General features: G+C 41.9%; 3 protein-coding genes across 5 annotated transcripts; 1 reads left to right on the top strand and 2 right to left on the bottom strand.

Annotated features, from left to right (window-relative positions):
* Positions 1-33848: 33848 nt before the first annotated feature.
* Positions 33849-55909, bottom strand: olfm3a (olfactomedin 3a). Its single transcript, XM_076760887.1, has 6 exons — positions 55644-55909; positions 38731-38874; positions 38113-38268; positions 36772-36991; positions 35439-35545; positions 33849-35150 (listed from the first exon to the last, which is right to left on the bottom strand). Exons 1-6 carry the CDS (start codon positions 55710-55712, stop codon positions 34473-34475), a joined length of 1374 nt encoding a protein of 457 aa, XP_076617002.1. The 5' UTR covers positions 55713-55909; the 3' UTR covers positions 33849-34472.
* A 21986-nt stretch (positions 55910-77895) lies between these two features.
* col11a1a (collagen, type XI, alpha 1a) lies at positions 77896-155556 on the bottom strand. 2 transcript variants are annotated; one of them, XM_076721473.1, is made up of 67 exons: positions 155234-155556; positions 149798-149962; positions 149169-149382; positions 146431-146593; positions 138754-138879; positions 136676-136768; positions 135209-135307; positions 133528-133812; positions 132158-132223; positions 131834-131875; positions 131649-131711; positions 129889-129963; positions 129671-129754; positions 128829-128885; positions 127473-127526; positions 127301-127354; positions 126144-126197; positions 125948-126001; positions 124854-124907; positions 124353-124397; positions 124109-124162; positions 123976-124020; positions 123191-123244; positions 122207-122251; positions 121948-122001; positions 120510-120554; positions 119784-119837; positions 119617-119661; positions 118129-118182; positions 117892-117999; positions 117710-117763; positions 115777-115830; positions 114669-114713; positions 114518-114571; positions 114327-114371; positions 112334-112387; positions 111650-111703; positions 107772-107825; positions 107181-107288; positions 104492-104581; positions 103230-103283; positions 100825-100932; positions 100613-100720; positions 100053-100106; positions 99859-99912; positions 99177-99284; positions 96001-96054; positions 95866-95919; positions 95622-95675; positions 95036-95089; positions 92726-92833; positions 92269-92322; positions 92054-92107; positions 90973-91026; positions 88422-88475; positions 87113-87220; positions 86757-86810; positions 86289-86342; positions 85400-85507; positions 84150-84203; positions 84019-84054; positions 83871-83924; positions 83506-83746; positions 82746-82858; positions 82227-82295; positions 80137-80370; positions 77896-79388 (listed from the first exon to the last, which is right to left on the bottom strand). In XM_076721473.1, exons 1-67 carry the CDS (start codon positions 155346-155348, stop codon positions 79242-79244), a joined length of 5430 nt encoding a protein of 1809 aa, XP_076577588.1. In that variant the 5' UTR covers positions 155349-155556; the 3' UTR covers positions 77896-79241. The 2 variants fall into 2 exon arrangements, with proteins under 2 accessions (XP_076577588.1, XP_076577589.1); XM_076721474.1 differs by having other exon boundaries at positions 149798-149959; positions 155234-155500.
* A 19917-nt stretch (positions 155557-175473) lies between these two features.
* On the top strand, positions 175474-188955 carry rnpc3 (RNA-binding region (RNP1, RRM) containing 3). Of its 2 annotated transcripts, none has more exons than XM_076721445.1 (16): positions 175474-175519; positions 176157-176313; positions 176402-176449; positions 176594-176703; positions 177063-177152; positions 178783-178894; positions 179578-179646; positions 180485-180627; positions 180873-180998; positions 181379-181521; positions 183552-183737; positions 185111-185205; positions 185433-185491; positions 186768-186900; positions 188430-188507; positions 188893-188955. In XM_076721445.1, the coding sequence occupies exons 2-15, from the start codon at positions 176161-176163 to the stop codon at positions 188496-188498; spliced, it is 1536 nt and encodes a 511-aa protein (XP_076577560.1). In that variant the 5' UTR covers positions 175474-175519; positions 176157-176160; the 3' UTR covers positions 188499-188507; positions 188893-188955. The 2 variants fall into 2 exon arrangements, with proteins under 2 accessions (XP_076577560.1, XP_076577559.1); XM_076721444.1 differs by having other exon boundaries at positions 188632-188955.
* Positions 188956-276847: the final 87892 nt, after the last annotated feature.

The following is a 276847-nucleotide window of genomic DNA, read 5'->3' as shown; positions in this document are numbered from 1 at the left end:
GTTTATTGTACTTGTACAAGTTTTACTTATATTCCCAGGAAGCATTAATCAGTGAAAATCAATAACCCATTCCTTAACTGAACTGCAGTGCACTCATTTTGTGACAAAAGGTCGGTGGCCCTGAAGCAGTTCTCCCACCTGGTCCCCGTGCGAGCCTCTTGTGCCAGTGCTTGAAGGGTTACAGAGGGAAGGACTGGAATACAAATAAGCCTGGCAGTTGGCATGCTGATGTGTAACAGTCTACTTTGCATTAAGACTTTGCGCAAGCTTTAAGCCATTTATTTATTAATTTTTTAGTTCAACAATTACACTGTTCGCCCTCTTCACACTGCAATGTGCCTGCTGCAAATTGCAATCTATAAACTAATCTACAACATAGAGACTCTGTATTCGTCTAATATGGTCTACTGCACATCGTTTGATTATGTTCTCCAGTACAAACAGTGTCTCTCCAGTAGGGGGAGATGGTGACCTAGCACTCGACGTTAGAGTCACTGGATGGACCAGGAATCTCTTAAATTCTTAAATTACTTTCTTTCATGTATCTGTTTGATCATCTTTCACAGATTCTAGTCGGTGTTGAGGCATATAGCTCACGAGGGAGACTGTTCTGCCCTATTCTTCTTCTCTGTGTTTGGATGGAGTAAATTGAACTGAAAGTGAAAAGCTCTGCAGCAGGCAAATGTGAATTTGAGTTCAGTGTTATGAAGAAAACTGATCATGAGTATCAGGAAAGTCAGTGAAGTCATCATTATTGTATGTGTGTACCAATTTAACCAAATGAGTTTTTGGTTATTAGAAGTAAAGATTAGAAGTAATTTGTCAGTTTTTGGATCCTTTCATCAATACTGCTGTTTAGAATTCCTCCCCCCACGCTTAATCCAAAGTGAAGAACTTAGATAAGTGAGAGAATAGTACAAGTCTCAGGCTGTAAGCAACCTTTCTTACTTCTGAGAAAACTAATGGGTTGCTAAAATGAAATAATGAGAATTCTGTGAAATGACCTTAATCAAAATCCATTTGCAGGAAAAACAGCACTCTAGTCTGCCAGGTAAGTCATTCGCCACAATACACTGTCAGATTGATTGATTTTTGCTCAGGCTGCAAAACATATTGCTAATGAACATGACTGAAGCAGCGTGATCCAGCACCGTCTCATTCAGACCAAATCAATTGCACATTAGCCAAAAAGTGGCAGAAAACATAAATACCGCGTCTTGTAGAAGGCAAACATGAAGAGTCGGAGCTAGGCTATCTGACCTGATTTAATAATAACAAAGCTGGGAGATGATGCAGGGAAAAAGGTCAGCATTTATAAATTATGTGATATTTTGCAACTATTACTTCCAGTATTCCCCCTACTGATAATAACAACCAAACTCTGAATGCAGCACTTATTCAAAACAGCTTGCAGACTCACTTGATATGCATTCTTTATGATTCAATTTTGCTCCATCACAAAAACAAAATAAAAAGTTGCACTCTAATATACACATAATCCTCAGTTGGCCTCATCTACAGCAGGAGTTTGCCATGAGTAAACAATAGAGGCTGCGACAACAGTGTCTGCTCCTAACAACGGTGAAGTCTGCGTCACAACAAAGATGAAGTAAATGTTTCGGCACATTAACTGCAGATATGAGGCTCTCGTAAGGAGGGATGTCATCGCTGCTTTTTGTTGCCTTGTCAGTGCTACGGGGAAAAGATATTACCAGTGCTGCGGAAGAGATCCCAAGTAATCAGTCAACATATTACGATGTGTCACGGCAACCTCACACATCATTGTTTTCATTAGTTTTACTTACATAATGTCATCCTCATCGTCCAGACAGATGGTAAAGCAGTCAGTTGCAGTGGCAGCCATTATTAAAAGTTTTATTGCAGCTCCTAGACTGTGGAAACAACCACCAGCTTAACCCCCCACCGCTTATAATCCTCAATTCTTGCTAGAAAGTGTTGCTTTATAGTGAACTATAGAGACTACAGAAGAATGAATCAAACTTGATTTTTTTGACACTACAGCAGATATCATTAACACAAAAGTCCCATGTGGTTGTCAGATCCTTTAACAGCATTTTTTTTTTTTTGTTGACTGTAAATCTAATTTTGTCCCTCTGGCAGTAAAGTGTGACATCTTCTAAAGGGCTCAGTTTAACGCAGCCACCAATCAGAGGCTGGTCTGAGTAATTTGTCTCAGCATCTCTGCAGCCTCTTTCTCTCTTTCTCTCTCTCTCTCTCTTTTTTACTGGGGTCTTGACTTCCCATGTTTTTCTCACACTAGAATGAATCTCACTACACCTCTCTGCATGTGTTTTGTTGATTTGGTGGGTGCTGCAGGGTGGAGGACAAAGCACCCGACAGCCTCTGTTCCTCTTTGCACACCAGAATCACCATTTCTGAATTTGGATGGAAATGGCTTTATTGATTCTTACCTTGTATTCGCTCTGACTCTGATAAAATGGAGCTGGCATGACCTCTAGACAGTGCATATGCAGGGCCATAGTTAAGATTTTAGAAACACTGAGGTTGTGAGTCCGCCCCCCACCCTTAAATATCTCACCATGTTTTATCATTTGGATTGTTACTACAGGATTCATTTTCTGCTCCCTTTTATTCAAATGGAGCGTTTGCACATTCCTCCTCCTGCAAATCAACAACAGCTTAGGAACTCCATCTCTTACTGAAAGACCTGTCTCAGAACATTGTTGCTATTTCATGCAGCTGTGACTCAGGAGGTAGAGCTGGTTGTCCACCAATCAGAAGGCTGCTAGTTGGATCCCCGGGTCCTCTAGTCTGCATGTCCAAGTGTCCTTGGTTGGAACCCCACATTGGTGTGTGTGTGTGTGTGTGTGTGTGTGTGTGTGTGTGTGTGTGTGTCTGTGTGTTTGTGAATGGCTGAATATGGACTGTGTAAAGAGCTTTAAGTGGTCAAAGACAAGAGCTATATAAATACAGTCCATTTACCATTTACCCACACTTAGTACAAGATACTATATACTATATACACATACTATATTGCTTTCTACAGAAACCTCTTTATGGAGCTGTGGAATAAAGTGATGCAGTTTTATTTCCTGTTGCTAGTACATATATGTGCATATAGTGCATATATTGCTATACTGCATAGATTATTTTTTGGGTTAAGTGGTACTGTTTCCTTTATTTTTTGATATATTTAGAACAATTTGTGCTGGAGATACAATTCAATCACATTATCTTTATAATATTCCAACAGTCGGGAGCAGAAGGGGAGAGACACGAGAGACAAAAATCAAGCCCTTGGGTATCTGGATTATTTACTTTTCCAGTGCTGTATGAGTCTGGAGCCTGTCCAGTGACTCCATCAGCGCAAGTATAGCACTTCATGTCAAACAGCAGCTACAGCAGCATTACCTGCACTTCTTCACAAATTTATCCTTCAAAATTCCCACAGTCCCATTTCAGTAAAGGTGACCATAATACTGCATATCTGTGTGGGGTTGATAGAGCTGTCGATCAATACCAATGGCTCAACAATTACCTGGCCGAGTGCGGTGAATTCTGACTTTCAAAACTCACTTTCTGACCTGTCCTCTGTTTTGGGATGAGAAAGCCTCTGAAAAGTGGGATTTTCGTAAGCATTTTCAGCTGCTTGGTAATGGTGCTACACAGCACTACAAGTGAAGCGTTGGTGCTACCAAACCTAAAAAGCTCAATTTACAGACCAAAAAAAAAACAAAGCTGTATTATCATGTCAGTACTTTTCATGGTGACGTGTTACCACTTAGACAGTTTCATGGATCTCTGGTGTAGTTTTAACTTGCTAGCTTGCCCGACTCTGATCGTGGTCTATGACTTTATATCGTTTATAAACCAAGATGGCTCCCAGGAAGGTTCAGAGGAGTTCCATAATCGCCTTTACAGACTAAAGCCATGGATTCATGTCTGAGTAAGAGCTTAAATGATTCAACACAACTGCATTATCTGTGATTTTTCCAGCATATGATTAAGGCATTTATGGCAACAGCAAGACAGTCGCCATTGTTTTTAAGACTTTTTGAGCAGACCAGAGATCAGCACACTACATTTGTTGAATCAACTCTTTGCTAATCTGAAGTGAAGGGACAGTTTTACTCAGTTCTACTCTTTTTAACCAAGTCCAACAAGCTACACTGGTTGGATTGAATGAGGTTTTGGCAACAGTATTCGTACTACGACTAAAGCACCTCTGTGTAGAGTTAAACAATCACAAAATTTAAATTGTGTAATAATGATCCCTAATACTGTGTAATCACTGAAAGAAGCTTTTCTTTTATTTCTTTAAATGATTTAAGATTTCTCAGTGGTCTTGCATCAGTTATTGAAATTACCAAGAAAAAACATTCATCACAGAAATGAAAGCATTATACTTTCGATTCTAACATGTTTGCCTGTGATTTGCATGCACCTGCATCATGAATGACATGCAGGTGAGGTGAGTTTCTAATTTGTTCACGTAAACGTAAGTGTTGTCTGTCTCTGTGTGTCAGCCCTGTGATGGACTGCGGATCCCTCCAGGTCTTTACCCCGCCTCACCCAGAGACAGGCAATCTTACCCGCTATCCTGCTGAGGATAAGTGGGTTAGACTAAAAATATATAGATGAATGGATCAATCAGCGGCTCAGTATAGTGATACGCTTGGAATGACGACCAGAGACTGTGGACACTCTAAGAATCACTGAAGTGAAAATGAAAGAAAAGCCAAATTTTTTTAAAAAAAGTCACCACAGTAAAGTCATTAGTCACATTAAATATGAATTTTTCAGTCACCGAGGCGTTTTTCACTGTTAACAACACAATCATCCAGCAAAATGCTTCAGAATGCACAGGGGGGGCTTCGGGATAAAAGCAAATCCAAGACCTTGACCTATGGGCTTACTGTGCATGTTAGCAGGCAATAAGATGTTGCACTCCTCTGACTGCCTTGTTAACTAAGAGCCACCCGGCAGAAAATCTAGCTGTTAAACTGCAAGAAAAGACCCACAAGTCAAAACGAGGAAATAGAAATGACCTTCTGGGCAATAACCAGCAGCGTGTGGTAAAGGTCAGATTCAGAGGAGCGGGAAAGCGGAACAGCTAAGACAGACACGAGAAAGTGGAAGCCACCGGCACAGAATGTTCAGATCCACGCAGAAAGCAGAAAGTGAAAACCATGCATTATTTCAGGCAAAGAGAAAGGTAACAGATAGCTGAGAGAAAATGACAAGCCACCCATGTAAGCAGGTTTGGAGAGAGTGAAGCACATGTGAAGGCAGAGAGGCAGCTAGAGACATCAGATAAGAGCCAGAAAAACAAGAGCACCTTAATGGATAACTTCAGAATTCTATTAGAGGAGAAGCACAATGACGCTGACGGGATAAGAGACAGGACAAGGACAAAGTATTTGGAGAAAAAGACAAATTGCAGATAAAAATCGATAATTGTGCAGAGGGGAGATTAAAGTGGAGAGCGAAAAACAAACGGGAGACAATTGGAGGGAAAACTGGGTGATTTAAAAATAGAAAACGTTGGAGTTGGTGAAAATACAAAATTGTTGCCTTCACATTTCTCAGTGGAGATTTTTCAGCTTCAGAAGTTTTTCGCATTGTTGCCTCATCATAATTATTTTGTCCTAATTCTTTGTGCAAACAAAGCCTCTCCAGAAATATTGTCAGCTACCGGAAAGGAAAAAGAAAGGGCTGCATAAATTGGTTGGGGAACATTTCATTATTGTTTTAAAGCACCCCGGTGTTTCGTGTGGCGTGTTCCTGAAATGAAGAAAAATGCCACAAGGAGTGCTGCGTGGTGACACTTGCCACGCGTGTGTCCCAGCTAAAGCGTTGGGGGGATATTACAGATGCCGTCTGAACAGATGGCTCCCTCTGTGACCTTACAATGGTGGTCTGCGTTCAGCTGTGACATGCCTGCTGCTGCAAAACGTGTCTTTGCTGTAGCACATTTGATTGTACTGAAGTAAATCTTTTCCACAGTTTCTCATCATTCTGAGGCTATTGTACGCTCTCCTGCCTTTTCCTCAAGCAGGACAATGCATGCAAGTATCTCATCTTACATATCGATAATGTATTGCTTTTTTTTTGTAAGGCATGAGCAGAAGTGGCAGCCTGCTTACCCACAGTATTGAGGGTGTCACCTCCCTTTCCATCTGAGCACTGAGAATTCTGAATTTACCTTTTCCTTTTCTCCACTCATGTTTCTTTTATAGGCTAACAATGTTAGAATGCATTATCCTGTTTGATTTACAGCGCAGTGTCTACTGCAGATGCCCTGTGTGCGTGGCTGGCTTTGTTGTTGTGCTGTGCTGCTTTTTGGTGGCAGGAGCTACCATATTCAAAATTGTTTTTTTTTTTCCTCTAAAGGAATAGTTTGACACTTTGGGAAACATGCTCCTTGCTGACAATTAGACGAGAGGATGGATACCACTCTCTCTGTACAATAACTATAAAGCTAAAGAAAGTAGCCAGTTAGCTTAGCTTAGCACACAGACTGGGAACACAGGGAAACTGCTATCCTGGCTCTGTTAAAAGGTAGTAAACCTACCTACCAGCACCTCTTAAGTTCACTGATCAACATCTTAAATCTTGTTATAGACTTGGCAGGACATAACGGGGTGTATGTAACGGGATATCTCCTGAGGTTGGCAGGCGGAGACTGCACTTGACCAAGAAATAGTCGTACACATAAAAACCACAAGGTACTGTTTTAACATTTCGATTTTGTAAGAACAAAAAAACTTCTCATTTAATGTTTCACGCTTCTCATGAAACACTCAACAAGAAAGTGAATAAGCAAATTTCCCAAAATGTCAAGATATTCCTTTAGATTATAACACGTTACTTGTGACTTGGCTTGCAGACATTGAACTGTGCTTGAGTGATCCATCTTATCTTGATGTTGGTCAAAATAGCACATGTAACAGGGCGGCCATTGAGGGAAAATCTCAGCTCCACAGAATAAAATACCTATGCAGAGCAATAACAAAAGTAACTCTGTAAGCAGTGTCCATTGCATCAAATCCAACCCGTTCTCACTCCCAGCTCATCACATATGGACGCTTGATCAAGACCCCTGGGCGTCACTTTTTAAGACACTGGGTACTGCTTTAGCGGATTTTTTCATTGTGCAGTGTAGTCTGATAGACCTCTACAGAGAGCCTGTTCTCACTCTCAACATGTCAACCAGACATTGTATATTTATTATAGCTGACTTCACTGCAAAGCTTTGCACTTTGAAAAATTTGACTAAAGGGCTACCCAGTGCCTTAAAAAGGAGTCCTGACCAAGCATCCATATGAGATGAGCTGGGAGTGAGAATGTGTTGCCATATCAGTATCTTTAATCCATATTCATATTGTCATGCAGAAGGCATAATTTACCGATGTTTCTCTGAGAACATGAGAGGGAAGAGAAGGGGATATGAGCAGTGGATAGACTAAGGTCAGACTGGAGAGATACCCAACTCTTTCCTTATCGTGTTTTTGATTTGCAAGACCATTTCATACCACCGGCTCACACTGTAAGCTTATGTGGGTTTAGAGACTCTTGTGTTCTTCATGAGCAAATCCTCGCAGTAACGTGATATTGCTTCTCCATAAGCTCCCTTGAGGAGCTCATTTTTGTAATCCCTTCATTGAAATCTGAAATGCATATCCGATGGCTGTTTGCCAGTATTTCCCTGAATCACGTATCCCCCGGTGCCTTTTGATATTGTCCAAAAGGACGGCTCTGATCAGGCTGGAGGGGGCGAAAGCCCCTAGAAATGGATTAAGGTGGGTTCCCTTCCTATAGACTTGAGAAAAATCATCTTCTGGAGCTTTTCTATGTTTGATTTTAAAAAGTTGAAGTCTGATCCCCTCTGTGTTTTAGGGTGTGTTATTTTTTTATGGAGTTATAGAGCATTTCATCCTTATCTCTCAGTTATGATAAATGTTTCAGCACTGTCCAGCCCCACTTGTGCTCAGTGTTTTTATTTATTTATGCTTTTATTCACAATGTGCCTCCTATCCTGAGGCAATACTGTAAATGCAAACTGCTGACCAAAGGTTTACTGGAAATGTCAACACATCTTGATAGTGTGGTAGTGTTTTTCCACTAATAATGGGTCAGCCTGGTGGATTTAAAAACTGCACCGGTGGTTTTGCATGTTTTGGCCCATTAACTACAAATTGCTTATACTTTACATTGCTGTCAACCATTTTCCAAAGCATACTCCCAAGTTTCTAGATTGGTTTCATACCTGCCAAGCGGCCATTAGTTTCAGTTAATTCAGTATAAAAAAAATGGGCCTTTGTTTTGTGTAAAACACAAGATATAGAAATGTTATAATGTAGATGTAAATGGAGAGTTTTTTTTTTTTTTTTTAAACAACTGAAGACTTGGCTGCTGTACTGCAACCTTTTTTTAATGCTGGAAATGGCCAAAGTTACATGATCCTTTTTTACAAAAGCTCACTGTTCGTGACAGTGTAAGTCACTGCTGCACAGCTCTGCACTGTCCAAGCTTTCTTCAACAGTCGCTGCTCATAACTGCGGCAGCACATGATAATAACATGAGCAATAGCACAATGTTCAGTTTAAAGGATTACCCAACCCAACTGAGTTTCAAGCTTAAGTGGAAAAAATAGAAAGCAATGGCTGCCTGGATGATATTGAATTAATTTCAAGTCCAACAATGAGGAGTACTCCAGCCACTGTGGTTCCAGTACTTATCTGTGAATGTCCTCTTTGCAGGCATCAAAAAATACCTTGACAGTGCATTGTCGTGTAATACGAGTCAGAGATGCATTGCTTTTCAATGGAAAAGTTGGATTTGGTTGAAAGATCACTCAAGAGTTGGTTTCTTTTTCTACGACTGAGCCTCATAGACAGTCTTAACTGTGCCGTGCAACGGCGCTAATGCAGTAAAGCCTTTTTGATGCAGAGCTGCTCGTGCAACAGTTCTGTAACTGGGCCCTTGGTGTGATGCTGACTTCTTTGCTGTTTCTTGTGTTCCCCACTTCATCTCTATGGCTGCATTAAAATTGTTTCCCTGGCGCCCTCATTATAAACTTCAAAAATATTTTTGATTGAAAAAAAAAAAAAAAAAAAGCCAGCAGATGAACTATCCACCACATTTTGTGAACATGCATAAGACTGCTCTTAAGATTGCTTTGGATTTCATCACACTTTCCCCCAAAAAGTCAACATGCAATTAAGGCACGATTATATCTTTGGAAAATCCATAAATCTTGCTCTGGAGTGTTTTTACAGCACCGTAGCTACAAAAATGCTTGGGGGTGCTGATCGACAGGAGTGCTTTTTAAGTTCCACTGAGTTCATGAGAATGCCAGCACAAGTATTTAAAAAGTGATGCGCAATCAGACAGCACTGATTAGCATGGTAATTGTTAGCCCTTCAATCTCCATCTCACCATTTTTGCTGAAGCTAGTCATACACACCAGTTTAAAAGCTAATCTGAGCATCTGATTCAAGTTAGTTGAGTGCTGTTGTCAGCACTGTTACTCCTCTGGGTTTGACAGTAAGAGCTCTCCTTATCATAGCCTGAGGCTGCTCCATGCCTTGGGGGATTGATTCAACACTGCTGTACCTAGCCATGACACAAAAAATGTCCACACATTTATACTCATCCATGGTTTATTCAGCAAGCCGCTAGCTCACAGCAGAGGCACACCGTTGTTTTTTTTTTTTTTTTTTTTTTTTTTTTTCGAGCAGATGAAAGGACAATGATATCTCTGTGGGATGTGGGAGTTCATCATACGAGGTTCTTGTACTTGACACACTGTCAAAGTGTTTGACACTCATCTTCCGGTCAGGATATGGTTATGAATATTAAACCCTGCAGACTTGTGCAGGAGTGACTTTCAGTGAAGGCAATATGTGCCTCAGCAGCATCATCACCAGAGCACTTGGCTTGAGTTAACAGGACGCATGAAGACCTCTGCTTCATTTCATCTAGTTATCAAATCCTTAAATATTTTATATTAACAAAGGGACACATACTTACATGTCATCAACTTTTTCTGCAGTCCAATGCTTTTGGTTCTCTGTCACAGCTCTCCTGGTGTTGTTTTTGGCTGCAATAGGCAGCCATTTTCAGGCAGCTAATAACCCACTATACATTACCTGCCCTGTACCAACAGGCAGTTATAAACTGGCCGGTGAACACAGTGAAGCATTTAGCAACTAAAGAGAATTAAACTTCCTTCAGGAGTTGGTAGAGAGAGAAAAAGAAGAAAGTGAATATGGGACTTTATTGGATCTGTAGTCAGCTTTATAAACAAGTTCACCATCAATTGCTGATAATAATGTCAATGTTGTGTTCACAGCTTGTTTCCACTGGCCAAAAAATAAATGAATGAATGAATGAATAAATAAATAAATAAATAAATAAATAAATAAATAAATAAGAGCTTTTGCAGCCTTGAGGAATGCATTACCTCTGTCTGCCATTCTACTGTGAAAAACAAAGCAATACATTGGTGGATGATTTCAGCAAGCCTGGTCTCAGACTGTTAAACTGTTGCCCACATCACAAATTTTATCTAAAATTTACAGGTCTGGACTTGTTTTTCGTGGTTGGAGATACAAACTAACCAATCAGAGCACCGTGGGACCAAGTCTGGGAAGGTCTTTTACACACGTCTTAGCCAGAATCCAACAAATATGGAAGAAATCACTGCAGCTATCAAGGCTATTGTAAGTCAACTATTTGAAATAGCAGCAGTGTATCAGAGCAACATAGAAGGTCAGCCTTTAAAAGAAAGACCTCTCAGTCAGTGATTTCAAATAATTTAACTAATCTGAACCAATTTAAATAGTAAAGCGATTTGGAATTTCCACCTCTAATTTGTTGCACACTGCCAGCCTGAGCTTGTGCAGGATTTCTTTTGTAAAACTGACTCAAATCTGCCACTGAGGATTTTTTTTTTCTTCTGCTTTGGATAATGGCAGACCTGTAGGGGTCTTTAAAAATTGAAACACCGCCCATCCAACATTCTTGGAACACCAAAACAGCTCATGTTTCAGACCAGATTTTTAGGTCTCTCAAGTTTTCCACATGATCATGAAATACTTAAATTATTTAAACTTTATGTGCTTTGATGTCTCATCAAACCAAACTCCTCTCAACATTATTCCAGCAATAACGAGAGTCTGACAGTAGAGGTGACCTGAAGGCTATTGTTCCTCTAGTGAAGTCAGATTAAAGCTTTATGTATATAGGGTGGAGGTGACCTAGCCTGGGGCTAAATGATGTGTGCGTCCCAAAAGTGATTGTTATCCAGCAGTGAGTGGAACCTGTGCTTGAACTATCATTTCTCTTGAATTTCCTGACTGAGCCGCTAAGCAGAGTAGCAGCTACAAATGAACATTCTTCCCTGGTGTTTTGAAGCATTAATTCCGGCACTACTATGGGCAGCTAATGAGAAAGGTGTAGCGAGACATGGCTCGCATACACCCCCACGACCACTCTGCCATTCCGCTTGGAGTTGCTGCCGATGGGGAATGGAGCAGTCTGAATCCATAATGATACAACACTCTGTCGTGGCATGCCATTATAACTGTATCCTTTTTCATGTTTTATCGCAAATAGGACTAGCCTGCTGTTCTCGCGCAGCTGTTGTATGTGAGTGTCTGTCAGAGAGACTGTAAGCATAGCGGTGAGCTATAAGTTCAATCAGTTCCTTACTTTTTCATGCACACCAGCCCCCAAGGATTGTCAGAAGTAGGAAAGCAGGAGGCAAAGACAAAGCATAGCCTTAAGGCAAAGCTGAGCATACCTCAGAAAAGAACTGTATGGAAAAAGCTCTTTCTTACATGTATCTTTCTTACATGTATTTTTCTCATGTTCCTACCTTGGCTGTGTATAATGTGGATGGGCTGGGTATGGTATGGGTGATTTATTAGGTTAGACCACAAGAAGCCGGCTCTTTGAAAAGCATGACAGTGTGATGTAGCAACTCCCGAAGCCTCCTCCTGATGAATAAATCTACATGTCATGCTATGTTGCTGTGTCTTAAATTAAAGGTTCTATGACCAACACTGGGTAAACCTTGAGCTTCGTACACATTTTTCAACATTTCATTTGAATAATCTCACATTATTGAGTTGATTTACTCATAGTACTTAAAATTTTGACAGTGTTTCTGTGGCGTGATTCATTTTCCTCCAGCCAGATGTATCAGCGCTATCTGATTTATTTTTCCTGTACTGGCAACATCCAAGTTTTTGGTTTGAGTGTGTAATTTACGTTAGCTGGGGGAATGATGAGATGGAATTTGAGTTGCAGCCTCAACACCTGACATGCATAAAAACACAAGCATATTCTTTCTTCACCCCTTCTGCATATGTTCCTGTCTCTTTTCAAGCCAAGGCTGTTGGAGCATGATAAGGAGGCGTAAACCAGGAGAGTAATGATTTTCCTCCATCTCGGGTGTTCCCTGTCTTTTATGGTTGACCCTTAAAAATGTCACTGCAGCCCAAGAATCTATCAGTCATTTCAATCCACAGTGTATAGATTATCTTATGGAGAGAAGTCTTGCTTCATCATCATGCATCCTAATGGTCTGAGAGAAGAAGATTCCCATTGAGGGAAGCGAGTGGCACTTTGAGATAACGTCCACGCTGACTCGATTGACTGCTCGATTCAACCGTGTCCCCACACCCTTTCTCGCCCCTTGTGTTGGGCACCAGTACCATGGCGTGATCTTTCCTGGAAGAGTTCAATATGTATCATAAAAATATACACCACCTTGTATTTTTCTTCGCCCAGCACTCCTAAGTGCTAAATGCATGCTTACAAAATGAATAAAGAATGACTAATGGATAGAGAGAGGGGGCCAGACTGAGCAGATGGGGGAAAGAGGCAGAGAAATACAGAGATAGAGAGATAATGTGGTATTTACTTGTATAATTTCTTGATAAATAGCCTGGAGTCGTGTGTGTGGGCTCATTTATTTATTGTCACTGCACTTTACAATGTGTTAATTAAGACCTCTGCTCGCTCTGCCTGCAGGTACGACTCCTTCACTGCTCCTCACTGAATGTCAGTATGAAGTGGTATTCTGGATAATGCAAGGAGCAAACAATGGAAGGAAGGTTCAGTGGACAAGACTCTCTCTAAAAGCAAAGACATGTCTGTTTTGCTGTTTCATATTTTTAAATGCCACTGACTGCTGCAGAGGAGGAACTGCTCTGCACTTAAACTTCGGCCGACACTTACCAACGGCGACTTACAATGAGAGATCAGGTAAGGGGTCAGTTGCTAGCTCAGGGACTCTTGCTCAGGATGCATGTCTGTCGATGGACATCGATTGTTGCAAGATTAAACCTGGAACCTTCAGGATACAGGACAGTCAGTGTATACGCACAAGGCTGAAAAATAAAATAGGAGCAGAAAAAGAAATAATAGCATGCATAATAGAGACTGGAAAAAATACAGATTTTAGCAGCATTTCATGAAAATCTACCTTCAAATTGTGCTGATTTATTTTTTGGACATGAATACACTTACCTATAGCTGATGAGACAGGGTCTTTCAGAGTACTAAGGCCTTACAAGACCTCATCAACTTTGGTTTTCAGCCAAGGCTTGACTTTGAAGATAATAGTGTATTTCAACAGCAGCATGCCCTCCCTGCTGATCAGACATCACCTACTAGACAAAGGGTTTGAAATCCCTAAAAACAGACAAGTGCATCATATTGTACATGAATGCATCTCAACTGTACCTCAGAGAAATATATTCAAATATTAAAGCACATTAGCGTCTGCAACAAGGACAATATAGGACACCAAAACTAATCGTTCATTATTAACCTGCAACCAAATCACATGGTCTTTTTCACTCTTTACTAAAAAGCTCATCGCTGTATCTGACCCACCTGCCTTTTTTTTCTACAGTGGGTGTAAAGATTCACAAGCCTTGTGATTATCATAGAGGTCAGGTCATTTCATTCAGCAGCGTTCAACCATCAAACTAGAATCAGTCTTCAAAGGGTTGATAAACCCACTCCTCTTTCCACATCAGAGTCAGAAACACATTTACTCCCCAAACACAATGGGCACATCAACCTGTTTAATTGGTGCTGAATGCTGACACATTGGAGGGCACTTACACAATGCTGAAGCACGTGGTGCAGCACAAAGCATAAAAAGCCTCCCATGCAGCGTGGTGCAGACAAGATGTGCTGTTTAAAAGTAGAGTATGTACTCCAAAGCCAAATAACTTCAATAAGGATGTGCCATTGTGCTACTGTCAGTAATGGTGCATAATGGGGCTTAAAAAAAAGATGCCTTAAATGAATGGAGTCTGTCAGGGTACACACGAAGATCAAAGAATATTACCATAGTACCCCAAAATGCGCGCGTGCACGCACGCACACACACACACACACACACACACACACACACACACACACACACACACACACACACACACACATTTTTAAGCCTTATTTATTAACAGCAACAACAGGTAAACAAGGACCTGTCTGTGTTGTACAAATGAAGCTCTAAAAGTGAGTTCAGAAATGTGTGGGCCATGGGGCTGTTAAGAGGAAACTTTACAAGTGGAGGGGTGGTGCTGCACTGATGTATCCACCTGTGATACAACATTTTTTATTGATGGATGAGGTGATGACCTGCTACAGTTGATGCAAACATCCATCCAGGTTTAGAGATGTTCATTTCCTATTTGTTGCAAGATGGTTTTTATTGGCCCTCCTAGCACAATGGCTCAAGGGATGGCAGCACTCGGTCCTTTGCTTTGATACAGACCTCAGCTACTTTTGGATGGCTTGCCATGAACTTTAGTGTAGATACAGAATGCGAATCCCAAATGACCTCGGTGAACCCCTCACTTTTCCTGCAGCACCATCAGCAGTTAAAAGCTCTCACGTATCCTGTGCAATATCTCGACCTTGATCGATTGGTATACATTTTGTACAGACATTCATGGTTCGTAAACATGAATAATGTTGGTGACCCTCTGACTTCTCCTCTAGCACACACACCCCCTCAGGATGAATTGTAATAATTTATATGATCTCTTAAATTTGGTACTTGCTATACTTAAGACATTCCCATCAGTCCTAGCTGTACTCTGGGTTTAGAACTAATTGGCAAATGTAAGCATGCTAACTAGATCAAACTAAGACAAACATCAGCAGATGAACAGTGTCTTTGTCAGCACCTTAGTAAGCTGATGTAAGCATTTAGCTCAAAGCACCACTGTGCCTAAATACACAGAGATGGGCATGGCTGTAGACGCATTCTTGTTTGTTCTTATTGATATCTGGCAGCATCCATGTATCTCCCCTGCAGCAGCGCTACAGTAACAGAGAGATTTTCAGCTACCTAGAACATAAACAGCAAATTTCTGTGCCAGTCCTTGAGAATTGAAAAGGAAAGGTTCGTTTTAGAGGAATTCTTGCACCAAAGTTCTGCAAACATTTACCTTAAATAAAAAACTGTACAAGAGTATTCTGCAGACAAGCCATTTCCCCCACACACAGAGTAATCTGAAGTGCAGGCTGATGCAGAGATTTCTAAAAGAAGTGGTGATTTATTGGAAAAAATAGCATTACCCCATCTCTTTGTATGCTTGTTATGCATTAGAATGTGTGAGTAATGCTTTTTTGGTGTTTGTTTGTTTCCATCTTGGTGGATTTGTTATCAGCAGCATGTGGAGAACAAAACACTCTTTGCCATCTTTTTTGTAATTTGAACAAATGGGTAGAACACTGTCTGTTCTCTCTCCACTCTCACTTTTTCTCTAAACAAACAAAAACTTGCCACCAATCTCTATCATGGAGACCTGGAATGTAATTTGAGAGGATATCGAAAATCAGGAGCTGAAATAGAAGCAGTCCAGACAGGTTGAGAAAAAATGTGGCCACGGTGAGAAAGTAAATTATAGCACGTCATCGCAAAATAAGAATGCATTGAAGATCGCAGATATATAACAGTGTGAGAGACTCAGAGGGGGGGATTTTTCCTTTAAGCCAAAGTATGTCAGGATGGCACCGATCCCACCTCTCTGTGATAGATGGATTCATCATTGTCCATCTTCACATAATGTCTCCATCCTGGCAGGATTCACTGATTAGAGGGTGGGGGCAGCAGGCATCTCTAACCAGATAGAAATTTTTCATGTTGACAGTAGGAAATCAAAGGTTTTCTTTTTCTGAATACCTAGCTAGCTGTGGGGTACAACGCCTGTATAGTGCTGAATTCATCTTTATTCAGCCCTGTCATTTTCTTTTCTTCCACCCAGCATCATTGCAATTGGACTGCTTTGTGGTAATGCGGAAGGGGGGGGGGGGGGGGGGGGGGGGTGAGGCAGGGACAGAGGTGATGGAAGAGAAATGTGGGCCACAACCAGTGGAGGTGCCCAGAGGTGAGGCAGCTTTTAATGGACAGTCACAGACAGGACTCTTTAACTCTCTAAGATTATACCACTTGCTGTTCACAATGCTGATAAAGCAAATGTATTTCAGCTGAGAACTTACTCTACCATGCACGTCAGCATTTATTCTAGCACGCAGCAGTAACCGAAGTTCCAAGTAACGTGGGGCAATTCCAACTCATTTTATACAGCATCTGTTCCACTTTTGATCTTGACTATGTCATTCGATGCAGAACAGCCAGGATGCATGCCATGGGATTGTGGAGGCAGATGTCAGAATCTCCCATATTGCCAAACTGTGCCTGCCAAATAGCGGTAAAAGTTTCCCATGGTTGCTAATCTTTCGTCTCGAACCAAAGTCACACAGTTACCAGTGTTATCTCCTCTGTCTCTTAAACAATCTGATTTTCCACTCAAGGACATCACCTCCCTCTTGGGAGACATCGTTGTTGCAGATCCACACACAGCTGTTTGCCTGAGTGTGCTTGTTTTATAGGGTAGGGAAGAAGCAGCGACTTGATTGGTCCTGTTTGATACAAGCCTCCTACACCTGCAGATAATACAGTGCATTGCTCCCAAGTCAGTCCATGTTTTCGACTCTACTCAGCTGCCTTCGGGTAAGAAAATGAAAGTGAAAAGTTGCAACACCCTGTGAGTCTGTGCTGTCCACCTCACTGCAATGTCAGCTATTGATTGGTAACAATAGATGAAAACTAACATCTGAATGGCTGACATGAATGAATGAAAGTGGAGATCTTAGATGTGCACATAAAATTACTGCATTTAGATGTTCTGAGGTAGAGATTGCAACTTCAGTGATGCGACAGGAGGACGTGTAGAAATAACGGCAGGTGAAGGATACTCTGTCCTTGCCTAATCATGAAGGGTGTGCATGAAGCATGTCTAAGAGACAGAAGACACAATAACAATCTGTGTTTGTGTGTGATGTGATGAGCCTTCAGAGGATATTGGCATGTAACAGTGGCATCTAGAGGCATCTTAGAAGCTCTGTCACATCATGGCTCTCTCCTATTCCTCATCTGCAACAATTAGTGAATGCATACTTGTATAAAAAACTGTTTTGTTGCTGTTCAAATTCAATGGATAGATGTATTATTTATGCTACAAAGTCATACATGCCATGGAAATTGTATTGGGAATACAAAACTGGCTTAATTGCCTCCTTAAAGGAAGGCCTGCGGATTGAGCCCATGTACCGAATCAGGTGTAGAAGTGCCTGTCCAACATGTCCTTGTATACTTATTTCCTTGTTGAGCTGACCTTTGCTGCTCTGTATTCCTCTCTATTTTCTGCCTCGTGAGCTCCCTCAATGTGTGTCCCTTGCCTGAGCTCTTTGGTAAACCATGGCTGGTTCCTGTAACACACATGAATGCAAATTAGCTCTCTGAAACCACAGTTTCCAACCATTACTGTAGTTTCAATACTGCAATGAATAATACAGCTCAAAGCAGGCTGTTGTATGCTACTATACGATATACAGGCCTGCACGTGTTAAAACTGACACAGAGCCCTTTAATTCCACGTTTTTGTGCTCTAGTTGCAGGACCGATGCATGAGATGGGCGTGTCAGACGTGGATGTGGATGTTATATCACTACACAGTATATTCACAGTAATATTCAAAATGACCATGTACAGTTTACATGAGAATTTAATAACGCTGTATGTTTGAAGAAAGAACAAAACAGACTGAGCACAGATATTCAGACAGTTGTTTCTCTTCAGCACAAAAGTTAATCTTTGCATTTTCACGTTGTAAAACAGGCTCTGCAGCAGCTCTGCTGGTATTCACTGACCCTGGTTGTCATAACATTTAATGTGGTCAGAGCTATTACACCAGAGGTCAATGGATTTGCAGTTTTGGAGGAAGGTTTGCTTTAAACAAATTTGCAGTCAGAGTTTGGACCTGGAACATAACAAGTGAATTTCGGAAGTTTGCCTATCTGTGCATGTGGGAGGAGCAGGCTGAGGACTGCAGGCTGGAGAGCGAATGTGCTGCCAAAGGGCCACATTATTTCAAATGGTTTGCGCTGTGAAACCCAGAATGTAGATGAGAGGAGTGTCGCAAGACCAAAACATACACCTACAATGTGGGGATTTAATTAGTGCTTGTACAGCAGCTTCTTTGATTCTGCCAACCAAAACCGTGTGGAGCTCAAAATGTGAAGTTCTGTCATTATTATATACATTTTTCATTAAACCAAACCCTTTTATACTATTTGTGGTCATTCTTTTCACCGTTAAAGGCATTTACAGTCTGCAATTCTCTCCCTATATAGTTTTCATGGGTAGCGGCGGGGTCCGCCATCCCGGTGCTGAATTCAGATTAGGGGGTTTCACAGGAAATGAGGCCCGATGTAATCCAGCGTGACTATCTGCAGTTTCATCTGACTGATAGCAGCTTCACTGTTATGTGCTGCTTCTTCACATTAAAAGCCTTCATTTGGCAAAACACAGGGTGGCATTTATTGTGAAGCAGCCACAGGAAATGCAATGCATTCATCACAGAGGTCAGCACTGACAGCGCTATTGAGATAATATACTACTTCATTTGATGCAGTGGCATGACCTCGATATGGTGGCGGGTATCTGGCGTGCACAGTCCTAGTTTTGCGATCCCGTGGCTACTGGCTCCTTCTGATTGGAATAAGCGACATCATTTGTCATCATTTTGCTTATTTACAATTTTTTTGTTTTCTCTGCTATAACTGCTTATAGATTGATCCAACTGTAAAGAGAACTTCCTTTTAACATCTTGCACTGGCAGTTTTTGAGGGTGGCATCAGCAGGTGCTTTGCTGTTACAGACAGTTTTCTGTATTTGACTGTTATTCCGTGTGTTGTCCAATGCAATATGTTCCCTTTTGAACTTAATTCTGTGCCTTGTGCGCATGTGATTGTTCTGTGTCATTTGAATACCTATGGGAATGGTAATAACAGGGACTGTCCACACAAATTGTTATCACCGAGCTCAGACGGCTCTGGCGTTGGCAGACTGAATTGATAGAGTTCTGGATCAAGAGGATTCACAAGGCTGCAATTCAGTCGTGCACTGAATGCTAAAGACGGGTATTTATCAGCTATAGTGGCCAAGATGTACAAGAACATCTCACACAGCCTTGATGTACACTTTGTTCAACATACTCAAATGGAAACTGTGCACAAGGGTTTTCTGTTGGAGAGGAAAGAGACAAGAAAATAGAGTGTTTCCTTACACACTCCTGACAGCTTATAGGGCCGGTGGAGAAAAGTGGCATGGGATTCTCAGCTGATTGACACATTTTGGCTGGAAGTCAAAGCTTTTAAAGATTATGGGGGATATATGTACTTAAAAGAATTAGCAGAGGATGGCATCAGGCCACTCTGTCCATGTCCGCTACAGAGAGAGAGAAGTCGCACCTGTATGAGAGAGGTTTAAAGTCCTTTCCATACTAATAGATGAGCTCTGGTCTGATCTGGATTAGATGCACACCAGCAGCATTGAAACCTCTCTGGCAACTACTGGGGAAACATCATCAATCAGCATATTAGGCATTACAGCTGGTGTTGACTTCACCGTGCATAGTTCTCAATTCATGCATACAGGAGAGCTGAAAGTTTCCTTTCGACGAGGCAACTGGGAGGAAAAGTTTAGACGCTTCTTCCAAAAGTTTTTAAATGTACAGGAAACAAGAACTGTAGCTGATACCTGAGGCTTTATTCATCTGAATTTGTTAAAACAGAACCCTGATTCCAGAAAAGTTGGGATGCAGTGCAAAAACATGATAGACCCAAACGATAAATCCAAAGGCTTCGACTCCTGGTGCTTCCTCCAGTGCCACAACGAGGTTGACATTTGTAGTTAAGACTGATGTGTCTCAAAAATTGTTCGATGGATTGCCCTGATCTGGTGGAGACACCTCACCTCTAATAACTGTGGTGATCCCCTGCACCGCCATCAGGTCAAATGTTTAATTAGTCGCCTATGACCAAATACCTGCAAACCTAAAGACACTGCCACCCTCAGCTGTACTTTGCATTTCTTTGCATGCTTAGCTTATAAGCTAAGTTTAGTAAAGATGGTGAATGTTACACCTGCTGAATATCAGCATTTTAGCTTTGCCCTTACAAGCATGGTCTAATGCCGCTGTTAGCATTTAGTTCAAAGTGCTATTATCCATAAGTACAGCATCACAGAGCTGCTAGCATGGCTGTAGACAATTAATCTTATTTTTCTTATTTTTTTGGCTCCTGTTACTATTGCATTCTTGAGATTCATCTTGCATTTTAGTGGCGTCTCTCAGCTTCTCTACCTGCTACATCAACTGTTGCAAAAGCTTGAATGCTTTTCATCTGTATTTATAATTTGTGCATCTTATTATGTAATTCTGCTTTTCATTTCCTTGGTTTTTGTGGCTCAGTTGCTTTGTGATCCTGTGACTAATTTAAGAAAAGTAGCTATAACAGCACAGAAATACGTTGTAAGTCAGGTGGCCTTGAATGTTTTGGAATCTATGTAATTACTTCATTATGAAGCATCACTACATTATCATTTATTCTCTGACACCACTGATCTCAGGAAAATCCCAGCACTAATCTGCACCTTTTGAGCTCTCCTTCACTCTCAGAATGTGACTAGATGACAGTCCCACTTGCTGACTGAAAAATTGGCCCCTGCCTTTGTAAATCTGCTGCTAATTACATGCTGATTGCAGGCATAAATTGAATGTATGGAAATCTACAGCTGCATATTTATCAAAGGCATGCAAAATGATAAGATCTCTTCAGAAGCATGCAAGCTGGAGACGGGACTTGGACGACACCAAGTGTCATGAGAAGCACATGAAAACAGTAGAATCTTTAATGTTCTCCAGCTCTACTTTTGGTTTTAATCAATTAGAGGAGAATTGATCCCTTCCAAATAGGAAAGAAATGGGTGACGATATGATTTTTTCCATGCAAATGCAACAGTATTTGCATTTCATCCACTCAAATTAACATTTCTAGTGATTCAGTAAGCTTGTTTAGTTGTGTTTTTAATAAGCAGGGATATCTGTTGTAAAGGACGGCCTCATAAAGCTCCCGTAAAGCCTTCTATCAATGCAAACAACGCAAGAGGAAATGGGGGGAACATTTCTGGACTCAAAGTTTTGATGTGCTTAAGTTCATGCAAGTCCGTCGCATATCCAAACCGGAGAGTCTCCAGAATTAGTGAGATTTATGACAATAATTTGGCCGATACAACTGTGGACACACTGGACGTAAATAACAGCTGGAATGATTAATTTACTCCAAAAAGTGACACACTGAGCAGAGCGCGTGCAGAATGACAAGTGGGGTGGTGAATATATTGAGTCAGATTTCATTATCAATGGAATTACTCTCTCTTCTGTTATTACAAGGGTGATAAAGAGCAGCCATGGGGTTGCTGAACTCATCCACTGCACTTCTGCACTGCCATACTTTGAAATCAGATGGCTAAATTACGTTAGAGTGGGCAATTGCCCTGTGTACAGTAAAGACGACAAAAAAAAAGTCTAAATTTTAAAGCCCATTTAGTGCTGTGCTTCTATACTAGGTTCCGCATGCTGCACATAACTTTCTCATTGTGAAAGACATTTTTTCCTGTGTAGCTAACTTCACTTCATAGGGTAGGCGAGGGTTAATTAATGGCATCCAGTGGAAGAAAATATTCCTCTTCTTCAACCCTGCAGCTCTGTGTGTGCCTCACAGTGCGTTGGTCCGAGTGCCAAAAATGTCAACACAGTTAATAATCGGGTAAGATAATTAGAAATTAGTGACCTATAACTTTACATTTAATTGCGGTGGCTCCAAAATAACATTTTAATATGTGCATGCAATCGTTTAGGATGTAAGTCTCATTTTCCAAATCGTGCACATTCTAGCTGTCTACTCTGCTCAATGTAAAAGAATAAAAGTATTTTATCAGCTCAACTCATCTTCTGTCTAAATTGATACTTTCACACTTGCAACTCCAGACTGTCATTGTCCCAGTTTCCGTCTAAGAATGAGAGGATCGTCGCTGTCAGACTGCAGGAGAATTCATGTCTCTCTGCAAGTTCAAATTCAGTTGAAGGACTTTTCTGATGAACCAGAATTTAATTTTAGTCCTCTATTTATTTCAAGCCTTCATTATTCAGTCAGAACAAGAAATATCACCCATATTTACATCTATTTAATTTTATATGTATATATAGGTGGACAGAATTCAGGGAGAAATTGCTCAAGCTTTCATCTCGATCCTTCAGCAAGATTCACAATCACTTTTGAATGTGATTGTGTGTTTTTTGGATGTATGCGTGCAAATGCATTTGTGAAGTAGCCAATGAAAGCACTGCTTTACAGTTAGACTTCACACTTTTGTGCAAAATAACAGACCCTTACAATATTACAGATCTCATCTTGATAGCACCATATGATGTTCTTCAAAATTGTCAGCACTGGGAGTCGTCACTGAGGTCAAAACCATCTTTTAAGTGATGCTGTTGGTTAAAACTACATTTGTATTCTGCTCTCTTTGTTCTACTGAGGCTGTGTGAGTCCAAAGCCTCCAGCCACAATAGATCAATAGGCCTACAGGCAAATGACTGTGGGATACTACGTAGAATATTATAGGAAGCCATTTAAGCACAATAATAAAAAGCAGGATGTTCCTGCACAGCTTTTGCTATAAAATAGTAATGTGTGTGTTTTAAAATTTATGATAAAATACCTGGGTAGCAGTAATGAGGTTTTGGTGTCAAGATGAATCTGAAGATCAAACCTGATGCCAGAGAATAACTTTGATGAGCTTATATGTTCAATAATATCATCACATCATAAAAAATTAAAGAGGAAAAAAAATATAGTTTTATGCCTCTACTCAAAAACCTTGATCAAGGTTTATTGGACAACATGCAAAATAAAGAATGAATGATGCTAGCTTTGGGAAGCATGCCTGAGTAATTCCAGCTCAGGTCATGGCTGTTGCGTGTTAACAGATGTACATTATGGACAAGGCATTGAAATGTGGCTGAATGCACCATTATTCTGGGTTTTAAATAACACAGTCCCTTGTTCATGACTGCGTCATATCATTCAACTGTTATATGTAATTTGGATACAGTCCATCATGATGAAACAGTACGTCTTTATACAAGCCACATTGATCAGGGTTGAGACACTGCATCCAACCAGACACCACGCTAGGCCCCAGTCAGACAGGATTAATTTCTCCAGGGTACGAGGAGAAATTTTAATTAGCGTAACTGTAATAATTATTGAGCTATTTGTTATTCTTAATCCCCTCCTGAGCAACCGTGTTGGTTAGTTTTTCCACCTCAGTACTGGTATTAATTTCGGCTCCAATTCCCTGTTGTTTTCATGCGCCCTTGAAGGTGGTTCAATAACCTGAGTCCCGTCCGCAGAGACTCCTGTGGGTTTCATTTCATTTGCACATGATTTGGGTGTCAATCACACGGCAGCATTTCCTGACTGCCAAAGAGCATCTTGTCTGCGTGAGAATGAAGACAGGCTGACATTAAAGCTGTGGAGCAGCCACTTCCTAATTTAAGTGCTCAGATAGCATCTCCAGCTATGCACCTTGGGAACCGTTAAAGTGGAGACAAAAGTCCTTCAGGAGAGGCAGATCCTGCAGGATGCTATGATGGGCCACAGTAAGGAAACCTTCTGTATATGCATGGTATGCAGGGCTGAAGAGTTGGGAAAACTTCTTCACATTTTCATATACTCACCATCACCAGTGACTTCATTGAGGGACAGAGGGAATTCTTTTCTGGCTTCCATAATGCAACTAATAACCAAAGACGAATGCCTTCTCAGCTGTTACTGTTGCACATTAATTTATTTCAGCAGTTCAATTCAATTTTCTGTTCCTATTAAATTTTTCTCGGTGTACTATGCAAAAGCATTTTAAAAGGCCCCCGATACACAACTCATAAGCGCTGATTTGATCTGTGAGTTAAAGTCGGGTCCCCCAGCTTGACATTTTACTGAAATTAATGATTAATGATTAAACTATGACTAACCTGCACAACTCCTGAGCTCACAGAACACACACGCACATACAAACAAACACATGCACATGCACATGCACACACACACACACAGAAAACCCACACCACAGAATAAGAGAAAAAGACTGAAATCTTCCAATACTTTATCACCCTTGTTCTCTTGTAATTCCATCTGGAAGCGGCTCTACAGATGAAGTTTCAGCTCTGTGACAGACAAAGTTAAGCTACAGAAAGTGACAGAGACATTGACTGCAGGCTTACCCTTCCACAAATCCAACAGGCCTGAACGCAACAAAAGCCGAACCATAGCTGAGACAGCAGAGCAAGAAGAAATCCGATGAGGATGTCTCTATACGAAGCATATTGATGTGCCATAGTTAATCTTTGGCAGCTTGCCAGGAAAAAGCACTGGCTCTGAAACTAATGCACACCTGTGGGAATAAATCAATGTTGGCAATGACAGGCGCTCATTTTTTAAGGGATTGAATAGTAAGAAAATAATACCATGACCGTTGAATCCCTAGATACATGTACATCCCATTAACCGCTGTCTTCTTTCAAATGTCTTTAAGCTGGACCATAAATGATTCAGCAGGTTCTTCTGTTTTTACACAGAGGCACTCAGATGGCTTTGTCTGCAAAGTGATTCACTCATCAGTCTATGGCAATTACTTTGATTCACACTGTTAAACTAACAATATCGTGCTTAAACAGAAAGGAACAGCAGAAGAAGCAGACAATCAGCGGAAACTTCGGCTGCTGCCTCTGCTTTTGGTCGAGTGAGCCATGTTTCACATGAATGGAAAACATTCTTCAATAAAAGCGAATGAAAAAAGCTACAATAAATCTCTGTTGTTGGGAGCGAGTGTGAGGCTGCATGTAGCTGCTGTGATTTGTGCCCGTGGTTGTTTTCGTTAATTAATTTCCCTACTTTGGCTCCGGTGTGATGTACGTCCTATCACCTGCAGTATATCTTGCTGTGCCACCAAGCTAATATGAAAGCCATTCATCACCTGATCGGGAAAACACCAGGTGAGGTCACAACAGCTAATGAAACAGCACTGGCAATGTGGTTCGCAGATAAGACGGACAACATGACAACAGAGGAACTATGAATTCATGTTATTGCTTTGGACGGTCAGATTAATAGCTGCCAATCTGTATTCCAGAGGGAAACACCAAAGAACAGAGTTTGACCAACTGATGCAATGAAGGTGAAATATGTGGAGTTGCCCTGAGGAATGAATGAGCGTATAGTTATTTTCTGAGAATAAAGACAAACTGTGCTCCATAATTGATAACAGCACCTCTAAAAGATTAATCATTCTAGCATGATCCATCACTCCGTTCAATAGCAGTTAATACCTCACTCGTAGGTTCAAACACGGTCATCGTTAGAGAAGGGTTGTTGTTGTTTGGGAGCCAGTTTTGATTTGCTGCCTCGTGATGAAGGATTGTCCATACTCTTCATCTGGCTTTAATTTAGGTAAATGGAATGAATCCATGGTCATTTATGTTGGATGGGGCACTTTCTTGTTGCAGCCCTGTGATGTTGTTATTTGAGCTTATTACATGGGTGTAGTCCCCCTCCTCTATATCAAGCACATTGCTCTGTCACCTGGCTGTTTGAGAGTCACTATGCAGAAGCCACTCGTGGTCCAGTATGCAGCAAGTGTGATGTGGAAACCTGAAGCCTCTAGTACACTTCGAGCAGTACTTTTTTGGTTTTCCATTGGCAGAGGTTGTGGATGGTACCTGTTACCTGATATTTTCAATGGCATCACCTTAGTCTGGGTTCCAAGCGAGCTGAGTGGATAAAAGGTGGAGTGAAAATGCTCTGCTCTTGGACGATGTCAAAGCAGATTGAACCAGACAGGAAGTCAGGCCCAGGAATGTGCTTCCATCAAGCGAAAAAATAAGCATGATCTGAGCAAATCAGCAAAGCTCAGCAGGTAAAACGCTCTGCTTCTGAAACGTGACCGGTGGGGATTGGAGACGCATGAAGGACGGAGCAAAATACATGGAAAATCCAAGTTACTCTGGGTAATGAATGCACTATGAAACCCAATGATTGATGTCAAATATTCTCATTAAACCTTTCACAAGTAGTTGTAGTTATTCACTGAGCAAATGCATGACCACAGGGTTAACTGTTACTATCATTAAAAAGAGTTTAAGTTCATGTCTGTCCAGTTTTCACGTTAAACTATAAGACTAAATGCAACGACACCTACAACACCAGGGGATATAAACTGCTCATTGTCTGGCCTGTACAGCCAGCATAAAATCAGCCTTTACTCGCTGTTGTGTCATGGAATTACAAGTAATAGCCTACCTGTTGTTTACATGTCAGGCCAGTTGAGATTCTTGTTTTCTATCGGCAGCGGTAATGAGGAGCCACATAAACACACTTATTCTCCATGCTGGTCTGGTTTCAGGGTTTATTGATGTGGACTGAGGGACAGGCACTCACAGCAGTTATGACTTTAATGAAATACATAGACCACCAGCACTCACTGGACATCTGCATAATGACGGGCTTGACACTGAAGTGACATTCAGAATGGTTGATTTTACTCTTTTGCATTTACACGCGTGATTATTTATTTTCCTCGTGGACCTGCTGCTGTGTTATCTGACATAAATTTCTATGTCGAATGATGACAGCTGTTTTATGCATTTGCGACCCCCCCCCCCCGTTGATTCCTTATTTGCCTTCATCTGGCTACTAACTTAAATAACTTTAACAAAGACATAACACAGAGTTAGTTTTGAGGGCCTTATTAAAAATCTGACAGTGATCGGACTCCAGGGGGAAGCATTAATTCAAGTTATATCCACAAGTCATTTCAAGTCTTCGAGCTTTCTTGACACGTGTTTTTGCCTCCCCATCAGTGCAAGCACAGAACACCACTCCATACGCAGACGTTTAACCCTACAGGTGCATGAGATGTGCTTGGGAAAATACAAGGAACTTCTATATGGGCCAACCACAAAAGCAAAATAACAAAGCTTGTCTACGATTTATATGGAAATCAGCACAAGACGCGGACTTTGCAACATAAAATGAAAATGGAGTCCTGGTGCTGATATGAGGCTTCAATTACTTTTGTTTTGGGTAGATGAAGCTGAAACACACTCGTCTCACAGCACAGGGAAGAAAATGATGGAAGGTAAGAACATGTCCCACCTTGTTGCTTTATTTCTTCAGCTGTGTATTACAAAGGACCCTATTAGAGTCCCACATAAATGTCCAAGTAGATGTTGCTTTAAATGTGTTTTCAAAGGCTGCACTTTCTAAAAAAAATAGAAAGAAAGAAAAAAAAGATTTTTTCATTGAGTGAGCTTTTAAAATGGCGCTTGGCATCCAGAACCAAATGTGCCTGAAAGATTAATAGCATTCAGCCGAACTTGGTTCAAAACAAGCTCGTTCATTTAATCTTCAGAGCAAAAGATGATAAAATAGGCCTAAGAGTCAACCGAATCATCTCCTGCAACCTCGTGGCTGCACTTTCAAGGCCAACATAAACTCTGATGTGCCCTTTGAGACGTAGTCCATCATTCTCAAAGGACTTGACTCATTATATCATTAAGGGATTTTGATAAATGCTGTCTATGGGGACATTTGCATGACTATAGGATTCTGGATTAAAGCTTGTGTCACTGCTAAGGTTATGTTACATGCATCCTCATGTCTTATTCACAAGTAAAGGAATAGACAGAATGATGCAAACATTACTATGGAATGAGGATTCACACAGACTGAAAAACAAGTTTTAGGCATGGCTCTGGAGCCTTACTGTGCTGTGAGTGACAATAGATTTATATAACAATATCTTAGCAACTACAACACAAAAAACTGGGAAGAGTGTAAAAATGTAAATAGAAACATAATGTGATGTTTTGAAAAACACTGAATCCTCATATCTAACTGAATATAGCCCAATGACGGCACATCACATGTTGAAACTGAGAAATTTCATTGTTTTTTCCTTTAAAATTTGATGCCAGCAACACGTTAGGACAAGGTCATGTTTAGCACTCTGTTGCATCACCTCTTATTTTAATGACACTTGATGTATGATTTCAGCTGTTTAACAGTTCAGGGCTCATTTGTCATATTTTATGTTTCAGTATGAGCCAAACATTTTCAGTGGGTGACAAGTGACTGCAGGCAGGCCAGTTTAGCACCTGGACCGGTGACGTGTGATGAGGTTCATGACTGGTGAGGCACTGACTCCTCTGGAGCCAGATGTAAAAATATATGAACCCAAAATAGAAGCTTATATTTCAATTTTGACCTTAATTGAAACATTTAAGTGAGGCACTGCCTCCCCTGCCTCCCCTGACCGCACGTCACTGACCTGGACTCTTTTACCATGGAGCCATGCTGTTGGAATGCTTGGCAGCATATGTTTCTCCAATACCTGTATATATGGTTCAGCATTAATGGTGCCTTCACAAATGTGCAGGTTAGCCATGCTATGTGCACTAATGCTCCCCATACCATCAGGGATGCTGGCTTTTGAACTGTGTGCTGATAACAAGCTGGCTGGGCCCTCTCCTCTTTAGCCTGGAGGACGCGGCGTCCATGATTTCCAAAAAGAAGTTCAAATGTTGACTCGTCAGACCACAGGACGGTTTTTCACTTCCCCTCAGTCCATCTTAAATGAGGTCAGAACCAGAGAAGGCAGCAGCGTTTCTGGATCAGGTTTATATACAGTTTCCTCTTTGCATGGTAGAGTTTCAGCTTGCATTTGTCTGTCCCTGAGCCCATTCAGTGATGTCCACTTAGGAATCGTGTCTGTTTTCTATGCAGTGCTGTCTGAGAGCCTGCAGATCACGGCCATCCAATGCTGGTTTTCAGCCTTTTTCCTTGCATACAGAGACTCTCAATCTTTTAATGGCATTATGTACTGTTGACAATGACAATCCTCAAATTCAATTCAATTCAATTGTATGTTGAGAAACATTTTTCTTAGTTGCCAACGCAGTCTGTCACAGAGTTCAGTGCCTCTCATCTTTACTTCAGAAAGCCTCTCTGGGATGCTCTTTTTATGCCCAGTCATGTGACTCACCTGTTGCCAGTGAACCTCATTCATTGTGACATATTCCATCAGCTGTTGTCTTGTAGCTTTTCATAAATTTTCCAGTCTTTTGTCTTTCAATGTATTTTTGAAATGTGTTGCTGGCATTAAAATTCTAAATTATGATAACAATGAAATTTCTCAGTTTCAACATGTGATGTGTTGTCTTTGCGCTATTTTCAATTAAATATTGGGTTTCAACCCTGGAAACAGGGTTGTATAATACACAGGACAGGCATCAACTTTTGAATTTGTCTGATGGGATCTGGCTGATGGGCCTCGAAGGTGGTATTTCTTTAGCCTTTGCAAAACCCCAAAAATAGAAGAGCAAAAGTAGAAGTAGTGATCTAATGTGAGCCACAAACCTTGTGTCTGGCTAACTACTGCCTAGAGCAGTAACCAAGCATTATGTGCACCACCAGGGAGCACATTATTTAACTGGATTACATAATATTTGGGGTTGCAGGTTACATTAGAAAGCCCACTTCATGACTAGCACATCCATTGTGTAGTATTTCTCAACTATGTAAAAGCCAATCCTGGATGCTATCATAGTTTGGAGTAACATTAGCAGCTGCTGCCCTTCAACAGATTTGAGGAAGTTGACTGTCCAGCACGCCCGGCCAACTTCACCAGAAATAGTATCACATTTGCCAAACGCACCTCATCCTCTTCAGATGTTAACAGTGGATACTGCTGAAAAATATGTTGGCTTTGTAGGCCTACGCTAAAGCCAAACAGGGTACTGTTAGAAGCAATAACAGTCAGGGCAGTTTTAACCTCAGTCTTTTAGCACAACATCATGTGTGTATAAGAACCATTGTACAAGATTCTTGTTTTAAAGACAGTCAGCTGAAAATATCACATACTATGTACATCAAGTGGGCTAGAGACAGTGTTTTCAACAAACTCGTTGGCTAAAAATTGATGCTTGCTGTCTAAAAAAAGAGAGGCCCAGTTTTGTCTACTTCTGTTTGAAATCCAGGAAACACTGAGTGTACTAAAGTAGTGGAGTGTATGATATCAGTATGATATCAATTTTCAGTTTCTTGTGGTAATATTCACTGTACTGTTATCTCTCTAGAAACCAGTGCAAACAACACTGATGCCTCATTGAATTAGAAATCAACCCATGGATGCGTTTCACCTTCTGTACAGGTGTTCTAGAAATGCCGGTATCTCAGAAAAGCCAAAGAAACTATACGAGGAGTGAAAATGTGCAGTGGTTTTGAACAGAAAGCGTAGTCAGAAGAAGTGACAGAGATTCTGAGAGCTGAGAAATTTTAAATCAGCCGTCGATTCACTGCTTTTTGGCCTTTCTGGCTTTTAACAAGCCAGCATCCTGTGGCAAACACGTCCAGGCAATCATTCCATTAATAGCTATGGGGATGCAAGCAATGTAATATGAAAATTTGTCCTGTTTTTCCACCTCTGGCTGTGTTTTGGCAACAGATAGCATTCCCTGCTCCATGGTGCAGGCGTGTGGAGGCATTTCACGTTAAGAGACCCAACTCGGGCGACGTGATAATTATCTGCTACAGCGACTGACAGTGCTGTGAGGTCATTACTCCCATGTTGGGTAAATGATCAGCCTTTTTTCATGGAGATGAAAAAACAGAGAGCGGGAGAAAGGGAGATATATACAAGACAAAAATTAGCATTTGATTTGGATCGTACTGTGGCACCTATACTCTCACTTTGCTGAAGTGGCTGTGGATGTCTCTCATAAGAAGCATATTGCATTAGGGCTTTGGGGAGATGAGGGGTGGGATTTCATAATACAATTAGAATTTATCAAAAACTTTTGTCTCTTTTGTTGATGTGTCAGCCATGATACAGGCTGCATTTCGCCGCCTGAACGTAAAGCGCTTTTGGCAGGTGTTTCCTGCCTCCTTTCCTTGACATTAAGGAAATTACTGTCTGACAAAAGTGCAACACACACTCACTTTAGCTTCCCAGCTTCTGAGGGAATTGGCATACAGCATAAGGCCCTGAGCAATCAAATCTGGGCAGATGACACAGAAAAATAAAGCAATGCAGAAATCTGAGCTGAACTGAGCGTGAGCAGAAGCCCTTCAAGTTAAAAGTTTTACATCGAATTCAAGGGAAAAGTTTCTAGGCACTCTGGTTTGTAGTTCTAATCCAGGGTGCGGTGAATTTGAAATCAATTATGAGCTCAGAAAGGTCATTGACGGGACCACCTAGTCGTTAGAGCATGTGAACAAAATGACTTTTCTTAGGGACTTCCATTAATTTAGCTGAAATGGAACAGTGTGCAGCAGCCCAGCAAAGCCACCTCTGGATCAATGGAAAGGAGCGGCAGAAAAATCCCAATTGATCCTCTCTGCTAAAATACACCAGAAGGCACTGTTATGGTACAGAATGTTTTTGATTAGGATTCCACAAATCCTTCACACGACTGTGAGGGAGCAGCAGAGAACACACGTGATGAAAATTAATGCATTACTGGCATTTATGGACAACGTGAAAGCAGCCATTTACTAGCAAGAAAATGTGGGAGTAGAGTACGCTGAAGGACATTACTTAATATGCTGATTTGCAAAGAGTGGGTGACATGTGAGACTAATGTACAGCACTGAAAATTTTGTTTCTATGTGTGCCGCATGTGTGTTACCCTCTTTTACCTGACTTAGTACCTTCTCCTTGAGTGCTATGAAAGAGTAGATTTTGGGAAAGATCATGAGCCAGTGCTAACATGAGTTTTTAAGGTTGCTGTTGGCTCCAAGGGTCAGCCCTGGCCACACTTTGACACGCCCTTGCTTGCATTACTTCCTATGGGTCAGCACTTTTACTCTGAAATTTGATCATTTGTTCAACAGAAATTCAAATTGCGCTGGTGATATTGTATTTAGAAATGAGAGCACAACTTTTACCTTCGTGGTTTATGCGTTTGCCTTTTCCCCACTTGGCCGGGCGTTTTTCACCAGAAAAGAATCCAAACTCGCCCAATTGACAACAACAAATTGCAGGTGGGTCCAGCAGCCTGAAGCCAATGCAGGCCTGTTCTGATATAGTCTGATAAAGCAACCACTGGAGCGCATCCAGCCTGGGCTGTGTATCCTGTGACAGCCGCCGAGCACAGATAAAGATGTGTGTGGCGGAACATGCGGACTTTGATCTGACGCTCCTGTCCCTGTGAATAAGCCATCCAAACAGGCACTGCGTCCAGGGAGGAAGAGCAGCAAGATCAATGCCCATTGAACTCTCTGCGTGAGCCATTTTTTGATTTAATACCCGCTGATGGGACGTTTTTGCTCTGTTTTTATTGATGTTGTTAGTGGCGGATTTTGGGATACAATGGGGAGGCATGTGCTTTTACTGAGTGACACTTGCAGCCCTGATCCCTAGATGGGGAATCAATAAATTAAGCTGCTTCTCAAGCCAAGAAAGATATTTCCTCTCATTATTTAACTCCTTTTTTTAGTGAAAATTTAACTTTCTGGTTCATTTAAATGCTATTGTAGGTTGTGTCAGAAGCCAGACACTGCTGCTGCTGTTCCCTGTGGTTGCAGGTGAAATTAACAGATTACAGCCCACCGTGTGTCTCTGTTTGTTTATGTGCGCATGCAAATGTACCTTGCCTCAGGCTTTGATTATATGTGCATGAAAACGTGACTGTGTTTACCCATAAAAATGACAGACCACACTGTGACACATTCAGAACTCCCCATCAGGTACCATAAAGCAAACATCTCCTTGTTATTGGAGATAGAGACACGATGGCGAGGAGAAGGAAATTATAGTGAATGCTGTGAATCATCTCAGCGGTTCATTGCCACTTCATGCTGATTGAAATGCCAAAGGATGACTTTCGAGCCATCAGAAAGCCTCATATTGAGTCCCTTCCTCTCTGAGAGATACTGCTGTCCCCATCATCATCATCAGTTTCCAATATTTATTCATCGTTCCCCTTCTTTACTAAATACAAAGACGGGGGCTTTTTATGATGTATATGCACATTATTCTTAGCCCTGTGATACTGTACCTTGAATGAATTATGGGAGTGACATTCTGTTATTCCTTTCACTGAACTGGCCTCTGCAAGATTCAGCAGTGTGTGGTAGATGAAAAGCCCTGAAAGCCTATTAGTACTTCCATAGCACTCCGTCTATGTACAAAACATAGAGCCAAGTCAGTTCTTTTGGATTCGTGGATTCGTGTGTCAGGCTGTGGGAATGATAGTTTAATGATTGGAGTAGGCTAGAATCATAGAAAGGCTCCCGAAGAGCTGACTGTTTTTCCATCAGATCATGGCGGGTATCAATTTTACCAGGCAAAACCATTTGAATGAAATGTACAATATTTTAATTTTAATGAAAATGCACAGATATTCTTCAGTGGTTTTGTTTTATAAAAAATACAAATGTTCTTCTTTCACAGAGACTCACATAACAGCAATATTTTACAGGCCCATCTTTAAAAGAAAGGCTACTATGTTTTAGAGTCAGATAGCTTTACATGGTAGCAAATGTGCAGGAGCGGTTGCCTTTAAGGTTTAAATACTTTTAAATAGACTTTTAAATAGACAAAAATGCAAACACTGTCAGCAAAACGGATTTGCAACGAAAACACGGCTATAGTATAGGAAATCACTGCAGACAAAATGTGGACATTCATGCAGAAGCTATCAAAAGTCTTCGGCTAGCAGACCCAACACAGAGCAAATAAGGCATACCAGTCTGATCAGCAGCAAAGGAAAAGTGTCAAAAAAAAATGTTTAACATGTTTTCCAGTACGGTATCAAGTCACTGATGTCCATGCTCAGCTCAGCCAAGAATCCAGAGCCATAAATCAGAAAAGTTCCAGCATGTGGCAAGTAGAGATACCAGAGTCCAAAAACAAAAAACATGATTAATTAGCAGGTCCTTGTATCACAAATGATGGTGCTTTCGTTGCGATTATAAAAGTATGTTTAAGAGTCATCATCAGTTTTTATGACGTGGAATAAGGTGACATTAAATATTACCTGGTGTCCATTATTCCAGGCATACAGCGCTCTCTCTTTGGCGTTGTAGTCGAGCATGGAGATATGGAAGTACTGGTTGTGGAAAGGAATGTCAATGTATTCATAAGTTGAAGTCTTGGTCGAGTAAGCGTAGTAAACCTTTGCTCCTGACAGGTGAGAGTTGGTGATATAGAGCGTCCCACAGATCATGAATGATTCACCCGCGTTCCTTTTGGAGTATTCGGTGTTCCAAGTCTTCAGGACCTGCAGGGTGTCGGGGTCGATCTGGGAGATGACCACGTTCCCTGCATTTTGATTGGTCGCGTACACAACCCACATTCCAAGCTCGTCAGCCATGACGTCGATGTCGGAGTACCCGCCCCACGTGTACGGGTACATGTTGTGGAAGCCGGCGAACTCCAGGGCTCGCTGGGCCAGCACGCTGCCGGTCTCGAAGCTGTACTTGACAATAATGTTACTCTGGTACTTGTTGTAATAAAGTGATCCATTGTAGACAATGTGATTGGTTCCCTCCCATTTAAATGGGAGGCTGTAGGTTCGGGAAACCACTCCTGCTACAAAGTCATCCATCGTCTTGTATTCGCGCACAATCTTGCTGTTGGTGTAACTGTCCATATACCAGACCTACATCAGAGAGGACGAAGAGGATTGGTAGTAAGAGGCAGATATAGATATAGATACCTGATATAGCTGATAAACATGTAAAGCATCAAATATAAAGGTGATAGCCTCTAAATAACTTATATAATCCATCCAAAAAAGCAGAGCTAAAATCAAAACCCACTCCATGATAACAGTTAGTCCCATCTTCAGCTGTTGTGATATTCTGCCCACTCTGAAAACACAACACAGATATACCACTGTACACACTGCACATCCCTCGGAAAGCACTCCCCTGCTTTCATAACTCACCCTGTTGTTTCTGGTCGATGCCAGGGGATCAGTCATCCATGCCCCAAACCGGGTTCCAGATGTCTTTATTGTAACAGGTCCAGTGATTTTCATTAATTTCCCACACGCTGTTAATAAAGAAATGCAGCGATAAGATGTGCTGTGGTGGTTTTTGTCTCTAACTAGATTTCTCAAGCCAATTTCATGCCTGTGCCACCAGAGAGTGTGCCCTCTGTGCATACTAAGATAGGACTGGAAGTGAGCTGCTTTATTTAACTTGAAGCATAATGGTGCAAATGCTGTTTGTAAGCAAAGGAAATTCAGCTCTCTCATGCCTAGCCCATATTTTTTCTTTGGCCATGCCCAGACTATGCCCATACAGGCCTCATGCATCATCAGAATCTTTAGCTATGGGCTGATTATTTTGGTAAAGGACAACAGATTTGGTTTGAGCATAATTAGAAGTTATTTGGTCTTTAACAGCAACATAATGAAAATGTAGTGCAGCAGCAGTGTATCTAACAAAAGCTGCAGCTTTCACCCAGTTTCCCCATCTACAGCGCTCATAAATGCAAGATACAATATAAGAATCTCTTTCTTTATTTGGTCTTCCATGTTTGGTCTTATTAAGCCAGTATGAAGAAAACGATCATATAGGAAACACATCTGATAGATGGTCAGCTGACTCATAGTTCACATAGACGGCTTTGCTGTAGAATAAGTGGATGCTGTGGTTGTAGATATTAAGTCCACAAACACCTGTCTCAGCCCACTCGGAGGCAATTAGCCATTATATGTTACTTTCAAAAGCCTTTTTCAAAAGACTTCGGAACATTTCAGTGTTTCAAGGACTGAAGGCTCCAAATAGACCAAAGAGTTTACAAAAAAAACAAAATTTTATCCTCACTGGCATGAGACAGTGAAGGTGAAGACACATTTTTTTTTTTTTGAAGGAAATAGATTTCGTTGAGGGGCGTAAGGGCAAAACAACAAAGAGAAGCATTAAAGCAACTGACAGTGAGCTTCTAAAAGTAACCTGCTTTCTGTATGCGCCTTTTAATGAACACGCTTGTTTGTGGTCTTATTCTCCAACATCAATCAGGCTATAGAGTACTGTTCTGTTCTTTAAAGCGACATTTCCCGTATAGTTATTTTCTTCAGCAGCAACAAAACAACAGTATACAATGAGTACAAAAAGACTCAGATATGGCGCTGGCAGTTTATGACGTCATGCAAATCCTGTAATGTAAAGCCATTTAGGCTGGTACCATTTATTTACTAGTTCCATTGCTGACACCACCTCTAACAAGACAGTTTAAAACACTCCATATCTGCACACGCATTCACCACTTACTGAGTTTGCCCATGCAGCTGCGGAGCCTGTTGTCCAGTCGCAGCACTCGCTGGTAGAGCTCATCGTAGTCATAGGCCCCGAGCTCCTCCTGGATGCCTGTCAGCACTGCCGACAGGTTCCTGATTTCCTCCTTGAACTGGGAGATGAGTGCAGCATCCATCTTGTACTGCTCCAGCACGGGGATCAACGGCTTCAGCTCGTCCATCTTGTCTTTAAGCTCCTGCAGAAGTGACAGTGACAGCAGCAGAAATGGAAAACAGAGAGAGGTGGAAGATTGCGGATAGGTGCAATGGTCAGAGACAAACAAAATACATATAAAGATATACAGTTTGACACAGGAGCAAGGGCTGGGAGACTGGACCACTGCTAACTGGTCAGGAATCATACACATATCCCTTGTTGCTCCAGTGCTCCATGCTAACATGTGACCAGTCTTATTATCTATTAGCCAACCATGAAGCCAGGGTAACTAATAAGGGGTGAATTTTCTTTAACAAACTGTACGTCCATCCCTGTATTTACATCCAATTTCCATGTAATATTGACATTTGTTAGTGGTCAGCCTTCTCATTTTCTACCATGGCTTTACTTACTGACGTTTTTGCCATGCTAGCGGTTGTTCCACGCACTTATTTTTCCAACTCATTCAGTGTCTTGCAACTTGCAACACCAGAGATAATCCTACTCCCATACCAGCTGTCCAGTGCAATCCACACAGGGCAGCTGCAGCAGCAAAACAGCCTCTGAAGCAAGCAAAGATGTAAGCGCTTTCTGAATTAGGGAGCTTCTGCATATTCTGTTCTGTATCTATTCTTCATTTTCATGTACACACAAAATGTCTGCACACTGAAAAAAACATGTATATAGGCTCCTCAGCTCTCCAAATGAAGGGAAAGGGACCCATTTGCCAGTTGGATATGGTTATCAAAGCGAAGAATGCCACACCCATGGAGTACAATACTAGCTGATGCTAAAAGAATTCAGTACACTATTAGTGGCTGTATAAAAGTCAAAGAATGCTTAAATATCTAAATATCTAAGGAATTTCCTGTCTTAAAATCTGACCCTGGGCCAGCCATTCCCACATGTTTCCAGTCTTTCTGTATCTCTCTGCTTTGACATAAAATAAACTAAGAACTTGCAAAAGTTCTGTAAAAAAGAAGATGAAAACTGGCACAGTTGAATTATGCTTGAAAGCATGTTTCGGCTGTCAGTCATGTTTGAGAAATCAATGCTGCATAAAAACCTTTCAGGTACATACTGTATATATCAAACTAAACACAAAAGATCCATTGAGCATCTGATAAAACCAGGCTATGATTAAGTGAGGCTGTAGATTACTTGGAAGTTTCTGGCCATGATGGATTTCCTGTCATCCTCAATCTGTCTGAACTTGGTCCGGAGGCCTTTCATTTGGTTCTCCATCTTCATGACATATTGGAAATCCCTCTGAGTTCGCAGGTTCAGCACCTCAATGGACTGAGACATGTTCTGCACCTAGAATAATACAAGCCGTTATAAATAATAACATAAAACACTACCATTCATAAATGGAACATTTGGTCATATTGTGTAGTACGGTATATATGGTGTAGTTTAATTAACTCTACAAGTGCATAGATGATGCCTTTCTCTTCACTCCTTTTTTCCTGTTGCTGCAGCTAATTGAAAGGCACTATGATGGGTTCTCCCTGGTGACCCTGCGTGTGTGCCTGAATGTCTAAAAGGCTATTGTTGAAAAAGAGCAAACGTGGCAAAGCCTAGCAGCAGCGTACCTGAGCTAAATGCACATGATAAACCACCTACAGTAGTATTAGGAGATTAAGCTCCTCAAAAGGACAGTAAAGCTTATAGAGATTTGTTCCCTCATCGCTCCCATCTTTAACAGGAGACTGTGGGTGTCTGTGTGTGCGCACGCTGCACTGGGGTAGTAAATATCCCTCTATTACACGTGCTTACCTTTTCTAGTAGCTGGCGGAGCTGTCTGCTCTTGGCATCTCTGGAGCACAGGCTCTGTTCTGGTGCCACCACTGTGCAGATACAGCGCCCATCAGCATCCTGGGCTGAGCTGTAAACCTGCCAGCCCTCCTTTGGGCCGATAGTCTGCAAGTACAAACAAATACATGTACACATTAAGGTCAATGATTCTATATTTCCAGATTGGTTCTCTTTGGAAAGCTGTTAAATTATTTTAAGCTTAGAAACACAATAAAAACTACACACTCCTCTCTTAATATAGTAATTACTGGTCCATAAATTGGATGGCTGATAAGTTCAGTGTGCATAGTGGATGATTTCAAAGCACAGGCGAAGGTGTACCACAAGGTTCAACACTGAGTCCACTTTCTTTTACTGTTTGTTAGTAGTGCTTCTACACTGAAATTCATCTGTGATGCACGTTCTGAAGTGGCAATTAAAAGCATGCAAAATGCCTTTGTTTTTGATTTTGGTAAGATGAACATTAAACAAACACTCCGCTTTTTACTATGACAAAAAAGAGATAATCCCTGTGCATGCACCCGGTTGCCTGGATTGCTGACAATTTCTCCTTTAGAGCACATATAAATATATTTAAATAAAATGTGCAGGGAAACTTAACTTGAAGCCATGTGGCTGCCTTCACTCTAAAATGACTGGAGGCTGTCTGCCCTTCAGCTTAACGCAAACGGCCTATAAGCAAAATAAACACAAAAGTAGCTTAAACCGTGAAAAATGAGTTTTAAGAACAATCCAAATTATTGGATGCAATTTAAAACTGATGCACAGCTCTCAGCATTTCCCACTGTTCTACTTGGGATTATAGGAATCCAATTATTAAATGTTTTGCATGCTAATTGCTAAAACTTGTACACATTTCAGTAATTAAAAATAAATAAGATGGATTCCCAGACGGGGACAACCAGTCACAGTCACCTTGTTATCAAGTTGCTTTCATTTATTACTGTTACCATGTCAGGAAGCTCATAAAAACCAAGTAAAGTTCATGGGTTATTTTGCATCTAAAAGCAGTCAATCTCCCTTTGTTTTTCATCACTAATGCATGAAATGCTCATGAAACCAGAAATGATTGAGGAGCAGCAGATGCACATCCTACACATTCTGCAAGCAGACAACGACATGTGCCTCAGTATGAAATCAATGAGGGTGTTCTGCCATTAAAGGAGTAGCATGGCCTTCGCACTCTCGAAAAGCGACTTCAGCGGTCACACTTCAGATTGCAGCTGGTGAGTAGTAGGTGTCTGTTGAAAAGGTTTCATTTTTTCAGTGTCCACATTTGCTCATAATTAATTGCTTGTTCTGAATCTCCTTTAGCTCTAGGCTAGATTTCAGAGAGTCCATATTAAAGTCACGATAAAAATGTATTCAAAATACTATATAGCACGCATACAGACACACATCCAGCACACATACACACATGTACACGCATTCACATTCACACTCCCACTGAATTTAACTTTAACACCAAGTAACAATGCACAGTAGCTTAAGCAGTGTATGCACATACATAGTTGCACAAACACATCTATTCTGTGCACATCATATCGAATCATTTTTCAGATGTCAGGCCAGATTGAATTTACAAGTTTGTGAAAATGTGTGTCACATGTTTTCCATATTTCTTATATTTTTCAGTTTATTATTCAACATTTGTGCTGTTGGAGACATGTCTCCACAACTATGCAATGAATTTCCATGTAAGTTTCAGGCATTCATATATGCATATATATATATAATCTGTGTGTTCCCATCAGTCAAATGTTATTAATAGGATCAGTTTCTCTAGAATATTAACAGAAAACCACACGTCATGTTTCAGATTTTTAGAAACACAGTGAAAATGACACAGAATCAAAAATACAATACAGGGGCTCGCCCTGAAGTGGGCCACGACTTTGGATCTCTATGGTAACAACAGCCCTTCATGGGCCAAGCTTTGGCCAGCAGTACATTTTTAATTTGAAATCCGTACACAGTGTATGGGCCAGAGCTGGACCTGACTATTAAAATGAGAATGTTACAGCATGTGGGCCAGAACTGGACCACAGCCTTTTACTACCGGGCCAAACACACTGCGCCAGATCAGGCTCATTTATGTTTGATCTGACAATGTATTGGCCAGACTCAGGCCATGGGACCGGGCATAAACATGTGGCCCATGTATGGGCTGGATTCATTTTGCTGTCTGGACATTGTACTTCTTATTGTAAACAGGAGCTCAGCATTGTATGTTGTAGGGAAACTGGTTTTCTCTCTGCATTAGAAGGAACTGACAATGGTATGTCTTTGTTGTCAAAGTCCTTTTCCAAACAGTCGATAGCAAAGCTAGATATGAAGCACCTCATGGATCCAGACAGAATCTCACTCCCACATTCATTCATATATAACTAACAGCTGTTCTCTCTGCCATGACTACATAAAATATAACTCACAGTAAGCTGTGTGCTTATCTATAGAATCATGCAGACCTGACACAGACATATTTATTGTTGCTCTTGCACCTTTAGTTACTATTACACCCTAAAGCAATGGCACACACTACATCAGGGAAGCCAGCTCACTTAATGTTTTTTAGCATTATTATTCAGTGGCTTTCCATCTTACCTTATGCATTCTCTATTCTATTTTAATCTTTATTTTTACTGCTATTATCAGGTGGGTTTTATTCTCCATCTCATAATGGATTCTTTTTCTATCCCTGTTTTTATGCTCATTCTATCTCCGATTTTATGGGAAGCACTTGGTGCATGTCATTACTGTGTTGTAAAGCACTCTGAGCTGCATTTCTTCTATGAAAGGTACTGCACAAATAAATCTAGTGTTGCTATGCCTGGCAAGCTTACGTTAATGGTGGCAGATTTGCCAATCTGAATTTCTTGTCGTTTAAGAAACGGGTTCTTAATTTCAGATTTTATTTTAAGTCAAGCAATCGTTGATCTTGACTGGCAGATTTCAGCCGTAGTGAGTTATGCCAGCTGGTTAAATCTGCCAACTCCAGCTGACTTTTTAATGTTGACTTTTAAAATGAGATCCCTGTCAGCTCTGTTCTGAATATGCAGTTGATGGTTAAACTGTCTTATAGTATCATGCTAACAGACAGTCAAAGAGACAAAGTTGCATGTCTCATGCCAAAAAAACAGCATGTTCACCTGCTGATGATCCATGTAGAAGACATGGCCATAAACAAAGAGCACTGCTCTTGCATTGCAGTGTGGAGCTTGTACACCCCTGCATTAAGTATGATGAGCAAAAAATGGAAGATTATAGATGCATTTTATTCCAATATAATAATATAATATGGAAATATGTACAAGCAAGACAGAGATTTGTTATGCTTTATTATCATGATTAGTGGGAAAATAGTACCCAGTAGATGTACTATCATGAACCATGCTTATTTTAAACATAACTCCACAGGGTATTAAATGCTCCTTGGCCTTGGAAGTCACGTTAACGCTGGGCTGTGGTGCATGTAGTAAGCTAGTTAACAAAACATGCCAACATTTTTGGCTAACAAAGAGACACCACCCTCCAAACTCTTTATATACAGAGTGTCACGACACAGCTTGACAAGTCTGCGGTGCCTGGTTACGGTTGCAAAGCTATGATTAAACAATCGGTGTGGTGCATTATGTTTCATAACTGCATGGCTCACAGTAGGTCAGGGTAGAAAATAACTAGTGTTTGTAGAATTTGAAAACTAAAGACGAAAACTTTGAGCAACTTCAGGTGACAGCACGTATTTTTTCCTCAATTATTCAGTGAACCTGTGGCCATGTGCTCTCTAGCGATACAGAAATTTAGCTGACACTTCATCGAGCAACAACAGGCAAGCAAGCCTGGAGACGCCTTTGTAACCATATAAATATTCATGTACTTTGCCACCAAAGACTCTGCTGGTACACCTTGTCATCCACTATAATCCCAGTGGCATATCAGAAAATGTGGAGGTTATGAACAAACAGAACAGTTGAGGAGGTGGTTATCAGGTATGTAAGTAGCTGAGAAAAAAAAACCCAAAGCGGACAATGCTGACAAAGACCAAGAAAGAGGACTTGACTGTCAATTAGTGGGAAAGCGATCGAGGTGGGAGAGAAGGTGTGCAGGCAGATGTACCAGAGAAGTGCAAAGACAGCAAGCACAAGATGATGAGATGAGGTGAGGGATAAACAAGGAGGGCACCGACGGGCACTGTGGAGAAAAAACACACAAAGAAGTCAAATAAAACAGGGTTAGGCTGATTGATGGGATTGGCAGTACAATCCATCTCACCGATGTTTATCCATTGATTAAAAATCACTCACTCATGCATGACAGCACAGACATAAAGACTGGTTGTATACGAGCAATGGCGCATGACTCATTCGATTAGGCCGAAGTATGACTGCATCTTACATGAGGAACAGCATGTCTTACCTTGTGTCATTCAATAACATTGTATTTCACTTATGAAACTGTCTTGTTGATGAAGATAATTTTTCAATATTTTCTATCCCTCACCACGTTTGAGAGAAGAAGATCAAGCTTCAAGGCTACAGCGGTTTCACAGAGCTGCGCACCAAAGTCTAGTCATTAATCATCCTCACAAAACAGCATCCAGCAGCTCAAAGCTCTCCCAGCAGAGTGCTGCTCTCTGTGCAGGCATCACACACACACACACACACACACACACACACACACACAGACAGGCGTGTGCGCACACACACATACAAACAAGTGCATGCATAAGTTGTTACATGCAGTATCTACTGCACACACAAAAACATAACAGGTTGCCAAGACACATTCATGTTTCCTCTGTAGTTGGAATTCTTGATCTCTCTTTGCCAGGGTTTGACTCATGGCTTTTTGAAGGCTGATATACAGTAGTCATCAATATTTTGCCAGCAAAGTTGCCAACAGACAATATTTTCTGCCAGCATTCAATATGTTTACAGTTGAAACCAGAAAACAGCAGCAAGATGTTTCACTCCTCCGTGTTTCATCATAAAAAGGGATCCGGTGAGGCCATGCGGTTTCATGTTTCACACCAATTCCACTCCCAATCAGCTCTAAGATGCATTAACCCTTTCTAAAAATCCAAATACTTCATCTTTACAATGACTAAATTGCTCCATTTAAAAAAAATGTACTATCAGCACATCACCTGTTAACCTCTCGTTAAATGTTTTCTGACTTTTGGAGGATTTCCTATCACCCCCCCTCCCAGCTCTTAAACAGTACAGTACACTGCTTCCATCACCATGCATAGAACCTTAGAAAATACTCGCACATTAGCTAATAACGCCGAATGCACATTAGAACCAACGCTTGTAAAATAGAGATTTGTGTAATTTAAAAACCCTGCAAAAGCACATCAATTTATAACGTTAATCAAGAGTTTCTATTCACACTCAACAATTCACAGACAAAGACGCTTCAGTGCACCAAACTTATTCTACGGTATAAAACTAAGACAGATTTTATATCTTAGATTTTTTATCTTCTCTTGCCTCTGAAATTGGTTTCTACACGTTTACCTGGTTTACTACTCTGACCGCTTTCTGTCTCCTAGACAAGAACGGCAAGTCTCCCTCTCTGTATTATGTTTGTTCCTACATTAAGAATCTTTATCAACAAGAACAATCTCATCTAATTTTTACACCTTACTGAACTCACTTGCTTCTTTATATTCTTTTCACCCATGAAGACTCCTTTGAACATGACAAGCTTTTTGAGGATGGCATTATGCAGTGCTCTGTATTCCAGAAACAACCATGGAACACCTTAGAATGTAACACAGTATGATACAACAACATCAGAAATTATGGCCTGCAAAATGACCTTAGACTCTACATTTCTATGACAGTTTCACCAAAAAATATAACCCTAAAATCTTCAGAGGTCTAATCTGTCACTTTACAGTGCCCACCCAACATGCCATATCTAACATTGACCTTTTGTTTGAAAAACTGGCCTCTATCATTGAATGATCTAATATGACTTACAGACTCAAAGATTAGCAGACAGTCCAGTCGCCACTAATAACGGACGATCACGACTTTATTACTTTTATTGCTGCGCACAAGGTCGGTCTCACTCTACTGTCTATTAGTGCTGCATTTTTATGAGGCGACCTGATTGAACTGTGAATCAGCCCTCAAACTTCTCATGCTTCAGTGAAGCCAAGAGTGACATTTACAGGACTGTGTATTATGACTGTATCTGTCATATGGCCAAAGTGTAACCAGATGACAAGAAAGGAATGGAGGTATTAATAGCATGATATGACATGAACTGCTCTGTTTTATACTTATTATCTTGTGACCCTTGTTTGTTGTTATGTGTTGACTTAGCCTAGAAGCTTCAAGCTCCCATATTGATTAGGTACATTTTAAAATTGATATATCTTGTGTCAGGTGTCCAAACTAAAATACCTCAACAGTGGTTGGACAGATTGCCATGAAAATTTGGAAGGACTTTTGTGATACCCAGACGACAGACGCCACTGACTTTGGTGATCCACTGATTTTACCTTTGGTGCCACAATGAAGTTGACATTTATGTTTTTTAGTGTAATGTCTCAACAGCTATAAGAGATTGCAGTCTTGCAGTGGCGCCAGCACATCAATGTTTTAAAATTTCTGCATTTACTTAATGGGTTGGAACAAAATGTCGTACAGACGGTTATGGTTCCCAGACAATGTAGCTTAATGATTTTGGTGACAGGCTGACTTTTACTCCGCCATCACCATGAGGTTGATGTTTGTGGTTTTCCAGCAAAATGCCTCAATAACCAGTGGATGGATTGCAATGAAATTTTGTACAGACACCCATGTCTGCACAAGGATGTGTGGTAATAACTTTTATTTTGCGCCATCACAAGTACTTTGTTTAAAGCGATGACAGTCCCTTGAGTCTCAAATGTACCTGCTAATAAGCACTCAGCATACTAACACATAAACATTACGCCTGAAAATCAGCATGGTAGCATTGTTGTTGTGAGCAGGCTTGCGTGTCAGCACCTCATATCCAAATGCGCCCTAGATGCACCATCGAACCTGGGTAGGAAATTACCAAAAGTGTGTTTGGCATGCCCTCGCTGAGCCCTTAGTCCTCTTTTCACATTTTTTTTCCTTAAATTTGTTTCTGGAACCATTTGGAAGAAGTACGAGAAATTCCACGTTTTTAACAAAATAAGATCGGCAGAGTTGCCTGTTTGCTGGACTTCCACATTGTCAGTAAATACATTTGTAGAAGATGTTCAGTTGAAATAGTAGATATATGTATGTTAGTAATAGAATCGGTTGAGTTGCAAAACCTATCCTCTTGCCATTTGTCAAGAAAATTCTGTTCGTAGACTTCCATCACAAACGGTCAGTCACCACTGCTGTCTGTGTTCACCTGGACAACTCTCTTTGCTCACAGCTGGTCTGCTGCACAAAGGTGGGCCTGACTTTCAGAATCGTAGATCAGTTAAAACATGCAAAGTCAACAGTGCACCTCCAAAGCACAAACAATGATGGTAATGAATTCCTCCTTGTGGAAGCTATGATTCATGCTCGTCACAGCAGAGAGGTATCCTGCCAATTACACACCTAATTGAATCCATTTTCTCTTTAATATTCTGTCATCAACGTGTATTTTACTTGGGCTACTTTACACTTACCATTAACTTTGTCCTCATCAACCTTTTTCTGTGACTGAGGGAAAGACGCAGGGGGTTGATGAGGGGGTGAAAGTGAATGTATAGGTTAATATGGGTAATATGGTTAGGACCGAGTTAGTAAATGAAGTCAAGGAGAGTTACCCACTGTCATCAGATCTGAATCACTTCCTGTGCCCTCACCCGTGTCCGTGAGCAATTTACAAGTAGAGTCCTGAAAACACTGTTGAATAGAGAGGGATATTAGTTTGTGTTGCTTCCTGCTTTTATTTTTTCATGCATGTTATTCAATTCCAATGAAATAACCTTGTTTGGTTTCTGTCTTTTTGTTGTTTTGCCCTTCGTTTTCTATCGTTTTATCATCGATTTAGATTAATTAGTAGGTTTTATTCTGTGGATATTCAAAATGACTTCCTTTATATTCTTTCTAATAGCTTCTATGTCAGTAATTTTTCCTAGATTTGATTTCTGTAACTCTAGACGATCTTTTGTAGCAACTAGACACTCCTCTCGGCTCATATACTGTACTTTAGCCGACTGTCTGCACCGTAAACTGTCTCCACTCTGATGAGTATAGCCTTGGTCTCTTGATCTAATTTCTTCTGCCCGGTCTCATGATGGCTGATTCCATTTGCTGAGCTGCGGTGAGGTTTCTTGGCAAATCAGAGACTCAAACGCAGAGACAGACACGGGACACGAGGTGAAGTTACTTCACTGGTAAACCAGGCGGTCATGCACAAGTGGTCAGACCAACACAAGCTAACAAACCCAGGCAGAGATGAGAGAGAATGCTTGAAATGAATGAACACATGAGGATAAACAAAGACAATCTGGCAGGGGAGTATGCATATGGGGTTGGCTGACAGCAAGACCAGGAGACAGGTGAACAACTGGGAGCAGGTGTGAATGATCCAGGGGGAAGGGAACTGAAATGACCAGAGACGACAGTCTTTCGAAATAAAACAGGAAATATAATATGCCCAGATTAGCGGGATGTTACAGCTGCAGCAGTATAAGTCTGGCAATGTGAGGGACTCCCCTGAGGGCACTAAAACAAAGACTGCCAGTGGCAATGGCAGAAATCAATCTGTTAGAAGTACAGACTAGATATACCAACTCCTCCAACAGCATCAGCTGGAGCTAAAGAGAGGCAACAAGTGGACACAAACAGTTTAAGTAGCCGTAATCTTTGACAATATGGAGGGTTCAGGTGATAGACTGGAAATAGCTCTCAAATGTCACACACGCCTTTACTGGACTACTGGATATCGATGTGTGTTACATAGCAGAACATCGGAATTGTGCTTTTCACTGGGCTTACGTCTCCCTTAGATTATTTGTTTAGCTCTTTATAGCAGTTATCAGAAAACATGACAGACCACAAATATCTTGGGAGTTTGTCCTGCATCTGCTTTGGTTTGCGACATGTTTTTTTAAACTTGTATGAGCAGTTTCAAATTAGCATTGCGTGATATTAAAACTAAAAAAAAACCAGCCCTGTTAATAAATGCAGAAACAAATCCAGGTGCCAGATATGCCAATAAGGCTAGATCTCATAGCACAGTGCCATCCTGCCTGCCACAAGACAGAGACCTAAACAGATGCTATCTATCCCGTCATCTATCAACCTGTCCAAACAAAAACCCACCGGGGTATTGGAGGCAAGTGAAGTGGAATGTGCACGTCAGTACTGTAACTGATGATCATATCGCTTAAATGAGTTAACATTTTAGCTCTAATGGCAGGGGAAGATGAACTTGCATGTGCAGCCAGCTCTGTAACCAGACTGATGCAGACATCCAAGACAGCAATGACAAATGGTAACACCCCTAAACACAGCAGCAACAGCGATCGTGGCAGCTAATCCTGAGACCAAAAAGGTTCCAGTGTACTGACACAGAGATGCAGCATACTATGGAGGGAAAGAGGAAGGGGGTGGGTGTGGGGGTGGGGGGGATAGACACAGCAAAAAAAAAAAGAAAGCCATCTTTTCCCTCAGATGTGACTGTGATGAAAGCCGTGCAGGGAGATTAATTTCCTAGAGGCGTGCCACCTTCTTGCCTTTTTTGACCCCAGCGAGGAGAAGATTGAATAGATAATTCTGCGGGAGCTCGGCACATTCTGCCCTCGCCGGTCTCTGAATGAGCTACAGCATTATCTTGTTCACACCCTCCTGCTTCTTCTCTGGGGTGCGCCTCAATGAGTTTTCTGACTGAACAAGACGCCATGTCAGTCATAAGCACCACGGAGGATGATAATGAAACAGTCATCAAACATTATCGGTGGAGTAAAACCAGTGGACAGCTCCAGGCCACACTGAACGGCACACCCATGCACAAGCAGAATACTGAGCAGCTGTGACAGTGTTCTGACATAAAGCTATATCTCGCTATGCTGGAATAAAGTCAGGTTGAGGGTGTCTCAAGCGACGATGGGTACCTTTGTTCTTTTATTCATCCGAGTGTCCATACTCAACACCAGAATGTTAAATCAACGCAGCCAAAATTAAAATGTGATAATAAGACTGGCGTATTTTAGAAAGAATTAAGCACCCTCATCTTAAGAATGCCACTCTCTCTGGGGATAAATTTTACCCGAGGAGGCCCTGTAATTGGATTTTTTTGCTTATTATGTTGATCATTCTAGTGGAGCAGTCTGCCGTGAGAAGAACCCTTCTTTAATTGATCAAATCAAATCTGTGCCATCAACATGCACAAGTCTTGGCAGCATCTCAGTGTAAGCGTTTGCAAAGTTAGAGCCTGCTCATTAGGGCCGCATAAGACACTCTCAACAGTTTTCCAATCGTGGAAAAGGACAGTCCTGCCATATTAATGCCACAGAAGCTGCAGACTTTTTACAAACTGTTGCAGCAAAGTGGCTCACCTGATTATTTCTTGCTCTTCAGCAACCTTTGAATTTTCTCCTAATTATGCTCCACAGCGGCGTCAGGATTCGCAGATACTGAAGCTGAGGAAAAAGACTCTCCACTTCAGCCTCCATTCTGATGTGAAGCAGAAGAATGTACCAAAAAGAAGATTGTGCATAACTTAAGGATGTATGTGTTCACATTGGTTTAGAATCAGCAGGGCAATACGCCATAATTGAAATTATGGGATCAACTTGGATAAAACTAATACCCTCAAAATACCGCCTTAAACTCCTAGATACCATCATTAGTATGGTCAGTGCATCCTATGAGGTTCTTTGAAGTCAATTTATTTGCTATAGCTACACTCCTTAAACTTCCTTCGTGGTGATTTTCTGTTTCTTAGAATGCCTTTCAGCAACTTTGGGAGAATGGGCCTGAACTTAGTGATTCAAATAAAGTGGGATATATGGGCATGTAATGTAAACATACAGTAGTTAGCTTGTTAAGCAGCTTGTGGACACTTTCATCCTGATGAAGAAATTCAGGAATGCAGTCAACAAAAGGAAGGTCAACTGAAGCTGGAGCCCATGTGAAGCGAGCGAGTAGGAGTGTTTATGATGTTGATGGTTAGCCTGGTTGGCGCCAACCCTCGCCTAAACCAGGTGAAGTATTTACAGTAGCTGCAAATGCGTGGCTGTGTGCTATATGTATAAAAGGGAAGCTCCTGACAGGTCTAGACCTGATTCTCTGGACACTGTCTGGAGTCTATACTTGGGCTTCTGTCTGCATCCAGCCTACTGTTACCTGCAGCACCCTATCAGAGCCTGTCATTTTGTAAAGATAAACAGTGCTATCTGTTTCTGTTTCCATTCTTTTTTATTCTCTCTTGTCTGCTCTGGTGGCCACTAGCTGGTTGGTTGCAACTGCCTGATCGGTGCATGACTTGTGTGGACTCTGATGATGATGCATGGTGCAGCCACCAAAAGGATGGTGAGAACAGCAAATCAAATCATTGCATTCCCTACCCCTTAAAAAAAAAAAAAAGGGAGAAAAAACACACAAACACAAAAACAGCAGAGTACAAGTATTTATATGCTGCAATTGTTAGAACACCCAGCTTATTATCTGACTGCCTCCAACAGTAGCTGAGCGTTAACTTCCAAAGCCAAGGAGCACATCATTAATTAACTGTCCTGGATGCTAGCAGAGTTCAGACTGCCATAGTTGTAGACGCTCCAATGTTATTCGAGTGTTAAGCAACACAACGTGATCCCTTGCACCATTAAAAATGAAACCATACTGTTTAAAAATACACACAAGGATGTCAGCCAAGCAGCCAAACAGGGTTATGTTAGATTCTTACAATGCTGTCATTTCAACTGTAATGAAGAACACTAACTAGCACAGGGTTTTTAGTGAACAGTTGACTGGTTTTACACACACACACACACACACACACACACACACACACACAGAATAGAGACATTGCCATTAGTTCTAAGTTACCTAAGTCTTGGGTAATTCATATAAAACTCTAAATCTGCTCTAGTACTTTAACATCAGTCTAAATCAGTCCCTGTGTTTAAAGCTACTTAATAAGTTATATCACATTTTATCTTTGCTGGTAAGAAATTAACAAGCGTACCCCATAATCGTCTCACTGGTTGATTGAATACAGTATAAATTTATTGAGACCACAAATGTCTTCCATTCCTCTCAAGCCCAGCCTTTCAGCTCTCATCCACTGATATGCGTCTGATATGGAGACCGCTCGGGCTGTAATTAGAGTAATCATAAGGGGAACAGAGGGAGAGGGCCGTAACTATGCCCCTGGTAGTTTCAACATCATGTCTCAACTCCTGTAATTATGCTTAGACTATTATTAACTGAGATGCACTCACCCAGAGGAGCTCAAAACAAGGGAAAGTCATTTTAAAGAGTCCTATTCATACGTAAAAACATGCCGTTTTTTGAGCATTTCATATTTATACATATCATTATTACCTCTATTGATGTCTTTTGGGAAGAGGTAATATGGACTAGAAGCCAGAAAAGGGCAAAACAGCCCAAAGAAAGAACAGAAAATCGCTCAGAGGTAACTGGTGGCAATCTGTCACTGTCAGGACTTAAGACGTCTTACTACTAATCAGCAGAATGAATTCATTTGCCTGACAAACATAAGCTCAGTCGACTTATTCACAAAATGTGGCTGCCTCACACACCTAACAACTGGCACATCCTCAAGCATATATTCAAATAAAGTGACAGAAAACTCATTAGGAGCTCACGCAGGCTCACGACGTTGAGTCCGAGCTTCTAGCACCGTGTATTTACCCTGCTGCTCGAAACGATTCACATCCATCATCAGTGGACTTATTGTCTTTATTTCCAGTCCATCCTCTCTGACACCCCCCCCATCCCCCGCCCGCCTGCCTCACACATGAAACATGCAGCGTCACAACTAATGACTTTGCTGGCAGTCGTGTGACTGTTTGCTTTGTTTGTGTCGACACATATATAGTTAGAGGGTGTCATCTTTAATTTGGCCCCTGGTGGAAACACTGATGTGAAACCTCCAGCATTTTTTTTTCTTTCATTGCTAAATGGCTGTGTGCATGTGTAGGTGTGTCCCCACAGCATCTCTCATCTTTTTAATATGGCATCTGTGCCAGACAAATGTTCCTACCAAGCCTGAGCGTATCAGCCGCACACATGCTAATGAAAAGGGATTTCAAACAAGCAAGCAAAGAAAAAAAAAAAAAGAACGACATCAGCGCCTGGCAGACGACCCCTTCAGCTCTACAACACACAATAACTTCAAAGAATGCCTTTATGATTAGCGATCAACAGGATGTCGTAGCGGTGAGGGGATGGAACATTTTCTCTGCAGGATTTCCCCAACCTTTGCAGCTCGGAACACATTTCTGATTTTTCCCGTGTGATCAAATCACTCATGATCAAAACCGGACACCTCTCAAGGGACACTGAGGTTTAAAACTCTTAACCCGTGAACTGGCACAACTGGCATTCACATTACAAGTGGATTAGACCGCGTGCGTGAGTGTGACTGCGTGTGTGGCTGTGTACATGCAAGCCTGCCGCCTCCTCATGCAGCCACCTACTCACAGTGGCTGACACAGAGGGCAAGTGCCTACACAAAGCTCCATCCCACTGGTGTCGTAACTAAATCCCCAAGAGCAACTGCTAATAAACATCCACATTACTCACAGTTTGTCTAGTTTTGCTCAATGCAGCCATGCACATCATTGGTTGTTTCTCCACCGAGGTGCAAACATTGAGAAGAATTAAAGTTTATGATGTACTTCCAGAAAAGGCACAAGAGTTTGCACCTGTTTGCTGCTACTGACCAAATTACTACACATCCCAGGGAACACTGTGGCACTATTTGGTCTGAAAAGCCATGTCCTGCCAATAAGTTGTTCGTTTTAGGAAAGCTGAAACATCAAGTGCCTCGATCTGCTGCTCATTTCATCTTTAAAGAGCACATTCAGGTGCAGGAGTCATGACTGCGAATGTAACTGGGCTTCAGATGCAGCTGGAATGAGCACACTCGTGTGGAGATACTGTGATAGTGGAGCTACTGTGCTGCACTGACATGCAAAAAAAAAAAAAAATCCCAGCCTGTTTAATACTGGCATTACCGGATCATAAATTGAGTTATGTTGAAAGGCAATGTTGAAAAAAGATGAAATATAACATATTGAAAATGAATGTGATTCCACCTGAAATCTCAAAATGGATTTTTAAACAAATTTACAGCCATTAGGTGTGATGTTTGAGGGAAGGCATGTCTTCTGAATCTAAAGTGGGTGCCAGTCTGATGTCAGACTCTGAAGTCTATTAAGTCTCTCTTTCTCCTCCAATCAATATGTCCTCCAGGTGCACCATATAATGTGTAATCATAAAACACAAATTCCAGCTATCATTTTGATCATGATGAGAGCAGCACAGTGCTGTTAGCAGCCACTGTGTAATTACCCGGCTGGCACAGACCATAAGGGAAAACGACGCTATGCAAATATTTCATTTTCTCACAAAGGCTCCTTAGGGATCGATTGTGTACACTGCAGAGGTATAATATCTGCCTAACTGGATGCCACACCACGACAAAGGGAAAATCCAATCCATTAGTCGTAGCTTTAGCCACTATGTCCACAGCAGATCTGGGTTGTAATAGGTCATTTTAAAGTTGCTAAACTGAATCTATGAGGGGGAAAAAACACAAGGCAGCTCTAAATGCCAAGAGGTAGAGGCTGCCACCTCTTACAAAAATGAACAAAGCCTTGTGTACGAGGCCTGACAGCCTGTGAGTGACAGCTTAATAATTTGCAGCTTAGTGTAATACCATAAAAGTTTTTGCCTTCCCAGATCATTTTTAAACACTGAAGCGGAAAGGTCTTTGGGGCCGCGCTAGCAATTTGCATGCAGCTCCAGCTCCGGCGATATCTCATATTCTTCAATGGCAGTGGGGTATTCATTGATTTAATCACAAACAGATGAAAGAAACTGAATTGAATGATAGTCGTCAGAGATAACCGGAGGTAACAGTGCAGAAACACATTTCTAAAAATGAAGAGAGTGACACAGATAACCAGAGCTCTCTATTAACGCGGTGACGAAAACCTGTAGACCAGGGCTGGTCTCATTCTTTTCATTGGGTCTTTTTCAATTAATTGCTCTACCTACGCGATCTTTAAAATAACAACACTGAAGACATCCAATTGCTTTGCTTTTACAGCCACCCAGCAGTCAAAAAAAAAAACCAAAGGCATTTGAAATCGAATGAAAGAAAAGCAGCACGTCCTCACATTTGAGGAGCTGCACTGTAACTAGGAAAGATCTGCCACTGCCACTTGATAAATGACACAAAGGATGAACTAATTACAAAGTTGCCATCGTGTCATTTTTTTTTTTTTGCCTATGGACTAATTGGTTAATTGTTTGAAGGCTAGGAGAGGATCAAGGATCTCATCCCTGTGAATAAGCAGTATCAGCCACTGTTCTCTCATCAGCATCATATTAGGCTCTGCTCAAAAGAACTGAAAAGCTGCATCTGAAATAATATTTTCTCCTTCTCCGTGGGCTGCTGCATAGCTTGTGCTGTGAAGTTTTTCAGCAGCAGACAGTGGACAGCCCTTCACCCTCGCCACCAGGAGACCCCGAGCCCTCAGCAACACAATGATTTATCCATTAATCATAGGGGACTTTGACTTGTCAGCTTTAGTCACGGTTATTTCATCTTTCTCTTAGAACAAAACTGCCCATGCAATTCAATTTCCCTCAGATTTGCTTCAGGTTAAGCACAGAGATAAACCCAATACAGACAGAAACAGCAGCATGGTATTAAATTAAGACAGGAGAGAGACAGTCCTTGGTGGGGATGAAGAGGTTATGCCACTGGGACACAGCCATGCTCCTATTAGCTGGATAAGGGACAGATGGAGGCTTCTTCAGGTCTTAAGCATCACCGTGTATTAGGCAGAAAACAATCAATAGCTTCTGCTGAAATGCTTTTGTTGTCTAATGCACTTGCCCTCACAATTGCATTATGACCCATTTAGCTTTCAAACAGAAGAAGATCCACAAGTGGGCGAGATGGGTGAATAATATAAGGTGATTAGTCACATGAGAAACTGTGTTTCTGCATAAATCCAATCCAAATAACGCAGAGCCATGCGGAGAAAATGCGATGCCTGCTCTTTGTATGACTGATCCACTACTCCACATTTTGTTCTGAGAAATATGGTGCGCAAATCTGCATTAAAAATGTGCCAGTTCGATGTTTTCTTGCTTATCGGATACACATATTTCCGATAAAACAGCCCTCACACACTTCGTGGAATTAAGAGGGTCTGTTTGTAAATTCGTCCTACAAATAATCTGCTAACGAGCACTGTATTTTCAAAAAGTCCGAAGTTTTAGAATTGAGTTATACTACTTGTTTCACACCACCTTTTGTGGAGAAGGGCTGAAGGCATGCTGATTATTTAGAGTTTAAAATAATAATTGCAGAAATAAGTGAAGGTAGGTGCATTGAAGCTACCCCGAAGTGTAGTGCCTTATGTGTTTTTGTAATGCCTCTCAAATCTTGTCTAACCATGTTTATGTTGCTGATGTTTAGTAAGGCAACATTAAATTGTGGGACTTCTGAGTTAAGTTTTGCATGACAGTCTCCATAAAGGAAACTGTCACGTATCGGGGTTACTGTAGAGAAACTATAGCCAGTATGTCCTCAAACCCGAGTATAACAAAGCTGTTAATTGTGAGCAATAATTATATCAGCTCTCTGATATGAAACAAGCGGCTGAATCAGAAATCAATAGGAAAAAAGAAACTCACCATGGAGGGATATAATCCGAAGATGATGAGGGAGAGGACGGGGTACAGAACGCTCAACAGGACCCGCATGCTTACGGGCTCAGGCAGTCACTTTTCTCCAAGGTGCAGTCTTTTACCATAGAGCTCCTGCGCCGCTGTTCACCTCAGCGCGTTTCTACTGCTGTCGAACCGCAGGGAGAGCGCTCCGACGGCGGCACAGCGACCACACGTTCAACCGCATCACACCCACCGCTCCCCGGTGCACCGACTGAAGGCAGCGCCGAGGAAAAAAGTTTGGAGCGAGGGGGCAATATTCAAATATTCAGTCCCAGCAGACTGCAGGGGAGGCGCACCAAGGATGTGACATCACTTGATGGCCTTAGGCAGTCTATCTATCTATCTATCTATCTATCTATCTATCTATCTATCTATCTATCTATCTATTGATGACCTTCTTATTCACCTTCAGATTTTGTCCATTTGGAAAAAAAGCTTATTTATGTCAGTGCCCACACTTACTTAGCCTTCTATGCACTTTCCTGCCAAAAACTAATGTGTGTGTGTGTGTGTGTGTGTGTGTGTGTGTGTGTGTGTGTGCGCGCGCGCGTATTATGCATTGGGGACATAAATCTGATTACACAGTCATATTGTGGAGACTTGCCTTTCTTATGGGGACAAAATGCAGATCCCGTGACATGAAGAATTCAATTTTAGTGTAAAGACTTGGGTTACGGGTTGGGTAAGCTTAGGTTTATTGTAAGGTTAAGGGTTAGAGTTAGGCAAGTAGTGGTTATGGTTTTAGGGTAAGTCTCCAGGATATAAATGCAAGTCTATTTAATGTATTGAAAAATGATGGAAACAAGATTGTGTGTGCGGACACACGCATGTGCAAACTGACCGGTGACAGTTTGACATTCAGTGTCCACTCAAATAGCTATGCATGGATGATAATGATGTAAGAAGTGGTCTTCAGAAACTGAAAAAATGTCTGTCACTCAGCCTCTTGCACTGGGCTTTGTGCTGGCTGAGTACCTCATGGATAAGTGTGCATCTCACAATTGACACGATGTGTTTAGCACTTCACGTTCATATGTAATATACTTACCTTCAAGGTCATCAGGATTAAAAGCAGACAAGAAACAGGCTGAGCAAAGAAAAAAAAAACATCACAGATAAAAGACTTAAGTGTTTATGGCTCTCAATCAGAGCTGCAGCTGTGAGGTTTTTATTTACAAGGTCGAGCAATGGGTTCTGCACATATAATTTTATGAATATCTCATGCCTGAGATGTTCATGAAACCACAGCAGTGCAGCGGCAGCGTGACGATGCTGCCTCTAGAACAGCAGCGGCGCAGTGTCATGAGGTGCACTGCTGGCAGCTGAAGGCTTCATAATCTGGTCATCAGCTGTGTGACGCTTTGCTCGGGGGTGCCATGAAGAAGAAGCCCTCCACACTCCACACTCTCCATCCTCCGCTCCTGTTCTGTGTGAATTCTCTCATCAGTTAGGTTATGTTTGAACTGTCTTACTCTTCACGTTTTGAGTGTCACATTTCTTTCTCTTTCTTTGTGGACTTGCAAAACCAGGCAAAAGAACAAGATGTCACTGTTAAGAATGCCACTGGAAACTTTTTAAGGCCTGTATTCAAAATTCTTCCATCAGTGTATTTCTCTCTTTGTGGTCTGTACAGCAGCTCTTTGAATTCTGTGGTGCATGTTTCAAAGTGTGAAGCACTCTCAGAAAAGGTCATTACTGCTTTACCGCTGTTTTTCCTGACCTTGTGATGCTGTTGAGACTTTTCACTCTGCTTGAGGTTTTAGGAATCTCTAGAATTACATATAGAAACGTAAGAGAACTCAAGGCTGTTGGTGTGGACAGAGAGAGAAAGCAACTATTTTTAAATCACAATCACAGCTTTGACCAACTTGACACCTTCATGCATTCTAAATGACACACAGCTGTATGTATTGTATGCAGAATGTTGCTAAGAATGGACACAATGATGAAAACAGTAGTGTAAATGTAAAAATAATACCAGTTTACCAAAGACTAGGACTGAAATATCTCAGTCGCTATTGGATGGACAGCCATGACATTTTCCATGTACATTCATGGTCCCCAAAGGATGAATATTACTGACTTTGGTGATCCTCTGAATTTTCCTCCCAGCAGGTTGACATGTTTGTCTTTTGTAAAAAAATCTGAATCTGACGGCTATGTTTCAAGATGAATTGTACTTTTCTTCATCCCTTAGCTTTCCACGCTGTCCCATACTTTGATATTTAACAAAACACCTGCTGAACTATGACATTCCCACCCGCCTCAGCTGTACTGTGTGATTAGTTCTAATCAACAACTTAAACTCAGATGGTGAACATTGAAAACACAACTTGATTAAACATCAGCATGTTGAGCAAGAGTGAGGAATAGGAAGTGCGAGCAGAAACAAAAATCCTGCTGGTATGTACCTGAGCTGTCAACTGGAGGTGTGCTGGTGGGTTAACTGTTCTTAGAAATACTGTGGCTTCACCGGGGATACTCAGCTTGTGTCTGGTTGCACTCATAAACACCCAAAGCTGCAGTGGGAGCAGCAGACTGAAGCTGCAAACAAGCTTTCTTCACTCTGCTCTGTGAGTATATGAAACTTTAGGTACCCTTCATGTAAGATCCACATACCTTTACATGCAATAGGGTCAGGGAAAATGTTTTTTAAACACTTTCATGAGCAGGATTATTTTCTGCATTGTTGCATGTCCTTATTCATCTCCATTTTAGCATGACCCCCAGTTTCAGGGCTGATAGTTTGGCTCTGATTCCATACAGTTTGAGCAGTCTGCTGTTTTGGGAGGCATGCTGTGTTCCCACTGCAACACAGTGTTCCCTCCATCGCAGAAAAAAAAAAAAAACCTCCTGTCATATTTTAATGCAACAGGGAAGGAAACTGCTTTTCAATACGGCACTTTAAGCACTGCTTACCAATGAGCTCGACGGAGCCATCCTTGGCCGCATTTGTTTGAAGAGGAAACTTTGACACTGCAAAAGGAAATAGGCTTACACTCGTGTTTGCATGTTAATTAGACAAACCTGACCTCTAGTTTGTTTTGGGTGAAATGATAAAATGAATTTATCCAATCTTTAAAGTAGATTACGACAAAGTAAAAAAAAAAACAATCCAGGAGTGATACAAAGCTTATTCACACAGCTACAATGGATTGTAAATGGAGCAGGTTTTAATAGTGCTTGTTCTGATGGTCAAGTTGGAGTAATTAAAATTAAACAGGGCTTGTACTGGAGGAGACCAGTGGGCTTATTTCTATATTCTTTCAGAAGATTGCATTGGTGAACTGAAGGCTCTGTTGTTTGTCATGTGTAATGCTGTTCACATTTATCTATATATAATGCCTCTGCATTATTCACCACTCCATTAGAGGCCATTTAATGGAGAGTGATATTTGTTTTACAAATTAAAAGCATCCATCTCGTCTCTGCTCTTTTACACCTCGAAACAGCTCAGACTCTTACTCTCTCTTTCCTTTTCATCCTCATATTTTTTGGTGTCCTTGAGAGCTATCAGACACTTTTTAGACTTATCAAAGACTGTCTGTACTACATAACAGAAATGAGGTGAGTAATGTACCGGCCATTTAAACAGATGTGCATATCCAACACCTGATCGTGCACACACACGTTGAAATGTTTGCATGTGCGTCTGTGTATTTACCAGATTATCAGAAGCAAGCTTTTGGTTAAAGGTTAATGCGTCACTGAGGGACAAGCGTGAGTGTGTGTGTGAGTGAATGTGGCATGTGCATGTTCATCTGCCTTCATCTAATGAGTAGTCTGGGGAGTAGGAATGTGTCATGAGGTGGCCAGTCAGTGTCCACAGTGTTGTCTTCCATCGGCTTTGGTCCAAGTTATAGAGGTCCTTCTAGCATCACCTTAGCATGAAGGACTTGTATTCATCATCTCTTGGAGTCATAAATGTCAGTCCGAGATGTAATGTTCACTATCTAAATGCCCTGTTTTCATCTTGTTCTGCTCTGAAAAATAAATCCCAAGGAAGACAGACAATTACAAAATTCCTGACTGTGACAAATACAGGCCAGACCTAACAGAGAGCCACCACCCATGAGCACGAGAAATAAACAAAATATGACTGTATGTGACAAATCCTCAACAAAAGCCAGAGACGGAACAAGAACTATTCCATCAAAAGCCCAATCACGATCAAATCACCATGCAGATAAACCCCTTCCTCACCAACAGGAAACGTGGAACAATTCCACAGAAAATCTGATTACTAACCGCCTGGAGAAACAATCCTCAGTGGCAAAGTCATACACTTTCATAAGCATCTGCTCAATGCCAAACAGATAGCTGAACAATATTCAACTCGATATCACTCATCCACCTCACACAGCAGATCAGCCGGGCTTAATGCGCAGTGCCATCTCCTTACACATTATGCCTTAAATCCCCCCCAACATAATAATAAATAAATAAATCTCATAGTGACACAGGTGCAATATTCGAAAAAAGAAGAAGAAGTCTACATTCTCATCTGCAGTCAGTGGCATGAAAGCAACCACAGAGACACTGAAGACATCCATGAAAACCAAAAGGAAAACCACGCTGGCAGTACACAGTTTATTCTAACACTGAAAAAGTGCTCAATAAAGTGTAGCACTAAAGACGCAAACAGTGTTGTGCACAGTCTGTAATGGGCAGGGGCAAAGATAGTAAAGGGGGTTGGGGGTGGGTGTGCATGCGTGATGGAGTATATGCTGGATATTGTAAACACATGTGATGGGAAAACATGCTCCTAATGACATTATGGACGCCCCTTCAGATGGGTCTCATGTGCCATAAGCTGTTGGGAAAAGGTCACACCAGAGGAACACATGTGGAGACCAGAGGGGCATTTGAAGCAACCACAGAAGTACCTGGGGGGAGGGAGGCGGGCACTTGGACTTTGAGGTGGTTTAATTGGAGGTTTGCACTTGAGTGGTCCAAGTGCCCCTCTGCTGTGACATGAAGCATCCCTACAGGGAACAAGCTGGTTAAATGGTTTCAAATTAGCACTTCTGTACTTAGAGCACAATGGGCAAGAGGCAGTTTTCCTCTGAGTAACATTCCAAAGTAATAGATTTTATTCATGGTACAAACAGCGAGGCAGAGATAAAACGATGAAAGAAGGGAAAGTCTACCTGTTCTGCACCTGCCACTCTGTCCCCACGCCATGCCACGCACCCACAGATAATACAGAATAAAGCCATAAAACTGGTGCACAGATGCCCATTTTACATCAGCAGTCATTTCATGCACATCATAACAGTGCATGGGTCATAAGACAACAACATCAAGCACAAGCACTGAAACGCATCAAGACAGTGAGCAATCATCTCTCTTCTTTTTTCAAATGCTTTATTGACTTTTTTCAGCCTTTATTTTGATAGAACAGCCTTAAGAGATGGGCAGGGAAGCTGGGAGAGAGAGAGGAGAAGACTCACGGCAAACAGCCACAGGCAGGAATCGAACCTGAGGTCTCAGTACACATCATTAATGATAAACTGGTTGAAATCAGTGATCTATGCCTGTTTATAACCGTGTATGTCCTGTTATAGCAGATGCATTTGTTTTTATCACTAAAGCATTGATCGTTACTCCTCTCTTCTTCCTGTGCTTCCACAAAACACAGACTGGCATTAGTTTGCCAGTCATAGCTCCTAGAAAAAAGAATGTATGCATTTTGTGTTTTTCATGCCTGAGCTTGACAATACTGACAGAGCAATATCCAATTTTTATTAGAATTGTTCCACTACTGCTTACTCTACTTTCAGCGTCCTCTTTTCTCTGCCTCCTTTGCATTTTGCTCCAGAATTGCCTTGCTGGCCTTTTGCTCGACTCATCTAAAAACCTTATGTGCCATTGCTGTACCGTCCTTCCTCAGTCATTCCCTATGCTATGTTATCCTTTTTCATTCTGTCCCTTGCTCTTTTCTGGCATTAGTTGCTCAGCAACATCAAGTGGTGTTTGGCGGTAAAGAAAAAACAGATGGGAAGAAACAGCACATTCAGTGTGAGGGATCTTTTGTCATTCTGCAAAGCTGCAATGTCTGAAAAGTACTTGCTTTTCTGTGTGGACCTGAGCTAGACCTGTCATTCATTAACTAGTTCCGCTATGTGTAATTTTCGAAATAACCCATTATACTCTAAATGGAGCTGTTCAATGGTGTGGAATTTTTTGACCACGTATGGTGCTGTAGTGTTTCCATGCATGAGTGACACACATTTCTACTGAAAGTGGGTATCAGCAGCCGACAGCAGTCACATGCTGTTAAAGGATGTAAAGCACCAGTCTGCAAACTGGGATCATTTAAAAACCTTCAAAAATTCATTCATTCATTCATCGACTATCCCTTTAGGGGTTGCGAGGGGGCTGGAGCCTATCCCAGCTGTCAACGGGTGAGAGGCGGGGTACACCCTGATCAGGTCGCCAGTCGATTGCAGGGCCACACATAGAGACAGACAACCATTCACACTCACACACCTAAGGACAATTATTAGTCACCAATTAACATGTTTTTGCATGTTTTTGGTCTGTGGGAGGAAGCCGGAGTGCCCGGAGAGAACCCATGCATGCACGGAAAGAACATGCAAACATCACACAGAAAGGCCCTGCCCGACCCGGGGATCAAACCGCAGACCTTCTTGCTGTGAGGCACGTGCACTACCTGCTGCGCCACCGTGCCGCACCGTCAAAATGTGTTATGAGGTAGGTATGTTTGTAAGCCTTTAATGGCCTGCCCACCTACAGGTGTTTTCACCTCTGCCTAATTAGACCTGCTCAGGTTGAAGGTTGGCAGAGATTTGCTGCAATTATGTGATGTTGCCAGACTCCATGTACTAATAAGACCGGTTGTGCTCCAACAGGCGAGCAGCACCGTGCCGCTGGCCTCCAGCGGTACATGCCGCCCGCATCTACCAACATTAATTGTAGGTCTGTGCAGAAGGGTAAAGTAAACCAAGTACTACGTCTCCAAGGCTCATTACTACATGGAAAAGGTACTGTACAGTCTCATTCAACATGTAAAAGCTGTGGAAAGAATGCACCTCTCCCATGTGATTAGATTCAACTTTACTGTCCAACTTTACCGTTTTTGTAAACTTACTGACACAAGTTTAACATCTTGGCAGAACTGCAAAAAGCAGCAAAGTGCAGAATAATATACACATGTATATATGGATATATAACAACAGTGAGGATGAAGAGAACAACATGAAAACATTAAGATATATCCAAAATGTGCAGCAGTTACAGTAAACAAGTTCAGGTGTACGTGTAAATACAGTGTAAAGACCAGTAATAGAAATTCATCACCATTCCTGCTGCCTTATATGCCGCTTGCTCTTCTCTTCAGCAGTGTCACCCCTTAATGGCCAAATGGAGACAATGATTAAGGTGTGGGCTAATTTGTTCCTCCCAAACAAGCGCAACAAAGCTAACAGGAAAGTCAGGGAGATGAAAGTCGAGCAAAGTCTGTATCTGCCCACACAGCTCTGAAAAGAGGTCTAATCAGCTGAAATAATCAAAATCACCACTGTGGGTTGAACATGGCTGTGCACGGCCTGTAAGGATAAACACAATATGTCTCTTTCACAGCAGCCTGTGTGGCATGTTAGCTAATAAAAGGCACGGGTGTTAATTGATAATGGCTAAATTCCTTTTTGCTGCATCAGTTTCAGGGTCTTGGTAATGTGCATGCTGATGACAGTGAGTCACTGATACTTATGATACTTTTTGGAAACGTGACGGAGAACAGCCACTTTCCTCTATGCCGTCTTTTGATTTTTAACTGCACACAAAGATGGAGGAAAATGAACACATTTTATGTAACAAGCCGATTGCTTCGCAGTTATTTATTTTTCATGCTATAGTATAGTAGCCTTGCTGGATCTCCGCTCTAATCAGCTCACTTGATAATTTCACAGACTTTACCTTCGAGAAGAATATTGTGATTATTTATGATGACTTTAGGATATAAAATAGTCTCCTTGACACGGTGTTGCTTCTTCAAATGAAGCTCAAGATCCTTCAACAACAACACATTGATCCCAGTGTGCACAGCTAATTACAATACAGTGCACCAATTAGCTCTTATATAATTGTCTCCTGAATGCTGGAAGTTGAGTGGCCCCTAGAGTATGACTCCTCCTTTGTATGAACCAAATATAGATCTCTTTATTGTGCTCCACAATAAAGTATGCCTTTGCTTATTAGTCACGTTTGATATCTGAGAAAGTACTAGCCAAGTGGTGATCTGACAAGGGAGTTTAATACACCCTTCCCTTGCATGCCACTTACAAGATTATGCTAATTTAGCCAAAGGGTTAGAGCAATTAACTGAAAACCAAACAAGCCTTTCTCCTTCCTACTTTAAGATACTGTAATGAATTTCTGTCTGAGAGGAAATGCAGGATTCCCCCTCTAGATTTCCTGGAAATAAAGACCACAATACAATGAACATAAATTGCTGCTGGATTAGAGACTATGCATGTGCAAAGATATACATTTCACTAAGTATGGACATAATTGCAATAGTACAATTTAATTAGAGTTAATGCTTTAATCTCTACCAATCAGTAAATTAATTACTTTCGTTTTGTCATCTACTGTGGAAACAATCCCGGTCCTGTTGTGATCGGATCTTAGCTGCACAGCCAAGCATAGCACAAGATAGACCTGACAATGATAATTATGTCAATTACATAACATCTTTACTTTAAGCCATCCAATTTAGTGTGGCTAAGCAGTAGATAAGCTTGTAATGAATGGTTTACAACACAATATAATGTAGTTGTGAGCATATATAAGTGTTATTTGACAACAGTTAACTGCTCCTGTGCTCCTGTGTGAGGTGCAAAAACTGATAATGAAACTGATAATATAGTAACATGCATGCATAATCACATGTCATCAGGACAAGTTCTAATTATAATACACAAATATAACACATTAATAAACACTTTAAATGTCCTTATATCTGTCTATAACTACATTACAGTGTACTATGAACCATTTATTCAGTGTTTGTATACTGCTTAGAAATGCTAAATATGGGGACTTCATTAAAGTGTTAGCATTATATTAGAAGTATACCATATTTCTTCCAACTCAAGCTCAGTGAAAACCAGCAGAGCCTTGTAACAGTGTTCCGTGGGGAAATCTCATTCAGAATTTCCACACACTGAAATTTGCATAATGCCCAAGCAACCAGTCAACCCGGGCTGACCCTGTCAATAGGAAGCTCAAAAAAGGCAGGCAAGCATGCTGATTAGGGGGGTCTGACATGAGACAGGAGACCCGGGCATGAGGGACACTTCCAGGATGGCTCCGTCCACACAGCTGGTTCTGGATCAGAGACGTGATGATTGCATGGCACCCATGGGATTCAACCTTACCACCAACTACAGCATCCAGTTCAATCAGCACCCATGAGACACTTGTTACTTCTGTAAAGCACTGCTGTGTTTGGAGCAATGGAGAGCCCCGGGTTTTAATGTGAAAACAAGAACAAGGAAGGCTGCTGACAAACACCTAAACCTGCACAACAATTTACAAAATATTGGTGAGCCTGAGACTCAGCTGTCCAATCTCTCATGCCAACGTAGCCGACAGTAATATCATGCTCTAAGAACAGCCTGATGATGACAAGGGGGAATTATTCTGCTGATTTTACCACAAACTGGCTCAACAATGGTGCTGCATGATTCATAACAGACTGAATACTTGCAGCAAATGTAAGAGGCTTGTCCTCCTTCAGTCTTCTCTCTTTGCTGGTCTGTCTTCTCCTCAGGTCACATATCTCTCCATAATGCTGTTTTTTCCTCCGTTTCACATGATATACCGTATTCTGCAGAGGTGTGCGGACAAGCAATCGTACTACCTCCTTGCATGGCTGAGAACACTTGAGGAAATGTCAGCTTGCCCATGCTGAGCCACCGCTGAATCCTAATGCTTGAGCATTATAAGGTTCAGCAAAAGTTCATATTTTTGAAATTACAAACATTTTTGTATTGAATGCCTTCAATGATACTTACTGGTGACTCTGAATAAGTGACTCAGAGAGAGCAGTTAATGGCCCAATATATTAGTCGAACACCAATCCAGTTCTCACCTGTGATGCAAACCCTAAGCAATGTTTCTCAGAAACATCTGGATCCAGTAAAGGCGACGAGGAGCAGAAGCACAACTCACCCAGCAAAGCTCTCATTTACTTGTGTTCAGCTATTACCAGCAGTCCTGCTCTCCCCACCTACACTTTTCATCACAAACTGAATATACCAAGCTGAGGCCTATTCTGTGGGGATTGTTGAGTCCTTCTGGGAAAACAAAGGACATCATTAACAGAAGCAGTAGATAGAAAGGCTATATTTCATCTCAAAAGACTATATTGATTATCACATGCTGATCAAATCTCAAAGCCTCAGGTTATTCACTGATGGATGTTTTCTATTAAGGCTCAACATATATGAATGAATTCCAATTTGTTTCATCTTCCAAATGGAGGTGAGGCTGGAACTGTTGAGAATAAGGTCAGTTAGGTGAACCTCAAATTATTTTCAACAGCTTCTCACCATGTTAATCAAAACTCTCTCTGCTGAATATTTTTTTCTGACTCTTTTGGATTTTATGGATTTTAAGTTTCTTGAGTCCACACTTGCATATGCAGTGTTTGAGAGTCTTTGATTTGCACAGCAGCAACACCTGAACTTTCTAATTTTCTGTTATTCACTAATGAGAGAAAACACCCATTTGCCAGTTTTCATGAACTCCATGTTTCCTTTCTTTCCATTCTTGTCAAAGAAATCAGACAGAAAGACACAGAAAGTTTAAAAAACTAAAAATTGGCACACCAACTGTGCGATGGCCTCGGACCAGCGTGCATCACACTTTCTCCCAGCAGCAGTGTGATCCTTGGCTGTGAGCCATTGTTGGAGGTGGCAGCCAGGTGCTTGTTCTTAATGTGATACACAGCATAGTGCTAGTAATGTTGCCACACAAAGCTTGGTTTGGCATGTTTCATTTTTTTTACTCAAGTCTGTATGTGTGTGTGTGTGTGTGTGCAAATTAACCAATACATCGACATGTGTAACCTTACAAATATTATCTTAGTGGTTAAACGTTTATATCCCTGCTAGGTATAACTAGCTCTGCTATAGAAGATCAGTGTTTTTCCTTTACTTCCATGTCTTTTGTATGAACTGGTGAGGATGCCAGGGGCCTGTTAGCTTTAGCCTCAGTCTTTTAGCACAATGCCTCATGTAACAGTCTCATGTAACAGCCATGTATGTAGCCATCAAGCGCACATTCAAGACCCGCAGGTCGCTGGAAGCATGAGTACATCAGCCAGGGATAGTGCTTTTCAACCAGCTCATGAACTTATCATTAGCTTAATTAGTTAAGCTGCATGAGCTCGCTACATCATTGTGTTGTCATTTCAGCTGACAAAATCAAAGCTTGCTGGCAAGAAATGAGAAACCTGCTCTTGCTCACCTCTTGCGTAAAAATCAATCACCCACTGTCTTTAAAAGAAATTAGAGAATTTGAGTGGTAACGCTGAATCTGACCGGCAATGCAGGCCACTGTGTGAGAAGGAAAAGCTTGACGGGGACAGGAACGGTAACTAATGATGGTGGGGATTAGCACACAGGCACTTACCTTATCCTGCAGAGGGACAATTGAATGAAATTCTCAGAGATTCTCGTTAGTGTCGTGAGGGTCCGATGGCCTGTCCTCGGCTGCAGCTTAATTCAGGACACTGACTCATCATTTTCCCTGTGTGTCCCGTCTCATGTCTCCCTGTGCCCCCCCCCCCCCCCCCCCCCCTCCTGAGTGCATACTGATACACACCATGCACACTTACTTCTGGAGGATGCAGAATGCGATACCTGTCATCTGTTGATTATCTCAAGGCTTTGACCGCACACATTCTTTCTGTATTTGTGTGTGTGTCTGAGAAGGTGAGGGTATCTCAAAGCCCTGAGGACAGAAGTGCTGCGACTCCTTCTTTGACCAAGCTGCACAAATGTAAAATTACCCAAGAAATGTGTCATTAAAATGTCACCTCAGCTGGCTCGTGGTCAAATGCTCAATAATAGTACATTTATCTGTCTGCAGCAGAAGCTTTCAGTTCACCACCAGCCCTGACTGTTTTCATTTCCTGTCTCAATGGGAAATTGGCTTCCTGGTTTTTTAAATTTGAATGCAGAATTACTGTATTCTCTGCTACTGCGGTCTTCATTTACTGGAATTTATTGTCAATAAACACACTAACAGCCAAGGGAAAAGGGTTTTGCCTGTCTTTACAACTGTCTTTAATCAACATGTCCTGAAGAGATGAGCCTGTTCAATGAAATTTACAATGTGTGAAGAAGCTCTATGTCTTCACTTTTGAACTTTGGATGGATATAAAATAGTTCTCCAAGTACTTGAAGACAAAAATGCCTCCATATTCCAGAACAATAAAGGGCTTTTCTCGTAGCATAAACATAAGTACTGTGCTTTATGTTCTGGATAGATTATTTGTTATATGAGGGGGTGAGGCTGAGGATGATAGACATTAGATTACTTCATATCATTTCATCTTGCACTGTGGGCACTGCAAATTAAAAAAAGCAACCTGTTAGTCTCGGAGCAATTGTTTCTTGCGGCACAGTAACTCATAGTGGTTGACAGCAGGCAGCTGAACTTCCAGCAGACTGACGACTACACATATCAGGCCACATATACATTAAGGAATAATATGTAATCAGGCAGCCTACGATACAGATCATACTGTGCTGCCTTGGAGCCTTTTTCAACTGATGCAGGACATCATCAGTTTTCAGCACAAATAAGTCGTCAAACAGTATTGTTCAACACTCACCTCTAACTACGTCAGTAAGTTGATGCCAGTACTGACGGCTTTGTGTAGATCTATGGATTTCATATGTGCTCTTAATGTGAGTCGGATGTATGTGAGCTACTTTTGAAGCTGCAGAGTCAAGCTGCAACTTCAAGTATGTTATTATTTCAGAATTTGATGGTGAGGCAACCTGTTCTGCACATCAACACAATTTCAATAAAGAGAAAAAAAAAACTGGTAATGGGAAACAGAAATTCTAATCATTTTCAACAGTCGTGAAAAATAAAAAAGGGTCTGGACACAATGAAAGAGCTCCATATTGATGCCAGCACTTTGCTATAGTTGATTTCCAAATGAAAATGCCAGTCTTTCAGGCAGAATATTTTCCCTCCCTGAGTGTGACAGGACTTCAGATGACTGCAATGTGAATAAGGCTGTATAGGGGAGATGTGGGCTAAATATCAAATCCATCAGAGGCAGGTCGATAGGTGTGACCTTGTAAGGAACATTCTTCTCAGCTTGTCTCAGAGGGAACAAATTTCTCATAACTGTGACAACAGAGGAGCATCGTTTTAGGACAAAACAGTGGATGGGACATATTGCTTGTCGATTTTTATGGCTTTCCCTTATTCTTATTGGCCAGTGGTATAAAAAGTATTCAGATTGTTTTCTTAAGTAAAAAAAAAAAAAAAAACCCTTACTATTATTAGACAAACGTAGTGAGAGTATAAAAGGTAAAAGTAATCATAATGGAATGGTCCCGCACACTGATATTATTGTACTTCAGTCCAGTGGCCCCAGCTTAGGGTTGGGGCCCCTCCAAAGGGTCACAAGTTAAATCTGAGGAGTCATGAGATGATTACAAGGGTAGGAAAGAACAAACAAACAATTTGTATTCATTCATTTTTTTTAAATCTCTCCTTGTAAACCTCATGGACATCTTAAGTGTGACAAGGAGCCCCTTGACACATAAGTAAGTTGTCCCAAGCTAAGAGGAGGGGGACCCACCACTTTAATCATATCAAATGCAGCTGATGACGTTTATTTGATTTGATTTTTTTAATTTCAAAACCAAAAAGTAGCGAGCTACAACTGTCAAATTAATGTTAAAAGTACAGTATTTCCCTAGTACAGTGGAGTAACATACAAACTATAAATAATCAGTTAAAGTACAAATACAAAAAAATTGTACTTGAGTACAGTGAGTTACTTTTTCACCACTGCAGCCTGCTGATGTTCATGCCTAGTTTATTTTGGGTCAGGAAAACTAGTCGAGCTTCAATTTTAACTGAATCTCCAGAGAAAAAGTAAAAGTAAATTTATTTGTGTTTCCGTCCACTGCTGTTACTTAAATATTAAACACAATTCTGGCATCACCGTTATTTTTTTTTTATATATATATATGTGCAAATTGAAAATGCTCACAGGTGGATCAGGTGGATTCAAACACACTTATTGTGTATTACATGAATATAGCATGAGACGCTCAAAAACCAAAGAGAGTGCATTAACTTAACCATAAGCACTTTAGGACCTGTAAATAAAAGATTCTCTCAGGCTGAAAAGTGCTGCAGTCTGAACGGTTGGAACCGATAATGTCAGTAATGCAGTGTGAGAATGAGTAAATAACAAACAGCATGGTTTCAAACAGTTCCATTATAATGCGATAAGCAGAGGGCAGGAGAAACTGAATGAGCACCTAAAGGTGCCGTTAAATCGCTAAATTGGTGTCCAAACTAACCAGAATGAAGTTTCACTGCTCATGAAGTCTTTACTAATTAAATACTGGCTTTATCTTTCCTAATACTGTGAAACAAAAATTGAGAGAGCAACAGAAAAAAAAAAACACACATACACACATTATACACACATACAGTGGTAATTGCCCAACCAAGTAACCACAGTATTTTCAGAGAATTAATTATTCACACAATCAATTATGCAGCCGCTCGCACAGACACAAGCAGGTCTGCTTCAAAGTCCACAACAACCTTCCCTCAACATAGTTTGCTTATAATACACCCACACAAGGCAGGTGTCAGTTGAGCCAAAACAGTCTCATTGAATTATTAAGGGGATGACTTTAAGCTGTTGTTTTAGCAAGATGCTGTCTCGCTTAATCTTTATTCCAACATTATTCATTAAAGATGAACACAGAGACCTCCTCCCCTTTCTCCTTCATCCTCCTCTGCTTTCATTTTCTTGAGATCTACTCTTACCCTTTCAAGTAAAGATGTGGCTTTTGAAAAGTCTAGCTGCTAAATGTTTTAACAGGTGCTGCCAAGATCTATTCTGCAGTGTCTTCCCCGCCCTGTGAGATTTGCCTCCCTTGTCCTTGGCTGGTAAACACAATCTTCACGCTTGTCCCTTACCTGCTATTTAAGAGCGCATCGGCTCACTACCTCCAGGGATATGCACCAGAATTTATTGGTGGGGAGGTCAGGGTGCCTGTTGTCCTGTTCGGGATTCATCGCCACGCGCGGATACGATACCTCGTGCACAGGATGGGAGAGTGCAGAGCGGGGCTCATCTGAACTTATTCAAATGAGAGCGTGTCTTTGAAGCATTGCATGTGGTGAGCTTTGTTATGGGTCCCAGCGGATCGCCTGTTGACGGTCTCTCAGGTTTTCTAACGAGGGGAGCCTTGGCATGTGCCTTAGGGCTTGTTCACAATCACTTGCTGTGCCTCTCTGATCACTCTCTCCGCTTCTTTATCTCTCCTTTTAAATACGGCCTTGAAGTACGCTGGAGGATTTTGAAAGGCAAACACAGAACACGACCATATACTCCAGGTACCGGTTCAGGGCTACCACAGGAGTGTCATTTTGTCCACTGAATCATTAATAGCAGTCTGAGGTTTTCCTCCAAGGAGGGTCTGAGAGGGACTGATGCCTGGAGTCCAGTCACTGTCTACCACATGATTACCACTGCAGGGACCAGGATATTAATATTAGCACTTGACGTGCTGCAGGAAGAGATGCTATCAATGATTACCAATCAGGGACTTTTGATTGTAGAAGTAGAATAACAAGGATTTCATTCAGTTAGCTTAGCTTAGCATGCAGACCTGTATGGCTCTGTCAAAGGTAAAAACAGAAGCAGAATCCAGCACATGTAAAGGCCACTAATCAGCATGTTACATCTCGTTTGTGTAATCTTTAGAAAAACCAGAGTGTGACAATAATAAACTGTGTTTTACAGGAGGTGATGTCAGGGGAGGCTCCATGAAGTCTTGAAGCGTAGGGCAAAGACGGGAATCCATGAAGCTACGCCTCCTCTAAAGCAACTGCGCCGTCGCATCCAATTTGGTTTTAAACTGATATAACATGTGAGCGTTTGAGAGGCTCGTAGGTTTTGTTTTTATTAGCTGTTTCCTACTGCAATCCCACTTGCAGTTCCCACTGTGATCTCCTCATCTAACGCTCATCAAGACAGCAAATAAGCCTGTTTCCCCAAAATATCAAAGTATTCCTTTAATGACTGTCTGTCCCTACAGTCCCTTTACGAGCGCTCAAACTAAGAGGCACAAAGAACCGCACAGTGAAATCAAATAAAGCAGCTGATTTGGGATGAGAAATTTGGGTTTGGTGACAAATTGCTGAAATGTGATGGATATACACCGAATTTACACAGATGATAGAAAAAGCTCTACATGCTGTTGACTACATGTCCAAACACTGATAATCACACACATTAAATCTTTGGCATATTGACATTTTCGCATTTCATTTGTGTTTAGCTGAAGCTTAATGGTGTTTCAAGTCAAATTTTCAATTCCATTTAAAACAAACAGTCACCTGTTTGCATATCAGGTGGCTGATTTACTGAGAGGGAAATTGTTCTTGGAAATTAGCACATCTACTTAAAACCTAGAAAATCTCAAGAACACTTGTGTTTGGCTTCTATCTTGCTGCTGATGAGTATGTCTAGGTGACAATAACAGTGTTTTAGGCGTCTATCTTGCATTTCCGTCTTTCGCTTGGCAGGAGTTTTGAGCTTGTTTGGACGCTTTCAAGGTTTCGTCAGAAATGCTCTTACATGACTCTGAAGTGATTGCATTGACAGACCCTGAACAGAAGCAGTTCCGTACAGTCCCAGACCAGATACAATATGTGGCACTGACATATACACATGTAATTGTCAGTTGTTATGAAAGTAATTTCAGCTCTCTGGCTCCCTACAGTAGCTGATCAGCCCCTTCATCTCCTCTATAGAGAATACAGTAACATCAGGCTGCTGTGGCTGCTTATTAACTGAATCACAGAAATAGCTTAGAGCACGGTGCACCCATACTCAAAGTTTACTAAGAATTGATGTGATGGTGACAGGGTGGTTGGAGATCATTCTCTTGGGTCTCCCAGTCAGTCAGTGTATTGAGCAGATTCCCCAGGTTCCTTGCTGAGGACTGTTTGGAGCTGAGAGCCAGGATCCTGCTCTCAAATGATTGCCACTCGATCCTTATTTGTGCTGACGGAGCACTCTGCCTGCATGCTTAATGCACTGCTTTGGATTGGTGGGTCGTATAGGAATAGTAAAAATGAAGTGTACATGTGGTGCCAACCCATCTGTCATGTAGAAATGTTCCCTGCTGTATATGTTCTGGAGCTGGAATCAGTCTTTCAGGTATATATGGATGATTTGAAATTTGGTACAGGGACAGGTATATTGTACAAGAGTGCATCAATGAGGGAAATATATTTGTTTTAATTTTTATTATTTGGGAGATGGGGAAAGGTGTGGAGGGTTAAGGTGTTTTAGGCAGCATTAGGGGTCCATTAGTCCATTATAATGTTGGACAAAGACATTAGAAGCCAATGCTTTGCATCGCAAATTCAGTCTTATTCTGGGCATTTTCAGACTAGTTCTGGTCAGCAGCATTGCAATTTAACATTGGTCCAGTTTGCCTCTAGAGAATGTAGTTTGCATTAAAGCTGGAAAGCCTTTACCCGACTTGAACCGGAGGAGCCACTGCTGCTGTTGACCGATCAGAGCACACTATTATGACTCTTCAAAATGTGTTCAATTAAAGCCCTTTTAACTAAACTGCATTTATTTGTGGAGCAACATGAAGAACATTATTCTAATTCTACTTGAAATGAAATTATGATAATTGACTAATACACAACATTTAATTAATTTTCCAATACACGTTCTTGGTGCGACGCAGTAAGCCATCAAACCCCAACATCAAGCGCTGCAGGCTGTGTGTATTTGCTGGGGATACTTAGGCCTTCTTTCAGCCTGTCTTTATCACAAATTGCAAATGGCCAAAATTACCTCTTGCACAGGTGACATTACAATGCTGAAATGCTAATAATATCATAGACAAATGCAATTTAAGTCATTATGTAGTTGGCAGGATGTGACAGAGAGGAGATTTTTCAGCTAGAAGTTAATGATCTCACCACTGCCAACATAGCATGCTGGAAATATTAAACCAGAAAGAGAAGACCTAAAAGGCCCAGGAAAACTTCTTGCTGCAGAATGTAAATTATTAACCTGTTTGTGCCAGCAAAGGCACCCACACATGCTCAACAAAAAGCTCTGAAATTGTTGCCTCTCTCTCTCTCTCTCTCTCTCTCTCGCTCTCTCTCTCTCTCTCTAACTCTACCCAATAAGTAAGATGCATAGACAGAGTTAAAGGCCCCACACATGGAAACCATGATAACACTGACTTAAAGCTAAATATCTATATAGTGAAATCTTAGGTATTCTGCATAGGAAAGAGTGCATGCTTAGTTTTATTTAACTTGCTATTACCCATACTCTAGAATAAGCGAATAAGCTGAATGTCAGCTGTTAGATGGATCTCATGAAATTTTGGTAAGACATGGTCCCCAGATGATGAGTCCATGTGACTTGGACTGTACTCATCTACAGCTAAACATCATAAAAAAAAGGCCTCCTGCTATGTCTCAAGGTGGTGTAAGGTGAGTTTGATTGTTCCTTGCTGGGTCCAAATGGAGGACAGCTGTTCTCTTGTCTCAGATGAGTGTTTCGGCTTCACTTAAAGGCCACTGCGGCTGTCAGGTCCCTGTGTGATCCCAGGGGTGCTGTGCAATCTCTTCACATCCTCTCATGCAGACGAATTGAGGTGCACTTTGGACTGCCGCAAATGGTTTTTCTCTCATCCATGTTGGGGAAACTGGGAGTGTTGCTGAAGACTAAATGGTTCATGTTAATGGCGTCCTTGTAATTACGTACATTCAACTAAAACAAACGGTCACTGGCTACAGTCAATGTAACAGAGCTCGATAAGGGCAGTGCAAGTGTTTGAAAACTTTGAAAAAAAAGTTTTACAGGACCAGTGTGTAGGATTTAGTAGCATCTAGCAGTGAGCCTGCCTGTAAGCTAATAAGATGTCGGTAATTGTAATTGTGTTATTTCATTTGAAAATGTAATAGCTTACATTTCTAATTACTGCCAAAAGTAGTGGAATTACAGTCTGATGTTACATTGGAATGTGTTACTCCAATGCTGTCTATTAGATGCACGAGACATCACGTCAACTGTTGTTCGCTTCCTGGGATCCTGAAGGGGAGTTCTTGTTGAGATTAGGACTCATTCATTAGCAGTTGAACTGAGTGTTTTGTTTTAAGCACTGACTGCCACCTTGGCAGAGATTTAAGAACATTTTTTAGTTAATCATAGCAAAGCAAAAACATTAGACAATAACTGGCGGTGGCTCAGTAAGTAGAGCAGAAGGTCGGTGATTCGATCCCTGATCTATGTGTTTGAATGGGTGAATGCGGACTTGTGTTGTAAAAAGCGCTTTGAGTGGTTGTCAGACTAGAAAGCGCTATACAAATACAGTCAATTCACTTGGTGTAAAGAACCTTCTTGCAAAAAACACAAAAGGCTACGTATTGGCACAGTGCATGGTCACAATGCTCTGGATGGTAGCCACTGAGGGACTAATGATTCAAGATTTAGAGAAGGATATTGTATGTAAGAAAGAGGGCTGGAGACACGACAGAGATTTAAGGCCAAACAAAAGAAATCTCTCGAGATGGAATTTTAAAAGTGGGTTTTTTGCCACTTGACATTTTAATGTAGCATCTTTCGAGTGGCATATCTTCTCGTTGTTACTAACAGGCTATTTCTGCACCACTCTTCTCAGCAATCGTTGGTTAGTCAAACAGTGCCATGCTAGTCCATTTCGTCCATTGATTTCCCGTTAATAAAGAATGCGCTTCTTGGTTCAATCACGCTCGCTTTCTCTTGCTTTGTTCCTCTCTTTATTTTCAACAATCCAGAACGGTAAATACACTACTTCCTGAGAGCCAGAGGGTTTTTCCTACCACACAGTGTTTACAACCGCGAACGCAGAGGCTCTCAGGAAGTAAATATACTTTATCACAACTGCGTTTTGTCAATCAGTGATTGAGAATAGCAAAACTGACATTTATATGATAATGTAGGAGATTATTACTATGCTCATCCACAACAACTCAAAGAAGTTTGATTACTTCATTTAAATGAACTGTGCATCTTGAATATGTAAAAAGACCTGTTAAGGATGCAAGGATTCTCCAGAGACAAACACAGTATTTGTTAAAGGACTCAAAAGCAAGTTGAAAGGAACATGAGTGTGGAGCCGAGTTCTCCTCTGAAGCTACGGGGGAGCATTTCTTGATTGTTTTTCTTGTGTGTGCGGTTCCACATGAGTATTCTCTTTGGTCACTTCTCTACAAAGACCCCCCTCTCCAAAGAAAGTAAGATAAAAAGGGAATACAAAGTCCATTTCTTTTGCAGCTCGGCACAGACTTGTCAGTTGTTATTATGTGGATTTCTTTTGCACTCTTCGAGAAGAAAATAAAAGGTTCAGCGGTGGTCAATCCTTTGAAGTGACACAGGCCATCACTAACATTTGTTTCAAGGAGGCTCAGGAGGACTGAATACTAATTAGGTCTGTTTTTTCCCCTCAGACTTTCAAGGAGAGGAGTAGCAGGATTACAGTGATCTGACTGAAACAATTCGCACAACTGTAACAGAATCCTAATTAGAAAGACCGTGGACACTTTGAGGATGAAGTCAATTACAATTTCGAGATAAAGGAGCAGAAATAAAAACTTAAAGGAGTAGTTTGCCATTTTGGAAATGCTCTTATTGGCTTTCTTGCTGAGAATCTGATGGAAAGAATGATGCTGCTAATGTGTGCACCAAGACATGAGGACTGAAAACAGGCAAACAGCTAGCCTAAAATCTGCCTCGAAGTGGCTTTTGTGACTGTTTGGACAGGCTAAGCTAACCACTGGCTGTAGCTTTGTAATACTAAACAGATATGAGAATGGTGTGGGATTCCTCATCTGACAAAATGTGAAATGATTTCTTTGAGTTTTCATTTCTGCTCCTTTACCCTTAAATTTGCATTGAATTCGTCCTGAAAGTTTCACACATTGCACATTGTTTCAACCAGATGTCTCCTGCCACTCATCTCAAGAAGAAAAAAAAAGGCACAATTAGTAGTTTGTCTTCATGAGCCTCCTTGAAACTAATGTTAAAGATAGCCTGTGTGACTTCGAAGGATTGACCCCCCACTAAACCTGGAAAGATCCAAGAAACCTGCAAAACCTCCTGTAAAGATGCAAAGTGTTGCAACACCTTCCCTTCAGACTAAACATGTCGTAATGTGTCAGTCAGTGAGCTTCAGAGGTGCTTGAAGGGAGATTTTGTTATCCAGCCTATTTTTTTTTGTCATGTTTCCATTGTTTTTTGCTCAGCTAAGTGGCTGCTAGCTTCATATTTACTGTACAGGCATCAGAGCCGGATCACATCAGTATGTAATCACTACAGTACAGACTGCAGAACATCTCCATTCCTGTCCTCTTCTGGAGAAAACAACCTCTCTTCCCCCACAAAGCCAAGCAAAACTGTCATGCACAATTTCCAAACTTTGTTAGTTGTCACATGCACAGCTTGTCTTTGTCGGCTTGCTGTAATTCCAATGTGATAAAGAGGAATCTCTCATTGGGCTGCAGCCCAAATTGAAATTAATGAACATGAAGCTATGTAAAACATATGCTAAAGTTCCTGTGCTCTATTCCTCACTCTATTGGAGTGTTTACATCCATTGTGTATAATGAGGCTTGATGCGTCCTTCTATATGAATGAATAAAAAAAACAAAAAACACTCATCCAGTGGAGTTGTACGTGCTTGTGAGCCTCTTGAAGAAGCAAACGCTTACTGCACTCGGATGCACAGTGAAATATAGCCTCCATCTCAGAAGCACATGGAAATAAGCAGCAAATATATTTAATTTTTTTTCATTCTTCCTGTGACAAACAGAGGAGACATTTTATTCAAGTTTCCATTCATGTACTCAGAATGAAAGGGAATTATTGTAAGATGGTACTTTATTGGTTTCAAGAGAGATGGAATTGCACCGGCCCAGAGTCTTAGTCGAATTAACATATCCTTGACTTAAAGCATTTGACATTCACAGATCTACTCCAAAGTCATTTTACATAAACCATCGAGACATTCGGCTCACTGTTGTTTAGAATCCAGTTTTTAATATTTAAATGAACTATAAAAAGCACATTAAAACATATTCTCATTTTAGTTACAAAAATGGGTCACCTAAAGGGCTTCTCATTGCATTCACAGAAGGAGTTGAACAGTGGATGTCTAACCGTTACCGTATTTCTCTCTTAAAAAAAAAAAAATCCCCACCCAAAATATATAAACTTAATTGCTTAACCAAGGTATATACAGGGCATAACATCCTTGCATCTTACAGGTTATCAAGAAAGTTTGAGGTATACAACCAAAATAAAAAGCCTGTCAGGAAACAAAACAGAAAAAAAAACAACAAATAGAATTAAATAAAGGAAAAATGAATGCCATGATTGCTTCCTACTAGCACAGGATCACAACATTAGTGGGAGATGTTGCCGTATACGTGCTGGTGTGATACTTCCAATTGTTTCACCTACGCTCACAAGGGCAAAACAGCAAATAACCTCAAGCTTTGGACTGTCAATATATACAAAGGGCATACAGTCTAATTTAGCAATAGAGAATTGTTTGAATGCTCACTTTATTTGCTTCATGACAGGTACACAGTATGTGTTCAAAACAAACAAACAAACAAAAAAAAAATCCAGAATTATAAATTTATTTGATTGAATGATGTCTTTAACTTACACTGCATATCTAACCGACATTGAAATTAAAGAGCTGGAAGCAGAATCTGATACACATGCAAGTTTTGAAAGTGGATTCAGAAATAACAGTATTGTACAAAACAATAATTACAGTTTTTTTTTTTTATAATTATCAAAATACACCTTCTTTCTTAGCACCTCTTTATACTTTTTGTGTTTTTTGAACAAGCACCATTGTAGTCGTTTTCATACAGCACCTGGAGAGTCCAGAGAGGAGGTCCGTGTCCCCTCGTGTCGCCTGACCCCCTCTCTTGGTTACCTCCGATTCACCCTCCTCTGCCACGCGTTCGAATGTCCTTCACCTCTGCTCCATAACGTGGTTAAGTCATGTGGTTCGAGCCCTACAAGGGCAACAAGTATTTTCCTGGGTTACACGTACATACATGGAAAGACATGTTTGCTACACCATCTCTTATTCAAAACTTGCATGTGGCATAGAAAAGGGTGGGGGGCTAGAAATGGGGTTTGGTGGTACCCAAAACGTCTCAACTTGACTTTCTTTGCTGGCCCCATCAAGTCCTTTTTTTCTTTTCCGTTTTTATTTAGCCAAGGAAGCAGACGGGCCCAACTTCAAACCCAAACTTCTGGTTCGGGTCCCCAAAGTCAGTCAACATGACGTCGATGATTGGAACCTGATCGATTTTGGGAGTATTTATCTCCATCACAGTCTTTCCGTAGCCCTTCCTCGTCTGCAGCAAGAGAGACACAGAAGTAGAGAGTTAGACAAATAAATCCCAGAAAACTACACACATTCTGTCCCGTTTCTCGCTGCTCGAAACCCTGCGTGTTCATGTTCGCCAGGCCAGTGGGAAAACTTTGCTAATGCGAGTCTGAGATGAGTTTTCACAGTCATCCGCTGTCATCAGCTACAACCATAGCTTTCCACTCTTCCTTGTTTCACCACTAATATGATTTCATTTTAGGAGTAATAGTCCTGTTCAGCAAGTGCCAAATGGATGAGAAACTGATGACAACCATTCAAAGCTTGGCAGTTCTTTGACTTTTATGTGAAACACCGCGGGAGTAAATGTGTCAGAGTCACGCTTGATTTTTGCTGGAAAAAAACCTGTTAGTGGGTTTTTGTTCTTAGCAGCCACAGCTAGCTTCATTCCTGATTCCAAAAAGTTTGGACACTGTGTAAAACATAAATAAGACATTCCACAGGTAAACAGGTTCATTGGTAACAGGTGACAGTATCATGATTGGGTATGAAAGGGGCATCCGGGAAAGGCTCAGTCGTTCACAAGCGAGGATGGAGCGAGGTTCACCACTTTATGGACACATGATTGGATAAAGGATGTTACTGCATGGGCTCAGTAAGCACAGTTTGTGCCTGCTTCTATTTAAGTTTTACACAGCGTCCCATTGGAATCAGGGTTGTGGCAGAACTCATCCGAAAAAATCTAAATACAAACAGTATTTATGGACAGGGCTTACCGCGCATCCGTCTGAGAGGGCCTTGATGTAAGGGTTATTGTCATAGGACATCTCCTCGTCGTTGGCGCCCAGGAAGCGCAGCGCCTTGTCATAGCTGTCGCTGGTGGCGTCGTGCCATGCCACAGACTGGTGGCAGCTGTAGGTGAAGTTTTGCCTGGCCGAGGCTGTCAGTAGTCTGAGGAAGGTCATCTGTACCATGTTTATTGTGCTTCCTTCTGCGTCAACATAGGAAAGCTGTTGGTGGCCAAACAGAGAGAAAGACAGTTCAAAATTAAGAAGCAAGAGTTTCACTAAACAGTCTGATTTATGTATTTGTTTCTAGAAAGCAAAATAAAAAAAAAGATAAATAATAACCAGAGCTTGTTTAACATGTTTTGATCCATCGACAAAGATGACAGGCGACACATCTCCAACAGCCAGCTTTGTATCACTACTGAAACATAAAGCAAGACCGCCTGGGAGACTGTATGTGAAGAACTAAATATGTGTAAAATAAATTCAGAAAAAGTTTTGGCTGCCAGGGGGAATTAAAATAGAATTCTCTAAATAAGATTAAGTCTGTAGTTTATCAATGCCAAACACAGACAGGCTGAAGGCACTGAGAACATCTCAGTCTCATTTCTGTGAGAAGAGGCAGCTGAAAAGTCACTAATTTCCTTTAATACGAAGAGTGCTGACCCATATGATACTGAAGGCAGTTAGGAAAGGAATAATTAGAATATAACAAGCATAGAATAGAACTGCCTCAAATAAAAAGACCAATTAGACAGAGGTTTTCCAGTTGATATACAGTAACCACTGCTGTCTCCCAACCCATCAAATTCCCAGAAGAGCTTTTACAAGGCCACTAGCAAATAGTTAACACTAACACCAGTTGCTCTGTCACGAGTACTTTCACCATTACTGAATGGAGCCACATTACTTTCATCCCAATAACTGCTGAGGAGTTCGAACATGGCCATTAGAGGACATGCTGCATCACCTAAAAGCCCCCTGCCAGACTGAGTTTTGCTCAGATGGATTCAAGGCTCACGTCAGTATCCCCAAACTCTGGAGAGAGTACTGCTCCTCAGCCACACAAGGATTTCTACACTGAAGCATCAATTAGCCTGACAGTACTTCCATTCCAATGCGATCTAATTACTGTGTTAAAGCTTTATCATTGTTACCTTGCAGTTTGAGAAACATGGGAATTCTACTGTGTGTTAGTGTATTTAATAATAATCACATTGCATTCATCAGTGTTTTAGTGTATGTGGTAATTAAAAAGTGCACATGTGAAGCACTTTGCATTTGTATGTGTCTTTGTCTACAAATTGAACAACATACTGTATTCTGTGCCTCAGTTTAATATTATGAGCCTTTTTTAGTCTCTGAGAAAACTCGAATCTAGAGAAACGAGAGGTTTTCAGAGCACACGTGACCCTGATGTGAACACTAACTTTGTGTGAACCTTGTCTGAACACGCGCATCAAAGGAGCCCTTCGTCACCAGACGTACTGTACTTTAACACTGAACGCTCTGTCACAGTCAGTCTTTTAAAGTCTACATCTGTGGATATACATAAGCATGACACCAGTTTGATGGAGCACGACAAACTTATTTCTTTCATTTCCGAGTACAAGAAAACAGTGGCTGATGTTTACAGAGACAATTTTTAACTGTTCAAGGGCAGAGCGGGGACGACTGAATACTAAGCTTTGAGGCATTCTGCCTGAATCCTCTGTAATGTTTTATTGATGCTCTGTTCTGTGTACGCTGCAGTCTAAGAATTGCAATGTTCTGACAATGAAAATGAGGCACGAGTTCAAAAGGATGGCGAATATTTTAAGTAAAAGCCAATCGTGTTCATGATAAAAGCGCGTATTGTTCACTCTGAATTCTCTCTGCTGTGGCTTTGCCTAAAATATGAACACTAAAACCATCAGGCACTTTGGGATTTCTTTATGGGGCGCAGCTTTGGGTCACTGCGTTGCAATTCCATGGGTGGTGCTGCTATTTGAGGTTACTGGTGGCTGGAACCTCTGCACAGGTGCATGGAAAAACAGGAGAAATGGAGCAATGCATTGAGTAAAACACTGCAGACTTACTATTTTACCACGTTTAAATTCACTGAACCATGACCCAGGGACTTCTTTGGGCCATGAAGATATTCTGACCTGTAAGAAACAAAATCAGACAGAGCACATTAATAGCAGACATTATCATGGGCATTACTTTTTGTTAGGAATAATGCAGTAAACAACAACAACAAAGACATCCTGATGTATAAAGCACAGCCTCAAGGGTAGCATCAAAGTTTATTATCTGGGAGCAGAAGATAAACCTGTTTGTTATTTCAATATCTTTGAAATATTGTTTTCACAAACTTGGTAGAGTCACATCATTCTATAGCATTTGCCTTTTGGTGGTTTCCGAGTTGTTTGCACAAAACTGAATATTTAGTCAGAACAAGCTGAGCCCTAAAGCAAATCAAATGGCTTCTTTTGACAACTTCAGCGCTGTTTGTCGACGTGTTGGTTGAACATGATGGCTTAATATCTGATGAGAAATGGTGATTAGAAACAGGCCGTTATGAATCTCATGGGTACAAATCCAAAGTCACTTACTCCATTAGACTTCTTATCTGGATAGATGCAGGTTTCGCCCCCGGCGGTGAAGTTACAGTAGACTTTAAAAGAATCCCCAGAGCAGCCCTGGTTCGGATCAATCCAGTATTCGCCTAAGGAGAACCAAGCACACTCAAACAACCAGTTCTATAAGCGTCCACAGAAAATGGCTCAAAGCTCCTTTTCGAAAAAGAAGTGTGCTGTATTCCTTGATCCTATGTGAAATTGTGCCTCAGAGTAATTTACTGCTTATTTTCATGGCTTATATGCTGCTATAGAAAATGTTATCACCGTGCCTGAAGCAAGGTAGAATTTATGTGCAGCAATTTTGACTAAATATTTTTCCTCAACAGAAGAAAATTGAGCACTGATGAACCTAAAACAATCCATACTGCTGTAAATGACAACTTTGCATGTTGTTAGACTCTAATAGTAGCGGGGGCACGTATTTACCAGACCAGACAGGCCAAAAGATAGCAAAGGAAAAAAAGTTCTAGCACTGATGAGGCCAATTTTGTGTGGGCGATGTTCTCTATCACTGTTTTCAACACTAAGTTACTTTTCTCCCCTGAGCATCAGTTTGTCAGAAAAACAAGTGTCTTGACCAAAAAAGAAAATGAGAGGAACTGGGGAGAAACAGAGGGTTATGAGGCTCTTCTCTGCTGCGGCCAGACTTTGTGATTTCCACTGATGAGACAGGTGTGTTTCCAGATAAATTCTTTACTTCCAAGTGTAAAGCCTGGGATTTGATTCGGCTTACCATCGGGGAACTCTGGGTGGCAGAGCTGCAGATCTTTGCATGTTCTGGCCGGGTTGTTTTGCGTGCCCATGGGGTATTTCATGCGTTCGATGTCCTGTTTGAGGTTGTTGAGTGAGCCGAAGATGTCCTCCATCCCCTCGCCGTAGTCCATTATGGCAGCGTCTGACTGCATGTCACTGGAGCGCTTGGTCTTCTTGGGTGACTGGATGGGCAGGGGCTGGATTACTTCACCTGGTGGGCCCTGTAGGGTGGGAAAAACTGATTTAGACTCCACACAAGAAGGCTGACCTTAGATGCTGCACAATGCTACAGTACTGTCAGTGGAAAGTGTGAGTGGAAAAACAGGCATGGTCTTAAATACTCACAGGAGGACCAGGAGGACCAACTGAACCAGTGTCTCCCTTTGGACCAGCAGGACCCTGGAATAGAATCACAAAGAGAAACATATTATCCAAGATACCTTTAACATACACACGGTGACAATACGCCTTTAAACACACCAAGAGTACTCACACTTGAACCCTTGGATCCCTTGGGGCCTTGAGGACCCTGCGTGAGAGAGAACATAAGCACAGCAATTTGGCAAAGTCATTCTGTCATCAGTGTAGAATCTAAATGAATGACTGAATCAGAAGAGGACTTACAGGCAGACCGGGAGGACCTGGGGGACCGAGAGGACCGGCAGATCCACTGATACCCTGTGATAAGATGAAAGCAGATATATATTAAAGAAAGACTGGAGAGAGAAGTATTATTGTGAGGCTTGAATAAGGAGTAAAATGACAAAGCTATAATATAACGGCAAAGGACCAGAAACATGGAATGAATACTTAGTTTATGAGCTGAACAGATGCATAATGGGAAGAAGCTTTCACATGGACTTATGGTGATTTTCATTAAGTGAGAGAGACAAAGTCTTTACTTTAGCCATCGAGAGCAGACCAAGCACTGCGCTGCTGGGGTGCTGTTTCTTTGAAGCCAGCAATTCACAATCTTATAGCTCAATTTTGTCAGGAAATGAAGCCACACAATATAAGGCCTATTTCTAGGCCTGAAAATAGAAATGGTAAACTGAGTGAAAACTTTTTAGAAGCTCTTGTGCTTTGACAAAAGGGGACATTACGATTTTATTAGGCTTAATCTCCAGATACTTAATCCAACTCATCACCTTAAATCACAAAACCGGGGCAGGCTGAGGGCCACTGTAGGACAGAACAGCATATTCAGTCATGCTGCAGTGTTTATTTAAAAATGGATGAAGGCTGTCATCAATCCTTTATCGAGCCCGAGCTCGAAACTCCTTTCAGTACTGCTTCGTGTTTAAGAGGGGTTCACTGGTTGAGAAAAGTATTTTAATTTCTTGGTGTTCAGAGAAGAACTCCTAGCAGTGTTTTCCAAAATGCAGAATATTATATTACCACAGTAGACATTGTATAGATTGAAACTGGCAACAATGGAAACAAGCGGGAAAAAGGAAATCGGTAGTGTGCAGTTTAAGGTGTTGAGCATGCTACGTTGCTAACACCTGCTAATTCAGTGGAAAACTAGAAACCAAAAACAGTGTTTAAAGTGTACAAAGTTAAATACCTTTAGACAAGATGTGTCAAAGTCACATTAACAGAGGCTTTTTTAAACATCTTTTGAGCAATGTGAATGAGTACTCCAATCTGTCAGAAGCTAGTGTGTGGATATAGTGAGTGAAGAGGTGTGTATTGCAGTGCAGCCGTGGCTCAGCTGCACAGCAACGGTTCTTTCGGTAGTTTTTAATCAACAGCAAGTGACTATGGCAAGACCTGTGGCCACAGTGGAACAGCAAAGGGGATAAAAAATGGCGAGAGGTGGAGGGCAAATGGCCCCCAGGACCAATGTGCGGATGGAGTCATCAATTACTTACACCGTCGCCCTTGCTACCGGGGGAACCTTGGGGCCCGGGCAAACCTCTGTCTCCCTTCTCTCCTTGCTCACCAGGGGGTCCGATCAAGCCAATCAAACCTGGGTGACCCTGGGGGACGAAAACAAATGTGCACACATAAAGAACAGTCAAAGATTACAGCAATGTCGCTTTGTGCACTCAAACTTTCAAGGTGCACGCATGTGTGACAAGGGCAAAACTGTAACGGCTTTCATACACGAAACTCAAACGTACGTGTTTCACGAGAATACAAATCCAGAGAAATTGTATGTGAAATGTCTCTCCTGCACCAGACAAAAACAACCCTTCACAATGCGAAGATGATGAATCTGAAATAGGTTAGCTCTAAACGGGCCCACTGATTTGACAGCGTTTAAAAACGCACAACACGCAAGACCTCCGTGTCTCGATTGTATGCTTTTACACCGCTCCCTCTCAAGCCATCATGTCAGTGTGTGGGAGGCAAATTAGATGGAGCAATGTGTGCTGTCTTAATATCCTTTGTAGTTATATTTCACCAGCAAATTTGACAGTGGCAGCGAAGAAAAGAGCACGATTAGAGAGATTAGAGTGATACATCACATTCAGCTGCATTTTCAATCCCGAAAGAGTTTTTCTCTTGCAGCAGCAGCGGTGGCAAAAACTAATTTTGTTTCCGAAATGTTAACATAAGCCTACATTAGTATTAATGCTGCTTTGAAATTCAAAAAGATGTGCTCCTTTTGATCAGTTGCAAAGTCATGGAAGCTTTGTGCAAGATCACTGTCCAAAGGTTCCCTTCACTGTTTGTCAGGTTTATCTTTCAGCCTATTTAGAAGCTGGGAAATGAAACCAGCTTGCAGGCAGACACAAGAAAAAGGTCTACACTCACCTTTTCACCTTTAGAGCCGGGGTCACCCTTCAGACCAGGTAACCCAGGAGGACCCTAAATAACAATAGCAGAAGTTAAAAATCAATTTCACTGAGAGAACAGAAAAAAGGTAAGAAGAGACAGAAAACCTGAAGCAAAGGGAACAAATAAAGAGGCAGGAAAGGCATCAATTACTTTATATTGAGAGAAAAGTGGAAGGAAAAAAGTGCAGAACAGATGAAAGCCATCCACGCATTACAGATATGTCTTATGGGGACACTCCACCTTTATGGGAAATACGCAAATCCAGGTCAGGTGAGATATTTAATAGCAGCTGTGTGTGCTCAGCACAGTGGAGACTGTAGGTTTGGAGTAAGTTTAACGTGACTGAAATGAAAGACTGAAAGAGAGGGGAAACTTCTTGCCTGGCTCTGTCCTCTAGCTAGACAGATAAATAGCGAGAGAGAGGGAGATATTGTGCATACTAACCATGGGACCAGGTGGACCATCTTGTCCTGGGGAGCCGGGCAGCCCTTGTTCACCCTGTGAAAAGCCATTCAATTGTAGTGAGCATTATAGCCTGCTGTATTTTCTCTGGCCTGCCATTGATTTTCTGTGCTCAGCACGATGATTAATAGCCCAAACAGGGGGGAAAAAGTGTGCTGGAATAAACAAGCGAAACTAAAGTATAAGCCAAATGGATGTATTGATTATTCCATGAAGTCTATCATCATGCCTTTGCTGTACCTTTTTATGAGTTTACACTGCGGGTGTGTGTCTGTGTTTGAGCATGCATGTCAGCTGAATGTAAATGCAGTGTTTCATAGGGAAAGACTTGGACTTACGACGGGGCCGGGGATTCCACGCAGACCCTCCGGACCAGGCTTTCCTGCAGGGCCCTGGGGTCCGACCGGTCCTGTTTTACCTGCTGGACCCTCGGAACCTGCCTCACCCTGTGTGTGGACATACAAGTATTGTAAAAGCATGACTCAGCCTGAAGAATATGACACAATTTGGGAATTTAAGCTTACTATAGATGGCTGAAAGTAGCGCTCCCCTAATGTGAATGTTGGCAATGGTATAGAATAAAAAATTCTACTTCTAAACTCTGCAGCAACACTTGATATCTTGCTGTCAGGTTTTTTTCCGGAGCCTCTCAGTATCTCAGAGTAGTTTCATCAGAATTCACCTGCGGGCTGCTTTTAGCTTTAGATTATGCTGAGACAGTATGCAGCGTGTAGACGGGATAGACGCGGACGTGTAAACAACAGCTATCAAGGATTCCTGCTTCTCCACACGAGGTTCATCACAGGCACAGCAATAGATGGCGCTACATCCTGCTAGGGTTTCATCGGGAGGTCACGAGAACATGATTATGACCTCAAGATCAAAGTGTGCCACAGCTGACCAGGTGTTACCTGAAATACATCGCTGTGCACAGAGACTAGACAGAGCCGTAGGAAACATGGTATTTACAGATTACAGGCCTGATACGAAGCAGTCAGAGCTACTTTACTGAATTTTACAACCACAGTGTCACACAGCTGCAGTTCATCATTAAACATTTGAAGTGTTTCATTAAAGATGATCATGCATTAGTATATAGACAACTCATAATACTAATGAACCACAACATAGTGTAGTACTAAAGTGTACTGGGAAGTAACCAGTGGATTCACTGAGGAGAGAGGTATCTTTCTGTTGTAAATTTGATTTCTATGCACACGGTGACAGATCATATGGATTGACTTAGATAGTGATGAAACCAGGAGATTGGTGGAAAACAAATGCCATCTCAGAGAACTTCATCAGGCCTTGATGCTCGCTAAAAAGGGAGAAGCACGATAAGTCTGAGAACCTGAGGGCTAGACATAAATAGCGTTTACTCCTTTTGTCGGGCTTGAAATGAAGCCACAGCACAATGCAGGAAACAAGCGAATCTTAGTTTTGCTCAAATAGGCTGCGTCCATAAATTTCCATCTAATTTATGATGGAAATTAAATTACTTCTGTGGTTTTTTTTTTTTTGATGCTTTTAATTCAAGACGGGGAACAATGTGGGTACGGTGAGGGGGGGGGGGGGGAGCGCGGGGTGGGGGACTGAGGGACTTGCTGAGACGGCTCTACTGTGCAAAGGATGAATTGATTTTGTTACCTTCGCGCCCTTCTCTCCTTGCCTGCCCTCTGCACCAGCAGCCCCCGGAGGTCCCTGAGGAGGATGACAGGACACTGCTTTAGCATTTCAACACAGCATCAACACACAGTAGCTGTTCAACAGGAGCGTAGAAACAAGCGGATCTTCATCACTGACCATTCACACTGTTTGTGAGGCTTCCCAGATCAGCACAGTAAAAACACCTCTGTTTCATATCTGCATGTTGGTCCATTTTTTGCATGTGAATGCAGTATAAAAGCTTTGGTCTTGAAAGGGGAATGATCATCAGCACTAGAGATTTAATCAGGTTCACAGGTCTCCTGGCATTTCAGTTTACCTTTATTAGATTGGATCATATTGAACAGTTGTCTCACTTGATGAATACTGGGTGGGTGCTGTCTCTGAACAGGGATGATAATCCAATGCCCTTGAACGTGTACTTCAGCGCCATCAGGATCTATTTGAACGGCTCGGGCATGCCTTTGTCTGCCCACCAAAACATACAATCGTGCAGCCGCGTAGAAATACACACAGAGCACTCACACAGCCTTCTTCAGTCACGCCAAGGGTTGGCAGGTCGTCTTTTCTTTCTAGTCAGGATCTCTCAGGCCCACAGTGATTTGTTTCAACTCCACCTCCAGTCGTCCCTCTTCAAAAACGCTCTCCATCCAAATTCCACTCTCATCTGGCCGACTGAGGCCTAAGTGCTATTGACTGAGAGCCTATAATGTGAGCTTGCCTCCTGTCTTGGAGCTTTCATCTTCTCCTGATGTGTACCTCTGACTGGTAGCGAAGTGGCAGGCTCTCTCGGCACAAAGAGCCTTTTCGCTTGTGGCACGACATACGGCGGCGAAGTGCAGGTGTGTTCTTTCAGTCACGGTTGCCTTTTCGTTGGCTCTGCAGCCATAGGTGTATGAGACACCGATTATTACTCACCTTAATTGAATAAGATTGCCACCAGTTACAGACAAAGGGAAAAAAAAGAGTAGTGACCTGAACCTAATTAAAAAAAGAGTTATAGCTAGATAAGGTTAATTACTTTTTCATATTTCTTTCTTCAAGAGGCAATGTTGAATACATTTCCAGTATTAAGGCATTAAGCAAATCTGATGATTTGCTGCCATACTAAATTGACTTATTCAAAATCAGCGGCTGTGCTAGAGAGAGATTTACGGACTGTTGCAAATTTCTGCAGGCAAAATGCTGAGGAGACACAAAGGGGGCCAACAGATCCTAAACAACTCTCGCTGCGGAATTATGCATTCAAAGGAGCAACCTGTCCGGGAGCAGCAGGGATCATCTCAGGTCCCGTTTTTATTTCTAAGTGATTAAAGACCTGTGTGTGATAAAATAGCCCTTTTCCTCACCATAATCCCTTGGCCATTTAGGTGCGGCATGTGCTGATACCATGCTAAATACTCAGAATGTAAATTTCATCCCGTATATTAGAAAAGCAATCAAGCCGGGTTTAAAAATGCATGACATGTTTTTTTTTTTTTTTCCCCCCAATGGACTGAGGCTCGGAGTCGTTCTTTGAAATGCAGTGAGTCACTTGAGATTGTGAGTTTTCTTTCAAATTCAGGCGAATGGCTCCTCCTTTTCATGTGGCCTTCAAGCTTCACATCACACTGGAAATATGTTAATGTTGCATCTCGGAGGTGAGCGTTCAGAAAGCAGCTTAGCGGCTTCAGAGCCGACCTCACGCTGTCGGCTGCATGAAGAAGGTCTCAGAGTAGAGCAGTTCCTCTTGTAAAGGCTGACAAAAGTCTCAGCGATGATGGTCTCATCACAAGCAAACACATTAAATTCTTAGTGTTTATTGGATTTCTATTTTTTGAGGGGGGCAATCGTAAAGCCAGCCCCTCTCCTCTCATAACCTCGTAACAGCTCCTCCATGTCCGTGTTATGCTTTTGTTTTGCTCTGGCTGTCAGTCAAGCAGCTGTGGATCAATAATGTGTCATCCTTGCTATATCTCTCTCGTCTTCTTCCCGCTGCCACAAAGACGTAAATGAGTTTGGAACAGGCGGCTCCTTCTTTTTTTTTTTTCTCCAGCTATTTTTTTTGGTAAGCCTTTCCAATTTCTTGCTAATACAAAAAAAAAGAATGATTTTTACATCTTGCCATTCATTTCTCAACAGGCTTTGAGGTGGATTTCTACGAAGACAGCGCAACGGCTTGACCCCTTAAATCTCCCACTTTGTTTTCCCCACTCTACTTTTAATGAAAATGAATCTCTCCTGCTTTGCTGCCAAGATTGAGTTGCTGAGGAGTTGTTTCACAGTGAGGCGGGACACCCGTCTGTTGCAGCCAGAGCTCCACTCCATTCATCTATTTTAGAAGAGGGCTAAGACGTACATGGGCTCATGGTTTTAAACCTGACAAAAACTTTGGTCAACAAGAGATTTCACGTCAACACAGCTCACTCTTGCAATGATGACATGCCAGCAACAGGCTCCTCAGACTATCCTGGATTATTGCAGAAAGTTCACCAATGATGCACATCTAAATAAAATACTGTAGTAATTTTAGCCTTAATGGCCACAGACTTACTCTCTTGCCAGGTGGTCCAGGCGGGCCGGCTTCTCCTGATGGGCCTGGAGGTCCCTGAAAACAAGCAAGCAAACAGGAGATGCAGGAAACCATTAAAAGACAATAAAACAAGTTGTATTAACAAATGAGTCAGTGCTCATGTGAATTCTGATGAGCACAGCGTGCTTCACTAAATCTCTCGTTATGTCTGCCAAAAGGACAATAACAGAGAGAGCACATTGACATTTAGGGAATATTCGAGCTCAGGATAGTCCAGAAGACATGTAATGCCAAATCCCAAAGTTGGATGAGGCTCTGCACTGCCTGAAATGACACATACTGTGTTCCCTGAGACACTTTCATCCAATTATCTCGGAGTTAATTGCAAGCAATCAAAGCAATTTTTTCATCATTTGCATTGGTAAACATTTTGCAGTCCTCAAAAGTGAGAGTTATTCACAGTTAGAGAGTTAGATGTAAATATGAATAATAGAAGGATATACATGTTTTCCTCTCAAAGAACACTGAGCCGTCATACATAGTTTAGCGTATTTTAATATATCCTCGCAACTCCGTATTGCTCTGGCATAGGAGCATGCAATCACAGTTCATAAATAAAAAAATCTAATATGTAACATTCATGGAGTAAATAAAATACTTTGTGTGTTTTTCTTTGGCAATGATAAAGGCTCATTTACATGCATAAATATTAATAAGTCTTGTGATTTGTTGCACTTTACACAGGGCCAGCACATTAGTGTTTGGCTTTTATTTCTAATCATACTTAATGAATCTGCAAAGCAGATAAGTCCAGTTACCGTACACCCAAGAGGATGGAGTAAATATTCTGAATTTAAATGCTGCAGAGTAAATTATTTACTGACTAGATATAATTACAGCTTTTACTGCAGGCAAACTTGTGCTGGACTAGTGTGATATGAAACCAACATAAACTAGAGATCCTCATGATCATTCATGTACATGACAAAGTCATTGATTGTGAAAATGTTTCAGTTATATTGCGCACTTATAGATACAGCATCTGATATATACTCATACATCATCTGTTCGGCCCAAATTCTGTGAAATGGCAGCAACTTACCGGCTGACCGCCCTCGCCATCCTCTCCCTTCTCTCCTGGTTCTCCATCAGTGCCCTGTAAATGAGAGGTGCACAGGTTGGACAATGTCTGCCATTGAAAATATCTCTCCTATACAATAACTACCATACTGCTTAATTTATGGATTCAACATGATTCACAGACCTAGATGATCAACTATGTATGGGGTAAATATTGCTTAAAGATTTCATACTTACACCAACTCCCGGCTCTCCAGGAGGGCCAGGGTCTCCAGGGAATCCGACAGGACCCTTTAAGGGAGAGAAATGTGATATATCAGTGTAGCAAAAGAAACCCGAGGCACTGCAGCTGAAGCATAATTTTCCCTGGATACAGGTGTTAAGGACATGGTTAGTAATTTCGACAGTGATTCAGTCCTGGTATACCTGGTTACACCACTGAAGGCAATTTGATGGACTTAATGATGATGTTGCAAATCCATGAGAAAAGGCCTCGGTGCATTCCATTACCATGCAAGCATAAAATATCATCTCCCTCAATAAAAAGGCTTTTTAGCTCTTGAATATGTTCTGGGATAAAATTGCCCGCCTCAGGGCTGGTGGGGGTCTTTTCCTTTAAAGCGGTACATTTGAGCCTGTTAGGCTGAGTGCTGGAAAAAACGCTGCACATTCTGTGAGAGTCTGGCAGACTTACAGGGTTGCCCTTTGGACCGTCATCTCCAGGGGGTCCTTTGGCACCAGCAGGTCCAGCAGCTCCAGGGGGGCCAGCCTCTCCTTTCTCTCCTCTCTCGCCTTTAGGTCCCTATAGTAGTGGGGGGTCGGGGAGGGCATTTATTACATCGGCAGCACAGGAGGAAGAGTCTACACTGAATTGAATGACGGCTAAAAACTGATTTGTGGTCAGAAGCTGCTGAGAAAAATTGGGTCCAGAGCTGATCTCGGGGTGCAGGGATGGTCAACAGAGTCAGTGTGAAATGGTCTCATTTTCAACACCATGAGCTCTTAGATATGATGTTACTGCACCTCTACAGTCCTGATTTGTATCAGGGACAACTTCCAGTAATCTCACAGGTGCAATGTGGAGCATTTGAAGCATCGATAAAATGTTTCCTAAGACAATGTTTCCTAGAAGCAGCGCGCTCCCTAATGAGAATAAATATGCTGGACATGATTTTCATATCTGCCTTTCCTCCCCTTCACCATCTGTCACTGCAAGAGACTTTGAAACCTCCAGCTTCTGTAGCTCTATTTGTGCTGATAGAATGGCGCACTCTTCCAGATTCGGATGAAAAACACTTTTTTTGCTTTGTGGCTCGAAGGAATTCAGCAGATTCTCTGAATTGTGAATTGGTGGCAAATCTGCTGATGATTCAAAGAAGAGATTGTTATGTATGTCCCCGTTTGCTGCTCTGCATTTGGGCAGTCAGCTCTTTCTGTTCATTCAGTGGACTCTTTACCAGACGACAAAGAACCGCAGCTTCATCTACTGTACGGCTTTGAAACCTCAAACATGTGGCTAAAAGCGAATGTTTAATCACTGTTCATGCATTTTATTTGATGTTTGTGCTACGCACACTTTTCACAGTCTGGTCACATCCACATCTTGTTGGTGTTGTTTTTATCATTTACTGTATATTTATCATCTAAGTGGTTAAATGCTGAGTATATTTCTGGTCTGTTTGTTTAATGTGTATCATTATTGTGTGCTCCTTTTCAAATGGATGATGGATGAGGATAAAGATGAGCTTTTAATGACATAAAAAAATATAAATATGTTGAATAGAATGAAGTAAAATCATTTTCGTATGTCTATCTATGCATATGTATAATGACGTTTACATACTATATTGTAGAGATGATGGCTGCCATCAGAGCTAAACGTTTCACTTTGATGCAAAAAGACAAGAACTAAGTGAAAGACATTGGTCTGGGCTCTGCTCATGACGGGGACTTAAGCTGCACACTGACTTTGGAAATGTCAATGACACCAGCAGCATGATGGGGAACTAGCAGGGGATATTATGAATGCTTGTAATCATGCTCCTCTGCCACTCCCACCGGAGAAAGACCGTCTTTTCAATCTGCTGTTGCACCTCAATAATGATAAATGAGGCCGTAGAGCTAATAGAGCTATCAATGATGGCTGTTTGGTAAAAGTAAAAGAAGAGTCATAAATCTCTGTCTGGCAATAACACAGGTAATTATATGGATATGGTAAATTAACATGCAATCTTTCAAAACCTCGTAAAATTCAATCTGAACACTGCAGTTTAATATAATCAGAACAACTTAAATACACAGTGTAGAAGAGGAGAAAACTTGCAAAGTCCTTCACTACTGCCCCACTGTAGCTATCAGAACAGGGCAAACCACAGCTAAAAGCTGCACTCAGCAAAGTGGGTGTCTGGTGTTTTGATGCTGACTTGCTTCATGGAGGCTGCAATCATTGTTCTTTAGGGCAGAAGCACCAGGCGCATCCTCCTGGTAATTATGTCTTAAGAGTCTGGGAAGAGGCTGAATTTGGCAGGCCATGTGGACATGGGGTGCAAAGCAGAAGAGCCATGCTGAGCTGAACTACCAGTCTAAATTACTTTCGTTGTGATGAATACACAGTGTCACTCTGAAGGAAAATAAACTTCTCGTTAGATTGGATTTTGCACTATATTTGCCTAAAGCTATCCATTAAGCAACTGTTTTCCCGGGGATAACCCACAGATATATGCTGCTGCCGATGCTGATACTGTTACCTACCGTGCTGTACACTTGACTGACCTCAGTGAGTGGCGTGTGCATTGAAGTCATGTAAAATGAGGACAAGCTACTTTTAAATACGCTCCCGACTATTCATGCTAAGGCTGAGTGGTATGTTCAAGACTGAGAGGCTAATGCATGTTGATGAGGATAAATATGAATAAACAATGACATATACATACGCTAAGACAAACAAACATGAGACATTACTGCTATCCATGCTAGTAGCAAAACAAAAACAGAGCTCACTTACCCCAGTTCCAGGCTCTCCAGATGGTCCTGGGTTTCCGGCCTCACCTTGTTCACCCTGTGGTTACGCAAATGTCAGTGTCTGGACAGATAAACCATCACTCTCACACTGGGAGAGCTTCCAAATCAAGACAAAAAGTCCCTGCTAGTCTCTTTCACACTAACTCTTAATGATATTATCAATATGAACAAAAGGTAGACATTTAACTTAACTAAGTCTATAACAGTAGTTGAGACAAGGGTGTTAAATGTTACTGTTTTCCAAGTGCCCTCTTAAAAGTGTTGGTAGCCCTTCATGTTTCATATTCCAGAGTCATTTTAACAGCCATGGTACAGCATTAAGTATTTATAACGCAGCCGTCTGCCAAATGGCAGTAAAATGGACGAATCTCGTTGGAGGTGTTGTAAAATAGACATTAATAGTGTCAAAGCACTAACTCAGACAAAAAGCCTGGATATATGAAATGGATAGACTGCAGGTGGTAACAAAGGGGGGCAGCCGGGCGGTCTGGAAGGGCTAGGCGAGCAGTATTTCAGTCCAACATCACGCTTAGCGGGCAGAATACCCACGGCCATGTTCTGACTCTTACCTTCTCACCCACAGATCCCATGGGGCCCACTCCTCCTGGGGGGCCTTGTGGACCCTGCAGCAGGAAATCAAGAAAGACATGAGTCATCCTCCATCACCTCGGGAGAGGATGCTTGATGATATCCAGGCATCGCGATGTAAAATAGATGACGTAAAGCCACTAAAGAAGGAGTTAACTTTATATCACAGTTTAACATGGAATTTAATGTCGCATATACACATTCTTTTCAATGAGCCATACGTACATCAGCTCCACTAGGACCCTGAGGACCTCTGGGACCAGGGGGACCAGGAGGGCCCTGCAGAAAAGAAACACGGTGTTGTTCAAGTGTACCAAGCTACTAATAAGAGTGCGTCGAAGAAGCAGATGCATGTCTTACCATAGGGCCAACATCACCGTTCTCTCCTTTTTCGCCAGGAGGTCCTGGAAGACCCTGAGGATGACAAAAACGAATAAACAATTACATTATCGGAAAAGAAAATAATCCTGCTGCAAAGCGCGAGGTGCCGTTTCTCAACGATGGTCTTAATGACTTCATTTTGTTTGTGCTGTTAAGTGCCTTCACAACAGCTGTTCCTGCCTGAAATTTCATCTGACATTTGATTTGACTGCCAGAATACATTGTAGTGATGCACTGAAATATTAAGCATATCTGTGGGCCAGAACATGCATAAATGAATCATCTGAATTCATGTTTTAACTGCAGTCTCGTCCTATTATCTGTTTGATGAAATATTCAATGGATATGTGCTGAGCAAGGTCAGAACCCGAGACCTTCAAAAAAAAACAAACAAAAAAAAACAGGCACTCATGTGCAGACAAACTGCGCAACGAGCAGAACAGACACAGAAGCAGCGCTATTTCGTGATGACAGGAGCCATTTTAGTCCTTCAAGGAAATACGCCAAATGTTTCAACAGCTCTTTGAATGAGGGATGAGACATTGTGGAGAAAGAGAATTGAAACATGCACATACGCCATGTATTAAAGGGCCTAATTCAGCTGGAATTCTTGAAATAGCAGCTGGTAGTGAAGAACTCAGTGATGTATCTCCAAGCACAACAGGGGTTTAAGCCTCTTTAGAAATGCTCAAAAGGAGGTGAAATGATTTTATTGTACAATTCTGGCAAGACAATACCCAATGCTTTGCCTTTTGCTGCCAGTGGCTTGTTCATCTTCACTCAAAGGTGCACACATAGATCCAGCTCACTCATGCATGTTAAATGAGCAGCTTGGTCAAGACCTCGTATGTGTGTTTGGTCCCTGACATTTCTACGGGTAATTGCTGTGGTTAAATAGCTGTCCCCCTGCTTTCCTTTTGTGTGTGTGTGTATGTGTGTGTGTCTGTTCTTGATGCAGAGGCGGTGTGTCATTGGCGTAACGTTTGCAAAAGAGGAGATCAAAGAATTACGTCTTCTACACGCGCTTACACCAACCTCAAATACTCACAACCAGGGCAGAGGGAAAAAAAGACTCTTTGCTGACTGTTGTCAGTTTGTGTATGCGCGCATTGCCCTACATCTAAGCGCCTGTGCGTTCATGCCCCTGTGTTTTCCGTAGGTGTTAAAAAGTGCGTGCAGCTGCATGCTGATTCCTGCCGTGCTGAGAAATCTCATCTGTGTAAAGGTCTCCTCTAGTCTGACATCGTTAGAGGTGCTTCTAATTATGCAGCATGGCAAATGTGCTCGATGAGGAACTGACTATGGGAGCAGGTCAGTCTACACAATTAATGCAATCGCAATGGGATGTGAATTACTCCCAATTAAAAGTCCATTGGATATAATCCTGCAGAGATAGGATGGTACCTTGGAATGATGAGCGGTCGTCTATGTAATTTCATCAAGACAATGCAGTAAACTCTTAACGTGTTTAGCTTAAGAAGTTGATTCCTAATAAAACACATAATTACTAACAAATGAGCTAGCACTAAGGTGAAGGTCCTACCTCGTTACAGTATTATCACAGGGATACAAAACATCATTAAGCCTAGTTGTAGTGTAGATTAGTCAACATGTATGTTTTTGCATCAAGCTGATCTGCCTTTTAAAACATTTGGCTAACACTAAATTGTTCTTTAAAACCTACACCTCTACACCCCTATGAATCATTTTCATATCAAAAGATAAAATATAGCAGCGATGGCAATGCCTTTTTATACACACAGGTATACTTTGCTGGTCTGAGAAAGAATCCTTGCTGGCCCTCCTTAACCCAGGTGGTGATGGAGGAAGGCTGTTGTCAGCGAGGGAAGGTGGAATTATCGCAGGCCAAAAGCTCAGCCAACACACAATACATATCACAGATCCAATTAAAGCAGAGTGTACGACATGGGCAGCTGTGTGAGTTTGTGTGTCTGCCTGTGTTTGCACTGTAGCACGGTGTGGGATGAATGCCACACAGTATCGTAACCCCACACAGTTTAGAGAGTAACTCAGTGACACTGATTCTTATGTGTGTCATGACTAGACAATGCAGCTGCTACTGCAGGCTGAATGAGTGAGTAAATGACTGAAAGAAACAGAATTTAGTTCACTTTTTTGCAAACTTCTAGTCCCTAGCAATAAACTGTATAAGATCAAATACAGTGTATGAACAAGATATTTGAGAGTAAATATATACAGTGAGTGGCTATGCCTACTCAGTAAGTCTAAATATAAATAATTAAAAGATGAATCCTAATTCTTTTCTATTCAGTTTGACAAACTAATTGCATTTTTCTTCTCCCCACCTCTTGTGCATGCTTAATCAGCTCTTCCTTCCTCAGCAACATGTGATTATTGCAGAGTGTGGGATTAGCAGAGCCGTTAATTGAATGGCCCTTCTTATGCCTTCAGATTACAATGTCACTTCAAAGTCCAAAGCACATAGGACACACGCAGGAGCACGCAGAATATGGAAATATAAAGCACATAAAATGAATATGAACTGATGCCCTGGATCCAGGATGGCACTGTGTGTAATTTCAAGCGATCCCTCACCGAGGAGCCAATCTCTCCCGCCATATATGGCTCACCAGGAAATGTCTTTTCGAACATTATCTTTGTGAAGCTAGGACTGTAACTCATAGAGGGCTGGATGTCTTATACCGCAATGATGAGTTTCTACTAATCCAGTGTGACAGCTACAAGACCTCAGAAGAAGAAATGCCATCATCTGACAAGTGAAACAGTGAAGGTACAGCGGCAGTACCGTGGAAACAGGAGTGGGACAGTTAGTGTGTAATGAGAATAGAGGAGGTTGTTGGCCTTTGTTCTGGCTTCCATATGTCATTCATTTTCATACATACACATAATCGGTGCTGCCTCCTTGTACATATGTCTGATATGAAAATGTTAAAATGGATTTCAACAGTAATTATATGCACAATGTTAACTGACTGAAGGTCTCAGTGTCACTATGTAGCACTGCTGCAACATAAATGCATGTATAAACTGTTCACTTACTGTTTGCATTTAGCTGTTTGGGACAGCTGTTTACATGATGCAAACCGGACTACCGTAAGATTTTGACACCATGCAGCTCATTGTGTGTGCAGATGTATACACATGGTACTAACCTGCAGACCAATGGGACCAGGAGGTCCAGGGAAACCTCTGGAACCTTCATCTCCCTTCTGTCCGAACATACCCTGCTGACCTCTGGGACCAGGCTCTCCATCAGCTCCCTGAGAAAAAAAAACACTCATTTTACTCATCCTGGGGTCTATATTCAAATACAACAATGCTTGCACATTCACTTCATGTTCAGTTAAAACATTTACAGCCAACAATAAAATTCCATCAAAACCACACATGTACATCCAAGCACACTGTGACCTTCCTTTCAAGTTATCATTCCTACTGAATGCATGTTCCTGTTACAAACTGCACGTCTATTCTTACAAGCTTGCAAGCCTCTCTGAGCAAAAAACAGTGTTGTGTTGTGCAATGTGTGAAATATTCATACAAATGTTTGTATTGTTTACTGATGTAACAGAGGAGATTCCACTTGAAGTGAGATAGTTTTTCAATTTTGAATGCCGAGTGTTTGGTACTGCAAGTCTTTGTGAGGAATATTCCTGTGATTCATTCAAAATTAAGGATTTTAGGGGACTTACAGACAACAACTCTGCATTTTCTACTATTCAAGAATCGGGATATGTAGCTGCCTATCTGTTTTGTGATGCTACAGATATCACAAATGCACATGTGGTCCATTAGATATATTTCATCCATGCTTTTTAGGAAAGTTGTACTTACAGCAGGACCTGGAGCACCTATGGGACCTTGGAGACCAGCTGGGCCAGGAGGACCCTGAACACAAACAAGAACAAGTTGCCACAATATCCCTTAAAAGCACAAACACAGCTCACTCGCATTGCGATAATGGTGCTAGCGTGTGATTCTGTAAGTGGGAACCCCTTTTAAAAACACGCAGCAACACCATAACGCACCTGTTCTCCCTTGTCGGCTTTGCTTCCTTTCTGACCGGGCTCTCCGACCTCTCCCTAGCAAAGAGAAACACACACAAACAGTCAGCCACCTCAGCTCAGCTCAGCTTATTCTTAACAGCTTATGAAAAATCATTGAAAACCCTGAGCTCAACACAAACAACCATTATTTGCAGGTCTTCACACAGCACTATATGGATACACAAAGGAGATGTACGATCTAGCTCACTGTATAGCAAACGTCTGCAGTGACATATGTTTGGCAGCTCAGTAGAATCCCCGATAGTGGCCTTAAGGGGCATAATGATTGCAGGAGATGAAACGAGCAACACGATTTCACTTCTACATCTCCTCTAATTGCGATTGCTGGCACATTCGGTTATGAAGATGGATAGGCAACAGTGAGGAAACGAGAGATGCATATTTTTGATGCAGATGGCTTCGGTGTGAACGTGGGAATGATGATTGATTGGCAATCTGGTTCAGGCTCAAACCGCAATGGAGACGGAGTTGTTACTGGGCCAACAGGATAGGACAAGTGTTGGTGAGTGTGGCTGACTGACCTTGTCGCCGTCCTCTCCGGGTGGACCTTGAGGTCCTGCGGGCCCAGGCAAACCGACAGGGCCCTGGACGCCATCACGACCAGCAGGACCCTGAGGCCCTTTCTCACCCTAGAAGAGCAAACATATTTGTTTTAATTATATTTTGAAAACTAAAAACGGTAGAACTGAAGGTTGAAGGAAGGAAAAGAAAGGAAAGCTAGAAAAATACTTACAGGTGCTCCCTTCTCTCCAGCAGGGCCTGGGGGCCCCTGAGGACCAGGTCTACCAGATAGGCCAATTGGACCAGCAGCACCAGCAGGACCTCTCTCACCAGGAGAACCCTGTGAGTGGGAGAAAGAAAGAGAGATAATGAGTGAAAAATGAAGGGCAGGAGGTTCATTTTGGAGAGAAGGACTCATATTCTAAAGTTTTGTCAGCCTGCCGAACAGTAACCAGTGCCATTAAGACACATACAAAGCAAGGCCCAGCTGAGCTCCACTGCAAAAAGATCAACGCACACATACACACCTATACACACAAACACCTTTTAAGAGGAAATCTGAAGTAACATAGCAGCAGGTGGCTTTTAAGTTCTAAAAAAGCAGAGCTCCTCCTTGAGAGCTGCCAGCATTATCTGCTGTCGGTGAACTGACGTCTTGGTGACTCTCTAAGCTCTGAGCGTCTCATTCCTGCTGCTGGAAATGCATTTCTGAATGAAAGAGGCTGCTGCTGTGTATCAATACTCAGATACAGGAACTCAGTGTTCACCTAGATCCATAAAACATGATGGTGAATGACATTCACATTTTTTATCTCTGCTGCAGTGAATTAACTGACAGCGTACCTGCATGAACATGGACTTCATGTTCCCAGGAATGTATGGCCTTACCAGACAAATGTCAATACACAGCCAGAATGCAAATGGAGACTCTTCAATGTTCTGTCAAATCACAACCTAAATATTAAAGTTGTGTTGTTGATTTGTTGATATTTTGTGCTGATTGTGCATAACCCTAACCTGATTTTGTACTTTATCATGTAGCACTGTGGGGTTTTTTTGCTTCCTCTGAAGGAAAATGATGTTTCAATAATCCCACATGTATTTTCAGGCCCATCCTACAAATTTGCAAAGTTTCTAAGTTGAGTTTGACGTACAGGCTGTAATATATATACATATTAATGTGCAAATTAGTCAAACTAAAGTTTGTGTGCAGGTTATTTTAATATGTAAAATGTATGGACTTGAGTAGGGAGTTATGAATGTATTAATTTCCCAGGGCTGTAATTACTGCTCAAATCTCCTGAGAAGAACATCAACTTTAAGAGAAAAAGTAGAAGCAAATGTACTCAAATGGTGTGGAAATCTGACTTCATATTGCTAACACCGACATAGAACATTTGCACCTTCAACAATGTATGTCTAGAGACAACGATAAGGGCCTATTAGATGATCTAACGTGTTTCTCAGAAACGTTGAATTTTTTAGCAGCTGGTATTTTCTGATTTTATTGCTTTAATATGTGTGTGTGCACATTGAAAAAACACATAAAACTCATGATTAGGAACAAAAAGAAAGCTCTTGTGACAGCAGCAGCTCATCACATCATGCTAACCTTATTACTGAATCTTATGAAGAGGCTCTAGAGTCTGTGTGACAATCTGACAGGGCTGTGGGAGGAACACTGGAGGCGTAGAGTGGCGGGATGCAACCTCGGGGACAGATGAGGGATGTGTAGGAGCATCGCCCAGAATGACTGCACGCTGTGACTCACCATATGGACGCTCTCCTGGCTGTGTGGTTTTGTTCTGTGTTTGTGTGTTCGTTTGTTGGGTCTGTCTCTGTGTGCCAGGAGGCAACGGAGCAAACCGTCTTGATACCCAGCTACTCTATCGCATGATCGCTCCCGTGACAAATCGCTGTGTGCAGCGGGACGGGAGGAAATTTGGTGACGCTTTCATTGGAAAATTAAAAAATGAAACACCGATGACGTGACCGTGATGGCTTAATGAGTTTATAAGTATTACATATGTGCTTTTAAATAATTAACTATGTCAGATTTCCTCTCATGTCTGCCTATAATGTCACTGTGACTGCAGTTCCACTGGTCTTATTCACCTTCTAATTCCCAAAATCTCAGCTCTCCTTTCTCTGTAGCTACAGTTGTGATGTCCTTGAGCCAGGCACTTATAACCTAGCTGCTCCAGTGGGTGTACACATCACTAGAATGTGTGAGTGTGCATAATTTCACGAATGAGCTGCACTACAAAGCTGAATAAGAGCATGCTGCTCACCAAACCTTACCTGAGGCAATAAAAGTTAAAACAAATAAATAATTGTTAACTGTCTCTCATAAGTTTGAGAGTGTTGCCTAAATCTTCCCTGGTGGTGATATCAAAAGGAAAGCCAGTACAAAGATGGCCTAGCAGTTAGTAAGAGTAAATTGAAGCCATTTTTTAAAGCTTTTCCTCTCCAAATGATCCAAACTGCCCTCTGGTGCTTTCCACTAAAACATGAAATATACCGTACAAGCCTCCGCACTAATCAGTAACACAAATCAAATCTAAAATGCCAACAGAGAGAGGAAAGAAACCATCTTTTACCCAATGGTACTTTGATCTCAGGTGGCAGCATACTTACAACAGGACCAGGTGGACCTTGGGGCCCCTCTCCTCCCTTCAGACCTGCTGGGCCCTGAGGAAAAGAAGCAAAGAACACATGAGGACTTCCTTGACATTGCTGTTAAACCCTGTGCAACTTTAAATCAGCCTTTGCATTCGCTCTCCAGGCCAGCATTTCAACAGCTCCATCATCAGGTGCCAATGCGACCGGGACCGTCTGCCATCGTTTAATGGTTTGTCACTCCAGCGAGACACCACTAGAAATGTGCTTTTAACCTCGGACCACTGCTTAAAGAAATATCATTGCTATTGGCATTTTCATCCTGGTGGACCACCTGCATGAATCCAAGGCCAAAAAATCCTACATCACTCGGTACCATGTGGCACACCTAAAAAAGATATTGTTTCCTTTATAAATGTGCTCTTGTGGATGCTGCAGCTTGAGAGTGGTGCACATACTGTATATGATACATAAGTTATACATACACTCTGTGTGTGCCTCAAGGTTTGTACAATTTTTATGTTTAATATGTTGCATGTAGGTGTGCTTTCCTCTATGTTTGTCAATGCCCAAAATGTGTGTGTGTGTGTGTGTGTGTGTGTGTGTGTGTGTGTGTGTGTGTGCAGCTCCCTAGTGGGCTACAAAAGAACACATGGCAGTATGGGTAATGAGTCTCTGCTGGCTCTGACCGTGTGCTGGGCTAAATTACAATGGCAGAAAACAATCAGTGGTGCTGCTGGCCTGCAGAGCCTGACTGACCTTGAGGATGCAGGCAGCAAAACACTTCCCCTCCCCACAGTATATCCATTCCCAGCCACCACAGTCTAATTGCCAACATTTCCCACTTAATAATTCATTGAGTAAATAATGCATATAGAGACTAACTTTGCGGCACCCCCCAAAAAATGCCAGCACTGAAATATGAAAAATAATTCCTTGAGTTAAACCAGGGAAAGATCTCACAAATGAATCCCTCACCAACAATTTCTTACTTCTATACTAGCGGCCCATGATGCATTGCGGCAGTTAAAACAGTGCTGCCAGTGGCAGCAGAGCGATGCAGAGGCACGCCTATTCATTTGTAAGATGTCGCTTTGGATTTCCGCTGCACCGGACTGATTGCTAGGACTGAATTCCACGGCTGGTGTCTCTAATGAAGTGAGTAGCTCTAGATAGACGCTGGTCCATTTATTATGTAACAATGTTCTGTCACTTTCCACTAGCAAACACATGGTAAGGGAGGCTATGATGAAGAGGCGCAGGTGGAGCGGGGCTCTTACCGTGGCACCAGGTAGACCTCTTTCTCCAGGGAAGCCTCGAAGGCCGGGGGGACCGTCTTTGCCGGGCGATCCCTGTGGTCCAGGGTCTCCCTACACACACAATCCCAAATGTTTGTGTTAGAATAAGCTTGGTTCACAATGTGTTCACCAACACAGCATTGGAATTTTTGAATCAGTTCTTTCCGGGCCTCTTAAATTCCCAAATCTGTTGAACGACAGCCAGCATGGTGCTGCGTGGCCTATTGCTCGCCTCGGACTTTTCGATATTTTAGTTACACTGTTTGAGAAATCTGACAGCGTTTCTAGAACAGCTGTTGTGTATTCTAGTGTGAAAATTAGAAGCCAAGATTAATAACAGCCCAACAAGTGGTGCATTCATCCAAGCAGGTGTAAGAAGACTGTCTGGGTGAAGGAGAGGACTGTCATCTACATGATGCACATGCAAGCCAAATGCCCAGACAATTAGCTAAGATTGTAGGCAATGCCAGACTGCCAGCATAAAGTTACTGCTTTAAAATGGAAGAGCTACGCTAACTACATGAACTTTTTTATACAGGAAACTGGTGGATGATGAATTTTACTGAACAAGTGTTTTACTTTTGATGCTTTCATATGCTGTTTTCACCAACAAATTATAGTCGCAGAGATTCCAGACAGCAACTCATACTGTTAAAATCACTCAGAATTCCTCAACACAGAAAATAACAAAGTAAATGTAAGCTTCGGTTTAGCCTCTGTCCTTACACTGTGTCAGTCTGCTGCAGCAGCAGTGATGCCTCGTGGTGCCGTTGTCTTTGCAACAACAAATTGAGAGCTTGGAACTTTTTTGGAAACCAATTAAGATGACTTTCTTATTCATCTAACATTGACTTATCCACACAGACAACTTCTAATGCAACTTTGCTGCTTGTGAAGTGTCGAATAGTGCTTGGCATGGTGTTGAGATCGGTTTGAGGATGCAAAGCACATGACGGCTAAATCTTGTGTTTGAGAACTGCACTGCACTTGTAAATGAGGACTTAAGAAATGGTCATCCTACTTAAAGATGCTTAACATCCTCTTCCTCTGAGCCCTCTGGTGAAATGTGCACATGCAGTTATGCGTCGGGATTTATATATTAAAATAAAGTACCATACTACACAGCCTGCAGCTGAGCAAGAGAGAACTCTAAATTCCAAAAAAAAAAAAAAAAAAAAGGAAAGTGAATACAGATTGAAAAGCAAATCTAGTATACACTAATGGCTTTGCGCATCCCACCAGGAAAAGAAGTGTCCTTGTTTTGTAGGCGACATCCATTTTAATGGGCCATTAGCTGCAATTATTTTGACGCATGTATGTTTTCTGTGGATTCATTAGCACTGTCATCACACAGTCAATACATAAGCCCCATGTCTAATCAAACCCAATGCACTACTGCTTTCACATAATCAGCCACAACATGGAACACAAAGACTTCAGTCTTCTAGAATCAATGTAATGGGGAGACATTTCTTTTTGTTGTTGAAAAGGTTACAGAATACAGATAATAAAAAATGTAGTGCTTAAAGATTAAAAGCTCAAAACATCGCGGGTGATTTCATATAGCACCAAAAACATGTGATGGGGGGCTTTTTGACTGAAACGAGCAAACAGAGCACAAGATCGATAACGGCAGGGCAACTTCATTTACTTCATTTACTTGAATTTAGACACCACATCTCCAAAACGAGTCCATTTGACCTCAGAAAAAAAAGTCACTTCTTTCCTTTCTTTTGTATTGGCAAGTTGACTTTATCTGCAAACAGGGAGGCACAGAAGAGTGGGCTTGAGAGGTGTAAGAGGATTTGGTCTCTGCTGCCAAGACCTCCACAAAGTGTCCCTGGCATACTGATGCACAGGCCTGAGAGGAGCGGGGAGGAAAGCGAGGCTGTGAGGAGCAGAGGGTTTGGAGTTAGCTGGTGGACTTGATTAAACTGTCGGCTTGGGGAAGACAGGGAGAAAATGAAAGCAGGAGACATGGAGGTTTGAGGGAGAGGGTGGGGAGCAGGGGGCGCTGAGTGGTCCTGGGAGTCAGTGGGTTGGTTCGGAGCAGCTCATACTTCTATAAAATGGCTACTGTCTGCTCCTAATGGGCACTCAATTGCCGGCTACGAAAGACCCAGGGAGGGAATGTAGGCGCCCGACACTCCCCAAATCTCAGTGTCTTCAGCAGTCACTCGCCACAGTCTTGTGTGGCACAGAGAATGATGGTGAGACTTTCACACTTGCGGTGTGTTTAGAAGTGAATTTATTGCTATGGATTTATTTCTGCTTATCCTCAGTTATATTAAAGCAATCCAGGAGACTATTGAGCGTTGCATGCCCTTCAGTAATATAACTGCTGCTTGTGAATGCTCTGGCTCAATCTGAAAAATCAAATCATGTACGATAATTGCCACTGCATAAGTTCAATTTGCAGCAAACCTCTATGCTGGTGATCTCTCTATCAACCTCGCTGGCTTCCTCCCGTGAGCCAAACTAAAACAAATCTAATGCAGCCCATGAGAAAAGCCGAGCCCACTCTTTTGAACAAATGACCGTTTTATAATTGTTACCCACCGTAGCCGTGGCCATTTCTAGCATCCTGTGCTACTATGGGAAAACAATTGAGCATTTATTTGAGAAGAGTAATTGTTAGTCCCCCGCTCAGGACAGTAGACTGGACACATACCTTCGCTCCCTCCTTGCCAGCAGCACCTGGAAGACCCTGCTCTCCGGGTGGGCCAGGGGGTCCAGGGTGGCCTCTCTCACCAACGGGACCAGTCTCTCCAGTTGGTCCCTAAGATGTCATCACACAGCTGGATATTATTCCATAACAAATGATGCAATATGGCCAATGCGGCTCTAAAAGTTAGTGAAGATGAATTTCATTGTTAATTTCCACAGACGCTTAAGAGCCCCATGAGTCAGTGGGAGTCCACAATGCAAATAAATGAACAATCTTTTTGCAAAATGAGAACAGATCTGCAATAGATTTACCACATTTTGTTTAAAGGCTCAGAAATTTCCACCAGCACCATTATTTTTCATTTACTCACAGAATTTCTTTTTTTTTTTAATAAGAGAACAAATCATTGAAGATCTTGGTCTATACCACTGACACACTGCTTGGTTTACATCTATATACATCTGTTCAGGGCGCCGCTATTGTTTGTTGATCCCAAAAATCTGCCTGATTGCAGCCTTATGACTGCTGTATTGCCTTTACTTGAGATGTATTCTTTACTCATTCGTTTATTCTTTGATAATACATTTTTCTTACCTGGGGCCCGACAACACCTCCTGGGCCTGGTGGACCAGTTTTTCCTTGGAAACCCTGAAAAGGATTACAAGGCCTTAGTTATATGGTTTATAATAACAAGAGAAACACATCTTAAAACTCAAGTACAGAAACCACAGTGACTCCAGTTGAATTTGTTTCTGCTGATAAGCAGGGATTTAGGTTTTGGTTTGGTATTTCCTTTTTTTTAGGGCTTTTAGGAAGTACCGACAGTCAAAAATGGGCAGAAACAGGAGACAGAGAGCAGGAGATGACATGTGACAGAGGTCAGGCTGGAATCAATGTAAATTCAATTTAAAACTAATACCATGCTTAGAAATGCTGTATAACTTTATATAGTATTTAGGTTGGAGATTTAGAAAGCACGCAGGCAACAGAGCGATGCAGGAGCAGATAGCTTTTTAAGGAGTATATGTGGTAGCAGAGATACAGTATATATATTCAGATGCTAACAATGAGCACTGGAGGCTTAAACGCCACTAAAGCCAAATGAATTAGAGCAATTGGGTACACAGGGCAGCTTTGCTCATTGCCCTGAAAACATTGGTCCTTCACCAGCCTCTTAGTAAGAGTGATGGGTTCCTAAATGTACAGTCTGAACAGCTCTGGTTATTTCTGTTGGAGATTTCTGTATTGGTTCTGTTTTCTCTTTTCTCACTGCTTTGAGGTTAGCTGACATCAGTGATGTCATAAGCTAGAGCAATATTTAATTAAAAGTGCTGTTTGCTTATGATGGCAGGTCACTGTCAATCAAAGTTTTAACCCAAGTTCTACAGCTCTATGCTGATTTCAGATTCAATTTTAGAGTCACTGGTTAATCTTGTGACAAAATTAGGAATGTGTGGTGGAGATTAAATCAATTCATATTAAATTGTTGGCAGTTGTTTTTATCAAACAAAGGCTGACAAGCCCAGTGCACGCTACCTGCCCAGCACCAACAAATACAGAGCCAAAGCAAACAAGTGGCTGGTTAAGAGAGAAAAGCATCCAACACCAAAAGACCCCTTTAATTTTTTCACAGTTAATGAAATCTGAGCTAAAAGACCAGTGGATACGAAGATGAAGCAAGATGTGGGACTCTGATGGAATGATAATGTTGCTCTAAGTCTGCTGAATGAGTAATTAGGCGTCTGCTAGCTCACATTACCCTCAGCTTCATAAGTTGATGGTATTATCATAAGTCAGTATGATTTGTTGTGAACATTTGCATGTAGCTTTAAACTCACAAATCTTTGTGAATTTAATGAAAGAAAAAAAAAATCTTTTCCTGATCAACCTATTGAAAATATCCATTGCTCAATTTTGATGTTGCCTGCACAAAAACCAGACAAATACTCAATTCATTTTGCTTCCTGGACTACAGAGCAATTTGGAACAACAGCAATAATAATAATAATGATGATGATGATAATAAATAGGAAGTATCCTGGTATGATTAGTACACAATGTTCTCTGGGGGCCATTTACAGGTCATTTAGTCATAATAAACGTGCTGCCTAAGTTTACATTCACAGAGTGTGGTGGATTTTCGTTGCAGTCTTCCCTGTGGACATGCTGAAGAAAGTCAAACAGCAGAACAGGACAAGCCTGTTGACTCTCTCAAGCGTTGACTCCAACACTGCAGCACAAATCAGATGAACTTCTGTCTTCCAGGAGAGGAACAATCCAATCTGCACTGGCTTGAGGCCTCTCCTAAGTACTCTATATTATCCCTAATATTAACGATGTGGCACTTAGAAGCAGGCGATGAACTGAATGAATGCAGCAGTAGTGTGAAGATAAAAGCGACTGGTATCCTTAACACAGACTTCATAATCCAATGGAGACATATCTGCCACCTTTATCTGAGTTGTTAAATACTGGTGAATTTCCAGACATGAACACATGTAATGTTTTAAGACGGAATGGTGTGAGTGAATGCAGGAAACCATTATTGCCAGGGTGTGATTCGTACGAAGCAAACATATCAAGAGCAGCGCTGGGTGCACGCTGACTTTCCATTCGACTGATTTTTCCACTGATTTCCATTTGATCTCTGAATCCCTCCGTCATCAAGCACCATATATAAGCAATTTTCAGCGAGTCATTGCATTTATACCTCATGTCATTTGTAACTTACTATCCCAAAAGCAGAAAAAGTTTTCAGACCTAAGATTCCTGGCTGACTTATGACTCCAGGCTTATTGATCCCTATGTGTTGTGATTTATGGTGATGTATTATTCAGTGGAAACCTTCAGGCCATGCTGTTACAGCACTGGCCCTGACTCAGAGACACCGACTCAAATCTCTATTTGCACTTCCTCAAATGCAACTTGTGTTGTTGGCGCTTAGCGCCCATGAGCATCTTTATTGCTGTGATCTATTATCATACTGGATGCTTGTGGAGCCTGTTCATCAGCGCATAAATCTACAGCCATAAACACCTTAATGAAGACTCTATTGTTGTCGCTTGAATAGCAGCAAAGGCAGGGAAGCACTCGTGTGTGGTGTATTACGTTATCTATAGGAAGGAGGCTGGCGGAAAGGGAAGCTTTAATGATAGAGGCGATGATCTGTCAAGCTTTTAGTAGAATTTATTGCCCTCTGAGCCTCGTCAAACCAAGGTGCACTGATGCATACCAAGTATGGAGGAATCGAAGTTGAGAGCAGGGGACTGTAGATGTGATCAAGTCAAACTTTGCTTGCTTTCTTTCCTTTCCTTTTCTTTTTTTTTTTCTTTTAGTGGCAGATAAATCTTATAGGGATAGGACATATGCATCAATGCATCTTCAGTACAGATTTAGCACATTTCTCATTAAGCTCATAATAGCATCCTGGAAAAAAATGTAAAAAAAAAAATATGTCTGCTGGTTTTGGTTATCCCTCAGTTATGGTTGCTCAATCAGAGCAGGTAATGCTACACAAGGCCACCTTGCTGCAAATGGACAGTCCAAGTTCAGCATCCTTCAAGTGGATATTTGCAAACTTGCCAAAGTAACAAGATAGAGGCTGCATCAGAAATGGCTCCCCAACTCCCTGGTGTCCATCTCTATGAGATAGGAGTCTGAGGCATCTGGATTCACTCAGACAGACAGACAGATAGACTAAGACAACGCTCACAACGGATTTGTCCTTAGAGTTTTGCTTTAACAGGCATGTCTGCCCCTTTGGCATCCCACTCAGATGTTGTATCGCTGATTGTAATCCCCTGCATACAAGAGCAATAGAGATAAGGTGTGGAGGAGGAAGAAGAGAGGGGAGATTCAATTGAAGTGCAGCTCACTGACTGGGGGGATAAGATCTGTCCTGCAATCAGGAGCCAATTTGAAGAATGAGAGCTAAAGAGGTCTTGTTGGCAAATTTAACCTAAATGGCAGTGAGTCCTCACAGACTACCAGCCATTAACACATCAAAACTAATTCTAGTGGGATTAAAATGAGATTAGCAGAAGAGTCTCCGGAATAAAATGTTGGCATGGTACATTTCTGTATGTTTTGTAACCATAACCAAGTGCCTAAACCTAATCAGATCTTAACCGCAAGCGTAAAACTGAAGTTTGAACGTGAAGAATCGTAAAGTTTCGACACATCCATGTTTTGTAGAAACGTCCAATGCCGACATTTGTTCTCGCCATTGGGTTGAGATTAGACTGAGCAGTGAGAGGAGAGCAAACATCTCTGACAAACTAAAAAAGTTATGAGGTGTCACACTGTTGTATCTGCTCAAGCAGTGGAAATATGCCAAAACTGTCTGAGTGTGAAAAATTCAGTTATATTGAGTTTCCTGCTCGATGTGAGGTCTTCTTTTTCTACACTCAGCAGGAAGTTAGAGGCTCAGACTAAAACGAAGCCACACAGGATATTGCATCCATAGGACTCACTGTTTCTCCGCGCTGACCAGGGTGTCCGGGCAGCCCATCCTTTCCAGGTGGTCCCTGTAGGGGAAGAAATAGTACATTCATCACAATCACATTCATATCTGAAGGAAGTAATGGCACTAAGAAATTGTCCCTATTGCTGGAATAAAAGTTGATTTTTCCGAGCAATGCGTTTTTATTATGGCAGTATCGTGAAAATGCTTCATCAGCAAAATATCCGTAGTGCAAACACAATTTTCAGACTGGCAAAATTGTAGTTAGATGACTGGGACGCTCATGAAAAAATAACAGGTTCTGTTTTTTGTTTTTTGTTTTTTTTTTAGTGAAAGGAACAACATCACTGGCTGAGAGCGAAGAGCCAGCTATGAATCCAACCTGAATCGATAGGTGGAAATTACCACTTGTCTCCTGCCTAGACGGGGGAGTGAGAAAATGGGTTCTGCTTCAATAACAGTTAGACTAATGATCCCTGCACAGAATTAGGGATATTGCTATGTATTACTGCACCCCATGAACTCCTCAAATTGAATCAATTGCGACTTATAATGTTTGCAAACTTGGCTAATTCGCAATCGAGACAGTAGGAAGAGGAGAGGAAGTACAGTAAGAGTGTAAACACTGAACTGGTTCGTGAGGTAAGTGCGGGTTTTACAGTGCGTGTGGTGTCCAGGAAGGTAGAATACTTACAGGGGGGCCCTTTGGTCCAGGGAAGCCCACTGGTCCCTGAGGTCCTTGAGGCCCCTGCAGGTGACAGACAAACAGTCAGTGCTGCATCACACACACACAAAAAAACAACCAGTGCCAAGATTAAACATTGGGAGGGTGTCATATGGATGTATGGCTGTTTCTAGAGCAGCCTCAGAAAGCAAATTAAAGCTATTCAATGCAGAAAATGATCTAAAACCATTGTTTTCAGTCATTGTTCACCAGGTCATTATAGCAAGCACAGCGGAGCGAAAAAGCGCTAAGCTTTTGGTCACACTCTCTTTATTATCCAGCCACAGAGACATGTGGAGTTATAGGGCTGTCTGACTTTTTATTAGTGATAATTTAGTGGTCCAACCGGGCTTAATCTAAGACTGTAATCTAATGTTTGAGCAGTGATATTTCTTGAAATGGGGGCATTCCTGGGGTGAAATATTTAAAAGATAGATTCTGAGTAGGTGAATAAACTGCTTGGTGAAATAAGGTAAACTCCTGCCAAATGTCAAACTGTGATATTACAGGGAAAAGGTAGTAATAACTTTACATGAGCCAGGTAACAGGGAGTGATTTTAAGTTACTGTTTGCAGACACACATGGTGTGTATCACAATACATCACTGAGGTAACACAAGGGATTTAGGGAGATTTGCATTCCAATATGCATAAATATGCCTGACTTGATAACTCAGGTTTATTGATCATGATATTTGAATTTTGCAGGATTTTTTTGGCAATATTTTCTATCAAAAAACCCGTTCTGCAGCAGCTGTTCAGCAGACTGCACGAACTGACAGTATGTCCAGCTGGAATTTCGAAACTTTGAATCTCTCAGAACTGCATACCACCCAAATGGAATCGTGAACTTCTCAAGTCAAGAGCTGCCTATCAGCATCTCCTTCAACATGCTGGTGAAGGTTCTGAGATTTACAGGGAGTGCTGCAGGACTGAGGGCAGACATCTTCTCCTCAGTTCATATTAACATGACTCCTGACACCAAATCCAAAACTGAAAATCCACTAGGACACTGGTGTACAGTGAGAGCGAGTTCCTCACATTTCATGTGAAGTTTCTAAAAAAGAAAATGATACATTAAGGAGCAAGCACTCAACAGAGTACTGCTTCACGGGTGAGTATTGGTAAAACTACTGCACGGCTTAAACTTTAGTAAATGATACCTATGATTCACAGTGGCCTTTGACGTTGGAAACACTGAATGTGTCTATTTTAATGAGGCATGATGAGTAATATGCTCTGCCTGGCTGTGTAACTCATGTGGATAACAAAAGGTGCCTTTAAGCAGCTTGGTTACACTCCTACATTGTTGTTTTTGCCTTCACTTAACAGAAGGGAGGCTCTGGTTTCTGATGAACTCGCCTTTTGTCATGCTTCATCAGAGCTGTAAGAAAGTTTTCCCGCCTCTGGTGTAAGACAAGTGTGAATGTAACTTGTTGCAGCTGCTTAACAGTTCAGGCCTTTCTCGTTTATTGCGTTCTTTGGACTTCACTAGATCCCAGTCCCATGTTTCATATCTTCTTTGTGACACAGCAAAATCAAATTGCACAAAAACATGGCTGGAAATCTAACAAAAGGTCTTAAATAAGGTGGCGCTGCTCGAAGGCTTTTGTTGTGAACCATCACACTGCAAAGGACAAATGTACTGCATTACAAGTCCGAGACTGAAAAATAAAGAGAAATGCTGCTTTCTGTTAGATCAATGAAGGAACAGGGACATAGCAGTAAAGCAAAACCCTCCATTTTTACCTCTTAAACCTTGCTAATTGTCTAATCTTTCTTGGAAAACTGTAAGTAAAACACTGTCATCTTCTCAAGCAGCCGGTCAGAGGTGGAGGTGGACGACACTTCATGCACTAAGATGTTTTAACGCAAAGACGATACTGACAGACTGATACAAAGATATAACCCTTTGTGTGTTCGTGTGTGTTATAGCCATCCCAGACTCTGTATTATGGACTTACCCTCTCACCAGGCGGGCCTGGAGGACCGTCGTTGCCTGCTGTGCCCTGCAACACACAGCAACAGCAAATCATCGTCAGTTAATATTCAGGTATGTCTCTACACTACCCAGCACTACCCGCACTGCCCAGTAAAAAAGCCTAAAATCACTGTAAGAGTTGCTGTTTTGATGTGGCTAGGATAGCTGGTGTACCTTGGGACCTGGTTTTCCTGTTGGACCTCTGGCTCCTCGGCCCCCACGAGGACCCTACACAGAGAGAACGACTCAAGTCAAGCCAAAAGCCTCGTGATACTATGTACAAGTTACAACTAATTGAATGAAATCATGGAGTGAGAATGCATACCGTTGGACCTCTTTGCCCTCTTGGACCAGGTTTGCCTGCAACACCCTGTTGGATAATCAAAGGGGAAACATTTTAGGCATTCACACACACACTTCCTGTGTGTCATTCTTCAACTTGAATCCACTTCAGACAGCACTCGAACATTTGTCCTAAAGGGAAGGGTTAAAATCACTTGACACTCGAGTGTCAAACAGCCACAGAACAATTGGTTTCCCGCTCTGAATTAGCAGCTTGATTTTAAAGTATGCATTAAAGTGTACTTGTGTTAAACAACGTCAGAATGCTGCACTGCACTCGCATACATCTTATCAGTCTACCATTAAAATCTTAAGAGGACGTATGTGAGCGTAGAACTATGATAACTAAGATACTTGTTAGTAAAAAGTAAACAACAGGTTGCATCTCAACGATGACAGAAAGTGCTGCAGTTGTGTATTTATAGGCACAATATGCACTTTTTGAATGACGACAAAGAATTTGCTAAGTAATGTTATTTCCACTGGTTGGCTGACATGCAGCGGAGATATTTCTACAATAGCTGGAAATGGTTTTCTGGCTTTAAGTCAACACTGGACAAAATCTGGAAAGAATGGAGTGTTTCATTTTGGCAGGGAGCCTCGGCATAACTGAGATAATGTACTTCAAAGTGTCCATTCAGGGATTCTGATGGACTCAAAAAAGGACCATTTTCTATTTATTTCAGATCATTTGGAATAAGACTTTTTCCATCCTTACCTCCGCGAATCAACAGTTTCGTTAAGGTGAAATCAAGATAAGCTGGGAACATTCTGGCTATTTCAAAGATAACAGCAGAAAGTAAAACCTGTACCTGCGTCGAACTCTTTCACTGCGTCAAGAACTTATTTTTTCCAAGCCCAGAAATGGGGAGAGGGGCTCCATGAAAGCACAATTGTTTCCACATCTTTTGTTCTCTCCCCAACATTGATTTTGCTGCCGTTATTTTTTGTGCCAAGTCACCATACAGAGGCCTTTATAATGGGAATCAATTTTCTTTTGTGCTGGGATATGATGGTGTGGTGATTTTCATACACAAGCAGGCACAGCGCGCATGTGTGTGTCCAATAAGCGTGTGTGTGTATTTTCTTACCCTGGCTCCTTTCTCGCCGTTGGCACCCGGGAACCCTGGGAATCCGCTTGAGCCCTGTCGATAGGAGAGGGAGATATCATGGAGGGGAATGAGGGAAACAAGAGAGAGGCCGCGTGGGTCAGGCCATGCATGATAATGAAGGCTCATCCTGTATTTACCTGCACCATTGCTGGATATCATCTGCAGTTGCACGGTGAACTTTCGCACACTTAAAACCACAGCTTATGTCGAATTTCATGAATTTAGCATAAGGTTTGAAATATAAAACTGATCACTTCCAAGACCTTAAAATGTCCTGATTTATTAATGTTGCTTTTCTAGAAAGCGTCTCTTCTTCAGTTGGATTGGCTGTTTAATAGTCTATCTAAAAGGGAAAGTTTTACATAAAAATAACATTCCCTGCGTTTTCAAGAGAATATATCAAATTCACAAGCTTTCCCCGCTCTGGTATCTCTGCAGTGCTTATCAGGCTGGCAGAACACAGAAAGCTTCTGAGGCGAATCATCTAAACTTAAAGGAGTACGTACGGAACACACACGCACACACAAGGAGAACAACAACAGGCTTAGCACAAGACCCCCATGAACACAAGACGGGATGACGTGATTCTATTCCTTCAGTCAAACTCTGTGAGCAGGCTATTAAAAAGCAGCTTACCCATTCTGCAGCACCTCACCACACGTTGCATTGGGGACATTCAATAAAAAAAATAATCATTGACATGTCACTCGTGCTCAGTTAAGTCTAATCTTTAATTTAGCTAATCTTGTTTTGAGACACGCAGCTTCATTTATCTGTAAATTCCAAATCAAATACTTTGCTTCGCTCATAAATGCTGCTAATAAAACAGTATTGTGGGGCTGGGAGTCACTGTGCCAATGCTTCATCAGAATCCCAGGTGGCAGCACCTCTCATGTTCATTTAAGACGGGACGCTTAGAAAAACTGGTTCTGCGGGATCATCAGATAAGCCTCATGATGGGCAGCAGGCAGCTCTAATAATAGAGTAAATGTACAAGTACATGTTATCAGCTGTTGCATGGATCTGATTTTTAAGTGTAATATTTTCTAATAAGATCCAGTTAATTAAGGTTTTAAAAAGTTTCACAACCTGGCAACCCAAGAACTTGGGTTGCCTGTTGCTCATCCTTTCTATAAATGAGTAATTAATACCGGTACTGCTCATTGGTTTCTCACTTTCTAATAAGTCTGCAGTTAAAAAAATGTTAATGTGTTGTTAATAAATGTATTTTGATCAAAATGCTCGGCAGCACCTTCCCAGAAGGTCAGCGGTCTAACACTCCATTGGAGTCTTTTTGATTAATTGTGGAAACATGAAACAAATGTCATGCTGGAGGAGGAAAAACACAAGCCAAAGGTTTTTGTTTTTGTTTACAACCTGGCAACCGGGAAGTTATTCTTAGTAATGGATCATGAGTGATTTATAAAACATTACATGGTGTAATAGGCATGAATAAAGCCGTTAGTTACATCTTAAAAAACCCCTATGCGCATGGTGCCTTACTAGAAAGACACCAGCACTTCTACAGGTGCCACCATTAAAGGTAATAGTAGATGCTTCATTTCCAGAAGTGTCACTTCAAAAATCTATCTGTCAGTGCCGGGCGTAAAACACGTATTGCACAAATGATGAGCACTGACGCTCCTCCTCCCCAGAGATGCAGGTAACACTTATCTGCTTTGACTGTCACGCTGTTACAGACTAAAATAGTTTCTCACTAGCTGTTTGCAGCATGTAAAGTTTCCAATAATTGTTTATATGGTAAATCCATTCACATGAAATCATCACGCTGTCCGGTGCAAATGCTTCTGTCTCTTGAGTTGTGCCAGTGTAGGCTGATAACTGCTGCAGATTCAGTCAGAAATGACAAAATAAATCAGTGTTTATTGTGGAGAGAGTGATGTTAACTTACCTTGGGTCCTTGTCTTCCTGGATAACCTGGCAATCCTGGAACGCCCAGTTTACCCTGAGAGACATTAACAGGACGAGTCATCAGGTTCATCAAGGTTAAAAAAAGCAGCTGGGATAAAAAACATGGCTGGATATCACTGTTGTAATGGCTTTCAAGCACCCTTAGTACTTAAGCCACAGTACCTTTTCTCCAGCAGGGCCAAGGGGACCTGACTCTCCGGTGGGGCCAGCTCGGCCTTTGGGACCCTCAGGACCGTCCTCTCCACGGGACCCAATCATGCCAATCTCACCCTATCACACAAACACACACAGAGAATATCCCAGTCATGTACAGTGATTGAGAGCATATAAGGAATAAATCAGACCAGACATATAGGAAGTTATCTGTATGACAGATGATGTTATGATGATGCTCCTCACCCGGTCTCCTTTGATTCCCATGTCTCCCTTGAAACCTGGGAAACCATCCTCACCCTAAAATAAGACAAAAACATATAATATTACATAATAAGTTCAAACAGACTATTTTCTCCATCTCACTTGGGAACTCGTTAAGTCTCCTGATATTTTGTAGTTATTGAACATCTGTTCAATATTCAGCCCGCTCATGTTCACCCTGTGGATCACAGGATCGATGCTGCTATCTGCTGGCCGGATGGTGGAACAGCAGATTCTGAGACTGTTCTGGTGTTGGTGGATGAGCTGGGCTGAACTTACATACAATACGCACCAACTGATCTTAGGCATTTGGGATTTGGGACATATTGATGTAATAATAAAATTAATGTTAAAAAAAAAATACATTTGTATATAAGGACTTTTCAATATTTTTCCAAAATACTCTAAATGAAGATTTGGTACAATGAAATCAACTTGAAATTTTGTGATCTTTGTGAGCGAATCAGTGCCTCAGACCTCAAATGGTTGCTGAAGGACACTATTCACTTCAGCCAAACCTCTGTCTCTTTTCTTTGACACATTCTCTTTCTAGTCTGTCACCTGTCCATGTTTTCAACTCTATCTGATGCATTATGCAGCACTGATCATGTCTGTTGCCAGAAACCCGCATCATGGAGGCCACACACACACACACACACAGATACACACACACACACCTGAGGTAAAGCGCATCCTTTATTCATGACAAACCCTTTTCTCCACAAGGTTTGGCTTTTGAATCTCTTGCCATAAATAATTCAATAAAAGTGGTATGAATACCTGTCATTGTAGAGAGAACAACAGCCCTCAGTCAGATAATGGATTTTATACAGCAGTGTAACTCTATCGATCTTAAATAAACGCCATGCATATTAATAAGCAACTTAGTTTAAATTCTATATGGTGACACACACACAGCTGAGCACTTCAAAAGTGCTTGAGATGGACTGCAGTGTTCTTTGAAAGCAAAAGCCTCGAGCACGACGGCTTTACATTCAACGACTGATTGAGGGTCACTCCGAGAAAGTCTGTCTCCACTGAAGGTTGCTATCGACTGGCGGCTGCACGGCACTTTCAGGCTGCAGCAGCCATCCACTCCTTTTCAGAAGAGCCAAAACAAGGCCGGGAGGGCGGGTAAACTATCTGTGGCATGAATATATTTACGCGCTGTTCCTAGACTTTATTTTGTTGTCTTCCCCTTCAACATTCTGTCAATTTGGACGTGCTTAAACTTTGTCTTCGACAGAAATAAGCCCAGTGAATTTAGTCTGTTGATTCAACTTTGCAAATCTATCGGCTGCATTAGTAGAACATTTGAAATGATTTGTTTCCAGCATTTGGATGGAAAGCATGTTTACTTGTAGTAATCTTTCTTGACAAACTGCAGAAATCTTTCTTTCACTGACTATAAACTGGATGGTAAATTGAGAAATGATGTGGAAACAATTTAGCAAGTTGAGAAGTTTATACCTTCTCTCCCTTTGACCCCTTGAGACCACGGACACCGTCAGCACCCTGTTGGACAGGAGAGAGAGGATATAAGCATTCAGAGAAGACGATATGATTATGCACAATAGAATAAACAGGAGGATCTAAGGGGCTGGTCATTCAAATGTGCACATGGTCCGAAGCCTTACCTTGACACCACGAGGGCCAGGATAACCAATAGGACCCTGTGGACCTGATGGACCCTAGAGAACAGAACATTATGTATGATTACTGTTGTAAATGCTTTACAGTGAGGTCAGAAGAAGATAAGGAAGTCGTAGGTGGAACGCACCAATGGATGTCTGCATGAGCATCTAAATGCACTGGTTACTGTAACTGAGCAGACTATGATTTTCCAATGCATGGACAAATGTTTACACTTTATTTAAATTGACTGTGCTTTGTTTACATCCAAAACTGGCCAATGGTAAATATTTTAGTCATACATGTAAAGAAAATGCTCGCAAAACTAACTATACTATTAAATATTATCCCTCATGCATGCAAGAAGGTTGAGAACACAGTGATTCTTGATCCAAATGCAAAGATAACTCTAGATAACTGACTCGAAATTACATTTGACAACTAACCAAACCATTATCATTATCACACCATATCATATTAGGACTAAAAGAAACATGGCGCTTCTGAAAAATGGAATTGAACATGTTATTTAAGTAATTTGATTTATCAGTTTTTAATTTGATGTATCAATGACACACATATCAAGCTATCCTGTTATCCTTTTTTGTTCGAAAGTCTAATTATCTTTGGAGTACATTCAAAAATGAGGCACATTTTAACATTTTTAAACACTGCCTTAGCACTTGCGTTGTTTTTTTCTGGACACACAACTCTGTCTGAAATACACCTACCTGCGCTCCTTTCTCTCCAGCTGGACCCTCCTTTCCAGGATGACCCTGGAAAATAAGAATGTCATCACAATAATACTTTTAGACTAAACACTCAACAGTTAATGTGTGTGAACAAATTCATGTTATGCAGCTAGGTGATGCTAGTTATGACACATGTTGCACATAAAGGAAAAAATAACTGAATGTATTACATCTGATGAATATACAAGTAGGAACTTAATAATTTAAAAAAAAAAATGCCATAAACAGCATTTCACAATGCCTATGAAGTTTCTGCTCATGCAACAAGTAACAAAATTGCATGATTTCATTAAGGGAATCTGGGGACCTTCTCCATGGGTGACAAAGAAGCAGCTTATATTGGTTACTGTTTACTGTATATACCAAAGCTGAGCAGTGTTGAATCCATATAAAACACAATCAGCATTTTGTCTGATTCACACCGACAACAGTCATTTCCCTTGTCCTTTATATGAAAGACACAGGTTCAGTTTTGTGTGTCAATCAGTGTAAGAGATGGTGTGTGTCTCACACAAATGACCGACTCGTCTTTGCATGTTTGTGTGAATATCAAGGGAGTGCAGGAGGAAAGCTAACAGAGATGTTCTGTATGTCAGTAAAGTAACACAAAATCCTGTCAGTAGCAGTTTGAGGCAGATAAACAGCCACTAGTGTGGTGACCACTGGTGGTGTCAGAGTGATGTGGCAGGTAGACATGCCCATACAAACAAGCTGATATACACCCTCAAACACACACATATGGAAACCTTCAGCTGAGAACACCTGGCACTTCCAATTTGAGGTGTGAGGCTGAGGCAGAAGGCTGTAAATCAGCAGCCTCTGGGGCCTGAGGGCAATTAAGGGCTGCCTGCTTTTTGAACTTGCACACCTCTCCTAGCGGGGGCAAAGAAGCAGGGATGACATGAGCGACTGCAGGTCTAGAATAACAAAACTCCGAGGCACAATATTACATTTCTGCTGATGAAATATGCCGTGAGAGATTTCTGAGGAGCAGTTCTGCAGTATTTCACACGAGGGCTCGGTTTGTGTCACACACCAAAAGGGTAAACCCACTGATGCACAATGTATCCACAGTCTGTGCCCATTTTACTGCAGAACACAGTCTGCATCACCTTTTTAAGAAAGTCAAGAGCGAGAGTAAACAATGTCATGTACTCAGTGACCTGCATCCCATGCACACACACACTGTGCTACAGTTTGACTGGGAGATCACAGGTCAGGCATTAGTGAGTCACATACAGGTCAGTTCAGTTCCTCAAACTGATTTTATACCATATTCTGTACAGTTGCAACTATAACTATAGTGTCTAAGGCTTGGGCAGATGTAATAGGAGTAAAGTGGAGTCATATTTCTGTTGGCGTGTGCTTGTAACGCTGATATACTGTATGTACGTATATAGGTGATAAGAGCACGCACAGGAGGCCCATCAGCTCCAGGTAATCCTGGCAACCCCGACCTGCCCTGGGGTCCCTGTAAGAGGAAAGGAAAAACACAAACAAGATCAAAGATTAGATTAGATTAGATTAGATTATTACATGGTGAAAAGTCTTTACTTAATAAACTAAATTATAACATCTACAGTTAGTTTAAACCTTTATATTGTGTGTTACTCCTATTGTACTTAACGGTACTAAATATATGTTTTCATATAGAAGAAGAAGAAAAGATTGCATACTTTTTCACCAGGGGGTCCGATGGGGCCTTGAGGACCAGGAAGACCCTATGAGACAGAGACACATAGACAGAAATGAGAGTCTGTTGCTATAGCAACACCCACTTGTTCAAACACACGCACACACACACAAACACACACACACACACACACACACACACACACACAAGCTGGATAAACTGAAGAGTTTGTTGGAGCTGTAAATAGTTGAGCTAGCAAAGGAATGTTAAGCTTGTGTCTTTGTTTGTGTGTGTGTGTGTGTGCGTGTGTGTGTGTGTGTGTGTGTGTGTGTGTGTGATGAGGGTGGCGAGTAGACATATTAGCATCTAGCATGCTTGTGGTACTGCAGGAATGGTGGTAGGTGGCTACCTGATGTGTGCCAGTGTGTCAGTGTGTGTGTGCCAGTGTGTGTGTGTGTGTGTATGTGTAATTTGAGGCACTGAAGCTTGCTCCAACAGGTGTGGCAGCTTTGCAGGAATTCCACCAACAAGAATAAGATGCTTTGAAATGGATCAACCCCGAAACATTCCCCTTCCCAAGATAAACCCCTGAAAAATATTTGAGAGAAATTTGTGTGTGTGTGTGTGTGTGTGTGTGTGTGTGTGTGTGTACTCTATGTCTCCAGGGAGAGGTGGGAGGAATGAGGAAGGGTGGGGAGCAAATTCAAAAAATCAAAATGAAGATGATCATCTCTTCTGACAGTTCAGCGTCTGATTGTGTGCCTCAAATTTAACTGAGTACAGCGTTGTCTTTTACACCTGGAAAGATAAACAGCGTCCCACCTCGCTGTCAGAATGAAGCAGTTCAGCTGTGTGTTTAATTCTCTGAGCTCACACACTGTCAGCAGTAAATCAGCTAAATCTGCTTTGCTCTGCGTGTGGAGTTTGTGATGGAAGACGCAGACAGCAATGAAGACTAAAACATCTCCACAGCACTTTGTCTTTGGCCTTCTCACGGGTGCCATGGGTGTATGATTGATTCATTCACCTGCGTTCCAGGGATTCCCTGCTGCCCGGGTGGGCCTGGTTCTCCTTGTGGTCCCTGAAAAATGATGGAGGCTGTCAAAATTAGACACTAAACACTTGTCCCAGAGCAATACTCTGTCCTAAATACTGCTGCTTGAATTACACACATCAGTGTCATTATCAGCAATCAGGTTGGTTCCATCCCACCGTCTAACCTATCAACAGCATATGCTACTATGGCACTAAAACTTGTATCATCTCAGCTGGGTCTGAAGCCAACTGGACTTTAAATTTGAAATTTGGAAGTGGGGCAGATGCAGGAGTATTTATTTACCAGCCACAACCAAACAGCAGTGCATACTCTTACTCTATTTAGCATCATCACGCCGTTTGAGGATCAACTCATTCCACAAGTGGTTGATTAAATAGTAAACATTTCTGACTGCTGCTCTGAAAAATAGAGGTTCTGATAAGAAGCCCTTCCTCTTTGAGACTGAGGAACACTAAAAAGTCATGTTCATCTTTTCTGGTTGCATTTCTTTTTACTTATTAAATGTATTTAAGGGCTTTGAGGTACTTATCTTGTAATATCCAGAAAAAGGCAGCATTATGATTCATCATTTGAACGTGTGCTTCCTTTAAAGAGACTACGCTCTATTTCAGGTCATCTGAGGCATAGAAATGACCTTTGACCTCCCAGCTGTGCGTCCTAAAGCGGTTTTAACAGGGTCACCTAGACAGTGTAACTCCCTGAAACTCTGCAGCTTTGGGAACATCTGAGTCAGTTTACTGTGACAATGTTCATACCATGTTTCCTTTTGGACCTGGAGGCCCGTCGACTCCAGCAACACCCTGAGAAAAGACAGAAAACTCATGTACACCTCATATGAATTACAGGAAGTGAGGTCAGAGGAAAGAGAGTAAAGGTGGTGGTACGTACAGGAGATCCAGGGGGTCCTGGAGGACCACGAGGTCCAAGCAAACCTCTCGGACCCTATGAAGAGTGAGAAATCACTTTTATTCTACACTCAATGCACTGAGGAATCATTTTCAGTAGGGCAAAGGGATCAGACGTCAGACACCACTTGGAAAGCAAGATTAAAGAGGATCCTGTTGCAACATGTTGGAATCCCATGTGTCTGGGATAGCCTGATGGAACTAAACCAACAGCAGACAAGCCTTACACTCTCGCCTGCTAATCCTCTGGGCCCGATCTCTCCATCCTCGCCCTGAGGGAAGAGAAAGACAAAAGGCAAAAATTTATTGACTTGCTCTTCATTGGAGAGCTACAGTGTTTCGTGCTCTGCGATATCAACACATGAAGTCTGAGACAAACGCTGGCATCTTGTCTTGAAGCATTAAATATCAGCTGTCACCACCTACAATCGTAAACTCTCCAAAGCCTGCATTAGCCAGGGCTTAATCTCAACCTAACCAAACACCGTCGAATGTCGACACCGCCTCGGGGTGGATGGGAGGGGGCAGGAATAGGGTAGTTAGTTTCATGGGGAGGAAAGGTTAAACACAAACCCTCCTCCTCCCCACTTCACAGTCTCCGCCCAGCTGCTGCTGCCCTGAAGGCTCAGCTGGTGGGCCACAGCTGATGTAACCGACCGGCTCACCTCAGCTGAGTGCAATTTTCTCAAAAGTTATTACGGATGTTAGTTAAAGGAGGAAGTACTTACTCTCTGTCCATCCTCTCCAGGGGCACCTGTGGGTCCCATTGGCCCTGGCTCCCCCTGAGGTAGAGAGAGACAGACAGCAATGGGTTAATTCATCATTTCATGAGCTGGCCGGGCCTTAAAGTTTCAATCTCGGCTCCAAGCACGTTTAACCAATCAGCGACGGGCTTGTTACATGTGTGAGTCTTTCAGCTTTTCTCAAATATATTTTGATGCTGGACACGTTCTGCATCATTTTGCCTTTGATGAGGTTTTTATTTTAAAAGCTCTTGCAGTATTCAATGCCGGATACATTTCAGTCATAGGTGTGCCGATGTGGACGTTGTTTACTCTAAACTTACGTGTTTCCACTATAATATGTAGGCCTTCTGCACCGGGCTTCATTACCTTAGGGTTAGAAACGTACTTGAAACTTTGAGTATTCTGCTTCCCGGTCACGTCGTGACCTGTGCTTCTTTCTACAAGCTTGGGAAACATCCTGCATCGAGGCATGGCTACCTGGCCTCAGTGCCAAACCCTCATCAAATCTTTCCATCGCAGTCTTATTAATGCAGGTACATTAGTGGAAGGAAACAAATTACAACTTCTTATTCAATTATTCCCTTCATGAAACTGCAGTTATTCACTCATCACACTGAAATTTAAGCAAGTTGCTCGACGTGATCTTACACAGTTATTGGAATTCCTAAACTTGACCAGTGACCGCAGCCAAATATGTTTCATTATATCCCAAACCTTTGGCATCTAAAAGATACCCAGCCCTTCATTTTTTTCATGGTAATCTAAGAAGATAAATCCCCCAATAACTAAGGGATTGTGTTTTAATGCCAGTTTTTGTGACTTATATGAAGACAGCATGAGCATTTTGCTCTGAAGCTTAAAAACATCTCCAGGAGTTGTTTCTCAGGGAAACAATACTCTGTTGTTCATGTGGACTCTTTTAAAAATCTGCTTCGTTATTACTCTCATTGGACAATTCTCACAGGGACTCAACTTCAGTGGAATCTGTGCCGTTAAAAGCCTAAAAAGCTGTTGTCGACATCAAAAATGATTCATTTTTACACTGATTTTGATGAAGTGACCTCATGACAACTCACCCTGTGTCCCTTTTCACCAGGCAGTCCTGGGAGTCCATCAAAGCCTCTGTCACCCTGTACAGACACACAGGAGAGGATGTCACCGCAACATCGCCACTGATCAAAGCCATCATGGGCTGCAGCCTGCTCGCAGCAACGATTCATGAAAACAATACACCATTTGTCATTCGAAAAGCTGTGTGATGACATATGATACCTTGGAGCCAGGCTCTCCGGGCATTCCACGGGCCCCATCAGCTCCGGCACGGCCCTTCGAGACAGCAGCAGAGAAAAATTACACATAGAGATAATGACTTACATATTGCAGTACTCAGTTATTAATATGGCTTGAAGCAAAATCTAACTTTGTCTAGAAAACTGCTGGAAGGTTTATGATTATAAAGCGCCATCCTGATACCAGAGCAGCAGCAACTCTTCCTGGGGTCCTGGTGGTTTGTTGGCTTGTGCAAAGTCTTGTCAGTTATAAGGAAAATGGGTAACTTTATATCAACTGACACATATTCACTATTCATTAGCTGCTTATTAGCATGCATATTAATAGCATATTTGTTCTTTATTAGTCATCATAAAGCACTTATTAATGCATTATTCTGGGGATTAGGGTCATTAAGATTGAGGGTGATGTTATTAAAATCATAATTCACGTGCAACAACTTACTGATTTACTATCAATATGCAGAAATTGAGAGTTTAGTGAGGGGAAACTCTTTGTTTGGCATAGTAAGCAATATACACAAAAAAAAAAAAAAATCAATTAGGCAATCTAGAGGTGAAACTACGGATGACTGGGAATGATCTATTAAGTTGGAGATGTTCCTAAAAGTTAACTCCTGAAAAGACTATCAAACATGCAACAAATGACAAAATCTTAAATACGCTTCTTATTCTCGTCTTGTAGTGACGTTCAGACTACGACCCTTTTTTGAAGCTATTACCTCGTTTTTTTTTAATTAGTCCAATACAGCAGCTGAGATGAGTAGTTCGCAAATTGGCTCACAATTAAGCCATGAATCAAGCTTGTATTACTAATTTGCCTATGAATGGTTTATGTTTATTAGGAACCAATTAGGTCAAGATGTTTGGCCCTGCAGAGTGACTGCACCGTGACACTAATTGCGCCCCACATCCACAGCCAGTTTTCCCATTTTCAGACAGATTATCTGGCCGACCATTGATCCGAGGATTGGAGGCAGCGCAGGCTTTTAAGCACATATCAGGCAATTGTTTGTTAAACTGGAAATAAGCCTCTCAGCGTTTGAGCAGTACAAACAACCACACAGCAGCAAATACAGAGGCATGTGAGCGCACACACACAGCACAGCGAGAGTGCAGCAGGTCATTGAGTTCACTCACCCTCTTGCCAGCTTTGCCAGACTGTCCTGCAGGCCCTTGGATGCCACGGGGACCCTGCACAGACACATGGGGACCACTTAGTGACTGACAGGACTAATGAGCTGGGAGGTGGCCTTTGGTCACGGGTGAGGGCTACTTTCATGCCTTATTCGGATGGTCACTTCTTACTCACCTGAGGACCAGGGTCTCCGCTTTCACCTTTCTGTCCAGAACCACCAGGTAGACCCTGAAGACAGAGAAGACAAACCAAGCATAAATACCTTTCGTTCAAAGCGTGACACATGCAGTTTCCTATAGGACCGAGGAGCAAAAAATGGTGTAAAGTAAACAGCAGATGGCGATGTTTAGCTGATTATAGACATTCTTTATGTGTGTTCGTCTGCAGAAGAATGAATCCACACATTCCTTTTACGACAGACGCATGAACTACCTGGGAACTCAGGTGAAGACAGTAAGATCCTTTAACTTCTTAAAAATTCTACGCACTCTACCAGGAGTATTTTTCTTTAATGATGGATTACATGTTGCTGGCTCAAACACTGCGGTTCATCTGGATGGTAAAGGTTTGTTTTTAGCATATCAGTTATTAGCAACAGCCTTAAAAAGGGACATAGACTTAACCTGAAAGCTGAACACATCCGAAACCTAACATTCAAAGACATGCAGGCACGTTAACACAACTGGGTGTCTTTTGGCATATACTTAAGTCTAAAAATGCAATGCCAAATTGTTGGTCTCGGCAGAGATCTGGGGCATATACTGTAATCTGTCTGGAGACGAGCATGAATTCAAAGCTGGTGATTTGGCAATTACAGAATCACCATTTTTGAATCGTGAATAGCTTGAATGAGTGAAAAAGTGGGTTTAAAACATGTGATCAATCAAGAAGGGAAACATTTTAGAGAGGTACATCTGCAGCACAAATCCAGTGGTTTTACTGATTGCCATATCATTTCAGATCATTGTGTTTGGCCTTTAGCCTGAGAAGAGTAGATTTAACTGAGGGTAAGCCTTTGTGTCTTTTGTAGGGCCTTTTCCTGCAGATAAATAGTGGATCGTGTGTCAACAAGCCCAAGAGAAAGAGGAGGGGGGGCCACAGAATGAAATTTTCTTGGCAGCTGGTAGCACCTAACAGTCAGGCAGTGTGGCTGCGGAGCCACCGAGCACTGATACAACAAGTAATCTGGTTTCTGTTATGTCTCTTCCAATACATTTGTCCCAAAAATGCTAAAAAACACAAACTTTCCCTTCGACAATGCAGAACCGACATTACACATTTGCTGATTTTAACCAGTGAACTCCAAAAAAACCAATTCAATTCATCCAGCTTTGACTCATTGTAACTTTAAGTGTCATAATATTGATGTGAATGGATATCATGTGTGCTATTACAACCTTAATTCTCATATGTACGTATGTTAGGTTGAATAATAAAAGAAAATGTTGGAAAAGCTTTGTTGCCAAAAGAGAAAACAGTCAGATTCCTACAAACAGCCACAGAAAACAAACAAAAAAGGCAGAGACTCACCACTGGCCCGGATCTTCCTGTCAAACCCATTGGCCCTGGGGGTCCCCTCATGGCCAGCTGCAGGGCAGACACACAGACAAGAACAAGGTCAAATTCCATTCAGTAAAAAATCCAATCAATAGATGTTATCTATTATCCTAATTATTATTGTTGTTATCTTTTCAATTAGTACATTTTCCCACACTTGTAAAACCATACAATCAAATCAATAAAATGTACGGCTGATATTAAATGTTGTCATTGTCTTAATTTGGGAGTGTCCATCACTTTAGAGCAGCTGTAGCTTTGAACAACTCCTTCACAGCAAAGCATAAAAGGCAATTTCACAATTTCACCACATCACATTCTAATGTCTTTGATGCCTTTGGGTCACTTTTACTGTCCACACTCGGGATTATTTCCACATGTTAACTCTCTCTTTGTTCACTGGTGTCCTTTAATGTGGGATATTGTGCAAGAGTCCAGCAGGACCGAGTCCAGATTTTCTCTTTTCTTGTAACTGCCCGCTCCCACATACACACGGACATTTTCTACACCTGTTGATTTAGCCCACACGCAGGTCAAGAGCCTCTCAAGTATTTTTAACAGTGTCTCCTGTCTGTCCATCTGTTCAAAGTGGCCTTTTTATGTTGTTGCTCTTCAGCCAGCTCGGCATGTCTCCTTTTAGCCTTGCAAGCCCAACGAAATGCAGTGTCCCCCCCCCCCCTCCCCACCAAAATACTGTCTCCTTCATCCTTCCCCTCCTTTCCCTCTACAGCTGTGTGTAGGGAGCAGGGCGGGGGTCGGGGTTGTCCACAGTCTTTTGGCTTCCAAGTGGCTTTTTAATGTCCTTCTCTACTTACTCTGGCCTGGGAGAGGATGGCCTGGGCTTGGGCTTCTTGGGCCGACACCACTGGACCCTTCTCACCATCCCCACCAAACCGGAACTGTTGAACACACACAGACACGGGCACTGAAAAAGCAGCTCATTCTGTCGCTCTAGAACTTAGCCTGGTTCTGCAATTATATGCTAAAAGGTGGCTGGTATGTACTTGTGTGTTGTGTTATTCTGAGTACTTACTGGCAGCATCAGCATGGTACCAGGTGGCCCGGCCAAACCATCAGCACCAGGTAGACCAGCACGGCCAGGAGGACCCTGCAAAACAGAGGAGACATTAATAAAAGAATCAGTTTTAAAAGATGACCTGGACAATGGGATGATAGAGATTTGGATTTCCTCTTTCTGTAAGACATCTAAACAGTTAAATTGATAGCTTCTCTGTTGGTTTTCTAACATGTCCTGCATATGCGCTTTGTGTTGTTTTCAGGTAATAATGTTTACATCTGGGTTGAATTTCAATTTATGATGGTGTAGATCACTGGAAATCACTCTTAAATGCTCCAAGAATGTACAGCAAAGTGTAGTGTATCAATGTATGAATACATACAGGATGCTGTGATATTGCTTTGAAATATGTACCTGATCCTGAGATCTTTTGGTTTTGACTTTGAAATTGTGCCATTGCATACTGTGGTTCTAACAGTGGCAGTAGTATGGAGAGAAACACAAACACACACGCACACACTTCCACACACACACAAATAGAGCAGTAAATTCTGTAAGGCTGCTGTTTGTCAGTCTGATTAACATGCGCTCCTCCTCCTCCAGCACACATAGACCAGGCCTGTCCATCTGTAAACCACGCTACTGTCCACGGTCCAAAACCAACATCCTTTTCCATGAATTCTGGTGCACATGTTTGCGTGTGTGTGTGTGAGTGTGTTGCATGTCTGTGGAACAGTGAGAGCCTGAAGAGCAAAGCGTTAAATATGGATAGCTCTCACTGAGGGAAACCCAGGTTAAATATCATTCCTCATCTTCTAATCCTCAGAAGTTGGACCATAACAACTGACCTGTTAATATTCACTCACATGTGACACCCTTTAGGTCTTACTGTATTTGGTTAATTTGCATGCAGTGCTAAAAGTGTGCACTAATGCATGACTAGTAATAGTAGCGAATAGTGAAAATAATGGACAAGGTGGAGCTCAACCACACCACAAAACAAAACAGATTAAGCTTCAACTGATTCAGTTCTGTTCAATGCTGAGACAACATAGTGTGCATCACTGCATTTAAGGGAGTTTGTAACATTTTGGCTTTGTGAAAAAGTCCATTTAAGCCATGAGTAGCTCAATTTCACCAGACCACATGGATCATAAATACTGTAGCTAAGGTGTTCAATATACTTTGGACCCTGATTTATAATAACATAACAGCATATTTTAGCTGTCCATGGTAAAAAAAATACTTTCAAATCATCCATTGTTGCCTATCAGATCACTGGCACTTGATAGCAAGCTACTAGAATGATGTCAACAGACAATAAGGTAAGGGAGTTGTGTGTAGAAGATTGGTTAACTTTTACATACAGCTAACACAAATATCATTCAAAAGGCTCTGCATGGTGTAGCTGAGCCACTGATATTGCAGTTGCACTTTGGTTTGCTTTTTGGTGTTGACACTTATGACTTAACATAAAAGCTGGCCAATTTGTCGGTGTAGGCCCTTGATTTTTTAAATACCTTTGCAGACTACTCTCTTAGTTGTCCAACATGCATAGTTTTTTGCACTTTGAAGTAACCTTAGGCAAAGTTTCTTTGTAGCCATACCGTGTATATGCATGAGTAATATATGTAGAACTCAGCTGACACATTTTTTATACATACTTTCATCTAGCTTCATCAAATGGTCAAAATGAGTGTCTATTTAGGGTTCTGGGGCAACCCTACACCCTCATCAATTGTATGAACATACATATTGGTTTCATGTTAACTCACCCTGTCACCAGGATCTCCAGCCGGGCCTGGGGCTCCTTGTAGGCCTGAGGGACCTGGAAGACCCTAAAAAGACAAAGCTAAGTCAGCAGACCACCAACAGGCACGCTTGTTCTATTGAGACAACAATGGTGTTTAAATATGCTCCAGAGTAAAACACTATTTCTTTTTTTTTACAATATACTCACAGCTGGGCCGGGGGGTCCTGGTGGTCCTTCAATCAGCATGCCCTTTGAAAAACAAACACATTGTTTCACACCACGAACACTGTCTCGTGCAACAGCAGGATGACTCAGCAAATTTGGGGAAAGTTCCGCTGCAAGTTTTGGGTGTTTGACCAGTGCTTTATAAAGGGTCTTAAAGAAGTAAAACAGGGAAGCTGTAGTTCAGGAGTTGACTTAATGTTGGTTGGTTTAAGAGAAACTTTTGATGGCTCACTCTGCAAACAGAATAATTGGACCTATCATGATCATAGCACTTCAGTACATCAACATTGACTTTTTGGGCCTTACAGGTTCAATGACAGCTGGCTCGCCCTTCTCTCCCTTCTGGCCAAAGGCTCCTCCAACACCAGCAATCTGCAGTTACAAAGCAAGCACAGAGGTGACATTCCTCACACAGCAGCTACAGGTGGATGAATTGCAATGATGAGCAATGATGACTGAGGAGGCAGTCCAGCCAGTGAGAAGAACGTGTGTTAGTGAACTTTTACTCTCTCAATCAATATCGTACACTCAGTTGCAACTACTGTAGCTATGTCAGAGGCGGAGAGTGAATCAAGAGTAACACAAAGTGAGGTGACACGATGGAACAAAACAGGCAAAAATGTTAGTGCTAACGAGCAAGAGTGGACCTCTATGTGCTTGAAATGGAGCAATGCTGTCATCGCATTGCCATTGTGTGGCCGATGGTGACAAAATAAAACACTGCTTAACGCCAACAGGTTATTGTTGTCATGCAAACCACCAAGTAACACAAATAGATACATACAGAGAGAGAGACAAAAAGACATGCTGCCCTAAAGTGAAGTGTCCTCCTTTCTAATTCTTCCAATCATCGTTGCTATATCTAAATGAATAGCTGAACACAACTGTGACTTCTTTAGTGGCAGTGAATTAGTTCAGCTGTATTGTGTGTTTGTGTAGTAGTACTATAAAGCTGTGCAAGACCAGTAAAGTCCTTGCCCTCGCATGGCACAGTGGGTAAATCTAAACAGCACTGGGGCCAAAATGACTGAACATAAAGACAAAGAGAGGAGACGGATATGCTAAATATTTACGCTAACTAAACTGTGACAAGCTGTGACTCTTGGTTGGTGAAGGCAGAGTTCAACAGTTTTAGCGTGAAGGGAAGTGAGAGGAATCCACGACATGTTGATTACAACTGTATGTGAGTGTGTGTGTGTGCTGACAGGCCGCTTGTTAAAATGGCAGAGGAGGAGAGGGAGGGATCACACCAGACTGCTGAGAGATGAGTGGGAGGGGAGGGGGTGGTATGTGAGGGTAGGGTGCAGGTTGGGCTGACATACACTATTTGAAGGGAGATGGAAATGGAAGAAAGAGGAAAACAATGAGTGCATGTGAATAATCTCCGTCATGGTGCAGAGTATGTCAGAGGTACTAAATGAAGTAATCAGTTCCACCCTTTCTAAGAAAACAGAGACGCAAGCATCGTCCCTATAGCAGCTGTCAATCATTAAATCACAGACCAGTGAGACAGCAGCGAGACTCCACACTCAACATGTCAATGACACATTGCCGAGGAACCAAACAGGGAAGGCGTGCACTGGAAGACAGAGTGAGTCCACAACAAACACAGAGCTCCCGACGCGTGCCGTTCATGCTCACACCCATCAGTCACCAGGTCAGGGTGTGCTACTTACGGTGCTCTCAGAAACGTCGGTTTCAGCAGCGACCCCGGGCCCCACCTCATCATCGTAGGCTGCCGTGGGTTTGGAAGGGGCCGTGCCATACTCATCATATGCCCCGTAATCATACAACCTGTTGTCAACCTCGCCCAAGTCATACTCCTTTAGGTCGTATTCCTTAAAGTCATATGCTTCCGCACCGGTGTCCAAGCTGTCCACTGTGTCTGGGACAATGGAGGGCTCTGGTGCAACGGGAGTGGCCTCGGTGACATACGCACCGACAACATCCTCCTCCACAGCCTTTCAGGTGTTACCCCAGCGAAGATGGGGGGGAAGCAATGGTGAGCAATCAAGGAAATGAGGATGTTAGTTAAGCAAATTGTCTACTTTTTGATGTTATTAAAGCAGAACATGAGGTCATCACGATATGCAGAAAACAACGTTTTAAATAGCAATGGTAACACCTTATTTATCACAAATGACGTTTAAAACCAGAGCTAAAATCTAATTTCACAGTGTTAAGTACTGAATTATGTGAATAATAGTGTACTGATTAAGTCCTACAAAGAAAAAATGGTGTTAAACTTGCAGTGATGCCTACAGCACACCTCACTTCAGTAAATAGAAACGTTACAATACAAAGGAATAAATAAAGTGTTACCATAATGACTGAATAAAATCATTAACCATACATGTCAAGACAGACTTGATGCTATCTCAGCCTTCTCATCATAAAACCACACATGATGTGTTGATACAGATAGTCAAGAAGGGCTCAGATAGATGTCTGAATTGACGCAAGCAGCAATTTACATCAACATTGAATCAATCAGATTGTAGCAGCTGCGCAAGACATACAGAGTGAATCCAGATACAAACAAGTCAAGTTTAGATTTGTTGGTCAGAGTAAAGAATCTGATTCGAGCCACCTGCGAGTTTGCCCTGGTACACTCTGTATTTGGCATAAGTATTACAACCACAATCACTTGGCAATTTTTTGGTTCTGTCATTCCAAACCGTGATCACTGTGGATTTAGCTTTGGCGAGCAACAGCAATGGATGCAATTACACAGTTATTATTGGCGGCACTCCACCTGGCCGAATGAAACGTTTAAATTGCCTGTAAAAATCACATCCACTTTGTCAAACGCTGCGGTAGACAATGCACATTCATAGCCGGCTGTGAGGAGAGTTTAGCCTTGTTGATCATAGTTCTTTGAGAGGTAATTGGCAGAACTAGTGATCAAAACCAGGCTCATGTTGTGATGGACAGGGCATATATTGTTTTTTATATATTGTACTGTACGTGCCATTGGCTGAATCAACCTCTGTCTACTCCTGTATGAGGCTGTGAGTCTTATCAACAAGCACATGTTACTTACCCTCTACTTACTCCTCGACAGCCCATAGTGCCTCACACTTTAAAATCACAATTACCTCCATGTGTGACACATTTTTAAACAACTAGATTAACTTCTAGTGTCACAATAGGTCTAATATGTTCACTTTTAAACATACGTCCCCCTGTCCATCAGTTCCGCCACACAAAAATCTTAGTAAGTCAAAAGACACATCGATTCATTCGAATGGTTGTGTCTTTGTCATTTCATACCAGGTACTTCCTTGGGTGAAAATCATCCTGGCTCACATTTCCCAAAAATTTTTAAAAGTAGGTGAGAATGAAGGTGAAAATTACCTGACTGGGTCCACTCGTGGCAAAGGGGGACTGAGTTTGAGTATCATCTATAGTTCCGTAGTCAATGTCTGTATTGTAATCTCCTTCTACATTGTTTGGCTGAGTCATGTTGAAAAAAGGAAAGAGATATAAAGCAAGGGTTAAAACATAGGCTCAAACCAGAGGTTATTTGCTCGGGGTCCTTTCAAGCTGGCTACAGACTCTGCTACTTCTACACAGAAGAGGTTAGGGAGCTCTAAGTCTGCCATCATAGATTTTCCCTTCAAGGCAGGAAGATCTTGATGGGATTCGGTCTTTTCTTTACATGAAGTTACCCTAAAATTGCCTCTGGGTCGTGCTGGCGCTGTGGCCTGGTAGCCAGGCATCTGTCGCTTCTTCTTAGCGGCAAACTTTTTAGCTGGTGATTTTTTGGAAGCCAAGAAGTTTAAGGGCTTGGCCTTAGATTTACTGAGGGACTTTCTGGTCCTCTTCTTTTTCATGGAGACACTACGTTTCGTTCTCTGGAAGAGGTGGCGGCGACAAAGAACACCAAGACAAACATGGAACATTTAAAAGTGGAAATGATTTATAGGCACAGTCCGCAACTGTTGTAGAGTCTCTTCCAACCCAACTGTCAGACCTAATGTGCTCCACTTCCAGTAGCGGCCCATTTACAGTAGCTGGTGTGCATGGTGTTCTTTAAAATTTTGACCACGAACACCAACTACAAGGACTGCTATTAGAATGCTGACCACGTTGGCACCACCTTTCGATTATGCGACAGTTGGGCAGAAAGGGTGCTGTACAACAATCGAGTACTGGGCCTTTCATGTGACACACAGGAGAATACTGGGACACATAAAAGTATCTATCTGGGACAGACGCAAAATAAAACACAAAGGTTTTGCCTTTCAGCAACTCTTTAGAGCTATTGCAGTGATAAAAGAGCCACAGTGATTAGATTGCTTTTATGGCAGTTTCTGAAATGTAAAGTAAAATGTTGCCATATCCCATAATGTATTCAATAGTTTTAAAGACATGCTGGAATGCAATAAAAAAACACACACACAAAGCAGGTGGCATTTTTCCAGTCAGAGAAGGAAGCAGCCTCATAAAACAGACACAAGGAAGACTGACACAGTATGTTTACATGCACACTCTAAATTAAGCCTTCTGCCTTTCTGTAAAGTCATAATCAGAGGAGGCAGAACCAGGCCAGGACACCTACAGGATTGCTCAGTGTTTCAATTAAGTGTTACAACACATCAAAACTTCTACTTTTAGAGAAACAGTCCAATTAAAACATCGCCATAAAGCCGATGACTCCCAGTTACTGGAGTACTGTGTGCACGTAAACATCACACTGAGACACACAGACAACACATGAGACGCACTGAGGGATGGATGGATGGATGGCTGACAAAAAGAGACATTACAAGACAAGACACACATCTTTTTTTTCTCTTCTTTTTTCCTTTTTTCATTTACCTGTGGTTCAGAATACTCATCGGTGGGAATGATGTCTGTGGCTCCCTCAGAGTAATCATAGAACTGAGAGTAATCTAAATCATCAGTAGTGTACTAGAGAGTTGAGAGAGAGAGAGAGGAGAGAGAGAGTGTGGGATGAAGAGAGGTTTTAGCGTTAGCATTAGCATCAAAGATGCAGAGTGGTCTTCCAGCAAGAAGATGATACATGTGGTACATATCATCGTGAGCATGTTCAAACAAGGCCAAATAATTTTAGAGAATTATTGATGACAAAATGCGTCAGAATTTTAGTAATGATAAAATAAGTTTTTCATTTGCTGTTATATTCATCAGTGCAACTGCACTGAAAAATGGTTAGAGGCTGAATAATGATAGTATTATTAATATCAGACATAGCATCGTTTGATGTGCTACAAGACACAGTGTAATGCTATGAAGAAGAATTTATGACACATGAACATATTATAAGTCTTTACCTTTTGAAAACCCTGTGTTACTAAATGAGATAATGGTCTTAATATGATGAACAAATGAGTAAATAAATTCTGGAACGAGCCATGTGTGTTTTAGCCCACAAACCACGTAAGCAGATGGGCTGTTTAAAAGCTCATAAAACAAAGGAAAACAACAGAGAAAGCTCAAAGACAAAAAAATACCACATGCACTTCAGGGATATCGTAATGGAACTTTCTCACGGCAAGCGTGTAAATTATACGCTTCAGGCCCGCTAACTTCAGCTGGATTAAAGGGGTCTGATTTAAAGAAAGTGCACCCTCTTTAAGTAATGCAGTCCTCTAGCAGTTCCTTAGAAAAGGAGGCAAAAACAAAACAATACAATAAAACTCGGAGATAGTGCAGGAGAAAACCCAGACTTCCAGTCATAACAGTTTATCACTTCATGCTTCGACTTGGAAGTGAAGTCCGAACATGATATCATGCTTAACGGATTAAGGTTATGGTATTTGGCAGCGTGTGTATTTCCAATTATCAAATTAATCTAACAGAGATGGATCTGTGGGATCAAGCTGGCACTGACTTTAATCGTGCCCCTGGTAATCATCTTAATGATTAATAGGCAGATATAAATGGAGGGTTAACTTGTCTGCTGCAGATTTAAGTGTGTGAGCAGTTAAAATGGCCAATGCATCTGTGGAAAAACAAAGAGATTCACATATTTACTGCGTCCTGCTGCTGCTTGGTCTTGTTTTCAAGTCTTACTCACAGGAATAAGAATAGTTGGGGTTAATAGGTGCTTGTTTATTGCATCCTTATGTTTGAAAAAGACAACCGAGAGGCAGAGAAGACAGGATTGGCAGTCCAATCAGCTGCTGTCACTGCAACTTTAAAATGAATATTTTCCACTGTATGTCCATCAGTGCTGCTTGAATGCCTCTGCATTTGCACTACAATTACTTAATTATGTTGACGCTTGAAATGGTAAATACACATTAAATATGACAGGTCAGACAGCAGCTGCAGCGCTGCTTACCATGGGTTCCAATCAGCGACCTCACAGCAGGTATTTTACCTTTGACAGCTCATGGAGGACACCTGCTATGACATCACTGACGCGGATCTGGCACCAGGAATTGTTTCAGCTATTGGTTTAGAGTGCATTTACCCTTTAAGGGCACAACCTAATGGTGGAATATAGAGTACATCTTCCAATATGTGAAAATAGTGAAATGCTGCCATTTGTGCAGCTCATACTTCAAGCCTCACCAAAGTGGACACAGACACACAGTCAGCTATCAAAGCACTTCATCTATCCCTGGAAGGAATTTCCCAAGATCTAATAAATCACTTGTCAAAACAATGCAATACAGCCGTATCTCTTTTAATGCTAATTAACAAGAACACTAAACCCCTTTGGAACATAAGGTCAGTAAGAGTGCAGAGTGTCTGTCTCCAAACCGCACACTCTTCGTGTACAAATGGTTTCTTTGCACAGCTAGCATGTCTACCGTGTATATGAGCAATAAAGCAATATATAGGTGAAAGTGAAGCACTTCCATTCCTCCTCTTAGAAAGCTGAAATGAATCAGGACCTTCCACGGTTCCCTCTCTGGTTGACTGACCTCTTCCTCTGGCTCCTGGGCCTGCAGGGAATCACTGTGGGGAGTGTCACAGTCTGGGCTGTAATGTTCACAGTAGTCATACGCTGCTTTGGGATCAGCAACAATCAGAAGCTGCTGGATGTCACCCTGCAGAAAACAAAAAGAAGAAGTCAGTTCACGATCTGCACAAAGCTTGGTGCATTTTGCATCATCTTGTATGGCAATTTACAAAATATACAGTTGATATTAGAAGTCCCTCTTTTGAAAAATTTAAAAAGCTTGATGAAACCATATCAATAGCAACAGACAAGACAAGGCAGGGCAGACATACTGATAAGGAGGTCATGTCCAGTCTTGCTCACACATACTGGGTGTAGTGGCATAGATGTGTTCTCTTGGGTCCCATACACTTACAGAGTCTGGCAGAGTAAATCCTCCCCTTGTATGATTAAACAGCTTGACACACACCCCACAGAGCCCACACTCACAGCGCGCGGGGAGGAAACTGAGTTCAGACGCTAGGAAAATTATAATTATCAGCGCCAGGGTTTACCTCAGGAAATCAAATAAACATGTATCATCAAGACGCAAGCAACACCTGGCATGGCCGCGTGTGCGACAGTGAAAGACTTCATTCTGACTGTCAAGAGCAACAGCAATAGGCACAAGAAATTACAGTAAATAAATGGCCTATAGTGCATTTTGTGTGTATTTAATCCGTAGTTTTCTTCATTTTTTCATTGTTTTTATTCATTTATAGTCATTATTTTATTACAATTTAATTTTCAGTGAGGTTTACTCTTAAACATCTACTGTACTACATTTTCGTCCTAACTCTTTAACCAATCTTGTTATCTTGTTAAAATGTTATGTAAGTATAACAAATACCTCTTCTTTTCATTCATGCTCAATATCATTACCGGCCACAGAATCAGTCAGGCTCTGACTCAAATCCAATTGTCAACAGCTCTTAATTTAAAGACTTAGCCCACAAAGACCACAAGGTTTCCGATGGTGCCTGGTGCTGCGAGTGTCAAAGGGGATTGCGCTAAAGTAAATCCATCACTAAAAATATAACTCGGACAAAAAGAAACAACAAAAAACCAACAATGCACAATGATGGCAGGAAAGAGTGCGAAGGAAAGAGTAAACCGTGAAAATCCCAGCCACAGTTTGGGAATGTCATTCGAACCACAGTGTTCTCTGTGGCTGGGACGGGACACCACAATGCCTGACACCATTCCAGCACTGTCTTGCCTTGTTATCAGTCCTACAGCCAAAGCACACAGCTCGCTGCAAGACAGCGAACACACTGGCGAAAGCATCTGGATTTTTTCTTCGGAGCCTGTAATTGCTTGAACCGAGTTCCTGGAGGCTGGTTTTTGAGCCTTTATACACATCGCAAAGACAGCTGAGGAGGGGTTCTTGGGAGGTGGATGAAGGGGCATGTCTTTGGTTAGGAGAGATGTCTAAGCCCAGAGGTGAAAATCCCGCTGCGCTTGTGTCAGCGGGGACACTGTACGTTGAAGAAGCGGAATAGGCGATTGGCAGTGAAACAAGAGGGAAGCAGGCTGGAGCTTGTCTGGAGAATGTACGTGTGTCCTCCCTGTGTTAAAACTAGATCTATGGATCCTAAACATGGACCTTAGTATAAACATCCATGTGCTTAGGCTTGCCCTATGGGAAAACAACCAGAGCCCCTTGAAACTTTCTCTGTGTAACCATCCATCAACGTCTGGTTGCACAGGTTCAGTGTGACAGTCCACAGATTCCTCCTGGGTGCCTCTGGATGGGTGGAATTCTTCTTTAACTTGATGTCTCTCACTGGTTGAATGCATCTACCAAAAACGTGCTTAGCGTCTACGGCTGGAATGATGTGCTTATCTCCTGATACTATCATGATACTTGGGTGCTGATTCGATATGTATTTTTGAGACTGCATATTATGAGTCAGTCTTTTGGAGTTTTACTTAAGCAGCACCCTTGCTATACTGCTTATAAAAGTAGTAGATGCTCCTGCTCATCACTCTAGTAACATAAGAAAATAATGAATAAAATAAGATGCAAGGCCAAAATGAATAGAGCCCCTGCAAACTGCACACAGCCATGCCTTTAAATTTACATCTTTTGCATGTGAAATTGAACTTGAAAATTGTCCCTTCAAACCCCGGACGTTTATGGTGCAAGGAAGACACACTGCACCTGCACACCAAATGTGAGACAGGATAACCAGCACAATATGTATGCACTTTGGCAAAAGGCCTACGAAGTAACTGTCAAGTTAAGACTAAAAGGAGCGGCAGAAAAGCTCCTTTCTAGCTGAGAGCAAGAGGACAAAATCAATACTAAACCAAACAAAATTCACCAACCAGCACCTTAAACGTTCAGAAATTATCATGTTATATCTGTCTAAATTAATCTGTACAATGAATGGATTAAGGTTTGGTGACTAAAATAGTAAAAAACAGCATTTCAGGCTATGACAATATGAGCAGACAGGTGATTTTTATCCTCGGGGTAAGAAGAATCATGCACAACACCTGAAAAATATAATACCACTTAACTTTTACTATACCGACCATGAAAAGACAAAATTGACCTGCCAAGAGGGCACAGGTCAGTAAACCTAGGTGCCATGTCTGGAGAGGTCTCAGCTGAGGCTTGTGTGTCTGTGTGTGTGTTCGGGAAGGCTCGACAGAGAGAGAGAGATCAAGCCTTGGCCTGAGTCAAGTTGACATGTATTACCTCATGTGCCACCCCAACACCAACCAACGCTGAATGCTTGAACCCTGCCTAGAGTCAGCTCTAATTAGTCCGCGTCTGAGAGCCACCCGTCTACACACAAATAGGCTGTGGAGACATGGTGTTCAAGCCCCAGACCAGATCAGCACAAGCAGGATACTTCTGACTGTTTCGTGGGAGAACATGAGCTACATGACAGACTTGTTCAGCAATAAATGCACACGGAAACAAGAAGACACAAACGCTTTTCATTTTCGAGGGCTGACATTGAAGAATACCGACATGAATCAAATTATCACACTTGTCATAACTTGTACTATTTACAGTAATAATCTTTCTCTGGTAGAAATGGCGCACCTGCAGGCAAGTTTATCCCTTTAACGGTGCTTTAACATGTCTTTCTGGTAAAAAAATAAAGATTGCAGCCGAGTCACCTACCAAACAAGAGTCAACTCACAAATCCATGGCGAGGCAAGTGAGAAACTGATGTCAATGCAGGAAGGGAACACCAAGAGGGATCCAGAGACAGACAGGCAGGGATTTAGAGAGAGCAGCTGGGATGGTAAAAGATGTTTTGTGCTGGGAAACACCTGGGGAGAGTTATGCCGAAGCCCTGGGCCTGTCTTCCATTGTGGACTGCTGAGATAAAAGCCCCTGGCAACTTGGAGCGAAGCCAGAGCTCCAAAATATGCCCCTCCTGGCTACAGCAGAGCACAGTGCAGCACAGACACAGGCCCACGAGGCTGTGTGTTAATGACTGCCGTGTCAGAGGTCAACGAGAAAAAGAGAGAGGCAGAAGGGTCAAGATCAACAGCTGAGACTTGTAGAAATCTCTCTACCTGCTCCATCCGCTGTTTATGTTACCCCGATGTTTATGCTGTTACGCATTCTTGGTAGTGTTCGCCTTAAGTGGAGCTTATGAAGCATTTGAATGCATCATTAACGTTTGAAAAAAACATGTGCATGATAATTGGAGTGTGATAGAACAAAATCAAAGAAAGCTGGTGTCTAGTGTACATGATGGCATTATATTAAGCTATGTTTTTTAAGTATTTCGATGAAGAGCTGGTTGACCCCTCATGCAGTTCTCTGGGATTCAGAGCAAACAGGGACAGAAATAAAAGCAGGAAAATAAAGACCCTTCTTCACAGCATACAGCTCATGATGCTATACAACATCTTTCTCTAGAAGCACTATCTACCTTGACCTCATCCTGACCACAAGGCACCATGGGATATAAGTATACAGAAGGGGGTTGCAGCAATGCATGGTTAAAATGTTTCCCGCTGAGGAGCTACATGAGGACAACCTCCATGTTTTGAACTGTGGGTATACAGCAGCGTTTGGTTTTGCTGAGAGAGATACTGATACAATCTTCTGTCTTTTCTCCAACTGCATACTGTAATTACAGGGTGAGTTCAGGGCATCGCTGGGTAAATCAAAACACAACCAGTCGTCACCATTGCTCCTTTGACATACCTTTGCCCAGGGCAACATGCCTTTTGTCCAACCATAGCTAGCTGTAATTAGACAGCCACATACAACAATTAGTCACTCCCTCAAAGTCTATTAAGTACAGTTTGCCTGAGAAGAGGAAACTAAGGTACTATGAAAAGGCAAAAGGAGCTGGAGGACAGCTTTGTAGTCCATCTGCAATGAGAAAAATGCAGCGAGGAGGCTCTCCTCATTCTGTCACTGACAGAAATCAAGGGAATAGACAGGTATGTATATGGGGGTGCTCAATTAAGACAGGTAATGTCTGCCAGGCATGAATAGACAGTCTCATGGCTTTGGCACGGTAAGGAGGCCTCAAGGTGGGGAGGGTGGAGAGGGAGGAGGTGGTGGTGAGCTGGGAGAATATGCACGGAGGGGAGGAGATGAGGAAATGAGGAAGGCCTGACGGGGCAATGAAAGACTCCCATTCATCCAAACCAGATCCCTTTGCGACGGTGGTCGCCTCCAACCTGGGGCAGGTATGGTATGAATAGACTTTTATGAAAAATGCGGGTCAGCTTGTGAAAACAAATCTCAAAAGCTGAAAGAAGGGAGCAAATGTTTTATTATTATTGAAATTATTATTAAATCTACGCCTGGAAATCAAACATTCACCTACCACAGTGGTTTTAAAGAGGGGTAAAAGTTAATCTTGGAAGAAACTGTGAGGAAATACTCACTGAGAGAGGGGCCAGCCCATGCATTCATTACATTCCTCCAGTTTTCTTATATGTAGGTTATATTGCAATTAAATCAAATATAGCGACTGATTAAAATAAGAAGCGATATGACAGGGAATCTGCTGAGCTGCAACATTTCCTCTGCATACCTTTCAGCTAAACCGATTTCACCAATTAATTTCACTTCTCATTATAACCACCTGCTTGAAAGCAGAAGGCCGAGGCATTTCCTTCCCCTGCATATCCCAGCATGCATCAGGCCCTGTGGATCTTTGAGGAGAGCATGGACAGAGAACAGACAGGAGACCTGTTCCAAAAACCACACAGAGAAGACCCTGTTAGCCAACTTATGGCTCCTATTTTCAGCCCTTCCACTGGCCAACTTCTGACTGGACACACTGTTTCATACAAATGCTGGCTTCAGTGCCCTGTCATACATCAAAACTTAGAAAACTTTGCACCTAAAGAAATGGTCCCTAGATCGTCTCTGTTGAGTAATATGACACAGTCAGTCTACAATTATCTTTTTATTTAACTCTTCATCAGTGAACAACTGCATCTCATAACCCAAATGACCTCAGTGCGGCACGAGGCCTGACAGAGCAAATGTGAACACACACAAAATGGCCTCTGATGCGCAGGGCCCTTTGTTCCCGTGGTGATGAAGAGGCATGCCAAAAAAATATGGCTTTCAAACAAGAGCAGCAGCATCAATCATTCAAACGTGGCATCAGAATAATGACGAGTCATTCCTGCTGCCCATAAACACACCAGCATGCTCTCACAAGCAAACACAGCCCCCAGCGTAACCTTACAGTGACCTTTACTTCCCACCAGAGAGGACCACAAGTGTCATGACAATTCAGCCATTGTCTGTCATTATTTACATCCGCCGGACCCCACGCCAGCTTCCATGTCTGGACACTCTGTGCTTCAAAGCATAAGGTTCAAATCACTGACTAAGGAGGTGGTAGAATACCCCAAAATCCCAGAAACTGTCACAATCATGTCTTATCTTGTAAAGACTTTGGGTTTTAGCCACTATAGACTCTTTATGTCTGTTCAGTGGTTACTGGTGCTCATGGTACCAACTTTGGTTCAGTTTTACTGATTCTTAAACAATCTTGTGTCAAAATGCACCATTCTCTCTGAATCACGTCAAAACGTCGAACTTTCCAAACAGCACATGAACTATGAATAACAGCAGTGGCTGAAGCTCAATAACTGCCAAATGCTATTTGACTAATGATATACAGGGACAAATAGGTGAGAGAACATTGCATTTTTCATTTTCGTTGAGGTATTAAGGGCTGCATATAGACGTCAATAAAAAGCAAAAGGTTAACAACACTTCCAAAAAGTAATTTAAATGAAATGAAATTATTTCAAGCCTTGTTATCAGGGTCACAACAATAATGGCTCTGCTAAAGGAATTCAGATTCCTTTCACCAAGTCAAACAAGGTCTCTCCTACGAGGGTTGCTAACTCTCCTTGAGTCACAGTAAATGGATGTGGGGGAAATTGGATTTTTGTATGTATCTGGACACAGCATTGGCACCTCAAACCACACAACTGACCTATTGTAAAAGCAGCAGTCTTTCTACTCCAGAACAAAGTAATAGGTGCTTCATTCAGGAGGTACTGACATGACGGAATCATAGGCTTTTTATTCCAATGAATATGTTTGCTACATTTCAGTAAAAGGTAAGGATAAATACAACATCACTGCTATTGCGCTTGACATCAGTCTAATCAAGTTAAAAATCCATTAACTGATGGGTCACTTCACCCACTTCATTTCGAGTCAAAAGTATAACCCTCACATTAGAAGTCAATTCAATGGAATGGTTCAACAAGACCGGGTCTTTTTAGGTAAACCTATTAAATGTGAAGCTCCTGTGGTGCTAAGTGTTTTTAATTACAAGAGGCTAATTATGAGAAGCTTTAACAAAGGATCTGACAAGTCTGAGAAGTTTACTAAAAGCCTATGTGCTTTGCAGAAAAACGCAAACAAACAAGCAATAATGACACCAAATCCAAATGGTGGCCAAGTCCAACTGCTTTGATCTGGCTTCGTTCCAAATCTCACAAAATATCACACGATCACCAGGTGAGGCGGACTGGAAGCCATTGCGTTACCATCGCTTCGGAGTTAGTGTCTGCTGGGCCTTTTTGGCCAGATGGAATGGACCTCAGCTGATGTGTGGATGAGGCAAGAGACATTTCTCACCGTCATCCAAAACATCATCCGTGTTCACCACTAAGATGTCATTTATAAGAACAATACTTAGCTTAGCAATACCATAAAAGCAATAACACAGTAATAGAAAACCATATATTAGCACATTACACCAAGTTACTCATGTCGACATGCAGCAGGTCAAAAAAAAGAAAAGCTGACATCTTCTGCTCGGACTCTTCTGCACATTAGACTACACTGTAGCATCAGCAGCCGAGATAAAGGGCTTCAGATATCTCAGATATATGTATGATATCTATGTGAACCTCTTAAAATCAAAAGAACTGACGCTCTCCAGAAGCTCACCCTGGTTTCTATCATCTCCACATTCCTTTTTGGCACAATCAAAGGAGTCCAGCGCTGACTCGATGCACTTCAAGCAACATTTGGAATCTGGACACGCTGTAAATCCCACTACTTTCTGGGGAAACTCTCGGTCATAAATGATTGCAACATAATTTCTGATCAATGCGCCAATGCATAACCTAGCAATGGCCCCAATATGCAGCTCAATCACACATTCCACCAAACTGAAAGCTTTACCTGGAAAACTTCCTCATCCAGGATCCTGGTGCCGAACACGGTGATGCCATTGGTGTTGATGGCAGCGTGGTCACTCCTGGGGAGCTGTTTGGTGATCTTCTTCTTACAGTCTACAATGATGGTGACCGTCTTCTTCTCCACGCTGATGGCCACGCGGTGCCACCTGGTCAAGGTCAAAGCAAGGAGATGTGAGAAATATAAGAAGCCGAGGTCAATCAGTGTGAATGTCCCTGATTCTGAAAGACTTAAGTCACTGTGGTGCACATCAGGCATCTCAATGTACTTTAACTGCACGTTGTGAGTGCATCATAATTACTGGTATCAGAGCATGATGTTATATAAATATACAAAAATTAGACCAATGAATGCTTCATGGGGCAAGTGTTTAGTCAATAACAAGAAATTTGATTAGAGGTAATTTGTGGTGTTTGATTGTATTTTAAGGAAACTTCATCAGCATTTCCAATTGGATTATAATCCACTTTTTATAGGACATGAAACGCCTCAGAGAAAAAAAAAGTCCAAATGCTCTGTTGTGTGATGTGACTCATTACACAAGCAAATGCTCTAAGAAACATGAACTTCAGAGTTATGTGTGATATATTTCGATGCACAACACCCATAGATGCAAAGGGTTAAACGGGGTCACACGTGAGTCTGACACCTCCCCTCGCCTCTGGACCATTTGCCACTGCACTTAAAGGCTATTGCATACCAGGCAGCAGTGGACCACATTCTTGCCCCCTCACTCTGGCCCTGTTTAACACGGGATTACACTCATTAAACTCCAAACTTAATCCTCCTTCTGGGTTACTCGGCATGACAGACATGGTGAACATTGTGGAAAGTGTGTGTCAGGATCCAGGAAGGCCTGCCTTGCCAGAGCAGGAGACACACAGTCAAAACATTGTTCCGAGGTGGAAGATGAGAACTGGCAGCACTGTGGCTCAAGATGGCAATATAGGAAGCGCTTATCTCAGGTACAGATACATATCTGATATCATATTAATATATATACAGATTAATATCATATAAAAATGTCCAATTCCTTTGGGAGCACAGCTAGATCACACAAACACATTCCAGGGCATACAATGGAGATTAGGAGGAAAATAAACGTGCAACACTCTCTGGGCTTAGCAGTACAGCAGGAAGGATTACTTCTCACCTTATATGGCAGAAAAGCAAATGTTGACTTCAACAGGTTTAAACAATGTCCCCAACTTTTGAAGTGCATTATGTTAAGAGGACAAACAGGAAGAAAAAAGGAAAAGAGTGGAACAGCTATGAGAAATCCTCCCCTTTCCTTTAAAGAAAAGGATAATGCTCTTTTTCGCCTCATCAATATCATCATTGTGCTTCTCTTTTCAAGCCTTGACTTATGCGTTTTTGTAACAATGAATGCATCCACAGGGACTGCAGACTGTACGCAGCCTGAGCTGTAGTCACCGAAGATTTAGACAAGGCCCGGCGCTGGAATGCATCCAGATCAAGAGGAGTTAAAAGTCCTCCACAGAGAACACTGCTCCTTAGACAGCGGGTCACAAAAACTACAAACTGGACAAAACAGCACGGAAGACCAATACAAAGCTGTCTTTGTTGCAACCTGCACATAAAGCAGGGTTATTGCTGACATGACACTCTTGAGGGATTTACCAAGCTTCCGTCTACCATGATAACTGTCTGCACACTAGATCTTATTTTAAGCCAATTTGGGTCACAAAGATATCATGACCGGGTTTTGACTTCCTTTAAAAGCTCAAAAAACAAACTGTCCTTACATAGCATGCTCAGCAAGTGATGGAAACTTTAATAACACCACGACATACTATGAAATACTCTTTGAAATGATGCATTTTCCCAGCAGCCTATCTGTTTGTTTATTCCCCCTTGCCCCTGCACACGGGCTCATGTCAGCTAAGCTGAAGCTCTGAGTGAGAATTCTGGGATTTCTGAACCTGGGAGCAGATAATCACGTTCATGCGAAACGGGTAGGAGCGCTGTTTCTGGTTGGGTGAGGTAATCCAAGGGGTAAAAAGGAAGTTTAGGACTGCCCCCTTTCTCCTCCTTTCACCCCCCACCCTCTCTAAAATAACAGAGGCAGTGAGTTCATGGATGAGGTCAGGTTGCCCATAGCAGTCCCTGCTGTGCCCCAATAATCCAGTGTCTCCCTGTCTCTGACCTGTCTCTGTGCCCACAGACCCCTGATGAGATGGATAATCCGGTCATGAGCACCTGTGGTGCAACAACGAGAAGATCTAGGTTGTTTTCTTGCTTTAAGAATCACTTGTTTGAGTGTTTGAAAGTTTTAGTTTATTGGTCATTTAACTAGTTTTAAGATGATCAAAATGCCACTAAAATCACTCCACTTTTAATAAGAATGCATATTCACATATGGATCCATCAAAATATGGAACAATCTGTCCTGCTTTTCTATTGGCAACCAATGTGTTGATCAATCACATGAGGCAGCACAATATAAATACTGGACAACTTTACACAAGTCATACAGTGCTATCAACTGGCACAGCCTGGATGGTATGGACAAATTTTAAATCGTGTTTGGCATGTTTCTTTTGCACCATCTAGCAGTTTTAACCTAGACCCTCAGTCATCTACAACGGCTTTACTTCACTCCCAATTCCTTCTGAATCAGCTTCAACTGTAAGTCTGAGGGTGTGTGTGGGTGTGTTTGAGTGTGTCATATCACGAGACTGGATGTTTGAGGTTTAACGCACTTTCCGTCAGCAAGGTTGAGAGTACGGAAGAGAGGGTAGTCCTCCGGGGCTGGCTTGCCAGTCTGATCCTCATACAGGAAGACAGGTGAGCGGCCCACTTCCACGCCCAGCTGCTGGACTCCCTGCTCGTTGTAGATGGACAGCAAGAAGGACTGGAGGCCGGACTTGGGGCGCACGGTGGTCAGGATGGAGAAATCCTCAGGAAAAACACCACCTGCATGGCCAAATGACGGGGGGGTGGAGAGACAGGTGAACGGGTTAGAGTTGTTCTATCAGACTGTATATAAAGATGTACAGTATAAAACACTATAATGAAGCCGCTTCATACAAGCATCTTTTACATGTCTTCATTTTGACCTTTGCAGATGTAATTTTCAAAGACATACTTCATTTTGTTTTCTGTGCAAGGTACTGCTATAACAGTGTTTGTGGCCTCCTACAGAAACCAGTTGCATGCATACATTTCCTGCAACTTTAATGTTCTTTGCACGTATATGCTCAATTTGCATCTGAGAAAAACAGCACTCAAAATGAGAACCCGCTGTTAAAACACACCTTCAAAACACACAAAAAACACCAGTTTACACATGATAGGTGAAAGATGTTATAGGTTGAACAGTGTGTCTTACCTGGGAATAACTGCGTGGTGGGGGCACTGATCTGGACCTGCTTGGCAACTCTGAAAGCGGAGTCCGGCTTTGATGCTCTTCGGTTTGTGCAAAATCCTGATGTTTTCGTCACTCCTTCGGGGTAATTTTGAAATTCTAATACTTTTAGCACATCCACTGGTTCTGCTGATCAGGGGAGCAGATAAAACATCAGTTAGGTCATGGTATTGCTGATTGTAGGCAACATTTGGTTAAAGGTGTGCTTAGTATCAACATCATGATCAGAACATGAACAATGGATTAAATGCATACTGTGTAAGTATTTTATTTTCACTTGGTTATATGGTACGTTTTCCAGATTTAAAATAGATTTATGTGTCCTGCTCCAGGTCTGGTAAATACACACAGGGCAGTGATTGATCCACTGCATAATTCAGGTCAAACAAGACAGAGAAGATAACTTCAGCACTTCACAGAGTCACACATCATGATCATCCCATACCAGGACCAATATCTGTTTCCATATGTCATCAAAATGGCACTTTGACAAGATGTACCCTATTAATGATTAACTTATGCCTTAACTAAAATGAAATTACTTTTACTCAATGATAAACTCCCCACTGAAAAACAGTGAAACATTGAAATCCTGTGGAAATGTCTCTGTCAAGGCCAACCAAGGAGCATAATGAACAATGTGTCAACAGAGATCTCGTTCTGTAACACCTGGATAGGTTTACCTTGATAAGGGTCACCAGAAGCTCTCTGGGTTTTCTATTCTCTTCAATCTGATGTACTTTACATAAAGGAGCCTGTGTGGCCTGATGGTGCCCACAGAGGCCCATGGGAAAGCATCGTAATTATTCCTCTTCGATATAAAACATTAGCTTTGTGAGCATGATGGGGGTGCTGCAGTATACTGAGCCTCTGTCACATGGACCAGATATTTTGCTAAGCAAGGGCCAATAAAAGGTCCATTTATGCAAAAGCAGACGTGCTACGTGCTTTGCTTTCTAACAAAACAATCCATACTTAACAATGTGACTGTTATTCAAGTGCAATAGACCATATTTTGCTTTAAGAGTTCAATAGGCATATAGTAGGCGCAGCAGAGCCAAAAATCGATATATATCAAAATAAAAATGGCCGCTCGCTTCGCTCCACAGAGGATCTGACTAAAACAGGCAATACAATGGCTGACTGTTAAATGTAATAACACTAATCTGTTTTCGTGGGGTAAATAAGCATGCCAAGGTGTCTGAAAGCATCAGCAAGCCTTTTCTGGCGGCTCTAAAGCCACTGTTTTGGTTGGCATGTAGAGGTCAAATCCCTCTGAAAGTTTTTTTAACTTCTTGATACAGTGGGATCTTAAAAAAATGTGTGATGTCGCTCTCAACACTCTCTGGTCGGCATTCCAGCTGTGGCGAGGAAAAGCAAATTAAGAGCCTGGTTCATTCTGTTCAGAAAAGCGTGACGTCTGGGTGAAGTCCCTGTTTCACCATGAATCTATTCTGACTGGATATGAAGGTGATGCCACCGCAGCTCGTACAAGATCACCAGATAGTCAGTGCTGATTACCCTGACATTTGCTTCAAACACAGTAGACAAAAACTGAACATTGCTGTGAGTTTTCTTTTTTATCGAGAGCAAGCAGCAGAACATATTGAATGCATATTTTGACTTTTCTGTGTCTCTTTATCACACTGAAGCTATTTTCAAGGGCCTGGCTTACATCAGGTCTCCTTCTCTTCGAGCACCTTATACAACACCTGCGATGGACCAGATGCACATCATGATGACGGTAAAGAGAGGTGGTCTGCTTCAATCAGTAGAACAAAACTCTGAACAGCATGAAGGCCTATTATGCAAAAAAAAAAAAATCCGCAGAACTCTATCAGTAAGCCACTTTTCATCCACTTTTAGTCTCTCAAAAGCAGCCTGGACTTGATGTTAGAAGCTTTATGTCTCTCAAAGGGAAATTTGTGTAGAATGATTGAGCTCAGTGAGAATAAATGAGCAGCTACAGTGCCAAATCAATACACAATCCAACCCACTCCCATTTCAACAGAGGACACTGGGGGAACAAAGATAAGCAAAATTACATAAAAACATCTGAAAGCAGCTGAGAGAAAAAACAGCAATCTCTTGCTCCATAGGAATGCCATCACTAAGGACAACTTAGCCCTTTTTTTTTTAAGCATGTGAGGATGAACCAGCTACTTACTTTGGAGAGTGAACTGAGGAGCTCATTGTGAGTTCCTGCAGAGCTGCTCTCAGTTCAAACTCCAGGACTCATATGTTCCAGATGTGGCCATTTGGCCAGGCTACGACCCTCACACAGAGGTGCTGAGAAAACGTCAATACTGGCCAATCCATTAAGGTGGTCAAATGAGTGTGCGCAAGTTTTAAAGGAGTGCATCTGATGAGCTGGTGTGAGTTTGCCCTCGGGGCTGAGCAAACAGGCCACACAGCGACCAGCAGAACTCAGGTGGCATGGAGGGATGGACCTTCCTTAGTGTGGAGCAGACAGACGATTCTAGCCAACCCTAAGATCCACTGAGATAGCCTATACTACTCAGCTACTGCACCATCCAAACATCAGTATGCAAATTGCAGAAGCACGCCAGGAAGGGAGGAGCAGCATAGCAGATTATCTTTAAACACACACCGCCTAATTTGATATAATCTCCACCGTGTTCACAGGTGTACATGCTGTAAACACCGTGTTCCAAGAGATAACATGACATCTTTCTATGGACAGAGGCCAGAAAAAGTCTGTCTCAGCTCATCCTTTATCGCACGATATGTAAGAGTTGAGCGTGCGGGTATTATAAATCCGCCTCCCGCTGTGTCATTTTCAGCCCTTACATCTTTACAGAAAGGTGAAATTGGCTGGTAAACGGAGGAGGACCTTTTCACCTGCAGCTCCCTGAGACTCTAATAATATCTTCAGCCAGAATGTCTCTCTCTATATATGCCCCCCTCTCTCCCACTCTCCCTCTCTCCTTCCTTTAACTTCCACCACGCTGCCGGCTAAAACAAGACAGCTTTATGCTGGTGTCATACCAGAGAAACTTCACTGAGACGTATCCAGCTTTTCAAAGCATTTCTCCCTCTACCCCCCCCCCCCCCCCCCCCCCCCCCCCACACACACACACACTTTTCCTCTTATTAACCCATTTTACTGTATGCCTCCATATGAATATCAGAGAATGTTATCACATAGTGTTAAAACCTTTTCCTAAATCCAAACAGTTCATGTAATAGAAAAAGGGATCATGCCCATGTGAGAATTAAAGTTTGAGCATTTGTTGTAACACAATTTCAAGCTTGTGGCATTGTGTGGAGGAAGACAAGCCGACTATATGTGACAGCTACACAGGAAAAAGGTCCAGCAAGGAGCTGGTGATGATTAGCTGATATTCCTGCGTTGAGCACATTAGGCAGAGGACTCTGAAAATGCTAGCTTTGTCTGCTGGAATGCACATCTGAGCCTGCGCCCCGGGGGCTGAGAAAACGTGTCTGTACACTGCTAGATGGAGAGGGCACCCTGCAGAAACAGCTTTGACTGACTGAGACCCTGGAACACAGAGCCTGCAGCAGAATCCTTAAGATTTTAAAAGACAGACTGGAGCTGGGGAGATTGGAAAAGTGAGATTTTCCAATTGGAAGCACAACTCCGGTTGTCCAGTATCTTTCAAACTATCAAGTTCTAACCATAGCAGGAAACAACAGACTATAAAAGGAGGCCATTTAAAGTGGGTAAATGAATAAAAGGCAACATAAATTGATTTGTGCAGTGTAAATTAAATGATATAAATTATATTAAATACCCATTTTTGTGATTTCTTGCTTCAACTTGACAAATTATTTAATGTCTGACCACTTTTGTGTTCGAGACCCGTAGCAGAAACTAAATTGTATGCATCTTATTTTAAAAACAAGGCTGAATTTTCAACCATGGAAAATTGCCATTATGGAGATAAAAGATGTATCCTAAATGTCTACCTGTATCTGTCTCTGCATGCAAAAGTAAATCCTTAGAGAGCTGTCTATAGGCCAAAATGTGAGGCCTATGTAATCCTGAACCCTGTGACTTGTGGCCATTATGGCTGCAGGCTAGGCCCATATGCAGGCCTGCTCTTTGAAGGCTCTGAAATCATAGGGAAGTGCAACAAGGACCATCATCAAATGCTCAGTACTTAGAGGGGAAGCATTCCCACCACTCACACAACACAGCCTTGTCCTGCAGCCGACCAAACATCTAAGTGCAAAGTTGAGGGGAAGAGCCGGGCACCGGGGGGGTTGCACAAACCAGCTTTTGGGCTTCAGTGTGGACCAGGCCAGTGTGGAGATAGGGTGAACGCGCCTGACCACTTAGCCCCCTGCAGACCAAGAGGTGCTTTGCACTCTGCACTGACAGGTCTGATATCCATGGAGGCCTCTGTAAAAATGCACCTCACTACTACACATTAATTAACACACAAATGTGGACAGAACACTCTTATCTGCAGAAAATGTTGCGTGCCTCATAATTAACCATGAACCATCTATTCTGGACAGCCTATCCCCCTCTTCACATGGTAAATTTACATCCACTGAATTCATCCATCAACAGCTGGATCTTTTTGAGTGTATAGTGACATCAGGTCAACATAAAAGTACACACACACAGAGACACACACACTATCACACATTTCAACATCCCACCAGAAATGTGGGATCACATATCAGTGATGTTTCAGTAGAATGAAACATTTGTCAAGTGACATGTTTTCAAAGTCCAGGCTCTGGCTAATGTCTGGTGTCGTCTGGCTGAGGACATCCACCCTGCTAACCGTGTCCACATCCACCTAGCGGACCACAGTTCAAACAAAGAGCTTTCTTTCAGCCTAGGTCAATCTAAAAAAGCACGGAGGGCTGCTCTCTTTTCCTTCTCCTTCTCTATAAGCACATACCAGCGGCTTAGGATGAATTTAATTAGGCGAGGTGTTTCATCTTCGGGGCGGACGCTTTCCATTCATGCGTAAAAGTAGCCCGCGGTAAATGGTGTGATAATGAATATAGTGTTCTGGCCAACAAACTATGTGCACCTCATGCAATTATCCCCCGAAATCATGTGCTCTCCAGAGTAGAGTTTTAACCGTCCACTTCACTTCAGGCGTGAGCAGGTTTACTGTACCTAAGCTTTTGATTAGTGGCTTCCACGCAGCGCTCAATCACACAGGTATATTGTATAGGTAACCACGCGTTCATGTAACTGCTGTGGCTGTGGAACGGGGACACACACACACGCTGATTTGAGTATGAAGTTAACATGATGCCACTGTGTCCAGGTACATCTGTTAATGCCCCAATCTCCATCATCAGCTACCGAGTTTTCCGAGTCGCTCGCCGCTTCGTCCTCATTCGGCTACATAAAGTTCATCAGAGACGTTCGGTCCCTAATCATCTTACCTGCTCTGACACTGGTAGCCTGTAGAACCAGGGATAAAGTGATGAATGCGGTTACAGTGGAATCCATAAGCCACCTTTTCGTTTTCCACCTTGTGGACCACCTTTGCATCTCCATGGTTGGGCGCCCACAAGTGAATAAAACTTTTGGGCGACTTCAGGTGATTTTTTTTTAATGACGTCCCTTCCACAATCCCAAGTGATGATGGAAACTGTCCTACAAAAAAGCCATAAGTGAAGAGTTTTAGCCTCTTCTTTCAGCCACACCGAGGCCCCCGATCCTCCTTCCCAGTGCCCAGCCTTCACAGTGAAGGTAGTCGGGCTTTAACCAAGGCGCACTGAGTGCAGTCGGTAGGCTACACTTCGTGCGTCCACGGACAGGAGGGCTGGGCAAACTCCACAAACCGGAGCCACGATTACAGGGAAGTGACAAGGGAACCAGCCCCCGATTAGCAAATCACGGGGCTGGAAATTCCTTCGGGTCCACCCATTAGCTTTGTAATGCGCCCCCAAGTCTCTCCCGAGTGCGTCTGAGGAAAGAGGAGGAAAAAAAAAAAAAAGTAAGAGAGTGACAAAGCTGGTAAAGACCTTGGAATGATGAAACGGCAGAAGTGTGCATGTGGGGTCTTTCTTTAAGACTCATAATGTCCTCAGTCCACTTGTCTTACACCTGACTGGCGCAGATATGTTATTGGCTGCGTAAATGCAGTATTTAGTGAATACATTTTTTTTTTTGGAACTGTTTTAGCAGAACGAACTCTTTCAGGAGTCCCCCTTGATGATGGAACATGCACTTTAATCAATCCATAAAAGCATTCCGACCATGATAAATTCTAAATCATAGCAGTCAATGGTCGATCAAATCCACACATAAATACACATAAATATGAAGAGGAGGTCAGTCAGTGGCGTTCAGTGGCGTATGACTGTGCAGGCGCTGGATCAGCTAGGTGGCTGTGAATTGGTATTAACTGTGTAACTGTCACTCTTCCAAACATTAATGCAAATGTTAGATAGAAATTACACCAGTTGGGGGAATATCTTTTGGAATAATGGTTTTTATCCCTTATACTAAGACACATGTGCATGTTACTTTTTTCCTTGTCACCGATCTGTGACAATTTTATTGTATTTATTGTTCTAATATTCCTTTACCGGCTTGCGCAATGTTGTGTTTAAATTTCTCATTTAAATGCCAAACACATATATTAGTCTCCTCATCATTAAATAGGTCTACAGAGTCATTATCTCTTTAAAAGCTACCTGCACTGAGAACAGCTGTAATCATCTGCCAACAGTGTGCGATAACCCCACTTGTTCCTAGCGGTTTCCCCTGTTTCAAGACGTTTCTGCAAATGACTGTGTGAATATCCTGAAACAAGATGCAATAAGGCAAGTTGACTGAAACGCACTTTTGGATAACCTTAAAGAGTGATTGCAGGGAAATGAAGGATTCCAGGGTTCCTCAGCTAATGGCCTTTTAGAGGCAGGGGTCAGCGCAGAGGACAGTCAGCTCCTTGTATCTCTTGGCTCAGTCCACTGAAGGCATGGATCCTGACCAGGCTCTGTCTGTCAGCCAGCTCGTCCTTCCTAGCCAGCCAGACTCAGCCCATTTCCAGCCAAACCGTATCAGATGCTCCTCCTGGATGCCCAGTGGCAGAAAGCAGGGCCATTTCTCTGGGACGAATCAGTGTCTGGGCAGAGTAAGTTTCATGCTACATCTGGTCCTCTCATGGTTCAGAGACCAGGGGCACTCACTCCCAAAGCATGCTCCAGTGACCTCCATAGGTTCTTGTGGAAGTCGAAGTGCAAAGTAAAATTAGTATAAGACGTATTTACATTTTGGAGTATTCGCGTATTCCAGTTAAAGAATGAAGAGCTTGGCATTGCGTTGATTTTCCAGTTACAAGACTCCACTCTCTCTACTATTATCTCCCACATGCCAGTTCATGAAATAATTAATAGCCTTTGCTTTAGACAGTCAGGTGTGCACTTTAAAGAAGATATCAGGGATGGTGAGCAAGTCAGCGATGGGTGATGCAATTGAAAGTTGCTGCGGTGACTGCAGCAGATGGCAGCCTCAGGGACAGCGAGGCGTGCGTCTAATTTGAAGTTTGCTGCTTTGATTTCCTGTCAGATGGGGACAATCTGGACAGTGAGCAAGTCACATTCCCCCTTCATTCAAGAAATGCTGCCAGCACACTTGCCACCAAATAAACCACAGTTCCTCTATTAGAGGTTTAATATGACCAGCAGTAGAGTTTTAGTTTTAGGAAGCTTTCAGGTATGTGATCTGGTTTGTGAAACTAAATCTGCTAAATTAGCAAGTAAAGTAACTGCAGTACTTTTAGTAGAAGCAGCAGCAGCAGGAGTAATTGCTTTATTACTTGTAGCTGTAACAACAGTTGCTGCCTCAACAGTAGCAAAATGAGAGGGTTATATGGGTAAATGGTATAGAATAAGGTATGCTGTATGGATTAGATGTACAACTCAACGTGTCCCAGTAATGGAATATACATTTGACATTTTGACTCATTAACCTGAATTCTTATCATTTTACAAGTTAGTTTTTAACAGTTTCACAATGTCAGTTTTGTGAAAATCAATCAGACTTGAACAGGTTATTAATAATCATTCGTAATCATTAAACGCTTCTAATTATCAAAAAAATGTCAAATGTGTCTCTAAAACATATAGTCTGTCTCAAATATCCTCCCATGATCCCTGCCAGCATGTGCATGGAATTGTTATCAGCTGTGACTATAATAACAATCAGCCTTTGTCCGAAACTGTTTCTGTCTCCACTAATGAGATGGCCCAAAAACCATCAGATAACAAAGCCAACTAACCGCTAACAGAAAAGAGATGAATAATCTCTTTGGCTATGCAGTCTACTCACTTACTTACTGATGCAGTAGTAATTCTGTGCAGTAATTTATATTGTTTAAATCTTAGAGTTTCTATGGAGCAAATGTTGAACTGCACTAGAGTTTTTGGGACATTTTGGGACAATGGTGCTTATGCTCCTCAAAAAGCCCAAACTGTCAGTTTCAAAAGTCTGAAATGGGAAATGGCGTGACCCAAGTTTTAAACTAGTTTATGTGCTTCCAAATAGTTGCAAAGGCACTTGCACAGTCTGTTGCTCAAGGAAGTATTGTGCACAGGCCTTTGCTAGCTCACCTTAACTAGCTCCAGCTAATAGTTCAACCTAGCATTGTCTACTAGCTACTGCTAACTGGAGCTAGTTGAGAGCAGCTGATCAACGGCAAACTCCCTCCGAAGGTATTCTGGACATAACTGATGCAAAGACATGCTTCGGGCATGCACAGTGCACTTGAGGACCATCCAGGATCAGATGTGGCAAAGAAAACAGACTGCTCTGTTTGCTCTTTTGCCACGAATGACACAAACCAGGCAAGTGCCTCAAAAAATGGATGGGTGGAACATGACATAATGATTGGCACGCCTTACTCTTATTGTACATCCGCACGAGAAAACAAGAGTAGCCAAACGCAAACTATGTAAAATTCAATAAAGACACGCCTTTCATACAAGTGCTCCAAATTAAAAAGACAGATAATGGTTCGGATTAAAACAAGTGCTTTGTTGAAGCTCAAAAAGCATTGTGGTGACCTCCATCTTCATGGTTCCAGTAATAAACACTTGGTTACAGTCAGGGGACGACTTTGCTAACGGTTAAAAAACAACAGCATTTGACTGTTGGTCGGAAACAGACCTCCCTTGTTAAAGTTTGTTGTTTTGTTGACTCCTCCATCCATCCCGACCCCCCCCCTCGCTCGACTTTGTGGCTTTCATTTGCTCCAGATGGACAAGACCCATAATTACTGGACCCCTTAGCAATTTTTACAGCATTAATTTCTTTGATACAATAAACAGTCACAAATCACAAAGAATCAATGGCTGCATGTAGCTTTCTTTATGAATGAAAACTGGGGGAAAGCAGGAATGCAAAACCTCAGATTAAGAGGAGTTTAATGCCTCAGTGTTTTGACAGTTACACTGTTCCTTGTTTAGCGGTCTGCACACATATGGCCAGGCCAGGAGTGAAACCAGATTAATAAAAAAAAAAACAAAACAAGAGAATAGAAGCAGCCACACAATATCTGTTCAGACGCATTAGACTGAACACTGTATTTAGAGAAAAATCAACCAAGATGGATCGAATAAGAGGTTGACTGGAGGAATGGGTCAGATGAGGTAATATTCATTTATCAATGGTAATTCATGAAAGAAGCAAAAATGCAAATCATGGGTCTGGACTCTACACTAGTTGAAAATAGTTGGCAAAGTTTGAAAAGCCTCAGTACAAGACATGAAGTAAAGAAAACACAGTACCTTTGTGCTCCAAAAAAAAAGACCCGCATTCCAAATCCCGATATTCATTTGAAATACATGCAGTGTAAATATTCAAACGAGGATCGTTATTTTACTTGTTATGTGTTTTACCTGACACAGTATCGAAACACAAGCACTTTTCACAGGCACACTCGAGCCAACCACCCGCCACTGTCTGTCACTGTTTACACACTGTGCAGAGGAGAGTATAATGAGCTCTTTCTCCGCACTCACTCTAGTCCTCCGTCTAACCGAAGCAAGAAAAAGTTTCCTCACTCCCCTAACATTATTTTTGGCTACCATGGTATTTCATAAGAATAATTATGCTTTATAATCTTGTATCAATTGCTAAGTTAAGTCATCATGGGACTGAAATGCTTTTATTTGGGGCCTAATGTGATTTTTGGGTAATTTGAGGCTGTGTGTGGAAAGCCAGGGCCTCATTTATTTTAAAGTTTCAGTGCCAATGTTTTTTTTATATATACTTGTTGGGATATATTTTTGTCACTGAAACGACTCTTCATTGTCATACACAGCACAGTGTGACAACCATGTATTTTCAGTGTGGTCTACCATGTAGCACACCAGAATTAAATTCTAAATGCTGCCTCCATTTTGAGATGTCACATGCAGGCTCAAGATATACAATTATAAGGGCACAGTGTTAGTGCAGCGCTTGCTGCTTATGTGATTTAGATAAACACACAGAAATATGACATGAACAGACCTGTGCATCAGCTGCAGACCTGATACGGAGCAGAAGATCTTACTCGCTTGAGATAACAGACACGCTTAATTTACATCCACAGTTATACATCATTTACAACCACACTGTACTGCAATCTGTGTGCACAGAGCATGATATGGTTTTGTTTCATCTGTCAAATGTAAATTAGTGTATGATATATGAATTATAATTGCTGTTCTCTAAAATTTTGATTGAAAGCATTCAGATATGAGGTGAATGTGGTTTGCACACTGCAAAGCTACTCTAAGCATGTTTCTGTAGTTCTCACCCATTCAAACCCACACCTCTGTGTCAAGATGTGTCTGTGCTGTAAACTGAAGTCAGCCTCGCCTGGGCTACAGGTGTCCGTAATGGGAAGCAGCCTGATTCTACAACACATGAGAGAAAGGAAGCAGGAATCTTACAGCCAGACATGCAACAAGCCCTTAATGTGTCTCAGAAAGTCAGGAATGTCATTCTGTCTGAGCACATTGCAGCTGAGAGGCATCTAAAGTGATGGCTTCAGCTGATAACAGTATCATTTCAGGGGTGCTGGGATGCTCATATGTGAGATGACTTGATAGTTACTGTTTCATTTATGCTGTATGAGGCACAATATGCCACACTGAGGAATGAGAGATGACATTCAGATCTCAGGTAAACTCATCTTTCAAGGAAAAGGACAAGAATCACTCTACATTTCTGGTTGTGCCATTTGATTTAACACTTTCCGACCCCTCAACTCTCCACTTTGTTCTCATTAACATCAGTCAGGAGGGTAAACGATTTCTTACATGGCAATTTTCAGCCATAACATAAAAATTAAGTTTATGTGAAGTTGATTGGGCTTTTGAAAGTTGCAAAACTGCTGCAGAGCACAGCACGATAACTCTTTCTAATAGCTTCGTGGACACTTTGAGTGCTACAACAATTTCCCTCCCTTAATAGAACAATTTATCACCCGCCGCGCAGCTATGCTTTCAGCCAATCATAAAACGCCGAAGGTAGAGCCGCGTGTTCGCGCCACCTGGTCGGGGCGGATCTCCAGTGAGCCCTCAGGACGAAAACGCAGAGCTGGGAAAGTTGCATGACCTTGGTATGTGAGGCTGCGGCTGTTAAAAAACAGGCAGCGGACATATTCTGCAGCACAAATACTGTACACCCTCAGTTGCACCAAACGTGGTGCAGGTGTGAAGGTGAAAGCTGCTGTGACTCTGATTTAGGACAGTTGGACACATATGTTTAGCAAAGGTCATGGCAAAAGGAGCTTAGGTGGCCTAAGCGGTGGTGGGCTGCTGACAGCAACAGGGGTGAAGAAAGCAGGGAATCACCATGGCTGAATGGGAAGATAGGGGAGCCACTGTGAAGTGAGTGTGGGTGGCCTCAACTATCTCTCTATCTGTGTGTGTGTGTGTGGGTGGGGGAGGGGGTTGTCTATTGCTGTTCTAGGACATTTGTAAAGCAACAATCCCCTTGATAGTTCAGTGAAGGAGCCATCTATCATGACTCCTGCACAGCAGATTTATGATTCAGCCAGAATCTGGGCTCAAGCCTTCACACCAGCAGCTGAACAGAGGAGCTGTGCAACTCAATACGGACATTTTAAGAGAAACAGCAGTAAACTCTGCAGTCACAAGCTGCAGGTTTGATTCAAGAATGGCTGCAACACAAACATCGAAACTTCGCCCGAAGCCCCAAACACACGCTGAAATCGTCAAGCATTAAACTGCTCTGGCAATAAATTATTAATAGTTTTGGAATGTTTGTAGATTAAAATCATAGATAGGATAATTAACTACACAGTATTAGTATTAGACAAATTCACATGAAGACAAAATTTACAGTATGGTACACTCAGTTGCCAGTTTATTAGGTACACCTGGCTAAAACTAATCATAAAGCGCCATCGCAGCACACATGGTACCAATATAGAACAGAGGTTTGCTCTTCTTAGCCTGCACTGACTAAAATCTTCTTTCCCCCATTTCCTGGTTTGCTCTGTGGGCAGTGGAAGTCAAGCTTCATTCACAGAGCCCCTTTTCATATGTCTCTGTGTCTCCCTCCCACCCTGTAACTGAGTTGTTGAGAGCTGCCCTGTAACAGCATGCAGTGTGCACCCACAGGGCCAGCGCTGAAATACCGTGGCCTCTAAATGGAAGCCTATGAGGCAGGGTTCACAGACTGGCTGAGTGATGGGTTTTAGGAGGTATAATGTATGTCACTATTCATATTACAAAATGACAGGGTGCGTGCGCAACTGTAGGCATTTGATGTGGTGGCGTTTGGATGCATGGCTGATGTAAATCTGTCTTTGACCGCCATATAGCTTTAAATTGTAAGGGAGCATATGGGCACTTTCATGATATTTTCATTATCTCATTAAGGTCCTTGTTTCTGTATCCTGACATGACCCCTTTCATCGTGTTTGCTGCTTTAGCCTATATACTATATCCTACTTGCTGATCCATGGGACTGAGCCATTTTCACCACACAGCTCCTGATGCATCTAAATTTGCCCAAAAGACTCTTTTTAAAGATTGTGCACAAACTAGAAAGGCCACAAAATAACTAGTTTATACAACTGGATTTACACAACTCTGATGACCCTATTATTTGGTTAGCACAAAGATGCCCTTCAACATGTGCCCAAATATAGAAGCTAAAATAAAAAAGACTCACTTCGAATTGTTGTACTTGTTTTCAGAGGAAAAAAGAATACCTTCAATGTCAAAGGATTATGTCAATTTGGCAAACTCTTCAATTAGAAAGGTTGTTCTGTAGCAGCTGACTCGAGAGTCTGGAATGTTGTAATCTCCAGAAGCAACTGAACACACCAAGCATTTCCATACATGCTGACATTGATGATATTCACTGTGATGGATTACCTACTGTATGTCAGGCAGGTTACATGTTTCTGCAAGTTGGTGCTCATACCACACAGTCATGACTTGTAACCAGCAGCTGCCTGGAAGGAAGGAAAAATCCCTCAGTTCAACAAATTGTTTTCTGAGATCATCACTCTATAAACCTGCAGCATATTTGAGAGAAACAGTAGTAAAGTAAAGCATTCAGAATGACTGGCTGCAGAAAGGCTTTGACTCATTAACGGTAAAGGGCTGTCCTATGCTGCTGAAATGCAAACGTCAAATGTATTGTCAGGTTTTTCTGTCTGCTTTTTTTGTTTTGTAAAATATCATATGTCATATCTATGGCTGTCTACGCATGACCTGTTATGACCTTGCTGAATGTCATTAGTTTTGTGGGTATTTGATCAAAAACCACAGCAAATGTTGACGTGTTGATAGCACAAGATGACAAGTAAAGTGACTCATGAGGCAGATATGAATGTGTCTACCTAATTTAACGGCAATCAGTCAATGAGTTTTCAAGATATTTTCGTCTGGGCTAAAGTGGTGGACCAAAAATGCTGACCTGCATTGCCGTCCCTGGTGCCATACTATTTGCATGGCTGAAAATATAAGAAGAACTGGCAAAACTTACATTTGCAAATGAGACTTTAATCCATTCTCCATTGAACTTAATGATGTCTTTGTCTAGTCGACTGTGCTTAATTACATAAAAACTCACAGGCTAACTTGGTTCCTTCATTCTTGGTTGTGTAATCAGTTGTGGCTTTGGCCAGCAGCTTCATTAACTCGCTGTCAGGAGACTGATTGAAAAAGGATAGAGTATCATGCTGCTGTTGTGCGCAGCTGCTCTGTTTGGCCTTTGACCTCTAAGGGAGTTTGGTGAAGAGGTCACAACATAGCTCAAGATGAGTCATGTGGCACTTACCTCCAGCCAGAGCTGCTTGTGCGTTCTTTTACCCTGTCAGGCTCTAGCAAGTTATCCAACACAGCCCCCCAAGGCGAGCTTCCAGTACAGACCCTTGGTGTTCAGGTATGCTGCGGAAAAGCATGTCAGAAGGAATGGGGGGGGGGGCTTTGAATGATTAGACAATGTTTCCGCTGTGTTTTTTACTTCACCTATTATGAGCAGATGTTCTAATGATGCTTTTAATTATCAGATTATTCATATTTTACCATCTCATAGCTTAGCTTTCTCCTCATAACATTAGTGCTTTAAAAGCTCCTTTAGGCCAAGACTTTATAGTACATGCAAACCAAAACAGAGTATTGTACAGCACTAACCAATTAGATTAATTAGATGTAAAAAAAAAAAAAAAAAAAAAAAAAGGTTTTTATAACTGTAATAATGGCTGCATTCCATTTAGCCATGCCTGTTGCATGACTCAAAGTACAGGTGTAACAGATAATCTTAATGATGGCTGTCTTCCATTTAGAAGTGCCAGTAACTCATATCTGAGTCAGCATGCACAATATTAAGGTCCCAGCCCTGGACCACATACATGGAATACAGCCATTGTTCACGTTATTGGTTACACCTGCATTTAACAAGTCAAAAATGCCTCCCATAGAAAACTGTGCATGTTAACATGCAGACCCTACTAACTCACCTAAATGTAATGAAGCTATTGTTAATTTTATTAGTCACACCTCTGCTTTTCCTGCTGTGATAAGTCAAAATGTCAGTTTAGAAGCCCACGAGACTGTTAAAAGCTGCATTAAGATATTTTTATAGTACTACCACTGAATGAAAGTCATCCCTGAAACATGATGCTATGCTTGCAAACCAGAACTGGAAATGACCACCAACAAAGATCAGTATTACTTAAACTGGTGTGATGAATTTATTAACAATATATAAACTAGCTTTCCATTACAGTGCACAGCTAATCAATGGCTATGGCAATTAACGTTAGCTTAACCACAGTAGCTGTTGGCAGTTAGACGATGGTGTGCTAGCAAGTTTAGCCAAACACTGAAAATTACATATTATTACATTGCCAGAAAAGGATAAAGTACAAATAGAGTTAATGTACAGAGGAACTTAGTCTGTATAAAACTTTTCTCATGTGCCTATGCTTTCTTTTGGTTTATCTTTGAAGTACAGCCCATATGAAGGCCTCTGTCACACACACAGCTGCACTTGATTATGTCTTGAGTCTTGCACGTCACTGTCCAGCTGGTCTGACTGTCAATGCTGCCGGGTGAAAGATAAAATGACAGAAACTCACCAGTAACTTAGCCTTTCTCAACTGTGTGTTCAGAGAGAAATGCCAGTGGGAAAAAGCCAGTTTTCATGATTTTGATAATGAACAGTTGGCCCAGAATACAACAGATTCGGTCCAACTTTGTCTCATCAGTTGCAACACCCAAATAATAACTATCATCAATAAAGGAACGCGTCTTGCTCTTGTGTAATAATGTATTTGACCATAAATGTGTCATTTGCCATGGCCATATGGCTCTGAAATAAACTGGGAGTGGCTGCTCTGTCACGAGGATGCTGCCTGACACCTCCGCTGCACTCAAAGCAGCCACTGTCAGTTATAGAATCCCTGAAAACTGAATTCTAACAGTCACGCTACAAGAGAGAGGGATTTCACTTATTGTAGCCACTTCATATACAATTGGTTAGTGTAATCTAAGACAGTCGTAAAACAGAATGCCTTTAACACTTTGTGGATTGGCCACAGGAGGCTGCAGAGCTAAGGTATAAGACTACTTGAGCATGAAATGATCACATACGGAGAAAAGATGATGTCTGAAGCACCACTCCTAGTGAATCTATGCATATTAGCAGTGGTTTTGAGCAGGGCTCTGACTGGAATCACTTAGAGATGTGAATGGTCTCCATATGTGCAGCCTTTTGTTACCAATGCCATTGCGCTCTCGGCTGGCATATTATGTGGCCTGCTTAGATGATGCCAAAGCAACGTGGAGTCATTCTTTAACTCTCTTAGATCTTTCATGCGTGACACAAAATTAACATGAAATCAGTCAAGGTCCCCTTCCAGTTGGAGAAATTATTTGAAGGGATGGGAATGTAAAATTTTGGCTGGTTTTAGGTGTTGACAACTCTGACTCATGTTTAGGGGAGGCCTTTTGTGGTAATTTCAGAATGCACTGGTGATAAAACAACATTATACTCAATTGTTGTCTTACATGCAATGTTCTCACCCAGAGCCCAACAGTTTTGGACTCATCACCAAAAAACCAAAGCTGTTGCATGCACACAGCCATCTGCTGGTAACACTAAATTCAAAGGATATCAAATGTCCCCAGAAAACATAATTTGTCCTGAAAAAAAAGTGGAAGAAGCCTGCTGTAGTCCAGCTGTGTGCCTCCATTCACCATGTGGTCCAGCCAGGCTGAGGGAGGTGCCCGTGCATTAGAGAGATAATTAACAGTTTGGAGAGGGCAGTCTGGCTGAACCGGTGGATTGGGGTGACGTGGAGAGACGAAACATCAAACAGGATGCAAAGTAGAACACAGGGTACATGGCTCTTCACTAAAATTGTGATGTGCTGAAATAGAACAGCTGTGTCCCAGCATACATTTTGGTTTCTATGAAGAAAGTAGAGATCTCACTTGGCAGCTTTTTAAGTTAAAAGCCGCTGCAGTTTGAACGATGGATGTAGGTTTAGTCCTCGGCAAATATAAACTGGATATCAGCTGGCTGTATCTAGAAAGCATGCATTTATGTTGTGTGAGAGTGGTTATAAAATGTTTAGGATGACTCTTTGGTGATCATCTGTCTTATTATCTAGCACCAGCAGCCACATGGTGCTAGTGTTCAATGGGTTTTACAGGTTATTCGCTGGCAATAGGTTTCTAATGCAGCTGAAAATAATGTTATAAGAGCGGTGAGTGCAAACCAAGACAGGAAAGTTGTGGGCCGGACAGCTAAACAGTGAGCTGAAACTCTCTACAAAGCTCAGTAGAGACGAAGGGAGCTGCAGATTCAGGTGTTACTTCTCTGTAGGTTCATCAGTTGGAGCAACGCTTCTTGCATTGTCACATTGTTTTCATGGTGACATTTGATAGATAATCTAAGTTTATAACCAAATACATGCAAAACAATCCCATTAGCCTCAGCTGATACTTTATGTCGGGTGGTAATTAGCAAATGTTAGCATGCTAACCCAGGATGGTTGATAGAGTTATTGCATTGACATTATATCTGCTCAACATCACCATCAGTGATGAAGATGTTAGAAAGGTTCTGCCTCACTTGATTTCTCTTCACATTTACTTGGAGATATATTCCATTGTAAGAGTGAGTGAATCAAAATGACAGTGATTAGTTAGCTTTAAACCACAGACTGTAAGCCCCATGCCGGAGCCCACTGTGGTCTCCTGAAACCTCAGAGTAGACTGAGAACATGTAATGGTGTCCAAGCAAGCTGTGGAGTGGGAAGGGACATTACCGCACATGTGATTTGAGTTAGGAATGTACATTTATCATTTGGGATAATTTGCTGAGTAGTAGTCTTTGTTGTCTTGGATAATGAAAACCATCGGTCACGTTCAGCGGCTTGATTTCCATTCGCAGGATTGCAAACAGATACACTGCAGAGCCTCTTCACTGCAAAGCTCTACGAGTGGCGCTCCTTCAAACAACTTCATGCATTTGGCGTGAATTTACTTTTGGACCAAGACTCTCACTAATATCACTTTGACCCTGAGCCATTATTCTGCAAACCCTTAGATGATATCTCTCTGTGGTCACTGGGTTTCAACGTTCAGGTCTGGAGGCAACATTCCTGTCGTTCTGCCTTAATTCGGCATCCTTGACCTCCCTTGACCCTTGGCGGTCTCCTTTCAGAGTGGGTGACACCCTGTTTGATCCCTGCACACTTCTTACCTTTCTCCACCAACTTGGCCAGCAAGGCAGCAGAGAAGTAGACATGTGAATTCATTTAAGGCTGTCCAATGAGCGTACAGGTTCATTACCACAGGGCCCTCATTATCATTAATCATCCAGAGGTTAAGGTTAAGATAAGTTAAGAGCACAAGTGTATGCACTGACTCTAATTAGAAGTCTGTTTACAAGGGTCCTGAAACTGAGGAATTTGGGGTTCAGTTTCACTTGTAGAATCACAGAAGATTCTTATAATGCCATTCAGTTTCAGGCAGCAATTGAAAACAGGTTACGAGCCTGATTTGAGTGCTGCGGCTTTGCTTTCAACCTGAGACTGACCACGGTAGGACTTCAAGCACCAAAGTGAAGCTTGAGGCGGTGTCTGCTGTGACCGTAGCTGCTGCTTGCACCGTTTTGGGACGTCTGGTGTCAGTTCCAGACGATTCCAAAAGCTGGTTTAATCGAACTTTTCTACATCATATTTTGTGCATGTTTGAGTTCATGCAGAACCCACATATCATGTCAATGTAACAGGCTGAACTTAGCCATCCCCTCAACATCACCACCCATCAAATGCTTGCTCAGGAGTGCTGATTAAACAGAGCCTGCGCACAATTCATATTATTTCTGTATTTGCATGAACTTGGGCAAAGACAGAAATAACGACTGATCAGCTGAAGGGACTCTTGAGAATTAGAGGTTCAGTACCTGAGATCCACTATGTGCCATCATTATCAACCTTTGTGCTCTTCAGAATGTGCAGCTTTAAGTATCCACACCACACCTTTCTTCTGTAAGCACTGTTTAGGTTTAAGGGCAAAACAGACATTAGTTTTTATTCCTTCCAAGAAGTTATTTCACAAAGCGTGACTATGCAAATATGAAAGAGGACAACTTTTCTTGTCCTCAGAAAGAGAATCAGACTATAACAACTATTGCATAAATCATAAGGACAATGAAATTACGATCTTAATACCCACAACATGACACATCTGTAAGCCACATGAGGCTTCAATTCTCAGATGGCTTCATGCAATACATCTGTCAGCAGGATGGCTTTGTTATCCAGTCTGAAATGAATTAAGCACAATACATTTATGTAAGCCTTTAATGGTCTTATGTAAACAACATGTTGTGTCTGCTGCGACTGAGCTGAAATATAACTCATACAGTATGTAGTGTTAGCTGGGGATAATGAGAATTGTGGTTCAGTATGCATGTGGGATATTTTTTACCTTGACTTCAAAGACAAATTGGTGTTCTTATAATGAGACTTTAGCACTTTCAGCAGAAGCAGGTGTTATGAATAGCTCATTGTTATGACCCTTATTCCAAAAAAGTTGGGATGCTGTCTTCACTGACAGCTGTTTTACAAAGCGTTCCTGAGTCCATGTAGTAATATCCCTCATACAATCATGTGTTCACAAAGTGGTGAGCTTCTCTCCATCCTTGCTTGTGAATGGCTGAGCCTTTCGAGGATACCTCTTTCATACCCAATCATGATACTATCACCTGTTACCAATGAATCTGATAGCTGTGGAATGTTCCAACAGGTGTTTTTTGGAGCATTCCTCAGAATAAGCAGATATTTACAAAAATCAAAGATGATGAGGTCAAACATTAGATCATATTGTCATATTGCCTTTGTACTGTGATCAATGCAGTATATGTCAAAAAGGATCACCAGATTACCATTTTCTGTTTTATTTAAGTTTTTGACAGCATTACACCCAAAGTTTTTGTGATTAGTGTTGTACATATTGGTTGATTTTTAATGGTACCATTAGCATTTGGTATCATTCTGCTACTTGGCTTGCTATTACCAGGTTGTCCAGGTTAACTCCCCTGACCTTTCATTATCAAAATTTCTATTTGTTCAATACTTTAGTTTTTAGTCAAATTCCTGCAACCTCCTCAGCTGTAATTTGGGTTGAGTGCTAATTGACAAATGTGAGCATATCGGCGCCCTAAACTAAGGTGCTAACATGGAAAATATTACCTGCTAAACATCAGAATATTAGCATTGTCTCTGGGAGCTTGTTAGCATTTAGCTCAAAGCACCGCTGTGCCTCACAGAGCTGCTAGCGTGGCACTACAATCTTCTTCATCCATATGTACAGCTAGTTCTCCAATAGGCCTCCATCTTGGCGCCAGACAAGAGAGTTAATGGAAGACCTTGGTTGCAATTGTTAAGCTTTCTTTGGATGTGACCAGTAACTGTAGGTATGGCTCTGTCTACTTTCTAGACCATAGTCTTTCAGTTTTAGTCTGCAAAGACTGACAAGTTGTGACAGATTGTGACCGTTAAACACAGTAATAAGAGAAAGTAATAGCAGTCGTAGGTACCATGAATAGCAAAATTCAATAAAAATCAGTTTGGCTGGTGGCTCAGTTTTCAAGAGGGCCTCTGAATTTGTGGCAGTCACTGTTAACAATAGCTTACTTTGCATAAACAAATACATATCCTATTCAAACAATTAGCTTGGCTTGTGTGCTTCTGTAATCAAGAGTGCCTGGACTGAAGAATCGTTGGCTCTAAGGAAGTGCAGACTTGAAACCAGTCAGTATGTTCTGGCATTCCACACCAGCCCGAGAGATGGGCTTTGTCAAACACACACACATGCACACTGTTAAACAGACAGTCAGGAAGACGAAGGGATGCGGCCGCCTCCTCCTGATGCTATTGATCACATTATTATTAGTGTTAAAGAAAAAGTCTTCTTTTCTTGCCAAGATTTAGATGAGAAGATTGGTACCCTTGTCACATTTGTCCAATATAAAGGTGGAGCAAGCGGCTGGTTAGCTTAGCTTAGCATAAAGACTGGAAACGGGTGGAAGCAGATAGCCTGGCTTTTTCCAAAGCACCTACCAGTATGTGTTAAACAGTGCAAAAACCAAGCTTTAAAAACAACATGTGGGTTTCTGTGTGGGGCCTCTTGGTTGGCAGATATTGAGAAAATACGGGACACTTGAGATGAAGATGCTAAAACTAAAAGCCCCAGTTAGGCCAGACCTGTTTTCCACTGAAATAAACCGAGTCTTGTCTGTCACATGTTTATAGAGGCACAATGGAGGCATGATATGCTCCGGACCAAAGTTCTTCAATGCAGTTTCCATACAGGCTGCTGGAAATACACACTATCCTACCACAGAGGCCCACGCAGCTCCCAACCATGAAAGAGTCCATTAAAAGCTTCATAGGCTGGACATGACCTGGGTTTACTGTCTAGGGTGTATTAGCCTTCCCTCTGTGCCCAGGCAGGGAATACAGGCCATGAGGACTGTAGGACCCTGTTGAAGGTTCAGGATCTGAGGAGATTCTTTAAGCCTCTGAAAGACTATATATTTTCTTTCCTAAAGATCCAGTATTATTCAGTGGATATGATTTTGTTTCCAAATGAGCCTCTGGCTGAGAACAAAAATGAGCCTTATGAAGTGTGTGTGTATGATATATATGTAATTATGTATATATATATGCATATGTACATATGTATATATATAATTTTATTTTTATCTGCGGCTTGAACCTCACTGGAAAGTATTTCCGTGGGCAACCTCAGAGAAGAGATGAAATACTGGAGAGACATGAGTAGAATTTCGAGTGCTGACCTTATTTCTACTGCAGCCGTTTTGAACAACCAGGTGGGAAACTGCATCTGGAAGCTTCCCATCAATACGCTCACGTTCCTGACATGTGTACACACACTTGGCCAATACAGCTGATTCTGATATATAAGTAGCATTGTTTCAAGGACGACCTAAGCAAGATGAATTTCAGAGTGTTTTACTTTATTTATCTGCGACGGGAATGGCCAGTTCCCCTCACAGTGTCATCCTGGGAGATTGTAACTCCCTCTGTTGGTCTGCAAAATGAAAGAATGGTGAAAAGAAGTTGTTTCACCAGGAAGGTGTAACACAAGCAGGGTTATGACTCCCAGATCCCACCTCCTGCCCAGGTTAACCAGCTGGAAGGAGGAGGGCGGTCCCCACCTGTGAGTTTTCACCTTTTTTAGAGTTTAGAGTTTAGAGTCAGTTTAAGACTACATGTCCAGCATCAAAATCTACACAGACAAAGTTAGCAGCTTGCTGATGATCATAATGGAGCATTTAGCTGCTGAAGAGCCAGATATTTACATGAGAAGTTGGAGGAGACCAGAACAAAGGTACACGTTGCAAGGTGGAGTCCAGGTGAAAGCAGATGTTGTCTGCTGTCTGTGTAAATAAGCAACTGTGTCAAACATGAGGTGATGATATGTCAGTGCTGTGGTTAGAGCATGCTGCACTGCCCCCATGTGGCCAAAAAATGAATGAAATCAGTTTTCAGCATTAACGCCTTGGAAAAGATTGCACAGATTACAAAGACTACATATACGTGCCTTAATGTAAGTAATGCATTTCAATGAATCTGTCTCAGTGAGAGTCATGTGAAAAGATCAATATGTTTTTAGATCCAACAGAATCCCCAGAATGTCCCTTTATGCTGCAGTACCACTGATTGCCAGTGGATGCTGCTCCAAAACCTTTTTGGCATCACTGAAAAAAAAAAAGGTAGCTTCTCTCTGAAAATACAAAGTGAGTCATTTTTATTATGCATTCATTTTTGATGTTGAGCTGTACACTCAGAGCCTGTTGGCTTGATTAACAGGACTTTCATATTCAGCAATCAACCATGTTCGTTGCTGCTTCCTTGTTCCTCCTCAGTCCAGGCTAAACCCACCTGATTAGATAATGAGTAAAAATAATAAGACCACACATGACAGCTCCACAGACGATATGTCCATGGTGATAGCTGAACAGAAATGCAGAAAATACATCTGTGCACAGTTTGAAAGCGAGTGCTTTCCAGGAAGTGCTGCACACCGAAGATGGAAACAGAATGAAAAGAAATAGATCTCACATCCTCACAGAGTGGAGCATGTTGTTAGACATGGCATGTTAACCTTTTTCCAATGAATTTAAGTCAATTTGTTTTTCTAATTAAATATCCAGAGGCTGCTGAGCTTTAGTAAAAACCCGCCGACTGGAATGAGACGCCGACTCCGTAGCCACTTGATCTTTCTCTGGATGAGAGCACCAGCTAAATGACTACAAATACAAACATCAATATGTGTTGTTGACAGAATCAGAGGCCTTTTTCTGACTCTGCTGTTACCTTAGCTTGCCTGCAGAGGCAGTAACAGCCCTTTGTTTGTCTTTTTGACCACCTTAACCAGTTTTCACTACCCCCCTGTCCTCCACAGTCCAACCCCTTTTCCCTCAACTCTTCAACTGGACTGATGTAGGCTGGACCTGGCATTTTATTGAGAAGGAGATGCAGTCATTGTCAGCCTACTCTGGTATGGCAGACACCATGTTTGTCATGAAAGCTGTCAAATTTGAAGATTTTATCTGCAGTTTTATCCCCCAAAATATTACTATCAGCCCCACACACTGACACTGAGTCACTCCTCCATCAGACTCAACTCATTTTCCCCTCTCTTAACCAGCCACCACATTCCCGATCAGCATCTCTCTCTCTCTTCCTCTCCTTCAGTCTGATGAGTTGCGTCGGAGGGAAGAAGGAGGATCGAGTGTCCACCGTTCCTCCCATCACCTGTGAAATTTCCGAGCCAGGCCACGGTGAAAGGGGGTATTGTGTCCCCCTGATGAGGAATGCCCCTGCGTCGCTCCTCAAAGAAAAGGCTTCATTTGGCCAGGAATTTGGAGGCATCTCGAGAAGTGTAGGGGAGATTTTCTCGGGGGTGGGTGTGGGAAGCTGAAGGCCTTCATAAGGCTGGACAGAAGAAGGACAGGCCTTCCCAAACTGATACTAAACCTGTGATAGATCACCTCAGGGTGTAAACTGGTCATTTTGTGACCCCTTTATTTATGATTAATGAAAAATAAAACCTTTTTCACAAGCAAGGTAAATTAAAGAGATAATTTTTAATAGTCTTAAAACATAATGCTTAGTTTTAGTTACCTTATGACTGTTTAAGAATATATATTGTGGTTGAAGAGGGAAACTGATTTTGAGCCTGCGTAAGGTAGTTAATGTCACATCCACTAGTGTTGCAGGAGTTGTTATTTCACATGGTGAGGCTGACACCTGCTGGTCAACAGCAACAACTTAATGTGTAATGCTGTTTGTTGGAATATATTCCTTGGTACAGAGCTTGATATGACAGAGTGTGCATTGTAAATGCTCTTAACATTAGTAAAATGAATACTGATATCTATTGCCACCTGTAAATAACATGAATAATTAGTATGAATACCTCCACTATTACCATTCAAGTATGGAGTGATGTCTGTGATCACTAGAGAACAATTAACATAATCATTTAAGTTCCTTTCTGATTGCTTCAGTTTGGGCTCTTATTTTGAAAGTTTTCACAGGAATTGTTATTATGCTGCCATCTCTGCATTGAGGCTCCTGTGATGAATTGAATATATTACAGTTCCTCAATGTGACCACTAGAGGGCAATGGAGAAAGCCCCAATTTTATATATACAAAGCTTAACTGTCATCGCCATCGTTAAGGCAGACAGAACACTGGATTTTTCGGTAGCCTTGCTCATTAAGCAAAGGTTTATTACACAGTTAGAAGTTAACCTGTGCGACTGGCTAAGACGAGCAGCTTGCTAGCATCTCAGCTAGCTCAGCCTTAGCCAGTTTGAGAAGTGACCCTCGTCTGTCGGGTATCAGTCCCTGGAGAGTTTCCTAATGTACAGGTTGGCTGTTTATTGTAATTAATTACATGGTGCTCAGCTATATGTTATTTGATAAAACGTACATCAATATTACATCTTTATTATGACGATTTTATGGTAATTTCTGGTGGTTGGTGCGCTTCAGATTGATATATTTTAAAAGTGCTAATTATCAGCACTGTTCTGCTATTTTTACTGGCCACTGGAGTGCACTCACAATCATAAACTCAGGAATATACAAAACACTGTTTAGTACTACTTTTGTATTACATTGACACAGAGCTAGGCTATTTTGGTGTAAATTTCCACTGATGAGATTACCAAAATGTTTTTTTTCCCCTCCCCTCAGTTTTTATGAACATTGAAATACAAAGCAGTTGAACAGGTAAATAAAATGGGCCTGAGATATGAACATAACACAGTTTGTGTTTTTTTTTTATTCGTCTTACTTTGAGACTTTGCAGAGAAAAGTATACATAATATGCACCTATCAAATCTGACAGCATGAAGGTTATTTGGCTTATCTGTCATCTTTAATTCTTCGACAGAATTGCAATATGTGTAAACCAACAGAAGTCACCACTGTCAGTTTTAACTAATCACAGTCATGAGCAGAACGGCATTGGTATGTGCATACTCCGGTCCAGAAGGTGGCGGTAATGAGCATTCCTATTTATCATCCACCTGGAATCAAAGGAGAAGAAGCAGCAGGCGGAAGTGTTGTCCAATCGCTATTAAGGACCAGAAGAAGAAGAAACCGGATGTTTACCGGCAGCTCCAGGCAGGTATGCTACGAAAACATAACTTCAATTGAATTCACTTATTTAATTCAACTTTTTGCTTGTTTATATCAGTGACTGCATTTTCCATTTGGAGTCAGAAGATATCTTAGAGTTGGTGACAGAAAAGTAAAAAGACAAAGATAATTTGGTAGTTCGCTGCACGTTAGCTTCGTTCAGCTAACTGCTAGCTATAGCACTGAGCTAAGGATTAGAGCGCGACCAGTGTAGTTGTCGTACGGCTCTTCATTCAAAGAAACTGCAGTTTAAATCTGACTTGCTGTGCGTAAAACATACTCAAACGATAGAGTATGACTTCGGGTATTTAAGAAATCTTTATGGCTGATTCTTTAGTTCGGCAATATACGTTTTTTTCAAAAGGCGCACGTTTTACCTTCAAGTAACGTTAACAACTTGTGGTGTTTGGCATGGCTTTCTTATTAACGTTAAACTTACTCTGAAATTTGTTTCTAATATTCCACCTCATTCACCTGAAAGATCACATGATACAGTGCCCCTATAATGCCTGCGGTAGACAAACCTGGTGACAATGACGAGGATCCAGCTGAATGTTGTTAAGTGGTTGTGTGTCGTCTGTTGTCTGTGGTTCAATTGTGGCATCGCTCTGCCTGCTGTCCCACAGGGAGATGGACAAGAATGAGGACCAGGTCCAAACAAACAGCTGTAAGACCCTGCTTATCCGCCACTTACCGGCTGAGCTCAGCAAGGATGAGAAAGAAGACCTCTTGAAGTATTTTGGTGCCGAGACAGTCAGGGTCTTCTCGAACACGGGTCGTTTGGTAGGTTGTGCCTCACTTCACCGAATGAAACTTAACCTCTTGAATTTCATTTGCTGTCCATTCTGAACAAGCTTTTCCGTCTCCACAGAAACATGCAGCATTCGCAACCTTCAGAAGTGAGAAGTCAGCAGAAAGAGTGAGTTATTCTCGCAGCCTTTGTAATTCTGAGTTTTTCGAAAGCCTTGTTTGCCCGAATGTAGCTAAAACAAATCTAGAGTTAATCCAATTTCTTTCTTCGTCTGTCCTGCATGACATTCAATTCCCATCACATCTATTTTAGGCTCTGAGCAGGCTCCATCAGTTAGAGATTCTTGATCATAAACTTGTTGTGGTGTTCGCGAAAGGCCAAGATCAGGTGACGGAATTGAAGGATCCTCCACTGTCTCGCAGGTAAGAGGCTTGTTGTTGAGGTACACATACTGCAGGTTTTACTGTCATACTTCAATGAATGGACTGTTGGCCCCCCTGTGAGCTAAAGCCGGGCAATGTTGTCTGTCGTGTGTTCTAAAGATGATGCTGTAAGCCCAGAAATGATTTTGCATGTGTATTAATGTTATTCATATGTTATTAGTGAATGAACACCAATCAGATTGACCAGACTCACATTTAAAATCAAAGTGTATTGCTGGAGTGAACCTAACTAAGTGTCAGTGTGAACATACTGTATAACCCAGTTGAACTGAATTACTAGCATGAAAGTGAGCGATACAGCAGCAGTTGAATTATTGTAACGTTACTTTTTCCCACAGCAGTAAACGTGTTGGGGAAGGGCAGAAGAAACAGGAGACCAAAGAGCCAAATATCCCCCTCATAGAGACCGGCATTGCACCCGGCCTTGGGTGAGTGTTTATCCCTAAGCAGCTATTGAAGCATTGATGTGATGTGAGCAAATCTTGGCGTGCTTTATGTTGATTTCTGCGTTGCTGAATGGGTTGAGGCTGTTTTTATGATTTGTTTTTTGGCTGGTAGACCTTTAAAGTCCGAAACCGACTGGAGACTTTAGGACATTTACATGCATTATACTTGACATGATGGACTCTAGTGTTTGTTTATGGCTGGCCTTGTGAGGTGAAAAAGTATTACGACATCACATTCGACAATCTGGTAACAGGCTTAATCTCTCAGTACATGGAGTGTGCAAGTCGCTGACTAAATAATACCCTGTGTGCTTAAATATATATATGTATGACTCAAGTGTTGTCAGTTTAGGTGTGTAGAGGCTGCATGAAGGCGAGCTGACAGCAAACCTGGACGAGAATCTGAGAGCAGTAGTCAGGAGCTGTCAGCAGCCTTGTGTCCAATTAGATGGTCGGCCTGCCATTGAGCGCCTGACAGGCCGTCTGTTCTGCCAGTTGGTGGGACCAGGTGGTTTTTGATACCTCTTGCTCTAATGCTGACAGTCTAGCCTGCCTTGTGCTAAAAGCTGGATCAGTCTTTTGTGTTCACCTCCTCCCGATATGATGCAATTTGCTTTATTGTGTGTTTGTTGCACAAATCAATACTACACTGATTGTTTATTGGAAGCCCTTAATGTGAATAAATTCTGCGGAGGTATCCTGATTGGATTCCGAGTACAAGTTGAAGAATATATTCCGGGATGGAACAATGAGGCATAGCTGTCAGAAAGTAACATTGCTGTGAATGAGGTCCAAGAAATTCATGTTTTTGATTCCTTCATTGCTTTAATGTATCAGTTATGAATGATGCTGCGTTCACTTCATTGTCCTGCTGAAAGACATCAAATCAAAGAACGTAATATGTTCAGTGGGTGTTTGTATTCCCAGGGGTCACCGTGCTGGTGGCTGACATCAGCAAGACTGCAGGTTATAGAAAAGTCTGGTCCAGTTATGAATCAAAGTATTTCATCATTTAAGAGTCTGTTTGTTATAACATGTTGCTTTTCACTTTAGACAATTTTCAGCATTCGCTCAGTTATTATTATTACACGGCTATCAAATGAACATACGGTTTAGACTGACAGTTGAAGCAGTTTACTTTAAGTCATGGTTTTGACTGCTCTTCTCAGTCCCAGCAGGACTGTGTGCAAACAGATGCCTTCGTCATGGAGCCAAGTGGCAGGTTAAATAATTTACGCTGTGGTCCGTCTCGAGTCTTTGTTCATCAGGTCTGAGTAGATTTAGATTTGTTCTCTGCTGCCATGCCGAGTCTTGGCTTATAAAAGTTATTATTACATGAGGACAAGCCTCGGTGCTGACATGGCATGCTGGTCCCCGTGGCCCTTAATGGCCGGATTTCACATTTTGTTGGCTGAGTGCTTGTCGTCTAAAGAATAAGCTACATAGCTAAAGCTCACCGGCTGGGCCACATATTCATGTGTCTCCATTATTTTGACATATGTTGTGAGTTGTTAAGTTGGGGGGGGGAGGGGGTTGCACTGCATGGAAGGCAGAGAGTTGCAGCTACAGAGTTTCCTCTAAGTAATTCTGTCTTTTGCTCTCTTTCCTACAGGTTGAAATTTCAATTTAATCCCACTTTGAAATATTTATACCCTCCACCTTCTAATGCCATTCTGACAAATATAACACATGCCCTCATCAGTGTGCCAAAGTTTTACGTTCAAGTGAGTAAATGCTGCTTCTTTTCCATCCTTTTCTTTTCCACTCGTTACCTGCATGCCTTTGATAAGCAGATGTGGGTCATCTGTGTGTATGTCTTTTTATACTGTCCCTGTATTCACACTTTCTTTTTTTGGAAAATGTGAATTTGTAGGAAAAAAAATGCAAATGTGACAGCATTTCTAGCCTTCAGATTTATATTGTTAAATGGAAATACGATTCTGGAATAAGTGTCCCAGAGGTTTTTGAACTGCATCCAACCTCTTAAAGATCAAACAGCAAACATTTGCCTTTTAAATTTCAATTTGGGGAGCTAGTATTAATAATAAACCATAAGTGGGAGGCATGAGTTATGGGTTTAACATTTCCCTGGGAGCCGCGCTGCCTCGATTGCCACTGCTGCTATTTCCGGCGTTGGCGTCTTGGTGGTGCTAGTGTGTCACGGAGGAGCTGCCTTCATGCTCAGCTTCACCGCTGGTATCTCACTCCAGCCTCAATCTCACCTTGATCCTTGTATTTTAAATGAAAATGCAAAAGCCTTGCAATCTGTTTTACATATGGAGCCCGAGTTACAGGCTGCCTGTTTGAGAGCAGCAGTATATTTATATTACCAGCTCCCAGCCAGCTCGTGGTTTGAATCTTTAGATGCAACTGTCCCTGTTCTAATACTCCATCTCCAATTATACAGGTACTACATCTGATGAACAAGATGAATTTACCGTGTCCCTTTGGTCCAGTCACTGCCAGACCCCCCATGGTAAGCTCGTGGACATTATTGTTGGATAGAGAAGAACAGGGGAATGGTCCGGAGAGTTCGTAGTTATTTGATGTTAAACAAGAAAAACTGTGTTGTTGTAAGGAGGCCGGTGTCAGAGAAGGTATGTTGTGAACAAGGAAGGAGCTCTACTGTTGAGCTTCACCTGCTCCCAGTTTTAGAGGACCCTCAACAATCAGCTGCTTATTGATTAAGTCACATTCTGGGTTTTTGGTCACTCCAGCAGCAATTTATTACCCCAAAAACTGTAGCTACCACCTTTTCCAGACATGTAGCTGAGGATCGAATGCAAACGAGATATTCCTCCCTGCATGTGCAGAAGTGCGTGTTAGCATTAGGACTGTGTGAAAGTAAATGGAAAGCCCTGAGTATTAAAGGCCGGCGGTGGGCGAGCTTGTTTTCTTGCATAATGTATGAATCTGAAATTGTGAGGAGATAGGTATCGCTCCCTTTGAAGGGAGGTTGATTGTGCCACTTAACGTAAAAATATCTCCTACCTACAGTACATTAAGTATTGTTAGAATGATTCTTTAATTTCAGTGTTATTATCAACAATTTTGATAATGACCGTTTAAGCTGTTTTTCCATACAAAAATGTCCAAAATTAGCTCATTTCAGCTCTTTAAAGTTGAGTCTTTCCTATGTACAGCAGCCCTACTGTGATAGTAAACAAGTTCAGAGGCAACATCTGCTATTTGCAAACCAGTAAATCCCAGTTTAGCGGCACTGCTTACGAGGCACCTGAGCAAAGATGGCGCTTGTGAAGTCTGTCAGTCGAACCCGGAGGCATTTGTAAGCCATGTTGTTTTGTTCCCTGCAGTTTGAGATGCTGCCTCCTGCTCCACCCATCCCCATGCCTCCTCCCTTCCCTCCTGACTACCCCCCTCCGCCAGAGGAGGAGATGGAGCTGTCCAGCGGAGAAGAGTCAGAGTACGAGAGCGGGGACGACGAGGACAAGGAGAGGTGAGGAGCAGGCCACTGATGTCACAGAGGACTCGCCTCTGCATAAACATGTTCCCGAGACAAAGGAACCTCAATTTGTTCTGCAGTTCCCCCTTTGCCGGGCGTGCCAGTGTGTTAATGTGTCAGTCAGAAGTGATCATGTTTCCAGAAGCACAAGTGGCTTGAAGGGAAATGCCTTTAAATTCCAGTGGGTGGGCAGCAGACATTTTTTTCCCCCCTTATTCCCTTCGCTTGCTTTATTTCAGGATTGTTCGTCTGATGGGCCTGGTCAACCAAGCATGCAAAAGACCCCTGAGACCGAAAACAGCTTCAAAGAGAAAGAAGCCCAAAATCAAGGATCTACTCTACGCTCCAAAACCAGACTCTCAGAGGTACACCAGAGGCACTCATGCATGTCACAGTCCTTACGCATAGCTCATCTCGAGACAGTATTCACAGGCAGCCGAGAAGGAGGACGAAAACCTCCAGACAATAAGTCCTCTTCAAAAAGACAGCCTTGTGTGGCTCAGAGACTTATTGTTTCAGCACCACACACTCGCACGCTCTTAATGACAGACCACAAAATCGGTTTCTAAACTATAAATACGCACACACACACACACACCTCAGTGTCTCCTGGCTGCATGTTTGCGGACTGGGAAATATCTGTGGTTGACCAGAACTAAATATCCCACCCCGTAAGCCGCTCAGGAGCCGGCTTTATTGTGAGGCTGCTGTTCAGGGCAGCGCTGATTGTCTCTGCCGTCCTCAGCGCTCCAGTGCTGCAGCCCTCCGATGTGTTTGAGCAGCCCCTCCCCGCCGGGCAGAAGAAAATTGAATTCCACATTTCGGTTCCAGAGGTGGCAGCCGCGGTGGAGGGAAGTGGGCCAGGTCAGCCCGATGATGAAGGCAGAGGTAAGTTCTCTGCTTGATGTTCGCTTCCTGCAACTTTGGGATTATTTGTATGTTAAACCCAGAAATATTCAGCTAACGATGACACAAGACGCAGAAAAGCAGGGACCCCCCCACCTTTGAATGAGTGAAAATTTGGCTTTTGTGTTTGAATTGAAAGCGTTTGATCTTGTTCGTCACTGACTTTTTGACTGACTAATCATTTTAACTCATCGGTGCAATGAAGTTTTCTCCTTGGTTGTATCATCACATGCTAGAAGTAAACCATAGGTAATAACCAGGGCTGCCCCATAAATGAAATCTGGGGTCTCTGTAGTCTCACTTTTCATAGTAGGATTCATTTGACTGTGAGATTATTGTCCAAATGAATCGGTTAATCTTCTGCTCTATTAAGTGTCAGAAATTAGGTCCAAGTTTGCGCCTTTACATTTAATTTGTCCAACCAGCACTCTGTAACCCTAAAATATTTCATTTACAATGATGCAAAACACTAAAAAGCAACAAATCCACACATTGTAGAGGCTAGAATAAGCAAATATTTTGAATGCTTGAAAAACGACTTAAGTCTTTATTCGATTATCAAAAGAGCTGCTTAATTTTTAGCCAATCAGCTCATCAATGATTCCCCTGCTCCGTGCAGCTTTGATTTAAATTAATATCCACTGCCTCCCCACACTTATCTGTTATTGATTATTTGCATCCTGGGATGGAACTTGGTGTCAGGTTTGGGCGAATTAAGCTAAATTGTAATAAGTGACACAAAAATGCTTCTTTTACAGCATGCTGGTAAAAATAGATCAAGCTAATACTACAGGCTGCACATGCATCGGAGGAATCGGCATGAAAAGTGCACCGCCTCGTCTGTTTTGAGTAAGAACGGCACTGTAAGGATTTGATTATTACTATACATCATGTTTATTATCAGACTGAGGCAGGAGGAGGTTTGATACTCCTATTGACATAAGTTAAAGCCCTTACCATGGGTGAAGTCAGAGCCAAGTGTTACACAGCAGTATATCACAGCAGAAACCCGCGCCGAAAAGGTTTTACCATTATCTGTATGAGGAAATGTCATTGGGGGCACAGTCTGTGTTACTTGTCAGCTGTGCAGTTCCCTGTTTGCCTTATCTCCTTCTCTCTAGCTACAACTTCACTCCCCGGCAAGCCTCTGAGAAGTAAAATAGATCTCAAAGTCAGACACAAAAGATTTCCTAAAGGCAGGGGGAAGATAAACTATGACAGGTGGCTTTTTGGATTAGTCTTGTTTTGGGGAAGGGTGGTGGGGGGGCGCGGGATCCGATAAACAAGCTATTTAAATGAAAAGGGAGGTGGGGGACAGATAAGGAGGAGGATAATTTTGAAAGCAGTGATCTAGTTCTCTGTCGAGAGTGTATCAGAAAAGCTCCCCAACACTTCCTGCTCCGGTGCACACACGCATACACCTTATGTGGATGACAAGCCCCCCCCCTCGGATTTGTACAGGCTCACTGCTCTTAGTAATTCCATCTACAACGTGTGTGCGTGCATGCATGGGCTCCTCAAAAGTCTGCCACAGTTATCTTTCCCACCGCCTTTCAAACTCATGTTTGCAAAACAGGAATGGATGTTGATTCGACGACAGTTCCACAGTTGACTTATGGCTCACTCTTCTTTCAATTATCACGGCAGCCGCTTTGCACTTAAGCATTATTTATGCCAAAGTGCAGCATTTATTGCATTAGGCCCTGAAAAAGAAATCACTACTTTCAACTCAACCAATTCATAATGAAGCCACGGGCAGAAGTTCTAAACATCAATATGTTAAACTAATTGTGACCAAGAGGATTTGCCTCTGCTCTCCCATCCCGAACTTGTTTGGTTTACTGAAATGGATAAACACTGTGGAAGTGATTATTTCACCATCTGCTATTGTCAGACACTTTGAAAACTTCCATCTGTATTTGTGCATCGTAACGCAATCCAGCGGATCCAGCTTGAAACGCATTTTTAACGTGCCCCGCATCGTTCTCCTAACATTCTCTGTGTGCCTCCAGGAGAGGAGGAGAGGGAGCTCACCTCCAGCAGCAGTCAGGAGGCGGCAGAGGCTGAGGGTTTTGGGAAGATTTACCCCAGCGCCAAGCCCTCCCAGCAGCAAGAGGAGCTCAGCGACGATGAGCAGGATCTCACCTCAAACGTCATCTCCAGGAAGGAGCTGGAGAAAGGACGGCTGTCAAGAGACGGTAAACAGCAGCACGGTGCCTCAGGAGCAGGGAAGGGTTAGAATGTTAGTATCAGGAAAGCGGTGGGAGACATAAAACTTTCAAAGCTGAGAAACACATGGAGGGATCACAGTTTCAGGTTAGCGAAGCGCATTCAATAATAATCCAAACATTGCTTCATGTAAGCAGATGTTTTGTGTTGATGCTGAACAACAGCGACCATATCAAGTTGAAAAAGCTTTTTCCAACAGTCTTCTTCCCCTCTCACAAATCCCGTTCTGCGTTACAGGAAGAATGGGAGCAGCGAGAGTTGTTTGAAATGCATATTTGGAAAAAAAAAATTGGCAGTTAGCGCGAGCAGCAAGAGCCATCATGGCGGCACAAGGAAAGAAAAGCGCCAACTGCAGAAAATCAAACTTGACAAAAGAAGGCGACGGAGCCCCTGGAGGATGAGGAGCTAGTGCCAGAAAGTTTAGCACCAGCGTTACCTCGCAGAGATTAAAATCATTTCAAGATGATCAGGATTGAGGAGGGATGTAAAGTAGCTATTGGAATGGTACTTTCCACTGTGAGCTGCTGCCTGTCTTCGTCTCATTAGAGCCGGACAGCGCTCAGTGTTGAGTGCCAGACTTCGAGGCTAGGACCACTCGACACCAGTGGTGTCACCAAACCCCCAAAAACAGTAGTGGAATATTATGTCAAGCCATTTAGATTCTTCTCTTTTGCTTCCTAAAGCTCGTTGAGAGAATAGCACTTGAATACAGTTTCAGCCTGAATTGGATAAAACCGTGCTGCGCTTTCAGTCACGAGTTTAAGCTGCTCTAATCCATGATTCTGTGTTAACAATGGATCAAATGACTGCGTGGAATACGGAAGGGGTCAATCGTAGTGACAGCCCCGTCCCGCCCGCCACAACGTGCAAAGTTAGCAGTGGGCTGCTGAAAGTAGGTTAGCATTAGCAGCTGAATAGCAAGATGCAGCCATTTGGAGTTAATGAAGACCAAATATGGCTAAAAGGGACAGTAAATATTGGCGAAGTGGACAGAAATCTAAAAGTCTGGAAGTGTATGTTTAGTTCGTTTATTCAGACATGGTTTTCCATTCAACAGCACACCCCAGCTGAGGTGTGATAAGTCAGATCTCAGATGAACTGGCTGCTAGGTGTTGGGATCAAACATCTAATCGTTGCTTTAATGTCTCAGCACATCTCTTAGTCTGGCCCTTCAGTCCACGCTGGCTTAAATAAAACATGGAGTGAAGAGTATTAAGTTGCAATGACTTTGAATTTCCCTTTATGTAAGTATCAGCAGCTCTGTGATGCTTTGTACCTGTTTTTCAAATGCACCTTGTAAGTTATTTTTCCTCTTCTTCTCCGCTTCTCTCTTATAAAACAGAGATAAAAAGGATGTCTGTGTTTAAGAATTATGAACCGGGTGAGCCAACCTGCAGACTGTACGTGAAGAATATCGCAAAGCAAGTGGAAGAAAAAGTAGGTGCATTTATAGCACTTGACCCACTTCTGCGTGTTTGTTTGGTTCACTGGATGTGATGCTCATTCTGGAGTTGTCATGTATTGCTTAAGACCATTATATGTCATCAGGATTTTGTGTTATTGTGTTAAATCCCCAAATCCCACATTAGTTCTGCATAAACAATAGAATCAACGATGTATTCATGTTCATATATTGACTGTTTTTTCCCTCATTTGTCCTCCAGGACCTGAAATACATCTACGGGCGATACGTCAACCCTTCGTCAGAAGCGGAGAGAAACATGTACGTTAGCCGCAATCCAGATCTTGACGTTATTTCTTATTGACACGGCTTGCGTGTCAATGCAGCCCGTCCCATCTCCGCAAGCTATTTCTGACTTTGGCAATTTGTCACTTTCCCTGGAGGGTTTTTAGTAATTCATGCTGACTGTGTGTTGTGTTATTAATAAGTATCTAACCTGACGCAGAGATCATGAGGGACACTTTATGTTCGTGCATCAGCAGTACTTCAAATGAATATTCCACCTGAGTCATCAAACTGGGCTTATGTGGAGTAGAGGGCCAGACTCTGAACACAGATGTAGGTGATAAACAGGAAGATGCAGCTCTGCCAGAGAAACTGTTTGTCCTCTGATAACCCCTCTCGAAATGTTTTTCCTGTTGGAGGGTCACCGCAGTTTGTGTTTGTTAGTTATGCTTTAACATGCTATGAAAACACACCCGAACCACCGTGCTCCCGATCTCCACCCTGCAGGTTTTCACAGCAGCAGACCCGACTGAGCGGCGGCTACGTTCACAATAAGCTGCTTACATTTAAACAGGCGACTTTTGTTCTCTGTCCCAGGCCTCCAGACCCAAAACAGGGTTTTGCTCGGTCACAAAAGAGCTTTTCCGAAACGGTCTCCGGAGCGCGTCAATCTGAAAATGCCATCTCTGCGTTTAAGTTTGCATGGAGAAGACGGAGCTTTTTTGCAAAACGCCAGCTGCCCAGTGAGGTTTGGTGGCTGCGTGGCTGTAAAGTCAGGAAATACTTTGTGTCACTTCTAACCTTTATTGTGACATCTCATTTTAAATGTCAGCACAGTTTGTGTTGATTTCGGCAGCCAACGTAACAATCGCAGAATACAGTTTGAAGGATAGGTCAGCGCCGCAGCTTGAGAACGATGCTGGTTAACAGAGGCTTTACGAGCCGTGATTGCCTCAAACAGAAACAGAGAATATGTAAATGAGAACATCTCGATGGTGAATTTGGGTGTATTTAAAGCGCAGGAGGAGACTATAACTTCCTGTCGTCTCTGACTTTCTGTGACCACTCGATAGGGGCTGATTTGTACTTATGCTGATTTTCCTAGTTGTGTCTCTGTGGCTTAAGCTGTAAATCAGTGAAAACAAGTGGTTGGGTCTCAGTGACACATGATTGGCAACCACTGTTTCATGTGGTTGCAGAAGGAGGTAATGCTTGTCTGGTATCACTCAAAAGCTTCAGTGTAACGTTGACTCAGCTCGGCCACAAGCCTTGAGTGATAACGATGTGTTCCTGCTTTGATTTCCCCCCTCAGGTTCGACATCGTGTTAATGAAGGAGGGCCGGATGAAAGGGCAGGCCTTCGTAGGACTCCCCAGTGAGCAGAGTGCAGAGAAAGCCCTGCGGGAGACAAACGGCTACGTCGTCTACGACAAACCCCTCGTCGTCGTATCCTTTTATCCCCGTTCGCAAGATGAAACAAGGACAAGGATTTAACAAGGGGTGGAAATCCAGGCTGTCCGTTTATTTGGTCGGGTGTGATTATTTGGTCTGTAGAATCGGGCACATAGATGTATAAAGATGTCAGTTCTGTTTAGTGGCACAACATGTGACTCTGTAACAATGCACAGGATCAAATGTCACTGAACATACATGAAGGGGCAGTTAAGAGGTGGGAGGAACACCTCCCATCACAGATGTGTCGTTGGCTTTGGTCCTCTGTTCCTTCAGGAGGATGAGGACTAATTTCTGGCAGCCCCGAACCGCCACCTGCTCTTCCTCAGCTCCGCACTGATAATTGCACATCAACTTTTGAACTTGTCCAGTGGAACAAGGCTATTGATTTTGATGGCGTTTTAATGTGCACTCCGTAACCAATTAGCTCGGCGACAGCGTATTAGCCTTTGGGTTCAAAGCATGAACAGTGAAGTCGGCAATGTAATTTACTTGAAGATGTTGTCCTGCATGTCGCTGCGAGATGACAGAGCTAGACTGCAGTCCAACCACCAGCAGCTCCTGCGATGGGTTATATCAAGAGCCAGCACAGCCCTGAGCGTTCATATGCTAACTGACATATGGCAAAGTGCTGCGAATAGAACTCAACATGTGCTGTAAGGGCTCGGATTGTTTTCAGGTTTTATTCTATTTGACGCATCAAAAAGTCGAGGAAGGTTCGCTCTGGTGCAGATGTCTTTTTAAGCAGTCATAGGCGGAGGACAGCCGGTCCCAGGTTAGCTCCCCTATAATGACTTTTTCAGTGCTAGCCTGAGACTGCAGCATGTCACTTGCCAGAGAATCCTCAAACAGCCTGCTACTAAAATTAGTGACCTGGAAAGAAAAACCTGCATGAAGTGGGAGTAGTTAAACGTCCGCTTTATTAACAGACATCTTGCTCCTCCCCATTTATTTAAGCTGTCGCATCAACGGACAATCTATCAATCCGTGTGAATAACAGTCGCTGTCACTGAGTAAGTGGACCCACCTCGGGAAAGCGAGACACACCGGCTCTTATAAGGTCCACTTCTGGCCAGTAGTCTTCTGGCATTTATAAGCAAACAGCTGCGACCTTTTCTTAAATTAAATTCATATGAGGCGGCAAGTGTCACGAGGAAGACGGGCCCCTGTGGCTTAAAGCTGCTGCACACGACTCCGGGAGTAAAACACGACAGTATATGAGCGAGATGTGAATCATCAATCTGTGGTGCTCTGTTGGTGGACCTGTGAACAAAGCTGAAATTTGCTTTTCAGTGAGGTTGTTTTGGTCTGCGTTGTCTGTGGATACATGTGTTGAAGTCAAAAATACATTAATAGTAGCGGAAATATGGTAATGGGAGCAGATGAAGGAGCAGATTTGTTGACTGTGCAGGATTAGACGAGAAGTTCTTGCCTGAAAAACGAAACGCGTCATCGTGTGAGAGTGAAGCTTTACCTTTGAAATGCAACTGTTCTGCCTGCAGACCTTAACTATAAACTCACAGCAATTTGCCAGATCTGCAAAACCGAAGCAAGAAAGCACAGATGCCAAGAGAGGACCAAAACAACGATGAGCAGGACAGGTGAGCGATGAATGCTGATTTCTCATTACGTCGGTGTATCTGTGCTCTGTGTGCAGAGCAAGCCTGATTATCCCTGTGATAGAGTTTGGTTTTTACATTTGTGTTTACACTTTATTTATTCAAGATGCCAAGGCTTGATATTGTGGCCCAGCAGAACCACTTGTATCCTTATTCTGACATATCCTTTGGAAAAAAAAACTAAATGGGGGCAGTTTATTTGTAGTTATTGTGGCGCAATTGGAACTTAAATCCACTCATTTTTCTGTAGCTTACCCTATCGTACCTTCTCTGACATACCTTCAGTATAGACTGTACGCCTGTGCTGCCTTAGAGTCTCCTAAACGTCTCTTTACAATGTTCTCTACCTTGTTTGACTGAATTTCAGGTGATGATCGGCCGATGTCATCTTCTTCTTTTATAACTAAATAAAAAACCACTTTATTAAAAATACTTCTGTCATGTTTTCTTCCAATCGCAGCCTCGAACATATGTCACCATTTGTGGTTACACTTCAGTCAAACCATCATAACTGATTATCTTTAGTCCCAAACTTAAAGTCCTGACAGGCGAGTAAATACAGACTGGGGAAGGTGCTATATGAGATCTAGACTGGCTCTGCAGCAGATGGTAGGCTGTCAACACAGCGGAAAACCCACAGTCCTGAAGAGACAGCAAACAAACCAGACTGCAGTCTGTGGGAAATTGCTGGGACTGTGGGTTAGCTTACCTTTACAATCCCTGGCTGGCCCCATCTGTGTGATTATAGAGAGTAAACCTCGGAGGTTGAACTTCTCCCCTCAGCAGCCATCATAACTGAAGATTTGGAAATCAAATTTGTTTTTGTCCTCTTCTGGTGGAAGCAATACTGGGAGGGGACCGGGTGCATGTCAATCACAGCTAAATGAAAGTTTATGATGTCTGAAGTTCAAGACGTTGACAGTGAAGAAAAGATGACATTGCTGTGGTGAGCCTTCTGCTTTGATTCTGTTTAAACCACATGTAAAAGCAACCCACCATTTCTATGATTATAGGCAATGTAACGCCTTGCAGTGGTGACATTGTGCCTTCCCATGTCTTGATAGAGCTGGAAAGGGCCCTGTTCTTCTCAGGTCTCAGTGTGCCCACAAACAGGCACTGAAACGTGAGCCTCAGACAAACTGCTTTTCTAGAACAGGAGCGATGGAGCTTACTCGTACACCTGCAGCAGTAACTTACACACTAGTTTCATTTTCTCCAAGCGGGAACACAAACATGACAGTCACACACACTGCACTGCTCAGAAATTCAAATAAAAGGATCAGACTAAAAGTATATGATGTACATGTTTCCTAAAAGTACAGCATTGATATGTAGTGTTCACCTGTTAGGAAGGATGAAGGACGATCAGACTTTCAGAGCTTAGTGCCCAGCTGTTAGTAAATGTACTATTGTTGCATTTAAAGTACAGGTACAAAGGCTTAGAGTCTGCACAATTTTGACAATTTAAAGATCCAGATCTCGTGAATGTGACAGCTCCTGGTTTGTCCTGATCATCTCATTATGCATCAAACACTTAAACTTCTTTCTCAAAATCTTCTTTCAAAGTGGAACGGCTCCATTCTGGATGCCACTGGTGAATGATATTACTGCCCCGAAGTCAACGAGAAAGCAGCTCGGGTACCACAGGCTGTTTAATGAACTGAAAAGCCAGAAGGCACACGGTGTTCTGTGGCTAGGCGGGAATATCCTCACAGCTCCTGTCATGTAGCCTCGGCTGTTACACGTGTTCCTGTTTGGGATTGGCAGAAGGGGAAAAGAGGTGGTTTCATTTTGAAGACATTGCACAGTAAAAACCTCCATTTAATTGATTTAATTTAACCACAGCTTTTTTCTTATTTTACCTGCCCTGAATGTCCCCTTTCTATAACGCAGATCTTTCAGTGCAAAACCTATTTGTCCACACTGCTTTCACCTGCCAATCATGGATCAACCGTGCAATCTGTGGCGATGAATTTGCCTCGCAGCAGAGGTGCTTAAAGGTACGACACAACAGACAGCATCTGATTTTTATTCCAGGTCAGAGGTCCAGAGCGATTGGCAACTACAAAATAACATTTAATCATGTAATTTAAGTCACATCTGTAGTGAATGGGCCAGCACGAAGCCGAGGCGGGCGAGAACCAGACAGCTAGTCCATATTTATTTCTCACTCAGACATTTTCTTACTACTTGTGGAAATTGAGAGATCCGGAGAAAACGAGACACCTTCTGTGTCTGTGATTAAGGAGCTGATAGCAAATTCTCCAGTGTAATGTTGATGTGTGCGAAACAACGCACAACGCTCTCTCCAGCAGGTAACATCGCCATGACAACAATGCCAACCATAGAGAAATAGGACACATAAAAACCACCTTCATCTGTGGACAGAACCACTGAATGATCTCCATCGACACCGTGTTCAACATCACTAACAATTCATTCATCAGGAGACACTTTTCTAAGCAGACACTGTGGGGGGGCCAGACTTTAAAAATAAAGAAATGAAAGACACCTCTTGTGCCTTGTACACAAGTTTAGTGATTCGACAACTCTGCAGTTACCTCCCGTAGTCCGGCCAGCGCTGCTGACGGCTCCAGGGAATGACTTTTTGCCATGGGTGAGCAAAATGATCTGTGATCACTCGGGACAGATTGGACTTCCTCCACTGGTGAGTAACGTCAGACATGCAAATTTTCTAAAATCATTAATATTCTGTGGCCGGATGTGACCTGCGGGTAGCCAGTTAACGATCCCAGAGTTATGGGCTGGGTCCGCATTGACTTGCCCTCTGGTGTGAATGCAGACCGCATAGTGATAGTGTGTAGCTGCCGGTTGATTTAAAGGTACACTATGCAGCTGTGCAAGCTATGGGAACGTAGGAACGTTTTATCTGTTACATCAGCAAGCAGGTACCTGTCCTACAGAAAACAGGCCAACTCTGTGTCCCTCATCATCTCCATCCTCTCCCTCAGTGTTCACAAGCAGGTGAACGCCAACCCCCAGACTGACTCTCGCTTTGGAACTAGCTTTGTATCGAGGGTACACTTCTATTGTCCAAAGGTTGCAGCCCATAAATGTCCCAACCACACCAAAGTAAGAAGAAAATAGGAAACTACAGGCAGAGGGCAGGGTCTCTGCAGATAAAATACACCGCAATGCACCTCTAGTGGGTCATACATGATGATTGAGAGGATTGCTTTTGTGTGATTCCTGCACAGTCTCCTTTAACAGGGCTGTAATCTGCAGATGCAACAATGGCAGGTTAATGTGAGTATAATTGTGATGTTCTCCAGTGGGGAGAATCACCATAACTAAGCAATTATCTGTGCCTCTTTCAACTGCAACGCGAGAGCCAAAAGCATATCGTGTGTCATACAATAGTACAGAAACTTTTTTTTAAAGGCCTTTAAGATGCAGCTTTAATCCATTGATTTCCTGTAATGGTTTCCAGAAATAGACAGTCTAGTTTAGGTTTGGGAAAGGATTTCACATCAGGATGTACGTATTCATCCCTCCTGACTTTTCTGCAGCCTTTCTGCCAAATCTTTTGTGGTTCATTATGTCCCAGCCCTGCTCATGAGTTCAGCCTCTCTCTGGTTAAGATCCAGGCGCACGGGGTTATCAATCACATGTGCTCATCTGGTTCGACCTGCAGCTCATACGTCAACGCCAGTGTGAGGGAGGAGTTCCCATCTGTGCCCTACTCTGCCCGCCATCTCAACGATGACAAATGTGCCACCCGCTGTGGAAATATTGAGAGTTACCAGGACATTTATCAGGTAACATTTGAGCAATATGAAAGATAACCTTTTGTAAGTGGACGCAGATAGAGATGTATGTTCTGCCTTTCCCCGGCACAGGCTCCGTCTCTGGTTAATACTGCAGCTACCCAGAACTATTATCATGATAATATGTTTCTTATTCTGGGTTCAACCAGGTGTGCGGTGTACTTGCTGCACGGAGCCCTCAGACTGCTGGGTACATGCGCATTGGACAGCTGTAGGCTGTTGGTCAGATGCTCATGCACATGTGTCTTATTTCTCTCATCACTCTGTATACTGCATATTACCTGCACAAACTGAGTCACGGTGTTTACTCCTAACCTTTTTTAAACTGTAAAAGGAAATACCAGGAAGACTCAAGGCAACATCAACATGCCTCAGGCTATAATGTATCTCCAGACGCCTCCAATGACGACACCGATGTCTGAATGTACCCGAGGGCCTCTGTACGGAATTGTCAAGGTTTTGTTGGGCCTGGTGCAACACAAGCTTCTGTCTTACGGAAACTGAATTTTAATGCACAACAAGTTAATATAAATCGCTGTCACTCAGTCCATTCCCCATGCCACCGCACACACAGTTACTGTGAGCCTGTGGTTGCTGCCTTTGTACTAAGCTGTGTTTGCTAAGCATTGGTTTGTCAGGTCAGAGACCCGAGCTTCACATCAGGGAACTGATCACTTATTCCAACTGGTTAACAACAAGGATTCTGAACAAACACATGAAACTCTCATCAGTATAAAAGATTAACAGCTGCATTAGAGAGTATCTGGCCCTCAAGCTTAAATGTATGAAAAGGCAGGAGGTAACTATGACTCCCAAGTTGTATTTTGCAAGAAACGTCCAATCACCAAGCTTAAAATTGTCTCGCATGCACAGCTACTAATCAATCAATCAATTTACTGCTGGATTCTGGGTCAATTTTGGGGTGAAATCATTAAACATGGCTTTATTCTCAACTGCAACAACAACATGTTTTGACTTTGTTAGCACTTTGGCTTCAGCAGCTGAGGTTCATGGGTATTGTAGGATTTGAGCTAACCCTGCCAAAGTGACAGAAAAAAACTTTATTTCTCATAAACAAAGTGGAAATAATGAAAAATTTCCGTCATAACACAAACCTGTAGGATTTTTAAATGTGAAGTGAGATTGAGGACATAAAACGGGAATGAAAAATGGAGAAAAACACCAGCGTCTCCTCCCACTGCGCAGCGCAGCAGTGAGGTATTAATGACTGAGCTGCACACCAGCTTGAATATGACTGAAGGTTACTCGTCAGCTGATCACAGCTGGGAATGAGCCAGTGATCTTGAGGCATGAATGAAACTGGTGCTGGTGCCAATCAGCTAATGCAAATGCGACTTCAGTGCTCTGCTTGAACACTAAACTTCATTTTAATGCCCGGAGAGTCTCAATTTAGCATCAGATAAGATAAGACTTTATTGATCCCACGCCGGGGAAATTTGTTACAGCAAGGACAACAGGAATAAGTAAGAGAGGTAGAAAAAAAGATACAAAATGAAATGAACTATAGAGGCTTTGCACATTATACACAAAAATATTGCCTCGAGAAAAATAGTTTAAGTTCACATTGGACTTTGATTTGCTGATGAGCAAAATATGAATAATAAAAAACAGTGTTTTTGAACTTTTGCATAGTAAAAATATATATATTGGACAAAATAAGTTGCACGGATGTGGTGGATATTAGTGTATGATGACATAAATAATGGAGTAATGCATAAAGTAGGTTTGTGATGTGAAACAACAAACTGTGTTGTTGGTCCAGTCCAGTTTGTGCTTGAGGTGGACACACAGGTATTTGTACTTTTCAATGTCCAAACCCTGGATTTTAACCAGGGAAATCTGCAGTCTGCTAAACTGGGTGGAGGTTGAACCAGAAGAGTCTTTCTCAGTATGGTGAAGGAATTAATGGCTAGAACTCTGTTTACAAGTGGTAAATCATCAAAAGACCTGCCAATAATCAGCATTTTATTTGTAAAAAAAACAGAACAAAAACAAAAACAAAAAAAACCCATAGCATTACGAATATTCCTTTTAAATTCATTTGTCCCTTGCCGTGATGTCACAATTCTGCCAGCTGAAATGAAATTAGTGTGAAAGATTTATGAAGATGAAACAATTGTCCAGTGTTTTTCGAGACTTGCTGAGGTGTAATTTAGACATATCCATTTTGTTTACCAAATACACTTTCTGTGGGGGGGGAGTCATTTTGCTCAGAAATTTTGGCTCAGTCAGACGATTTCAAGCGATGGAGTCATTCCTGTTACTTGATGTTTGTGCCAACGACAGATACAAAGAATTAACGGATGTGATTTCTTTAATCCCCGTTTTAACATGCGTCTTAATGGGCTTCATTTGTCAGATATGAATCAGTTTGATTTTTGGAGAAGTCCATTAAAAGCAGCATCACAGGTTTGCATCCTTGATCATTTTATCACCCCTGAAACATCAAGCACAGCAGATGATTATTTCTGGGTACGATGCTCAGTATCACTGTATATTTCGCCCCATTGTTCAAACTAGTCAGGTGCAACCGCCGGTGGGACTGAAGCATTACGGTATGAATGAACCCAGCAGGCTGTGTGAAGGAGGCGGATCCCTCCTGTGGCCCAAAATAACAAACAAACCAAAAGAAACATTCAGTCAATCTTAAAAAAAAAAAAAAAAAAAAACGGGGGCAAAGTGAAAACCAAAGGCTTCGCACTTTTGATCCTGAATTAAAGATGGAAAACTAAAACTCAGGGCTGCATAATGTGTGCTGACACTTTAATGGAAACATCTTCCAACGCATTTGGTACAAAGAGAATTCACATATTCCTTCCGAATGTCAGCATATTGTAACTGGAAACCGAGCTGTTGGATGACATTCGAAGTGACACTGAACCTACCTAACCAGGGGTTGCCTGCCCTGAGTGAATTAATGCCACTGATTAATGCAGCGAGCTGAGTTCCCTCGCAGCGAGCGATAGGCTGGAGCTGATGGGGAGCACGGGCCTCTTGCGAGCCACGGCCTGATTTGCATACACATCTAAGTGACCACTGGAGACTAGAGGCTTTGCTCAGTTTTGTTTCAGAGCAAACTATTGTTTTTTTGGCCAGGCAAAATGCGAGCAGTGCAGTCTAATGGAGATATCTTGTTCAAATTTGGCACCGTTTTCCTCGGCGCCCATCACCCCACGCAGTGTTTTCTCTCTTTGGCAACACTTTGCTCTCTTCTACACATCTGCTCCCAAATCCGAACTCATCTGAACCTGGATCTTATTCAGCTCATGCCTTTTTTTTTTTTTTTTTTTCTCAGCCGCTTGCCACATTTTTTCATTGACAAAAGACAGAGTACAGAGAATGTCCACTTTACACTATATTTAGATAGTGACCATTGTATCTCCAGGCTACCTTGTTATTATATCTACAGGAATATATAAAAAAAAAAACATCAGGTAAGAACAGCAGGGACCCACATGATGAGCAGTTGTTGAAAGCGTTTCTTGGAGCTGACGGCAAGGCACAGATGAAACTAACACCTACAGCATGTAGTTACAAATTCAAGTTTCCCATAGCTTTAAGCTGTCCATCTTGTCTCCTTGTGCGGTGGTGCATATGTCGCCTTTCTTTGAATCTTCCTTTTTTTAGCCCAGGATGTAATAACCTTCAATTTGCCATCTGCCTCTCCCCCCACAGCCGTTACTGCTCTCTTCATGTGGAGTGTACAGTAAATAAATGACTGCCAACCTGCAGTGAGTATTCACAGTTTGGTGTTTAAGTATTCCAGGTCATTTTAATTTAGATGTTTGCGCCTCCTTTTAGCCATTTATCTTCCCCATTCGGACAATGACGCTGAACAAGTGACCCTCCACAGCACAGTTTGGTATTTTTATTTGATTTTTAAATATATCAGCCCAGCCGAAACCTGAATTATATATTATGAATTATTATTTTCATAATATACAGTCAAATTTGCATGGTATGCAGCATGATATGCAAGTCCCAGTACAGATTAATTGAGCTCATTGTTGATGTTTAACCTCCTGGATGGGGAAATCTGTAGTCATAGCGTTTATGAATTGTCTGACATTTTTCAAAGTACATGTTTTCTTGGACCTGCCAGCAGGGCTTTCAGTGCTTTTTAGCACAAAGACTGGAAAGGTAACAAAATCCTCGCCATCAGCGCCTCCTCACTAATCTCACTCAGACGAACTCACTAATTAACACATTATATCTACGGAAATGTTTTAATCCAAGTTTTTTGTTCTAAAATAAGCCAACCGGCTGCTGGCTGCAGCTTCATATTTACTGTACAGACACGAGAGTTGAATCGATTTTCTTATCTAACGAGACAGCAAACAAATGCGTTTCCCAAAATAGAAAATCATTCCTTTAAAATGTCTTTTGTTATTTTCCTTCCAAGTTCAAAACTAACTCATGGATGACTTGAACTGAAACTGTTTCCTAGAGTCCGGCTTGATCACCGAGCTCTTAATGTTTAATGACTGGACTGCAGTCGGCGCAGTCAGCTGACGTGGAAATAAAAATACAGCCTCAGGTAGACAGATTTGTTCTGTACACTGTAGGCTGAGAAGTAATTAAAGTGCATTTTCTTGAAATGCTTTAACCCCCCGTGACCCCGTGGGCCCTGCAGCCATACGCAGACATCAATAAATAAATAGCCGTCGTGAATGTTCACCTTTAAATGATAAATACTCATACTGAAATAGGTGGTTTCCTGCAGATTGATGATGGTCACTGAGAGGTATGATTGTATTCTCTGCATGCCATCAGCGTGTGGGTCACCAGAATTGTACTAAAATGCACATTCAAGACTGATCAGAGGCTCGCTGATACACTTCATCTGAGGTGAGTGACACGGAATCAGCGATGGATGGACAATTTCCAAGAACTGCATTTGTATCCCTCAATTGTAATAACAGAGCATAAATCGACCATGGTGCCTTGTGTCTGGCGCTGTGGTCCGCACAGACATTTATTGGTGTTTTCTTATGCAATTCATCATGTTTTCATTTCAAAGAAGCTAAATCCAGGCAGACAGAACATACTGTCTGTCGAGGCAAATTAAAGCATGGCATATACATGAGCTCTTTCTGAAGCAGTCACTTTGTCCCTCCAGGTGACCTCTGTTTGAACTGCAACCAGTAAAAACAACTGATGTCCCTCATTGAATTTTCTTCCTGCCTGGACAAACTTAACTGTGAGCTTTTGCTGACTTTGAAGCAGCAAATAGTGGGAAGACACACAGTGCTTAGTCAACTCCGCAGTGTACGTATGGTCGCCAGTCTAACAAGTCTTTCCGAGAGCAAATGTGTCAATTCTAAGGTATGCTTATTCATTATGAAGCGAGTGATGGCTTGCCCATGCATCTTTTATGCTTTTAAACCTTGCAAGTTTCATGAAGTTGTCCGAATGAGTAGCATTTAAAACTGAAGTGAAGTAATGTGCTTGAATAATTAATCTATAATGCCTTTGATAAGAATTACGACCAAGGTCATCAGTTTTATTTTAGCCATGAGGTTTATTTATTCATCTTAATTGCATATTTAGCTTATTTATGTTTGGAACCTTGCGGATGGAAGGTATTTGGTCCATGCAGAGTGACAGAAAAATAATCTGCTTGTCCCACTTCAGCTCTTAATGGCTCAGCTTTTTCAGAGGATGGCACAACTCTCTCCACAAGTTATGCAGTGGAAATGGCGAGAGCACAAGATCTTTGTCAGTTATTGCATAGGCTTGTAAAGCCTGTATCGGTATGTAAAAGTACATCCTGCTTTGCTATAAAGTGCTCATCCCCAAAGCGAGCTGCTTCCTCCCTTTTCTGACATTACACCACCTTTCTCATTGCTCTGCTCCGTGCTGTCCGAGTTGCCAACTAAATCTCAGCCTCATCTTGTCCGCCGTAACCTTGTTTATTCCCAACAGTGGCATTAGCAAAGCTGTAAAAGTATTTATGGGGGTACAAATGCGGGACAGCCAATCTAAGGTAAATCTATAAATCCTGGCTGTTGATTTCTCAGGGCCAGGAGGTGCAGCCCGGTGATCAGTAGAGGTAGAAAGTATTCCCCGGGTGACTCTATGTGACTAACGCACAGAGGCCGAGCAGCATGCCAAACAGTGCTATGGCGACACTGTTGTGCTTGTAATATGGCCAAGCTGGCCTTCGCCTCTGAAGTGAGACACCGACTGGCTATCCATCTACTATGAGCTGGCATCATTAGCTAACAACCAACAGGGACCTGACTCAGCAATTGGTGTGTGTGTGTGGGTGTATGTGTGCTTTCACATTTTGTACCCTGTCCTTGGCTTGTTTTGGGGATTGTAGTTACAGTACAAACTAGGGTTTACAATTGTGGGAAAAGTGGAGACAGCACAAACATATGCCACATGTAGAAGTGCTGTTATTTCCCCAACATGAGTGGGACTTATTCTTACAGCTGCATTCATCAACTTTTGGCCACTAGGGGGCAGAAAAAACATCAAAACAAGCTGACATACAAAGCCACCACAGGTCAGTGTTTTTATATCTGATTTGATAGCATGCAGTTGTCTACTTCCAATCAAGCAGACATACCAAAATTAGCATTCATTTTGAGTCACGTTTGTGGCCACCAGACACATTTAAGTTCAGCATTCACTCTACTTTTAGCTCCATTTTCTGCTTTTCGCCAGCTCCTGATAAAGACATCTGGGTGTTTAACGGCAGAGTGCTCCGCTGTATTCATCAGGTAGTCTGTGTTTGACGTATTGATATTGGACAAAAAGCATACTGTAGTTATGTCAGGTGTTTTGCTGAAGACAGTTACCTTTCTGTTTAGTTCAGTAGCTCAGACTCCGTTGTGAATGTGGGCCTTTCAGCCAAAACAATTAGCTCAAAGAAGCTAAAATGTAACGTAGCGTGGCAGAGGTAATTCTCAATGTGTTTATCAGTCTGAGTGACCTCTGTGCTTCACAACATTACATGCAGAAATGCTCCTTCATTATTAAATATTGTCGCGGTTTCTTTTGCTAGCTATCCAACAAGCTAGTAGAGTTACGTAGCATTAAAGCTAGCAGAGTTACGTAGCTTTCTAGCTAGAAGAGTTACGAAGCTTACTCGCTAGCAGAGTTGCGTAGCTTATAGCATGGCAAGTAACCCATAATATTTACTGTATGGAAATGAAGATGAATAGTAAATTAAGCTGAAGTGCATAAGTACTCATGCAATATGTAACCAGTATTGTCTGGCTTTTTGTGTAATTTCAATATTATATCAGTATATTAATAACACTTTCTGATTATGGGATTGTAGTAGACTTAAAGAGATGTATTTGGATAATGCATGCTGAAATTTGAACAGAACTAATTAACAGTTTTTTGCTAAAATAACATTGTCATGATCCCCTTGATTGCTGCAGATAGTTGAGATAGTTCTCTGTTTAATCACCTGGAAAAGGTTGTCAAACATATTTGCTGTCTGTGTGTACAGGCTTTATTCCCTCTAATGGCAGAAGTAAGTTGAAGACCACATCTTCTTAACCTCAGTCGAACTTGTCTCTTCTTTTAACCTTGTGCTCTTCTCTGTATCGTGCAGGGAAGAAGCCTTCATCAGCCTCCATCTCTAATAAGATTTACAGAGAGTATAGCAGAGAGAGCAGGGTCGTATGTCTTGGGAGCTCTACCCTCAATATTGGCAAGGAAATCAATGTGGTGAGTAAACCTACCAGCACAGTTTGCAATCAGCTGCTAGGCCAAAAGTAATCACTGAATTGAAATAATCCTGAAAGGTTTCCCCACTGTTGCAAAGTTAATAACAAAAGAGTCATCCCGGCCTACGCCTTGAATTTGATATTAATCCTTGTATCAAGAATAATTACCAGGAAGGTTCAGAAACAGTGACCTTGCAGAGCGAGCCTCTCTGGTTTTCCGCCTGGACTCATTTCAACATTCAGCAGGCGCCTCGGTGCCTGAAAGTGTACTCTGCGACACAATTTTCAATGGGACAATGTAGTTTCTTACTGCTTAATTCTTTGCACTACACTGTCAGGGAATAGTCCCTCGGCAGCCAGGAACCTCATCATCAACAATTTCTCACTTGTTTACATTAATCCTGTCTAGATATCCACTCATTCCCATGGCAGCTCTTTGTAATTCTGCTCTATTGTCACGGTTTTGATAGACAGTCGGCCAACACTCACTAATTAGCTTTGAATATTAGCTGTGTGCGGCGCTGGAAATTCTCTAATGCTCCTTAATGGGAGTCAGGTCATTTGTTAATACTGCTAGGGCAGGTTGAAAGGCCTTACGTGTATGCACTCCCATTGAGCTTTCCCACAAATCCTGGTTCTTTGCTGTTTTATTAATTAGGAGCTATAGCCAGCAAAGGAAGACTCTCTGTGGGGAGGACCAGTTGCACATTGCTTCTGGGATGCAGTGAGCCGTCTGCTGTTGTTCTTGAGCCTGTCTCGGTTTGGATGGATAAGGCACACTCTCCAGCAAAGTCTGCCTGCCAGTTAACTGTCAGACAGGCAGGTCAGGTCTTTGTCAAAGCTCCAATCATTTTAGTTTATGAGAGGCCAAGTGGAAGTCGACTGAACTGCAAACCCCCCCCTCCCCTTGTCTGCTTCTCCAAGTGTAATTACTGTTTATTTTGCAATGCTAAATAGTGAACATAGCCATTTCTCAGAGGCACCATTTCAAGAAAATCTTGATGTCCTGTGTTTACAAGTCTCTATGTCTGATATCACTGAAAACGTTCTCGTTCTATTCACAAAATGGGTCACAGACTAATAACTTAATAGACATTATTATCAGACATTGTTGTCTGGCAAGATATTATGATCTCATGGTCCTGTGAACTCTACTGTTAATATCCCTTAATTAAAGGATACTCCATTTGTCAAGAACTGACAACAACATGGCAGAGTTTGTACACCTGTACATCCACCCCCCCCCCCCCCCCCATTGTGCAGTTTTTCATGACAACATGTCAGTAGAATACAAACTTAACAATACAATTGATCCTCTTATGTTAAATGTTGTCAAGAGGCGACAGCTTATCGCTAACAGTTGATAGTCAATGCTATGTGGGCTCGTTAAGGAAGTGGAAAAAATATCTTATGTCCATAGGCTATAAAGTATGATGGTCTGCAGTCAGTAGTGCACCACAGAAGTTCACAGCATGTCTCCTAGCAAAAGCTGTTTTCAAATGTCAGTTAACGCCCAACCGGAGAGCTGTAGCTTCGACGATATTTCCACAAATATGTCAAAAAATGGTATACTGTTTTGAAAAAGGCTCCAGCTTCAAATTTCAGTTCAACTTAAAACTTCCAATTTAAAAGCTAGACTTGAATTTCTGCAATTTCACCTGAGTTTCACATGGAGTAAGTTCATATTCTAGCTTCAAAGCTGCAAGAAGGCGAGATATTCACTATCTTGCTACACGGCACTGACCGACAGGACAATCAATCAAACACAGGGTTTTCCTATTGTCAAGGAAAAAATAGTTAGCAGGACATAATCGTTTATATTGCACTGCCTGACTGTACGTGTGTGTGAGTACGTGTGTGAAAGACAGAGATGTCATCCTCGGGCTCCACCTCCTTCCCCCTTTGATACTGACACAGGGTGCCTTTTAGTTAAATGCAGGCTTCGGGTCTATCCATCAAGCATTCTGCTCGTCGCTCGCAGCTTGAACATGCGAGTGCGAGTCCTCTCCTTGGCCCAGGGTTTGTAAAGCAGCAGTAGTGATCATGGAGAGCCAGGGCAGCAGATCTATCAGGTCCACCACTGAACTCCCGGCACATCAGACGAGCAGGCTTTTTTTTTTTTTTTTTTGGCCATGTTTGATAGTGTGTGCGTGCATAGACACTGCTGTGCGGGGCTGTGGCTGCGTGGTGGGGCTCGCTACGTGGCGCTCTCTGCAGTAGGTCCCAGTGTGGTGTACAATAATGACCTGTCAGAAATGCAGGCCTCTGAAAACAGGGATAATCCACAGAGGCTAGCTGACTAAATGAATTCTAACAGGAGCCAAGGCAACCCCCCGAGACCCCTGAAAAGCATAATCTATTCCACTGGTCTCTTATCAAAACTGACAAGAATAAAAGAAGCACACGGAAATAGCACATGCTTGGCTCAAGGAGAGTGATTTTTGGTACTGTTGTTTGATTCAAGATAATTATTCTTTTATATATATTCTACTGATATCGTGTTTACTTGTTGTGCTTGGATACTTTTATACTCTGCGCACTTGGTTCATTGTTTTCAGCCTTTTTCGAGATTTTGAGAGACTAATTTATCTGTTGGGATTCAGTCTGGGTTTCTAAAGATGAGCAAGCCTCACCAGCCTGATGAAACTGCGTGTATGCACATGCTATCATCCCACTCGCATTTCACAAAGATCACACAGAAGGACATGCAATGTCACTGCGCTGTTAGGTCTCACTCTTTGTAGTTAGTGTGTTGGTGATAAATTGAATTTGAGGATACCGTGACAAGTCAATTTTATGGTTCAGAAGTGGAAGCGTACCTGTGGCACGAGTCGTGTTTGAGAGTAGGTTTAAACATTTTATATGGACCCGTCAAATCTACTGCTCTGCTTGCTGTTACAGGAGCAGCTTTAAAGCGACTGCAATCACAAATAATTGATTCAAATTAAAGCTGCAAAAGGCAAAAATTGCAAGTCAAAACACATCACCAAAGTGCAAGGAGGAACATCACACCCCAACTAAGTGAGACACAGATGCTTCTTAGTTAACCCAAATTCGTTTCAGGTGTCGGGATAATGCTGGAGGTCTTATTTACTTACATGCTGTTACTGATTGTTAATTGTTTTCTAAATTTAATCACTTGCTTCACTGCCGAGCTTCTCTCACCTCCTGTACGCCGCGAAAGCTGCAATACACACAATCAAGGGCCGGTATCTTCAACACACGCTTTAACCACAATAACGTCAAACTCCCATGGATCCTCAATCCACATTTAGAATTTCACTGCCTTATTCTGTGTTAAATTGACTGCCTGAAACTCCGATGCTGGATTCAGTCACATTATTATGTTGTTCTGTAAGCATAAAACTGCCGAATGGGAAAACCTGTTGAAATCCGCCCTCCAGTCATAATTACAAGTTGAATATCTGGGATTTTGCTGGATATTGTATTGCAAAAGTGTACAAACCCAAGCAGTAAACAAAGCGGTGCCTCCAAAGACATTGGCAAACATGATCAGCTCTGAAGTCAGAATTATTAGTTATATCTACGCAAACACACCGGGATAAAAAAAATTGATCTTGGATGTGCTTGTTTTGATAAAAATCGTGCTTTAATTGCTTGTGAACTTGTGAAGTTTGCTTTTACCCTTGAGTGCGCGTTCGACAGTACTGGCAAACAACAGGTGATAGTAAGAGTGGCAAAGATTTGAAAATATCTTTTAAGATTAGCATCCAAAGTTATTCTTTTTTCTAGTGTGCAACCTTACAAACACTCTATTTATTATCCATATTTGACAATTAAGTGTTTTTTTTTATGCAACAGTACTTTTCTTGTGCAACTCCGCACATGGCAAGGGTAGATTTTCATATAAATGATAAGCGTATTCTTATAATCTTGTACATAATGTTCATAGACATAGTTGATTTTTATTCATCTGTATCCTTTTTATCTTGATCTTTCTATGCCACTGTTTTTGCTTGTCTTTTTATACTTTGCAGGCTGTAACAGCTCCATTTCCCCAGCGTGTGATTAATAAAGGTCTAGCTTATCTTATCTTAGTCACCAGGCTGCTGAATGTACGTGTCAAATCCACCCCAAAAGTGGACAGTTTCCTATAGCGTTGAATGTTTCCTGTGCGATTAAGTCTTTAAAAAGATCAAAAAACAGAAATGGTCATCAGTCAGTGCCACTTTGGGCTGCCAGAAAATGTGACGCTGCCTCACGCAGCCTTAAAAAGTCCAAGAGAAATGGAGAAGCAGCCCACGATGAAGCTCCTGCGAGGGGGATGCTGCCTTTAAGACAGAGCTGTCAGCTGTGTCAAAGGTGCTTTCCTGTCAGATATAAGTGACGTCGAATCTCAACCCTCAGTCTGCCAAAATTACTTTTTGATGGAATCTTCACCCCATAATAATCCTTTTCAGTCAAATAATCAGTCTCCATATAGCTCAGAGCGCGAGTGAACCTAAACTGTCAGCATTCAATTAGGCAAAGATTTTGGTCTCCCCTTGGCACGGCTTGTCAGGCTGAATAATATAGCCGTCACCCCTGAAGGTGAAAACCGTCCGCTGCGTGGATGGAGACCTATTGTCTGGAGGATTGACAGCGGTTGATGCAACAGGCTAAAGCGAGTTAAGGCCTTCACACACGCGCAGTCGCACACACATACGTCGACACGCTCCCGCTCTCCTCACTGCTCGTCCTCCCTGCGTCTCCAGGGAGGGTATTTTTCATGCTTTCAAACCACCCGGCAGTGACAAGCCTCTGACAACCTCTGCTTACTGTGACACCTTTGTGGGTCCAGAGGAGGTTTCCACCACAATGCCTCCTTTGACGGGCATTCTTGAGAGAAAACACACATTATTCCACCATAAAGGCCCGTTTGATTGATTGGCACAGTCAAACTTTTTGGAGTGAGAGATGGCACAGAAGACTTTGACACAGATTTATTTATTTTTTTAAGGAGTCCCAGTGAAAATATGAGGATGCTGGATTGGTAATTCTTGACGCTGAGAGTACAACTGCTCCTTCGCAAAAACTTTTATTTGCCATTACGTACTACATTCATACCACTAATTTACACTAGCAAATATATTTTGAGAGAAACCTAATGGCGCCTGATTTATGTTTTTATCAACATAATGAAGCGTTTTTAATTAACATATCTGTTCATGCTGAAAAATATCTGTAAAATGCTCCCTGCAGCACATTTCATTTGATTTCATTGCATGTTTTCCACTTGTAGCAACTAACATTTTTCTGGTTATGCTTAGACACTGACAGCACTTGGTTAAGGTGAGAGAAAGGCCTTGGTCTTGGCTGTCATACTGAGGCAAATATAAGGTGACCGTTACCATAAGATGACCCCCCAAAAAACCCCTGCAGTGCTCATTTTTAGAAAGAGACTTTTTGATGAGATACACTTTCATACCAGTCCTTTTGGAGAGGTTTCGTCAAGACAAAGAGGAAGATAGTTAACATCCGTAGCTTCTCACACACTCTCCAGTTGTTCTCTTTTAAGCAGTCGGAATTATTTTCTCAGAAGATGATGACACATTGTCTCTGTCACCGATCCATTTCTGCAGTAAGGACGGTGGGAGATGTTGGAAAGCCCCGCTGCGCTAACTGCTAACTTTTGCCATGGGCTAACTTTTAAAGGCTATAAAAAGACTTGAAGACACAGACTGTCCTTGCAATATTAAGGCTGCAAACAACACTCTATATGAGCCAGTATTTTCTCCATTGTCATTGAGCATAGCCTGGGCAGCAGTTAACATATTTGAGAAGACAGTTTGGTAGAATACAAGTGTGATTTAGAGGAGACAGAGTGGAAATAAATCACATGCGACGGGATAATTTGTCTTGAAAATCCAATAGAATAACGGAGTCATATGCAAAGATCTTTAAGCTAAATAATTTAGTGATAAAATTAATTAATTAGCTGATTTTGAGCAACATTTTCATTTTGAAAGGTTGTGACATTTCAGCGTGTTTTACACTGATTTATTCAAAGTTGCTGCTGAAGGAGGCTCCTTCAGTGTGGCTCATTTGGAAACTAATGAGAGACATGAAACTGACTTCTCTCTTGGTTTTTCCTCACATTCTCTGCGGTGTGCTGCTATTCTTTGGAAACTTTCTCATTATTTTCTTGATTCTGGCTTTTGTTAATTGTTTTTACATGTTTCCTGGGCCCTTCATCTTTGAGCCTTTGAACTAATGTCCTGTCCGCAGAGATACCTGTAGCTGTGCACCGGAGTGTTGTTTGTGTCAGAGGGCAGCGCCTCGCCTTCACAAAGAGGCCACGTCGGTTTCAGCTGACTGCAGCTGTGGCACTCGCCATGTGTGGCTTTGAGACTGGATACCTGCTACACAGCATCTCGCTTTCTGAATCCATCCCTCCCTCTCCCTAAACCCTGCACGGGGACAGCCTCCCAAGGTCAGTCAACCCTCCACACACACACACACACACACACACAAACACACACCTATTCTCTCTCACTTCCCACCACTGACAACCTCTCCCGTGAAATCAGGTATCGGTACGGCCGTGAAGTCGCCATTCGCATGAGGTAAGACGAGGGTGAAACGCCAGCATGACATCCCAATTTGTTGTCATGGCAACCGGGAGACTTGATGACAAACCTGGAAGCGAAAAAAAGAAATACAAGCGCAAAAAGCAGGAAAAACAAAAGCATTAGAATAAATCATCTGTTTTTCCCCAAAATGTGGCATGAAGGGAGCGTGTGGTGGAGAATCTGAGAAGTGAAAGAACAATAAAATAAAAGAGCAGCTGCTGACAGATGGTGCCTTTGGGGGAATCGAGTGGAAGGGAGCATGTTTCTGGACCACAAAATGTGAGGCAAGTACTTTGACATTTTCCCCAAACCAACATTTGATGACTTTTACCCCAAGCAGAGGACACTGCAGACATTTTGGGTGAGTCCTCCTCCCCTTCCTCCTCCTTCCCCCTCACCCACTGCCGAACCTTCCCCCCCCCCGCCCTGCCTCAACATATTGCACCTGTTCAATTATTTAGCTGCTACTCTGTGGCTCGGTCCTGAGCTGCAGTGAAAGCTGTACCTGCCGATTAGAGCGGAGCTTGTCACCGGAGCTGGCCAGATATCTCCGTCTTGCCGTTGTCTGAGAGAGAGAGATGCCTTTGGCCACATTACGCAGGAGGAAATGTCATTACCTCATAGCAGGCTTGTCATTTCCAGCCTTTGGTCTCCTAGGGGCAGTGAGGATTTGTCTGCGTGAGAAGGTGTGTGTGCAACACAGTCTCACCCAACGCAAATGCATAAGGCCTGCTCAGCGGTGGGGAGATTCACTCTTTTTATTTTTATATGTTTGAATCCCAAAAGTCATTTCCCCTAAAAATCTGAGCTTTTGTTGAGGTGGAGAATCCTCCTGGTTTTTGAAAACTAAAGCTGTCTGTCGAAACCATCGCGATTATAATAACTGCAGTAATTTTCCTTGCATGAAATTCAGTGTTATATTCTAATTGGTTGTTATTTGAAGGTTGAAGATAACATCTTGATCAGCTCTGCATGTGGTGATCAAATCATCATCAGATTTAAAAAAAAAAAATAAACTGCATATATCCTAGTTTGTGTCTGTAGCCATTGGAAAAAATGTATACAGCTGCTACTGTGGTCTTCATTCACTTTGATATTATCTGCAGCGATCTGATGGTAAATCAAGCAGAAATCATGAGGAGCCCATCATTTCTCCCACTGGGGGGCACTGTTGAAGCAAACACAAGCCTCGAACACCAAATCTGTCTTCTCTGTCCAGGGAATGGTTTAACCAGGGCTTTGCCTTGGTCATTTTTTGGGGGGGTTGTATCTTCTTAAACTACTGTTTGTACCAGGAACAGCTTGAGTAGTAAGGTCTCCATTTTCCCAGCCCTTCTGTGTTTGGCTGGGGCCAAGGGCTTAAGAAAAGGATTGGAGATGGAGAGTTAGAAAGTACCCTGTAAGCGTTGTCTGTGTGTGTGTGTGTGTGTGTGTGTGTGCATGTGTGTGAGAGAGATTGAACCTAAGAATATTCCACGTTCATCCTTCTCCCTGGAGATCACTCGTCCCACCAAACGCACACGCGACAGTTTGTTTCTCGCTGGACTGTATTTACTGTGTGAATGTCTGTCCTCAATTTCAGGCACAGATATGCAAATCACACTGGAGTTATTAATCGGAGTGTCACAGGGATTATGCAAATGACTAAGAAAGAGTGGCGAGACACAGAGAGGAAACAGAAGAGTCTGGATGTCAGCAAACTTGCATTGGCATTCACCAGAGGGAGATAGGTTTGTCTGAAAGGGTTGCATCGTGGATGTGATCATCGTCCCCTTGTTCTGACCTGATTCAGACAATCCTGGTGAAAAGGTCGTCTTTATGTCAGGAGACGCCGAGCGGGGAAGGCGTCGAGGCTTGTCAGAGTAATGATGAGCCCGTTGTTTCACAGGGGAAAGCCAGACTACACGTTAATATTGATTTCCCTTTTGAATAGCTCAGGCAACAGTTCTGATGCGCAGCAGATGTTGAGACGGCAGCTTGCGCCAACATTAGAAACCTGTGTAAACATAAATGCACAAATAGAAAAACAAATAGACGGAGGAAGTGAAGTCTTGATAAGAGGAGATAACTTTTTACCGAGCCATATCATTTGAGAAAATGTTTGCACTTGTCTCTGCGTGATACCTTGCTGGGAGAAGATTTGTCTGATGGAACAGTGTTTTACAAATTTCATGTTGATGGTCACAGATAACATTTTTAGAAAGTGTTCCATAGTTTTACAGTGTGAAATTGGATGGATGGTGACATGCAGGTAATCAGTCCAAGGAAACTTTTGATAGTATGACATAGCGGCATGGTAGAAAGTATTAAACAGCTCTGGAAACCTGTAAATTACTCAGTAACGTATACTTTTACAGCCCTGGTGCAGGCTGTGTGATTAACACCTACTGAATGTCCAAATGTTTGCCAGGATGGAGCACATGAACAAATTCACCAACCAGCAACAACAAAGCAATGACCTGCACCAAGTACTTCACAGAAAAAAAGACAGGATGCATGGAAAAGCAGGAACAGAAGGCCATAATTAATGGAAAATAATGGATGGAAAAATGGAATGGGAAATAAAACCCACCCACAAGGGAATAGTAGTGTCACTACATATCTGCTAATTGTGGAAATAGGCAACTGTTTGCTTACAAGCTTCCCATAGAAGCCTAGAGGGTGATAATAATGTCACAGTTGTGTTCACAGATATTGTGTTGTTGATATTTTGGATTGGAAAGCTTTTCAAGGCTGCGCAAGGTTTAAGATATATGAAAATACACATCAGTCCTGCTGCTGTTTCTCATTCTCTGCATTTTAAAACATTTTCCTTCATATTAAGATCTAAGAAATTGTCGGTACCTTTTTCCTCAAATGTAAAAGATGCAATCGCCTTGTGATGAATACAGCTTTGGGCTCCTGAGTGGTATGTGTGTTTTCCACAAGTGCCGCACGATCCCTGCTGTTGAAGACCACCGCTACTCCTTAAACCCCGCTTCCACTTGTCCCTAATCCACCTGTGGGACCTTCCAGATTGGAAATAGATCACATGAGGAAAGCTCGGTACCTGCAGCGATTCTTTCCCGCCCTGGTGAACGATTATTGGCAGGTTTTGGGGCCCTGCCGCAAAGGGTGAACGAATGCATTTCTGCAGATGACTGTGAGGCAAGGAAAGATTGAATTCTCACTCCCTTCCATCTGTGTGTGTGGTGGGGGAAACGGGTGAGTCTCCTAGAAATAGGCAGTGATAGATGAGGTACATGGAAGAAGACAGCTACCCCTGCTCTCCAGCCTGGCTGAATCAGGAAACTGTCTGCCAACTAAATGCCTCTCCCTCCCTCTCTCATGCTCTCATTATAATTTTCTCCCTTTCCTCTTGGCCACCTCTCTTCCTCTGCTTACGAATCAATCGTTTTGTTAGTGCTTACCAGACAACAGATCTCTAGTCATTATGAGATTGCGCTTTATATCACTGCTTAATGAGCACTACACCCACTGCAAGCAATCCAGGCAGCAGCTAATGGTCAGAAAAGCTGCACTTTCTTTCGCTCGCTTGCTCGCTTGTTTTTTTTTTTTTTCTTTTCTGCGTGTGCATGAGTATACATCTGAGTTAATTAAAATATTTACATACTGTAAATGATGCAACTTGATGTAACTGTCTTCTGTCTAAACAATTCGACCAGGTTCAAATAGTGGTAGAAACAAGTGCTCGGTTGGCATGCATTCAGAAGTGGCTGTTTTCTGTCTGCCTCTCCAGAGTTTCCCTTATACGATTGAATAGGTGTCACACCACCTTAAGGAGCTGCTGACCCTCAAAGAATTTAATTAGTGTGGATTTCAGTGAAGCTTTAGTGTGCCGTAATGATCTGAATGCTCTTGCAAAGGTTTTTTTTGGTGGAAATATTCCTGCTCACGCATCAAGAGGAGGTTTTATTTTTATTTCATTGAAAAATCTCTGTAAGCCACTGGTTATGGTCTCTTGGGTGGACAGCCAAGAGTCCCAGGTCCATTGAGCCAGGGCAGAAGTCAGCTAATGACAGGTGGCGGCCATCTTTGACCTATTACCTTTAAAAAGGTTCCTTGTTGAAACCCACTTCTCCAAAGCAAATGTTGTTTTCCATCCTTTCAGCCGCGGCTGTGCTCAGGCCTCTTATTCCAGCCTTTGGGTGCTTCTTTATTCATTGCTTGGATAAATGTACATGACCCCTTAAAATAACAGGAGTTGCCCCAGAGGGCACACGTGAGCGATGTGACATTCGAGCTAACCTGAGATGACTTTTAAAGAATGGATAAGTGAAGGACAGTAGGGGGGAGGGAGGAGGAGATGGAAGATGAGGGGGGTGGCAGGAGGGCCAAAATCAAATCAATGTAAGCAGATAGGTTAAGCAGAAAAGGTTAGAGACAAAATATGAGACACAACATAAAACAAACAAAAAGAAAACCTTTCTGTTTTGACACTGTGAGATGGAAGCCCATTTCTTTATTTAGACAAAGCGCCGGCTATTACATGTATGCACACACTCATTAGCCCTCCGAAATAGCAAGATCTTTTCAGAGCAATTGAGACATACACACTTGACTGCTCATCATTCTATAAAACACCTAATTGCGATGTTTGAATTTGCATGCAGCTAAGCCAAGGTCCTCCGTCAAACACACAGGCGAGCACTCATCAAGGATCCCGTATTTAATCAGTGGAAGTTAATGCTTTACAAACAGTCCTTGTAAAATGTTAAGCAGAGTTCCTAATTAGCCTATCGTGCAGTCATAATCACTTCAGAAATAAATTAAGCTGAAGGTATTTCAGTGGGCTAATGACCTGCATTGGTCCTCACAGCCACGCTCTTCTACCAAGCTGTCACGTTCAAAGAGGAGTAATGAACAGCACTTGCTTTGTTCCTAACCTCTTGCTCTGTGGCTTTCTGGGTGATTATCATATACTTTATCTGTATGTGCACCTAAGGCCAACATACAGTGTTCATGCGTGCTGTTTAGCTTTAGAAAACTGCCAAATTCATCAGCAGGAATGCTGCTTTGGTTGCTTATAACGATACTGATGGTGTTATTTTTGCTTCACAGACATTTTGACATGTCCAAAGAAAAGACCAGGTGTTATTAGAAATATTAATCATCACATTACAAAAATAAAATAACAAATATCTAAAGTCTAATTTGGTAAAAGTACAGTACTAGCTGTGTTTAAAGCCCTTTTAGAGTTAATATAGATTACACTAGTGAATTAATATTGATGCATTAACATGTAAACAGCCTTTAAATGCTCCAGCAGGTCACAAAAACACCTACTTTATTCACTGGTTGTGTCATTTATAACACTGCATTATGGTGTATGTATTTAACTGATCATATTTATTGTTTGTAATATCTGAATCTGCAAGTAATTAGTAGACTTAACTACAGCAGTGAAATAAATGCAGTGGAATAAATGTACAATAGGGTAGTTCATTCTGAATTCAAGTGGAGTATAAGTAGTCAGTGGAAAGGCAAATATGTTCCTGCAGTACTTTGTAAATGTAGTAAGTTACTTCCAACCACTGCACCTTATAATGGAGACATAAATAATTTTATTACTTCCGCCTCTGTGCTTTCAATAAAAAATTCCACTTGTAGCCAAGCATCTGTACAATAAGTGACAACGTCGTCACAGTCAGATTTGCCTGCTGTTGGCTGAGCTGAAGAACTCTTCTGCTTCTGTCTGTCCAAACATGGATAAACACATTGTTCTCTATAAATATTGAATTAATTAATAAGCAGTTGTGGTTGGGTTTCTATTCTTTTTGAAAGTCACTTAGGACAGTGTCCTTCTTCTTAATTGTGAATTAGCCTAAACATTGCAGCTTTTTAGCGTTCGCTTCTGTGGTCAGTGTTGAACAATGTGAGCCTTGAAGCCATGTAATATGTAAGTGGGGGAAAATCTCGATGCTGCTTTGGCCTGTCTGTTGCTTATTTTGTCGAGTTGAATGTGATATCTTGGAACTCAGAGTTGCTTTATGTATATGGCTAATTGCAGACTTTGGTTAATTAAGGTTACTGTGCCTTCACAGATGTACCTTCACTTTGGGTGTTGCTCTTTGTTTGCAGCTTCATTTGAAGGAAGCATATTACAGTGTGTTTGTTTGAGTGATCAATACCACGAAGATGACAGTCCAATGTATAATCAATGGGTCTTTCTCCTTTGTGATTCAGATAAACTAAAAGTGTTGTCACACCATCAGTTGCTTCTGCGCCAAGATCATTCAGCGAAATAAATATATCACACAACCTGTTCAATCATTCTACACTTGCATCCAAAGCATTTCACAAAGAACTTGGGATGCGAAAGACATCTGCGCTGAAATTCCGGATGTCAGCAGTCACGATGTCCAGCAGCATTTCAGAGGGAACATCGGGGACGCATCCAAAGCTTTGGCCAGAGCTGAATGAGTGTGTCGGCTTTCCCTTGTTTTTCCATCATACATAATACACAATCATACATGCAGTAGAGAAAGCTTTGATTAGTCAGAAGCGTAACTGTCATCAGCTAAAGAGTCTTTTGGCTGAAAAGGAGACGGCTCGTCCACAGTTCTCACAAGTGAACAAGTGAAACGATGCAGCTTTGACGTCCGGTCATTTGAATCTGGTTGATGATGGGATCACTCCACACTGTGATGATGTGGGTGGAAAATGCTGATGTGCTTGTCACTCATACAGCAGTGTGGACAGTGGGACATCCCAGCTGCAACATCCATGTCCACTTCAGTCTTTATTGTGCGTCTGAGTGTTACAGCTGCTGTCACAGCCGTTGGCTCCTTACCTGCTGCCACTCTCCCTCTCACCTGCTCACCTGCTCAGTCAGCACTCTTCACCCTTCAACCACGCCCACCTGTTCAATCACCTGACACACACCTGGGACTCATCACCAATCAGTACAATACTTAAGCAGCCACTCACTCAGTGCCAGATTGTTCTTTGCCTTCATGCAAGACTCTCCAGCGTTATTCTCCTGGATCTGTTGTTTATTCTGAATGGAGCACCAAGTGTACCACCGCTAAGACTCTTAGAGACCTCTGGATCGGGTAGCGCTGGGTCCTCTTGGGTCCTAAACCAGCCAGTTACAGCTGCAGATTCACAAACCTGAAACATCAGTCTGCCATTCATTGGCCGATGGTGACGATCCTGAACCGCTTTCTGTGGCTGGTGGCTGATTTTGACTCCTCATGGAAAAATTTCCTTATGTCCAAATTTCCTCACTCTGCCGTTGCAAGGAATGGATTGCTTATTTGAGAGTAAGAATAATCTGAGTATTTTAACGCTTCAACACTTTACTCTCCATGCTGTTGTTATCTCAGTAAATTACAGGCATGCTAATTTAATCAGCAGTTTATAAAAAGATGCTATTGTTGTATTCAAAACTAACAAGAAATGTGTTTACATGACAAAGGTGACAGTAAGCTGACCAGATACGATGGTTAGCTCACTCGCAACAGATGTACCAAAAATAACACAAAAATTAGTTGTTGAAGAACGAAAGTTTTAAATTACAAAATTCAATGAGCTGTACATAGTTTCATTTACTCCAACTAAGAACGTTCTTATTTTCCATCATCTGAAAGCCTTGTGCGTCACAGCGAGTCTCACTTCACTCTCATACAGTACGTACTGATGTCTTTTATGTAAATTTGTGTGTTTGTTTCAGTCTTGTCAAAAAGACAGAGACACACATCTGGAGTGTGTACACACCAAGCTGAGCTGAAATCTTCTCACTGTTAACAAGAGGATGTGTTACTGGAAGCAGCTGAGGGCTACACAAGTCTGGATGTTTCTACCTTGACATGGTATAGTCACTTCTCATTCTTTACACACACACACACACACACTGCACTTCACACATTGGTTGCATAAAAAGATAATTTAATTTTACACCAAGGATTTTTATCAGCACTTGCCGCTGACCGACACTGCCATTATGGTGCTGATGATAATCAATCTCAAATCAATTAGGCAGTAATTGCTGAGTCAATGGGGGAGGCTGGTTAAATATTGATAAGTGTCTAAAAGGCCCATCAGGGTCTATTGACAGCTCAGGGAGACAGACAGCATTGGTTCAGCTGAGAGGGGAGGGAGGAGTGGAGAGATGGCTTAGGGGCTCGGGTCATATTCTCTACTCAGGCTGGCCACTCTGCTAATCAATGCAAACCTGCTCCCTCTCTGGCTGTAAGCTCCGTTCATAACCTTGAAATTATTGTTGGAAGTACATCGTCAACAGTTATGAAGCCATCTAGATCCTCACCTTGCTCAGAGAAGAAACTAACCTCTTAAAAAATATGGCTGTGGGCATTATTTTTATTTATAAACCGATTTTGTGCTTTAGTTGTAGTTGTCTCACTTCTGTAGATAAGAGGCAAATCAGACAGAGATATTTCAAGTGCAGCTTCAGTTGCACAGTCCCCGGAAAACCGTGTAGCAATATGGAGCATTTAGACCCTTTAACCTAAATACTGCACGTAAGCAGTGCAATAGCAGGGCCGAGGCCAATGTGAGGCGCATTCCTCGCAATGAAAGAGTCACTTCTTGTGCAAATCCTTTCTGGAGTAGCATTAATATTTTACATTAGTTTATTTGCATGCAGTGAAGACTTTGCTGCCTTTCCTGATCACACACCTTTGCGAAGCAGGTTTCTCCTCTGTCAGTTGGCCATATGTTACTGTCTTTGTTTGTGTGCTGGTTATGCTTTGTTAGTCAGTTTTCTTTTTCATTTTGCACTTGTTGCTTTCTCTCCCTGCGTAGTTCAATTCAAAGCAGCTGCTTCAGGAAGGATTAAAGGTTCCCTTATTGTGCTGCGCTGTTTTGAGCAATAATTGAGCAATTAAGTTTGCCACTTCATATTAAGCTACCTCGCTTTGGCAGGTAGCCTGCTTATGTAGACTCTTCTGCCTAAACAGTTCCTTCTCTTTGCATGGGGTGAAGCCAGATTGCAAAACCTTCTCCTGGTTTCTTAGCATGTTGATAAAGTCTTTGGAGGGCACAAAAGCTAAAATTATACTGAGAAGTATTTGCTTTTTGTGGGTGAATAATTGTTCATGCTACTTATAAAAGGGAAGTTACAAAAACAACAAGAATTTCATCAGGAGCCATTATTAACACCATCCAACACATCATGTTAAGAAAAGTAGTTTAAAAACGTGCACACAGAGAACAACCACCATTTTTTCTAATGGCATACAGCCATTAGAAAGTGAGAAAAATTAGCTGATAATTAGCCTCATCAGCCACCCTCAGTAATCAATACAAACACACATTATTAGACTGTAAACGGTTAATATAACTAACCACTGTCAATGAATGTCTGACAACCTTATCATACTTTACCTCATGTTTCTGTGGTGACACAACATTAAAAATATACATACAGTATTTGCATTAAACTGAAGCTCCCTGTGCTCTCAACGGAAGATATTACACCAAACTCCTTAAAACACAAGATGAAAGGTGTCATATGTCAACAGTCTTCTTGTCAGTCTGGTATCAATGTAACCCGTAAAGAGAAACAAATGTGGAAGGTTTGTACAGAAAAAAAACCAAAACATATTAGTTCTTTATTCTGTCCTGGTAGGTGAAACAGCGACACACCGAATGAAACACCAGCCCATAACACTGTTAATTCAACGCGTAGCATCAAAAAATAGTCCCCCAGACACGTCGACAGTGAGTTTACTGTGTTCTTCTGATTTTAATGCAGGATACATGTCTATCAGCATCACTCTAAAATGTATATTACTGAATGTTGTATACAGATTGGGCTCAACTTACCAAGTGAAAGGTTTTGAGGTTACAATACTTAACTCACAATTTGGTCTAATTCGCTTTCCATACTTATTGTTATTTGGGTATGAATGACTTACTTGTATATTGGGATATGAGATTTTGGTCATATCGCACAGCCCTATTCAGTACTGGCACAAAATATTAGTATTGTCATTTTCTATACCCCTTTCAGTATAAACGGAACTGAAAATACCACAGTGCAGTGTCAGTGCTGGCATTTAAAACCCATATTAGTAGCACCATAGTCTCTGCCATTAGCAGTTTGAGTTACATTGAGTCTGAAGCTTAAGAGAGGAGATGAGCAAGGACTTTGCCCTAATTATCAGGCTGGCTAAAATGCTGTGTTGGTTAAATGGTGTTTGCAACAGGCGCAACCTCTGGCTGCTTATAGCAGCTACTTCCTGACACTCCCAATCAGCTTGATTGATTGGATCCTTGGCCACTCCCTAACTCTGATTGGCAGCTTAATGGCAAGGGAGGAAGAGGATAGCTAAAGGAGACAGGGCTTGTTATGGTGCTTAACTAATCCAAAGTAAGTTTTTGTTCTTAAAATCTGCAATCAAGGTCTGCAATAAATTCAGCATCAGAAAAATACTCATCCATAATAATCTGTCTGGGCTCTTTTCTTCGGCTTTCCCAAAACTGTCACATCTATCAAGATTAGGTGACTAGTGGAGCCCAATTCTCCCTTGAAATGAATCAATCTCACTGAATGCCTGCAACAACTGATGCCGACTGTCCAAGTGACTCGTGGTATAACCAACTCTGACAAATATTCAAGGCTCATACCAAACCACTGATTACACAGCTAAGTGATCCATCTTCTGAAGACAATACTGACAGCCATGTTAGCATCCATCTGCATTTGTTTCTCATAGGCAGTTAATGCCATTAGCCTTTTGAGAAGGGCGATTAGCGCCATGATTTTCTATAAATCCTTTCCTTTTACAATCATAAATCAAGACAGGGTGGTTTCAAGCTTTTGTATCCTCTTTGATGCTTACTGTTCCTTTGTGTCCTTGTTTGTTTTTGACCAGAGAGCTGTTCAAACGCCCTCTGCTCTCATGGTGACGTCTACATTAGGTGCTTACGTGCAACAGTGCAGCCAAAAAGCCGTTTTCCGAAACCATTTCGAATGCCCCTAATATCCACGACACATTGTGTGCTGTCATCTGCCGCCTGCTTTACATGGTAACGAGCGTTCTTGATTAAATTCTTTGAATCACAGGTATTTGACAGTGCACTTTGCCGGCTCTCATCTTCTATCTTTCATTCTATTCAAATGTGTTATTTTCATATAACACCCTTTCAGTGGTAAATAGGATCTTTATCATTTTTCATCTAGGTAACAATGTCCCAATGGAGTAAATTGTTTGTAATCAGAGAATTAAAAAAGCATTTAATCTTAAAAGGCTTGTCGTGTGGAGTCGCTTTGATGTGAGCTAATTCAATATGAGCGTAACCTGGGGGCACTTAAGATGGAGATTGGGGTTGCGATAAGATGTGCCTTTGGAATACTAGCACGGAGTTGGCACACCCAGTGAAGACTAATCGTGTAAAGGAAATCTTTTCTTTGAACCCTTCCTGAGAATGTGAATAAGATGAATTAACAGCAGCTGATTGCATGCCACCGCAGGACTTGTGCCAAAGCTTGCTTGTGTGTTGCAGCAGAAATTTCAATAATAGAAACTGTTATATGAATCAGAGGTCAGTCTTTGAAAATATTGAAGAGTTTGCATCACTTTGGTTTTGGGGAAATGACAATGTAACAGTTCAGATGTGATTTGACAGGCTGGGAAAATCTGGGAGAATTAGTACATAACACCTTGTCCACCATTACTTAATGCTGAAGTGCTTTGGAGCTAGGCAGCTATCTCCTTTTGGTTCTGCTGAGCTTGTTAGTGGCTAGGAGTAGAGGACTGAATGTGAATGTTTGTAACAGTATGAGCTTGTGTGTGTGTGTGTGTGTGTGTGTGTGTGTGTGTGTGTGTGTGTGTGTGTGTGATGCTGAAATGCGGCTGCATGCTCAGCAAAGCTCTCCAAGGTAAATAAATATTTTTAAAAAAGCAATAAAATGATAACTCAGAGGGGCCGTAAATAGAATTTTCAGTCCACAATTGAACAAAATGACCGTAATATTTTCGTAGGATTGTAGCTCAGCAACAACAACTCAACACTTGCTTGGCCAGAGTGTACAAAAGTAGTCAGATTTCTGTCCAGATTTCTAGCTTTTGCTTTAGAAGAAAAACTCTTCTCCAATTGAAATTTCAACACGGTCCCAATAATAACCCCCTCCACAGTATTTTGAATTGCTCCATGATTGATGGTTTTGCTGTAGCTCTGCCTAACAAGATAGCTAAATAATACCTGGAAAATAGCTTGTTCCATGTACTGGCCAGTGAAGACCAATGGGAGCATGGGTTTTACAGAGGAGTAAAGGAGGAGAAGGTCTATAGATGTTGTTATTGTACTATGCTGTTTCCACCAACAAACCTTATACACCCATTTTTTTTAAATGGGGGTTCAGGAGGAAAGGTGACATGTGATGTAGCTGGAAGCAGATAGACTTCTAGAAGACCGGCCATTTGGTACAATTCTAATTAATCCACTAACTCTCCATGGGACTGCTGTTAGCACCGCAGCCGTTCACACAAACTTACTTGGCCAAGGACACCAGCTAAGAGGAATTTAATCAATGTGATGGATAACATTTGTCTTTACAGCTCTTGCGGCAATTCCCATGTTAACCATTTGAGGCGACAGTACTTTTCCTTCCAAATGTTCTTGGCTGTTTTCTGCTGGCAAGTGATAAGTTAAAGTAGAACCTAAAGGCAGTGGAAAAAAAAGTAGAGTCACTGCCATCGTGAGTGGGGAGAGGAACGGAGGAGACGGTGGAATACAACAAAAATGCACTGAGACGTTTAAAAAGACTGATACCCACTCCGTTTGAGAGCTGACGTGTCATTTTGCCTTTTCAAATCTGTTGTTGTGGACATGAACAACTTTCATTCAAAGCCAGAAAGCTGACAGCCGTGACTTTGATACGGGATGCAACCAAGAAGTCCAAGCAGCTGAATGACAATAATGAGAGGCTGAATTTGTGTGGCTCATTTGGGAATTATTATTTTCTGAACCAGAAAATGTATCTCTGGTATACTGAAGTGTCCTAGAACAGCAGAGGAGCGTTTCTGAACAGTTAGGTTTTTATCAACTCCTCCCACAGCTGACATTTAAGCCCTTTTTGGAGACTTATTGATTCATCTCGTGTCCATAAAGCTATAGCGGTGGAGGATACACTGGGCATTGGTTGAGGGTTTTTTTTGCTGTTTGTTTTGGTATTTTAGAGTACACTAACAATGTGAAAACACTCTAATTTCCCTTTCAAAGTTTTGTTTCTGCTCAGTTAATTGTAAAGCAGAATAGAGCCACATTTGGCTTTCATGCTGCTTTGAGTGCAATAAATCCTGTTATGGATAATGATAAATGCCTCTTGAGTGATAGTTAATCACTGACTGGCAAGAAATACAGCCTTTTGAGGGCCTTGATGTTATTTCTGAAATTGCAGATTATATTCTATCATCATCTTATTTCACACATAGATAATGCTGCGCAAGATGAAGTGACCGTAATATCCTCAGAATGTCTGGGGGAGTGGGCATAAAGCGGTTACCTCATGCCGTATCATAAAAGCCAGTGTGTGGCCCATATGTTTGGCGCCTGCACATGGGCGGGTGGGACGGATATTCACAGAAGGTGGGGTGGGGTGGGGGTGTTGGGTGGAAGTAGCTGTCCAGCTGTGGACCATCAGGTGAAATGCACGGTGTCTTCTTGACACACCAGTGAAGGAGAGACGGCTTGACTTGCAGTTGTGCTGGGCTTCAGCAAGGCTGCAGAGGAAGCAGTGCACAGGCCAGAGGGCAGCAGTACTGCGTGATCGTGGGAGCTGACAGAGGGCTTTTTTTTTGCTGTCACGGGGGTTGCCTCACGCCATGTTGTGTACGCAAGCGGACAGCTATGCCAGACTGATGGGGTGAATTTGCATGAGGCATGTGTTCCTGTGTGGTAACGTGCAAGCCACTATTCCCTCCACCCTTCCGTCTAATATCCAAACAGGCAACAATATTTTGAAATATATTCAGAAAATCATTACAAAACAGAAGTCTAACATGTTTCGACGCATATTATATGTCCCCATCTGTGATTGTTGGCGCCAGTGATGCAGTGAAAATTAGGCAACGAGGATGAATTACAATAGCATGAATAACAACAAGCAACTTTCATGGAAGTGGCTTGCGGTACAAAGGAGTCAAACTGTACTGTTACTGTGACATTCACATGAAACCCAGCAGTCAGTGCTGCAGAGAGCAAAGACAACATGAGAAAAACACTGAAGAAAAAACACAGGCCTGTCATGAATATTAATATTTGCAATTGTTTTGAATCTGGTGATCTCATTCAATGGAGCACAAGCGTGATTGACAGCCGGGTGGCAATGGCGCACCAATCAATCAACCACTTGAATGAGTGCTATTCCCAATACCATATGCTGCCTACGTGTAGGACACTGCACTGTCTCTTGGACACACTACCAATCTACATTTTTTATAATTTCATTTGAATGACTAACAAGACCGACCAAGCGGGTCCTTGTAAAAAGGGCTGAATATTCAGTAGAAATGCTAATGCGTCATTTTATGGAAATTAGGCACTAAGCCAAGAGGCAGCAGATTTCTAAACACCTGTTTGCTTTGGATGTTTTGCCACAAACTGGCAGCCATTTCACTCCACAAAGTGACGCCTTTGCTTTAACTTGAGGGACTTGAAAGGCTACTCAAAGATTGATTAAACAGAAGAAGAAATAGTACGGATACGTCTCTATTGAGTTAATGGTTCTCCTGTATAGAAGACACATTTCAAAGATGATGAAGTAATTAACTGATCTATATTGGAACTTTTCTTGAAGAAGAAAGGGAATTCTTCTTTCTCTCCACAGAGAAGTGAAAGTCTGTCCCATGAAATATTCAAAAAGCTGTTTTTCCCTGGGATAGTAATTCATCATCTATATATAGCCTCCTTTTTATCACTCTTCCTGGATCATGGATGATTCCTGATTCCGGCGCTTTTTTTTTTTTTTTTTTTCCCAGACTTAGATGATGAGAAGAATGCGAGATGAATAAAATATTCAGCTGCCTACTTAGTCATGGTGGTGGTGTGAGTGAGTGTGTGTGGGGGGATATCATGTAAGTAACCATAAATAACCAGTGAACTATTGCTAAACATAGTTCAGGCACAGGCAAAGGGAGTTAAATTGTGATTTCAGTGTAAGAGTGGATGCATATAGAAATGGAATTGTGGCTGGAGTGATTAAGAGACAGAAGCAGTAAAGATGGAAATATTAGACAATCTCTTGTTAATACCCGAGGGTAAGACAAAAATGAATTACATACTAACAGGAGCTGAGTGCTAAGGTAATCAACACCTCTACATGGGGTGGAAAGTGTCTGTGAGCTGAAATTCTCAACATTTTCTGTGAAGTGATCCCAGAAGGAAGCTGCATAAATTACTCATGTTCTGTCTAACCACCTAGCACCACATTCAAATACAGTTGTTCATTATTTTAAAGACAAACGACTGTGAAACGGAAAGCTTCTGATTATTGCACTTTTAAGCCGGGGTTGGTAACGTGGGAGAAACCAGCAAGAACAAGCTAAATTTTGAAAGCATCAAACCAAAAACATCTCATCCCCAAAAACACATGAACGTAGTAGAGATGCTAACCATACCCAAGTACCTCATGTCTCACACACACACCCCTAACATTATTATAATGAATGTAAACAACCAACATGGCTAATTTTAGTACTCACAGCTGTCAAGCTACTGTGTTAGTATTGGTAAATTTTGGCCGCACTTTGGCTGCCATTCTTGTGCGACTTGCTTGCTATAGCTTTAGCAATACATCTGCCTAGCCTTATGGAAGACTCTGGTCATGTGCAATGAATACACTTGCAGAGTGTGTGCAGGTGGGCAGGTACATAGGTAGACAGGCATGGGTTCATTACAGGCCTGCGATAGCCACAGATACTGGATTGTCTCTTTTTGTCAGAGCATTTAATGCATTGATTGCTGTTAGAATGTAAACAGAATTTCCATAAAAATAGTTTAAAAAAATACTTCAAAATACATTACATTCAGTCCTCTATCGAGCTAAATACTTCAATTCCTACATAATGCCTGCACCAGTGCACTGTGTTTCATAGAGAAGGGTGATTATTGAAACTATTTCTTTTTATCTTGCCTTCAGTGCTGTATCTTGCAAGAGATTGGGATGGGCCAAACAAGGCACCTTCAAAGAGCTTGGAAGGCTTTGATGAGTCCACTGTCTCTTCCTCATGGATCAACAGGGCTGTGGCCTTTACTTGCGCCAAGGAAGACAAAGTCCTTCCTTGAACTCGTAATCAGGTCCAGGAGGAGTGCCTGAGCCAAGTGAAGGACTTGGACTGACATGAAATCACTGCATATGACATGTGGTTTCCTGCGTGACTTCTTGATGCTCTGATATCAAGGTACCTGGCTCTGTGTGAAATTAAGATGGTGGTATTATCTTTCATTAAAAGAGATGCCTTTGCAATTTCTTTTTATCCTCATGAGCCATCTGGATATTTCAGGTATTAAGATGTAATTGTGGGAAATGACATATTAGCATGAGGTTAATCATTCGAGACCGGCAAATTCACATTGTCAGTCGTGTTGGATGATTCTGGCAAAAACATACGGTGCTTCAACAGATCAGTTTTTTTCTATTCATAAAAGCGCTTTTAGAACATATTTGGGAAACCGTTTTGCTTTTGTTTGTGAAGTGTAATTGGCAGTGGCAATCTAAAATCACAGTTTGATTCACGTCACAGTCTGACTGGCGTCATAATGTGTCTAATCCTGTAATTTAATTACAACAATGCAGACGAATAGACAGTTTGAATTGACGAAAGTAGTTCATCAGTGAAATAACTGCTTCATTAAAAATACATGAATTTATGTCAGTTTATCATAATGACATCCGGTCCTCTCTCAGATATGGAACACTGTTGTCAGAGTTCAAACGTTCTCAAATACAAACAGGATGGACTTGAGGCTGGACAGACTTTTGAGTTGAGATGAGAGGAACTGCAGGGTGCATGCTGCACAGCCAGGGAGCAGAGATGACCAAAGCAAACCCCTGTGCTGCTGGGTTTCAACAGGGCCCCAGGAGACATGTGTCTAATGTTTAAATGTGGAATTTTAGAATGTGGATTTAAACAGACACTGTCTTACAGCAACATAAGCATACAGAACCCAACATGTCCCATTTTCAGTACATTTAATAGATATTAAATATCTAGTTTACCTACCAGTAGCTGTATTTAAGCAGCCAGGACTTTTGTGTTGTAATTTCTCTTCCTCTCAGGTGAAGGTGTTGAGATTGGAAATAATAAAAATGCTATGGTACAGGAGAGACACTTCAATAAACCTGTATTCAACAGAACTCTTTCTATGACATGCAGCAGACAAAGAGTGAGTGCACCACATATTGTACAAAGCAGCTTACCTGAATAACTTAAGAATGAACAAGAATAAATAGAACGTAACCGTATTTTAGAAAGGTGCCTAAAAAATATGAGTCAGGGGATGTTGTGTTCATTAAAGTCTAACCTCACTTTCACTGAGCTGCTATGGCGATTTGTTTTCTTTTGATTTTGCTTTTGGATAAAACATTTCAAGTGTGCACTTGGCTGCAGTTGCTTTAGCAATCCAGGGACACATCAGCTGTGTCCCTGCCATGCATGTCCCCTACCTGCTCCAGTCTGAACTTCTGTTGGACTGTACTTTATTTGCCGCATCTTATTAGTTCTCTGTTTTTCATTTCCCAAATAATTGATTGAAGGCAGTGTTGAATTGCAGCCATTTTAAGTGTTTCAGTATCTGTTATATGAAATAACAGATGCTTTAGTATTACTTTGGTTCCTTTTTCCTTAGCTTGCATATCTTACACAGATCCATCCTAGTGACTGTGTAATTACCTGCTGCCTTAGTAAATCAGGTGCTAATTACCTGCAGTTTGGGATCACAAATTGAATGAAAGGAGCAGCACAAATCTGCCCTGCGCTTTCATAGATATAAATTTGTCCCTCAGTGTCTTGTAAGTCTTTCCCTGGAAACATCCTGTTGGTCACTTCCTAAGACCAAGGAAGTGAAGTGGAAGTGAAGGGTATCAGTTTGTTTGTAATGAACAGAAGACCACATGCCGAAGTATCCCCAAAACTGCCCCCGGTACTGCGCCATCGATCTGTGAATTCATATGTACGTCGCTTTGGATAAAAGCAGCTGCAAATTGTAATTGTAATTGTAGTAGGTGGAGGTGTAGAAGTGCAGTTAGCAGAAGTATGGTGTCGTTGAAGAGGCAGAAGGAATGCAGGAACAATCCCTCAGAAAATCGGACCTGACCAACTGTTTGTCACCACTGTGTCAAACACTGAGATATGAGTGCTGACAGACTCAGTGGGGAAAAAAAATGTGTCTCCACTGAAGATTTCCCTGCAGGCCCTCAATACCAGCTAAAACTGCTCTCCTACTTAATTGCCTCTTACAGTTAAGAGTCATATTCTCAGATCCAGGAAGGAACTACCATCTTTATTTGCTGTTAACAACCTCTCAGACCACCACATTCTCAAGACAAGGCTATATTAGACTTTAATTAATTCTGTGGCTAACAATATTCAAAGGTAATGGGATGCAGGTATGCAGCTCACAGCACAGGTCTGCAGCGCTGTAATGAACATGGCCAGGGTTCAGAGTGGAAGTCTGGTACAGGACACTGCAGGAGCTTGATTTGAGGGGATGCTGGAGGGATTGTAATCACAGTGCCACATTTGGCTGTAGCTGTGGAAGTTATCTGCGTTTAACTGAATGCTGCAAGAGAGACTTTTGGATCATGAGCTATTAATGCTTTCTTCAGTAAAGAGAGTTTTGTTATGTGTCTAAACTGTGAATGCCTTGATCTGGTTTGGCACAATGGCTTAACGGTGAGCACTGTCACAGCAAGAAATTGCCTGTCCTGGTCCTCTCTGAGTGGAATAAGCATGTTTCCCTTTTCTAGGTTTCTGGAGTGCCCCATTATTAATGCCAAATGTGTGAATAAGAGTCTGTCACAAACTCTTGACAGGCATAAAGTGCATTTAGACAATAACCTTTAGCACACCTCCTGTACAGGTCAATTTGGCAGAGTATCCATCACAGATTGGAGGCTTGCAGTGGTTGTTTTGTACTCTGAATGTCTGGGCAAAACATACTAGCTGTATGCTATGAGGCTTTGAGATGATCAGTGATTTACTCTCATGATAGGGATGAATTTACATTGCCTCAGAGAGGATTGTCGTGTTACCAGTTATTGAAACACAAAGAATTCACTCTGTTGCCCAAATTACTTTCTGCTTTTGGGCATGAACACTTCTCCTCCCACAAGAAATGATGAATCACAGCTTCAGTGGGAAATTTAAGTGTCTGTTAAACAGCAAAGTCAAAGCTGGGCTCAATACCATTGCATGTTTTTGCCTCTTTGGCCACAGATCAGCAAAGATGGTGAACACGAGCGTGTTCTGTGCAGTTTACTGATGTCAGCTTACAGGATTACTGGCTTTTAAGTGAAAATCAAACGATTAGTTCTTCTACTTCTTGCTACCATTTATAGCCACCAAAGTTGCTTCATGCAGCTTAAAATTCTTTTTTTAAGCAACATATTTTTCATGTTTAGTCTGCTTGGTATATTACTGACCATGGGGGAATTTTCTGTCAAAGCCATGTTTGGGTTGTTGATAAAAGCAACTGAGTAGTAATGCTTAAATGTGTATATTCCTCCACCTTCTAACAGGACAGTAGTGGTTTTAATAAGCAGTGGTCATACAACCAGCCGAGCTAAATGGATAGACTCAATCAGTGTTAGCAGTAGCTGTAACAGTTGTAGCAGCAGTATTACCTGCAATATTTGTCATATTTGTAGTCCATAATTCCCTGTCCAACATCAACAAGCTTAAATCTAAAGTGTCGGCAATGTGAGGAATCCTTGCTGTTTTGAACCTAAAGACTTCAAATACAGGTTAACTTGTATATCAGACATCTGCTTATGTGGAATTAACATCCTGCAGCACAGCTCCTTCCACCACCCAGAGAGAGCTGTTTGTTTATTTCCACGAGTGTGACTCTGCTCAGGTACAAACTTTGCAGAAGTTATATCCTCTGGCTTTCTGGTAAGATTATGCCGAATATAATATTGGTAGATTCCTGGCGATCGGTAATGCTGTTTTAATCAAATCGTCTTGTATTGTAAAGGTTTCAGTCAGCAGGATGCCACCTCTGTGCAGACTGAAGGTCAGGGGGAATGTCTAAGATCAGCATTGCTGGCAAGCTTAGGTACGGCACAACAGTGTGTAATCAGAGGGGATTAAATTGAAACACATTTTGATTCACCTTCATCGCGGTAATATCTACTCCTTTCAGAACCCGCTGACTACCCCAGCAGAGGACACAAAGCGGCAGCTCGTGTTTGTACCCTGCACACACCTTACCCTCTTTTCTTCAGAAATGAAACGGCTCCTCGTGAAAACACCGCGCCCACGCACAAACATCATACGTGCGGTTATTTGCACGCACGCACTCGCACACAAACACAGACACACATACATACCCAGTATAACCCCGCTGAAGTTCATTTCTCCTGTTACAAAGATAGTGTTATTGATGTGATGGGTCACATTGCAATTTAGAGGCAATTAAAAGGTAATGAATGTGCTCAAATGAAACCTGTGTCTGGAGGGCATTTGCAGTGTATGGTGGAGATGATATATTTGTGTGAGTGTGTGTGTGTGTGTGTGTGTGTGTGTGTGCTGGACAAAGCAATTCATGTAGCTTTAAACCAGAATAAAAGATAACTCAACGAAAAGTGCCTTTGAACGTGACAGCTATTATAATATTTTAATAGTTCTGGAAATATGTAAATCTATTTAGTTTATAGTCATTGCACTTACAGCAACGCCGTGTCGCACACGCCCCTGTGTGCCTTAATTATCAACAAAACACTCAATGGTCAGATTTATTTCCCCTCTATTCATCCTATTAGACGTAGGTGGAATTGGCATGAAATTGAACGCCATGGTGGCCCGACAGTTACTGACCCTCCTTTTTTTCCCCTTATCTTGACATGCACAGAGGACTCTGTGACCAATTAATTTCTAACAAATTAAGTTTTCAAGTGGAACAGATTTTAGCCTCAGCTATCAATTAAGGACTTGCAGAAATTTGCTTTGCTTCTCGCAGAGTAGAATCATTTTGGGGCTCGTTCATTGTGCAATAAGGCCTTTATGCATGCGGCCGTCATTATTTGAAGGATTACAAATAAGCGAACATTTAGGTTGAAGAACTAAACCAACCTTTGTGTGTTTCCTTTAACCAGCAGATTCTATAATTTATTCCTATTATTGTCATGTATTAGGCAAAGTGACCAGTGGGCCAAACACCTAAAACACTGGTTCAGCCCTCTAAAACATGCATAACCATGTGAAAACTGAATATATTATACATCAGTATTTGAAATCAAATCTATTGATGTGCTGAATCTATCAGGCCACAAGTGTTCTATCATCTTTTTCAACCTAAGAGGAGGAGGAGGAGGAGAAATGTTTTTGTCGTGCACAGATGTGTTTCCCTGAAGACACAATGCTGGTCATTATAAAGGAGGAACTTATAGCAGTATTACTCATTTTCATGTTCATTAGATCTCCCTAACCTTACAAACCTAACCAGGTATTACTTCCTAACTGCTCTCCTAGGTGTTTTTAATTAGTGAGGAATCCTCGTTATGCGAGGCATATGGCACAATCCTCTGTCTTTTGTTAAAGTCACACTAATTAGGATTCTCCGAGAAGATGCGTCCAACCAGAATCCTTAATAAGGGAGCATGTTAAGCCAAGTAATAAGAAACCTGATGTCTCCACAACAGTGCTCACCTTGAAACTTCAAAATAGAAACCAGTCAGTTTTTCAGCACGGACTTTTTGTCAGTGCTTTCCCTTTGTGTGTGCTGGATGTAAATGTGAGGATGTGTTTAAAAGAGGTTTTCTGTTTTGATGAAGTGAAGTCACCTTTTTAGCTGCTGATTATATGTCATTGCTAAATGCTGCATACACAGTTTGCTGGTGAAAACGGATTAATGATCGCTGATTACCTAGATATCAACCGTTAAATTAAACAACAGTTGAGTCAGAGAGGGAAAAGCAGCACACAAGAGAATGTCTGCTGGCTTTTGTGTGAATGGAAATCGCTTGCACATCAAACCCCCCACATGTCAGTCCTCTCTGGGCCTTCCAGCACTTTGAAAGCAGGACTTTGAGGAAGATTTGTAGACACTCTCATCTGAGTCCAGATACACTCTTCTAAACAAGCACAGATGGCAAATTAAGGCAAATATGGCCCAAAATGAATGTAAGTGAATTTTGGCTCCTTCTACTGAATAGGGTCTGACAGAAAATAGTGCTGGCTTGGGGTTTTGACATTCTAAAACATTATTATTCACACTCCATCTCCAGGAAACATTGTTACCTGATTTTAATTGCCATCACCATCACTCATAGTGTATAGTGTGTCAAAATAAGAATATTTTGTGAGATGAGTTGCTGGTTGTGCCACACTAATGGCTGATAAAGGTCAAACAGACCTATAGTATGTGTGTGCGTGTGCAGTTCATACAGCTATTTAACTGTACTGGTTTTAAAAGAGCATTTTCGCGAATATGAGGTCAAGCATAAACACTGCATCTATCTTTTCAAAAGTAAACGTTTTTTAAGCTGCCATGTTGGCTGCAATTTCCCAGCCTATTATTAAAATTCTAGCTTTTTTTTTTTTTGTTAGCAGTTTTTTCAAAGGCTGATATTCCCTGAAGCCCCCAGCAATATTCCCAGCCCCCATAATCAGGCATTTTTTTGTCACACATTACATAAAACGTAACAATGCTGGACCAATCACAATGTGCAGCTGCAGGCTGTGTACATATCTTTTATGCTTTTATGTTGATGCATTTAAACCCACCAACAATGTTTGGAGAAGAGTTTGCATTTGCACTGATAAGGGGAGGACAGGAACATGTAACAGGGAACATTCACATGCACATGGACATAAAACATGGCTGTGCGAGCAAACATGTGCATGCTACTATACTGCAGGCAGGGCAATTTTTGTCCTTCTTTCTCTCCTTTTGCTGCTGCATTGCTACAATTCTTGGCAAGTCACCATCACCACCTGTCAGTTGGTGCTATAACATTAAACCAAGGGACATTATACAGCTTGGAGGCACGACACATTTGCATTATCATCTCTGCATTTGGTATGAACGCTCATACGTGTTCGTGTGTGTGCTTGTGCACATGGGAGTCGAGCATTAGATACAAACAAAATAAAAAGATTATAGCTTTTGAGTTCTTCTTCTTCAGCCCACTGCTGAAATTCAGTCTCCGAAAGTAAGCAAATGATAAACTGTCATAATTACAAACACAAAAGCATTGAATTCAGCCATTCTGATATTTATTGGTTGCTTACCTTGGAAAAGGACACTATATATAAATCGCTAGACTTTCCTAGTGTGCGATCAATAATGGTTCAATGACTCCTCTTCTCCCCTGTGTACTAATGGCCAAAGCTGGGTTTACAGAAACAAACAAGACTTTGCTGAGAAAGACGACTCTATCGCCTTAGCTTCCTCCTTCAATTATTTGGTATTACTCGAGCAACAAAGAGTTAGCAGCACAAAGCCGATTCATTTTCCATTTGGTCAGGTTACAGCGCTTTGTGTTGTGCATCTCTTTTATTCAGCATCAGTCACTTTCTTAAAAGAACTAATATGGACATCATAATGAGAGAGAATAATGCACCACTTAATTCAATTTGCTTTTTAAGAAGGAATTTATAATAGGAAGGGTGAATGGAATTTTCTACCTGAATCATTTTCATAAATCTTAATAATGAAGTTCAGTCCCTTGTTGGCTCTAAATGTCACACCTTGAACTCAGAAACATGGTGCCTTTCTCTCAAACCAATTAATCTTTGGGATGAACTCTTTCCCTTTTCCAAGAACAAGCCCTCTATTATATTCAGTCATCTTTCTGACAGAGTTTCCCTGCCTTGTCTGTGATATCATCGTCATTTTACAAGATGACGTACAGTGCCTCTGCATTTTATACGAAGCGGTCTCCTCCATAGAATAGAATTAACAAAGAACTTGGGAACATACATACACAGCAAAAAGAATTATTATTGGTCACTAATCGATGCTAACTTTTAGAGATTAACTAATGTCCCTTCAGTCATCCAAGTAGAAACTAACTGATTTCACGTGTCTTATACTCCTTTCATGGCACTCAAGATCACCTTACATTCTAAGACATCATCAAAAACATTCAATAAACGGATTTTATTGAATGTTCATCTTTTTTAAGAATCAGGTACAAGATACGTTTCATGTTTGAAAAGAAGTTCCTCTCCACACATGTATGGAGGCATGCAATAAATGGTCCAATGCGTGCCTGACATTCATTGTGTTTGCAGGGGAAAGAATAGTCATTATAGTAAAATCCACATTAACATGGCACCTTCTCCTTCTCCCTCATTAAAAATTCCAGAATATATGAATATGCAAATATGACAAGTTTAACTGCCGGACACGAGATGTTTTCCACTTCACTGAAGTGGTCCATTCTCAGTGTACGTGCGCCAAAGACTTCAGGTTTCCACATCACACTTGCAAAAGTTGAAAATTGGCCCGGGATTGGCTTCCAGACCATTTGTGATTTCACAAATTTCACAAACAACAATATCGTGCTTGTAGGTCCCCCTCACAAAATCAGATTTTCAATTAGCACTGAGAAAATTTACACTTCCAGCAGATGAATGTGAAAGCAGACTGTTAATGTCAAACTCTCCGCATGCACCATTCCACACAGTGAAGCTCAGACATTCAGCTGTTGGCACAAGAAGAAAAGCTTAAGACAGATGCCGCTAACTTGTCAAAAAGTCCTTACTTATAAAGGCTTATTGTCCAACCTCACGTTGTAATGCAGATAAATAAGCCCTAATGCATGTGCATGCAGGCATGCAGGACGACTGTCTGCGCTGCAGCATGGCAGGGATGCTGCTGACCGAGGAGATCGGTGTGTTTGTTTCTTGCATCATCAGACTATTTTCAGTGATCCTGTGCACAGGGATGGAGCCAGCCTGAATTCATTCATTCATTGCTTAAACAAGAAGAGAGGAAGAACAGTCTCAAGATGATTTGGGATGACATATGCAGTATTTCATAATGTGGATTTCAGGAAAGCAAATCCCACTCACCAGCTCTATTTCAAGACCATCCTCGGTTAAGGGCATGGTTAATACTGAGCAGACGCGGCTTGGATGTCAAAGAAATACAGGCAGACATACGGAGTATAATGTAGGTTTCAGATTGCTGCTTTAAGATCGTCCTTGTCAGTAGGTGAATTCTTATGGTGCCTTCCAGTTTTCGAGCTTCAGCTTGACCTTATTGTGCTGCAGTGTTTAAACAATTACATCAAAGCAGAGTTCTCAACATCAAATTATCAATACCTCCTAATGATTGGACTTCTGTGACTGACTTCGTTTTGATGTCCCCTCGTCCGTGAAAAGGTTTCACTTGCAAAAGAGAAGGTTACTCAGTGATTTAACCCGTAGAGTTTTTGAAGCACCGCATAAGTGGAGGTGAGTGGCTAGTTCAGTTTCTTCTTGGACTGCCTGCAACATTGCGGCATGAGCCTTGAATTGAAATCCCTGCAGATAATGAGAGCATTAAGGAGACAAGTGTGGGGAGGTCTCACCTTGAGGTACCACTTGCATTTCCTCTTGAGCCAATTTATTTTGAGGTAATTAAGTGACAGGTTGGTGGCGTTTATAGTCATATGGAAAGGGGAGGAAAAGGCAGGATTCACCTCAAGCCCTCTATGAACCATTTGGGGATTTTCTTTTCTTTTTCTTTTTTTTCATCTGGAGAACAAATTAAATGCAATAACAAGAGGCCAATGCAAAGAGGGCCTGCCTCGCCCGTACTTCAGCCACAATAAATAGCCTGGGATCCCACCGCATTCGTCATATTGATTTTTCTTTAATGATATGCACAAGAAAGTAATTTCCTTGTCTCTGCATTGTCAGCGGTGACTAATCAGATTTTCCTGAGACAACCAATCCCATACCTCAAGGAAATGCTTGGCTACAGATACTGGTCATCCAAGTGACACAGACATCACCTAACAGCTTGTACAGGTGCAATCTCTCTCTCTGCTTGCAGGCCTGGAATACTAAGTGTGTACTTGCTGCACTGTGTCCTTGTTTTTTTAAAGCAGCATGTGCACCCTATGCAAGGCATTACGACCACAGATATGACGAGGCCAACGTACCCACAAATGCACATAATTCTGCTTTCTTTAGAAAACTGTTCATGTCCAGATATTTCTTTATGTGCTCACTAAAAGCACATTCTCAGAAGGATAGGCTATCTCCACCTAGCAGCAAGGTTGTTTGTGTTTCCCACCTCAAGTACCAACTAGAGACACAGCAGCTCGCAAAGAAAACTGACCTCAGTTCATTACTACACATTTCTTTTTACAATGATCCATCAGCAGGGAGGCTGCAGTCAGTTTATGGCACGGTTTTCATTGACCAATAAACAGCGTAAAAGGCAAAACCTCCGATAGTTTATGTATTGTTTGTGGGATTTTCATATGCTTGTCTTCAATATTTAACCTTGGCCAAGTGAAATTTGAATAGCTAATCAATCATGTCATATTAAAGTTGAATGCTAATCGCCATCGGCTCATTACTATTTCACGAGGCGGCTCCATTTATGAAATGTCACTCAAAATAGTGTACCCACAAGCCAATCGATGTCAGCCGTCTTTCCGTCTGAATGTTTCATTTGCTGTAAATACAGAAACAGAGAGATATGGATTGGGGGCAGGCAGTTAGACGCCCACATGTGGTTTCTGTGCTGGGTGGAGGCATGCTGAAAAGGCATTGATCAGTGGTGGGGCTCCGTATACAGTTTCTTGAAGGCCTAGTCTAAAGCTACAGCTAAGGCCGACCGGGGCCAAGACATGTGGAGTCAACTCGTGACCTTTGAGGTTGGTCTGAGACCATGCTATTGATAGAAGAGCAGATACTGTTACCTCACCACTGGAAGTCGTCATTTTTCAATAACTGATATCAGTCTGTTTACAACAATGAACAACAATCGTTGTGCATCACTGTAGATGTATTTACACAGAGGCTTACATATGTTATATACTGATGTGTTGTATACTTGTGGAAATATTTCTTTATAATACTTCTTTATTTTTGCTCTTCATTCTTACTTTGGGTTCCCATGAGCTTTCACGAAGTGGTCAGCAGTCTTCCAGAGGTCCACAGAGCAACAGCAACAGTAAAAAGACACCCCAAAATCACAGCATCAATAAGACAATGAGTGAAATGAAACACATTAGACAATAAACAGCAACACCCTATAATGAAAATAGAAGCAAATACCATAAAAGAAATAAAAAAAGGCAATAACAGCAAAACAGCAATAACAAGTGACGTGTGTTTTAGTGATGTGTCATACACCCATGACAAAAACCAGTAGATTTTATGAAAGAAGTGTGCTTTATTTTTTTCCAGATGGTAGTTTGCAAGAATAGCAGAAGACCAGATTTTAATCTAGCCTCCAAAATAACCATTCATGCGTCTCTGCAGACTTTGGACTTTATTATCCCCAGGGGGAAATTCCTGTCCACAGCGCTGTACATATTAAACAACAACCAGCACACAGTAGTGACATACAGTGACAGACAGCACTGCACACTCAGGCCAGTTTAGCTGGGCCTATTATTTCAAGCTGCTATGGCTTTTCCTGAGGCGAGCCCTTCTGCACCTCAGTGCTCTGCACCTGCACCTGCACCCAGAGGGCAGTAGGGTAAGGTATTGACTGAGTGAGTTTGTGATGTCCTGCGCTACTCAGGTTGCAAGGACAGCGATGCCACAAACATATGATGATCTTACAGAATATGATGCAGGCATATTTCTGCACAATGAGTTTTTTTTTTTTTTAACTTTTAGGTACATTTTGCTGATAATACTTACATACTTTCACTTAAGTAAGGTTCACCGTTCACCAAAAACGTGAGCACGTTCAATGAATGCACTCTTTTAACAGCTTTCATGCACAATGCTGTCAGTCCAATCAATCCAAGCATTGAAAGCAGCTGTTTCAGAAAACAGGACCAGATATTTTTAAGGATATGTAAAACCACATGTGTTTTCAGTTGATGATTGGAAAAAAAAAAAAAAAGTACAACAGATGTACTTTTGTTTAGTAGCTTTCTATGTTCATTGTACAGAAATGTGTAAACTTAGTGGTGAAAGGTAGAGTTTGAAACTTGTTGACCCTTTTACTGTCTTACTGGCTGTATTGCACCTCTGTTGTCACAAAAGTTAATCATCATTTAACCTCTTCTCTGAAACAGCACAGAGACGATAAATAAGCCAGAATGGGTGATGTGGATACGCTATTATGCAAACTGAATTACAATGAATCAGCCACTGTACACTGAAAAACAATGTCTTTCTCTCGGTGCAAAACATTGTTTACAGTTTTTTAAGAGATGTGTACTGGAGCTTTGCTGTCATACTGAAAAATCTTACTTGTGTAACCAACCTGCAAACCTGCGCCTGATTAAAGCAAGTGGCTGTGAGGCTCCATTTCACACATTATAAATTTGGTCCTAAGTTTCAGAACATTTTCCTCAGTTGTTTCCTCCCTCTGGACCCTCCTACAGGGGCTTAGCATTTTAACATGCCGCTGGGGGGCTAGCACCTTTATTACACTCATTATTACACTTGCAGATATCAGTGAAGCCACAGTTCTTGTAAATAAGTGGTGATCAGTATGTTGACAATAATTAGAAATCTATTCAGTATGAGCAGCCATAGCCAGAACCAAAATCACCAGTATCCATAACAACAAGTTTCCTCAGTTTCATTGTGTAATTCTGGTTCTATAAAAGCAAAAGGATGTGGATAACTTCGTATCTATTACTTGTAAATTATGCATAAGGATACAGTCTGTATGCACTTCTGTAGATGAGCTAATAATGTCGGAAAAGGAATGAAATTAGTTATCATAGTGAATACATGCATTAGCCCAAGCCATAGCTATAGAGTGGGAAATTGGCATTTAGCACAGCATCCTCTTTTAAAGTACATATTTTACCCCTTGTTAGCCGTGAGGATCTGAAGAAAACACAGGAAGAACATGAGAAGAACTTCATATAAACCCAAATGATAAGTGGTTGCAAATCTGGAGCAGCTTTTCCAGAGCAAACTCATTGCTTTACGACAAAAACATTCTTTGATGTCAGTTTTTCTAATAAGCTTCCTTTCCCTGAGTAAATGAGCAGTAAACAGCACGCAGCCTTATCTGCCGTTTTACAAACCTGTCACAGCTCTCAAATGAGGCCATCATGTTAATTGAGAAAAAAAGCCAATATCAGATATTACAGCTTTTAGCGTGTTGCTTTACTTCAAAGACATTAAAAAAATCAGAAAGGAGAAATTAGTTTAAGCCAAAATATTCATAATTTCTCCCATTAACCCCTCCCCCAATAAAAAAAACAAACAAACCAAAAAAAAAAAAAAAAAAAAACATTGCATGCTTTGTGCTACTTTTGATTGGTAGTAACCAATATTCCCTTTGATGAAAAAGCCTCGCACCACGCTGTTGTGCTTCAGAAAGCTGAGGCTTCTGTGTCAGTGTTATCACACTTCAGCCCATGCTTGATCTCTCTGCAGAGCAGAGAATGGGAGGAGGTAGCACAGTGTGTTTACCAAAACAGGCTGTGTCATATGCGTCTCTAAACTTACCACCCACTTCTGCACGCTACCTAGCACTCCTCCTTCTCTTTGTAGCCCTGGCTTTGGTGAATTTTCCTGAAATACACATATTCACCACTGCCAAGGGCATAAACAATTATCAATCAGCTCTAATCCACTGTTCCGCATAAATAGGAGCTTCTCATGCAGTTTGCTGAGCTGTGCTGTCATTTTCTTATGACTAATAAAATTTGACTTGGCAGAGGGAGGCCAACATGATGCATGACAAGTAACTCACATCAGGGTCTTGAATCCATTGCAGCACTTGCATAGAGTCAGTTTGCTTGTTTGTATATAAAGAGTGTCCAGAAGGCCTCTGAAACAGCATTGAGGCCATCACAGACACTAAAACTCTCTTCTGAAACTCAGACTAATAGAATTACTTCAGGGTTAGCAGCTCATTAAGTCTGGATGACCCACCTGCAACCCTATTCAGTATCAGAATGACTTTTGGGTGCATTAGTAACCATTAGCACCTTTTGAAGAAAGATTGATTTATCTAAAACAGAAGACTGCAGGAATAACCATCCCACCTCTGATTGGCTGTTAAGGAGGATGGCGTAGATATATCAGCCTGTTCATTTGTTCACCCCTGATCAAGAGATGTTTTCTGCAGGACGCTGGTTAATTGCAATGCCGCAGACACTCATCACGGTTTTCTCATTTCAATCATACACCTGTGTTAAACCTTCTTGAATTCCTAGCTGAGAAAAACTTTGCTTTTGGAGACACCTGAGCTGCTTCTCGATCCACTCATCCCCATACTTTCGCAGCATTAGTCACACTCAAGAGTGAATCTGTTATTTTGGGCAACAAAAGACTCCCTGCAAGAGATGGTTGAGGACACAGATGCACCATATTCGGATAGATTCACTTCATAGATAAAGGCATTATGTACAGCATGTGCCATTTTGGATGTGCCACAAAAGGGAGCAAAAACACACAATTGTAGACACAATGTATAATTGCCTCCCTGTACCCTCCTTCAGGCATTTCTCCAGTCAGAAACTATGAAACACCCGAAGGCAACTGCTTGTGTGCATAACTCTGAGACACTACAAGTGAAAATGATTAGACTGTGTGGGCCTGTGTGAACATTGTGCGCTGGAGGGCATTTGTTTAGCATGCATATTGTTTGGTTTGTTTTTACCGTATGGGCTCATCAATAATGCAGGGTGACTTAACCAGCAATTACAATGATGAAGACATCAAAATGCAAAACAGAGGGCTGTGCTCTCCTATCCAATAAGAGTCGTCTGCAAAGGGAGGACTACAGACTGGACAGACTTTTAATTAGTGGGCTTTGTATCCCAGCCAGGAACAGCAGATTGGCTGCTTGCTCTTTCTTGTCATCACAGCCATAGAAACCAAGAACTTGAAACATGACCGTTTGAATTATGGGTAATTTAGTGTAGTTAGCAAAAGCTTGATTGACAAATCGCTTCCATTCAACTTCCATCAAGAAGATGGATAAATCTGTGAAAACTATTGACTGGAGGAAATGGATGTTTTTATCATTTTGTGCTGGGCAGTTTGTTGGCCAGAAAAATCACTTTGGCAAGTTACAAGCAAATAAATTTTACAGATCTGTGATAATTATTTCCCATCCTGGTATTCCATGGGGAAACGCAGGGCTCTTCTACGACAAAGTTGAGAAAGTTCCATTTTCAAGCTTCAGCCATCTTCTTCATGTTTATTTTTACTGCTTGGGTTTATCTACTGTTTGATTTTTTTTTTTAAATAATCGTGTAAATATATTATTTTGTCATTTTGTTAGTGGTAAAATTGAGTATTGATTTGCCACACGAGGTAAATCTTCCAAGTGTGGTTTGCAAAATTTACATTAAATTAGACAGAGAGGTTTTAAAAATGACTTCCCTTTCTCTTCCTGGTGTCACGCTGGATGTATCACAAGGAAATGGACCCACTGTATTCTCAGACCGAAGCCACATTTGCACTTCTAATCTTTCAGCATTTCAGCTAACTCTGGCTACTTTTCATTTCTGTGTCACTGGTTGCAGGGTGAACCAAATGCAAAGAGACATGGTTGAAATCAATGACGTCAGGAGTAATGGTGGAAATGACGTTGTCCATGCCAGCTGTGAAACTGCCTTTGTGTCACAACTAACAAATAGTAAAGAAGTGGAGCTTGGTTTATAGCTCTCTGTAAGCCCACTGTTTCTTGATAAACCAATGGTGTTACAATATCAAATCATACCCAGGACCAGTTGTTGTTATTCATGCTTTTTAATTGATAGTGTGTTGTATTCTCTGATTGGCTTTTTCAGTGTTGAAGGTGTTCTTTGACTGTGTGTTAATATATCTTTTATATAGAGGGATGCACATTTCTGAACTTGAATGCATTTGATTTTCTGAGAGAGATTTATTTTCGCTGTCCTGAGATTGTGTTTGTGTAGATGAAGTCTTCTGCCATGATGCAAATTCATAAAAGGCAGTATTATATGTCTTAAGCGTACAAAAGCTGTTTTCTCAACGATATCTCTTGATTTTTCCTCATTTTATTTTTTTGCTGAGCTGTATTCATCACTACATGGGGGCTGAGACACAGCAGAGGTCACAAGGAAGTCCTCAGCAAATGGACAATGTATTAATGTCTCTACTAGTCTTATTTTGTTCAACTGGAAGATTTAGAATAGAGGAAAAATTGGATTGATAATTCTAGTTTCCTTGTATGCTGTTATCTCCCCAACTACAAATTACACTCACACAGCAGTACACAACACACTTCACTTCCAGTGTTGTGCAAGGTCATACTTCACAAGAGCAAGCTCAGTGTTCAGTTATGATGTAGTCTTGTAAGATTCAAGTCTGTCTACCTGTGAGTAACTACTAAAGCTAACCAGTTTGCAACATGCAATGAGTTTTTGTCTTGGCTGCAGAGACTTTCCAACCCCTTGTAAATGATTTCTTGTGATCATCATTTACTTGCAGATATTGGACAAGACTGGTTGGATGCTTGGGCTCCATGTGTCATTTCAAATTCGTTGCCGATGTGGCTGATAGTCAGGCTTGTGTTTTCAGACCTAGCGGGCACAATTTGCATAAAAATGTGAGATTTTTTCTTCATTGGAATCTACACTGATGTGTTCAAGAAAGCTTCCTCAAATATTCATAGTTGCATCTGAATTGCCAGTTGGACCAGCCATGCCAGCTTGCCAATTTCTTTTCCCTTGGATGAAGAAGTCATGACCCTCCCTCCTCTGCCTCTGATTAGCAAGCACTCTTTGCCTTTGTTGGCTGGGTTGGGTAGTTGTAGGCCTGAGGAATGAGATTGGTCAGGGTTAGGTTAAGAACCTCAAAGAAAGCCAATCAGAGGAAAACTCTTGCAGGAGTTTAAAACATTGCTCATACAAACATAAAACACACAAACCAAATGAATGAATTTTTATGCATATATAAATTTCAAGCTATGATAATTCACCTCGTTTTCTTTGACGTGCTGCCTTATTTGCACATGGTTGCAGCTTAAGTTTGCTGCCATATCCTGCACATTTGCCTTTGTTTAGAGAGGTTAAAGCAGAGCACTGCATGGCGGGCAATCTCTCCGCCTAAGGGAGCCCTCACCCGCACTGACCTTGGTTTTGTTTAAAGTAGAGTGTCTTGTCTGACCTTATCGAGGGACCTTCCTCTGTAAAGAATGTCCCTGTCAATTCTAGTTTTCATGGACGACTTACAGTATCTCAGCTTCTCTTTGCTTGGCCAGTCTTCTCTGAGGAATTTTGGGCTGAAGTGCCACAAACACAAGAAAACCCAACAAATGTAGCGCATATTCAGATCTTTTTGAACAACAATTTCAGTAAAGTAAATTCATTTATACTATAAGGATATACATTTAATCAGAACAGCCCAATTCAAAGGATAGGACTGTGTGTACTTCCTACATGAGACACTTTTTTTTAATATTGTCTCAAACCTAATAACTTCTACAGGGTTGGTTAGCTCAGGAGTTAGAGTGGTCCAATCACAAGGTAGGTGGGTCAATCCCTGTTCCCTGCAGTCAACATGTTGAAGTCCTCTTGGGCCAGATACTGAACCCCAAACTGAAGAGCATATGGTGGCACCTCTGCTACCTGTGGATGAATGCTAGCCTGTGTTGTGAAGTGCTTTGAATGGTTGGTAAGACTAGAAAAGCACCATATAAACGCAGTCCATTTACTTTGTTTTTATTATGTCATTTAAGCTGGTAAGATGGCTGTGTTTTCACATTAAAACCTTGACTACTGCAGCTTTAGGACTTGAAACGATTTTTGCATCAAAGCTACCATTTTATCCTGCTCGTGCTCGGGAGCACAGTGTCAAAACAAAAAACAAAAACTCGAATCTTCAACTTTTCACAGAATTCTTGGAATTTGTTGAAAGTTAAATGTGATTCTGACACAGCTTTTAGTGCTTGATGAATACGTTACCAGCTAATGAAAAGAGGTTCTGTCAGGTTTCGACGAGGAACACCTGACACGCTGGTTCTATGTGATCATGGGCGCTAATACCTCCTTTAATCAACATAGCTTGGTCAAAGGTATTCTGAGGGCATTTGTCTCACCTCGCCAGCAACACTCGCTGGCAGATGCTTTGCATATCAGGCCTGGTGGATCAATATGTTATTAGAGAACAACCTCTCGGAGGCATGTCAATTAATTCTGGGCTGTCAGCCACCCCCCTTGCATTGTCCAGTGGAGCTGAGGGAGAGCAGTGGGTGTCTTTTTAACTCTGTGCCTGTGGAGGATTTGCGACCTTATCCACGAAGCCTAAACAGTGGACAGTAAGGATTTGTTGTGTAGTGATCACATGATAGACATGATAGACATATATTCATTTTTCTGTTACTTATTGGCCTTACTGCTGCATGTCCTGTTGTGATCTGTGTCCAGACTGCCCCTCCAACGCCTCAACAACACGTGTTTAAAGTTGAGGAGCAGAACACTAATCAGTATACTAATTTGTTGCCATACTAATATTAATAACAAAACCATAAGGAAGCCTTTTAGCCCTATATTGTTTATTTGTTAATACAAATGAATTAATGTAATTGTGCTCTGTCTGTTTTGCTCTCTCCTAAACAAACTTCACACTACAGAATGTGTGGGAGGTGCTAGGATAAAGACATGACTGAACGGTGGTGGAGATGAATTCTCTGGCTGCAAACCAATTAAGAAAAACACAAAAAGTCATCTTTGCCCTGGTCTTATTAATTATGATATACTTCAGTGAAGCAGAATTTCCCACTTTTAGACTTATGATCCGTAAAAGAAAACAAATATCCATTTGCTTTCCTCTGCTACTCACCTCACGACCCCTCAGACACCTTGCTTGTATCTCAACATACCGTACGAGCATGAAAGCTACTTCTTGATCTTGGCAATAGCAGTTTGACGAGTAGCGTCTTCTGGAGCTTTCACCCACCTCTCATGGTCTGATAAGTTTGCTCTAGTTGTTATCAGCAGATGGAATTTGATAACTGCATCACCTTGCACAGATCTATGACAGCTTGTCAAAAGATTCTCCATGAAACCAGCTAATGCTCCATCCACTGATGATGGCTATGAGATGTGGTTAAAGGCTCTGGGGAAAAAAAAATGATTGGAGCTTTATTCTGAAAGTGGCGCTCACACATTGCTTGTTTACATATGTACATTTCATGGTAATATGCTCAGTAACTACTGGGATTAAACACCAACAATTGGAACCAGTCTGCACCTAAAACTTTTTAAGTTCAGATGATCTGCTTCCTCAAATTTTATTTTCCTCTCCTGTTGTGACATTTTTTGTTTGTCGTATGGTTTGTATAATTTGATGTAGCTTGACAAGTTTCACAGGGAGGACGTAAAAGCTGTAGTCTATCATAGATTCCACTGCATGCATTAGTCTGTTCGACCTCTCTGTACTGAGGTTTAGAGGAGTTTTATGCTCCTGAGGAAGCTATTACCACATATTTTCGGTGTGTGGGAATAGCTGGGTCTTCTCTAAATCCAGCGTGTAAGAGTTGGGTGTAACGCATGCCCCTCCTCCACTCTGCCACAGACTGAAGTGTTTGCGCAGACAGAAAGCAATGAGATAACCTCTATGACTCATGACACTTTTATAGAAGGCTCTTTTCACCTAGAAGTCTTCACACTCTTCGAATCAATGCCTTCTAGCGAGCCGCCGCACCATCAATATGTTGACGTTCTCTTTGTGCCGCCTGTTACAGTTACCTCAGTTCTCAGAATTTAACATCACACAGCAGGGGGACCAAGGGACCACTCTCTTGAAGTAAAACCTCCAAGACAGCCTGTCCAGCCATTTTCTAAGATTGACCCCAAAATCCAGCGCTCTGCACAGATTCCTCTCCAGACATTTGAAGTAAATTCATTCTGCCGGCACCAGATGACAAAGATGGAGAGACTATTGTTTAAAAATGTGACTGATGGTTTTCCTGCCAGCTCTGCCTTGAAGAGAGAGATGGTGTTGATAGATGAACCAATACACTGCAAACTCTTTCTTCTTTAGCTTTGCCTTGCGTGTTGTTTGATTCACTTTCCTCCTGCTCAGGTGATATTTCACCCTTTTGCTGTGACACGGTGCAGCAGTGCCGGTCTCTGGCTGTGGATGTCTTCATTAGGTTACATCTCTATATATTTTTCTTTTTCACGTTTTTGACTGCTGAACTAAAGGATGTGTCGCAGCTCTTTGCTCTCGCTCGTTTCAGTGCCTCAGCTGAACATATCTCATGACATCTAATAGCGTGTTATCTGAACTTTAAAAAACATGGCACACAGTCGTGTCTGAGGTGCTGCATTAAATCAGGGGAGGAAGCTCAGTGATCAAACAGCTGCTGTTGCTGGAGCGATGTAAAGAAATACCAGAATCACTTCATTAAAATTATACATATAGATGTGCTGGAGGAGGAAAATGTCTAAATGCAGCACGGCTGCAAATATTATGAACCTTTTAACCCTTTCAACTCCCATCCCCAGTTAAACTTATTCTGTCTTAAATGTGTCTTAATTACCGTTCCTCTGTGGCTACCCCCATCTTTTTTTTCCCCCTTTTTCCCTTTGTGCGTCTTCCCCTCCTCTCTCATTTATTTCACGCCACCTCCCTTCGTCATCTCCTCTCTGCACCTTTGCGACCAGACTGCCAACCTCTGGGGATGCTACTTCCTGTTGATATGCAGAGCGCCTCTCCTTCCAATCAGTACTTCTGAAAGGTTGTTACTAATGGTCCCCGAGGAGGAGAATCAACCTTGAATACGTACAAGGCCTCTGCCGGCATTTTGCGGGTGCGCTGGGCTCTGGGAGTGTCACATCTTGCTTCCTCCCTTGTCTCCACCAAGGTTCGACGGCAATGTAATGCCTGTGAAATGGAAATACAGCCAGTTCATCTGGCTTTTACTGTCTCACCGGAACTTTCTAAATGATTAAATATACAACTTTATTTACTAATACCCAAGGATGTTGTGCAGTGCTTGTAATCAGGAGGTACATGAACATGATCACCTTGTAATTAAGCTCTAATAGTGACTGTTTAACACACACCATCAAATTATCCTTTCAGTTCACGTCACGCTATCATAAGCGCCTGTGCTGACGTGTGTTGTACCAAGCCACTGAGAGCCCTGCCGGTTTTCATCAGACATGAACCGGCTGCTTGATTTACTGTGATGGGCAGCCACAGTCTTGAGCTTTTGAGAATAGCTTGATTATTCTATTGGGAGAAGTGCATGGATGGGAAGAGGCATTCCATATGTTACACTTAACAACCAATGAAGCTGCGATTCAGAGACTTGAGGCAGAAAGAGCTGACAGCGCTCGTCCACACCCCTGGCTTTCTCCAGAACAGCCGAGGCAGGCAATATTCTAACTATAATTAAGGGGTATAAACCATGTCATGCAGCCATTAGAGCAAATAGCTGGCAACCAATCAGCTATGACATTAATGGTAGAAACCAACCAGAGCTTTATAATTCAGCTGTGTTGCAAGACGGACAGTCTGTTTTAAGAATTCTACAGTTTGGTGAATAAACTCATTTTGAGTCAATCGACAGTGTATTTTATGTAAATAACTGTTGTGTTTTCATTGTAGGCAGACGGTGGCAATCAATGCAGTGAGTTCGATCAACACAAGTGCAGGTATTTGTGTACTCATATGCATACATGCACTCATACTATAAACACAGAGTTACTCTACGACACGTACATGCTGTGCATGTGGCAGGAGGCAAAAGAGGTCCACACACACAGTGCTTGTTTTCCACTCAGTTTTATACCAATCAGAGCTCGGCAGTTACAGGGGATTCTTAATGCAGCTCCTGAGACCATTTACCAGCAGCATTATCAAAACATCAAATGATTTCTTGCTGAAAAACAAAGTTGCATGAAAACTTTCTGCACAGTATGCCAGCTGAGAGGTGCAGGGGTGGGCAAGTACAACATCAAAGGAAACAAAAAAAAGAAAAAAGAAAAAAAAGAACGGCGTTATGGTTGAAACATCACACGATGAAATCCCCCCGCCAGTGCGTTTGGAGCAAAATCATTTTTAATTTAAAGAACACTTCACCTATGGTTTCATCAGGTTCATCCGTGATACTCAGGCCGCTAAACTGAAGCAAGTAATCACAACCTGGAGCAGCAAATTAAGTTGTAAAGGCAAATCAGAGACATTGACATACTTCAGAAGACCAAATGACATCACAGATGTCGCCTTGTTCTTTGTTATGATGATGATGATGATGATGATGATGACACTATACAGTTGTCCTGGTGAGCCTAACCAGCAGCCTGCCTGACTCCAGATCAGATCCAGAACAACAAGTCCTGAAGGTGTGCCTGAATATATAACACTCACTAACACTTGTTCACTCAGCAGCGGCTGATAATAGCTCTTCATTAGCTCGTATCTCAAACACGGAGTGACTGGAACAATTAGCTTTTTTGATTGTGTTGAATTTATTATTCCAGATACCGCAGCTAATCGTTCATGTGCCAAACATGCCAAGAGTTTCCCTCTCCTACTACAATATATGATTGATTGATCTGATTGCTTGAAGTAAGCCTGTGAAAGATGGTGAAAGACAGACATTGGTTTAGCGTGACCTCAGATGCAGCCGACTCTAAAACCACCCCTGCCCATGTTCTGTTCGATGCATGCTTTAACCCACTCACAACACAATCTGTAGTTTAATATTCTACGGAAACAAGACATGAACACACTAACAGTTTTTTAGATGCATGTCTTAAGAACACATGACAGTAAGCTTGATGCAGCCAGATTACAGTAACAAACCGACTTCCTGTATGTTCCTCCTTCATTGTGAGTATTTGACAGCAGTCCACTAAAACAAAATTGAATAGAGTTACTAGAATACTGCTAAGCATTTTTGATAATAAAAGCCACGCTGTGCATCTTTGTTGCCAGCAAAACTAACTTGCTTTACATTCACCTATTTTGATGAATTGATTTTACGCAGTTTGGCTTTGTCTTTGTTCATAATGGGCTACTTGGACGGATTGCATGTTTACTCAGCAAATGATCAGACAAGAAATTACTCTTAATGGAAACTATGGATCCTTCCCAACCTCATTCTTCGCATGCTCACAGCTTAAAGATCTGCTCCTATAGACAGTCACTGACAGCAGCAGAATTTACAGTATGTTGGAATGTAGCCAGAGCAAGACTTGTGTGAGGCTAAAGAGGATGCGCTCTGTGTGTGGCTGTACATGTTCTATACAGTGACACAAACTGATACTCTGATGTGGTTGTATCATTTTAGACTTTTGTACAAAGTAAAATCAGCTCCCCTGTTTTTTTCTGTTCTTTCTGCTGATCTAATTGGCAACAGAGAATGACAAAAAGCTCATTACAGCATATTTGAATCTGCAAGAATTTGCCATGTATGTGTTGTTAAAAATTAGAATTTTCTTTGATCTAAAAATCTTTTTCTATTAATGACAAGACTTTGTTGTTGTTCATCTTAAATATACCTCGAGAGGCCTTCTGCACAGCGGTGTGATTCACTGTGGTGCAGGTCAAATATAGGCACCCCAAGTGAGCCTGATGAAACATACATGAAACATGTTGCTCCCTCTTCCACTGGTAGAAAATGATTACATATATACAGAGGCATTATAAGGTGGTTCAGGCTGGATTTATCTTGTTTTTAATTCAACAGACTTTTGACTTAATGGAAGAAATCCTCAATTCTGAGGTTTATTTTCTGCTCACATAACATAATTGAAAGAAAAGAAAGAATTCTACCTAAGTGTCTAATCAGCAACAAATACGAAAAATGTTGCAGCTCTGTTGTTTGACAAGTTTGACAATGTTCTGTGCAGAGTACAAATGATCACATCAGAATGTTAAGTCGAGGTTTCATTGCAGTGGAGAGTGCAGAGACAGAAGCACAGACAGACGTCTGTCTGGATGCTGGCCGACCGCACTGCATTTTCAGTGCATCCATCCATTTTTTAACACCCACATATTCTTTTCAGGGTCATCCTATCCCAGCATGCACTGGGTGGAAGGAAGGGAAACACCCTGGACAGGTTAGCAGTCCATCACAGGTCTAACGGGAACATTGGCATTCACACTCACACCCACACCGAGGAGTAATTCAGCTTCCAGTTCACCTGGGAAAACTGTGGCACCCGTAGGACGCAAATACAAATGCATGAGTAAAAATACTGTATGCCAATACAAACTAACACATCTTCTGTGCACACAGCAGACTGCCCTCCACCCTTGCTTTCCTTTGCATGATGTAAACGACTCCTTCTGGATGTAGGATTGGTTTTAAACATCTGTGCTGTCTATTAGCTAACTGAAGGAAAACAGTTTAATAAGCTAGAGACAGCTGTGCACAGCTGTGACTGCTATATAGTTAATACAACAAGTGTTCACAGGGATGCAGTGGTGCCCCCAGAAATCTCTCAGGGGGTGGCCAGGTGAGGCCACTGAAAATTTGTGACAATTTATCAGGGTGACCGCAGCCCCCTCTTGGCGGTGCCCCTGTACCTCTCCTCGTTGATTAATCTGTGAGCGACTGCACCCTGTTTTGTTAATGAAAACCACACACCTTTGCATGGCCGTACCTCAGGAGGGGAGCATTGCGGTATCTAATCTTTCAGCAGCAGCGTATGTCACCTCTGGACATGGTGTAACATATTGTTTCACCTTTTAAAGTAATGATTCTGCAGTTGTATGGAGCAGAGATATATTAATTAATGGCTCAAGTGCTTGGTGGATGTGCCTATACGTTAGTGGGCATAAGGCGAGGAGGAGGTGCTGCTGCACAGTGTGTGCAGCATGCATGAGACGCTGGAGACAGTATGAAGCCAGTAAAGATTACAAAGTGACTAAAGGCAAGAATCGATGACGTCTGCCTTGATTCCGTGAGCAGTTCCACTATTTTTAGTTTGCCATAATCAGACATTTTATCCATTCACATCCTTGGTGAAACATCACACGTGCTGCTAACTAAGGTAGCTCATTGTGCAGCTCAGATTAAGTGGAAAACAGGATCTCAAGAGGGACGTGATGACATAAAGACGACGAAGAAAACCTGAACATGGTGAAAAGTTGAAAATGAAAAGGTGCGTCTAAGCCTACAAGAAATAGGTCAGGCTGTGAGACGTAGCTGTCAGACTACTGAGAGAACAACATTTTTCACATGCCGCATGGTACTATTACAGCTCGTGCTTTCAGTCTTGGTTTGATTCAGGGTGTTGCAATGATGGGAAGACATGGGGAGCAGGTCTTATAGTGAGGAGAAAGTACAGTTACGGGTTGAGCATGTCTGGAGCTGCACGGGCAGCCTCGCTGCCTGCCACATCTATAGCAAACAGCTTTGACTTTATTGGCTGCTTGCATCTGCAGCTGTAGCTGTCAGACATGATTCTGGAAAAATCAAAACTTTATCCGGACTTCAAACTGTCTTGTTTCTCATACTTGCCACTGTGCTGTGGCATATGCACCGAAACGAAGGAAGATGTGTTAACCAGGGATTCTTGACTAACTACTCTAAAGAAGTATAGATGAGTCGGATTGGAATTGACCTTTTCATTCTGCTGAAGTGTTTAATTGGAGCCAGAGGATATCTTTATGTTTTGTCTACGACTGATTTAGTGCTTCATCAGGTGCAAATGTTCTACTCTCAGACCGACTTTCCTGTCCAGTGGATGGTTCAAGTGACATGACTTATGTCCCACACACACACACACACTCCTCATCATCCTCAAATATGCTGTTAGTATAATACAAAACCATCACTGCACTCTGATAAATGCATGCAACATTGGTCAATCCAATGCAATTTAATATTGAATTTAGTAATATATTCAAAACTACTTCTACTAAAAGACGCCTTTCTATTCAGAATATTTACGACCACTGTGCAGCAATATTTTCCATGCTGAAAGTGAAAGTTCTCCCACAGGATGGAGACAATAAATAAACAGTAAAGTGAAGGATGGATGAAGAAGTCTCAGTGGGTGAGTCTCTAGACCCCTCCGTCTCTCTGTCCCCCGTTCCCCCCCGCCCTTGTCACCTGGAAGCTTTCCGCCAGCCCCCCTCTCTCTGGAAGCCAGAGATGAGAGCTGTTCAGAGGAATGGCCTCGGGCGCAGGCCTCTACGCGAACGCTCAGCTCAACAACCCCGGCTGTTTCAAGGGAGCCTCTGTTCGCTTCAAAAGCTTTCTACGAATGAGAACCAAGTTGGCTTCCCACCATAGGCTGCCTCCATAAAGACCCTTTTCAGTTACTCGGCTTAAAATCAATATGAAAGGGTAGAACCACAAGCACACTTGGGATTAAGTGCAGCAAAGGGGGTAGGATTTAAACTGACAAAAAAGTGAAATTCCTCGATACCTTTAACAACTGATATTTGCAGTCGAATGAAATTTGGGATAATGTCAAACCTCACGGGAGGCTGAAAAAGACATATTGCATCAAATCAAAGCCTGACAGAAAGCTAAGAGTTTGACAGAAGAATACTGATCGCTGTGTGGCATCGCGCTTTGAAACACGTGCTGTGTGGCATTTCAGTTCCAACACAACCCCATACAAATGGCACAAAACAAATAACACAGGGGCAATTAGGGAATTAAATGTGAATTTGTTGTATTACTGTTCTCCTTGTCAGTTTTGGTTTGTCACTTTAATCACATATAACTCACAGGATAATCTGAATCAGCCTGGAAACTGTCTTGGAATTTTATCCTGATGGATGATGGTGCTTAAATTCATGACAAGGTAATAACTACAAAACAAACTACAGCACACACACAGACACCAGCACACACAAGAACTCATATTGCAGGTGCTTTATTTGCACCTGTTAAAATGCATTATAATTTAGACAGGATTCAAATATTAGAGTTAAAATGAGGCCGAAGGACCGTTAAAAAAAAGCACAGTCTCCCCCACCTATAGCAGCACAGCTATATATTCCTGCACAAAGCACACAAGCAGTGCCTTAAAATTCAGCTCTCAGACATATCTTTGAACGGTGTTGTTTCCATGGAAATGGCATTTTAACTTGCATTAGGACGTTTCCCACCAGTTCCCCTTCCTACAATTGTGTTAAAAAACAAACCGAATCCGCTCGCCCAGAACTTTTGTTGACTGTAACAAATTAAAGCAGCATCCAGATGTTTCTTCTCAAATGAAATCTGAGCACCCAGACAAGCCAAGGAGCATCTCACTTGGCAGACCAACGAAATAGTAACAGCATTAGAGTTGACATAGTGTTTTATTACAGTCCCGGGCAATCATCAGGATCATTCATCTGCACATTCAAACTCTTTACTTTCTCATTTGTCAACCCAGCGGCCTGGCTCGAGGCTTGAGCCGGGCTATTGCAAGCTAGCATGTTGTCTGTGATATATGGTGCTATGATACAACCCCCCCTGTACAGAAAATCTTTGTTTGGATCTCTGTTCAAGATGTAATTTTGAATGTCCAGCCTTGGATGTAAATGCAAACACACTGTTAGTCTGGCCAGTAAAAGCCTTGATTTGGATCTTTTTTTTTTTTTTTTTCATGCTGAAATTGATTAAGTTGATTAGCTTATGATAACTGGACAGTGTGTGGTAAACAGGTGGCAAAATGTCTTGGGTTGCAGTGGTTTTAAGTTGGGTGACGTGGTGGCTCTGGATGGTTTCAAGACATGCATTCCATGTGAAATGGAAATTAATGTTAGCCCTGTGAAGTACTAGCAACATGTCCAAGGTCTCTCTTTACCCATTTTAAGCTGTGACAGACTCCAGTTGACCAGGACCTGACCAGGACATGTGATTGAAATCTGATATCATTCAGAAAAAATGTGCATTCATAGTGTAAAATATTACAGACTAAGGTAATTAATGCTATATAAATAAAATAAAACCAATATAGAACAATGTAAAGCTATTTGTAGCTGTGCTGTGAGGTTAGGTTGGTGGTCTTAGTCACATGTTTCAACAACTACTGGATGGATTGCCACGAGGTAATCAGCAGATGTTAGCACACAACACACCAAACCAAACTGGTAAACATGATAGACATTAAATCTGCTTAACATCAACATGTTGGTATTATCAGAGTGTTCACATGCTGACATTCTCACAACAACACCTTCACAGAGCTGCTAGCATGTCTGCAGAACATTTTTGTGTTGTGATAACCGTATGCATGGCAGAGGGGTTAATGTGTCCACCTTGTGATATTGCTATACTTTTCTGAGACATCTCAAGCTTGTTTTTATTAACCAGCATCTCAATAAAAAGATAGCTAATGTTGTTTATGTGTCATGCCAAAACTAATTCATAATTACCATCACACATCATAGTTTGGTGGCAAGGTCATTGTTTTTTTTTTTTTTCTTTGAATTATGTTGATGCTAGCATTTATACCACATAATATTAACATGTTGTTTGAGCCCATCTCAGGAAATCTCATAACTTCAGAGTGTTCCAAAAGCAGTTTACCAAGCATTGAAGGTCAGTACGGTAATCTTGTGTATCTTCTTATATTTTTGCACAGACCAAGCAACAAGCATTTGGAATATTTATGACGGAAATTTCAAATGGCACAGTGAGTTTTCCAAGGCTGAAAGAGCGATAAACACAGTGAAAATGTCATAACGCTGTACTTGTAAGAAGTCATAAAACAAGTTACAGCAAGCAAACACACGGCGTAACTTATCGACAGAAGTCGTCTTTTCTCTCACTACATTGTAGTGAGCATTGCCAGCACTGCTGGCTGAGTGTTAGCGGTGGTCAAACACAGTGTGGTTTCTTGACAGCTGCAGCTGGAGTTCAGGAAGGAAGGTTTCAGGGAAGGGCAATTTGACCATTGCTTTAAGGAGGCTGTTATCCAGTGTAGCCTCCCTGGTTCACCCTCTCTCGATGTAACTTAGTTGAAATTCTCGATATATGACCCAATCTGCTCCTGCTGGTCATAAAATATTGATGGAAAGCCTTCAAGTCTGAATATGAGTCCACAGGTTTTTGACTGATTTTTATTATTGCGATTTCTGCTCCTTCCTCTGCTCTTGTCAGCATGTTGATCAAGCCCATTTGCCTTTCTGCCTTTTGTCCAATAAATGTAATTACATCAAAGCTAATATGCCATGTTTATATATATATATGTAGACAGCTGTAAAACCTTGGAGCGCAATCAATTATTCCCTCAGAAAAAACACAGCTTTGAACCATTCAAATATCTATTTTTGTGTATTATGTCCAAAAGAGGGCAAACCAATACAAGAAACATAGGTTACTACCTGTATAGGTATATTTATTTCAACATAAACATAAAGATCTTCATACATACACATTACAAAGTACATAAAATAATGTCCTATACCATGTTGTTGAATTATTGCCTGTTTCAGCTTGACCTACATTTCATTTTCAATGAAAGTGATGTTGTGCGCAGTTTCCACTTGGTGCTGGTCCATGTGTCCAATGTCCTGGACAAACAGGAGAAATTCCGAATTTTACCTGTTTTTATGGACCTTATTTTGTATGTCCGTGACTCATGGGAACAACCATTTTTGAAAATGGTCCAGTAATCAATGTCTGTCATATGTTCAACATTATAGAAAGGATCCCTATAGAGATAGACCTTTTTGTTAAAGACTAAGATCCTTTTTGTTTAATCAGACACTGCAGCTATGTCACTCTCACATAAGCCACCTGACTCCATTTACAGAAACTTGATTGTAAAAATCTTCATTCAAATTCAACAGAGAAGCAGCGAAAATAGCGTGTAGAGCTGGAATATACCCAAGCCTACGCTAGAATGTGGCGTGGCAGACACCAAACAGCTACAGTGTTATTTACTTCTTTATTATCTACTTCTAGAGGCAATGTGAAAGATCAAACAAGTCCCTCACTCTGTCTCATTCAGGATTTAAACCAACCTTTTGCCTACACTCTGTTGCACCCATGCTGCATGCCCTATTGGACCTCACTGTGATCGGTCTGATGGGAACATATGCCCAGACAAATCCCCCGTAGCTTGACGGCGGGATATTCTCAGTGTTGATGGAGCTATTGATCATGCACACATTAAAATGATGTCGGCAGCGGTAAATGCCAATGGTGGAGAGGTCCATTAATCAGGGAATCAATGGTCCCGTCAATAGGCTGCACTGGCCCTGACAATAGATGACAGTGTGGAGGTGGAGCTTAGGGTTAGCTGAGCAGAAAGCTGAAAGTCCATCTTTTCTCACCACTGAAGCTCCGTCCCGTCCTCCGCCACCCCCAGGCATGACTTCATCATTTGCTAAATCCTTTTAGGGACCGCTCAGCCCCGCAACTCATTGAAGGCAGAGAGCGTGAGTGGGTCATGAGTCATGAACTGGTGGGATATGAGTAAGTTCACTGTCAGCTTTCCTCCACTTGTGCCCTAGAGACGGTTGCCTCTATGACTAAAAGCCACACATAAGTGAAATACCCCTTGCAGTTGTTAGAGTGAAACATCAGGTCTATACTACAGTATGATGTTCACTAGGTTTTCCTGCAGCCATGAGACTGATCTACCTTTAAGGAATGGTAACACATGTTCCTTTTGAGGCCATTCTCTATTGCTGCTCTCTTGGCGTGATTGCATGTGACAGCAGAGACTCGAAACAATCAAAGAGATTTACTCATGTTGACAGTGTTCATGGGGTAATTTTTAAAGTCAAAGGATTCTGTTGTTATATGACTTGTTTCCTTGTCCTCTGTCCAGTATTTACTGTAGATGTTGGCCATTGATATAATTTGTTGCTACAACAAACACTGCATTGGCTCCCCGGCCAGCACTGAAGACCACAAATAACATAATTACATTGCTAATCAAAGTATTCTTATATGGGTCATTAATCATGAAGTATTAATCAAATTCCTCACCATGCAGATTTTCTGTTGATGTAATGAATGGGTTAGAGCCACGGACAGTGACGGAGTGGAATTGAGATGTTCAACCTATAACCTAACCTGGTTTAAATACCTGCACGACAAATGACATTCCCATGAGCCTCAGCTCTACTTGGAATTTAGTGATAATTAACAAATTTTAGCATGCTAAATTAAGGTGGTGAACATGGTAAATATTACGTGTTGAACTTCTGCATCTTGTCATTGTCTTGTTAGCAGACTGATGGCTGCTTTGAGCTCAAAGCTCGGCTGTGCCTGTCGACCAAAGTCTATCAATATAAAAACAGTAAAATGTGAAAGTGAACAGAGAGTTTCTAGTTTTAACGTCTTTGAAATACATACTTACAGCCTTGACACAAAATGTAAACAATTTATACTGTATATATCTAAATAAACAAGAAATAAAACCCTTAATAGGATGTTGTTGTCCATGTGTCAAATGTGAAATTGTGTAATGCTGCATGATGTGACGCAGGAGAACCTGCTTTCTTCTCTTTCATTATTTCAACCACACACGTTTTCTGGATACCGCTCCTCTGGCAAAAGTAGAAAAGGAATCTTCAATCACCTCGACTATCATCCGTTCTTATTAAAGCCAACTTCATTTTCAATTCAAGTGCTATTTTTAATTTTTCACTCGACTCATCACCATATTGGACTCTGAATATTCCTTTGTGTTTCTGTAATGAAATTCCAAATGACCAGTTGAATGACTATAACACAGCACCACTTCTGATGTCTTAAAATAGAACAAAGAATAACAGGCTTATTAAAATCTAATCTGGGTCACTAGATGAAAAGACAAATGTACCTTTAATGGAACTCCAAGAAATCCAACGTAATATAATCTAAGTCTGCAGATGGTTGTGTGTGTTTAGCCAAAGTGTTTAAATAGCACAGACAGAAAATTACAATGTCACTCCACGTGGGCCTGCAGGTTTCATGTCATTCAATAGTAGCTGTATAGATGTCAAATAATTGCTGAAAGGGACTTGACTTTTTATTTTGAAACCATTCCTTTTTCTCTCAAGCATTACAGAAATGGCAGTGACAGAACCCTCCGCTCACGTCTAGACCAAAAATTGGCAGGCAATCTGGCATGAGTTTCCCTCTTTGTGAATCCGTCTTTTAGCAAAAGTGGCAACTTGGAATGTTCCTTTTTAGCAGTAGTTTCCCGTCCTCTTTTCGATAAGTGAATTGAATCGCAAAGACCTGGATATAATTTTACTTTAGACATAACCAATTTATCTCACACCTCAGTGCAATCCGGGACCCTGTAATGAAAAGCCGGGCTGAGGGGAAGGATTGGCGGAGAGTGACACCTGCTTCAGTTGGTTCAAATTAGAAATGCCAAAAGAAAGGAAGAAACTGTCAAATAGAAATGTGTCAGACATTTTACAGGTCTAATACTCTTGTAGGCTCGAGGGTTGAGGTTTCAGTCTAAGGGTTTCTCAACAAGTGTTGTGCGAGCTGCACTGAGCACACACACACACACACACACACACACACACACACACACACACTCACACTCACACACAGAGATAGGAAACATTTCAGGATGCTTGCCTGCCACAACCATCCATTTTCAGCCTGGTCTTATGCTGTTCTCATTGATGTCCAGAAGTCAGAAAAATATGGCTCCCTTGCTGCAGCTAAATGCAAAGAAACCGCTCTTGAATTTGGAGTTCCAAGGAAGTAAAGCAAGATTGCTCAACCGGAAAGTTGCTGTCAAGTGAGCACGGCGGTACACACTAAATATGATGCAGCATTAACTTTAAAATGTGTGTGAATTGGAAGGAATCAGATTGCAAATTATTGGGTCATTATTATTAACACTATTTGAAACTGTCCTTGAGCCCGAATAACATTTGTCCTGGCTGTGTCACATTTCTTGGTGGAAAATACTGCCGAGCTCCGTGATTCCCTGGGGAGCCGGAAAAATGTCCTGCTGGTTTATTATTGCTTTTTTAGTTGGCTGTTACCAAAGATCGGCCAGTTTTCTATAAATCACAATAAACATTTAGCAGTTAAATACAGGAAATATCTGTCAGCAGGTCAGTGAAGTCATAAAATGGATTTAATGTTGTATAAAATATGATAGAACATGATGATATCATCGTCAATATATGGTATGACTCCATGCTATAAAGAGCAAAGCTGAGTTATTTGTCATGGTGCACTTCTTTAGGCTCTTGTGGTGAACGTCGAAAACATAAGGTAACATCTATGATCTATGATATGGAGATTATCCATCACAGAGGTGTCAGAAAGGGAACCACTTTTTTCTTTTGCCTCTGCAGGAGTCAGCTGGCCCAGAGACTGATGGTGACAACTTCATCTGGGGACCAGAGGAACAGGAAGACCACAGGGGCAGAACTGGCAGTCAAAGCACCAAGAGGTCACAAAATCTGTCTGAAGGAGGACAACCCAGCTCACCTGCAGGATCCCAGAGAGGCTGCGGCGAGCACTGAAGCAGGAACTGGGGATGATGTTGCCACTGCAGGTAATTGAACATTTATGCACTGAGTGGTGCAGCCTTATTGTGTAAGTGCCAAAACAGGATGGCACTCCTCATTGATTTACGTCTGGTGAATGAAGTGTCCAGGTTTGATCCCTACCCCACACCATCAACACTCAAGAGGTATTGGCAGGTGTCCCTGGCTCCAGAGTCCAGAGAGCTCACTGCCTTCATAACTCCACTTGGCATGTACCAATTCACAGTGATACCTTTTGGCCTTGATAGAAGTCCAGCCACCTTTCATTGGCTGATGGACCATGTGCTGAGGGAGGTTTACTGCAGCACATCTAGATGACACGTCCATCTTCAGCAACTCTCTGGAGGTCCATGTGGCACATGTCTATCAGGACATCACCAAATGTGCTTTCGCCCACCAGGGGGGTGCATTGGAAGTGGCGACATCAGACCACCACTGTGGAGGGCCATCCAGGAATTCCGAGTGACCACAATCAGGAAAAGGTCAAATGTTTTGCTGAGGTTTCTGCAGCGCTAACTCGAGAAAGCTTCTGCTCTGCAACAAGGTGAGATGTTGGGATGCTGAGGTTTTGTTGCACACAGGGCTTCAACAAATGCCCACAAGAGGTCTTCATCCATTAACAACCCTGTCATCTTTAACATTAAGGCGTATGATTTCACACTGTAACTTTAAAGCAGAGAGTATTCTGAGAAGAAAGTGTGAGGACCGAGAATGACAAGTCAAATCTCGTCTCCCCTTTCAGAAGGTACACACAGTGATACAGTTTGTTAACGAATCAAACAGCTTTATTTTATCTGGTGGGTGTGAGTTGGTATCAGTGTCAATCTTGTCTCGAGTTTACCTCCCCTCTCTCCTCCGCCTTCCTCCTCTCATATCCTCACAAATTTAACCTCAAAACAGAAAGTTTTACTGATTACGCCAAATCACTGAAAGTTGTCATCGTGCAGGCCTCCCGGCGAGAGCAGCTGCTCGGCTGTCGCATTAATCCATGTTGCTTATGCAAATGTACACCCTTTTGAAAGGTTCTCCAGAAATATGATGTTATTTAGGCTGCCAATCATTGTTTATGTAATTACGCCATTACATGCTCTTGTGGAGTTTTGATGAATGACACCTAGATCAACAGCAGAATGAGAGACTGACAGCATGAAACATTTTTTTGTATGTGGAAAGAAAAAAACTTTTCTTGCTTTGTGGAAAATCTTGCCAAGATGTGTAATCAATAAATTTGGATTTAGATAGATATAAGTAATGACACTAATGAATTTGTTTCATCAGTAAGACACAGATAGTCCACCATTGAAGACAGATTGTTGGTTTAAACTGCTAGCTGTGCAGACAATATCACAGCCAGGTTAGAGTAGAATGGCTCTTTTTGTCCTGTGGATCCGTATCTAATAATGTGGACAAAACCTGGTGGATGCAGTATTGTTTTCAGGCAGTTTCATGTTAACATGGCTCATGTTTTCAGTGATAAATGAGCCGACCACACCGCTCAGAGGAGAGGAGTTAACATGAGGAGACAGGCGCTCCAGCATGCAGATTCAATTGCTTTATTGATGAGGCAGGGGAAGCAGTCAACAGCTGATTGCGAGTTTAATTAAGTGCACTTGTCAAGGACACGGGCCTAAGCTCTGCTGAGTCCAGGGTATTGTTCACTTCCTGAGAACCCTGTCATAACCCTGTAGCACCCTGATGGATAAGTCCGCGTCTTTGGGCGCCAAAGAAAGTCATCTTTGAGCTGAACTCTGGTTTCAGTTAGCTTCTACTCCACCTTCACATCGCAGCACCTTTCTGCTTTGTAAAATCAGTTGAGGAAGAAGCCTGCAGGACTGCCAGTTCAAAGCAGCCTCTGGATTATGGACGCTTTAAGGCATTGTGTGTGTGTGTGTGTGTGTGTTCTTGTATTACTCGTGTTGTGGGGACATAATTCTGTTTACACAGCCACATTTTGGTAACTCGCCTTCTTTATGGGACAAAACTATGGTTATGGTTAGGTAAAGTCTCAGGGAAGTGAGTGCAAGTCTATGTAATGTCCCCAAAAGTGATGGAAACACACTGTGTGTATCGTACACTCAGGAATTCCACTGCTCTGTTTGAAAATAGTCAGGCGTATCTTTGCTGTGTTCTGACTCATTACGGGTCGCCATGCATGTTTGCTCTGGTGTTTTAAAATCATTTCAGATTCTAGTGCTACATGGTGCGTAATTCAGACAACAGGGCGCTACACAGCTCAGCTCAGTGAGTTACCTCCAGGGCAATTTGTATTGAAATTCTTCTCTCATGTCAATACACTTACAAATCAGCTGATTGATATTAAAGTCAATACCAGTCAGTGTAACACAGTAAAATGAGTTTGTACAGGAGCACTTTGATGGTTCAGAACCATCACACAAAGACGTTTAACCACACTTTTGGTAATATAAACTTAATTCAGCAATGTCTTCTGGCTTGATGGTGATGCCAATCACATGGTAAGTGATGGGCAAAGCAGGCCTTTTCAGTGTATTGAATCACCAGAATCAGTTCATTAAAAAGATTTGTTCAACAGATCTGTTAGCCGAATCGTTCAGTGCTCGACCGGAGCTCCGACGGCGACGTCCCACTCACTGAACTGAAACTTTCAGTTCAGCGAGGATTTCCAGCTCAGCTTGCTCGCAAGTGAACTGAGTGAATGGTCATTCGTGAGGGATAAGCCAGTGAGCTGAGAATTTAGCTGGATAAAGAAACTGTTTGCAAATTGAAAGCTGCTATGACATAAGTCCCGCTCTGTTATGTGCAGCATGGATATTTTCCACCTTTGGTTATTAAATTTGCTATTAAATAAAGTGTTTAGGAAGGCTTTGAGTCTTTAAGACATGAGGGAGAGGGACGGCTGTCTGTCACTCAGGGCTCACGTTCACTGTGCAGTGCGTTCAGTGAATGAATCACTGAACATGTTTGTGAGTGTTTTTTTTACTGTGTGATCGCTAAAGGCTGTTCAAAACTATGAATAATAGCTGTCGGAATGTCCGTGAATCCTCTATCTAATTTTTGATGGGACAGAATCAGTCTTGCAGGGAAAATGACAGCATAGATTTTGTGTAACGTTCAAGCTGGTTGTTACAAAGCAGTTTCCTTTCTGTTAAAATCTAAACAGAGGAATTAAAGAAACCAGTCAGCAAAGCTCAAAAATCATTAAACTCGAAAGACTCGCAGTGCACATTGAAAGACACAGTAGCTTTTTATTTAATAGGCTCGCCCCAGGGCCCTCTTATTGACCAGCTTGACCCAGACTATGCTCATCTTGACCTGACAACGGCTTAGAGATCACTGCTGGGTGTTTCTCCTTCCTGCTGCATTCACTGGATGTGATCTCTGCCAAGAGGCTGACGCGGGGCCTACCTCATGCTAATGCCGTGTAGATTCATCATGGGTGTTTGTCAGGCTTTTACACGGGCTCCAAGGCTGCTGCAGCCATCCATTCTTTAAGACGCTGCTTGTCGCCTTGATAGATGAGTTGCTGGCTGGTTGCTTGTCGGAGTCTTTGACTGTCATGCACTATATATCCACGACTCCATCCAGCCTCGGGTACAGGTCCTCCAGGTCACTGCTTGTCTCAGTTGTGGCAGAGTGTTCATTTTCTGCAGGCTCCGTGTGTTCAGCCCCACAGTGGTCCTCCATCAGGATGGGGTTAAAGCCCCTATGTGGATGGTTGTTGTTAAGTGTGGCATCTCTAAAGCAACAGGCCAACAAAGAAGTGAACAAAGCTCTTGTGAGGTAACACAAATTCAGACAAATGCTTGGAAATACAACACAGTTCAATTACAATCAACATTTCAGTTTGGATTGGAGCTGCAAATAATGAGGAAGCTGGCAATTATTTTTTTTCGATTCATCGCTTTGTTTATTATCTTATTAAATATTCAGTTTACTAACATATATGACAAAGAAATGCAGCACACTTGAAACAACAGACCAGTGAATCAGTTATAAAAATAGTTCATTTTCTGTCCATTGACTAATCAGTTAATCATTTCACCTCTAGCTTAGATAATCACCTCAGCTGCTGGCTTGTTTACAAGCTCTCTAATTGTCTTTTTTTTTTTTTGCTTCATGAGGTCTTCATGTTCAGTTCTTGCTCAGTATCTGCTTTGGTGAGTACAATGTGCCGTGCATGCGAGAGTAAAGCGTGTTGTGCACGTGCACCGTCAGGCCAGAGTGCTCTGAGGTGCATTGGATTAACGGCCTTTATGCACTGCAACTAATGGAGTGGTTCAGTATATGTGACTTACTCCAATCAAGTGCGAGGCTTACTAAGCCTGACTGCTGCATCCTCCAGAGCCATAAAAGACGTTGTTTTATTTCCCTCTCATCACCCAGTGACCTGCCTACACCGCCTGGTGTCAGTATTGCGCATGGAGATTTACAGCAGAGGTCAGAGGATGGGCGGATGTACGGTAGGCATGCACGGGGTGGGATATGGGTGGGAGGGAGGACGCTGTTGGGATTGTAGAGAGAACCGGCTGACTTGTAGAGCACCACCAGTTGCGCAGAAGCATATTGTAGCTATGAATTATTGACGGCTTTCAACAGTGAAATCGGAATTGCACGTGGGTCTTTAATCACACTGGAAGGCAAGAGTCAAAACAGCAGTGGCAGATAGAGCTGAGGAGGTGATGCCAGGCCTGTGTTCATGTTTTCTTCTCAAAAAACAAAAAAAACAAAAAAAAAGAGCAGGAGCGTGCACTGAATGCAGTGTTTGCTGTTGACGCTGAGCGGTGCCTCTTCAGCATGTGAATGCACGCGCTCTCGGTGTGCTCAGTCTCTTTCATTAAACACTTCAAATTAGGCAGCCCTCGATAGCGGTGTCATTTACAAATTTAAGGCTGATTCACCGCCGCAGCATGAAGCCCCTCCTGAAGAATGAAAACTGGAGCACTCATTTGATACTGAGATTGACTGCTGAACAGCCCAAATAATTGTTACCTCTACAGCAGGCTCTATTATCATGAATAATATAATACTCAGTGTGTGTGCTGTCGTCAGATTTGGTGCGGGAGCATATTTTCAGACATTTCAGTGACCATGAATGGGATTGTTCGCTCTGTTCCAGTGAATGTCAGTAAGCATGGTGGAAAATATGGCCTGGCTGTGTACTTTTAACCAAGCATAAAGATTACTGGGCTCCTTATGTAAGAGCCTCTCAACAACTTGTATTCTTGAGAAATCTATATTGAAATCAGTCAGGTGAACAGAGCACAGAACACGAAGGCAGACTGTTGAGAGGAAGTTTTGTTTGGGCTAAATAGCTAAAAAAAAATCTTTATTGAGAGGAAGCATTCGTTCGCTAAACTGGCAGCCCATGCTGATCCCTGATTAATGTCCTTAAAACCGTCCTCTTTTCAGACGCAGTTCAGTGTGCCAGCGCCAGAGATGAATTTTCATTCAATGTAAATTTAATGGATACTAAAGTGACGTGAATCTGTAGCATAGTTGTTTGAGTTATTGATACAGTAACTAATTAAGGAGAAATACTTTAAGCATTCATTCTAGATTGCATTAATATTCATTTGAACACTGCTTATCATCTGCCTCTTGTCTCAAGACGTGATCACAGTGCTGAGGACATCTCACAACTCACAAGTTTCGCCCTCAAATTGAACTCCTTGCGCGCCTCGCACTCACATCTCCAGGCAACATACTGTATATGTGTCTCAAGCTTCTTCAGAAGTCACACTCGAAGACAACGTGAAGTTCTCCAACTCTAACACTCGGGTCTTTCAAAGCTTCGATACATATTTTAATACAATCACGCTAGGCGCCACAGATAAATCCGTTTGTATAAGTCTGATAAAGTATCTGCCCCAGCTGTCAACCTATTTCCATGACAGTTGTGTAGTACCCAGGGCAAGCTTTATACCATTCCAATCAATCAAATCTGACATGCTTTCACTCGAAATGAAGTCAAGTCCTTGAATGGCTTAAGTAATGTCATGGAAAACATGCACTGGTTTGGAAGTTGCCAGCGTGTTTAGCCTCTGAAGAGAAATCCTGCTTTTAGGAAGCATTACGCTGCGAACCGTTATTATTTTTCAACCTCTGCTGTGAGTTAATTTTAAAGACGCAAAGAAAGAAATCGTACACAAAGCATGTTTAGGTGAGACGCGCCCTTAACTTATTGATGCAGTGTGACTGTTTTCACAAGTCAACAATAAAAGCACAGTCCTGAGAGGTGGAGAGACGTCCCCCTCGGAGACGCTTCCATTGACATGCTGGATTAGTTCAGGTGCTTCTGCATCTCCCTTTTATTGTGGTTCACTAACAAAGGTGTGGTAGACCTGCATTAATGCTGCCTGTCCGCTGAGAGCTAATGAAGAAATTATTCATAGAGCCATCAGTGATCTCTAGCAGCACTGTATAAGTCAACAGCTCATGTTGAACCTGGGGAGCTGCTGTTCCCGTTGACCTCCTGAGACGGGGATTGATTGGCTGGCATTGTCACCAGACTCATCACAGATTAAACCTTGAGGTGCACGCGGGTAATTACCCAGGATCCTTAGTCATCAAGCTATGTAAATCTCTCGCCAGCTCATTAGTGCGGTTTATTTGAAGAACACTTTTTCTCCCCCATCTTCTTTTTCCCCCGCTTCTCTGCCAAATTTTGCACCTCAGTGCGAAGCTTTGCTGAGCTGTTTATTTCCCTTGTGTGGAACTGGAACGTGAGAATAGCAAAGATGATGCAATGGGCATAAAACATCCAAAATTGACATCCAAAATCGCAAATGAACACTGACAATGTAAATATGACGGTAACATGAGCGTATTTGCATCTCTATAAGATACTGGTTCAACAAGAGACATATTAAAAAATAAAATGGTCATCTGATCATGCTGTTGTCAATTATCGACAAATATCTTATTTCACTTTGCTCATGAGTCTGTATCATCTGCAGCGCAACTGTCCTGTCAATATTATCAACCGAAGATAATTAGTCACCATTCTGTGTAAGGAAAGCTGCAGACCCGGTGGAAATTACTTTATTGATGAGAACAGCAACACTATTGACTCTTCCAGTAAAGCAGGAATTAAAAAAGCAGCGTTTCTGTCGTCGCCATGAGATCCACCCCGTGTCAATTTACCTTTGGTTTTGATATTTCAGAGCAATTAATCATCAGATTAAAGCAACCTCTTAAAGCCCGATCCCTGTCTGCTCTACACATATAGTCAAACCACTTTGCACTCACTCAGACATAAAGTGAAGGATGTAAAACAGCGTCAACTTATTTCTTTCGTAATATATTCTTTGTCATTTTTAAGTGACAGCTGCTCAGGTGAAAACTAGATTTATTGGGAGGCCTTGGGGAACACAGGAAAATCTGTTTAGATAGGAGAACGCAAACAGAGGTGAGGGAAGCAGAAAACTGGGAGAGCAGAGTGAGTTTCAAGGGATGTGGAATAGGGCTCTGAAAACTCAATATTTGCAAAGATAGCCGCCACTTTGACAAGGGAGCTGAGATTAAATCAGCTTAAACTCCCACGTATAAACTGAACATATTGTCTCATGTTGTGCGTGATGAATGTGGAATGAAGCGCTCCCTTTTCTTTCCAGTCATCATTTCAATATCAATTTTCAGATAAGAGGCTAATGAGCTTTCAAACACCAGTAATTCACCTCTAAAATCCTTTTAGATGAATCCTACGTGCCCTCGTGCCTCCCCCAAATGTTTGACATCTACTCAGCACCGTGCAGAAGCAGCACACACACACACACACACTCCGGCCAGTCGGCTTGAAATTTGGATGGACGGACGTCATGAATGTTGAATAAAGTTGCCCACCTGTCTGGCTCAGAGCTGTTGCGTTTAATGTCAGGGCGGCGAGCGCTAGTGGACAGACGAACCCCCGAGAGTTCATGAAAGAGGCAGCCGGAGCAGCAGCTCATTTCACATGCAGCGCCTGCCGAGGGGAAGCTAACGCCCCATATGCACACCAAGCCAGAGTCATTATGGAAATACATTTTGTCTGTGCTGGCTGCATTTTTATGTAGCAAGACAAAAAAAAATTACATTTTATATTCTCTCTATTCTTCTCTGTTTAGAGGCCTCTAGAGATGATCTTTGTGCTTTGTGTGTGTGTGTGTGTGTGTGTGCATGGTGCCATTATATCATCCCCCTGGCATGTTGTGACTGCATGCGTAAATACACGGCCGCAGTGTGTTTCCTTTAATTCAGTGTGTGTGTTAATGTGGCCGACGTGATTGTGCATGTATGAGTTTGTGAATGAAGGAGTAATGGAGTGCCTGCACTTGAATATAGCAGTGTGTGCGAATTTGCAGATGTGCGTGTGTGCACGCTTGGCCGGCTGTTCGTGTGTGTGTTCTTTTTGCTTCACCAAATATTATTTCTCGTACTTCAGTGCTGCACCGTGATCCGGTGCTACCCGAGCGCTGTCCCCCGTCTGCTGACCCAACCACATCAGAACACCCCCTCCTGCTCCCGCTGAGTGATTTGCGAGGCACGGCTGTCCTTCAACAATTGGTTGCGTCTGCGACTGGAAGCATTTATTTCCCCCAGCCTATCAAGCCGTTACTGGCCTCAGCCTGCTGTAATTGTGCTGACCACAGGACATGTTGCTGAAAAATGCACCGGCTGCAAGGGGCAGAGAAAAAAAGGACTGAACTCAAATATCCCTTTTTCTTTCTGAATGGTCAGAAACCAGTTTGAGACCTGTAAGGCTTCTTCTGCATGAAGTGCAAAATGCAAGCCTTGTTATAATTAAAAGGTGGAGTAAGTGCATTTTTATGAGTCTGCAGCATAAAATGGCCATAAAATAAGTCCAACGATGATGGGCCCAATGCTGACATTTTCAGATTATTAGCATGATCATCTGGAATATTAGTGTAGAGAACAAGCCGGAGTAGCCATCAGCTGCTGAACCTCTTAACAACCTCCATCCATGCCTCCATGCTGAGCTGTGAATTGTCCAAAAAATGTCAAGCCATGATTCTACCAACAGGCCATTTCCACTTAAACATTACTTAAATAACTGCAGCTTGACACATTTGTCATTTTGGAACTCATGTTTTCTAAGATGCTATTTACGATACAGGGCAGTGGAGCCCGACCGAGTCTTGATTTTTGGGGCTGATGCCGAAAAAAAAAAATTCTGACATTGATACATCGGCATATACACACAGTGTTTTACAACTATCCCTCAAGTTTGGCAATCAAACACTTTGAGGTTATTTTATAGTTTAACAATAAACTTTATTGTCCAAAATAAGATCAGTAACCTTCATTGGGAATTTAATAATTAGAAATTACCCTGAGCATCTTTTTCTGCATTATGTTTGCATGACACGTGCAAACCAGTGAGTACTGCCACCTAGGGGAGATTTAGCCAAACTGCACATTTCATCCTCTGCACCAAAGACAGCGTTGACCTACAACAAGTACTGAACATTGGAAATTCAAATCCCAAACTGTTTATAACAATAAAAGTATTAAAAAAGTTTGCAACACAACTACCAAAGTACGGAGTCGCAAGCATTTGTTTTTTTTTAACAAGCAAAATTTCATATTTATATACAATGTGTGGGGAGCAGATGTAGTCCGTGCAATTTCACTAAACCTGGAGATAATATGGCGGTAATGACTTAGCAAGCCATCTGCTTGAAAAGTTAACTGCTGATTCGAGGGGGGATGAAAGAGCAGCCATACTGGACTTGAAAGGCAAGAGTTTGGTACAGCCAATCCAGTGACCAAACACCTTCTGCAAAACGTTCTTCACTTTAAAGTGGCACCAGTTTTGCACTGCCATCCCCAAACACTGCGGGGGGTAATGCTGATTTCAACACCCAGAATAACAGAACAACAAAAATAGGATGTTCTTTTATGTTTGCAGCGCCACATGTAATAATATCATCTGCGCTGTGTAGTTGGCCTCTGTGCCTCTTTTGAGTGCAGCCTGCTCATGTGCTGTTGTTTGCTAACCACCTGGGCAGTAAACTTTTGACTTTCACAGCCAAAGGTTGCATAAAGACAACAAACCATGAACCAAATGTCAAATGTAAATATCAAAATCCACATAAAAAGGCCTCTGGAAAAAAAAAAAAGAAAGAAACAATCCACTGATACTCTGCAGCCAGGAGCTGGCAGTGAGTGCTGCCTGGGTGTTAGCAGGGGAGAACATGCTAATGAATATTATAGAGGGGTCACAATGTGGAGCAGTACCCCTTTCTGCACACATCTTTGTGACTATAATTCCGGCACAAATCAAATCCCACCGCTATATTGAACCTGGATAATTGCAGACAGGGGTCTGATAAGCCCTTGTAATGGAACTCTGTCAATCACTTCATGCAATATACCCTCTCTCTCCTGGGTGTTTGCTCAAATTGAATGAAGAAATCCAGGAGCCACTGACATTTAGGTCTACTGCACTGCTGATTGTGGGAAGAATGTTCTGGTTTAATTTCATTAACTGAGAGAAAGTAAAAGCAAATTTGCCGTATGAAAAGCAATTATGGAGCTGCTGACTGGAGCTTTTATGCTCAGAAAAGGTCCTCCTCTCATTGTCTGTCTGAAAGCAGAAGAGTTCCCACGATTCACTGCGTGAGGTATTTATCATGCAAGCAAAACACTGGCCTCATGGCGGGAAATGATTTGGCCTCAAGGTCACTATAATCCAGACTGAAGGATTTCACGATAACTCCGCACCCATCAATTGTTATTCATTTAGTCGAAGTTGTTTAGGTGATGTGTTGCCTCCTGTGTTCATGTGACAATTACACGCAGAATGACAATTCACCAAAGCAACGGTGTTCATTTGTGTCGTGCTGGGTCCAGTTTATCAGACGCTGCACTGCAGAGGCAGAGACGTGACTTTGTCAAGGTCAGATTTGTACCTGATTACCAATATGATGCCAATAAAAGAGGACGTTAAGTAAAACGCGATGGATTCAGTGAAGTTACAGATGACATTATTTTTAACGCATTGCAAAAACATTTTGTAAATCCTGCACAGGGAATACACTGTAATTATTTCATATGAAAGAAAATGTATTTTTTCGTTGAACAATTTTATTGATTTTTCTATCAGACCCATCAAACATTTGTTTGCAGCTTATGTGAAACCCTCCCAACTATCCCCACTTGTCTGTAATACCCATATTTAGTAGAAATGAAGTGTATTTCCCACATAAATAATGCAGTCTACTTATTTTCTACATTATTGGATGTTTGCCTGGTTATATTAAATAAAGGGGAAAGTACAGTTTGTACTGACTCTCAGCTTAGTACAACACTGAAATGATCAACTGGTGTTGGAAACGTAGTTCTTTAATTACAAATAGACAAATCACACCAAGAAAGATGGAATAAAGCACACATAGAGTTTTATACTGATGCAAATATTGCAAGAACAGTGATAAAGCATTTACACGCTCCTTTTCCATTGCTCCTCTTTTATTGGAACTTGAACTCAATCAGCATTTGTAACCACAGCAGCCGTACTAATCACACTGAATTTATGGACTAAATTGTCGCATATTTCCACAAGCCATTAAATAATTGAATATCTGACATATGCATGTACATGATTAAAGATAGCCAACTGGGAAGAAAAAAAATGTTAGCTAGAAGTGGAAATAGTTTGAAATATGTAACTTGGCAATTTAAAGTCTTGCATGGTATGCAACACAATAGCACTCCTGTCCTGAAAGCAGTATTTTACAGATACCAGTATTCCCAAAGTCAGAGACGTCAGCGGAAAACCAAGTAGACAACAGTGAGCATTTAAAATTTGGTTTGTCGGAAAGACGCTATTAAGTGACACGCCTCTGTGACAGGAATCATTTTCTGCTGAAAGCAACTCTGAGCAAAGGTGTACAACACAGATTGGATGTGGAGCATCGTGTTATTTGTGGTTGTGTTTGACTAGATGCCAGAGAGACACAAGCAGACACATTCGCCGACCTGGCAACCCGAAAGCCCGATAATGCACTCTAATGTTATCAGGTTTTCTTGAGTGTTAAATTATTCATTTCAGATCAGTGTTTTGACAGTTAATGAGTTCATTAATCAGTCAGTCTCACCAAGTGACAAAACACAAATGTAACACCGGGATGGGAACTGTTGAACGGCATGAAAAAAGAGTCAGGTGATGACTGAATGTCTGTCAGGTGTGCTCTGGTTGTGGCAGCATTAGGGATCACATGCTCCTCTACTTAGAGTGAAAACAGGTGTGAGTCATTGTACCCTGTAAGGACTGACTGGACATGGTCAAGTGGTTGAAGGAGGGGGGGGGGGTGTTCAACTGTAAATTAGATGACACTTGATGAAAGTTTGTGCACTCCTGTGTGCTCGTACTTAAGACATCAACAGTAAATATCTTTGCTTTGTAATCATTGTTGCACAGTCTGTGACGGCACACACTTTAAGTCACCCCTGCCCGTAACCCAGCAGATGGTATGTTCCAGGTGAAATGAGTCTGAGGTGATGGTAGCCAATGGTTTGCAGCAGCAGCAGAGAAGGTGGCAGCTCCCTCTGGCTCTCATTTATTTCTGTTTCTATTGAACTTTCTGTCGTTATTTTGTTGAACGTTCTTGCTTTTTGCCTCTTTTACATTATAGCCGTGTTAATAACACTCATTTATTCTTCGTCTCCCTTCCAAGAGTTTGTGCCAAGCACCATCCATCACCGTCTCACCTTGCGTCTCCTTTTACTCAGGCCGTGTTGCCTCATATCTTTTTGGGACGTGTCATTTTCACATTTTATTTTCTGCAACATTTTAAATGTTCACTGAAACCTGGCTTGGGTGGATGATAATAAGAACTTCCAGAAACTTTGGGCTATTTTAAATGAATTAATGATGCCATGGGATGAGTGTGCAAGAAAGTCACATGAGAGGTTGCTATGGGGCACGCTGCAGCAGTATTTCCACTGCAAATGTGATGCATTCTTCCCCAGATGAACAGTATGTGGTGATGTATCAAACAAAAGAGCAGGTGGAAAATTAGCAAAGAATGGATCGACATGAATATCAATACCAGAGATGAGAGTGCACCACTGAATTTATCTACACAGCTACATAGTTAAAGGTGCCCTGTGGAGTTGTAAACAAACAAACGTTACGCTGACATTCAGTGTTTCTAACCAACATGTGCTGAATACATTCTCTTCTTTTTTTATATCCATCAGTAGTAGTAGTCTTTGTTGGTGCTGTGCTGCATATCTTTGGGCGTCACCGCCACCTGCAGATCAGTGCAGTAGCGTGACACCACTGGTAGAGGTCGCATCTCCAACAGGAACCATTAACTAAAATGACTCCACTAATAAAAACCAGTAAAAACTAATTTTTCAAAAGAGTTGGAGAATAGTAAATGTCTGTTTGGGAAAGCAGACAGATGGTGGGGAGTTGTGGTTTGTTTTGTGATTAAACCTGAATTATATCTATATCCATATCTATATCTATATATATATATATATATACACACATATATATTTGTTGTTGTTTTTTTTGTTTTATTGTTTTTTTACTGTATTTACCTTAATGTTCTGCTGAAACACCAAATATATCAACACTATCTCACCTCCACCTGTTGCACTGGACCTCGTCTGTCTCTCTCTGTCTCTGTCTGTCTGTCTGTCTCACTCTCTCCCTTCGTGGGTTGGGTTGGTTTGTATATTTTGCATGTCTTAGATGCATCTTACTCTGCCACTGTCATTTCATGACTCCTATTACATTCATGATATAATTCGACGAGAGTGTGTATGTGTGTGTCTGCTGCGGTGTCCTCTCATCGTATACTTCTCTTTCCTGGTGTCAGACTCCATGCTGGCCCAACTACAAGCACATCCTGTTTTTGGCGAAGAGTAAAATTTAGCATGTTTGAAAACGGTGGTAGTTTCAGGGGCAGATATGTCTCTGAACTGTTTGAACTGGAGGACGGGTCCTGACGGGCACGAGTGCGGATTCTGTGCTGACTTGAGGGTTTTAGTCTCAGATCAAAGGAATATGTCTGAGACGGGCAAATCGTTGCAAAAGTCTTGTAATCTGCAGTAGCTCTAAGCTATCATGGGCAGATGACAGCTTGACCTGCGACTGATCTATTGAACAGAAATCTCTTTACTGTCATCAGCTGATGAGACGTTGGTCTTTAGATTTAAACAACCCATTAGAATTCAATAGATGGTTTAAGTAGGCAGGAAAAAGCAATAGGTTTGCTGAGGAAGAACGCCAAGCTGATTAAACTATGCAAAGACAGCTCACCGTTGCCAGAAACAGCATTTACTTGAATGTGCAGCATCTTAAATTTTCAAGTAAAGCACTTCTACAGCCATCCTGCCACCCCTGTGACACCCCCTGTAACCACAGGCCACACACACATACACACGCACATTCATTCTCTTTGCTTCTGAAAATATTAGCAATCGTAGGGGGAACAGGCCACTGCACTTAAAACAAACCCACAACAAAACGGTGAAGTGAGATGGGAAGTAAAAACTTACAGAAAGAGTGCTGGAAAATCAATCATGGCCTTTATATCCACAGCTTCAACTCCAAAGTATCCTGCTGCTTGAGTGCCACAGGCTGTTCTCTCTTTTCTTCCCGCGAACATGCCCCCTCCGAGGTGGTAGAATAGTCTGAATGCATGGTAGAGGTCACTACCTACCCAGCAGTATTTCTATCAGAGTCACAACAATTCTGGCAACCCTCACTGGTTCGAGAGAACACCGTGGATTAAAACCTGTTGGTCACACAGAGAGCTATCAGCACATATTGGTGTAAGAGAGGGACCGGGAACTTCTGAATGGCTCCCTGTGGCTGCACTGTGTCCAGGGATAATGTGTTGCCGCGAGCGGGCCGTGTCAGAACCATCGGGGTGCAGAAATGTTTTTAGACATTACTAAATGTTCTGGCGGCTGAGAAGACAGGTTGTGCTAACCTGGTAACGGAGTAACTCCTTTAAATGCATGTCAGTTCATTAGAAATGATTCTAAAACATGCACAAGGTTGGATTTACATTAAAACCGGGGGCGGGGGGGGCTACACTTTCCAGACGTGCTCACAGCAACACACATGTGGTGGAAACCAAGCTGATGCAACAAACTGCTGACATGACTTCAGGTCATAAGCAGAAGCACTCAAGGTTTTCTAATTATACTTTATATATAATTTAATTTACACATGCTGAGGCACAGGTAGAATTATTCCAATGCTGACAGCATGTACTGACATCTACACTGTATTTGACAATATATGCTGCTGGGCTGTCACCAAGTAGGAAGACAACCACGGACTGGTCATCCATTCATGTCTCAGCGTTGTATGTCTGCTTCTACTGTAGTGATGACACCGAGGGTCAGGTTTAGCTAAAGCATTAAACAGACCTCCATGACCTAAGCCCCTGCACCACCACGATAGCGAATACATGGTAGCTCAGCGGCTTTCCCCCAACTCGTCTTCTTTCCTCTTACACAGATTGATTGAGCTGCTATTATCAGTCCTCCGTTCAGAAACGTACAGACCCGCCTTACCTGAGCCAACTGCTCAAGGTAGGAAGATATTGATATACTCATCTTGAAATACGGCTAATAAAGCTTGAAAAGTGGAGAATTTCTGGAATTTTTTAGGTCTATATATGCAGCCGCTGTCTGTTGTGGAGGACACTGACTTTAGACATGTTACATTTTGAAGGGAAAGTTAATACGAGAGGAGCTGCAGTACCAACTTTGCCTCTCGATAACACCAGTTGCACTCCAGAATCTTTATTTTTTTGTTGTTCTTTAGTATGGTGCCGGTAACCTGCAGCAAGCATGGAGCAGACTTTTAGCTTTATGTAATGAAACAGCGGCAGAATATTTCACAGGGGTAAATCAGGGCCCAGTGAGGGGCCCTGGAGGCCAAACTCTGCCAGGTTGCTGGTCTCAGCACAGACTTTCCTTGCCAAGCCTGTCTCATTAGGAAAGCAGGGAAATGTCACAGGATGGCTAGTTGGGTAAAAGAGGTTGACCTGACTCACCAGCGGAACCGTTCTGGGAACCTGCAGCCACAGTAAAAGTGATGGGGAGGGCTCTGAATACTGTTTCACACTGTTCTGGTGTTCGTGTGTGGGGCTTTTGTTATTTCTGCTTGGAGTTGTGTATTTGGGAGAAGTCAGCGGCATGAGGAGAAAGTAAGGGCAGATGAAAAAGTCTTTGAGAAGGATTCGAGTAATATTGCATCACTCTTTCTGTGTTCTAATTGCGCTTCGTGAAACACAATGAGGGGAGATGAGAATTCGAAGTGGTCCGCGGCGAATGATGAGAGAAAGATGAAACGATGCCCCGTACATTCTGACAGAGGTTGAAATGAGATGCGGTGGGGCCGGGACAAAGACCAACCTCCGGGGAGACGCAGCAAGAAACTTTAATGAATTCTTATTTTGCAAGGCTGCCTATTGCATCTCTCACGTGGCTTGACAGCTGCTGTTTGGAGGCAGTGGCGTGAATTGTCGCAACCTGTCTTGCCAGAAAGGAGGAGGAAAGCAAGCCCAAACAAAGAGGTGAAATTCCATTTGATAAAGTTATTGAGTCTTCTAGTACTGTTTATATACTGATATTTGGAAGCAGGTCTGTTGAGCAATAAGCAGCGGCGGCAAGTGCTTCAATATTTTCATGTGGTTGCTGCAGTGTGAAGCAGAGAACAACAGACAATATTGAACAATAACTAAATGGCATAAGGTCATAATTGCTTTAATAAAACAGTTACCAGCGCCTGTCGTTTCAGTGGAAAAGTTTACAACTTTGCCAGATATCCGTCTTTGAAAACTTTTAGACAAGATGCAGGTTTTGCTGTGACTCCCTTACGGTCCTTGAGCACCAGAATGACAGGGTCCAGCTCAGGTGCAGTGGCCATTGTCCCTAGGCAAACATGGAAGTGTGGGTAGTCTAGTTTATGACAACCAAAACCAAATTTAACACCAGTACATCAATAAATTGCTAAATATAAACAGCGATTTTAAATGGATTCAGGTGATGGGCTATGAACCCTTGTTCTTTTGTGCTGGATCAATAAAGAAAAAAAAGAAATCTGAAATGTGATTGTAAAAAAAAAAGCCAGTTCTGTTTTTCTGCTTGCGTTTCCACTTTCCTGCCTTCACACTATATGGATGTCCCAGTTGCTGTGTTTGGCTTTGATGCTTCTTTTCTGCTAGCTTATCTCTCAACTGACAACTGACCTTTCTTAAAGTGGGTGTCACCACACAGCTTACCAGTCTGAGCGAGTGTGACCTTCCACCCCATCCTTCTTAGCGTAGATAGGTAGCTGCGGTTCTCCAGTAAACCTTAAATTACAAACACCTGGCACAGCTATAGGTGGAGCATCCCTTATAAAGCACATCGGGCGTGTTGTGTAAACAGGGATTACTCAGTAGACACTTATTCTATAAGTGCTGGCCGGGGTGTTTAGAAAGGACACCGAGCAGAATTTTAAGAAGTAAACTGGAAGTGAACATTGTGTTTGAGAATGTCAGTAGTGCAGATTTAGATATTTATCCATCTATCCATGTTGTAACATCCTCGACACAATCATGTGTTCACAAAGTGGTGAACCTCGCTCCTTCCTCGCTTGTGAACCACTGAGCCTTTCCAGGATGCCCCTTTCATACCCAATCATGATACTCTCACCTGTTACCAATGAGCCTGTCCCTGCATCAAATTCAGAATAAGTATATATTTACAAGAATCCATGAAGATGAGGACAAACATCAATATTATTTTTGTGCTGTTTCAATTGACTATATGTTAAAAGGATAGCAAAGTTATCACTGTTCTATTCAAGGTCCTGAAAAGATGCTATGGGAGAGGCCAGCAAGCCAGCTTCAGAGGGCAAAGATCACGGTCAGACAAAAATACTACTGCGTAAAATCCCATTCAGCAAATGGCTGCTGCACACAACTGCTACGAGCTAGACAAATCCTCTTAAAATTAATGTGCAAGTCAGAGGACAGCGTCTCTCCAACAATCAAGTGTCACAATGTATAGAGTGCTCTTAGGCAAAATTGCTAGTGTTCGTTGCAGCAGAAATTGCAAAATGGTCGAGGCAACCGATGATTATCGAGATCTCGGTGCCACAATTCTGTCAAGTCTGAATGCTATCATTAGTGTCCGCTCCTCATCAGTTGTGAGAGCAGCTGACTATAATATGGGTTGATTGCTGAGAATGACTCATGGGACGTTTGAAAAGCGGTGACGGCAGGTAGAAAGAAATTAGACAAAAACTGCCGGAAAGTGGCTCTGCATTCATCTACACACATCAGTGTTTGATCCGCATGGGTTTTTATAAAGGTCACTAATCAGAATTATATGTTGGATATGCAAATAGTACTGATAGTCAATATCTTTGACCACAAAAAGTGCAAGCTTTGGCCAGAATTCAGGATGGAAAAGCCTTTGAAACAGCATTTAAACTGCCATTGGACATGAAAGGACAATATTCAATGAAAGGCAAATACTGGACCAAAACTACACAGTGTATATTGTCATCAGGTATAATGCTAATACAAATCAGTGTGGTGGAACAATAGTAGCTCAAACAAAATTTCAAAGAACGTATTAAGGTAATTTAGTTCAGCCAAGAAATTTCAACTGCTTTGCTTTTTCACGAAGGGTCAAACATTTTAAAATCAATGTCGCGGTTGCTGATGTAATTAGCTCTTTCTCAGCTTAATTATTAACTCCTCTCTCCTCACTTTCTTCAGCAGGCTGTTTGCCTCGATGCTTTAGAGCAAGGAGGAGTTGCAGTCAAGATGTGTGTATATTTTACTTTATGGAATCCAGTGTGAAATTTGCTGTTCTCTCTAAAGATTTGAAAGATCAATGCTTTTTCAAGCTTCGGCCTCATTCCTTCCACTTCGCTGTTTGTATCTGCAGCACGTGCAGACAAAATTGTTGAAATGCTATGATCTAAATAAGTGCCATCATTCCTAGAAGAGCAAATGAAGGCGCTCAGTAGCAACCACGTGTGAGATGGGTGAAGTGAATGTTGCCATACTGTATGTGGAGACTTCCACTGTTCTGTAGAGATTTCAAAAGACCAACAACATGAGCGGTGTCAGCAGTCCGTACTGCTAGGCGAGGTTTTTGGACAGATGGGTGTTTAAGACATAGACTCAGCAGCTGTTCTAAACTGTCTAAAATTGACATCTGGGAGGCAGTTGTGAGTTGGGCCTGATCTTCATCGTTCTGGTGCTGGGACTAAAAATGATGAGCGTCATAGGAGACAATGCAGGGTAGAGGATATATTAGAGCTGCAGAGACTACAAGACCGGCTTGTTAAGAAACTGGGCACTTTTGTACAGTTGTCAAGGTTAACAAAATTGGTGAAAAAGTTTTTTGCTCTTGAACCTACAAGCATTGCCAAATATGAGTCACTCTGAGAATTTGATATCAGTTAGGATTGATTTCCCTCTCAGATGCTTGATTAATACAGGCTCAGAAGCAGGGCGATCTGACAGCAGGGCGTTTGGGAGGAAGGGTGGGTTTACAGCAGCTCACACACATACTTGATAGATATGATATCAAGTATCATAGTGTGATGTGGGGCCTGCAAAGGAAAGGATTCGGAGCAGGACAACCTCGATTCCCAAAAAGTTTGGGTGCTGTGTAATGCAGTCATTTGCATAAACATATACTTAGAAAAATCCAAGAAGCCAATGTCTCAAACATCTTTTGTACTGGTTTCAATTGAGTATATATTGTTGTGGAACCACCAAAGAAAAAAACCATACACACACACAATGCGTGAGAAACCTGGGTAATGCAGGAGGAATGTAGAACCTGTATTTCCATCTGTCCATTAAATATACCGACTCATTCTTTCACTTCTCCCTGGAAGTATAATGTCATTGAGGATCTATGCCTATTTCATGAAGTATTTTAAATGACTTCTAATGTCGTTGTCAAAGTCCATTGTCTTTTATCAGCTTAACCAGAGCAGAACAAAAGGTCACGTCTTTGCAGGTGGTGGCAGGTGACTGTGGTTACAGGATGTGTGTGTATGTATGCAAAATGTACGGTACAAGGATAAAAAGCACAGTCTATGTAAAACTCTAAGGAGTATAAACAAAAAAAATATCTTCCCTTCTGTTAATCCACTCATCTGATGTGACCAGATGATGCGCCGTTGCGGCGTCGCTTTAATCAGTTATAATGAAGTTTGAATATAAAGGATGCAGCCAAGGCGTCCGCCGCCTCCCCAGCTGTGCCTCCCAGCTCTATAAGATCAATAAGAACTGAACAAGTCTGTGCTGCTGATTCATCCAATCAGAGCTTTAACTTTCACTTTGGTCACTCGGGTTAGTTTCAGCGTACGAATGGAGGTAATTAACGCCGCTCCTCCACAAGAGGAAGCGGCTATCCTACCTTCAGCAGACATATTGCCTCTGGCTGTCTTCACCTAACACTTTCAACCGGATTAGGAGGAAATCATGATCAAAGGTGGGGGATTATATTGGACATTTGGGGCTGATGGGTAGGGGCAACATGTGGACCTCGGCGCACCTATGCTCCACGGTCAGGCGTTGACCTAGTTACAGAAGG

This window comes from Chaetodon auriga, chromosome 21 (assembly GCF_051107435.1).
Source record: "Chaetodon auriga isolate fChaAug3 chromosome 21, fChaAug3.hap1, whole genome shotgun sequence".
In the NCBI taxonomy this organism is placed as follows: Eukaryota; Metazoa; Chordata; class Actinopteri; order Chaetodontiformes; family Chaetodontidae; genus Chaetodon; species Chaetodon auriga.
This window is presented reverse-complemented; position numbering and strand designations above follow the sequence as displayed.

Coding starts and splice junctions, on each gene's coding strand:
- olfm3a (XM_076760887.1), bottom strand. CDS start 55,712: ATGCGGGTCCTGTTGAGCGTTCTGTACCCCGTCCTCTCCCTCATCATC. Junction 36,992..38,112: donor TCATGGCCAGAAACTTCCAA/GTAATCTACAGC, acceptor TCACTTCTGCAG/GAGCTTAAAGACAAGATGGA. Junction 35,151..35,438: donor CATCGACCAGAAACAACAGG/GTGAGTTATGAA, acceptor TCTCTGATGTAG/GTCTGGTATATGGACAGTTA.
- col11a1a (XM_076721473.1), bottom strand. CDS start 155,348: ATGGAGATGCAAAGGTGGTCCACAAGGTGGAAAACGAAAAGGTGGCTT. Junction 122,002..122,206: donor TCGGACCCCCTGGTGAAAAA/GTATGCAATCTT, acceptor TTCCTCTTACAG/GGACCCCAGGGCAGGTCGGG. Junction 84,204..85,399: donor CCGGTAGCAAGGGCGACGGT/GTAAGTAATTGA, acceptor ATCTTATCACAG/GGTATCAGTGGATCTGCCGG.
- rnpc3 (XM_076721445.1), top strand. CDS start 176,161: ATGGACAAGAATGAGGACCAGGTCCAAACAAACAGCTGTAAGACCCTG. Junction 180,999..181,378: donor CCAAAACCAGACTCTCAGAG/GTACACCAGAGG, acceptor TGCCGTCCTCAG/CGCTCCAGTGCTGCAGCCCT. Junction 186,901..188,429: donor ACGACAAACCCCTCGTCGTC/GTATCCTTTTAT, acceptor ATAAACTCACAG/CAATTTGCCAGATCTGCAAA.